This window comes from Eptatretus burgeri, chromosome 13 (assembly GCF_056783735.1).
Source record: "Eptatretus burgeri isolate ZD-2024b chromosome 13, Ebu_testis_v1, whole genome shotgun sequence".
NCBI lineage: Eukaryota > Metazoa > Chordata > Myxini > Myxiniformes > Myxinidae > Eptatretus > Eptatretus burgeri.
Window position 1 is genome coordinate 14576242 of NC_140973.1, and position 263174 is coordinate 14839415.

At 45.1% G+C, this 263174-nt stretch overlaps 6 protein-coding genes and 2 pseudogenes across 14 annotated transcripts in view; 3 read left to right on the plus strand and 5 right to left on the minus strand.

The window, feature by feature from the left end:
* Nucleotides 1-7606: 7606 nt before the first annotated feature.
* LOC147013891 (uncharacterized) lies at nt 7607-8970 on the minus strand (annotated as a pseudogene).
* Nucleotides 8971-18252: 9282 nt separating this feature from the next.
* LOC147013892 (uncharacterized) lies at nt 18253-24070 on the minus strand (annotated as a pseudogene).
* Nucleotides 24071-24268: 198 nt separating this feature from the next.
* On the minus strand, nt 24269-130581 carry LOC147013893 (uncharacterized). 3 transcript variants are annotated; one of them, XM_085851212.1, is made up of 7 exons: nt 120857-120911; nt 119761-119880; nt 80336-80633; nt 74299-74418; nt 38812-38931; nt 31252-31806; nt 24269-25124 (listed from the first exon to the last, which is right to left on the minus strand). In XM_085851212.1, the coding sequence occupies exons 3-7, from the start codon at nt 80409-80411 to the stop codon at nt 24856-24858; spliced, it is 1140 nt and encodes a 379-aa protein (XP_085707338.1). In that variant the 5' UTR covers nt 80412-80633; nt 119761-119880; nt 120857-120911; the 3' UTR covers nt 24269-24855. The 3 variants fall into 3 exon arrangements, with proteins under 3 accessions (XP_085707338.1, XP_085707337.1, XP_085707339.1); XM_085851211.1 differs by lacking the exons at nt 80336-80633; nt 120857-120911 and adding an exon at nt 130115-130581; XM_085851213.1 differs by lacking the exons at nt 74299-74418; nt 80336-80633; nt 119761-119880; nt 120857-120911 and adding an exon at nt 44020-45022 and having other exon boundaries at nt 24272-25124.
* Nucleotides 130582-142234: 11653 nt separating this feature from the next.
* PSMA6 (proteasome 20S subunit alpha 6) lies at nt 142235-151861 on the plus strand. Its single transcript, XM_085851217.1, has 7 exons — nt 142235-142425; nt 143292-143386; nt 146151-146232; nt 146740-146895; nt 149159-149337; nt 151364-151458; nt 151596-151861. Exons 1-7 carry the CDS (start codon nt 142347-142349, stop codon nt 151651-151653), a joined length of 744 nt encoding a protein of 247 aa, XP_085707343.1. The 5' UTR covers nt 142235-142346; the 3' UTR covers nt 151654-151861.
* A 1321-nt stretch (nt 151862-153182) lies between these two features.
* On the minus strand, nt 153183-156400 carry LOC147013895 (NF-kappa-B inhibitor alpha-like). The gene is made up of 5 exons (XM_085851216.1): nt 155993-156400; nt 155029-155134; nt 154549-154756; nt 154082-154419; nt 153183-153514 (listed from the first exon to the last, which is right to left on the minus strand). The coding sequence occupies exons 1-5, from the start codon at nt 156277-156279 to the stop codon at nt 153458-153460; spliced, it is 996 nt and encodes a 331-aa protein (XP_085707342.1). The 5' UTR covers nt 156280-156400; the 3' UTR covers nt 153183-153457.
* Nucleotides 156401-189982: 33582 nt separating this feature from the next.
* On the plus strand, nt 189983-209928 carry GMFB (glia maturation factor beta). Its single transcript, XM_085851219.1, has 7 exons — nt 189983-190116; nt 190442-190538; nt 199223-199272; nt 199429-199478; nt 205893-205975; nt 206358-206431; nt 209613-209928. The coding sequence occupies exons 1-7, from the start codon at nt 190114-190116 to the stop codon at nt 209682-209684; spliced, it is 429 nt and encodes a 142-aa protein (XP_085707345.1). The 5' UTR covers nt 189983-190113; the 3' UTR covers nt 209685-209928.
* Nucleotides 209929-217742: 7814 nt separating this feature from the next.
* CNIH1 (cornichon family member 1) lies at nt 217743-240448 on the minus strand. The gene is made up of 5 exons (XM_085851218.1): nt 240292-240448; nt 228316-228384; nt 227994-228106; nt 220517-220660; nt 217743-218063 (listed from the first exon to the last, which is right to left on the minus strand). Exons 1-5 carry the CDS (start codon nt 240370-240372, stop codon nt 218036-218038), a joined length of 435 nt encoding a protein of 144 aa, XP_085707344.1. The 5' UTR covers nt 240373-240448; the 3' UTR covers nt 217743-218035.
* Nucleotides 240449-255444: 14996 nt separating this feature from the next.
* LOC147013898 (WD repeat-containing protein 26-like) overlaps nt 255445-263174 on the plus strand; it is a 56326-nt gene continuing 48596 nt past the window's right edge. For 2 of the 7 annotated variants that reach the window (XM_085851227.1, XM_085851230.1), the window contains exon 1: nt 255450-255824. In XM_085851227.1, the coding sequence (XP_085707353.1) occupies nt 255649-255824 (176 nt within the window). In that variant the 5' untranslated portion in view covers nt 255450-255648. Of the gene's footprint in view, nt 255854-263174 lie in introns of all 7 variants that reach the window. The other 5 variants (XR_015050558.1, XM_085851232.1, XM_085851229.1 and 2 more) reach the window with 5 other exon arrangements.

Sequence of the window (263174 nt, forward strand, 5' to 3'; positions counted from 1 at the left end):
ACAAAATCTTGGAGTACAAAACATAGGGGGAAGTTCACAGGGGAGCGATTACAAACTGAGGCAATTAGTCTGAAACTCTACCTAATTAACATGGCACCACTCCCCGTGTGGTGACAAGTAACACTTAAGCTCACAGTTTCCCTACTTAATTACATCAAGACGTCTGACACACCCATGGACCAAACAACTCTATTCAATCCTAACTTTCCAATTAAATTCCTCCATCTACCCCCACAACCATAACAATAGCTTTTGTGTTGTTTTGAGAAGGAACCAACCGATATGGTTTGGCCACGTTAAAAGGATGGATGACAACTCTTGGGTTAAAAAGTGTACACACCTCTCTGTTGCTGGAAAGAGAGACAGAGGAAGACTATGATTAACCTGGGACTCTTGTATCCAAGGATATGGAACTTATTGGCCTGTCCAGAGCAGATGCTCAGGTCGCATGGAGGAAAAATATTTGGTGGAAGAAGTAGATTGACTGATGTTGTTGTTGATAGGTTTTTTTTATTTGTGTAGTTGTTGAGACGAACTGCCTTACCCAAGCTTGCAGGGATAGGTCCAAGAAGATATTTATTACTTATTGATTTAATGGCCGTAAAAATGATCCTTAAAATCAACATGAACATCTCGAATCGAGTTGATGGAAAGCAGACCTTCATCGAGTCACACAATTTAAAATATCTATATTTTGCCCTGTTTTTAGACAACTCCAACCTCTGCCACCCGATGCTGCACCACCATTTGGTGGTGGGCAGTATAAGTAGCTCACATCTTTGGCTCTGAGTGAAACCAAGAGTGCAACACAAACTAGGACGGCCACTCGGTGGAGTGCACACCTCCGACAGGAAGAAGAGGTTACGTTTTGTATCTCACTGATAGCCCGGATCTGGATGCGGACCTGAACCAAAATCGAATCGGCTTGTTCTTGTCACCGAAACTCATCCATCCATATGTTTTTTACAACTTGTCCACAAATTATTGAAATATCGTGATATAATGTATATTGTTTTTGGCCCCATCTCTCAATGGTGAAGAATCACTTAAGAAAAAAAAAAATTAAAAATTCTCATATCTGGATTCAGATTCGGATCTTCACCAAAATCTAATCATTTTGTCCTTGTCACAGCACACCCAACCTGTCCACCAAGTTTCGTTTGAATCCGTCCACAACTTTTTGAGATAGGGCTAAAAACGATACGTACACCATCACTCAGAGGTGAAGAATCACTTTTACAATTCGAGTATCCAAATCCAGATCTTCACCAAAATATTGTTACGGTTGTGGAAATTCACAGAACACCATTCAAGCTTTCCAGAGATCATTTATGTCGATAAGTGTGTGTTCAGATTAGATTTCCCCACCGAGGTCTAAAGATATTTAATTCGTGTAACCGGGCTGTGATCTTTGAGTCAGCCATTATTCTTTTGCTATCTTTATTTTGAACAACCACATCTGAACAACCACAACCGCCTCTCAACAACCACAACATCTCCAACACAGCACCAACCACGACATCATCTATAAAACAATTTCTCGACAACCGCTGACATCTCCACGAACAACGGCAAATCGACGAACAAAATGGACAACAACAACTCCCGCCCCGGTATCCCTCAGAACGGGAAAACAGGATTGACGGTTGGAGCGGATCCCTCAGAATGGATAAACAGAAGTGACGGTTGGAAAACAACAACTGAGCCCAGCCGAGCTCTGCTGGAATTCCTTCCCCCCCCCCCCCCCCGTGCCGGGAAGCGATGGGCGAAGCTCCGTGGCGATAAAAAGGGCGCGTTCTGAAATCGGAGGAAGCAGTAAGGAGTGAGAGCCACAGGAGCCACATGTCCCAGCCATGAGACCGTGTGAGGGCACGAGGGAAAATTTGAGGGCAAGGCCCAAATTTGAGGATACCAACACAGGCGACGGGAATCTTGGCTGGTAGAACCAATAGTTTAAGCGACAGGCGCTTTTGGAAAGCCCCGGGGTAATTAAAAGTTGATGAATATTAGGGTAGAAAGGGAAGTGTACCTCTCCGCACCATCCATCCCTTCGCTCTCGTTGTGAGCCGCTGGACTCACCGTGGTAAAGTCGATCGCTGTGATCTGAGGAGGCCATTCTGAGGCTTAATTGGACCTCAAGACAGGATGCTAGCTCTCCCTTATTCCCCTCCTGGAAGGGAAGATAGGGGTTGGGAGTAGGCTAGGTGACATGATAGGTTAGCCAGACAGAAACGATAAAGAGGTAAGGGTGACGAATTTTTAAATAAAAAAAATAAAAAATTAAGATGGGGCTAAATTTGATTCTTGCAAATTAAGAGAGTGGGTGTGGACAGAGACAGGCAAAGACGATAGGTTGGGAGGGAGACAGTAGGGTAGGTCCGAGCCCGCCTTCAGACTGGTTGGCACCACCGCACTCCCTCCACACACCTCCAGAACGAGACAAGAGGCCGGCCAGCTTCATATGCCAGCCTGTTTTGCTACAACGGCCTGTGCCGGCCTTGCCATGCCATGTCTGCCTGCCTCTGCCTTGACCCCATGTCTGCTAGCCCTTATTTGCATTTGCCCCACACCATCCATTACCATGTGCGCCAGGATCATCGCGCAAGTTGCGGGGACTGCCCTGCAGCAAGCCCCACCGACCACTGTGTTTGCTTGCGCCAGTACCATCCACTGTTCTGCAGGGACTGCCGTGTAGGCAGCCGTACACGGGGACTGCATTGGTGCAGCCTGTGCACCGTTTGTGTTCTTACCTGCATTTGTTTCATGAGCCAGAGACTGCATTTGGGCAGCCTTGGCTCCCTGCTTCAAGAATGGCCTGTGGGATGGCATATGGCATGCCGGGTTGGGGTGAGTTGCCTCCAGCAGCTGAAGACATAAAAAGGTTCAGTGACAGACAACGGGGCCTTTTGAACAGGCCCCGAAGACATCCGACCTTCAGCTGCGGAGCGCTCACCCTGAAATACTGACTAACTTTGCCATGCCTTTTTTCCCCACAGAGTCCATCAGTCCTGGGCCATGGTTTAGACTTTAGTGTAAATGTACAAGTTAAGGTTCAGGTAAAATGTACATGAGTTGCTCCCCCTGCATGTTTGTCGTAGCGCCGGTAATTTAGATAAGTCGTCTGTATGAGTGAGTTTGTTTAGTTAGTTACTCAGCCCGTAGGTTATTTACTTTTGGAACACGGATACACCAAATGTCGCACTCAGGGATCCGAAGGTAAATCGTACTAGGGGAGAACGTACACATGAAGGCACACGAAAATTTGACGACTCGGGACGAGTCTTGAAAAAGGGGAGGGGGTAGTGTTACAGTTGTGGAAATTCACAGAACACCATTCAGGCTTCCCAGAGATCAGTAATGTCGATAAGTGTGTGTTCAGATTAGATTTCCCCACCGATGTCTAAAGGGATTAATTCGTGTAACCGGGCTGTGATCTTTGAGTCAGCCATTATTCTTTTGCTATCTTTATTTTGGAACAACCACATCTGAACAACTACAACCACCTCTCAACAACCACACCATCCCCACCACAGTGCCAACCACAACCACCTCTCAACAACCACGCCATCCCCACCACAGTGCCAACCACAACCACGACAACATCATCTCCTAAACAACCTCGACAACCGCCGACATCTCCACGAACAACGGCAAATCGACGAACAAAAAGACAACAACAACTCCCGCCCCGATATCCCTCAGAACAGGTAAATAGGATTGACGGTTGGGGCGGATCCCTCAGAACAGGTAAACAGGATTGACGGTTGGAAAACAACTGAGCCCAGCCGAGCTCTGCTGGAATTCCCCCCCCCCATGCCGGGAAGGGAGGGGCGAAGCTCCATGGCGATAAAAAGGGCGCGTTGAGACGCCGACGGAGAGTGAAGTTGGGGAGAGGAGACGCCGGCCAGTGTGGAATTGAGGAGGGTCGCCAGGAGTTGAGTCTGAAATCGAAGGAAGCAGTAAGGATTGAGAGGGTCTTTCTCCTTGCTCTCTCTCTCTCCTTGATCGACGGAGGTGCCAGTGGAATCGAGAGTGAAGTCAGGAGCGGGTGGAGTCCCGCGGAGTGTGGGCAGAGCCACCGAGGGTCGCCGAACCAGGGCCCAGCGAGTCACCAGGAGGGTGACAGGTAACCAGCACGGCCTCTCGGAGCTCTTGCGGTCTCCACAGCTCCGTGGATAGGATATTAAAGGCCTATGGGTCCAGTTCTGCCCCTCCCTTTCCTGGGGTTTCTTTGCATGAAAGCTGTGGCGCCTTGTCCATGAAGTAGTGAAATGTTAAGTGACTGTGTACAGAAATAATAGAACGGTTGTAGTTCTTTGTCTTGCTCGTGTTTTGTCCCTTACCTGCATTGCTTTACTGACTGCATGATTGCATACGTGTTTGCATGCATACGTGTTACAAATAAATGTCATTGTGTCAATGTTCACCTGTTCGTTGCGTCCTTTCCCTCAATTGAGCTGCCGTATTGCGTTCGGGATATTAGCTGGCTTTTAAATAGCCAATAAAGTAATCGGATCCGGCGGGGCTTGGCGATATACACCGCTCGGCAAATCGCAAATGGAGCGAGCTGCTTAAGCGGCTCGTTTCCAAGCAGGTCCCGTCGAGGTGTAAATCCCCGGCATTTCTGTCTGCGCGCATACTTAGGTAAATCGACAATTCGGCGATCGGACCCTGTCGCACGTGGACAGAAGAGTTGGCCGATTTACGGTGTGATTAAAAACACACCCGTAGCTGGATTTCGGCATTGATCCGAAAGCTTCGACAAGGTTTGCCACGTCCGGTGGGCGCGCGGCTGCAATTAGTTAAAAGTGGTCGCTCGCACGCCAGAGTGGTGAGAAACCATAACAATATAATGATTTGGTCCTAATCACATTCCAAACCTATCCACAAAATTTCGGCTGAATCCATCCATAACGTGATGAGATATCCTGCTCACAGACAAACAGACAGGGGTGAAAACATAACCTCCACACATACAGTATGTCTGATCATTGCTATATATGAGGGTCTAATATTTGGGGTTTTCGGTATTCATTATTTGGGGTTAATTAATAGGTAAGATCCAGTAGTTGGGGTTAATTAATAGGTAAGGTCCAGTCGTTGGGGTTAATTAAGAGGTAATATTCAGTAGTTGGGGTTAATTAATAGGTAAGGTCCAGTCGTTGGGGTTAATTAAGAGGTAAGATTCAGTAGTTGGGGTTAATTCGGTATGTTCAGGTTTAGTATTTGGGGTTAATTAATAGGTAAGGTCCAGTAGTTGGGGTTAATTAATAGGTAAGATCAAGTAGTTGGGGTTAATTAATCGGTAAGGTCCAGTAGTTGGGGTTAATTAATAGGTAAGGTCCAGTAGTTGGGGTTAATTAATAGGTAAGGTCCAGTAGTTGGCGTTAATTAATAGGTAAGGTCCAGTAGTTGGGGTTAATTAAGAGGTAAGATTCAGTAGTTGGGGTTAATTAATAGGTAAGATCCAGTAGTTGGGGTTAATTCGGTACGTTCAGGTTTAGTATTTGGTATTCCTCGAGTACAAAAAGGTCCAGTATTTGGGGTTTCTGAAAACAATCTCCCAACAAGGAGTCACGACCTCGAAATAAGAATGACGAGCCTGGTGCGCACGAAGTAAGAACACCCCACAGGCGATGAGGAAACATCAAGGATTTTAATGTGAAGAGGTTCAGTGACCAAGCATCACGCTTGCCAAGCGAGTTGCTCCTTCACGGTTTCCAATGGAGGGACGAGCGCTCCACAAGATAATTGGTAACTGAACGTGAGGGAGGAACAAACAATGTTGATTAATTGATCTTAGCACTTTTTATTATGTATATTCTGACATGGATCAGATCGAAAGGATTTCGTCGACACGAATACTGAGGATAAAATTTCGTTGTCCAGATCTACTAGAATCTAGTAATAACACACAACTGACCCGAATCGAACGTGAAAACAGCCTATCCAAAAATAAATATTGTGACGTTCACGGGACTTGAACAGTCCCGCTAACGTAGAATGAGCCGAAACGATGGAGACGGTTTATTTATTTATAACCCAAAGATGGCGGTTCTAATCGCTCCACCGCAAACGGGACGAGGAAGGTGGCAAGAGTCGCTTTTCACTGAGTTGATAACGTTTATTCCTCTAACCAGAAATAACAAGACTCGGCAAGAAGAGGGATCCGGGGCGATTCGACGGGATGGTGGTGTGGGTTCGGGCGTGGGAAAAACACAGACAATTCCAATGAATATACAAATCTCAAACCCTCTAAGGCGCCAGGTACAGGTACACACACACACACACACACACACACACACACACACACACACACACACACACACACACACACACACACACAAACACACACAAAACGTAGCTGGTCCTGGTGGTCAGGCTGGCCCGTGGTGCACACGCAACAGTCCCTGGATTGGCGCCGGCCGAGCTGGCGTTGCGCTCGTCAGGGGCAGGAGACACCGTGATACTGTCGACCTCCTGGTCTTGGCCCAAGTCTGCTCACAGCCGCCAGGGAACCAGTTCTGGCACCAAGTTGCGAGCAGGAGAGGGAGGCAGGTCCGCCCTCCGTTCGACCCCGTACTCCGAACCAGCAGAGCCCCTGAGCCAACCGAGCCGAGGCACGAAGCACAGCAGGGCCTCGAGACACGATGAAACCAGGGCCGAATCAGCGCAACAACACAGTACGCTCCCAGCACAACAGCCTCCACCAAAACGGTCTTTCTGTCCCGATCTTCTTCCTCCTCTTCCTTTTCGCCCCCGAACAGAACCTTTTTATCCTCCCGTCCTCGTCACTTCCAATCGAGCCGTTTTATTGGCCCTGCGCCGTCGCCTTCCACCAATCGTGATCACGGGGCGGAGCCATCCGCAGCACTGTCCTGTGACGTCACGGCAAGCCTCCAGGGACTACTAAAAGGGGTTTACGCAGACACACTTACCCTATCCCGTATCCCTATCTAATTACGTGACAATTATCATTTCCCCCTTGAAGAAATGGACATTTACTAGACAACTTATCACCACTGAATTGCTACTTATTACATCGAGATCCTGGTACACTCGAACAGCATGGCATACCTAATTAAACATCCTAATTACCCTTTGAATGCATACCCCCCCTCAAACGTAACAATATTGCTACACAACACCGGCTGCCGAATTAGTTTGAAACGAAAATCGAGTCTCCACTTGAAATAGAGCACGTATGTGAAATGAATGAGAGAGAAAGGCCTTCGGTTTGAATTAGGCTTTAATTTGCTTGATTGAAGCCATCTCTACAAACACAAACAAAAAGATGCATCAACAATCGATTACAGCGAACTATAATGATAATTAACCAGCAAACACACAGAGCTCGGTACACTCTCAACTCTCACCGTTTTAGCCTCAGTGGACTACTCTAGTTAACGACAAGAACCGAGGGACCGTCCTTTCGTCAGAGCAGTTTGGCAGTTATTGCTTGACAAGCAAATCACACGTCACGTGGTACGGCTTTGTCTTCTTCTTCTTTAATTTCACCACATTCTCTCCATCTTTAAAATTTAACTCTATGTTCAGCTTATACATCATGATTTCTTTAAAGCTATAGACTATAGAAACATACATTTCAAGCAGTGAGAATTATTATGGGCATAATAATGTGGACCCCCTGAACCCCTTGGGAAGCCTCGGTTGGTGTCGGGGATGACTCCACGTTCGCTCTCGGGTAATATTTTGCAGCTTTGTCTGCATCAAGCCCGACATTACCCTTTTCGGGTGGAGAAGTACCAGAAAGAGAAGCACCTGAGGGAGAAGCACCAGTGGTAGCCAGATGGCGAACCGACACAGTGGTCTCCCTGCCATCAGGAAGTCTAACATGAGCATACTCAGGATTAGTATCGATGAGTTCAACCTTATCCACCATTGGTTCATACTTGCTTTGTCGTACCGGGTGCTTCATGAACACAGTACCAGGATAAGTTAGCCAGTTGGGCACCGATTGACCACCGGTGTATCGTCGTTGGTGGGTAAACATTCGTTCATGCGGAGTAGTATCGATGGACGTACAGAGCAAAGAGCGTATGGAATTCAGGGCATCGGGGAGGATAATCTCCCACTGCTCAATCCCCAGTCCTCTCGATTTCAGCGCCAGGGTTACGGCTTTCCAAATAACTCCGCTATACCATTCCACCTGTCAATTACCTTGTGGGTTGTAACTTGTCGTTCGACTTGTTGCAATGCCGTGTTCATGTTGGAACTGTTTGAGTTCATCTGACATGAAACACGCACCTCTGTCAGAATGTATGTACAACGGTTTCCCAAACATGGCAAAGAGTTCAGAGAGACATTTCACGACGGTGCTCGAGGTCATATCTGAACACGGGAATGCAAACGGGAACCTTGAGTATTCGTCAACAACAGTGAGTATGTATCTGTTATTCGTTTCAGTTGGCAAGGGCCCTTTGAAGTCGATGTTTAGTCTCTCGAAGGGTGAAGTAGCCTTGATCAACTTGCCTGGAGCTGCGCCATAGAATCTGGGTTTTAGTTCAGCACAAACAGGGCAAGAAGCACTCATTTGTTTAATATTGTTGTGCTTGAGGAAATTCGCAAACCACCATTCAGGTCCCGTAGGTGAGATATCTCTGTAAGTACATGTGTAGTTAACCCCAAACCCGTTGTTTAGAGGGAATAAATGTGATTCATTCGGGCTGCGACCCTTTAAGATAGCCGTTTTTCTGTTCTATCTTTATTTTGAAACAACCATGTCTCAACCGCCATCACACAACAACCACCAACCGCAACGCCGCTTCACAACAACAACAACAACAACGCCAACAGCCACGACCTTTACCTTCACAACTCGCTCTCGCAAACATCACATCACCACCATTCCAAGCGTCACCGTGGCCAGGGACCGCCACTTTAGACCCTCCACCACCTTCGCCTCTCCTTCTGCGGCCATTCCCGCACCACTTGTGAACGCCGAGCGTCAGGCTGTCCTGGCCTCGTGCGGGACGCGCGCCGAGCCTCGAGTGCAAAAAGCGGCCTTTCCGAGGGGAAGTTGGATCAGGAATGATACACGCCCACTTCTGATCCGTCCAATCATTAAGCGCGGGGCGATTTGGCCCCGCCTCCAGACGCGTCGGAGTAGAATCAGTATATGCAAATTCGAGGATCAGGGGAGGTTCACGCCCACTTTTCCTCCGTCCAATGGGTGAGCGTGGCTCCGCCTCCGAGCTCATCCTGATCCAGAAATTTGCATATGGGTTCTCCTGCCGTACTATAAAGCGCCGAGCGCGGGGTGAATTCAGTCAGTTTTGGGTCGGAAGCAGTTGGAGGCGGTCGGGGTTTTGGGCTCGGGCGAGTTGAAGAGGTGTGGCGGCGGCGGAGTGTGGCAGCAGCAGTCAAGACGGGTCTGGAGGAGAGTCAGTCTGTCGGGGTTCGGAGTCTGTCCGGGAGCTGCAGAGAGGGGAATAGATCTGCATTGTTGTGTTTCTTTTGCAATTGCTTTTGGTGCATAATTGTTGTAATTGTATATGTGTGCTTTCCGTGTGCCGCGGAATAAATGTGCCTTATGTTGAACTGTTTTTCCCGTTTCGCTTCGTCTTTTCTTTAATTGAATCTCCATCTTACTTCACGTAAAGGGTTGGTAGTGGGCTAAATACGCCCGATAATTAATCGGAACCGTCGAGGTTGACGATAACACCGCTCGGTTATCCCGATAGTACGGAACGGGTCGCTTAAAGTGGCCTGAGTCCGGAGTCGACCTGCGGCGAGGTGCGATCGCCCGGTCTACCCTCCGTGTGGGTACTTAGGTAGGTCGAATTTGGCGAACAACCCTATCCCACGCGGGGGGCCGATTGGCACGATCGTGGTGAGGCCGAAAGGCCCACCCGTGACTAGTTCCCGGCGTTAGTCCGAGAGGGTCACGACAGAATTGTCCATCCGGTGGGCGACATGCCGCGATTCGAGTTACGTGGCCGCTCGCACGCCGGCGGGCGCGAATTCGCAACACTGGTGTCAGGAGTGAGATACAAACCCATCCCCCTCCTTGCGGCACTGGTGTCGGAGAGCGGGAAAACGGGCTCTCCTGTCTCCAGCTAAATTCACGGGAATCGGTCCAGGGGTGAGAGGAGCAACCCCCGATTCCCTCCAAATTACGACCGATTCAAATTAGCCCTTTACGAGAAGTAAGATGGAGTCTCAAGGCGAGCGGGAGCTGGGGTATTAGGTATGTGTAGTCATGTAGGATCCATGGCCCAGGTCGGTTCTTTTTATAATTATAACCCCACCACTAACTGTGGTCAGTGGGAGCGGCTTGAGCACGAACTTTGCCGGCAAACGGAGTCGCACAATGGCAGCGCGATTGCACCTCAGCGCAGCACAGAGCGGGCTGATATTAATGGCACAGCACGAGGCGTGAGCTCCCAGTCACCGGTTCAAGGCACGTGGTCACGGCATGTGCCATGGCAGGCGTGGCAGGATGACTATGCGAGCATTGGCAGGCTTCAGGCACAATTGGGGGATGTCTTGGAAAAGGTGAAGCGTTATGAAGAATATATCGAGGAAGTGCAAAGTGGAGTGGACGAGTCACAACGGCACGCAGACGAGCTTCAGAAAAATTACGTGTACGGGGGGACACAGCAATTGGACGATTTACTGGAACGAATTCGGTGGCAAAAACACGACTTGGCCAATAGAATCGACGAACTATGTGGGAAAAAGAATTTGGTATTTTATACCCGTCAGTTGGAATATGCGAAGAGCAAACTGAACAAAAGAATAGAGGAACAGCAGATTGGTATCTCCCAGGAAAGGAAACAATGGGAGGAAGAATGGAAAACCGAGCTCGAAAAGAAACAAAAAGGAGCACGACTTGGAAGTAAAACAATTAATGGAAAAATTATTGGAGGAAGCAAGGCGGTTCAAAGAACTGGAGGGGACAGTAAGGGAAATACAGTTGGAAGAGAAAAAATATGAACACGATGGGGAGTTGGAACAATTGAAGGAAGAGATAAGAACAGGCAATCAGGAAAGAGAAAGCCTAGAATGGAAGATAAAAAGAGGAGAGAGACAGCTGGAGGAAAGGACGGAGGAATTGCTGGAAAAGTCAGAACAGTTCGAAGAACTGCAGGGAGAATTGAGGGAGGAAGGAGAAAGGAAAACAAAGCTCGAAAAGGAAAAACGCAAACAAGATGCGGAATTAGAACTACTGAAGCGAGAGGTAAGGGCAAGCCAGTTTAAAAGAGAAATCCTGGAAGGGGAGATAAGAATGGGAAAGGAATGGCAGAAAAAAACTAATTGAATACAGTAAAAAAGGGACGAATTGAGGAGGGAAGCGGTGGAAAGAAGAGATGAAATGAGTGAAGAAGCACGCAAATTGAGAAAGGAATTGGAAAAGAAAGCTTCTGAGTTACAGAAACACCAAAACAAAGAGACGGAATTACAAAAAGAGTTGAGGATGGTGAGAGAAGAAAGAACGACAGCAGAGAATGAAACGTTAAGGAACCACACTGAGCAGATTGAACAATTAGAAGCCAAAGCAAAGTCGGAGTGTGCGGAGATGAGAAAGGAATTGGAAAAGAAAGTTTCTGAGTTACAGAAACACCAAAACAAAGAGAGGGAATTACAAAACGAGTTGAGGATGGTGAGAGAAGAAAGAACGACAACAGAGAATGAAACGTTAAGGAACCACACTGTACAGATCGAACAGCTGGAAGCGAAGGCCAGATTAAAGAATGAAATGCAAGAAAGAGTAATGATGGAAGAACAAATCAGACAGGAGAAGGAAGTCAGCCAACTGAAAGAAATCACGAGATTGCAGAATGAGATACAAGGAAGAGAGTGGAATAGGAAATGCAAAGAACAAGGAATCAGACAGGAGAAAGAAATCCGTCAATTGAAGGAAACGATGAGATTGCAGAACGAGGAACAAGAGAGACAGTGGAATAAAAAACTGAAAGAGTATGAATTTGAAACAGAACGACAAAAGGAAAAAAATAGGTTGGAATACGAGGAGAAGTTGAAGGAGCAAGGAATGAAGCAGGAAGGAGAAATCAGGAGATTTAAGGACACAATGAGATTGGAGAGGGAAGAACGAGAGGAACAATGGAATAGAAAACAAAAAGAACATGAATCTGAGGTTGACCAATTGAAAGAAAAGCTGAGGCTGGAGTACGAGGAGATAGACAAAGAACAGCGAATGAAACACAAAATGGAGATGAACCAAATGAAGAAAACCATGAAACTGGATAAGGAAAGACAGGAGAGGAAACAAGGAAGAGTAATGAGACAGCAGCGAATGAAACACAAAACGGAGATGATCCAAATGAAGAAAACCATGAAACTGGAGAAGGAAAGACAGGAGAGGAAACAAGGAAGAGTAATGAGACAGCAGCAAATGAAACACAAAAAGGAGAGTAACCAAATGAAGCAAACCATGAAACTGGAGAAGGAATGACAGGAGAGGAAACGAGGAAGAGTAGTGAGAGAACAGCGAATGAAACACAGGAAGGAAATGAGCCAATTGAAAGAAACAATGAGATTGGAAAACAAAGAGCAGGAGGAACAGTGGGAGAGAAAACAACAACTATATGAGTGTGAAATTGAACAACTAAAACGGAGAGCGAGATTGGAGTCAACGGAGATTGAGGAGCTCCGGAGGGAGAACGAACAGCTAATGGGGCTCAGAGAGAAAGAACGACTCAGATGGGAAGGAAAAAGGAACCAGGAAGAGACAGAAATAAGGAACAAGGAGAGAAAATGTATAGAGACACGGGATACAGAAAAAATAGAGGAGAGACTGCATGATAATGACAAGGTTAGAGACGTACACACACACACGGAGGTAGGGGAGGATAATGAGGGGGAGCTGGCGGACTGGGTGGAGACCCAGAGCGAGCAGCTGGATGGCCTACTCCAGGAACGAGGGGAGGGAGTATGCCCCCTTGAGGCGAGTCACGACCAGGTGAGTTCGGTCGTGTCGAGCGAGGTTGAGGGGACGGATGCTGTGGACGGGTGCACGCCGAGCTTGGGGGGTATAGAGGCCCCGGAGACCCTTGTGGGGACACGAATCCCCAGTGTGGTTGTCCCGGTGTGTGTGGTGCAAGGTGTGAGTGCGTCCCCGTGTGTGGAAGCGACCCCGTGTGTGAGTGGTGTGGTGGTAAGTGTGCAGAAGGGTGTGATTCCCAGCACGCCGTGTGTAAAAGGGGCACCGCAAGTGGAAGAGGCCGCACGAGTGAGTGGAAGGCCGCGAGTGAGTGGAGCCACGTGTGCGAGAGAGGTGGCATGCGTGAGTGAACGGCCGAGTGCAAGGGAGACCGTGTGTGTGAGAGAGACAGCGTGTGCAAGGTCGTTGTGTGTAAGGGAGATGTCGGTCGGCATGCGGGAGCACGCAGCCGCGTCTCCCGGTGTGAATGTAATGGAATGGAGTATGAGCGTCGTGACACGCAGGTGTGCGTGGGTTGAATGGCGATGACAACGACGACATGTGAGGGACAAAAGCGAAGTAGCGGCTGTAGCTGTTTCGGGGACCGTGCCGGGTTCACCCAGCAGCGAGCGCGAGGTCCGTGCTGTGCAACGCACGAGGCCTCCACGTGCTCGCTTGCGGGAGTGAAGTCCCGGTCCGGAAACGCACGCGGTGGATTTGCTGATCCCGCGGACGGACAAAGTTTAGGCAGGATAACGAATTTGGACCGGACGGGTTCTCCACGCGGGCGTGTGTGTTAAGCTCCAACGGGCAGAGCACATGTGTTCGCGTGGGAAACCCCTCGAGACGTGGGGCTTGTGTTTTTTTTATGCGCACGGTGACGTCATGGCTGCACGTGGGGTTGGAATCCAGCAGGAGGGGTATCCCTGCCGGATGGTACCGTCCAAGGAGGGACGAGGTACACGTGCAGCTGCATGATGTCACGGGCAGGTGCAAAGTGCGCGAGCTGTGAGTTGCCGCGCTGGTGCTGCGCATGTGGGAAAAAGAAAAGCAAGCCTCACTTTCGGGTGCAAAGGATTCCTGGGCAAGGGGTGAAAGACCCCCTTACCCCTGGGTACAGGATGGAAACTAGTTAGGGGGAAGGGTTAGCTTAGTTAGACCGACTTCATGGGGCAGGGGTAAGTCCTCATGGAGTCCGTGGAATGGATTAGTTAGAGGGATTGTAGCCAGATTTAGGTGGGGAAATGATTTTTTTTGACTTTGAGGACATGGACAGGCAGTGAATGTGTAGAGGGGACGTAGTTTAGCTATGTAGTGTTAAATGGAACGTGCTACTAGTATAAGGGACGACGTGGGAGCACGAGTTAGTTAGGGTAGGTAGTTAGAAGGGTGGCAGAATTCTGCGGTGTGCGTGTTGAAGAGTTGGTGAGTTGTGACGTGAGTACATGTTGAGTGAGTGAGGCCAGCGGGTCTTTGTGAGTGGAGCGAATGGGGAATACATGGTGTGATGAGTGAGTGGGGGGAGGAGTGACTCCCACCCAAGGGACCCCGGGGTCAGTATAAAGTAAGTGAGCTAGGGGGTTCGTCAAATTTACAAAATGGAGGTCGTTTTGTTGTTGGTGGGAAAGTAGGCTCGATACCCATTTGGAGGGGTGCAGGAGCCCTGTTGACAGGCTGGGAGCGTGGCTGCGAAAGGTGAGTATCGCTGAGTGGGTACCCCGGGCACCAGGCTAGTCAGCCGTAGTAGGCCAAGGGCCCATGGGGGGCCGGGATAGCGTAGTGGGCACGGGTGCGCCCGCTTGGTGCGGGGGCCCGGGGCGCCATTAGCCGCGTGGGCAGTGTTGTGGGCACGGGTGACCCTCGGAAAAGGGGCCGGGAAGCCAGCCTGCCACGTGTGCGTTTCAGGGGAGGTGCCATGGGGGGCATTCCCCGGTGTTTAGGGAGCTGGTAGGCTCGGAGGAAGTGTAGTGCCCGGGGGTGCCATCGTAGGGGAATCGGCAGAGGGTCGTGCCTGCCAAGGGGAGCCACGCGTCCCAGCCATGAAACCGTGTGAGGGCACGGGAAGAAAATTGGGGGGCGAGGCCCGAAATTTGAGAGGACACCAACACAGGCGACGGGAATCTGGGTTGTTAGAACCAATAGTTTAAGTGAGAGGCGCTTGTTGAAAGCCCTGGGGTAGTTTAACAGTTAAATGGATAGGGTAGATTAGGAAGTGTACCCCTCCGCACCATCCATCCCTTCGCTCTCGTTGTGGGCTGCTGGACCCACTTTGTGTTATAGATCGCTGAACTCTGGGGAGGCCATTCTGAGGCTTCGTTGGGCCTTGACACAGGACGCTAGCTCTCCCTTATTCCCCTCCGGGAAGGGAACGTAGGGGTTGGGAGTAGGCTAGGTGACAGGATAGGTCAGCCGAACAAGGACGATAAAGGGGGTTAGGGGACGATTTATAGTGGGGAAGTAAAATAAATAAAACAAAAAAAAATAGTTGGGGCTAAATTGGGTTTTTTACAAATTAAGGGGGTGGGTAGGGACAGTGACAGGCAAAGGCGATAGGTTGGGAGGGAGACCGTAGGGTATATCCGAGCCCGCCTTCCGAGTGGCCAGCACCACCGCACTCCCTCCACCAACCTGCACTGCAAGGCAAAGGCCGGCCAACTTCATCTGCCGGTTGAGTTTTGATTCAAGGCCTGTGCCGGCCACTTCATCTGCTGGCTGTGTTCCTTCAAGGCCTGTGCCGGCCAGATCGTCAGCCGGCTGTGTTTGCCTGCAGCGGCCCTGTTCTGCAGGCTTTGTTTGCCTGCTGCCTTTGCCATGCCATGCCCACTGCCCCTGTTCACCAGCCCCGTTCAATTCTGCTTTACCCCCCCCCCCCCTGTTCATTTCCATGTGCGCCAGGATCAAGGCAACAGTTTGCAAGCTGCAGGAACTGCCCCGTTGGCAGCTACAACACGGGCCTGCAGTGGCGGCCCGTGCACCGTGTTTGCGTCCATCCATCCATCCGTTGTGCTCATTGCGTGTGCCACTTGAGCTGGCACGGAGACTGCGTTTGTGCAGCACATGCCCCGTTGTGGTTCACTGCGTTCAGTTTAAAAAGGGGAGGCCTTGGACTGCGTGTGAGCAGCCGGCCACGTTCCCTGTCACCTGCATTGCTTGAGCCAGAGACTGCATGCGAGCAGCCTGGCTCCCTGCTAACTGCTTTCTTTTTGCAGAATCCATTGATCCTGGGCCATGGTTTAGTGTAAAATTTGTAAGTTAATGTTAAGATGTACTGTACATATGAGTGTGCCCCCGGCATGTCTGTCTTAGCGCCGGCAATTTTATTTAAGTTGTCCGTGTGAGTGGGTTTGTTTAGTTAGTTACTCAGCCCTCAGGTTATTTATTTTGGGGACACGAATACCATGAATGTCGCACTCAGGGATCCGTAGGTAAAATGTACTAGGGGAGAACTACACATGATGACACACGAAAATTTGACGACTCGGGACGAGTCTGTAAAAAGGGGAGGGGTAGTGTTGTCGTGAGGAAATTCGCAAACCACCATTCAGGTCCCGTAGGTGAGATATCTCTGTAAGTACATGTGTAGTTAGCCCCAAACCCGTTGTTTAGAGGGAATAAATGTGATTCATTCGGGCTGCGACCCTTTAAGATAGCCGTTTTTCTGTTCTATCTTTATTTTGAACCAACCACGTCTCAACCGCCATCACACAACAACCACCAACCGCAACGCCGCTTCACAACAACGCCAACAGCCACGACCTTTACCTTCACAACTCGCTCTCGCAAACATCGCATCACCACCATTCCAAGCGTCACCGTGGCCAGGGACCGCCACTTTAGACCCTCCACCACCTTCGCCTCTCCTTCTGCGGCCATTCCTGCACCACTTTTGAACGCCGAGCGTCAGGCTGTCCTGGCCTCGTGCGGGACGCGCGCTGAGCCGCGGGTGCAAAAAGTGGCCTTTCCGAGGGGAAGTCGGATCAGGAATGATAGACGCCCACTTCTGATCCATCCAATCATTAAGCGCGGGGCGATTTGGCCCCACCTCCAGGCGCGTCGGAGTAGAATCGGTATATGCAAATTCGAGGATCAGGGGAGGTTCACGCCCACTTTTCCTCCGTCCAATGGGCGAGCGTGGCTCCGCCCCCGAGCTCATTCTGATCCGGAAATTTGCATATGGGTTCTCCTGCCGTACTATAAAGCGCCGAGCGTGGGGCGAATTCAGTCATTTTTGGGTCGGAAGCAGTCGGGGTTTTGGGCTCAGGCGAGTTGGAGAGGTGTGGCGGCGGCGGAGTGTGGCAGCAGCAGTCAAGATGGGTCTGGAGGAGAGTCAGTCTGTCGGGGTTCGGAGTCTGTCGGGGAGCTGTAGAGAGGGAAAGCCGGGAGCGCGGTCGGGGTCGCAGTGGAATCGCTCGTCGCGGGACCCAAGCAAGCCAGCTATCCTCTTTCCCCAGAGCATCTACAATTCCCCCCTTCCCCCGCGCTGAGATAGTGCGGAAAGGGGGCCCCGTTCCCACCCCATTCCAAGCAGTGCCAACGAAACCCGCGGAGAAGCGTGGAGTCGGGGCACCGCCACGGCATTTGCGGCTCATCACAAGACGGGTAGGCTCCACCCGGTCTCGCGCCCACAGCCCCGTCTGCCCCCTTGTCGTTGAGGGTGGCCCTTTTCTTTTGCTTTTGAGTATATGTGTTGTCGGCGCCGTCTGTAAAGTAAAACTGTGTAAGTGTTGCCATGTGCTCGCATCGTCGGTAGTAGATCTGCATTGTTGTGTTTCTTTTGCAATTGCTTTTGCTGCATAATTGTTGTAATTGTATACGTGTGCTTTCCGTGTGCCGCGGAATAAATGTGCCTTATGTTGAACTGTTTTTCCCGTTTCGCTTCATCTTTTCTTTAATTGAATCTCCATCTTACTTCACGTAAAGGGTTGGTAGTGGGCTAAATACGCCCGATAATTAATCGGAACCATCGAGGTTGACGATAACACCGCTCGGTTATCCCGATAGTACGGAACGGGTCGCTTAAAGTGGCCCGAGTCCGGAGTCGACCTGTGGCGAGGTGCGATCGCCCGGTCTACCCTCCGTGTGGGTACTTAGGTAGGTCGAATTTGGCGAACAACCCTATCCCACGCGGGGGGCTGATTGGCACGATCGTGGTGAGGCCGAAAGACCCACCCGTGACTGGTTCCCGGCGTTAGTCCGAGAGGGTCACGACAGAATTGTCCGTCCGGTGGTCGACGTGCCACGACTCGAGTTACGTGGCCGCTCGCACGCCGGCGGGCGCGAATTCGCAACAATATCTTCGATAGAATAGGGAAGGTTTTGTCGACGCACAAAGTGTGCCATTCTGGTTACTCCTGGGTGGCATAGACATGAAGGTCCTTGCAATGCCTGACCTGATGTTGCCGAACAGTGGATCCGTGAAAAGGTGTCTGCAGCAGGGTTGTCCCTCCCAGGCCGATAAACAATGTCATAACTATAACAAGATAGACAGATGCGCCATCTCATTATTTTGTCACTTTTAATTTTTCCATTATTTTTTCCATCAAACATAAAAGCAACGGATCGCTGGTCCGTGATGAGCGTGAAGTGGTTGCCCAGTAAATAATGTCTCCATTTACGTAGGGCTTCGACAATAGCGTATACTTCATTCTCTATCACTGAGTATCTCTGCTCGCTTCCAGAGAGAGTTCTCGAGAAGAACGCGACGGGTCGACCAGACTGATTGAGCGTCGCGGCGATCGCAAGCGTCCGTTTCCACCACGATTGGTACTGTGCTATCGATAGACAATACCACGGAGTTGCTGATGTCGTCTTTGAGGCTGTTGAAAGCATTTAAAACAGCAGGGTCTAGCAGGAAGTTCTTGCAATGCACTAGAGGATGAATTTTCTCAGAATATTGGGGAATCCATTTAGCGTAGTACACGAACATCCCAATCACCCGACGCAATGACTGCAGGCCATGAGGGGGAAGTTCGCGGAGCGGGCGCAAACGTTCAGGATCAGGCTTCATCGCGCCGTCGGCTATTGGGTATCCGAGTAGATCGATTGACTTTCCCGAGAATACACATTTGTCATAGTTCAGTGTCAGATTATATTTTCTTGCAATATTCAAGAATCTGTCCAGATTTGCATCATGTTCTTCCCGATTCTTTCCGCACACCGTGACATTATCCACGTAAACGAAAGTGTCTTTTAGGTTTTTGTCTGAGATGATATTATCCATGTCTCGTTGAAAACAAGCTACTCCATTAGTGACACCGAATGGGATTCTCCTGAATTGATAGAGTCGCCTACCTGCCTCGAACGCGGTGTAAGGTTTGTCTTCCTCTCGAATGGGAATCTGATGATACGCGCTTCACAAATCGATGGTGCTGAATATTTTGTAATTGGCCACGCGTTCGACCATCTCGTCTATTCGTGGCAATGGGTCTGCATCGAGGTGAGTGTAGCGATTGATCGTTTGAGAATAATCGACAACCATTCGTTTCTTATGGTTCTGGTTGGTGGTCACCAATACTTGCGCACGCCATGGCGAATCGCTCGGTTCTATAATACCTTCTTCCAGTAATCCCTTAGTTTCAGAAGCAATGAAGTTCGTATCGGCAGTGGTATATCGTCGCGATTTGATCGCTATCGGTTTGCAGTCCAAAGATAAGTTTGCAAACAGCAGGGGGGGGGGGTGGCGATACTTCTGCGGTGGCCAGAGCATTTAGAATTAGACAAGGTTTTCCCCCGCCAAAGGGTATTTCGACACTAGTGTGCTGCTTGAGGACGTTATGACCCAAGATTACATCTGCACATAAATCACGAAGTACTAGTACCTTTGCATCACGATACGTGTAGCCTTTTATGTCCAGCTCAACGTTACAGTATCCTCGTGTGCTAGACTGCAGTGATGTCGAAGCCGTGCATACTGTATTGTCGGTCGGGTAGATCTTCCATTGTCTGTCTCTCGCTCGTGAGCTGCTGACGAAACTCTGATCTACCGGTATCGATCAGCGCCTCAGCCATATGCCCGTTGATTCGTACTTTGATAGACTACCCGGCGAAGCAGCGGTTACCTTCTTTTGAGAGTAGAGGGCAGCTGAAGTCGGTTTATTTCGTTTAAGAGTAGATTTGCAAACCTCGGCATAATGTCCTTTCTTGTCACAGTTCATACAGATGGCATCCCTGGCCGGGCATTTGCTTCGTGGGTGTCTTTTATACCCACAAAAGAAACATTTAGCAGCCGAAGTGGTTGCAGAGGAGTTCGACGAGGTTGGCGTGTCTGATTTCCCGGAATTATCTCCATCTTCGGTTTCGGGGGTAACTCGGGAAGTTCCTTGAGTTTCCGTGGTAGGTAGTGTGGTGTACTGGATAGAAGATGCTTAGCAGGCAGACACGAGCGGGGGAACAGTCGAGCCGGGCTGTGTTGCACAAGCGCGAGCGTACTTTGCCCGCGGCTCTCCTTTATTACGTATTCAGCACACTCACGAGCCGGGCGACTCCAGCATTACAACGCCTCAGGCGGCGCGCACACCTTATATCCCTTGCAGACCCGATGACCACGCCGACCCCTCCTCCCATCATCATGCCCCGCCCTGCATGCCCGCAGGCTACACCACACTCCTCCCTCCTAAAACTATGATTATTAAATGATCACCATCATAATAAGCATAAACAACACGAAGGACTACGGTATAATAGTCGACAAGGCACAAAAAATGAAAACAGCGAAGTATAACAGCACATCACATCATATAATGCGTGAAAGCGAGCTAATGGAGCTGCCACGGCCAGATTCCGAAGACGGAGGTGCACACAGCACCTCCCAAACTCTGGCCGCGTTACCGATATGAAGCAGCAAGGCGAAAAGCACAGCAGCCCTACACAGCGGAAATGCCCCCAGGCGGCTCATGCTGACATGGCCCTCGGCGAGGCCGTGGCGATCTCCCGAGCAAACCTCCCCCGGCACCATCAAACGCCTCCGGCCCACTTCCCCCAGGCAGACCCGACGCAGATAAACATTCCGAGGCCAGAAGCCCGCCGTCTGGAAGCCGTGGCACCAGCGCCAGCCTCGATCGACCTTGGATGGGGGCGCTGAACAGCGCCGCTGGCTGGACGCACTCAATGCTCCAAAAACAACCCACCCACCACAATCAGTTGAGACGCCAACGCCCATCTAAACGGCCTTGAGCGAACACAGAGAGCTGCGCCCGCAACCAGAGGTGGGGGTAACGCTGACCAGCGCACCAGTCTTGGCTCCGAGTCGATCTCCGAGACCCACACGGCAGTTAGACGGTAGCAATTCCATTTAAACCACACTTCAATCATAGGCTCGTTATAAATCACTACGAACATCATCTGAACTATTGCAAACTCATTTTTCCGTACAGCGCGTTCTTTTGATAAAATCCCAGCACATGACAAAGCAACTACCCGCGGCCCGGGACAATGGAAGGCCAACCCAACCTTTTTATTCGCCACCACCGCTCCCAAAGCCACCACATCGCATTGATCATAATACAAATCCCATTGATTGAGCTCCGCCAAACCCACTCTCACGCGGGAACTGCTGGCATTTATTTCAACAACGTTAAACTGCATCACTAGAGCAAGGAAAAACACATATGCAATGAACAGCAACCCACAACCCACATCACGAGTCCGTCTCTTGGTTGTCGACTCGATGTTGTGACTCGCGACTTCCTTTAACGCCACGGGCTCATCGCAACCTGTTGAAGCTGCCCGAACAACACCGGCGCGCATTGCCTCACGAACGCTGCCGAAGCACGGGAACTCATCGCGAGAGCTGATACGGCTCTCGCCGCTCCCGAACCGTACATCACCGCCGCAGGCAGCAACGAACGGCCGCTCCCGTTGCATCGACGCGGCTCCCGCCGCCAGAACCTCGCCCTCGGTACTCGACGAAGGCATCGAAGAGAGCACTGGCACACCTGGAGGTACGAACCGGAGATCCAGCCCGAGGTGCGCCAGCCAGTCCCGACCCAAAAGGGCGGGCCCCTCCCCTCGCACCACGAACACCGAGAGCCGGGCGCGTCGACCTCGGTAGCGCACCGAGACGTCGGCCCTCGCAAGCGGTGCAATCGCTTCACCGGTGTACGTGTACAGTGACAAGGCCGTCTTGACCAGGCGAACACCGCGAAGACCACGAGCCGCCTGTTCACCCATGACCGACACCGCAGCCCCGGTGTCCACGCAAAACACGGTCGGCTCGCCATTCACCTCGACCTCCATCGTGAACGGCGTCGTCATCTCCGAACCAACGGAAAACAGACTCAACCGTGGTTGCATCTCCTGCTCCGTTCCGCCGGCATCGCCATGCCCCGGTTGCAGGCCGATCTCCAGGTCACTGGGGTCCTCCCGCACCTCGTCATCCAAGACCCCAACGGAGGCCCCCGCCATCCGACACACGCTTCAAATGTCCCACCTTGTGACAATGCAAACACACGGTGTTCTTATACGGGCACATTTGTCGCAGGTGAACAGGCGGCGCAACCGCTTCGCCGGTGTACGCGCGCGATGCGCGGGCAGCACGAGTGGACTCAATTCGACACCCGATCAGTGCCCCGATCACTTCAACCGCCCCTGCCACTGATCTTGTCATCTCCGGATCAATTGGAAGCAGGTCTAACTCCGGCAGCATCTCCCGCTCCGGGTCGCTGGAATCTCTGTGCCCCGGCCGCAAAACTCGACCCGGGCGTCACCGTGCACGCCATGCACCGAACACCATGCCGGCAGTAGGTCTTGACCCGGGACGGAAGGACCGCTTCGCACACCGCCATCTATGACTGTAATGATGGGCGATGACTCTCGGCGCACACCCCGTAGACATCCTCGAGTGCTCAGACCGCCGTCCGAGTGACTGCATTGCAACGCTCGCCCACGACCCGCGCCGCAGACCGTGCGCGCGGCCGTACGTGCCTGGCACCTCGCACTGACCCCCGGACCATCTGCTGTGCCCCGACCATCGAGACCCCGGACATTCTTCAGAGCTCGCGCGACGTCCCACGCCGCGTTCGAGCCGAACCGCGTGTCCTCGTTCTTTAGCCGTGGCTCTGCAGAAATCATTCCCCCAATCTGTCGTGCCTCAATAAAACGAACACTGAGCGCGGCCGTTGCCCACTCGACGTGGCCGAAGTCGATTCCGACAAAGGCGGGCACGCGTTCGTGCGCCGTGCACCGACCTTCTGCCATGCTCGTGCTGGCGAGACCCTTGGCTCCGTAGCCTGGAACCGCACGGGTTATTTGCCGCGCCGCCCTGCACACGCCGATCCGAAGATCCCATCCTCGTCGCCAACTGTGGTGTACTGGATAGAAGATGCTTAGCAGGCAGACACGAGCGGGTGAACAGTCGAGCCGGGCTGTGTTGCACAAGCGCGAGCGCGGGCGTACTTTGCCCGCGGCTCTCCTTTATTACGTATTCAGCACACTCACGAGCCGGGCGACTCCAGCATTACTGCAACGCCTCAGGCGGCGCGCACACCTTATATCCCTTGCAGACCCGATGACCACGCCGACCCCTCCTCCCATCATCATGCCCCGCCCTGCATGCCCGCAGGCTACACCACACTTAGCAGCATTCGTTGGAAAGACTGGTGACCCATACGACTCAGATTGTTGCTGGGCCACGTCCATAGCTTGGGCTTGATCGACGGCCGTTTCAAAATCTCGTCGTGCATTTTCCAGTAAGCGTTGCCGTATGGGGGCAGACCGTAGCCCCTGCATGAACGCCTCTCGGGTTGCTTCATCTCCATGTTTCTCGGCAGTTACAGCCTGGAAATTACAGTCTTTGCCAAACCGTCTCAGAGCTAGCACGTACCGATCGATTGTCTCACCAGCCTCTTGCCTGCGTGTGGTGAGAGGATGTCTTGTGTATACCTCGTTGTTGCGTTTCACGTAGAGCGTCCGCAGCACATCGGTCGCATCTTCACAAGTGTTACACTCTGAGAAAAGTGTATATACACTCGGCGAGACATGGTTTATAAGGGCGGCCATTTTGTCCACATGAAGTTCTTCAATGATCGTCAGATAGTTCGAGAAGGTGCGATACCAAGGACACCACCTCATCTCCGCGTCGCCGGCGTTTGGGTCCGCATCGAACTTCTCCAGTTTGAAGATCTTGTCCATGGTCGATTGAAGCAATCGAAGGAATCAAGCGAATTAAATTATTGAAATGAATGAGAGAGAGAAAGGCCTTCGGTTTGAGGAACTCAAGCTTGGTTACTGAACACACTTCTCACCCAGAGTTGCACTGCACTGCAATCGTGTATTAACGATCGACGTTTTGGCTTCAAAATGAACACAACAGCAAGCACGTCGTACACAAGTTCTCCAAAAGGTTACTTTTTAATCCATCGGAACAACCAGACGGCAAATACTTCATTTAACTATTGATACACAGTGCAGCTTGTCATTTAAAAAGATTTGTAAAATGTACGTGTGAATGGAGATGTGTTTGGGGTTTATCGTAGGTAAATGTAAGCTCGGATGTGACCCAACCTTTTTGTGGTTAAAAAACAATTCAACGGCAGCCGTGCTTAAAATTGGTTTTAACAAGAAAAAAGGAATCACAGGATCGTAAAATTTTTTTTTTAATGTTCCTAAGTTCTGATTTTGTGAAAATAGAAATTATATTTAAATGTTGTTCAATTGTTTTTTTTTCTTTCTTGAACGGGCAACTTTTCCGTTGAAGCTCTGATATAAAAATAAACATGAAACACCGAAAAAAAACTCAACCGTTCATCATGAACTTTGCTGCTTAAAGTTATAAAGGTACAAATCAAAAATCCAAAACCGCATTTGCTTTTTCACAATCGGATCAGACAAAAAAATATTGTTACGGATTTCAAAATCCGGTCTGATGGATACATCCACACATCCAGGTCCTCAAACAGTTATATCCTTAAATCCATGTTCAGATTAGCCCCAGCCCCTTGTCCAATGGGATCTTAAATGTGATGCGTTGAGAAGGGTAAAGGATTGATCCCCTCTCTTATGGGAAGGTTTTTTTTCTTTACAACAGACACGTTTACACACATTTCTTTCACAAGCTCTGAAGCCCTCTCCCCATTCTTCCTCAGCAACAATCTTTCGTGACCTCCGAAGCCCGCCTTTTTTGAGAGCGCACGGGTCGTCATGGTAACCGTGCGCCAGTTGGAGGGGGGGCGAGCTTGGGGCGGACTGCTACCACGGATATAAAAACGAAGGGAGGTCCGTTCTGAGGAAAAAGAAAAAGCCAACGATGAGAAAAGCGGGGCGAAAGAAAGCGAGAAAGAAAATCGGGGAGGGAGAAGAGAACGAGAAGTCAGCTTGAGAAGCGAGCAAGAAGCGAGTGTCTGACCAGCGCTGATAGGCGACACTGATAAAAACCATAACAGTTTTTATCACTTCCCCAACAGCCGATTTGATCAACTGTTTACCGATTGAATACGGTTTTCCAGATCTGGCGATGAGCAATGACAGCTTATACGACGCGTCCAGTCCTTTATCCACGAGCTTTTGGCTGGCTTTGAACATCGTCGATACCGTGGATCGCTTCTCAAATTTCTCTTTCAGCGATTGGAAATAGCTGACCTCTGCGCGAGCCTTATCACTGTGCTTCTTACTCAGGTGCTCGCTCAGTCGAGATGGTTTCATTGCTTCATTGGACAGCCTGATACCACACAACAAACACGTCGGTAACTGCGCGTTCGTCAGGGATGGAATGAATCCATACTTGATGTATTCAACGGAATACTGACGACACTTCTTTTTTTTTGAGGCAGACATCTTGAAGCCGACGGACGGGACGTGAAGCTTTTTTGAATAACGAAATCAATACGCCAAGATGTCGAAAGACTGACACCAGTGATAAGGCCAAACAATAATTATATATTTCCGGTCTCTGGTCAGCACGCGCATCGATTTTCGCCCTGCACGTCCAAGAAAATTTTTCTTCACATTTCCAACAGTAGCTACAACAGCGAGCGCCTAAAACACAATGCCGCACCGCCTCAGTACTCGCGCCTCGCTGGGAATTGCGCTGCCGGATCATAACACAAGTATATGGTATTCACACCATGTGTGTATTAAAAAAAACACTGACTTGCATTGTTGGAAAACAAATCTGTAATATGCTTGAAGAACTTAATGATTTTCAGAATAAATACATTTTAAAATGTGTTCATTATTTACAAAAAGGCCTACCTGTCCCATTGCCTGTCTTTAATTTCTCTCTGGACGGCGCCACGGCAAACGAGGAGGACCGCAACGGGCATTGTATGGCCAATTTGCCGAATGGCGCCGGGTAACCTGTTCAGACTGCAGGAAGCCCAATGAGCGCTTCCAATCGCCGCTGCTCCTCCAAATCATTGCCAGCACCCCCTACCACTCATGGAGTCTGGAGCACCCCCCTGAAAGTTCCCAGCGCCCACTGGGGGGCGGTAGGGACCACTTTGAGAACCACTACACAAGAGGGACATCAATCTGCAGGTTCGCCAATAAACAAATCGAACTGCCCATTTGCACAACCGTGCACCCTTTTATCCATGCTTGTCATCAAAAGTGTTTCATGATCCACTTAGCTGAAAAAATAATTGCAAACGCACTTCGTGATTTTTATCATGTGATCAGATCATCATTCTTCCTCTGGTAATCCAACAGGATGGCACAGCAGAAGCACACTGACCTTTGAGCTGCCTCGTCTCTGGGTCCCATTCCCAGCCCGATTAATGTGTTGGACGTTAAACTGGACATCCTCTCTCCTTGCTGTTAGATGATCAATATCCCACCGCGATCTTCGCAAAGAGTAGATAAGTTACGACATGCACCCTGAACAAGTTATAAATTTGTCCAGTTGAATGTCAGGCTGAACCAGACAGTTCGTGAAGTATTTTCCTAAAACTAAATAAATGGGCTATTAAACGTGTTAGTCGTACTAGTAGTTGCAGCAGCAGCAGCCTCCATGATTTCAATGAAACGGTGCAGCACCATCCCATATCACCATCATAATCAACCATTCCTTTCATGCCATGAGCTGCATGGGGCAGCCGAGGTAGTTTCATTTGGCTAAGGAGTACAATCCTGGACAAGTCGTCACTCCGATGCAGGATACTCAAAATGACTTATTAACCCAAGAAGCTGGAACTCATTTTGCCGACCTCGGAGGGACGACAGGCTGAGTCAACCCACCAAATGTTATTTCAACAGCACGACAGGGACTCAAAATCAAGGCATGAAGATCGTAAGCCAGCCACCTTAGCCGTGAAGCCAACACCAGGCTTGTGTCACCATCATCCCAACCAGAAATCTTTTCTACCCCCATTAATCCTACCCAACTTAAACCTCTTGCAGAATACCTCTAGTCTCATTCCCTCAATTGTTGCCCCCACTGTCAGTAAGTACGTTGCCTTTTTCCCCTCTGTCTCCAAGATTTTGCACAACACGTAATCCAATCCAATCCATTGGAACCATACTCTATGCAGAGCATTGGTGCTGCCGAAGCAGTCTCCTGGGCTATTGAGCACAATCCTGGATGGGTCACCACTCTGACACAGGACACTCGAATGGCTCAATCATCCCAGCACCTGACACTCATTTTGCTGACCTCAGAAGGATGACAGGCGGAGTCAACCCCACCTAGTATTATTTCAACGGGTAAGTGAGATTTTAACTCAGGACCCTAAGATCCCAAGCCCAACACCCGAGCCATTAAGCCAACACCAGGCTTACAACGTCATCCCAAACAGCAATCTTTTCTACCCCCATTAATCCGACCCAACTCAATCCCCTTGAAGATTACCTCCTCTCCTCTCCTCTCTCATTCCCCGAGTTGTTGCTGTACTGTCAGGAAGTACGTTGCCTTTTGCCCTGTCTCCTAGATTTTGTACATATTAAAAAAAAAAAAAAAAAAAATCAGAAAAAAATTTCAGCACTTGAGGAGATCAAAGAAAGTTGAGTAGACAGCATAATCAAACAGCAATGGTGAAGTAATGCAAACAGAATTTCAGGTTGCATAAAAAGATTCCGGTGCAATGTTCATCTGGATTTCTGGGTGAGCCTGCAACACTCAGCTCTACCAGGTTGCACGTGACTGGCCAACCTCTCCCAGTCCAAGATTTCAGAGCTAATGCTTGTCTCTTTCTTCCATCACATCACCTGTAAAATCACTTCCTTCACAGTGATTTTTGGAGAGACAGCAAAGTGTCTCGTCCTCCAGTGGCTGTGAAATGCAAATGTGACGTCATGTGTGTGTTCACAGCCAACGATGAACAATATGGGGGCAAGGTACACAGAAATTGTGCACAAATACAGGGTGTCCCAAAAGTCTCCATCCATTGGGAAAATTAACACTTTCAGCAAAATCTCTCCCAAAATTCTTCATACATAGCTTACATCTTCAACAAAGATTCCCTTCAAGAATGCCTTTGTCAAATGAAGAAAGTATTGAAATCATTCGCACGGCTGGTTCAGGAAGCTGTCGCAAAGTTGCAATTGACATTAACATGAAACATGGCAAGCACATCAAACACGACACACACGACAAGATTCAGAACATGGATCATTAAAGGCAACACAATCGAGTGCACATTAAGATGCATTATTCCATGCAAGGATGTAAAGTGAACCACATAATGATCCGGTAATTCAGAGTTTTTGAAAGTTAAGCTTTGTTTCACTCCAAAGATGTTCTTTAAACGTACTACAGAGCAATGAAAGTAGGCCTGGTGTTGGCTTCGCGGTTGAGATAACTGGCTTAAGATCTTCCGGTCTTGAGTTTTAGCCCGTTATCCATTTATTTAACACCAGGTTGGGGTTGACTTAGCCTGTCATCATTCTGAGGTTGGCGAAATGAGTACCATTGTACTGTCAATATAGGGCATTACAGCAGTTGCACAGTTGCACCCCCAGAAAATGATGCAACCAGGAGTCACAGGCTGCCCACGAAGGCAAGCCAACAATGAAAGTCGAGGATAAACTGGCCACCGGTGTTACGATTATTTTCTGCTTTTTAACAGTAATTTTCCAAAGGATATTCATGCATTTGAGACGTTTATAGTATATGTTGGAAGTCAGTGGTCTTCTAACTACCGCAGGGTCCACCAGACGGGAATGGCTCAAATTTATCCAATCATCCGCAGTTAATTTGCATACACGCCAATGGTTAAAAACCGTCCAGCTGTAGCAAATCTGTTGACAGTGAATAGCCGAGCAGAGCTCTGCCGGGAACTCATCTTTACCGATGGCACATGAAATGCGCCATTCCAGATGCTTCCCGTTTTGAGGGTTTATTCTGCAAATTAATTGTACATGCTTGGAGTTCCCCAATGTTGTGCATTCCAAAATGTCCAAGACACAGGTTCTCATTTACAGGAAGATTTTAATAACCAGAAAAACAGGGCAAAGGAGAAAAGAAGAGAGCTGGCCACAAGTGGCGAAACAACTGGTACCAGTGAATAAATAATGACAATCCTTGTGCCCACTGTGCCAACGACAAACTTAATCAACTCAATGGGTGACAGGACAGACAAAGGGAGAATATGAGACATGAAAGACACATGCGGCTTAAGTGTCCTTGCTTGCGCCAGAACATCCTGTCAAAATTCTCGGATGGTCGAGCGACTCGAAGGACTCAACGCTTGCCTGGCACCACAGTGCACCATTGACAGCAAGAACACACACCGAGAGAGATACAATAACAGAATGCTGGTGTTGTCAAACAAGGAACCGGGAAGGGGGGTGAGGGGCAGAGTCCATGGAGCAGGGAGTTGACAGCCAAGCAGAGAGCATTCAGGGCACAGAGAGAGATAGAGAGATAGAGATAGCGTCCAGGGCACAGAGAGAACGGTTTCTACTGTTGGTGGTACTTTTTATAGTTTCTCGTGTGGCGACACTATAGGAAGCCCAAACTCTCTGCTCTCAGGAGCGCTGTCCTTCCCCCTCACGTGGGCGTATGTAGTTCTGGAGGCTTCCATCTCATGTGACTGCTTGGCAAGAGAGGTCGTAGAATTTGAATCTGGTGTTGGCTTTATACGGTTCGGGTGGTGGCTTGGGATCCTTGTATCCTGAGTTCAAACTCCGTTATTCCGCTGAATTAACGCCATGGGGTTGAATCAGCCTGTCATCCTTTCGAGGTTGGCGAAATGAGTACCAATGTATTGGTAATGGGGGCACTGCATCAGTGGCATATCCGCACCCCTAACCAATGATGTAACCAGCAGCCAAAAGGTTGCACACGAAGGGCAGGGGTATTGATGGATGTATTTTAAAATCTGGTATTGGTGTGACGCAAGCGTGATGGGCCGAATGGCCTCCTCCTGCGCATAATTTCCTTGTAATCCTTGTCACCCAAATGCACTCCTGTCCTTCATGATTTTAACAAAAGGAAAACACATGATAGATTACAATGGGGAAAACAACAATAAACACCAAGGTGGGGATATGGGTGCAGACACAAACAGATTGGGAGGGAAAATGCAAGGGAGTTTCCTCGAGCAACCTCAACACTACCTCGTAACCTTCAGTAATTACACACGCTTATGCCAGCACGTACTTTGAAATAACTCATGTAATCCGAGCACATTTATCCCCGAAGCCAGATCCATCAGAATATTTTACATGGTGATTTGATCTGATGTGTTATTTGAAAAAAAACAACAAAGAGTTCAGAGAACACCCTAACCCTGTGCAGTCTTAAGAAAACAAGGACGTGGGCAGGGTCTGCAAAGGCCAAATTTGATTGGTCGAGATGACCTAACACGCCATAATATTATGTCCAAGTATTGCTAAACGGTAAGTTTTTGAAAGTGTCAATAAGGCGATTTGTGTTCTCCAGTGTTCAAGTCGATAATTCAATTGAAATAAAAAAAATATTTTAAAGGTTCTTGAAATTTTGGAAGTTCACCGCCGTTAATGTAGCGTTTTTGTACACCACCTTATTTAATATGTTACATTAGTTCTCCATGCCTGTTTGTGTTCTTTATGACGTCACTAAAAACAGTAAGTTTCCGTTTGGGAATAATTTAAAATTTTGTTTCACTGCCAGAAAGGCAGACAGAGTAAAAAGATCATCTCACTCCTCTCTGCGCATGTGCGATCAGGACAAATTCAGAGCCAAAGTTCGATTAAACTGCAGGTTCGTTTTCCGATTCGTCTTAAAAAATAAAACATTCAATTGAAATGAAGTTGTTCCTCGATCGTAAAGTGACGTTTGCAGACAGACAGACAAAGTGAGGCAATTGCTTAACCTTGGTTTTCGCTTTGCACGCGCGAGGTAATTACAAAGTAAAGTGGCACTTCACAGCAACAACTCAACTTGGTTAAACTTCACAACACGAACCACTCAAGAATAAAGGTTCACAGGTTACCTTTTCCGAGCCGATGCATTATTTCTATCATTTCCATTTTTGCATCTCTTTGTTTGTCTCGAGGAAAGGCCAACAGAAACTCAGTCACATAACTAAAGAATCCGTTATGATCATTTGGTTTGTCAAACGGCTTCAGGCATTGACCGGGGCCTTGCAGAACGTCCATCGATGTGTCTCTGGCTCCTTTTTCTCCACGAGTCCTGGAATGTTTTGGCCTTGGTTCCTGAAGCTCAATGTCACTTGAGCAAGCGCCTGGCATTTCTTCAAGCGTCACCGCTACTTGTGACTGAATGGACGAGACGGAAGTTATGGAATCATTTGCTGTTATTTCAACCAACGAATGTGTTTCGGGAAACTCTTCTTTTCGGCTGAAATGATCTTTGTTTAACTGGTCATCTTCACATTCCGACAAAAATAACAGTCGGGGATAATGGCGCCATTTGGAATTGTACATATCGTCCACCCCCATTCCAACGGCCATTGACATTGCAACTTTTTTGTGCTCCCTTTGGAAGTGTGTTCTCATTTTTTTCCATCGAGCTTTCAATTCTTCAACTGCAAGGAGAGGAGAAACAGATTATGTTTGCATCAGAATCCATTTGAGCAAAGATTGTGTCATCAGTGGGATTTATGTTGATTAGGCTACATTGAGACGAGTCATGCAGAGAAAGACCAGCATTGCTTCACTGATGGGTTTAAACAAAAAAATCAGCATATTTCACTTCACAAACATCTTGCATGTCTATTTGTGAGTTTCAATGAGGATCGAAAATAAAGTGAAACGCGTTAAAAGGATCCCTGAGAACACGTACCCGCTGTTGTTGCCACTGTCGTAGCGGCTGTGGTTGTTGTGTGCTCCTTCTGTGTGCGATTAAATATTTTTCTATTGTGTCGATAAGTATTACCATGTATAATTTTGCATGCTCCTTCCTTGTCTGTCAAACTTCATCATCAGGGTTCCTGCTGTCGTACCGTTGGAACCACTCCATTAAACAAGGACAAGGAAATCCAACACAGGTGGAGACCATTCAGCCCATCATGCATGCACAAACACCACACCAAGCCAAGATCCAAGAAAGAAAATGCAAAAAAAAAAAGTTTTTAATTAAGGAAAGAAAGAAAATTTTTTTTGTATTTTTGTTAGTTTGTTTGTTTTTGCAAGTTTTTTGTTTTTGTTTTTTCTTCCCCTCAAAGAGGGGACATGGGCTTGGTTCACAACACACAGCAACCACACAACCCTCCTGAACAAGACCCCCACCAACAGCACTCCATACACAATCACCCATCAATACTCAAACGACCTCAAAGTCTGATCAACATCCACATACTCCTCCATCTCCATAACTTCCACGTACCTATCTAATTCTAATTTAAACTTATCTACTTTTTCTGCTGCCACCACATTTCCAGGGAGACCATTCCATGCATTAACTACTCTATGAGTGAAAGCCCCCTGCCTTACAACCATCTTAACTCTCCTCTTCTTGACTCTCAGGCTTTGGCCCCTGGTTCTGTCACTGTCTACAATGTTGAATAATTCATCTCCACTTATTTTGTCCATACCTTTCATTATCTTAAACATCTCCATCATATCTCCTCGCAACCGCCTCCTTTCGAGTGAATAAAACAGTCTCCTTCAACCGCTCCTTACAGCTGAGTCAAGCTCGGCCTGGATTCAATCGAGTAGCCCAAAACAGAACCTTCTCTATGGCATCGATGCAATTCCGGAAGTGCACACAACATTCTCGATGTGGCCTCACTAAATTCCTGTTCAATGTCAACACCACCTCTTTTGATTTATAATTGATCCCCCTCCTTATACAGCCAAAAACCCTATTTGCTTCACCTGAAGTTGCCTGGCATTGTGCTATCTGCTTACCTCCCGTATCTATTACCACCCCCAGATCCTTCTCCTGTGTGACACGCTCCAAAATTACCCCTTGCATCCTGTAATCTCTATTTTCATTGTTATTTACCATCCCCAACACCTTTCACTTGCTCAGGTTAAATTACATCTGCCAGTCTTTTGCCCAATCCATACAAGTATCAATACTCTTGAATCTGTTCACCACTCCCACTGCTGTCCACCTTACCTCCAGGCTTTGCGTCATCCGCAAATTTGGAAAGCTTACTCTTTACTCCATTACCCAAATTGTTAATGTAAATATTGAATAGAAATCGTCCGAGTACTGATCCCTGAGGTACCTGGCAACTTACATCCTCCAACTCACAGCCACTCTTTTCTTCCCATCACAAAGCCAGTTTGCAATCCAATCAGCTACCTGACCAGCCACTCCACAATCACTCACTTTGGCTAACAACCTCTGATGTGGTACTTTATCAAATACCTTCTTAAAGTCGAGATATACTCTGTCCACTGCTTTTTCCTCATTTACCCAATCAGACACTGCATCATAGAACTCGAAAAGATTTGTTAAACAGGAACTACCTTTGGTAAACCCATGCTGACTACCTTTCATTAGTTTGTATTTGTTTAAATGGTTCCACATCCAATCTTTAATTAATGGCTCAAACACCTTCCCCACAACTGAAGCCAAATTCACAGGTCTATAGTTTCCCAATTCTCCTCTGGATCCTCTCTTAAATAATGGTGCTACATTTGCTACTCAGGTCAGGTCAGGTTCGATCTGTTCATTTAGTCAGGTCAGGTTCATTTAGTCAGGTCAGGTTCGATCTGTGACCTGCTTCAGGTACCATGTAAACCTGTACTAACCTGTTCCATGGTCGGGTTGTCGGCGACTAAACCGTCTCCCCCACCAGGTTTTCTGGTGAGGAGGGTGTTTGGATATGGACACCCAGCAGGATTAAAAACAAAACCTGTCAAAGGGCGGAGGAGCTCCTTGTGAGCCAACGGCCATCCATATCTAGTGCCCAACTGTGTCTGCGGACGTCCTCCTGCAGTTGGGTTACTTCTTATTAGGAGGTTGGTGGCAGGATTTGCATTCCGGCCACCGTAAAACCCTTCATTCCGCAAAACGCAAAAACGCAAAAAAATCTGAAAACCCACTCCGTGGGAGTACCTCCTGTGCAGCTTCCCTTCGCAGGGCAGCTCACCGAATGACGGGATTGGGGCAAAGCCTTCAGGACCCCCAATCTTTGATGATAGGAGGGAAACCACGGGGTAACATCCCTGGGTCAGATTGCGGGAGAGTGTGTCGGAGTGGTGCTGAGGTGTCGTCCACCAGACGGCGGTCTCCTTGGGTTAACCTGAGGCGGTCCCTTCGGGTGGGTGCCTGGAATGTCCTATCCCTAAGAGAGGATGATTAGATATCCTCTTGGGGGCCCTCGAGGTGCTGAATGAGGAGTCGGAGCCGTTGGGATTACGGGTTTCTTGGGTCAAAACGAAGATCCAGGCTTTCGGTGACATCTTGGATGCTGCTGTCCTGTCTGTGTCTGTTTGTGGTGAGGATGTTGAGGTCGTGGAGAGATTCACTTACCTTGGCAGTGATATTCATGTCTCTGCTGGCTGTGAGTCAGAGGTCAATAGACCTCTGGGTTGGGCCTGGGGAGTCATGGATTCACTGGATCATGGGGTGTGGCGCTGCCGGTACCTGTGCGGGAGGACGAAAGTCCGAGTCTTCAGGTCCTTGGTACTTCCAGTCTTGCTCTATGGGTGCGAGACTTGGACTCTGACCAAGGAACTGAGACGGAGACTTAATTCCTTTGGTACCAGGTGTCTTCGGAGAATCCTTGGCTATCGCTGGTCGGATTTTGTGTCCAACGAGCGGTTGCTGAGAGAGACTCGGATGAGATTTGTCACCTGCATAGTCCGTGAGCGTCAGTTGCGGCTGTATGGACATGTGGCTCGTTTTCCTGACGCTGATCCTGCTCACCAGATTCTCTCAGCGAGGGAGTCTCATGAGTGGAGGAGGCCAGTGGGCCGACCACGTGCCTCATGGTTGCAACAGGTTGACCATCATCTCAAGGAGATGGGGATGGGCCTGGCATCTGCCTGGGGGATGGCCAGACGGAGGCCCCTGGAGTACCGGCGGGCTGTTCTGGCACATGCTCCCATACCTGACCTGATTTGCTACTCTCCAATCCTCCGGTACCTGTGCTGACTCCAATGAGCTATTGAAAATATCCGTTAACATCTCGCTTACCTGCTCAGCCACCTCCCTCAATACTCTCGGTTGCATATTATATGTACCCGGAGCCTTATCTTCTCTTTGATTACCTAACTGTTCCTTTACTTCCTCCACCACAACCTGGATCTTCTGTCGAAGCCATTCCTCACCTCTTTGATAGACACTCTCAGCTGTTGGCAATTCTCCTGACTGTTCTTGTGTAAAAGTTGATGAAAAATACCAGTTTAATAAGCCTGACATCTCACGTTAATCACTAACCACTCTGCTGGTGCTATTCCTCAATGTGCCCACACTGGTCCTAACCTGTTCTTTTCTCCTGATATACTGAAAGAAAGCCTTGCTATTATGTTTAATATTCTGAGCCATGTCCTTCTCGTACTCTCTTTTGGCTTGCCGAGTTAATTTCTTCACTTGCTTCTGTTTACTCCAATAGTGATATAAATCTAACTCCAGTCCTGTTATTTTAAAACTAATAAATGCCGTTTGCTTCTCCTTCATAGCGTTCCTTATCTCACTGCTCAACCACACTGGTCTCTTTCTACTTCTAGTTTTCCACCTCATTGGAATGTACTTACTCTGCACTCCACACATTTGGTCCTTGAAGGTTTCACATTTTTCTGATGCTGATTGTCCTGTTGTTGGAGTCTCCCAATCTAAATCACCCAATTCTCTCCTCGTACCATCAAAGTTCGCCTTACTGAAATCGAATAGCCTTACCCTACTATCCTGAACTCTAACCCTCAACAGAATCTTTGCACACACAATGTTATGGTCACTTTCTCTGGAATGCTCCCCAACCACCACCTCCTCCACCATATTGGGATCGTTACTTAAAAGGAGGTCGAACACTGCACACCCCCTCGTGGACTTATCTACGAAGCGGGTTAAAAAGCAATCTTGGAATAAAACTAGGAAATCCTCATCTCCTCTGCCCTTTCCCTGTTCCTGGACCCAATCTATCCCTGGCAAGTTAAAATCCCCCATAATCAATACTCTTCCCTGACCACATGCCCTTTTGAATACTTCATGGACTACTCCTTCCAGCTTCCTTCCCACATCCCAATAAATATAATAAAGTCCAATAAACACAGCCCAATAAAAGCATCCCACCAGTGTCTTACTATTTCTACAATCTCTAATCTCTACCCACACAAAATCTTCAACATTTATTCCTTCCTTGACGTCACCCTTTTTTCTTGATGCAATGCTGTCCTTTACCCATATTGGAACGGCTCCTCCTATTCTCTCCTTACTATCACACCGGTACACCTTGTAACCTTCTCATCTTGTCCTCCAGTTATTCTCATTTAACCATGTCTCACTCACTGCAACTATATCATAATCCTCGCAATCTACTTTGGCTTCAAGCTCTTCCATCTCATTATTTGAATTTCTGGCATTGGCAGAGAATATATTTTACTTTTCCCTTCCTGAAATTCTATTTTCCTGCCTTGCCTTACTCATCCCAATTACTTCATCCGTTCTTTCCTTGATAGCTTCTGCACCCTCCTTTGACCTAAAAAAGCCTGAATTCCTTCAATTCCCACTGCAAACCTTGCTGTCCCCTTTCTATTTAATGTAAGGCCATCATTCTGGAAACACTCACTTTGTCCCCTAAATGATTCCCACTGCCTCCAAAATGTAAAACCTTCTCCCTGACACCATTCTTCCAGCCATTGGTTGAGGTCTATTGGTCTGCTCATAATTTCTATATAGTTTCCTAATTTTGGAAGGATCCCAGAAAACATGACCTCACAACCCTTTGCTTTCACCATTTAACCAATATCCTGTATCTATTTTTCAAAACCTCTGAGTAAACTTTCCCAACATCATTCCCACCGAGGTATACCACAACCAACTTCTTCCTGCCGTGACCTTTACCGTGAAAAACAATATTCTTTACCCTTCCGTCAATGTCCCTAACGCCCGCTCCTTCAAAACTACACAGAATTCTGTCTACAATCCGTCCTGCAGAATGAAGAATCTACATATTTAATAATCTCATCACCCACAAAATCTGTCTACCAGACCTCATTTCTTCCAACTTCTATTGCTGCACATCCACCACGACCCATGCCCGCTGCACCTCCGCCACCGGCCGCACATCCACCCCTGCCACGGAAACTTAGCTTCAGAGGGCCTGGAAGGAGAGCTCGCCACCCACTCGTCCTCGTGCGCAGATACCTGAAGTGACGTCCAGCTTCAAGGAGTTCTTTTATCCCCTCTTCCTATCCAGGTTTCTCCCAATGATCAACAAGGAAGTAACGTCGAGGTTAAGCTTCAAGGTTATGCTTCTTCTTCTTCCCTCCCAGAAAGATGGGCTTTTTATGATGAAACGGATATGGATTTTTGTTCCACATGGACAGTACATCGATTATTAGCTTTCCAATGGTACCATTTTTATCATTTTACGGCAGCAGGAATCCTTAAGAATAAAGCGTAAGGGACGGACAGACGGACGCCCAAACATAAACGTGGATAGGTGCTTCTCCTTTTCGTAATGTGTGCTTTGGTGTGAAAAAACCTTGAGCCTTCACTAATAACACCCGAGATACTCCATTCTTTTTCTCTTCCATACACTTCCTCCTCCATCTCCGCAAATTGTCCCCCTACCCTCCGTTTTTCTCAATTTCAATCCCTCTTCCTTTTTCGATCCTCGTGGAGGATCGAAGTCTTACTCACGTTGTTGTTCTTGTGAACTTTTTTGTTTCACAGCCTACAGTTTTTATCGAAACTTCCTGAAACTTGGCTTATACATGTAAAAATACCCTGCGCAGACAGCAACGATCTCCGATTTTGAAAATTCCTCCAAGAAAAAAAGTTGTGACATCAAAATATCTCCGCTAATGGAAATCGCCTAAAAAATTATCTCCGAAACAAGACAAGCTTTTTAAATTCTGATTGCGGAAATCGAACAGGGCATTAGCAGAGATGAATTACCGCACATGTGATAAATCACGATGACATCATCTCAATTTTTATGACGTCATTCCTATGTTTTGACATTTTTTGTTTCACAACCCAGAGTTTTCATCGGATCTTCGTGAAACTTGCCATGTTTATGCAGAAAGCCCACACACAGGCAGTAACCATCTCCGATTTTGGAAATTCTTCCAAGAAAAACAAGTTAATGTCATAATATCGCCACGAATGGAAATCGCCTATACCATTATCTCCGAAAACTGGGCAAGCTGTTTGAATTTTGTTTGCCGGAATCAAGCCGGGCATTAGCACATAATTTATCGCAAACCTGATACATCACAATGATGTCATATTCGTTATGACGTCATCATAAAGAGGACGAGGATCTTAGCTCATTCAAGCTTGTTATAATGTAATATGTAAATGCAACGTCAATTATAATAAGGGCACAGTAAATGTTTGTAACACTTAGTGTGCCAAAATGAATTTGTAGATGTCTCATTATCAGCGCAGCAATACAAATGCATACCAGTCAGTTTACTTCCTTGTTGATATGTGCTGAGTTGAGCGCAGAGATATTTCAACAACTGGGCACGTTTTTCTCTCGTGTAATAATCCTTCCTCCGATGATTCCACAGGCGCGGGTTTTCTGCGAATAAATTGCAAAAGATTCAAAGAAGACGCACAACTTGCAATGAAGAATAAACGTGATGTCCGGCTGTAATCTCGTGCTGGGATTTAAATACGACTCGAGTTCTAATTTTGATGAACCCCAAGTCTGACATTGGGTGTGAAGGCTGGGATTTAGACTCGTCATAGTGACTTGCAATGAAAGTTGCAGAACATTTTTTTTTGTATACTTTGTCAAGGCTCGTATGAGTACAAATACACAACGAACAGCAGGGGGGGGGCTTGAGACAAGAGGGACGGGTGTGGGAAGGACAAAACAGTGGGGAACAGAGACATTAGATTTGTGGAAGGGAGAGGGATGAGGCGAGGAACACGGGGTATACAAGATGGATATTACAGGGACTTTCAGAAAAGAAAGCAGGGAATTTGAAGGAGGTGGGTTTGGAGTGTGTTAACAGGGGTAGAAAAGATCGAGGATTTTGGATGGGGGAAGATAAGAGGTGGTGGTGAACAGCTGTTTTGAAGGCCTGGAGGGAAGAATGGGATTGAACAGAGTGAGGGAGTTTATTCCAAAGGCGGGGAAAAAAAGAATTAAAAAGTGAAGGGAGGCAGAGATTCATTATTTAGGTAGTTTTACCAGAAGGGGGTTGTTGATGGACCTTGAGCGCCCTGCGGAAATATGGTGGGGACACATCGCAGACACAGCAGGGGGGGGGGGCGAGACCGGCGAAGAGATGGTAGAAGACAGAAAGACCACCGACCTGTCTGCGGTGAGAGAGTGAGAGGCCCAAAGACTCAGCCTATCTCGGGAGACGCCAATGACCAGAAATGCCTCAGCCCGTTGTTCGCTCAGTGGTGAGGGTGGCGGCTTGGCACCCAAGTTTCCTGAGTTCAAGCCTCGTCGGCCGCTGAATTAATACACCAGGGGGTTGACTCAGCCTGTCATCCTTCCGAGGTCGGCGAAATGAGTACCAGTTCCAGTGTATGTACTGGTCGAGGAGCACTGCATAAGCGACACAGTCATGGTTCAATAAATGATAGCTACCCCGGCAGCTAAGCTGCCATATGACCACCAGAAATGCCTTGGTTTCCACAGCGTGAAGCCGAGAAAGGTGGGAGACAGGAGCACCTGCCCAGAGGGGAGAGCAGCACTCCATCAGGCTATGGACGAAAGCTTTGTATGTAGTCAGGTGGGCCGAGGATGGACTTTGCACGATGGAGGATTCCCAGTCAGTGACTAGTTTTGGAGGCCAGGTTGGAAATGTGGCTTTCCCAGGAAAGATCATGACAAATATTGAGACCCAGAAGCTTGAAAAAGGATTTCTTCCAGAGGATTGTTGAGAAAGTGGATGGGGGGGTTTCCAAATGGTCCCTTTGGAGAGGCAAAGTGAGAGTGTGAAATTTGTCCGGATGAAGACATGTTCCACATGTTGGACCAGTTTGTGATTTTACCCAGATCTGCAGTGAGCGAAGAAGCTGCTGCTTGCCGGTCTGAGGGATGACAGATGGTATGGCAGAGGGTGGAGTCATCAGCAAAGAGATAAAGAGGATTTTCCAGAGGGTCAGAGAGATCATTGATGAAAACCAGAAAAAGAACAGGGCCCAGAAGGCTGCCTTGAGGAACTCCAACCTGTACAGGAAGAGGGGATGAAAACTCCATTTAGGGCCACACGTTGACTGCGACAGGAGAGGAAGTCTGCAAGCCATGAGCGGAGATAGCCTTGGATACCACAGTAAGAGAGTTTGGTGAGCAGGGCAGTGTGCCAGACCGTGTCAAAAGCACGTGATAGGTCTTGGGATATGGTTCTGATTTCACGTCCAGCATTGAGGACCTGCATCCATTGTTGGGAGAGCAAAAGCAGCATATCTATGGCAGAGTGACCCGGTCTGAAACCAAATTGATGATCGGAAATCAGGCCATTGGAGAGAGGAAGGTTTTAATGTCTGAAGCGATGATGGATTCCATAACATTGCTGATGATTGGGAGAAGGCTGATTGGTCTGGAGTTGCAGGGATCTGCTTTTATACCTTTTTATGCAGGGCAGTGGTGTTTGCTGATTTCCAAGCAGATCACAGATGACCTTGAGCAAATGAGATGGTGAATCGAACAGAGAGGGTGAGCAAGAGCAGAGGAGCAGGTTTTTGGGACACGTCGGCTGATTCCGTCTGGACCGGTTGCAGAATCTGAGTCGAAGTTTGACAGCAAGCTTTCAACCTTGTCAGGAGAAAAGGACACAGAGTCCAGGGACAGTTGGGTGTGACTGGGTAAGGTGGGTTCAGAAAGCGATGGGTTTTGGACACAAGATTTTGATGCAAACACTGAGTTTAGGCATTCAGCCTTTTCACGTGCGCATAAGCAGTGGGGCCATTTGAGTTATGGGGAGGGGTTGGAGGGGGAACATACACCAGAAACAGATTGATTACATGCCACCAGGATTTGGAAGAGGGAGAGAGGTTTGATAATTCAGACTTGAGCTGAGAAAATGTTGTTTTCTGGCTCTCCTGAGGGTGGACACACTTGTTCCGAGCTTTATGGAAGGAACTGAGAAAACCTGCAGTTGGGTTTGCTTTCCACGAGGCAAAGGCAAGTTGTTTCAGGACAACTGCCTCGCCACAAGCTTCAGTGAACCAGGGGTGGGAGGAAGGGTAGGACAACTGAAGACGAGAGGGGACAATTCTCTGCATGAGGGAGAGCAAGTTTCTTTGAAAGAATTCCCAGGATGAGTTGATGTTGGAGAAAGTAGAGACAGGAGTCCATTCTGGAAGTTTGATGGCTGCTTGGAGACCTGCCCGTCGGCTTAAGTGAAATGCCAGACTCGACGGCACTGAGATGGTTCTCCGATAACAGCCAGAGAGATGTCCACTTTGACCAGTACGTGGTGAGAAGAACCGATTCGAGCGGAGGAAGAATAGCAGATATTTTCAGGGAAATTTGTAAAAATCAGATCCAGCAAAGATGGAGTAACGTTTGTTGACATCCGGGTCAGGAAGATGAACGATTGAGTTCGTCCCAATGAGTCGCAGAAAGCTCTTGCTGAAGTACCATGACAGGTGAGAGAGGTACCCACACCGAGCCAACTGGCATGATGACAATTTGTCACCACATATGAGGAAGAGAGAGTTTGGATGAGGAGATAGAAGTTGGTCCATGTTTTCGGATCGTGAGGTGTAAATGGAGCTATCACTGTTTGGTGAACAGTACAGTACACATCAAAACATGAGGTGGGAGTGGAGGGGAAGCCGTAGCCAAAGGTATTCTTGGGGGTGTGGTGGAATGAGGGCAGTGCATGGAGAGTGAGGAATTGAGTCTTTGATGAAGAGAGCAGCTCCTCCACCAGGACGAGGCTCAGTTCTGTCATACTGGAAGAGGGAGTAACCAGGGAGAGATACTTGGGAGTCAGAGACATCTTGAGGGAGGAAAGTTTCTGTTTGGCAGATTATGTCTGGTTTGTCAGTGGAAACCTGTATGGAAAGATCTGTAAGGTTTGAGCGAAGGCCCCGGATATTTTAGGTCCACACTGTTAATGAAGAGGGAGAGGAGGAGGCTTTGGGTGCAGGGGATGGGAGGGGAAGAGGAAGGTTGGACAAGGCAAGAGGGGGGAGGTAAGGAGTGATGTTGAAAGAGTTGCAGGACTGCAGAATAGCTCGGGGAGGGGCCGGATGAGGAGGAGAAAAGGAACTGTGGTGGTGGGAGAGAGGGGGTACAAGAGAGGCAGAAGGGAGTTGAGGATTTGAGGAGGTGGAGTGATGAGATGGAGGTGAGAGGGCAGGGGAAGGAAGCATCTTGTGGGAGAAGGGTGAGTCGGGAGAGTTGGGGGAGAAAGGTCAGGGTGGCGTTTTTGAGAATGGTGAGGGGGAGGCTTGGAGCGAGAATGTGATGGTTGCTTTGAGAGGTAAGTTGGTACTGAAGTTGGAAAAAAAAAGATTGGTTGAAAGAAAGTGAACATTCACAGAAAACTGGGGTTTTTTAATTTTTCGGATGATGATGTAACGAAAAGGTTGGAGAAAAAAACATCATGAGGTGAAAGGTGAATTTGGATCGGTAAACGCAGGCGGTGGAAACAGATCACATGGTTTCAGAAGAAGCACGTGGCTATTGGAGGTGAAAAGTTAAATTATTTATTTTAAATAAGAATTGCGAAACATTGGGAAAAGGGAAGGTTGAAGTAAAAACGTGGAGGTGTGTGGTGAATTTGGAACTGTAAACGCAGAGTGAAGCTGCTGGGTCGATGAAACATATCAGGAAGAGAGTGGAGAGACACGTGGTGGCAGGAGGTGTATAGATCGAAAGGATACAAGGAAGATTATTAACTTTTTGATGTATTTTTGAAGAATAGGTAAGATTCGTGAATGAAGGTTGAAGGAAGAAATCGTGAAGGTAATGGCGAGAGTGGGTCAGTTCATGGAGAATAAAGATGGTGTGTCGGCACGAGGAAGAAGAAGAAGGATCGGGACTCGTGGGTATGCAAGGAGAAAGGTAGTTTTTGTATTGGATTTTAGACAAGAATCAGTGTTTAGTTGGGAGGGAATAGATGGAGAGCGTTGGGAAAGTGGGGAAAATACAAATTGGAGGTAATAGGGAGAGAATACAAATAAAACCGATCGTACACCAACAAGGGAAGGATGGGTAGGCCTCAAAGAAGCCTGTAAGACAAGGTCGACGAAAACTCACAAGATAGCACGATAGCACTTTGAAGAGAAAAACTCAGATTGTCTTTTATTTGAGACTTGCCAGGGTTTGTTAACACTACTGGTCAGTATTTTGATGAATCATGATCGTTAGTTCAAAACAGGAAGCAAAACATTACTTTTTTATGAAGTAATGCTGCATCAAACAAAAGAAGATTGTAAACTTGCAGGCCAAGTTTCCCACAGAGCAAATGAGCCTCGATTGGGAATGTGAAACACTTAGAACCCAAATTTATTTTAAACGTCTCATCCTACAAACACAAACCCTAAACACACTTGAACATATTTGCTCCAAACACAATGACCAGGTGAGGTGAAAACTGACAGCAGGCTTCAACGAGCCTCCGTGCTGTAACCCTCCCTGTAAAAGCTTCAAACCTCGTACAGTCAGATAAAATATATTTATAATCATATTTACCGGAAAAAAAATCGATTACAGCATTTTCTAATTCCACTGTCCAGTTGAACACGGTGGAGCAACCAGCGTCCGCCATCTTCGTCGACACTTGAAAGCTCGAATCTGATTGGCCGGTGAACCGTGCATTACTCTCAAATGTGATTGGTTGTTGGGCGGGCGCATTGCTCTGATTGGAGGATCTCATGAGGCTGTGTTGCCGAATCCACGGTCAATTGGCAATGCAATGGTTTTCATTGAGGAATGTTTGACCCCCCCTGTCTGTTCAAACAAATTCCATCAAATTGCGTGCTGTGGTCTCCCTGGAAAGGCAGCGTAGGGGTGGAAACGTTTAAATGGAATAATTGAGGAACTGTACCTGGATGCGTTGGAGATCGAGGGGTGTGGATGTGGGGATGGTGGCTTGTTTGTGGATGGGGTTGGCATCGTTGGATTTCGGGAGGAAGAAACATTTACAGGCCAAGTTTTAATAGCAAGGGGGAAACACCAACAACAGAACAGAAATGAAAGTGAGATCAAGAGGAGGGGAGAAGGACACAACGGGGTGAATGAACAAGCTGCCCACAAAAGACATGAGAACGACACTCGGTGGAGCACAGACCTCCACCAGCGGCAATGAGAAGGTAACGGTTTTAGGTTTGTAGGAATAAATGAATCACACCACCACGGTGATGATACCGTGCGGAGTATTTAATGTAACCACAGCACAGCACATGAGAATAGCCACCGGAACACGGTACACGGTACACGGCCGGAACCGTGCCCCATTGCATATACAATGGCGTGACCTGTTTCTCTCCCTTTTTATATATAATGTATTCATGCACCAACTGATTGTGCCAGAAAGTGACACACAAAGATACCAGGCTGAATAAATGTGATTAGCCTCCTCACACCAAGATGAAGTCTTGGGGAAACAGGTGTGCAAAGAAAAGCACCTCGTGAACATAAGGAAGACCCATCTCAGTGCCAAGGTAATCCAGATATATGGATGGGAACCAACAAAGTGTACATGGATACAGGGAATAACTTTTGGGGATTCAATCACAGATCACATGAGCGAGGACACTGGAATAAGAGAACAAGGACAAACTGTGGAAAATACATCGTTGGTGAAACAGATGTTTTAATGACCGATGACATTACAGGGCCATCATTGGAGTTGACTACCCTCCAGCCACTGGGGATTGTTCTTCCCCGAAATTACGAATATCATTCGTGAAGTATGAAATCTGTTAGATGTTTCGGAAGGTTTCTCTGTCGAGTTGAGCGCCTCAGAGCGGGCACAGGGCTCGTGAAACACGGAGATGGCTGGCTGGATGTTGTAAAGGCAGGAGCAAGGGAGCAGGGGCTTGGGCCAGTGTCTGGAGAACATGACGAGGTGAGGAAGACTGGGGCTCTGGATCAGGTACGGGCATCTCTGTATCGGGAGGCAATTCAGACAACTGTCCTGGAGCCAGTGATTGGGACGGACTTGTGGGGCCCATCATAGCCCATGGAGTTTGTGTAGTTGGCTCCATGGTCGCCAGTATTGGGATTGTGGAAGGTGTAGAAAGTTCAGCCGGTATGTTAGGGTTGATAGGAACGGACTCTGTTAGTGGGGGGTGATCGCCATGACCAGTGGAACGACGGTTGGGAGTTGAGCAAACTGTAGAGACAGTGAAGAAGGAAGGGACCTCATAGCACTCAGATCTCTTGATTCGATAAGTTGTGCTACGCAGCTGGGAACCGATGAATTTGCGAATATTACACCAGTCACTCTCGACAGAGGTAACCAGGTAGCATTGGTGGGCCTGAGATGTGTTGCGATCAGTGTGAAGATAGACCAGATCACCAATGTCAACTGAGATAAGTGTTGATGGCACACCTTGGGGGGGCCTTAAACATCTGGCTATATGGGTGATTGGCCCGGCAGAGCCGATGTTGAGTCTCAATAATCCTGTCTTCAGACAGTGGAATCTGTACATGGAGAACTGGTCTCTGCATCCATAGCTCTCTCGCGGAAAGACCTTGGGAACGAAGACGTCCGTTGCGTCTTGCAGTGACGATGGTCAGAGTCAAAGGTGTAACAGGACCACCATGTGGTTCATGGCATGTAATTTCGTCCTTCAGTTCCCGCACTGCTTTCTCTGCCACCGGGTTCTTGTTGGGGTTCTTTGCTCCACTGAGCTCAATGGCGATGCGGTGTTCCTGAAGCAGCTTATCTCCCACCAGGGCAGAGAACCCTGGGGCGGGATCAGTCCGTATGACAGCTTTGGGACCATCGAGTGGACGAAACTCAATGCACAATTGAAGTAGAGCATCCCTTAAGGTGTTACGGCATTCGTTGGCAATGATGCAAGGAGCTGTGAAAGAAGTGACACACTCTAATATGACTAAAATGAGTTGTCGCTCACACTTGATAATATCAGCTGCAAACGAGATGCCAACCACCTCTGGAGGGTCACTGGAAGATTGAAGGATGACGGTGTGTGAGATGTTCTGGAGAGCAGCACAATTATGACAGCAAGCAGTGATCCATTCAATGGAAGCATCCATGTCAAGTGCATAGAAATATCGGTCGGTGACCAATTTGAGTTGATGACATGATGGTTGAGAAAGACAAAGATGGAGGGCAGTAACCAGGCCTTCCAAGACACTACGCGGAATGGTAATGCATTCTCTGGAGGGGGCAAGAGGTTAATCACACCGGACGACGAGTAAACCATCTCGTGCTATGGTAGCAAGCTGGAGGAAGCGTTTGACATCGCGAATGTTGCTGAGCTTCGTTGAAGGGCGAGTACCCTGCAATATGTGACCATGCATGTGACGGAGGTGGGGGCATTCGGATTGGATAGCGAGCCGTGCTGCCCTGCTGGTGAAAGGGAGTTTTGTTGAGCCTGACACAATGTCTTCAATAGAAGCGTGGTAAACGGTGGAATCTGAAGTCTGGTGTACAAAGAAACAGATTTGACATGTGGAGTCTTCACATGCAGGTGCATTGCGGCTTGTGAAATCCGAATGAATATTTACAGATCCAGCGAGGTGTCTGACGGTGTTTGAACTGTACAATGTATGTGCTGAAGTGTTTGTTGGAAGCCACGATGGACAGAGCTTCAATTTCACAAGGCAACCATGTGATTTGGCGACCACGCAGCTTGGCACTGACAAACGCAGTGAGCTTGAGTTTGTTGCCACGGGTCACATACAGCGTGGATGCGATGCCATGCTTCTTTAGAGCGCTGTCTGTGACAAGCAAGAGTTGATCCTCTGGTCGGGGAAGGGTAATGATTTCAGTGGATGCAAGAGCCGACTGTGCTACTTGGAAGCTTGTGCAGAGATGATCTGTCCACTTGATCCTTTCGCAGGACTCACTTCCAGCAGTGACAGCGTCCAAGGGGGTTGTGTATGAGTGGAGGCATATTGTGGAAGGACTCTTGAAAGCATCTTTTGGGTTTCAAATTTTGATCTCCTGCCAGAGACATTCTGGTGGGAGGAGGTAGAGAGTCGTCTTGGCTTGCAAGGTGCCCTGAGACCAAATCCATCCCAGAATAGTTGTCGTTTTAGGACTAACGAGACGACCCGTGAACCCGTTGGGTTCCCGTTGTGACAGCGGTTGATAAAAAAAATCATTTAAAAAAAAATAAAAAAAGATAGCACCAGCGAACTATACCGCTGAGGTCGTTTGCATTGATGAAATTCTCCCAAAGAGTACTTGACTGAATCAGGAATTGATTTTTTCATAATTTTTTTCGTTGCTTGATTTGAACGAAACTTGATATTGCGTGTCAATGTGAAGAAAGAAAGGAGAAAAGAAAGTCGAATAAATTATTGTGCGTAATATTCTAAACACAATTTTATTTATTAATGAACACGGAAGTATTAGATCAAAATGGCGGTTTATTTTATGCTTAAAAATAAATTGTTCTTCGTCAATACTAAATGTTTGAGATTTTTAAAATAAATCATTTCAAGAAAAAAAAGATAGCTCCAGCGAAGTATACCACTGAAGTTGTTTGCATTGATCAAATTCTCCCGAAGAGTGCTTGACTGAATCGGGAATTGATTTTTTAATTATTTTTCGTTTTCTGAATGGAACGAAATGATGCTGCACACCGCAGGAGAATGGTGGATAAAGTGGCCCGAAAATGTTTGCGCTATCTTGTACCATTTTGGCTGCATTTCGGGAACATACATACAGTACATACAGTGGGGAGAACAAGTATTTGATACACTGCCGATTTTGCAGGTTTTCCCACTTATAAAGCACGTAGAGGTCTGTAATTTTTATCATAGGTACACTTCAACTGTGGAAGACGGAATCACAAACAAAAATCCTGAAAATCACATTGTATGATTTCTAAATACTTAATTTGCATTTTATTGCATGAAATAAGTATTTGATTATTTACCAACCAGTAAGAATTCCGGCTCTCACAGTCCTGTTAGTTTTGTCTTTAAGAAGTCCTCCCATTCTCCACTCATTACCTGTATTAACTGCACCTGTTTGAACTCGTTATCTGCATAAAAGACAGCTGTCCACACTTGATCAATCAGACTCCAACCTCTCCACAATGGGCAAGATCAGAGAGCTGTCTAAGGACATCAGGGACAAAATTGTAGACTTGCACAAGGCTGGGATGGGCTACAGGACAATAGGCAAGCAGCTTGGTGAGAAGGCAACAACTGTTGCTGCAATTATTAGAAAATGGAAGAAGTTCAAGATAGTCAATCTTCCTCGGTCTGGGGCTCCATGCAAGATCTCACCTCGTGGAGCCTCAATGATCATGAGAAAGGTGAGGGATCAGCCCAGAACTACACGGCAGGACCTGGTCAATGACCTGAAGAGAGCTGGGACCACAGTATCAAAGAAAACCATAAGTAACACACGACGCCGTCATGGATTAAAATCCCGCAGCGCACGCAAGGTCCCTCTGCTCAAGCCAGCGCATATCCAGGCCCGTCTGAAGTTCGCCAATGACCATCTGGATGATCCAGAGGAGGAATGGAAGAAGGTCATGTGGTCTGATGAGACCAAAATAGAACTTTTGGTTTAAACTCCACTCGCCGCGTTTGGAGGAAGAAGAAGGATGAGTACAAGCCCAAGAACACCATCCCAACCGTGAAGCATGGAGGTGGAAACAACATTATTTGGGGATGCTTTTCTGCAAAGGGGACAGGACGACTGCACCGTATTGAGGGGAGGATGGATGGGGCCATGTATCGCGAGATCTTGGCCAACAACCTCCTTCCCTCAACAAGAGCATTGAAGATGGGGGGTGGCTGGGTCTTCCAGCATGACAACAACCCGAAACACACAGCCAGGGCAACTAAGGAGTGGCTCCGTAAGAAGCATCTCAAGGTCTTGGAGTGGCCTAGCCAGTCTCCAGACCTGAACCCATTAGAAAATCTTTGGAGGGAGCTGAAAGTCTGTGTTGCCCAGCGACAGCCCCGAAACCTGAAGGATCTGGAGAAGATCTGTAAGGAGGAGTGGGCCAAAATCCCTGCTACAGTCTGTGCAAACCTGGTTAAGAACTACAGGAAACGTCTGATCTCTGTAATTGCAAAAAAAGGTTTCTGTACCAAATATTAAGTTCTGTTTTTCTGATGTATCAAATACTTATTTCATGCAATAAAATGCAAATGAATTCTTTAAAAATCATACAATGTGATTTTCAGGATTTTTGTTTGAGATTCCATCTTTCACAGTTGAAGTGTACCTATGATAAAAAATTACAGACCTCTCCGTTCTTTCTCAGTGGAAAAACCTGCAAAATCGGCAGTGTATCAAATACTTGTTCTCCCCACTGTAAATACATACAAGATAAGAGTTTTAGTAATATATAGATAGATTGTTGTTGAATTTTGTCTACAAGACATGCACAGATGGTGAAAGCTCCAAGGCCTCGATGGAGAATGTGATGATTTTGTCAGATGACTTTTCATTGGATTGTGTTGATGAGTTCAGTTATTTGGGTGACATGATTGGAGTAAGTGGTGGAGCAGAATCGACCTCCATTGCTAGAGTTAGGAGAGCCTGGAAGAAGTTCAGAGAACTGCTGCCTCTTCTGGTTGGTGGAAGTGGATCCTTGAAAAAGAAAGGCCAAATCTACAGGGCTTATCTAAGGAATGTCATGTTGTATGACAGTGAAGCATAGCCAATGAAAAAGGAGGAAGTTTTAAGACTGGATCAAACTGAGATGATAATGGTAAGATGACTGTGCAGGGTTTCCTTTAAAAATAGGAAATCCTCTTTGGAATTGAGAGAAAGATGAGGTCTCGATCGTGTCACGTCGTTGGCGGTCCAAGGTTAATCTTCCTGATCCAATTTGTGGTGAGCGGCAGTGAACACCACCAGCCTGGACCTGCAAGCGGTCTTTCCTCAATAGTGTTGCGGAGCCGGGTATCTGCGACGAGCGCGACCGCGAGATGGAGCTGCAGAGTCAACTCCACCGAACACCCGGAATCGAGATCGTACCTTTCGGAAAACTCCGACAAGTACGGGTCCCTTACCGGACTGTGAATCGTCAAGAATTACACCACGTGCCACAGGGTTATTTGCCAATCTTCAAAATTCCGAGAAATCCACGTGGCGAGTTACCGAGTATTCACACCCTTAACGGCCCTCGTACGAGTCAAGCCGTTAGCGTGCCCGACCCGTGCGCAACCCGAGCGGACAGTTGCCGAAGTTTCGTCGGTCCAATCGTACATTTACAGCGGCAACAGCCTTTCTAATTCACCAACACGCGTCACGCTAAGCCAATGGAGGAAACACAGCAACAAACTGATACATTTAACATATGTATTTATTTATAATGGGGAAAAGGGGGAAGCACGCAAGAAGCAGAGTTATCACGACCAATGAGATGCAAGTATGGACAGCAAAGAGCACTTATACAATTCCTACTTTCAGACGGGCCCACACACAGCCGCACACCGAAAAGAAACGGACCCAAAGTGGTCTTTATAATCCCTTCGGCTCGGAGGGAAGACGAGCTGAGGGAAGAGAAAATAGCAGGCGACCTGGCCGCACCACACGGCTCGACGTCCGCACCTTCCCGGTGCACCAGTCGGCCAAGAAGGAACCAGGACAGCCAGACGCAGACCACGCCAGCCACAAGACGAGCCGAGAACCAGAGCACGCCAGCGACGAGATGTCTTTCGCCCAGCCTCGAGAGATGCGTCTTCCTCTCCGAGCTTCAGCAGATCCTCACACTCGACCAGACTCTGACGCTTTGGCAGATTCCCTCGCTCTTTCGCTCCCTTGATTCTCTCGCTCGACGTCCCTTTTATCGCTATCATGCGCGGTTCGCTCCTCGTGACCCGCTCTCGGGCACGGTCCAAGCGAACCGATTCATGACCATATTTTGGAATTGAATTCAGTCCAATCATCATTGGTTGGGACACAACGCACTCCCTTACTTGGCGCGCAGCCAAGCGAATAGGTTCATGCCAATATTGGGAATGGAATTCCATTCCCAAACGAATTCCGAAGACGCCTACATTCCAGCGAGCATGCGGAGCATGCCGGGAGCAGAGGGTTATCGTTGTTGTAGTTGGAGATGTAGGAGCCATAGTTGTAGTAGCCATAGTTGTGAGTGATGTAAAAATCCTTACTATTAAAATAACCCACAGCGCATGTACATTTATTCACCCATTAAACAAGGGACGGGGACCCTAACTAAAAACACATACTTACCGATATAACTGTTCTATAGGACCTGTATGTTGAGTGCTCACGGCTTCCAGATTCGCAACAATAGAAGACGGACACGTTGATCTTACGGAGATTATTACGTACACGGGAAAAGGGATGGAGCAATGGCAGAGGGATGGGGGCACAGAATTGGATGCACAGGGGGGTTTATACTCGAACCCCAGGACAAATACACGGATACAGCTACTTAAAATAAACACATTTTATGAAAATAGACATATTTACAAAGGACAATAATCATAATAACATAATGTCAGGTAAGCTCATCCTAAAGTCGAAATCAAGGCACCTCGACACACACACACTTAAATACAGACAAGGGGAAACAAAATAAAAGAAAACCCTTCCTTTATTCTGATGCTTACCTTGGCCCAGAGATGGTCCTTGTGGAACTTGGAATCGAGGTGCTTCTATTTGCATGTGTAGACTGCACAAAATGGCACCAAGTCGCACTCTTGCAGCGGGAACATACGTCAAGCAATTCATGAGCGGTATTCAACACCAAGGCTCGGAGACCCCATGCAGCTGCTCCGTGCGTCGAATGTCTTCAAAAACCCGCTGTCTGACATACACGAGGCTCTGAGGCCTGTCACATACAACCAGCCAAGAGTCGATGGCCAGTGTCTCGCTTCACCACGCGAGCCAAATCGCCTCAGCACGAAGACGAGAATCGTGCCGGTGTTCTTCATGCGTCAAAGGAAAGCCAGCTGTAAAGCCCTGTTCTTTCAGGCCATCTCCGAGCTACGTTCTCTCTGGACGGTGTGCGTCCCTCACTCCGCACTCAACCGTTCCTCCTCCAAAACTCTCCATTCTCCATCCTATTTGATCTGCTGGGCCGCCACACCCACTTCCTCTTCATGCATCTCACGTCACGCCCATCAATCCTCCGCCACTGGGGCATGGCCTGCTCGAACAAAACCCAGGGCTTCTGCCCGCTTGTAGTTGTTTTAGGGACATGTTCCCCACCTTTATAGCATACAAAACCTTGGGATACAAAACGTTGGCGGAAGTTCACAGGGGAGCGATGACAAACTGGGGCAATTAGTCTGAAACTCTGCCTCATTAACATGGCACCACCCCCTGGTGTGGTGACAAGTAACACTTAAGCTCACAGTTTCCCAACTTAATTACATCGAGACGTCCCCGACACACCCAATGACCAAACAACTCTATTCAATCCTAACTTTCCAATTAAATTCCTCCATCTACCCCCACAACCATAACAATAGTTTATGTGTTGTTTTGAGAAGGAACCAACCGATATGGTTTGGCCACGTTAAAAGGATGGATGACAACTCTTGGGTTAAAAAGTGTACACACCTCTCTGTTGCTGGAAAGAGAGACAGAGGAAGACTATGATTAGCCTGGGACTCTTGTATCCAAGGATATGGAACTTATTGGCCTGTCCAGAGCAGATGCTCAGGTCACATGGAGGCAAAATATTTGGTGGAAGAAGTAGATTGACTTCTTTTGTTCTTGTTGATAGGTTTTTTTTTATTTGTGTAGTTGTTGAGACGAACTGCCTTACCCAAGCTTGCAGGGATAGGTCCAAGAAGATATTTATTACTTATTGATTTAATGGCCATAAAAATGATCCTTAAAATCAACATGAACATCTCGAATCGAGTTGATGGAAAGCAGACCTTCATTGAGTCACACAATTTAAAATATCTATGTTTTGCCCTGTTTTTAGACAACTCCAACCTCTGCCACCCGATGCTGCACCACCATTTGGTGGTGGGCGGTATAAGTAGCTCACAACTTTGGCTCTGAGTGAAACTAAGAGTGTAACACAAACAAGGATGGCCACTCAGTGGAGTGCATACCTCCGACAGGAAGAAGAGGTTACGTTTTGTATATCACTGATAACCCGGATCTGGATGCGGACCTGGATGCGGATCGAATCGGCTTGTCACCTAAACTCATCCATCTGTATGTTTTTTTCAACTTGTCCACAAATTATTGAAATATCGTGATATAATGTATATCGTTTTTGGCCCCATCTTTCAATGGTGAAGAATCACTGAAGAAAAAAAAAATTAAAAATTCTCATATCTGGATTCAGATTCGTATCTTCACCAAAATCGAATCATTTTGTTCTTGTCACAGCACACCCAACCTGTCCACCAAGTTTCGTTTGAATCCGTCCACAACTTTTTGAGATAGGGCTAAAAACGATACGTACACCATCACTCAGAGGTGAAGAATCACTTTTACAATTCGAGTCTCCAAATCCAGATCTTCACCAAAATATAATAATTTGGTCCTGATCACATTCCAAACCGATCCACAAAATTTCGTCTGAATCCGTCCACAACGTGATGAGATATCCTGCTCATAGACAAACAGACAGGGGTGAAAACATAACCTCCACACATACAGTATGTCTGATCATTGCTGCACATGAGGGTCTAATATTTGGTGTTTATTAATAGGTTAGGACCAGTAGTTGGGTCAATTAATAGGTAAGATCCAGTAGTTGGGGTGAATTAATAGGTAAGGATCAGTAGTTGGGGTAAATTCGGTACATTCAGGTTTAGTATTTGGGATTCCTCGAGTACAGAAAGGTCCAGTAGTTGGGGTTAATTAATGGGTAAGATCTAGTAGTTGGGGTAAATTCGGTACGTTCAGGTTTAGTATTTTGGGTTCCTCGAGTACAAAAAGGTCCAGTATTTGGGGTTTCTGAAAATAATCTCACAACAAGGAGTCACGACCTCGAAATAAGAATGACCAGCCTGGTGCGCACGAAGTAAGAACACCCCACAGGCGATGAGTAAACATCAAGGATTTTCATGTAAAGAGGTTCAGGGGTGTGTTCGGTGACCAAGCATCACGCTTGCCAAGCGAGCAACGAGCGCTCCACAAGATAATTGGTAACTGAACGTGAGGGAGGAACAAACAATGTTGATTAATTGATCTTAGCGCTTTTTATGATGTACTCGGTGAATGCACCTGGCGCTGCCCAGGTTCTTTTTGAATGAATTTAATCTTCTGTACATATATGTCTGACGCGAGCACAGTATCAGTTCCCTATTGGGCCATGGCAGTCAATGGCTAAGGGGGTTGGTGAGAGAGAAAACACACCCCCTCCCCCCCCCCGGCCGACGGGCCTTGCCACATAGCCTATAACCTTCCCGGGGCCCATCTCGACATTTTTTGTTTCAGTGGTTAACTCCTATCTTTCACCTTTCAGGAGATTAGCGTGTGCAGACAAACAAACAAACAAACAAACAAAAACTTAAAATCATATGTTAGATATATTGTATATGGCGTTGGCCCCATGTCAATCGGCTGAACTTGAAAATTTAACGTTACGAAATCAGGTGATGACGTCATAATTCGGAAACCGGAAGTCAGAAGTGCAATTCTTTTACATCGGGACATTCCCGGGTACATGTTCTGTCAGCATGTGAAGTTTGGTGAGGATCAGTCCAGTACTTTTCACTTGCATAGGTCACAGACAAACACACTTTCAAGTTTATATGTATAGATATATTCTGGCATGGATCAGATCGAAAGGATTTCGTCGACACGAATACTGAGGATAAAATTTTGTTGTCCAGATCTACTATAATCTAGTACTAACACACTACTGCTCCGAATCAAACGTGAAAACAGCCTTTCCAAAAATAAATATTGCGACACAACACCGGCCGACAAATTTTTTTTTAAAGATATTTCATTTTTTAAACGAAAATCGAGTCTCCACTTGAAATGGAGCACATACGTGACAACAAGGGTGTTCAGTTACCAAATTTCTTCTGGAGCGTTTGCTTCAAAAAGAATACAACAGCAAGCACGTCCTACACAAGTTCTCCAAAAGGTTACTTTTTAATCCATCGGAACAACTGAAGTGAATGCGAGAGAAAAACCTTCGGAGTGTAAGGCTTTATTTCACTTGATTGAAGCAGTCTCTACAGACACATAAAGGAATACATGTGCAGTCGATCACCACAAAATATATCAGCAATTAGCCAGCATAAGCACGGAGTCCGGTATACTCTCAACTTCGACAAATGCGTATTCTCGGCAAAGTCAATTGATCTTCTCGGCTACACAATAGCCGACGGCACGATTAAGCCCGATCCTGAACGATTGCGCCCACTCCGTGAGCTACCCCCACCTCATGACCTGCAGACATTGCGTCGGGTGATTGGGATGTTCTCGTACTACGCTAGATGGATTCCCCAATACTCGGAGAAAATACATCCCCTGGTGCATTGCAAAAACTTCCCGCCAGATGCCGCTGTTGTGAAAGCTTTCCGCAGCCTCAAAGATGATATCAGTAATTCCGTGGTATTATCGATCGACAGCACGGTGCCGTTCAAGGTGGAAACGGACGCTTCTGATCATGCGATCGCCGCGACGCTCAATCAGTCCGGATGACCCGTCGCGTTCTTCTCGAGAACTCTCTCTGGAAGCGAGCAGAGACACTCGGCGATAGAGAAGGAAGCATACGCTATTGTCGAAACCCTACGTAAATGGAGACATTATTTACTGGGCAACCACTTCACGCTCGTCACGGACCAGCAATCCGTTGCCTTCATGTTTGATGGGAAAAATAACAGGAAAATTAAGAACGAGAAAATAATGAGATGGCGGATAGATCTATCTTGTTATAGTTACGACATTGTTTATCGGCCCAGGAGGGAAAACCCTGCTGCAGACACCTTCTCTCAGGTCTACTGTTCGGCGACAATCGGTCGGGCTTTGCAAGACCTTCATGTGTCTCTGTGCCACCCAGGAGTAACCAGAATGGCACATTTTGTGCGCAGACAAAACCTTCCCTATTCTATCGAAGATATTAAACAAGTGAGTGCTTCTTGCCCTGTTTGTGATGAACTAAAACCCAGATTCTATGGCGCCGCTTCTGGCAGGTTGATCAAGGCCACTTCACCCTTCGAGAGACGAAATATCGACTTCAAAGGGCCCCTGCTGACTGAGACAGACAACAGATACATACTCACGGTTGTTGATGAATACTCAAGGTTCCCATTTGCATTCCTGTGCTCGGATATGACCTCGGGCACTGTCGTGAAATGTCTCTCTGACCTCTTTGCCATGTTTGGGAAACCTTCGTACATACATTCAGACAGAGGACCGGGTTTCATGTCGGCCGGGCTAAAACAGTTCCTATTTGAGCACGGCATAGCAACTAGTCGAACGACGGGTTACAACCCACAGGGTAATGGGCAGGTGGAACGGTATAATGGAGTTATTTGGAAAGCCATAACCCTGGCGCTGAAATCGAGAGGACTGGGGCCCGAGCGGTGGGAGGTTACCCTTCCCGATGCCCTGAATTCCATACGCTGTTTGCTCTGTACGTCCATCAATGCTGCTCCGCACGAACAAATGTTTACTCACCAACGACGATATACTGGCGGCCAATCGGTGCCCAACTGGCTAACCTATCCGGGAACAGTGTTCATGAAGCGCCCAGTACTACAAAGCAAGTATGAACCAATGGTGGAGAAGGTCTAACTCATCGATGCTAATCCTGAGTATGCTCATGTTAGACTTCCTGATGGCAGGGAGACCACTGTGTCGGTTTGCCATCTGGCTCCCGCAGGTACTCCTCCATCTGATACTCCTCCCTCTGACATTCCCTCCCCAGGTGTTTCCCCCTCAGGAACTCCACCCGAGAATGGTGGCGACGGAGCTACCGCATTCCACCCGAGAGCGATCGAGGAGTCATCCCCGGCACGAGTCGAGGCTCACCAAGAGGATCGGAAGCCTCCCTCAAGTGAAACCACCATTTACTCCCGGAGAGGTCGACGGATAAAACCCCCTCGACGACTCGATCTGTAAAGGGGATTATCGGCATCCCTCGATGGCACCTTACCATGCTTCTATAACTAAAAATAATCCTCACTGCTTGAAATGTATGCTTCTGTAATTTAAATAGTTCGCACTGCTTGAAATGTATACTCCTATAGCTTTGAAGTAATCATGGTGCGTTAGTTGAGCCTCTAGTTACATTTTAAAGATGGGGAGAATGTGATGAAATAAAGGATGAAGTGACGCGCGATCACGTGTCGCGCAGCTCGCACACGGGACAGATAAAACCGAGATGCCGCGCGGTCGGTGGGATTGTCCCTGGGGCAATGTCATTTACGGTGGTGGTTCACTTGGTGCTCGTTGAATGGTGAGAATTGAGAGTATACCGGACTCCGTGCTTATGCTGGCTAATTGCTGATATATTTTGTAGTTGGCCATGCGTTCGACCATCTCGTCTATGCGCGGCAAAGGGTAGGCATCGAGGTGGGTGAAGCGATTGACCGTTTGAGAGTAATCGACAACCATTCGTTTTTTATGGTTCTGATTGGTGGTCACCAATACCTGCGCGCGCCATGGCGAATCGCTCAGTTCTATAATACCTTCTTCCAGTAATCGCTTGGTCTCAGAAGTGATGAAGTTCATATCGGCGGTGGTATATCGTCGCAATTTGATCGCTATTGGTTTACAGTCCGGCGACAAGTTAGCAAACAGCAGGGGGGATGATACCTCTGCGGTGTTCAGAGCATCTAGAATTAGACGAGGTTTGTTTCCTCCAAAGGGTATTTCGACGCTCGTGTGCTGCTTGAGGACATTATGACCCAGAATTACATCTGCGCATAAATCACGAAGCACCAGTACCCTTACATCCCGATACGTGTAGCCTTTTACGTCCAACTCAACATTGCAGTACCCTCGTACGTGGGACTGTAGTGATGTGGAGGCCATGCATACCGTATTGTCTGTCGGGTGGATCTTCCATTTCCTGCCTTTCGCGAGTGAGCTGTTGACGAAACTTTCAGAGCTACCGGTATCGATCAGCGCCTCGGCCATATGCCCATTAATTCGTACGTTGATGATAACTTTGGATAGATTCCCCGGTGAAGCTGCTGTTAATTCCTTTTGTGAGTCGAGAGCCGCAGAAGTGGGTTTATTTCTTCTAAGAGTAGATTTGCATACCCTGGCATAATGCCCTTTCTTGTCACAGTTCATGCATGTGGCATCCCTGGCGGGGCATTTGTTACGGGGGTGTCTTTTATACCCACAAAAGAAACATTTACCAACCGAAGTAGTTGCTGAGGAGTTTGACGAGGTCTGGGTATCCGATTCCTCGGGTTTATCTCCATCCTCAGTGTCGGAGGTGTCCCGGGGAGTTCTTTGAGTTTCCGCCGTAGCAGCGTTCATTAGCAACACCGGTGTCCCATATGATTCAGATTGCTGCTGAGCCGCATCCATAGCTCGGGCCTGGTCAGCTACCATTTCAAGATTGGGTTGTGATTTTTCCAGTAAGCGTTGCCGAATGGGGGCTGACCTGAGCCCATGGATGAACGCCTCTCGGGTCGCTTCATCTCGATGTTCCTCGGCGGTTACAGCCCGGAAATTGCAGTCTTTGCCCAACTGCCTCAGAGCTTGCAGGAACTGATCGATTGTCTCACCGGCTTCTTGCCTGCGTGTGTTGAGATGTCTTGTGTATACCTCGTTCTTGCGCTTCACGTAGAGCGCCCGCAGCACGTTGATCGCTGCGTCATAGGTGTCACACTCCAAGAAGAGCCTGAATACACTTGGCGAGACATGGTTTACAAGTGCGGCCAGTTTATCGGCTCCCTCTTCAATGATGGTCAGATAGTGTGAGAAGGAGCGGTACCAATGGGACCACTTCATTTCCGAGTCAGTCGCGTTGGGGTCCGCATCGAACCTCTCCGGCTTGTAGATCTTGTCCATAGTGGGTTGAGGCAGCCGAAGGGATCAAGTGAAATAAATTGAAGTGAATGCGAGAGAAAAACCTTTGGAGAAAAAGGCTTTATTTCACTTGATTGAAGTCGACTCTACAGACACATAAAGGAATACATGTGCAGTAAGGAAGACATGTGCAGTCGATCACCGCAAAATATATCAGCAATTAGCCAGCATAAGCACGGAGTCCGGTATACTCTCAATTCCTACCATTCAACGAGCACCAAGTGAACCACCGCCGTAAATGACATTGCCCCAGGGACAATCCCACCGACCGCGCGGCATCTCGGTTTTATCTGTCCCGTGTGCGAGCTGCGCGACACGTGATCGCGCGTCACTTCATCCTTTATTTCATCACAACAACCAGACAGCAAATACTCCATTTAACTATTCATACACAATGCAGCTTATCATTTAAAAAGATTTGTCAACTGTACGTGTGAATGGAGATGTGTTTGGGGTTTTGTATACAAATGTAAGCTCGGATGTGACCCAACCTTTGTTGTGGTTAAAAAAAAACAATTCAACGACAGCTGTGTTTAAAATTGGTTTCAACAAGAAAGCAAGGAATCACAGGGTCGTAAGATTATGAGGTTACCCAGTCAGATGGACTGGGTAACCTATTGTTTTTCTTGTTTATTTATTTATTTATTTTTCCGCCAGCAATTTGTGGCCTTTTTCGCTTAAAAAAAATCATTTTGCCTGGAACGCTAAGTTCGATCAACACGAAATTTTCACCATAGTATGTATCTTTTTTGATAGCACATGATGATATTAATGATGTAATTGGTCACGTGGTGCGGGCGCCATCTTGAAAAAAACCGATAAACTTTGGACCTCTGTATCTGACACTGTGCAATGGAAAAAAAAAATTTTGCTTGATGCATTTTCCTAAGCTCCCTATGGGGAACAGGTGTGATTTTTTCGTGACGTCATCGGTGAAGCGGTATGCCGGTGAAAATTCGTCAAGTACAACGCTGCATAGTCTAAATCTAAAATTTATTGTGCGTCATCGACACATAAATTCACCATCGAAAAAAATTGTGACATCGGTGACGTAATTCGGCAACCATCTTGTTTTGAATTTTTTTTTCTTTTAATCTTCTCCAGAATGGCTGGACAGATTGAGGTGAAACTTTACACATATATTGCCCATGACGTCCTTTTTCAAGTTTGTTAATTTCTTGAGAGGTCACATGGTTTGGTGGCCATCTTGAATTTACCCTAAAACCTTAAAACATCTCCAGAACAGCTCGTCCGATCAAGGGGAAACTTCACATACGTATTGCTCACGAGTAGTGAATACAAGTTTGTTAGTTTCTAATTGATAGGTCACCTGATTTGGCAGCCATGTTGGATTTAAGAAAAATATTAAATTTTCTCTGGAACTGCTTAACCTATCAAAGCGAAAATTTGCAACTGTCATCTCGCATGATGTCTGCATACATGGTAAAAATTATGACTTCACAAGTCACATGGTTTGGCAGCCATGTTGGATTCAAGAACAACATTATATGTTGTTTTCTCTGGAACCACTTATCCTATCGATGCAAAACTTTGTGACTATCATTAAAAAGTCTCATGTTGTATCAAAGGCGGAAGTCTGGTTACCCGGTCATCACTGCCAGCAGTTATGAAGTGGCAGTTCTAGTTTTTTTTAATGTTCGTAAGTTCTGATTTTGTGAAAATATAAATTATATTAAAATGTTGTTTAATTGTTGTTTTTTTCTTTCTTGAATGGGGAACTTTGCCGTTGAAGCTCTGATTTAAAAAAAAAAAAACATGAAACACCAAAAAAAAAAAAAAAACGTTCATCATGACCTTTGCTGCTTAAAGTTATAAAGGTACAAGTCAAAATCCGAAACCACATTTGCTTTTTCACAATCGGATCAGACAAAAAATATGATTATTAAAAAAGTGATGCGGGGTGGGGTGGGGAAAATCAGTGAAGCACACAGATCATCCTTTACCCATTTACCTCAAAGTCTATGCAAACACCTTGTTATCCACTAGAGGGACATCGATCTACAGGTTCGCCAAGAAATAAATCGAACTGCCCATTTGCACAACCGTGCACCCTTTCAGCCATGTTTGTCAACAAAAGTGTTTCATGATCCGCTTAGCTGAAAAAATAATTGCAAACACACTTCGTGATTTTTTTCATGTCATCATATCATCATTCTTCCTCTGGTAATCCAACAGGATGGCACAGCAAAAGCACATTGACCTTTGAGCTGCCTCGTCTCTGGGTCCCATTCCCAGACCGATTAATGTGTTGGATGTTAAACTGAACATCCTCTCTGCTTGCTGTTAGATGTTCAATATCCCACCGCGATCTTCGCAAAGAGTAGACAAGTTATGACATGCACCCTGAACAAATTAGTCCAGTTGAATGTCAGGCTGAACCAGACGGTTTGTGAAGTATTTTCGTAAAAATAAATCAATGGGGCTATTAAACGTGTTAGTAGTAGTAGTAGTTGCAGCAGCAGCAGCAGCAGCAGCAGCAGCAGTACCCTCCACAACTTTAATGAAACGGTGCAGCACCATCCCAGATCACCATCATAATCAACCATTCCTTTCATGCCGTGAGCTGCACGGGGCAGCCGAGGTAGTTTCATTTGGCTAAGGCAGTGGTTCCCAACCAATGGTACGCGAGGGCCTCCCAGGTGGTTCGCGAGCACTTTCGGGCTCAACCTTTAAAAAAAATGATGAAAAAAAAAAAAGGAAAGGATGTTTTCAACCTTTTGGATAATTTCTTCAAGCATAATTAACTGGATTGGGGAAAGTTGGTCGGATGCACTACAGATAGGGCTCCGTCTATGCTCGGTCGAAAGTCAGGGTTTCCAGCCCATGTGAAAGCTGTGGCACCAAACGCCACCGGGGTCCATTGTTTCATAGACAGATTCGCCCTTCGCACTAAGGTACTCCCTCCGAATTTGTTATCATGCTTGAATCGATTAATCAAAATAGTTAATTTCGTCAAAACATCCGCCCTGAATACTCGGCTGTTAAAACTGATCTGTGAAGATCTCGGCTCCGACCACACTTGTCTCCTCTACCACACAGAGGTTCGCTGGCTCTCCCGGGGGAATAGGACGAGGCGTCTCTTTGAACTGAGGGATGAACTCCTCGTATTCTTCACGGAGAAAGAACACGATTTTCAAAAAGATCTGGAGGACGAGGAGTTGATCTCAAGGTTGGCCTACCTGTCGGACATTTTTGGGGTTTTCAACCACTTAAACCTGTCGTTCCAAGGGCCCAACTGCACTGTCTCAGACTTCATCTCGAAGCTGGGAGCGTTTGTCCGGAAGTTGGACCTCTGGATCAATAACGTAGAGAGCAAACGCTACGGAATGTTCGAACTCCTGACTAGCCTTGAGAGCGAGCCCAATGATGAATTGTCCCAATAAATCGTCCATCACCTCTCACTGCTCAAGACTGAGTTGATGTATTACATGTTGTGCCTTCATCACCAATCCGTTTTCCGTTGAACCAGGTGATCTGGCTGTCAGGACCGGGGAACAGGAGGAGCTCATAGATATACAGGCTGATGAGACAGCAAAGACGAAGCACAAGGAATGCTCTCCTATGAACTTATGGGTGACCATGGCCTCCTCGTACCTGACACTAGCCCGTCACGCTGTTCCCCAGCTACTGATTTTCCCCTCTACGTGGGAGTGCGAGCAGGGGTTCTCAGCCATGATGATCATCAAGTCAAAGAGCCTGAACCGTATTGCTGCGCCCGGGAATGATTTCCGATGTGCTGTGAGCAAAGTTATGCCCCACATCGACCAGCTGGTGGAGAAGAAACAGATGCAGCCCTCACATTAAATTTTGTTCTTTGTTGACAGTTAGTTCATTTGTGTGTTCTACTTGTGAATAAATTGATATCATATAGAATTGAGTTTTTCTGGAACCAGGTGTTACGCGGCGACGGTATGGGACCTCCAAGTGGTACTCGATCAGAAAAAGGTTGGGAACCACTGGGCTAAGGAGTACAATCCTGGACGCGGCGCCATTCTGATGCAGGATACTCAAAATGACTTATTAATCTAGGAAGCTGGAACTCATTTTGCCGACCTCGGAGGGATGACAGACTGAGTCAACCCACCTAATGTTATTTCAACAGCACGATAGGGACTCAAACTCAAGACACCAAGATCGTAAGCCAGCCACCTTAACCGTGAAGCCAACACAAGGCTTATGTCACCATCATCCCAACCAGAAATCTTTTCTACGCCCATTAATCCGACCCAACTTAAACCTCTTGCAGATTACCTCTCCTCCTCTCTCATTCCCTCAATTGTTGCCAGACTGTCAGTAAGTAAGTTGCCTTTTCCCCTCTGTCTCCAGGATTTTGTACACGTAATCCAATCCAATCCAATCCATCGGAACCAACCTCTATGCAGAGCATTGGTGCTGCAGAAGCAGTCTCCTAGGCTATTGAGCACAATCCTGGATGGGTCACCACCCCGACACAGGATACTCGAATGGCTCAATCACCCCAGCAAGCTGGCACTCATTTTGCTGACCTCGGAAGGATGACAGGTGGAGTCAACCCCACCTGGTATTATTTCAATGGGGAAGTGGGATTTGAACTCAGGACCCTAAGATCCCAAGCCCACCACCCGAACCGTTAAGCCAACACCAGGGTCACAACGTCATCCCAAACAGCAATCTTTTCTACCCCCATTAATCCTACCCAACTCAATCCTCTTGAAGATTACCTCCACTCCTCTTCATTCTCCGAGTTGTTGCTGCACTGTCAGGAAGTACGTTGCCTTTTCCCGTCTCCTAGATTTTGTACACATAAAAAAATTCATCAGAAAAAGAAATTCAGCACTTGAGGAGATGAAAGACTGTTGAGTAGTCAGCATAATCAAACAGCAATAGTTAAGTCAGGCAAACATAATTTCAGGTTGCATAAAAAGACTCCTGTGCAATGTTCATCTGGATTTCTGGGTGAGCCTGCAACCCTCAGCTCTACAAGGTTGCACATGACTGGCCAACCTCTCCCAGTCCAAGATTTCAGACCTAATGCTTGTCTCTTTCTTCCATCACATCACCTGTAAAATCACTTCTATCACAGTGATTTATGGAGAGAAAGCAATATGTCACATCCTCCAGTGGCTGTGAAATGCAAATGTGACATGATGTGCGTGTTCACAGCCAACAATGAACAATATGGGGGCAAGGTACACAGAAATTGTGCACAAATACAGGGTGTCCCAAAAGTCTCCATACATTGGGAAAATTAACACTTTCAGCAAAATGTCTCCCAAAATTCTTCATACATAGAAGAATTATATCTTCTCCCAAAATTATATCTTCTTATTTTCAGATTCCCCTCAAGAATGCCTTTGTCAAATGAAGAACGTATTGAAATCATCCTCATGGCTGGTACGGGAAGCTGTCGCAAGGTTGCAATCGACTTTAACAGGAAACATGGCAAGCACATCAAACACGACACACACGACAAGATTCAGAACATGGATCATTTAAAGGAACACAATCAAGTGCACATTAAGATGCATTATTCCATGCAAGGATGTAAAGTGAACCACATAATGATCCAGTAATTCAGAGTTTTTGAAAGTTAATCTTTGTTTCACTCTAAAGATGTTCTTTAAACACACTTCAGAGCAATGAAGGTAGGCCTGGTGTTGGCTTCGCGGTTGAGGTAGCTGGCTTAAGATCTTCGGGTCTTGAGTTTTCGCCCGTTACCCATTGAATTAACACCAGGTGGGGTTGACTTAGTCCGTCAGTCATCCTTCTGAGGTTGGTGAAATGAGTACCAGTGCACTGTCAATATAGGGCATTGCAGAAGTTGCACCCCCAGAAAATGATGCAACCAGGAGTCACAGGCTGCCCACGATGGCAAGCGAACAATGAAATTCGAGGATAAACTGGCCACTGGTGTTCTGATTATTTTCTGCTTTTTAACCGTAATTTTCCAAAGGATATTCATGCATTTGAGACGTTTATATGTTGGAACACTCGGTGGTCTTCAAACGACCGCAGGGTCCACCAGACGGGAATGGCTCAAATTTGTCCAATCATCCGCAGTTCATTTGCATACACGCCAATGGTTAAAAACCGTCCGGCAGTAACAAATCTGCTGACAGAGAATAGCCGAGCAGAGCTCTGCCGGGAACTCATCTTTACCGATAGCATATTAAATGCGCCATTCCAGATTCTACCCGTTTTGAGGGTTTATTATGCAAATTAATTGGACATGCTTGGAGTTCCCCAATGTTGTGCATTCCCAAATGTCCAAGACACAGGTTCTCATTTACAGGAAGATTTTAATAACCAGAAAAACAGGGCAAAGGAGAAAAGAAGAGAGCTGGCCACAAGTGGCGAAACAACTGGTACCAGTGAATAAATAACGACAATCCTTGTGCCCACTGTGCCAACGACAAACTTAATCAACTCATTTGGGTGACAGGACAGATGGAGGGAGAATATGACAAGAAAGACATGCGGCTTGAGTGTCCTGGCTTGCGCCAGAACATCCTGTCAAAATTCTCCGGGGTCGAGCAACTCGAAGGACTCAACACTTCCCTGGCACCACAGTGCACCATTGACAGCAAGAACACACACCGAGAGAGATACAATAACAGAATGCTGGTGTTGTCAAACAAGGAACCGGTAAGGGGGGTAAGTCCATGGAGTAGACAGGGCACAGGGAGAGAGGTAGAGAGAGAAAAAGTCCAGGGCACAGAGAGAATGGTTTCTACTGTTGGTGGTCCTTTTTTATAGTTTCTCGTGGGGCGACACTATCGGCAGACTCTCTGCTCTCTGGAGCACTGTCCTTCCCCCTCACGTGGACGTATGTAGTTCTGGAGGCTTCCATCTCATGTGACTGCTTGGCAAGAGAGTTCATAGAATTTGAACCTGGTGTTGGCTTTACGGTTAGGGGGATGGCTTGGGATTCTCGGATCCTGAGTTCAAGCTCCGTTTCCACTGAATTAACACCATGGGGTTGAATCAGCCTGTCATCCTTCTGAGGTTGGTGAAATGAGTACCAGTGTACTGGTAATGGGGTCACTGCATCAGGGGCACATCCGCACCCTGAAACAATGATGTAACCAGCAGCCAAAAGGTGCATATGAAGGGCAGGGGAATTGATGGAATTATTTTAAAATCTGGTATTGGTGATGCAATGATATTGGTGATGCAATGGTATTGCAAAGCGTGATGGGCCGAATGGCCTCCTCGTGCGCATAATTTCCTTATAATCCTTGAAACCCAAGTGCACTCCTGCCCTTCATTTTTACAAAAGTAAAACATGATAGATTACAATGGCGAAAACCACAATAAACACCAAGGTGGAGATATGGGTGTAGACACAAACAGATTGGGAGGGAAAATGCAAGGGAGTTTCCTCGAACAACCTCAACAACAGTAATTACACATGCTTACGCCAGCACGTACTTTTAAATAACTCATGTAATCCGAGCACATTTATCCCCTCAGCCAGATCCATCAGAATATTTCACATGGTGACATGATCTGATGTTATATTTGAAAAAACAACAAACTAGAGAGTTCATGGAACACCTCACCCTGTGCAGTCTAAAGAAAACAAGGACGTGGGCGGGGTCTGCGAAGGCCAAATTTGATTGGTCGAGATGACCTAACACGCTATAATATTATGTCCAAATATTGCTAAACAGTAAGTTTTTGAAAGTGTCAATAAGGCGATTTGTGTTCTCCAGTGTTCAAGTCGATAATTCAATTGAAATAAAATTAATATTTTTAAAGTTCCAGAAATTTTGGGAGTTCACCGCCGTTAATGTAGCGTTTTTTGCACCACCTTATTTAATATGTTAGATTAGTTCTCCATGCCCGTTTGTGTTCTTTAAGCCGTTACTAAAAACAGTAAGTTTCCGTTTTGCAATGATTTCAAATTTTGTTTCACCGCCAGAAAGGCAGACAGAGTAAAAAGATCATCTCACTCCTCTCTGCGCATGTGCGATCAGGACGAATTCAGAGCCAAAGTTCTGTTAAACTGCAGGTTCGTTTTCCAATTCGTCTTAAAAAATAAAACATTCAATTGAAATGAAGTTGTTCCTCGATTGTAAAGTGACGTTTGCAGACAGACAGACAAAGTGAGGCAATTGCTTAACCCTGGTTTTCGCATTGCACGTGCGAGGTAATTACAAAGAAAAGTGGCACTTCACAGCAACAACTCAACTTGGTGAAACTTCACAACACGAACCACTCAAGAATAAAGGTTCACAGATTACCTTTTCCGAGCCGATGCATTGTTTCTGTCATTTTCATTTTTGCCTCTCTTTGTTTATCTTGAGGAAAGGCTAACAGAAACTCAGTCACGTAACTAAAGAATCCGTTATGATCATTTGGTTTGTCAAACGGCTTAAGGCATTGAACGGGGCCCTGCAGAGCTTCCATCGATGCGTCTCCGGTTCCTTTTTCTCCACTAGTCCGAGAATTTTTCGGCCTTGATTCCTGAAGCTCAATGTCACTTGAGCAAGCCCCTGGCATTTCTTCAAGCGTCACCGTTCCTTCTGACAGTGTAGACGAGCCCGAAGTTATGGAATCATTTGCTGTTATTTCATCCAATGTACGTCTTTCGGAAAACTCTTCTTTTCGGATGAAATGATCTTTGTTAAACTGGTCATCTTCACATTCGGACAAAAATAACAGTCGGGGATAATGGCGCCATTTGGAATTGTAGACATCGTCCACCCCCATTCCAAAGGCCCTTGACATTGTAACTTTTTTGTGCTCGCTTTGGAAGTGTGTCCTCATGTTTTTCCATCGAGCTTTCAATTCTCCAACTGCAAGTAGAGGAGAAACAGATTATGTTTGCATCAGAATCCGTTTGAGCCAAAACTGGGTCATCAGTGGGGTTTATGTTGATTAAGATGCATTGAGACGAGCCATGCATCGACAGACCAGCATCGCTTCACTGATGGGTTTAAACAAAAAACAGCATGTTTCACTTCACAAACATCTTGCATGTCTATTTGTGGGTCTCAAAAAGGATCTAAAATAACGTGAAACACGAGTTAAAAGGATTCTTAGAACACATACCTGCTGTTGTTGCAGCTGTCGTAGCGGCTGTGGTTGTTTGTGTGCTCCTTCTCTGTGCGATTAAATATTTTTCTATTGTGTCGATAAATATTACCATGTATAATTTTGCATGCTCCTTCCTTGTCTGTCACACTTCATCATCAGGGTTCCTGCTGTCGTACCGTTGGAACTGCTACATTAAACAAGGAAAGGAAATCCAACACAGGTGGAGGCCATTCAGCCCATCGTGCCTGCACGAATACCACACCAACCCATGATCCAAGAAAGAAAATGCAAAAAAAAAAAGTTTTTAATTAATGAGAGAACAAAAAAAATGTATTTTTTTGTTTTTGTAATTTTTTTTGTTGTAATTTTTCTTCTTTTTATTTTCTTACCCTCAGAGAGGGGGCACGGGCTTGGTTGAAAACACACATCAACCACACAACCCCCCTTAACAAGACCCCCACCAACAGCACTCTATACACAATCACCCATCAATACTTAAAAGACCTCAAAGTCTGATCAACATCCACATACCCCTCCATCTCCATATCTTCCAGGTACCTATCTAATTCTAATTTAAACTTATCTGCTTTTTCTGCTGCCACCACCTTTCCAGGGAGACCATTCCATGCATTAACTGCTCTATTAGTGAAAGTCCCTTGCCTCACTCCTGTCTTAACTCTCATCTTCTTGACTCTCAGGCTTTGGCCCCTGGTTCTGTCACTGTTGGGTCACCGAAATAGGTGACCCTTATTGTCAGTAATTCTGTCTGTTTGTTTGGATGTTTGTTCGTTTGTCATCAGCATAATTGGTAGTAAACGTGGGCCGATTTTTACCAAACTCGGGTGGTAGATACATCTTATGACCTCAGGCTTTGGAAATTGTGATGGTTGCTGCGGATGCTTTGGTTCCATAGCAACAACCGAAAAACCTTCAAAATCGGTATTGTTCACGCGAAATTAATTCCGAAAGCCATTATCCCACGTATGCTTATGAAATTTGGCACGAATGATCTGCAGGTGATGCTCTATCAAATATATTCCGTTTATTGTGATATATGGAATACTTTACCCGCAGCGCCCCCGACAGTTATGGTATGCACGAAAATTGAAGGCCCCCAAGCGACCAGGTGAGTGCATCGATACGAAAAACTTTGCAGGTTCATGGTACTCAATGAGGACTACAACTTTGCCTCAGGACATATTGACCGATTTCGCTGAGGTCAGGGGTCAAAGGTCAATTCGTGCAAAAATCGATAATATGCGAGAGCTTGAGGTGTCTTCGCGCCAAATGCTACTCCGCCTCGGGTTATGGTCGGATGGTCATGAAAATTCACACTAATCGTCAGGAATACATTGTGCACAAACGATCGAGCCGGATTTTCGATTTAGATCTTTGTTCACCCACAGCACCCCCTCGAACTTCGGGGATTTCCGATTTCAAACAGCATTTTCGGTACTTTTCATTCAAATGGATACCGAGTAGTTATCAGGAGATGGAACTGGATGAGATTTGATATGCACAATCTTAAGATGATTCCCTATCCACGATATGACATCCATTTTGCTCTATATCTTATAGTTTCCATGCTCGGCGACCCATCGCCGCGTCTACTACTCCACTCTGTTGAATAATTCATCTACACTTATTTTGTCGATTCCCTTCATTATCTTAAACATCTCCATCATATCTTCGCAACCACCTGCTTTTGAGTGAATAAAACCCTGTCTCCTTCAACCGCTCCTCACAGCTGAGTCAAGCTAGGCTTGGAATCAATCTCATAGCCCGACGCTGAACCTTCTCTGTGGCATCTATGCAATTCCGGAACTGCACACAACATTGTCAATGTGGCCTCACTAAATTCCTGTACAATGTCAACACCACCTCTTTTGACTTATAATTGATCCCCCTCCTTATACAGCCAAAAACCCGATTTGCTTTACCTTACCTATAGTTGCCTGGCATTGTGCTGCCTGCTTACCTCCCGTATCTATTACCACCCCCAGATCCTTCTCCTGTGTGACACGCTCCAAAATAACCCCTTGCATCCTGTAATCTCGATTTTCATTGTTTTTTCCCCATCACCAACACCTTACACTTGCTTAGCTTAAATTACATCTGCCAGTCCTTTGCCCAATCCATACAAGTATCAATACTCTTGAATCTGTTCACCACGCCCTCTGCTGTCCACCTTACCTCCAAGCTTTGTGTCATCCACAAATTTGGAAAGCTTACTCTTTACCCCATTATCCAAATTGTTGATGTAAATATTGAATATATTAGGTCCAAGTACTGATCCCTGAGGTACCGGGCTACTTACATCCTCCCACTCACAGCCACTCTTTGCTTCCCATCACCAAGCCAGTTTGCAATCCAATTAGCTACCTGACCAGCCACTCCGCAAGCCCTAACTTTGGCAAACAACCTCCGATGTGATACTTTATCAAATACCTTCTCAAAGTCTAGATATACTCTGTCCACTACTTTTCCCTCATTTACCCAATCAGACACTGCTTCATAGAACTCGAAGATATTTGTAAAACAGGAGCGATCTTTGGAAAACCCATGCTGACTACCTTTCATTAGTTTGTATTTGTTTAAATGGTTCCTCATCCAGTCTTTAATAAATGTCTCAAACACCTTCCCCACAACTGAAGTCAAATTCACAGGTCTATAGTTTTCCATTTCTTCTCTGCATCCTTTCTTAAATATTGGTGCTACATTTGCTACGCTCCAATCCTCCGGAACCTGTCCTAACTCCAATGAGCGATTGATAATATCCATTAACATCTCGATTACCTGCTCAGCCACCTCCCTTAATACTCTCGGTTGCGTATTATCTGGACCCGGAGCCTTATCTTCTCTTTGATTACACAGCTGTTGCTTTCACGACACTTAGTTCCTCCACGACAACCTGGATCTTCTATAAAAGCCCTTCGTCACCTCCTCAATCGATACTCTCAGCTGTTGGCAATTCTCCTGACTGTTCTTGTGTAATAGTTGAAGAAAAATACCTGTTTAATAAGCCTGCCATCTCACTTTCATCACTAACCACTCTCCTGGTGAGATTCCTCAATGGGCCCACACTGGTCCTAACCTGTTCTTTTCTCCTGATATACTTTAAGAAAGCCTTGCTATTATGTTTAATATTCTGAGCCATGTCCTTTTCATACTCTCTTTTGGCTTGCCGAGTTATTTCCTTCACTTGCTTCTGTTTACTCCGATAGTGATATAAATCTAACTCCAGTGCTGTTGTTTTAAATCTAATAAATCCCTTTTGCTTCTCCTTCATAGCGTTCCTCATCTCACTGCTCAACCACCCTGGTCTCTTTCTACTTCTAGTTTTACACCTCATTGGAATGTACTTTCTCTGCACTCTACACATTTGGTCCTTGAAGTTTTCACAATTTTCTGATGGTGATTGTCCTGTTGTTGGAGTCTCCCAATCTCCATCACCCAATTCTCTCCTTGTAGTGTCAAAGTTTGCCTTCCTGAAATCTAATAGCCTTACCCTACTATCCTGAAATTGAACCCTCAACAGAATCCTTGCACACACAATGTTATGGTCACTTTCTCCAAAATGCTCCCCAACCTCCACCTCCTCCACCATATTGGGATCGTTACTTAAAAGGGGGTCAAACACTGCACTCCCCCTCGCGGGCTTATCTATGAACTGGGTTAAAAAAGAAATCTTGCAATAAAATGAGGAAATCCTCATCCCCTCTGCTCATTCCCTGTTCCTGGACCCAATCTATCCCTGGCAAGTTAAAATCCCCCACAATAAATACTCTTCCCTGACCACATGCCATTTTTAATTCTTCACGAACTCCTCCTTCCTCCTCTTCCTTCCCACCCAGAGTCCAATAAAAGAATCCCACCAGTATCTTACTATTTCTACAATCTCTAATCTCAACCCACGCAGAATCCTCAACAATTATTCCTTCCTTGATGTCACCCCTTTCTCTTGATGCAATGCTGTCCTTTACCCACATTGCTGCGACTCCTCCTATTCTCTCCTTACTATCACACCAACACACCTTGTAACCTTCTCATCTTGTCCTCCAGTTACTCTCCTCAATTAACAATGTCTCACTCACTGCAACTATATCATACTCCTCACTATCTACTTTGGCTTCAAGCTCTTCCATCTTATTTTTTAAACTTCCAGCATTGATAGAGAATATATTTAACTTTTCCCTTCCTGAAATTCAATTTTCCTGCCTTGCCTTATTCATCCCAATTGCTTCATCCGTTCTTTCCTTGATAGCTTCTCCACCCTCCGCTGACCTAAAAAAGCCTGAATTCCTTCAATTCCCACTGCAAACCTTGCTGCCCCCTTTCTATTTAATACAAGGCCATAATTCTGGAAACACTCCCTTTGTCCCCTAAATGATGCCCACTGCTTCTGAAATGTAAAACCTTCTTCCCCACACCATTCTTCCAGCCATTGGTTGACATGTATTGCTCTGCTCATAATTTCTATATCGTTTCCTAATCTTGGGGGGATCCCAGAAAACATGACCTCACAACCCTTTGCTTTCAGCTGCTTACCCAATATCCTGTATCTATTTTTCAAAACCTCTGAGTAAACTTTCCCAACATCATTCGCACCGAGGTGAACCACAACCAACTTCTTCCTGCCGTGACCCGAAACAATATCGTTTACCCTTCCGTCAATGTCCCTCACTCCCGCTCCTTCAAAACTACACAGAATTCTGTGTCGACAATCCGTCCTGCAGAATGAAGAATCAACATATTTAATAATCTCATCACCCACAAAACTCTCTCCCAGACCTCATTTCTACCAACTTCTATTGCTGCACATCCACCACTACCCGCACTCGCTGCACCTCCACCAACGCATGCGCCCGCTGCAGCTCCACCACCGCCCATGCCCGCTGCACCTCCACGCCCACTGCACATCCGCCCGCTGCACCTCTGCCACTGTCCGTGCCTGCTGCACCTCCGCCCACTGCACACCCACCACCGGCAGCACCCGCACCTCCGCCACCGGGCCACCCGCTGCACCTCTGCCACCGCCCGTGCCTGCTGCACATCCTCCACAGCCCGCACCTGCTACACATCCACCACCGGCCACGCCCACTGCACCTCCGCCACCACTTGCTGCACCCCCGCCACAGAAACAGCTTCAAAGGGCCTGGAAGGAGAGATCGCCACCCAGTCGTCCTCGTGCGCCGATCCCTAAACTGGAAGCCCGGAAGTGACGTCCAGCTTCAAGGAGTTCCTTTATCCCCTCTTCCTCTCCAGGCTTCTAATTAACAAGGAAGTGACGTCGAGCTGAAGCTTCAAGGTTATTCTTCATCTTCTTCCCTCCCAGAAAGATGGGCTTTTTATGATAAAACAGATATGGATTTTTGTTCCACATGGACAGTAAATTGATAATTAGCTTTCCAATGGTATGAATTTTTTCATATTACGGCAGCAGGAACCCTTAAGAATAAAGCGTTAGGGACGGACAGATGGACACACAAACATAAACGTGGACAGGTGCTTCTCCTTTCAGTAATGTGTGCTTTGGTGTGCAAAACCTTGGGCCTTCACTAATAACACCTGAGATGCTCCATTCTTTTTCCCTTCCATACACTTCCTCTTCTCTCTCCAAAAATTGTCCCCCGACCCTCCCTTTTATCCCCACTCCTCTCCCCTTTTCTCAATTTAAATCCCTCTTCCTATTTATAATGTAATATGTAACTGCAATGTATAATGAGGTCACAGTAAATGTTTGTAACACTTGGTGTGCCAAAATGAATTTGTAAATGTCTCATTATCAGCGCAGAAATACAAATGCATACCAGTCAGTTTACTTCCTTGATGACGTGTGCCGAGTTGAGCGCAGAGATATTTCAACAACTGGGCACGTTTTTCTCTCGTGTAATAATCCTCCCTCCGATGATTCCACAGGCGCGGGTTTTCTGCGAACAAATTGCAAAAGATTCAAAGAAGACGCACAACTTGCAATGAAGAGTAAACGTGATGTCGGGCTGTGATCTCGTGCTGAGACTTAAACATGACTCGAGTTCTAATTTTGATGAACTCCAAGTCCGACATTGGGTGTGAAGGCTGGGATTTAGACGAGTCATAGTGACTTGCAATGAAAGTTGCGGAACAAATACTCGCTTTCACACTCGATCTTAAGAAACTGGGGATATAGAAGGGTGCATGTACGTTGGCAAGACCGTTAAGTAGCTTAGGTATGGATGGGTGATTGTGATGTCTGTGAGAAGGTCTCGCCAAAAGGTGAGCATTCGGTCAGTGCTTATGCATTGCTTACTCGCAAAACTATTCACGCTCCAAAAAAAACTAAAAACAAACAGTCCAGTGATGTCCCTATGCCTGTCCCACTGTTCTCCTCCACACTCGCACTCCCACCCAATGATCGAGGATTTGATAGAAAAGATCGAGGATTTGGATGTGGGAAGATAAGAGGTGGTGGTGAACAGCTGTTTTGAAGGCCTGGAGGGAAGAAGGGAATTGAACAGAGTGAGGGAGTTTATTCCAAAGGTGGGAAAAAAGAAAATGAAAGAGTGAAGGAGAGCAATGATTCGTTATTTTGGTAGTTTTACCAGAAGGGGGTTGTTGATGGACCTTGAGCGCCCTGCGGAAATATGGTGGGGACAAATCGCAGACACAGCAGGGGAGGCGAGACCGGCGAAGAGATGGTAGAAGACAGAAAGACCACCGACCTGTCTGTGGTGAGAGAGTGAGAGGCCCAAAGACTCAGCCTCATCGCGGGAGATGCCAATGATCAGAAATGCCTTGGCCTGGTGTTGGCTCAGTGGTGAGGGTGTTGGCTTGGGATCCTAGGGTCCTGAGTTCAAGCCCCGTCGGCCGCTGAATTAATACACCAGGGCATTGACTCAGCCTGTCATCCTTCCGAGGTCAGCAAAATGAGTTCCAGTTCCAGTGTGTGTGCTGGTGGAGGAGCACTGTGTACAAAGCATCAGCGACACAGTTGCGCTTCAAGAAATGATAGATACCCTGGCAGCTAAGCTGCCATACGACCAACAGAAATGCCTTGGTTTCCACAGCGTGAAGCCGAGAAAGGTGGGAGACAGGAGCACCTGCCCAGAGGAGAAGCAGTACTCCATCAGGCTACGGACGAAAGCTTTGTATGTAGTCAGGAGGTCAAGTCGGCCGAGGAAGGACTTTGCACGATGGCAGATTCCCAGTCGGCGACTGGCTTTGGAGGCCAGGTTGGAAATGTGGCCTTCCCAGGAAAGATCATGGCAGAGAGTGAGACCTGGAAGCTAGAAAGAAAGGATTTCTTCCAGAGAATTGTTGAGAAAGTGGATGGGGGTGTTTTCCAAGTGGTCCCTTTGGAGAGATAAAGTGAGAGTGTGAGATTTGTCCGGATTGAAAGACATGTTCCACGTGTTGACCAGTTTGTGATTTTACCCAGATCTGCAGTGAGCGAAGAATCTGCTGCTTGCTGGTCTGAGGGATGACAGATGGTACGGCAGAGGGTGGAATCATCAGCAAAGAGATAAAGAGGATTTTCCAGAGGCTCGGAGAGATCATTGATGAACACCAGAAAAAGAACAGGGCCCAGAAGGCTGCCTTGAGGAACTCCAGCCTGGACAGGAAGAGGAGATGAAAGAACTCCATTTTGGGCCACACGTTGACTGTGACAGGAGAGGAAGTCTGCGAGCCATAAGCGAAGATGGCCGTGGATACCATTGGAAGAGAGTTTGGTGAGCAGGGCAGGTTGCTAGACCATGTCAAAAGCACGCGATATGTCTCGGGATATGGTTCTGCTTTCACGTCCGGCATTGAGGACCTCCATCCATTGTTGGGAGAGCAGAAGCAGAATATCGAGGGCAGAGTGACCCGGTCTGAAACCAAATTGATGATCGGAAATCAGGCCATTGGAGAAGAGGAAGGATTTAATGTCTGAAGCGATGATGGATTCCATAACATTGCTGATGATTGGGAGAAGGCTGATTGGTCTGGAGTTGCAGGGATCTGCTTTTGCACCTTTTTATGCAGGACTGTAATGTTTGCTGATTTCCAAGCAGATGACAGATGACCTTGAGCAAATGAGGGGGTGAATCGACCAGAGAGAGGGTGATCAAGAGCAGAGGAGCAGGTTTTTGGGACACGTAGGCCGATTCCGTCTGGACCGGTTGCAGAATCTGACTCGAAGTTTGACAGCAAGCTTTCAACCTTGTCAGGAGAACAGGACACAGAGTCCAGGGACAGTTGGGTGCGACTGGGTAAGGTGGGTACAGAAAGCAATGGGTTTTGGACACAAGATTTTGATGCAAACACTGAGTTTAGGCATTCAGCCTTTTCACGTGCGGCATCAGCAGTGGGACCATTTGAGGTAAGGGGAGGGGTTGGAGGGGGAACATACACCAAAAACAGATTTGATTAGATGCCACCAGGACTTGGAAGAGGGAAAGAGGTTTGAGAATTCAGACTTGAGCTGAGAAAATGTTGTGTTCTGGCTCTCCTGGGGTGAGACACACTTGTTCCGAGCTTTATGGAAGGAACTTAGATAACCCTCAGTTGGGTTTGCTTTGCATGAGGCAAAGGCAAGTTGTTTCAGGACAACTGCCTCGCCACAAGCTTCAGTGAACCAGGGGTGGGAGGAAGCGTAGGACAACTGAAGACGAGAGTGGATAAATCTGTGCATGAGGGAGAGTAAGTTTCCTTGAAAGAATTCACAGGATGAGTTGATGTTGGAGAAAGAGACGGGAGTCCATTCTTGAAGTGTGATGGCTAATTGGAGACGTGCCAGTCGGCTTAAGTGAAATGCCAGACTCGACGGCGCCGAGATGGTTCTCCGATAACAGCCAGAGAGATGTCCACTTTGACAAGTACGTGATCGGAAGAACCGATTTGAGCAAAGGAAGAACAGTAGATATTTTCAGGGAAATTTGTCAAAATCAGATCCAGCAAAGATGGAGTACCATTGTTCGAGATCCGAGTCGAGAAGTTGACCGATTGAGTCAGTCAAAATGAGTCGCAGAAAGCTTTTGCTGAAGTGCCATGACAGGTGAGAGAGGTACCCACACCCAGCCAACTGGCATGATGACAATTGCAGTCACCCCATATGAGGAAGAGAGAGTTTGGATGGAGAGATAGAAGTTGGTCCATGTTTTCGGATCGTGAGATGTAAATGGAGTTATCACTGTTTGGTGGACGGTACAGTACACATCGAAACATGAGGTGGGAGTGGAGGGGAAGCCGTAACCAGAGGTATTCCTGGGGGTGTGGTGGAATGAGGGCAGTGCATGGAGAGTGAGGAATCGAGTTTTTGATGAAGAGAGCAGCTCCTCCACCAGGACGAGGCTCAGGTCTGTCATACCAGAGGAGGGAGTAACCAAGGAGAGATACTTGGGAGTCAGACATCTTGAGGGAGGAAAGTTTCTGTTCGGCAGATTATGTCTGGTTTGTCAGTAGCAACCTGTATGGAAAGATCTGTAAGGTTTCAGCGAAGGCCCCGGATATTTGTGGTCCACACTGTTAATGAAGAGGGAGAGGAGGAGGGTTTGGGTGCAGGGGATGGGAGGGGAGGAGGAGGGTAGGACAAGGAAAGAGGTGGGGGGGAAGGAGTGTTGTTGAAGGAGTGTGGGGGGACTGCAGAATAGCTCGGGGAGGGGGCCGGATGAGGAGGAGAAAAGGAACTGTGGTGTTGGGAGAGAGAGGGGACAAGACAGGGGGTAGAAGGCAGTTGAGGATTTGAGGAAGTGGAGTGATGAGATGGAGGTGAGAGGGCAGGGGAAGGAGGCAGCTTGTGGGAGAAGGGTGAGTAGGGAGAGTTGAGGGCGAAAGGTCAGGGCGGCGTTTTTGAGAATGGTGAGAGCGAGGCTTGGAAGGGGAAGAGTGTGATGGTTGCTTTGAGAGGTGAGTTGGTACTGAAGTTGGAAAAAAAGAATGGTTGATAGAAAGTGAACATTCACAGCAAACTAGGGGTTTTTAATTTTTCATTCAGAGATGCGATTAAAGACATTTCTTGATGGTTGCAATAAAGGCGAATTAACAGTTGGACTTTTTTTCGGCAAGGTATGAATGAAAGGTCGAATTGAGAGCAGTCTGTTGAAATAGAAGAAGAGTCGTGCATTATGACACAGTAAAGAGTATCACACTTGTGAAAGAGGAAGATGAAGCATTATGAGATCTTTTTTTTTATTATTATTGTTATTACTAGTACGTGCCCGTACGTGTGTGGCCGTACATGCAAAAAAAAAATAAAATAAAATAACTTTCAAACAGCCACACAGGCCGTTCCCTCGCTCTCGGAAACGACGACTGGATTGGGGCATTGTGTTTATCTCTAAATGCGCATAAGAAATCGAGAAATTATTAGAATACAGTAAGTCATCACTATCCGGAAGTCCATACGTTGTAACCCGTAATGGGGAATGCGGCTGAGGATCTCTTCCCCAACGGCCAAGCCGACGCAGCAATGTGTCCTGTCATTGGTTGGTAAATAAATGACCATAACTTGGGAAGCACTTGTCCGATTAATATAAAACCTTGAAAAGGCACATACTCGGGTCCCCAACAATATAGCTGGCAAGTTTCAATTAGATCAGACCAGTGGTTGTCGAGAAACAGCAGACACACACACACACACACACACACACACACACACACACACACACACACACACACACACACACACACACACACACACACACACACACACACACACACACACACACACACACACACACACACACAGCTGGAATTATAGATAGATTGTTTGAGAGACTTTTCATCAGATGATGTAATGAAAAGATTGCAGAAAAAAATATCGTGAGGTGAAAGGTGAATTTGGATCGGTAAACGCAGGGGGTGGAAACACATCACATGGTTTCAGAAGAAGCACGTGGCCCTGGGAGGTGGAAAGTGAAAAGTGAATTTATTTATTTTAAATAAAGGATTGCGAAACATTCAGAAAAGTGAAGGTTGAAGCAAAAACGTGGAGGTGTGTGGTGAATTTGGAACTGTAAACGCAGAGTGAAGCTGCTGGGTCGATGAAACATCAGGAAGAGAGTGGAGAGACACGTGGTTGCAGGAGGTGTATTGATCGAAAGGATGCAAGGAAGGTTATTAACTTTTTGAAGAAGAGGTGACATTCGTGAATGAAGGTTGAAGGAAGAAATCGTGAAGGTAATGGCGAGAGTGGGTCAGTTCATGGAGAATAAAGATCGTGTGTCGGCATCAGGAAGAAGGATCGGGACTCGTGGGTATGCAAGGAGAAAGGTATTTTATATTTTGCATTTAAACAGAGGGTTTAGTTGGGAGGGAATAGATAGGGAGCGTTGGGAAAGTGTGGAAAATACAAATTGGAGGTAATTGGGAGAAAATACAAATAAAAACGATCGTACACCAACAGGGGAAGGATGGGTAGGCCTCAAAAGAACCCGGTAAGACAAGGTCGACGAAAACTCACATGATAGCACTTTGAAGAGAAAAAGCACAGATTGAGTCTTTTATTTGAGACTTGCCAGGGTTTCTTAACACCACTGGTCAGTATTTTGTTGCATCATGATCGTTAGCTCAAAACAGGAAGAAAAAAAAAATTATGATGTAATGGTGCAACAAACAAAAGAAGATTGTAAACTTGAAGGCCAAGTTTCCCACAGAGCAAATGAGCCTCGATTGGGAATGTGAAACAGTTAGAACCCAAATTTATTTTAAAAGTCTCATCCTACAAACACAAATCCTAAACACACTTGAACATACTTGCTCCAAACACAATGACCACGTGAGGTGAAAACTGGCAGCAGGCTTCAACGAGCCTCCGTGCTGTAACCCTCCCTGTAAAAGCTTCAAACCTCGTACAGTAAGTTAAAATACATTTATAATCATATTTACCGGCAAAAAAATCGATTACTACATTTTCTAATTCCACTGTCCAGTCGAACACGGTGGAGAAACCAGCATCCGCCATCTTCGTAGACACTTGAAAGCTCGAATCTGATTGGTCGGTGAACCGGGCATTACTCTCAAATGTGATTGGTTGTTGGGCGGGCGCATTGCTCTGATTGGAGGATCTCGTGAGGCTGTGTTGCTGGATCCACGGTCAACTGGCATGCAATGGTTTTCATTGAGGAATGTTTGACCCCCCCTGTCTGTTCAAACAAATTCCATCAAATTGCGTGCTGTGGTCTCCCTGGAAAGGCAGCGGAGGGGTGGAAACGTTTAAATGGAATTATTGAGGAACTGTACGTGGATGCGTTGGAGATCGAGGGGTGTGGATGTGGGGATGGTGGCTTGTTTGTGGATGGGGTTGGCATCGTTGGATTTCGGGAGGAAGAAACATTTACAGGCCAAGTTTTAATAGCAAGGGGAAACACCAACAACAGAACAGAAATGAAAGTGAGATCAAGAGGAGGGGAGAAGGACACAACGGGGTGAATGAACAAGCTGCCCACAAAAGACATGAGAACGACAATCGGTGGAGCACAGACCTCCACCAGCGGCAATGAGAAGGTAACGGTTTTAGGTTTGTAGGAATAAATGAATCACACCACCACGGTGATGATACCGTGCGGAGTATTTAATGTAACCACAGCACAGCACATGAGAATAGCCACCGGAACACGGTACACGGTACACGGTACACGGCCGGAACCGTGCCCCATTGCATATACAATGGCGTGACCTGTTTCTCTCCCTTTTTATATATAATGTATTCATGCACCAACTGATTGTGCCAGAAAGTGACACACAAAGATACCAGGCTGAATAAATGTGATTAGCCTCCTCACACCAAGATGAAGTCTTGGGGAAACAGGTGTGCAAAGAAAAGCACCTCGTGAACATAAGGAAGACCCATCTCAGTGCCAAGGTAATCCAGATATATGGATGGGAACCAACAAAGTGTACATGGATACATGCCGCTGTGGCAATGGGCTTGGACCTAAAGGCCCAGTCACACCTTGACGTTTTTGCCAGCAATGGCAACGTATTAAAATGTATGTAAAACGCTGGCTTTTGTTGATCTTTTGATGTTTTTTTTTAAAGATTCGGACGTATTCATGACGACTTGGTCTTATGCATAACGTATGAGTAACGGACAGAACGTTTCGTTGAGTTATAGATAACTTATACCAACGAATGCTGAACCTGTTGTCGGCCTTCACAAGCTATGCCCAACGATAGTCTAACTTAGGCATAGCGCGCTGCACGCATCGCCGACGATGACGTGACATAGGTTATTAAAAGGCTGCCGCACAACGATTCAAATCATAACCGCCGGAGAAATGGAAGTGTCAACATCGCAGTCACACCTTGGCGATCTTGCCAGCGTATGCCGACCTCTGAAAAATGTGCCTAAAACGCTGCCGCACGTCGAATACGGTATGGGTAAGTTTGGTATGCATGAATAGAACGCTAAAGTACGCTATCATACGTCGTAGTAAGTGGAGTACGTCTTGTAATTTTGTACATGTTGAAAATTTTACGACGTACTTGCCGTATGACACACGCTCCGCATGCGATGGGAATAAGTTGTACGCACGATATGCGATCGTTGACACACATCGACACACGTTATTTGTAAGGTGCTCATAAGTTGAAACAAGTCAAGGTAATGGTTAGCGTCAGTGTTCCAGACTCCCGGTTTTTTATTTTTTATTCGGTATGACGGTGTTCAGTGTACAGTGCGGTTATGATTTAAATCGTTGAGCGGCAGCCTATTAATTATATTATATTATATTATAACCGCACTAGAAATCGAAGTGTCAAAATCACCATCACACCGAAGGAAGGAACAAAAAAAAAAAACTAAAAAAAAAAACCAGGGAGTCTGGAACACTAACGCTAACCATTACCTTGATGTGTTTCGACTTATGAGCACCTTACAAGTAACGTGTGTCGATGTGTGTCAACGATTGCATAACGTGAGTACAACACGTTACTCATAGGTTAGAAAAAAGTTTCGGGTACGCTAAACATTACCTCGACGTGTTTTGACTTACGAGTAACTTACAAGTAACGTGTGTCGACGTGTGTCAACAATCGCGTGATGTGCCGACAACTAATGGCCAGCGTTATGCGGAACGTGTGAATCATACGCTGGCATAAGTCTTAAAATTTCAAGCATGGAAAAATTGAGGACAACCGAAAAGTACAACGTTTAAAGCCAGCGTACAACGACGTATGGCATTGTTTTTCAGCGTGCTCTCAATGTTATCAAAACTTACCCATAACGTATTCGACGTGTACCAGCGTTTGACAAATTTTCCAAAAATCGGCATAAGCTGGCTAAAACGTCAAGGTGTGACTGGGCCTTAAGCTACCGTCTCCCCCCAACTTATCGCCTCTGCCTGTCTTTGTCCATACACACTCCCTTAATTTGCAACAACAAAACAACAAAATTTAGCCCCTTTTTATTTTATTTTTTAGTTATTTTTCTCTATAATTTCATCTCCCTAACCCCCTTTATCGTCTTTGTCCGGCTATCCTATCCTGTCCATCAACTCCCAACCCCAATGTTCCTGTTTTGGAGGGGAATAAGGATGAGACTAGCGTCCTGTCTCGAGGCCCAACAAAGCCTCAGAATATCCTCCTACAGATTTCAGCAATCTTTCCCAAGGTGGGTCCAGCGGCCTACAGAGAGTGAAGGGATGGATGGTGCGAAGGAGTACACGTTTCCGATCTACCCTATCCTTTATTAATCTTTAAACTATCCCAGGGGCTTTTCAAAACGCCTGGCTCTTTAAACTATAGGTTCTAACAACCATGATTCCCATCGCCTGTGTTGGTGTCCATTATTAACTTGGGCCCTGCCCACAAATTTTCACTCGTGCCCTTGCACAATTTCATGGCTGGGCAGTGTGGCTCACTTGGCAGGGATTTCCCCTCTGCCGAATCTCAAACTACGGCACCCCCGGGCCCTGAGGCTGTCTCCGAGCCTACCTGCTCCCTATGAACGCGGGGGGTTTCCCTTCCCGGCATTGCCCCCTCCGATGCCCACGTGGCATTTTGGCGCTACGGGTCCCTTTCCAAGGTTCGCCCGTGCCCACTACACTATCCCGGTCCCTTGGACCCTTGGCCTACTCTGGCCGACTTCTCAGTACCTGGGGTGCCCTCTATTCAAAACTCACCTTTCCACAGCCACACTCCCAGCCAGTCCATTGACTCCTGCACCCTTCAAAAGGTATCGAGCCTTCTTCCCACACCAACAACAAAACGACCTCCTTTTCATAAATTTGACTAACCTAACATTACACTGACCCCAGGGTCACTTGGGTGGGAATCACTCCTCCCCCCACTCATTCATTCACACCATACATTCCACATTCACTCCACTCACACACTCGGGCCCGCTGACCCATATTCATTCATCATATAATTTTCATTTGCTTTTCAATCCACTCCATACTCTACCTATGTTCCCCTAACTATATCTTGCTCCCTCATCATCCCTTAAACTAATGCACGTTCCATTTAGTCTACGTAGCAAAGCTACATCCCCACTACACATTCCATGTCTGTCCATGTCTCCCAAAATCCATTTTCCATTCTAAATCTAACCGAACATTCCCACTAACTAGTCCACGCACCCCATGGAGGACGGCTCATGCCCCCATGAGGCTGGTCTATCTAAGCTAAACCCATCCCACTAACTAGTGCTTCCTTTGCCCAAACAGGATGTCTACCACATCCGTGCCAGGCCATGTACTTGGAGCGAGGCTTTTTATTTTTATTTTTTTTACACCGCCAAAGCGGCGGTCTACGCCTCGCTCGTTCATCCCTTCCATTGGGCACTACATGCAGCCTTGTCGTCACCCTGCGCATCGCAATCAGCGCTCACTTCTGAGGGGTTCCCCATGCGGGACAACGTGCGCCGCTCGCCAGTAGCTCGTGCCGCGAGGTCCTTGCCGATGACGTCAGTCGCACACCGAACCTGCGCGGTTTCCCGTGCAGGCCAGCACGAGCGCATCGTCCCGGGGGCTCGCTCCACGAACGGAACACGAGGCGCGCAGCATGTGATGCCTCGCACACTCGCTCGCATGACGACCCTCCGTTCCAAATTCCAGCACTCGCCTGCATTTTAGCCGTCCACAAGGCATTGTTGAATCCCACGTGGAGCGTTTCCACGCCGAATTCCCTACACGAAGGCATGCGCATGACGGTCGCTCGCGAAATGTGAAGCGGGCCCCGTACGCAATGTCCCGTGAAATCGGCGCGGATCCCGAAATACTTACTAGTGGCCCATTCGGCTCGGTATACCCGTCTCCCGTCTGAATCCGTCCATGTACCAATTCCTCGCATGCACTCATGCACGGCATGACACTCGCATTCTGCACACAGTTCAACACACTCGCACCACTCGTACACTTTACCACACACTCCGGGACAATCACATCGGGGATTCGTGTTAACTCAAGAAATCCCAGGGTTTCCATACCCCCCAAGCTCCGCGTGTACCCATTTGCATCACTCACCCACTCAACCTTGCACGGCCCGACCGGACTCACCTCGTCACAGTCCACTTCGAGGGAGCTTACCATCTCCCTCTGTCCCTGAAGGAGGCTATCCTGATGCTCGCACTGGGTCACGAAACATTCCCCATGCTCAACCTCATCGTCCCCCACTAACTCTACGTGTGTGTGCTCATCTTTAGTTTCATTCAATTCGTTCCCTTCTACTTGTTCCATCTCCCATGTCTCTGTTATTTCTTTCAATTCCTGCGTTTCTGTCTCCGTTTTCATTTCCGTTGTCTCTGTGTTTATTAGTTTCACTCTCCCCAATTATCGTGACGTCGCTCGTCCCCTCGTGTCTCACCCTACATGTTGTTGTAGAATGTTGTAGTTAACGTTTTAACCGACTCGATGTAAATCCTGTTACTCAAATGAAAGCCATAATTAATTCACTGTCCACAACGGAAAGTACATTACATCAGATTATTTTATTAACATAGTACTATGGTGTTCAAAACACTGAGATGTAAGCATCCATAATGATTTGCACTAAACTAAGATTACATTTCCTGGCATTTATATGCTTTTGTGGGAGTGGAGGGGGCTGATAAGCATTAGAATAAAAGAACTCCAATTGCAATACGTGTCTACTAGGTGAAAAGCAAATGACGTAATCATGGCAAAAGTTGCAGCGTTATGAACCAGGTCACCTTGTTCGAGAGCGAGACATTCCTTTTATCAACATTTAGGTCAAAAGACTCTTGGCTACAAGGAAGCATAACTGACAGCCAATTCGACTTACAACATAAAAATTAAATTTATAAAGCACCAGCAACAATTATAATTGAGAGTACATTAATATTATTACTTTCTTCCACAATTCTCCCCTTTTTCCTTAACAGGAAAATTTGAATAATTATATTACACATGATCACCATACCCCTTTCCTGGAGGAGAATAGATATCCGTTACACAAGTTCAATCAACAATGGCAGCGAGTGCTCATATCAGAAGAATGCAGGATAACGACCATTTCAACAGTCTCCCAGCCAGGTGAGTGAGTGTGTTTCCATTCAATTTATGGCCTGTTCATCAGCATGTGTCACAAATCGAAAAGACATGCTATCCGAAGTCAGAAGATAAGTAGGTCAGGGTGTAGATAGAGCAGCACCCAATGGGAAACACAGTCGAGGCACTCCTTGAGCTGCAGAGAAGGCATATATTGGCAGGTATGAGCTTGGGCCCGACACTGAGTTGAAGGAGACGAAAAGGACTCGAGAGTTGACCCAGAGATCCAGCCCCAGCAGAGTTTGGGGCCTCGTAGCAGCAGTTTGTGCAATCAGGTTTGATTCACCAAGTGAGCTGTGCACGTTGGATGCAACCGTGATGGCTGCACGAGCCCCACCCGCACCATTAAACACATATTGCAGATGACTCGCCGTGTGGACCTTCAGGGCCTTCATCATGCATTGAAGCAACCACGGCAAGTTTACGATGCATTTGTAGAGCAGCAATTTGTGAGTGTGGTTGAGGACATTCCTCCAGGCTTGCCTGGCCTGCCTGGCACCACGCAACTGTGACATTAAGACTTTGCCTTGCTGTGGTTTAGGCCCAGTCACACCTTGACGTTTTAGCCAGCTTATGCCGATTTTTGCAAAAATTTGTGTAAAACGCTGGTACACGTCAAATACGTCATGGGTACGTTTTGTATATGTTAAGACCACGCTGAAAAACACTGTCATAAGTGGTAGTACGCTGGCTTTAAACGTTGAACTTTTGGGTTTTCCTCAAATTTTTTCATGCTTGAAATTTACGACGTAATTTACGACCATAAGTTGTAGGTACGTTATGCGATCGTTGACACACGTTGAAACACGTTACTTGTAAGTTATTCATAAGTCGAAATACGTGGAGGTAATGTTTAGCGTACCCGAAACTTATTTCTAACCTATGAGTAACGTTTTGTAAGCACGCTACACGAACGTTGTTCACACTTTGCAACACGTTACTTGAAAGTACTACTACTACTACTACTACTACTACCAACATCGACATCACTAAATTCTCTCGAACTACTACTACTAATACTACTACTACTAATAACATCGACATCATTAAATTATCTCGAACTACTACTACTACTACTACCAACATCGACATGCCTAAATTCTCTCGAACTACCACTGCTGCTACTACTACTACTACTACTACTACTACTACCATCGACATCACTAAATTCTCTCGAACTACTACTACTACTACCAACATCGACATCACTAAATTCTCTCGAACTACTACTACTGCTACTAGTACTACTACTACTACTGCTACTGCCACTGCCACTGCCAGTGACATTGACATCTACTCAACATGGAGTCAGGAACACTGATGGGTTCCTCTTGTGAAGCCCATTTGTATATACCAATTCCCCTAAACGCTGCCAATACGCCATTATACGGTAGCTGTAAGTTAGAAACACGTTCAGTAAGTTCTGTGGTCGTCCGGAAGACGTCAATCAAATTCGTCTGCATACGCCAATGTGCGTTTGAGATACGTTACACATAGGTTCAAAGCACGCTACACATAGGTTCAAAGCACGCTACTAATATGTTCAAAGCACGTTACTCGTAGGTTAAAAATTAAGTTTCGGGTATGCTAAACATATACAAGTAACGTGTGGCCGACATGTGTAAACGATTGCGGAGCGTGCCGAGAACTTACGCCAGCGTATGCGGAACTTGTGAGCCATACGTCGAGTACGTCATAATATTTTCAGCATGCTTGAAATTTCACGACGTACTAGACGCAACACGTAATATACCAGCGCACTTCATTGTTTTTCATCGTGCTGCTAACGTATACACAACTTACCCATACCGTATTCGACGTGTCCCAGCGTTTTAGACACATTTTTTATAGGTCGGCATTCGCTGGCTAAATCATCAAGGTGTGACTGCGATGTTGACATTTCCAATTTTCAGGTGGTTATGATTTAAATCGGCGAGCGGCAGGTTTTTAACAGAGACGCCACGAGTTCGTCGGCGATACGTGCAGCGCACTATGACTAAGTTAAACTATCGTTGGGCATAGTGTGTGAATGCTGACAACAGTCTAAGCATTCGTTGGTATAAGTTATCTTTAACACAACGAAACGTTCTGTGCCCGTTACTAATATGTTATGCATACGACCAACACGTTATGAATACGACCAAAACTTTTTTAAAAACCTCAAAACTTCAGCGTACGCTAACGTTTTATACATTTTTATACGTTGCCATTGCTGGCTAAAACGTCAAGGTGTGACAGCGCCTTAAGCAAGGGGGTCTCCTACCCCCTGCCCAGGAATCCTGTTTACTCGAAGTGGCGAGGCTTGCTTTTCTCTCTTTTTTTATGCGCACCAGCGCGACAACTCACAACCTGCGCTCTTTTCCCGTGATGTCATGGCAGCTGTTCGCGCTTTGCACACCTCGTCCCTTCTCGGATGGTAACATCCGGCAGGGATTTCCCTTCTGCCGGATTCCAACCATGCGTGCAGCCACGACGTCACCCTGTGCATCCCAAGCAGCCTCGCGTTTTGAGGGGTTCCCCACGCGAGCACATGTGCTCTGCTCGTCCGTAACCCGCGCCGCGGAATCCCCGATGACATCACTTGCACCCCGAAACCGCGCGATTTCTCGCGCAAGCCGGGGCACGCATAACGCATCGGGGAAACTGCTTCGCGCGCTCTGCGAACATAACGCACGGCGCAGACCACATGGAGCCCTCGCCTGGAGAACCCGTCCGATCCAAATTCACCATTCCAGCCAAGCTTCTGTCTGTCCGCGGGATCGCCTTGTATCCACCGTGTGTGTTTCCGGACCGGATTTCACTCGCATAGACGCGCACGTGGCGGCCTCGTGCGAAGCACAGCATGGACCCCGCGCGTGCTGCTGTGCGAATCTGGCACGGTCATCAAAACGGCTACGGCCACTACATGGCCCTTGTCCCTCGTCTGGCGCCATCTTCATCACCATTCACCGCATGCACTCCCTCGTGCTATGACGCTTTCACACCTCGCCATGACACTTTCACTCGGACACACGGTTGCGTGTTCCCGCATACCAACCGCCATTTCTCTTTCATACCGCGTCCTCACACATGCGGTTCCTCTCACATACGCCCTTTCACTCACGCACGCCATTTCACTCACGCTATGTGCGCGTTTCAACACGCATTTCGTCACACTCACTTTTTGAACCACACACACCGGGACAATCACGCTGGGAATTCGCGCCACCACAAGTGCTCCCGGGGCCTCCATACCCCCCAAGCTCCGCGTGTACCCATTCACAGCACTCGCCTCCCATAACTCGCAAAGCTCGACCGGACCCACCTGGTCGTAGTCCGCTTCAGGGGGGGCATAGCATCTCCCTACGTTCCTGAAGGAGGCTATCCTGCTGCTCGCACCGGGTCACGGGACATTCCCCAAGCTCCTCCTCATTGTCCCTCGCTAACTCCATGTGTGTGTGTGTGTGTGTTCGTCTTTAGTTTCATTTAATTCACCCTCTATCTCCTGTGTCTCTGTTTCTGTGACTATTTCCGTTTTCTCCTTTATTATCTCCCTCGTTTCTACTTGTCTCGTACATGTCTCAGTCACGCCATCTAATTTTTTCATCTCTGTCACCGTCACTTTCTCAGTCACCTCCACGAGTCTCGCCCAACACGTCTTCCGAATTATTGTGACGTCGCCCGTCTTTATCACGGGCCGGACAGCCGTTGCACTCCCTCTCGTTGGTTCGATCGTACTGTCACGTGGTGTCTCCATTTTGTGCTCTGTCGTTCGCGTTTCGTCGTGCGCAATCGCCATTATGCCTGCCTGGAGGCCTCGCCCCATGCACTGCATCTCACCCCGCAGTGTCTGCATATTTGCATCCATAGTGCATTCCATGTTTTTCACATCGCGCACGTTTGTATCCATTTTGTTTTCCATGCCATCCATTTTGCTGTTCATCTTGCACGCATTCGCATCCATTTTTGCTAGCATTGCAAACAACTGGCGCATCTCATACGAACTCGGCGCAACCAATCCGACATCATTGGTCGCAGAAACGGCCAGGACTGGGGAGGAGTTTGACGGAGGGGGCGTGTGTCATACAACACGGCCCCCGCCGCTGCGCTCATTACGGATTCTGGGTTTGGTTGTGGGGAAAGTTCCTGCATGGGACTGTCCTGTATGGTGATTTCGTCCTGAGCCATAGATTCGTTCATTTCTAAATCTATTCCCTCCTGCCCCCGCTCGCCTTGAGCTGCCATTTTGCGTATCGGAAATAAAATATTTCAAAGCTCGGAATTTAATGGAACAGGAGGGTCGCTTCGCACACCCTTGATCCGGTTCCGTTAATTTCGCTTGGAGGAGGATGAATTGGAATCCCACGTCCTGACAACAGTGTTGTAGATTTCCGACCGTCCGGCGTGCAGATGACCGCCTTTAGCCTAATTGCGGCCGCGCGTGCCCACCGAACGTGGCAATCTTGTCGCAGCTTCCGGATCAACGCCGAAACCCAGCTACGGGTGTTTATAACACACCATAAACCAGCCAACACTTTTGTCCATGCACTACAGGGTCGATCGCCGAATTGTCGATGTACCTAATTATTCGCGCGGACACAAATGTCGGGAGTTTATACCTCAATGGGTCCTGCAAGAAAATGAGCCGCTTAAGCAGCTCGTTCCGTATGCGATTGCCGAGCGGTTTTATATCGCAAAGTCCCGTCGGACCAGATGTACGTTTTATAGGCTTATAATCAGCCAGCTAATATCCCGAACGCAATTATGGCAGTCAATGTAGGACGGGACGCAACGAGCAGGTGAACATTCAAACAATGGAGGTATTTATTTTAAATGCACATATGCAATGAATGGGAGGGGGGAAATGGGGCAGGATGAGCAAAAACCTACAGCCGAGTTCTATCATGTAATGTACAGGCACTTAACAGTTTGTTACTTACGGACAAGGCGCCACAGAATTTCATACAAAACCCAAGAAAGAAAGAACAGGCTCGTCAGCCTTTATTATTTGCTCGGAGCCGGGATGACCGAAGGGGCTCCGAGAGACCGAGCGGGCTACCTGGCCACCCTCGTGGTGACTCGCTGGGTCCTGGTTCGGCGACCCTCGGCGTCTTTGCCCGGACCCCCCGAGCTCCGACTGGCTCCCTTGCTCGTCCGGCCTCCACTGCGGCCTGGTCTAGCCGACGACGCGCTGGAGGAGTCAACGGGTCTCGACTCCGGCTTCCTGGTTGCGCCGGCGAACCTTCCAGTGAACCAACTGCCCGAACTCCGAACTCTCCAGCTCTCAACGCGGCATCTCTCCACTCCCAACTTCCATCGACTCTGAGCTCCCCACACCGATTCAGCTGCCTTTTCGGCCAGCGAACGCGGCTTTTTATCGCGTCCGGGGCGTTCACCCTCCCTTCCCGGCGTTCAACCTTCCCTTCCCATGTGCATTTCAACACAGTAGCCGCCACCCTCCCAACTGTGCCATGGGTGAAACACACACACACACACACACACACACACACACACACACACACACACGAGAGTTGCGAGGCTTTTTTTTTATGACAACGGCACTCGCAATTTGGGGCCATTTCCCCTCTACGGCAACACAGACTCAGCGGAGAGTGGTGGCCCGTACAGGATAAAATCTCGCGACCTTCGCGTTATCAGCACCACACCAAAGTAGCCACAAGCCAAAATGGCCTCGATACTTAACATGTTACCCCAAGATGAATTGAATGAATCATAATTTTTATTATAACAAGTATTCAAATGATGCTCTGAGGAGACCATCCATTTATTATGTATGCAACGTAACGTGTTCAAAGCCAAATAGCAAACAAAGTTATCAAACAGTGAGAAAACCCGAGCTTTGATCCATTTGACTCCCACAGCTTAACCACCGCACGAGTACTGTAGGGGATTCTCACCCATAATCTGTCCCCAGACTGTCTTGCTGAGGTGGTTTTAATTATTTTATTTTATTTTATGAATGTCCATTTCTCTTCACGTTTTATTTGTTGCTATATTACTTCTAACAAGACATTCATGTATCACATCGTCCAGTAATCTTCAATTCTTTAATCGAGCTCACAATCGCTTCCAATTCAGATTTTCACCAAGATTGAATTCACACACACACACACCTCTCGATCCGGTCCCAAAACACTCTCAACAACATTCGCCCCGCACAATGAATCAACAACGCGTGAAGAATCGGTCACCATCGTTTTCCTCTGGATTCGGTGTGTGCACCTCACCTCAACCAGAGTCTTCAAAATCTACGGTGACGACCAATCTCTATCTCCATTTTCCGTCACACCTGCATTCCCATAAGCTTCACAGGTCACAATACACAATAGAGCACGTTTTATTCCAGTGAAATCTATTGGACTCGCACACGTTCCATTTCGACAATCACTTAGCATCACATGCAAACCAGTGTGCATACAAATCAGATATGAATACAAACATACAAGAGTTCCAGGTTGGAACACGCAACTTGCGTTCTTAACGCAAAACTCAACCTTTCCAATCACATTGCATTCACAAATCCATCCAAAGAGGTAACTCCTTACGAATCCGTCACACCTCCACTCAATACCATGCAACAATTTCACAGCAAGCAAACTTCCAGTGAGTACAATGAACAAACAGAAATACAAACAGGTAACACAACAAACATTCATAACACTTATTCATTTCCCACTTAACCATTCTCCTTGCTCGTTTACCTTGGCCACTTACCTGGGTCGGAACTCGGTCTCAGCATGACGCTGTTCGATATATTGCTTGCTCGCCTCTAGAGAGACTGCGAGCTGAATGCAGTCTTCAACGTGGCCTTTCTGGATCGGGTCTGCACTCCGAACCTGTTACCAAGAGGAGCCCTCTCTCTGCGTTTTGTCTGCACTCCCTTCTCTCCATGCTTTCCTTATCTCCTCTTTAAGTACTCCGCTGGCTCCTCGTTGATACTCTTCATTTCCCTCCATAACTTTCCTCAGGTGATTCAAACAATCCCGATCAAACGTACTTTTCTCAGGAAAAGTCAATTTACTGTTCATTGACCAAACGCACCAATTTGCAACGTCTCTCACAGAATCAGGTCCGTATTTATCAAACATATATCTCGCGCATGTCCCTCTCCGTGGCCTGGGGCAGGTTGCCTCGGTATACACAATCTCATCACTCTTTCCAACAGCATTTACCATCCTTCAAACCGTTAACAGGTCACAAATACCATATAGTATGCACTTCAATGTTGCGAAAAGACAATAAATTCTGGCCAGCACTGTAATAAAGCAACTCTAAGCACTTATCGTTCGAACCACATAACATCAATCCACACAATCGCATAACAATCACACTTTATCACACTCTCACACTCACACAGCGAGCTGGATCTCGAACCCCTCGCGGCGGTGGTATTCCAACCTCCCTCCCTTTGGCCAGATGAGATTGGCCTTTCCCCAATGCCTCTACTGTACCCAGTGCAGCACCATGAGTCGAGTAACGAACTCGCTCAAGGTACGGAGAAGACTCTAGCTTCCCGTCAAGAGATCCATCGATCTCTGTTCAGCCCGAGGCTGAAGCGGTCCCAGACCGTATGATCATTCTAGGCCTCCAATAAAATTCTGACATGTACTTTCCTTTGTTCGAAGTACGTTACCCGCTTAGAACAGGCCCCGCCGTCAGGAATAGCATCTCGTTGGCATTCGCCGTCCCTCCGGACCATGGACTGCCTCCAGGGATTTAGTACCGACGTGTCACAACACCAATTGTTGAAGAAATTTGTAGTTAACGTTTTAACCGACTCAATGTAAATCCTGTTACTCAAATGAAAGCCACAATTAATTCACTGTCCACAACAGAAAGTACATTACATCAGATAATTTTATAAATATAGTACTATGGAGTTAAAAACACTGAGATGTAAGCATCCATAATGATTTGCACTAAACTAAGATTACATTTCCTGGCATTTATATGCTTTTGTGGGAGTGGAGGGGGCTGATAAGCATTAGAATAAAAGAACTCCAATTGCAATACGTGTCTACTAGGTGAAAAGTGAATGACGTAATCATGGCAAAAGTTGCAGCGTTATCAACCAGGTCACCTTGTTCCATAGCGAGACATTCCTTTTATCAACATTTAGGTCAAAAGCCTTGGCTACAAGGAAGCATAACTGACAGCCAATTCGACTTACAACATATAAATTAAATTTATAAAGAACCAGCAACAATTATAATTGAGAGTACATTAATATAATTATTTTGTTCCACAACGTTTCCCCTTTAATTGTCGTGGAATCTCTCGTCATCCCGACCTTACCCGTCTCCATTGCGGGCCCAACACAATTTGCACTCCCTCTGGTCGGTTCGGTCGCTCCGCCACGTGGTTCCGCCATTTTGCAATCCATTGTCCGCATCTCACCTTTCACCTCCTTCATACTCGCCCTCATTGCCTCTTGCCCCGCCTGGAGACTCAACCCCATGCCCTGCATTTCACCCCGCTGTGTTCGCATATCGCCCCTCAGTGCCTGCGTGTTTGCATCCATGCAGCTTTCCATTTTCTGTAAATTTGCTTCCTTTCTGTCGTTTTGTTCTTGCACATCACCCCTCATGCTTTCATCCATCCTCCGCATATCGCTCCTCATTAGCATCAGTATTTCCCCCAACTGGTCCAATCAAATGTCCCTGACGGAGCCGATCCGCCATGATGGTGTGCGGAACCGGCAGAAATCGGGGGGTGGAGGACTTTGACGGAGGGGGGGGTGTCATATGCCACCCCTACCATGCTCATTATTTTGGGGTGTGATCGCGGGGAAAGTTCTTGCATGGGGGTGTCCTGCACGGTGGTTTCGTCTTTGGCCTTAGATTCCTCGAGCACGACACCACTACCCACCTGCTTTAGCCCATCTTTGTTCATCATGTTGCGTGTTGACAATAAAATTTCACTCGCTCGCAATTTGGGGGGCACGGCGGCGGGGGGTTGCTCCCTACACCCCTGATTGGAATCCCGTGAATTTCTCTACGGAGGCGGAGAGGCCGAATCGCACTCCTGATCACCAATTGTGCAATTGGTGTCCTGCAAATTTATGGAGGTGGAGGAGTTTGCACCCCACTCCTGACAACCAATTGTTGTGGGGCCGGGTGTCGGTGGTGAGCACGACCACTAGATGGAGCAGTAGAGTCGGCTCCACCGAACATCCGGAATCTAGATCGTGCTTCTCGGAGAACTCCAAGGAGGCACGGGTCCCTCACAGGAACGTGTTCGCCAATACTTTGACGGCGGGAGGTAGGGTCCACTTGTCTAACTCCAATTTACCTAAGTACCCATGCCGTCCAACTACCGGGGAAACCTCACCCTCAGCCGACTCTGTCCGATCCGAATCGCGGTATCGGCTCGGATCCGGCGTGACCGAGTGGAGTTACCAGAGCCGCGCCGGACCAAATGCACAATTTTTCGCTTCCCAATTTCCCAACACGCACCGTGCTAAGCCAATGAAAGAAACACAGAAACGAGCTGACACATTCAACAAAATGGATATTTATTTACAATAGGCAGGGAGGGGAACACAGAAGAGCAGAGTTATCCGACTATAAGAAATTCAGTCAATGCACAAGCGAAAGCACGTAACAATTCTACTTGACAAGACAGGCCCGCACACAGACACACACCCAAAGAAATGGACCCCATGGGACCTTTATTGAAGGTTCCCAGCTCAAGGGAAGATGAGCTGGAAACCAGAGCTATCTTGGACCTGTCCACCTCGTGTGGTCATCGACGTCCTGGACCGGCGGGACTCGAACCCACAACCACGATTCCACTCCAAGTACCCGGGACGGAGGATGAAGGGCGAACGCCAACCAGCGTGAGCGCGGACGAGGCAGCGAGTGCCAGCAGGCAAGGCCAGGCGATCTGGCAGACCAAAACCAACTCTCTTACAGTCGGATCGCGCCGAACAATTATTCACTCCTTCTCCAGAGGGGAGGAGCCACCTCCTACGACCCGCTCTCCCTCACTGGACGGTTTTGGCGTGCAAATGTGCTCGTCGCTCCCGTAATTGGCCAAAAAGGGTGCCAAGTCCACTGATTGGACCGCGGGGGGGGGGGGGCGTGGCGGGCACCACGGCGGACTGCCCCTCAAACATGAAGAGGGATAAAATTGTCCTGCGTGGGCTCTCATTGCGTGCGACCGACGGCAAACTCACTCGCATCTCTCTGATTGGTCCAGAGAGATGCCAAGTCCTTCTTGAACCCCGCTCACCACGATCGTTATGGCGTCAGGATGGAGCGAAGGTGTTGCTGTAGTTGTAAGTGATCTAAAAATGTAAAAGAAAACCCTGACTATCAAAATAACTCCGCAGCACACAAACATTTAATTCCAATTAGACTAGGGACGGGACCCTAACTAGAAACACATACTTACCGATACAACTGATTTATAGGGACTCTGGCTGTTGTGTGCAGTAAGCTTCCAGATTTGTAACAATAAAGAGATAGATCGACAGATAGATGTTGGTTTTTGTCTGCAAAACATGCACAGATGGTGAAAGCTCCAAGGCCCCGATGGAGAGAGAGAGAGATGATTCTGTCAGATGACTTTTTGTTGGATTGTGTTGATGAGTTCTGTTATTTGGGTGACATGATTGGAGCAAGTGGTGGAGCAAGGTCGACCTCTGTTGCCAGAGTTAGGAGAGCCTGGAAGAAGTTCAGAGAACTGCTGCCTCTTCTGGTGGGTGGAAGTAGATCCTTGAAAAAGAAAGGCCAAATCTACAGGGCTTATGGAAGGAATGTCATGTTGTATGATAGTGAAACATAGCCAATGAAAAAGGAGGAAGTTTTAAGACTGGATCAAACTGAGATGAGAATGGTTAGATGACTGTGCAGGGTTTCCTTTAAAAATAGGAAATCCTCTGGAATTTAGAGAAAGATAAGGTCAAGTGTCGTGTCGTTGGCGGTCCAAGGTTAATCTTCCTGACCCAATTTGTGGTGAGGGGCAGTTAACACCACCAGCCTGGACCTTTGAGCGGTCTTTCCTTAATAGAAGGCGGACACGTTGATCTTTGGAGATTATTACGTGCACGAGAAGGGCATGGAGCAATGGCGGAGGGACGGGAGCACAGAAATTGATGCACAGAGGGGTTACTACTCCAACCCCACAACAAATACACGGATACAGCTACTTAAAATAAACACATTTTATGAAAATTGACATATTTACAAAGGACAATAATCAGAATAAAATAATGTCAGGTAAACTAATCCTAAAGTCTAAATCAAGGCACCTCGACACACACACACTTAAATACAGACAAGGGGAAACAAAATAAAAGAAAACCCTTCCTTTATTCTGATGCTTACCTTGGCCCAGAGATGCTCTTTGTGGAACTTGGAATCGAGGTGCTTCTATTTGCACGTGTAGACGTGCACAAAATGGCACCAAGTCGCACTCTTGCAGCAGGAACATACGTCAAGAGATTCATGAGCGGTATTCAACACCAAGGCTCGGAGACCCCGTGCAGCTGTGCCGTGCGTCGAATGTCCTCACCAACCCGCTGTCTGACATACACGAGGCTCTGAGGCCTGTCGCATACAACCAGCCAAGAGTCGATGGCCAGCGTCTCGCTTCACCACGCGAGCCAAATCGCCTCAGCACGAAGAGGAGAATCGTACCATGCTCTTCATGCGTCGAAGGAAAGCCAGCCGTAAAGCCCTGTTCTTTCAGGCCATCTCCGAGCTACGTTCTCTCTGGACGGTGTACGTCCCTCACTCCGCACTCAACCGTTCCTCCTCCAAAACTCTCCACTTTCCATCTTATTTGATCTGCTGGCTCCCACGCCCTCTTCCTCTTCATGCGTCTCACGTCACGCCCATCAATCCTCCGCCTCCGGGGGCGTGGCCTGCTCACACAAAACCCGGGGCTTCTGCCCGCTTGTAGTTGTTTTAGGGACATGTTCCCCACCTTTATAGCATACAAAATCTTGGAATACAAAACGTAGGAGGAAGTTCACAGGAGAGCGATTACAAATTGGGGCAATTAGTCTGAAACTCTACCTAATTAACATGGCACCACCCCTCCCCCCCCCCCCCCCCGTGTGGTGACAAGTAACACTTAAGCTCACAGTTTCCCTACTTAATTACATTGAACGTCTCCGACACATCCACGGACCAAACAACTCTATTCAATCCTAACTTTCTGATTAAATTCCTCCATCTACCTCCACAACCTTAACAAGAACGGGCACTCAGTGGAGCGCATACCTTCGCCAACGCTACATCCCCCCCCCCGAGAAACCGTTGATTGTGAGGGTATTTAATCCCATACCACATCTGCCATCTCATACGTGTTGTGATGGCTAAAAAACATTAAATTTCCTGCTGTTTGACACTGATTCACGTACATTGTACAATTTCTGTATGAACTCCCTGACCTTTTTGGGTGTCGGTGTCAAGTCAATCTGCTGACAACTGGTCACATTATAAGAAATAAGTTCAGTGACATCCCCCTCCCCCCCCCCAATGCTGTAAACTCACCAATAAAGTCACTGTCAAATATTACACATCACAGGATAAAGAATTGAATTCTAAACATTTTGAATCTACTTACATGCAAATTGTATAAGAATTGACCGCGTTATGATAATAAAGGTCATTGACCCCCCTGAACTTTGACCCAAATCGCTAACAAAGGTAATGACGTCATTGTGTCATATCGTATATCACAAGATTGGGCATTGAATTCACAACATTTTGGCATTAGTTGCATGCAAATTGGATAAAAATCGACCGCACTATGGCAAAATGACGATTTTTGACCATTTCATGACCTCGACCTTGACCTTTGTACTCTGAATTTTGTAATTGGTATTAGAGTGTGGGGAACAGAACAGTCAACATTTTGGTGTTGGTTTCATGCAAATCGGATAAGAATTGACCGTGTTATGACTAAAACCGCACATTTTGCAACGTCGTGACCCCCCCCCTGACCTTTGACTCCCAACCTCCAATAAGGGTTATTACGTCATTGTGTCATGTCACATATCACAAGATGGGGCATTGAATTCTGAACATTTTGGCATTAGTTGCATGCAAATTGGATACAAATTGACAGCGCTATGGTAAAAAGACGATTTTGACCTTTTCATGACCTTGACCTTTGACCCCATCGCTCCCAAAATCTAATCAAATGGTCCTCCGATAATAACCAATCATCCCACTAAATTTGCTGCGATTCAGTTCAATACTTTTGGAGTTATGCGAATAACAAACAAACAAACAAACAAACAAACAAATACACATATTCACAAATAAATAAATAAATAAATAAATACACAGTGATCAAAACATAACCTTCGCAACAAAGTTTGCGAAGGCAACAATAGCTTTTGTGTTGTTTTGAGAAGGAACCAACCGATATGGTTTGGCCATGATAAAAGGATGGATGACAACTCTTGGGTTAAAAAGTGTACACACCTCTCTGTTGCTGGAAAGAGAGACCGAGGAAGACTATGATTAACCTGGGACTCTTGTATCCAAGGATATGGAACTTATTGGCCTGTCCAGAGCAGATGCTCAGGTCGCATGGAGGCAAAATATTTGGTGGAAGAAGTAGATTGACTGATGTTGTTTTTGATAGGTTTTTTTTATTTGTGTCGTTGTTGAGACGAACTGTCTTCCCCAAGCTTGCACGGATAGGTCCAAGAAGATATTTATTACTTATTGATTTAATGGCCGTAAAAATGATCCTTAAAATCAACATGAACATCTCGAATCGAGTTGATGGAAAGCAGACCTTCATCGAGTCACACAATTTAAAATATCCATATTTAACCTCCGCCATCGAAGATCGGAGGTTACTGTTTTCACCCCTTTCTGTTTGTTTGTTACTTACGAAATCTTTAGATTTCGTAAGTACATTGATCACTTCCGTTTGTTTGTTTGTGTTTGTTTGTGTGTTTGTTTGTCGGCACGAAAACTCGAGAACGGAAGAAGCAACCAATGTCAAATTACACCACGTCATTCAGGAGGGTGATGGCTAGTGCTGATTATATTTTGGTCAAAATCGGTCAAAGATCAAGGTCACAGTGAGGTCAAACATCCAAAACATTCGATTTTTGATGGTTTGGTGCAGAATCATCGTAGAAACTTCTGGTTTGCGTCGCTACCTTCTCGAGAGACAGCTTTTATTAGACAAGGTCAGAGGTCAAGTTGACGATTTCGTAAGTACCAGTCTATGACTGCTTGTTTGTTTGTTTGTGTGTTTGTGAACAGTATTACGGAAAAACTCCTCGACGGATTTCGACGAAACTTGGTGGGGGGGGGGGTTAGGTATAGTCCAAGGATCATGCCATGAGATTTTGGACTTTGTCCCCCCCCCCAAATTTTTTTTTTGCATTTCTACATGTTTTAAGTGATTTCCACCCCCCCCCCCCAAAAAAAAATTGTTGGAGAAAAAAAATATTTTTCTTTGCATTTCTACATGTTTGAAGTGATTTCCAACCCCCCCCAAAAAAAATTGTTAGAGAAAAAAAAATTTTTTGCAACTTTTTTTTCAACAAAATTTCGATTTCTTTTTTTTTGCATTTCTACATGTTTTAAGTGATTTCCAACCCCCCCCCCCAAAAAAAAAATGTTGGAGAACAGAACTATAAATCGTCAGCACTGTTGACATCATATTTAATGAATAAGATACAAGGTTCACTTGAGTGACCCAGCAGTATTGGCGGCGGAGGTTTTGCACTCTCCCGAGTGCTCCCCCTCTAATTTGCCCTGTTTTTAGACAAATCCAAGCTCTGCCACCCGATGCTGCACCACCATTTGGTGGTGGGCGGTAGAAGTAGCTCACAGCTTTGGCTCTGAGTGAAACCAAGAGTGCAACACAAACTAGGACGGCCACTCAGTGGAGTGCACACCTCCGACAGGAACAAGAGGTTACATTTTGTATCTCACTGATAGCCCGGATCTGGATGCGGACCTGAACCAAAATCGAATCGGCTTGTTCTTGTCACCGAACCTCATCCATCTGTATGTTTTTTACAACTTGTCCACAAATTTTTGAAATATCGTGATATAATGTATATCGTTTTTGGCCCCATCTCTCAATGGTGAAGAATCACTGAAGAAAAAAAAAATTACAAATTCTCATATCTGGATTCAGATTCGGATCTTCACCAAAATCGAATCATTTTGTCTTTGTCACAGCACACCCAACCTGTCCGTCACAGCACACCCAACCCAACAAACGATACGTACACCATCACTCAGAGGTGAAGAATCACTTTTACAATTTGAGTGTCCAAATCCAGATCTTCACCAAAATATAATAATTTGGTCCTGATCACATTCCAAATGTATCCACAAAATTTCGTCTGAATCCGTCCATAACGTGATGAGATATCCTGCTCACAGACAAACAGACAGGGGTGAAAACATAACCTCCCACACATACAGTATGTCTGATCATTGCTGCACATGAGGGTCTAATATTGTTACGAATCTGGAAGCCATTTGCACACAAACAGACAGCAGTCCCTAAGCTTAGTTATTTCGATAAGTATGTGTTTATAGTTAGAATCCCTCCTGTTTAATGGGAATTTCGTGTGTGCTACGAGTTATTTATAGTCAGGTTTATTACATCTTCTACAACAACAACAACGGCACCGTCCCTCATTCAACCCGGTCACCATTGCCCACGTGTTTTTTGCTGAAGGCATGGGCGGAGCCTCCATCACCTCAGGTCGAATCTCTGCTCTAAGGAAGGGCATGGGACGTTTCCTTCAGCCAATGAGCGAAGGGCGAGTGTCGCACGCGCGCCCCAGCCAATGGGAGGCGGGCCTCCGAGACGCCTCGACACACCCCTCGAGACAACCGTCCAATCAGGAGGTGAGTGTGAGGAAAAAAGAAATCGCTTTCACCTCAAGAGGGAGAGGGTTGGTCGTTGTTCGAGCATCTGCAGTCTTGGTGGCGGTTGGCTTCATCTGCGGTCATGGTGGCTTGGTCTCGGTCGTCGTCTGCGGCCCTTTGCGGTGGGTTCTAGTGGTAGTGGCGGCCGAGCAGTCAGGGACGAGGGCCGTGGACTTCGGGTCGTGGGTTCGAGTCCCACCGTGATGGTTTGGAGTCGGTGTGACCGCACGATGTGGGAAGGTACCCCGGCCCGGCTCTACCGAATAAAGACCCACGGGGTCCATTTTCTTTTGGGTGTGTGTGCGTGTGTGTGTGTGTGTGTGTGTGTGTGTGTGTGTGTGTGTGTGTGTGTGTGTGTGTGTGTGTGTGTGTGTGTGTGTGCGCGTGCGCGCGTGCATGTGCGTGTGCGTGTACGTGGGCCCCGTCTAAGTATAATTGTTAAGTGCCTTGTACATTGTGAATTACATTTTTTATTCGTGATAACTCTGCTCTGTGTCTCCCTTTCCAATTATTGCCTATTGTAAAATAAACCCCCGTGTTAAATGTTCCAGTTCGTCGTCCGTGTTTTTCCTTCATTGACTCAGCATGGCGCGTATTGAGAATTAGTGAGGCCGTTTGGGCCGGTAATTTGTCATTGGGACTGGCGCGGCTTTTGTAACTTATGTTTGGTTACGCCGGATCCGAGTCGGTGATAGCGACTCGGTTCGGACAAAGTCGGCCGAGGGTGTCGTTTCCCCGGTAGTTAGACGGCGTGGGTATTTCGGTAAATTGGAATTTGACAAGTGGACCCAACCTCACGCCATCAAAATATTGGCGACCACGGTCCTCTAAGGGACCCGTGACCTTTGGAGTTGTCCGAGAGTCACGACCTAAATTCCGGGTGTTCGGTGTGACACGACTCTACTGCTCCACTTCGCGGTCGTTTATCACCGCCGAACCCTGGCTCACAACATTATTTGGGGTTTTCGGTAGTTTCATTATTTGGGGTTAATTAAGAGGTAAGATCCAGTAGTTGGGGTTAATTAATAAAGGTCAAGTAGTTGGGGTTAATTAATAGGTAAGATCCAGTAGTTGGGGTTAATTAATAGATAAGATCCAGCAGTTGGGGTTAATTAATAGATAAGATCCAGCAGTTGGGGTAAATTAATAGATAAGATCCAGCAGTTGGGGTTAATTAATAGGTAAGATCCAGTAGTTGGGGTTAATTAAGAGGTAAGATCCAGTAGTTGGGGTTAATTCGGTACGTTCAGGTTTAGTATTTGGGATTCCTTGAGTACAGAAAGGTCCAGTAGTTGGGGTTAATTAATAGATAAGATCTAGTAGTTGGGGTTAATTAATAGGTAAGATCCAGTAGTTGGGGTTAATTAATCGGTAAGATCCAGTCGTTGGGGTTAAGAGGTAAGATCCAGTAGTTGGGGTTAATTCGGTACGTTCAGGTTTAGTATTTGGGATTCCTTGAGTACAGAAAGGTCCAGTAGTTGGGGTTAATTAATTGATAAGATCCAGTAGTTGGGGTTAATTAATAGGTAAGATCCAGTAGTTGCGGTTAATTTATCGGTAAGATCCAGTCGTTGGGGTTAATTAAGAGGTAAGATCCAGTAGTTGGGGTTAATTCGGTACGTTCAGGTTTTGTATTTGGGATTCCTCGAGGACAGAAAGGTCCAGTGGGGTTAATTCGGTACGTTCAGGTTTAGTATTTGGGATTCCTCGAGGACAAAAGGTCCAGTATTTGGGGTTTCTGGAAATAATCTCCCAACAAGGAGTCACGACTTCGAAATAAGAATGACGAGCCTGGTGCGCACGAAGTAAGAACACCCCACAGGCGATGAGGAAACTTCAAGGATTTTCATGTAAAGAGGTTCAGGGATGTGTTCAGTGACCAAGCGCCACGCTTGCCAAGCGAGCCGCTCCTTCACGGTTTCCAATGGAGTGACGAGCGCTCCACAAGATAATTGGTAACTGAACGTGAGGGAGGAACAAACAATGTTGATTAATTGATCTTAGCGCTTTTTATTATGTATATTCTGACATGGATCAGATCGAAAGGATTTCGTCGACACGAAAACTGAGGATAAAATTTCGTTGTCCAGATCTACTACAATCTAGTAATAACACACAACTGACCCGAATCGAACGTGAAAACAGCCTTTCCAAAAATAAATATTGCTACACAACACCGGCCGACGAATTGTTTTTAAAAGGAAATTTAATTTTTGAAACGAAAATCGAGTCTCCATTTGAAATAGAGCACGTATGTGACAACGAGGGTGTTCAGTCACCAAATTTCTTGTGGAGCGTTCGCCAAGTGGGTTAAGCACTCAATTCAAATCCATTGATAAGGAACATCTGGCTTAACAAGCGCGAGCTAACTCAAGCTTGGTTACTGAACACACTCCTCACCCAGAGAGTTGCACTGCACTGTAATCGTGTATTGACGATCGACGTTTTGCTTCAAAATGAATACAACAACAAGCACGTCGTACACAAGTTCTCCAAAAGGTTACTTTTTAATCCATCGGAACAACCAGACGGCAAATACTCCATTTAACTATTCATACACAATGCAGCTTGTCATCTATATTAATATTTCGGCACGCCCCTTTCTTTGTTCCACCATCAGATTTTTGTTACTGCATGAAATGAAACAAGATTTGGCACATATACTAATGATATTATTGTCTTCCTTAAGAGGCCCCTCAAAATTCGTTTTGATGCATTTTCACAAACTCCAACGGATTCCATTCAAATTCGGTACGATTATGGCTTTTGGTCCAACTTAGGTTATTGGCTATAAATTTTTTCCATCACACTTCCGATATTCGAAAAAATCGATAAATCGATATCCCTTATGGGATTTTCCATTCAAATCCACTCAAGTTTAAGGCCTATGGGGGGACGCAAATTTCCACTTTGCCCCGGGCGCTGTTTATCTCCGCTCCGCCAAGCTGTTAGGGTTAGGGTTTGGGTTAGTCTTAGGGTTAGCTACCCTAACACTAACCCTAACAGCTAACCCTAACCGCTAACAGCTATTCAGGAAATATGCAAGACAGCCCGGGCAACGCCGGGCATTACTACTCGTTTAAAAATATTTGTAAAATGTACGTGTGAATGGAGATGTTTGGGGTTTATAGTATGTAAATGTAAGCTCGGATGTGACCCAATGTTTTTGTGATTAAAAAAAAAACAATTCAACGGCAACTGTGTTTGAAATTGGTTTTAACAAGAAAACAAGGAATCACAGGGTCGTAAGATAATTTGTATCTTGCCAAAACGAAGTTTTTGCAAGATATGTTTAGTCAGCTTGTATGTTTTTTTTTTTTGTCTGTAATCACGTATAAAAAATTCTGCAGAGCACAGTTATCATTGGAAATTTTTGTAACTTCGCATATCAGAGGCCTATAGAGGTCCCTTTCAGCGCACAAAATTTTGAAGGTCAAGGTCAAAGGTCAAGGTCACTGTCGCAAATCAGGGGAGTCAACGAAACCCTTATTTTTTGAGTAATTTTGATCGGATCATCTTCGAACTTCATGGGAATATAGTTCATGGTCTGGTGCTCAGCCGATTATTTTTTGGTGGCGATTGGCCTTGACCTTCATATGTTTGATTTTTTTTTTTGTCTGTAATCACGTATAAATCACTCTGCAGAGCACAGTTATCATTGGAAATTTTTGTAACTTCGCATATCAGAGGCCTATAGAGGTCCCTTTCAGCGCATAAAATTTTGAAGGTCAAGGTTAGTTTTTGGTGGCGATTGGCCTTGACCTTCATAGTTAGCGCCTAAGGTCAAACATATTTGACCCCAAGGTCAAATTTTCAAGTTTTGGGAACCATATCGTGTAGTACCTCAAATTGAACACCTTGATGAGTGCTTTCTAGATATGTCAAGCTTGAGACATTATGATGTCATTTGGTGACGTTATGAGGAAAACACATGTTATTCATGGTTACTCTGTAGAACGATTCTCATCGGAATCTCTCGTAGGCAGATATTCCTCAAGGAGTCGCTCCTGGTGGATAGCAGCTCTGTTCACCTCAGTGTGACCTTAAAGAAGTCACACGTGGTCACCTTTTGGCAAGATACTTGGTTTATTTTTTTAATGTTTGTAAGTTCTAATTTTGTGAAAACATAAATTATATTAAAATGTTTAATTGTTGTTTTTTTTCTTTCTTGAACGGGGAACTTTGCCGTTGAAGCTGATTTCAAAAAATACATGAAACACCGAAAAAAAACTCAACCGTTCATCATGACCTTTGCTGCTTAAAGTTATAAGGGTACAAATCAAAATCCAAAACCGCATTTGCTTTTTCACAATCGGATCAGACAAAAAATATTGTTACGGATTTCAAAATCCGGTCTGATGGATACACCACACATCCAGGTCCTCAGACAGTTATTTCCTTAAATCCATGTTTAGATTAGCCCCAGCCCCATGTCTAATGGGATCTTAAATGTGATGGGTTGAGAAGGGTAAAGGATCGATCCCCTCTCTTATGGGAAGGTTTTTTTTTCTTTACGACAGACACGTTTACACACATTTCTTTCACGAGCTCTGAAGCCCTCTCCCCATTCTTTCTCAGCAACAATCTTTCGTGAGCTTCGACGCCCACATTTTTTGAGAGGGCACGGGTCGTCATGGTAACCGTGCGCCTGTGGGGCGTGGTGAGCTTGGGGCGGTCTGCACCCACAGGGACGGCCCGTGGATATAAAAACTAAGGGAGGTCCATTCTGAGGAAAAAGAAAAAGCGAAATATGAGAAAAGCGGGGCGAAAGAAAGTGAGAAAGAAAGCCAGGGAGGGAGAGGAGAACGAGAAGTAAGCTTGAGAAGCGAGCAAGAAGCGGGTGTCTGACTAGCACCAACAATGAGACAATTCGTCCTTCCCAGTGCTTGGGCAAGCGAGCATGTGGTGCGCATGTGGGTGTGAGCAGCACCACCAACAAGTGAGGCACGGGTCGATCACCAACAACACCAGGGTCTAAACCCGCAACAGACGATCCCAGTGCCCTCCAGACTTCGACTGCCATTCAAGGCTGTTCGCGAGAGGGTGCACGAAAAAGCTGAGTGCTGGTGACGGATGTGACACGCACGCACACATTTCAGGAGTTTTCACTTCACGGACAACTACTTTCTGGTGAGCGAGATGATTCTTTCCCTCCCCCTGAATGATGTTGGGTACCCAGGTCTTTGTTTAGCTGTAAGTACATCAACCCCCGATAAGCATCTGCTCTTTGCCTCTTTCCTGGCATTTTGATTGATTTTGCTTTGAAATTCATTCTTTATTTTCCTCAGAAAATAAAAAAGTTATTTCCATTTATTACAGCGCGTGCGCTGTATACAATTGCACCGAGTTTGAAATGTTCCCGGCGTCGTCTCCCACGTCTCCGGTGGGTCCGGTGTCCCCCCCCCCCCACATGCCTCAAGACAGCCAATGACGGCCGTCCGGTAGATGCAGTGCGTAACCTCGACGGAAATGGCGACAATTGACGGAAATACCCGAGTATTTCAATGGAAATTTGTGAAACTAATGTGTTATATATGTGAAAACCATTTAATTTATTGCTTGACGGAAAAAAACGAAGAAACGCTCCCCTCATGTACGAACGAAGGAAAGACGTCATTTCCGTCCACCATGGCATTTCGCGCCGAATGCAGAAAGCTAAGTTCTTATGCCATCATTCTCTTTAATATTTGCCATAAACAAGTGTTTCGTCATGCATTAGTGGTTGAAATTTACTTACAACAAGAAAGAAAAAATAATCTCCTCAGATTCAACAAGAACGAAATAAAAAAAACCGAAAACATCACGTGCAGGACAAGACCAATCGAGCTGAAGGAAACGACACTGTAACTGCACTGCTCCTGATTGGTCAAAGGACACCACGTGTGTTGTGTGGGCAGTGTTATGCACGAGGATTCCAGGCTAAGTTCTTCTTATGCCATCATTCTCTTTAATATTAGCCATAAACAAGTGTTTCGTCATGCATTAGTAGTTGAAATTTACTTACAATCATTCTTTTGCGGCCTCCTGCCATGCTGTTTCGAACGATTTCATTCCTTCTGTTATATATCAAGGTGCTTATCACAATAATAACAAGATTTTTACATTTCAAATATTAAGTATGCCTTTTAATTGTTTTTCAACTGAAAAAGCATAAATTGCATATTTTAACATTAGTGCACCCATTTGATTCACCACACGCGCTGTATTGAAGGATTTCACTTGTTTATTTTATTACGAATAAATAATTTGCCGATTTCCAACCTGTCCGTGTTTGTCCTTTCCTTTCATTGGTCAAGCATTGTCCAAACCAAGATAGACTGGGAGGTAATTACCACAAATTTGACCAAAAATTGTCGGCACGCACCAGCGGTAAAAACGCTCTGCCACCCTAATTAAAATCTAATCGAGATAACATTGGTGCTTTGCCGAGGGTGCGCTCCCCGCTCAGGTAACGTGACCACAAGTTAAACGGAATAATTAGACGGTGAACACTGGAACTCGTGGTTGACTGGGTGGCGTTCGTGGTTTTAAAACAACCCGCCGTACCGCAATGTTAATTGTGAGCGGTGGCCCCAGGTGCGGCTTTACCGAGGACAACCGGGGATTAATCCCCCTGAAAGACAAGCTGGTGTCTCAGTACCTGTGGCCGCAACAATATGATAATTAAAAAAGTGATGCGGGGTGGGGTGGGGAAAATCATTCAGCACACAGATCATCCTTTACCCATTTACCTCAAAGTCTATGCAAACACCTTGTTATCCACAAGAGGGACATCGATCTCCAGGTTCGCCATGAAATAAATCGAACTGCTCATTTGCACAACCGTGCACCCTTTCAGCCATGTTTGTCAACAAAAGTGTTTCATGATCCACTTTGCTGAAAAAATAATTGCAAACACACTTCGTGATTTTTTTTTCATGTGATCATATCATCATTCTTCCTCTGGTCATCCAACAGGATGGCACAGCAGTCGCACACTGACCTTTGAGCTGCCTTGTCTCTGGGTCCCATTCCCATCCCGATTAATGTGTTGGACGTTAAACTGGATATCCTCTCTGCTTGCTGTTAGATGTTCAATATCCCACCGCGATCTTCACAAAGAGTAGACAAATTATTTACATGCACCCTGAACAAATTACAAATTTGGCCAGTTGAATGTCAGGCTGAACCAGACAGTTCATGAAGTATTTTCGTAAAAATAAATAAATAGGGCTATTAAACGTGTTCATAGTTGTAGTTTCTGCAGCAGCCGTAGCAGCAGCAGCAGCAGCAGTGTCCTCCACGACTTTAATGAAATGGTGCAGCACCATCCCATATCACCATCATCATCAACCATTCCTTTCATGCCGTGAGCTGCATGGGGCAGCCGAGGTAGTTTCATTTGGCTAAGGAGTACAATCCTGGATGAGTTGCCACTCCGATGCAGGATACTCAAAATGACTTCTTAACCCAGGAAGCTGGAACTCATTTTGCCGACCTCGGAGGGACGACAGGCTGAGTCAACCCACCTAATGTTATTTCAACAGACCAACATGGATTCAAACAAAAGAGACTAAGATCGTAAGCCAGCCACCTTAACCGTGAGGCCAACACCAGGCTTATGTCACCATCATCCCAACCAGAAATCTTTTCTACCCCCATTAATCCTACCCAACTTAAACCTCTTGCAGATTACCTCTCCTCCTCTCTCATTCCCTTAATTTTTGCCCCATTGTCAGTAAGTACATTGCCTTTTTCCCCTCTGTCTCCAAGATTTTGTATACGTAATCCAATCCATTGGAACCATACTCTATGCAGAGCGTTGGTGCTGCCGAAGCAGTCTCCTGGGCTATTGAGCACAATCCTGGATGGGTCACCACTCCGACACAGGATACTCGAATGGCTCAATCATCCCAGCAAGCTGGCACTCATTTTGCTGACCTCGGAAGGATGACAGGCGGAGTCAACCCCACCTGGTATTATTTAAACGGGTAAGTGGGATTTGAACTCAGGACCCTAAGATCCCAAGCCCACCACCCAAACCGTTAAGCCAACACCAGGCTCACAACGTCATCCCAAACAGCAATCTTTTCTACCCCCATTAATCCTACCCAACTCAATCCTCTTGAAGATTCCCTCCTCTCCTCTCTCATTCCCTGAGTTGTTGCTGTACTGCCAGGAAGTACATTGCCTTTTGCCCTGTCTCCTAGATTTTGTACACATGAAAAAAAATCAGAAAAAGAATTTCAGCACTTGAGGAGATCAAAGACAATTGTGTAATCAGCATAATCAAACAGCAATAGTTAAGTAAGGCACACAGAATTTCAGGTTGTATAAAAAGATTCCTGTACAATGTTCATCTGGATTTCTGGGTGAGCCTGTAACCCTCAGCTCTCCTGGGTTGCACATGACTGGCCAACCTCTCCCAGTCCAAGATTTCAGAACTAATGCTTGTCTCTTTCTTCCATCACATCACCTGTAAAACACTTCCTTCACAGTGATTTATGGAGAGACAGCAAAGTGTCTCGTCCTCCAGTGGCTGTGAAATGCAAATGTGACGTCATGTGTGTTCACAACCAACTATGAACAATATGGGGACAAGGTACACAGAAATTGTGCACAAATACAGGGTGTTCCAAAAGTCTCCATCCATTGGGAAAATTAACACTTTCAGCAAAATGTCTCCCAAAATTCTTCATACATACAGTAGCTTATATCTTCCTTTTTTTCAGATTCCCTTCAAGAATGCCTTTGTCAAATGAAGAAAGTATTGAAATCATTCTCATGGCTGGTTCGGGAAGCTGTCGCAAGGTTGCAATCGACTTGAACAGGAAACATGGCAAGCACATCAAACACGACACACACGACAAGATTCAGAACATGGATCATTTAAAGGAACGCAATCGAGTGCACATCAAGTTGCATTATTCCATGCAGGGATGTAAAGTGAACCACATAATGATCCAGTAATTCAGAGTTTTTGAAAGTTAAGCTTTGTTTCACTCTAAAGATGTTCTTCAAACATACTACAGAGTAATGAAAGTCGGCCTGGTGTTGGCGTCGTGGTTAAGGTAGCTGGCTTAAGATCTTCGGGTCTTGAGTTTTATCCCCTGTTAACCATTTAATTACCACCAGGTGGGGTTGACTTGGCCTGTCATCCTTCTGAGGTTGGCAAAATGAGTGCCAGTGTACTGTCAATATAGGGCATTGCAGCAGTTGCACAGCTGCACCAATAGAAAATGATGCAACCAGGAGTCACAGGCTGCCCACGATAGCAAGTTAACAATGAAAGTCGAGGATAAACTGGCCACCGGTGTTACGATTATTTTCTGCTTTTTAACAGTAATTTTCCAAAGGATATTCATGCATTTGAGACGTTTGTAGTATATTGTTACGGTTGTGGAAATTCGCATTACACCATAAAGGGTGCTCAGGTGAGATATATCGGTAAGTTCATGTGAAGTTAGCCCAAACCCGTTGTATAGAGGGAATATGTGTGATTCATCCGGGCTGCGACGCTTTGAGTTAGCCATTTTTCTTTCTCTATTGTTATTTTGGACCATTAAGCCACCAACAACTCAAACACCACCACCCTTGCCTCTTTACCTCCACAACTCCATCCCGCAAACATCACTTCACCGCCATTCCTAAACGACGCCCGCCAACCACCAAACCACCACAGCAAACCCCCCACCACCTTCGCCTATCTCCTTCAACAACCATCGACCACACCACCAGTCAACACCAAACGTCGTGCTGTCCAGGGCCCGTTCCATAATTGATGCCGAACGCGTCAAGCCGCGGGTACGAATGTGTTCCTCTCAGGGAGAAATTCAGATCAGGAAGGCTTCACGCCCCCTTTTTCTCCGTCCAATGGGCAGGCGTCGGGCGGTATGGCCCCGCCTCCAAGCGCGATGGATGTGAATTCCTCTCAGGAAGGAATTTGGATCAAAAGAGGCTCACGCCCCTTTTTGCCACGCCAATGGCTGAACAGAGGGTGGCGTGGCCCCGCCTCCAATCGTGTTTTGATCCTAAAATCTGTATACAGGCTCCTCCTCCGGTCTATAAAGACGCAAGCACAAGGCGACTCGGGGGAAGTTCGGGTCGAGTGAAGACGGAGGTCGTCGTCGAAGTTGGTGTTGTAGTGTGGTGTCGTCTTGTGCTGGTCGCTGGGCTCGTCTCGTCGTGGAATCGACCCACCTTCGCTCTCACAAGCGACCAAGCCAGCCAGCCATTCCCCTCGCTCGACCCTGAGCATCAACAATTCTCCCCCCCCCCCATCCGCGCTGAGATAGTGCCGGTGGCCCCGTTTATTCCCCACCCTAACCGTGGTGCCGACCCAACCATGCTGGCGCGGGGCACGCCGGAGAGGGCTCACGGACCACGCCAGGGGCACGGAGTCGGGGCGCAGCTGCGCGGACATTGCGGCTTGCCCGCCATCGAGTCACGAGGACGCGGGTAAGACCTTGTCGGTCTCGTGGACCTGGCCTCTCCTCCAGGTTCCGTGCACATTTGGTCCACAATCCCCATCTACCTCCCTGCCTATGGGGAGGTCTTTTCTTTGCTTTTGAATGCATGATGTGGCGCCGAGTCCCAACAAGTATAATTGTTTAAGTGTTGTAAATAATTATAGTCGGTAGTAGTGCTTTTGCTTTTGTTGCATTTTGTCTTGACTGTTATACGTATATTACTGTATGGCTGTGAATACGTGCTTGTCTGTGTGTGTGTGGAATAAAGTGCTTGCTTGTTGAACTGTTTCCAGTCTCGTTGCGTCCTTTCCTTTGTTGAAAGTTCCATCTTGCATCACGTAACGGATTGATAGTGGGTTTAAAACACCCGGTAAATAATCTGAACCGTCGAGGTCGACGATAACTCCGCTCGGTTATCCCTGCAGCACGGAACGAGCCGCTGAAGCGGTTCGTGCCCGAAGTCGACCTGCGGCGAGGTACGATCGCCCGGTCGACCACTGGCGCAGGTACTTAGGTAGGTCGAATTTGGCGAGCAACCCTATCCTGCGCGGGTGGGCAATTGGCACGATTGTGGTGAGGTTAAATCCCCACCCGTAACTGGCTCCTGGCGGTAGTTCCCGGAGGGTCACGACTGAATTGTCCGTTCCGGTGGGCGAAGCGGCCGCTATTGGCTATACGCGGTCGCTTGCACGCTGGACGGGCCAGAATTCGCAACAATATGTTGGAACAGTCAGTGGTCTTCTAACGAGCGCAGGGTCCACCAGACGGGAATGGCTCAAATTTGTCCAATCATTCCCAGCTAATTTGCATACACGCCAATGATTAAAAACCGTCCGGCTGTAACAAATCTGCTGACAGTGAATAGCCGAGCAGAGCTCTGACGAGAACTCATTTTTACCGATGGCATGTTAAATGCACCACTCCAGATTCTACCCGTTTTGAGGGTTTATTCTGCAAATGAATTGTACATGCTTGGAGTTCCTCAATATTGTGCATTCCCAAATGTCCAAGACACAGGTTCTCATTTACAGGAGGAATTTAATAACCAGAAAAACAGGGCAAAGGAGAAAAGAAGAGAGCTGGCCACAAGTGGCGAAACAACTGGTACCACTGAATAAATAATGACAATCCTTGTGCCCACTGTGCCAACGACAAACTTAATCAACTCATTTGGGTGACAGGACAGATGGAGGGAGAATATGAGACACGAGAGACACATGTGGCTTGAGTGTCCTGGCTTGCGCCAGAACATCCTGTCAAATATCTCCGAGGGTCAAGCGACTCGAAGGACTCAACGCTTGCCTGGCACGACAGTGCACCATTGACAGCAAGAACACACACCGAGAGATACAATAACAGAATGCTGGTGTTGTCAAACAAGGAACTGGTAAGGGGGGTGAGGGGCAGAGTCCATGGAGCAGACAGCCAAGCAGAGAGCATTCAGAGAAAAGAGAAAAGAGAAGAGAGAAGAGAGAAGAGAGAAGAGAGAAGAGAGAAGAGAGAAGAGAGAAGAGAGAAAAGAGAAGAGAGAAGAGAGAAGAGAGAAGAGAGAAGAGAGAAGAGAGAGAGAGACAGAGAGACAGAGAGACAGAGAGACAGAGAGACAGAGAGACAGAGAGACAGAGAGACAGAGAGACAGAGAGAGAGAGAGAGAGAGAGAGAGAGAGAGAGAGAGAGAGAGAGAGAGAGAGAGAGAGAGAGAGAGAGAGAGAGAGAGAGAGAGAGAGAGAGAGAGAGAGAGAGAGAGAGAGAGAGAGAGAGAGAGAGAGAGAGAGAGAGAGAGAGAGAGAGAGAGAGAGAGAGAGAGAGAGAGAGAGAGAGAGAGAGAGAGAGAGAGAGAGAGAGAGAGAGAGAGAGAGAGAGAGAGAGAGAGAGAGAGAGAGAGAGAGAGAGAGAGAGAGAGAAGAGAAGAGAGAAGAGAGAAGAGAGAAGAGAGAAGAGAGAAGAGAGAAGAGAGAAGAGAGAAGAGAGAAGAGAGAAGAGAGAAGGGAAGGAGAGGAGAGGAGAGGAGAGGAGAGGAGAGGAGAGGAGAGAAAAAGCCGGTAGGTGGCCATGGGTCGCAAAGCATCCGATGACCTTTGATCTGAGTTAATCTAGTACTAAGTACTTACGAAATTACAATCGAATTGGTTAACCCGTGTATGGGCAAGCGGGCTTTGAATGGTCATTTTGCCCGAACAATAAACTCATTGACTTTGACCCCTGACAGCCGAGATAGGTCAATATGTCCTGAAGCAAAGTTGTAGTTACTCATTGAGTACTATGTACCTATGAACTTTCATTCGTATCGGTTAATCCGTGTAGGAGCAAGGGTGCCTTGAATGGTAATTTCGCCCGAAAAATGCACTTATTGACCTTTGACCCCTGACCTACTCGAGATAGGTCATTACGCAAATGAGCAAAGTTGGAGTACTCATTACGGTCTATAAGCATGTAAAGATTCATTCGATTCGGTTCAACTGTCTTGGAGCTAGTGTACTTTGAATTTTCAGCGGGAATGCTCAATGGCCCTCGGACACCCAAGTTGAGAGGGTTACCATTTGGAAACTATAAGATATAGAAAAAAATGGATGTCATATAGCGGATAGGGAATCACCTTAAGATTATGCATATGAAATCTCATCCAGTTCCATCTACTGATAACTACTCGGTATCCATTTGAATGAAAAGTACCGAAAATGCGGTTTGAAATCGGAAATCCCCAAAGCTCGAGGGGGTGCTGTGGGTGAACAAAGATATAAATCGAAAATCCGGCTCGATCGTTTGTGCACAATGTATTCCAGATGATGTGTGAATTTTCATGACTATCTGACCATTACCCTAGGAGGAGTAGCATTTGGCGTGAAGGCACCACCAGCTCTCGCATATTATCGATTTTTGCCCTTTGACCCCTGACCTAAGCAATATCGGTCAATATGTCCTGAGGCAAAGTTGTAGTACTCATTGCGTGCTATGAACCTGCAAAGTTTCATTCGGATCGATGCACTCACCTGGTCGCTAGGGGGCCTTCAATTTTTGCCAATTTTCGGGCATACCCCATTTGTCGGGGGCGCTGCAGGTAAACTATTCCATACATCACAAAAACCGGAATATGTTTGGTAGAGAATCACCTGTAGATGATGCATGCCAAATTTCATAAGCCTACGTGGGATAATGGCTTTCGGAATTGATGTCGCGTGAACGGTACCGATTTAAGGTTTTTCGGCTGTTGCTAGGGAACCAAAGCGTCCCTAGCCACCATCACAATTTCCAAGGCACTCGGTCATAGGATGTACCTATCACCCGAGTTTGGTCAAGATCGGCCCACGTTTACTACCAATTATGCTGATGACAAAAGAACAAACATCGAAACAAACATCCAAACAAACAGAATTACTGACAATAAGGGTCACCTATTTCAGCAACACAAAAGTCCAGGGCACAGAGAGAACGGTTTCTACTATCAGTGGTCCTTTTTACCACTCAGCCCGAATTGGGCTAAGGGGTATTGTCGTCACAGGCGTTGTCCGGAGAGCGTCCGGGCGTCTGTCAACTTTTGGTTTCTGTCAATTTCGAGAACGCCTTGTCCGATTAAATCCATTTTTGCAGGGTGTGTTGGGGTTGAGTAGAGGAAGGTTCCTTTCGAAAATGGGTGCGCTGCAATTTTCAATGTGGCCTCCATGGCAGCCATCTTGAAATTGGTTTCCGTCTATTTCGAGAACGCCTTGTCCGATTAAATTGATTTTTGCAGGGTGTGCTGGGGTTGAGTAGAGGAAGGTTCCTTTCGAAAATGGGCACGCTGCAATTTTCAATGTGGCCTCCATGGCAGCCATCTTGAAATTGGTTTGCATCGATTTCGAGGAGAACGCCTTGTCCGATTAAATCCATTTTTGCAGCGTGTGTTGGGGCTTGGTAGAGGAAGGTTCCTTTCGATATACAGCACAATCCGATATCCAATATGGCGGCTAGGGCAGCCATCTTGAATTTGGTTTCCGGACAATAACTTGAGAACGGCTTGACTTATTGATTTCATTTTTGTGTGATATAATGGGGGTGGTTAAAGGAAGGTTCCTTTCGATATACAGTGCAATCCGATATCCAATATGGCGGCTAGAGCAGCCATCTTGAATTTGGTTTCCGGACAAAAACTTGAGAGCGGCTTCACACATTGATTTTATTCTAGCGAGGTATAATGGGGTTGAGTAGAGGAAGGTTCCTTTCCAAAATGGGCATGATGCGATTTTCACTGTGGCCGCCACGACAGCCATCTTGAAATTGGTTTCCGTCAATTTCTAGAACTTCTTGTCTGATTAAATCCATTTTGCTGGGTGTGTTGGGGTTGAGTCGAGGAAGGTTCCTTTCGAAAATGGGCGTGCTGCAATTTTCAATATGGCCACCATCTTGAAATTGGTTTGCGTCAAGGGGCTGAGGGGTTACGCCCGCTTTGCGGTGCTATTTTTATAGTTTCTCGTGGGGCGACACTATCAGCAGTCCAGACTCTCTGCTCTGCGGAGCACTGTCCTTCCCCGTCACGTGGGCGTATGTAGTTCCAGAGGCTTCCATCTCATGTGACTGCTTGGCAAGAGAGTTAATAGAATTTGAACCTGGTGTTGGCTTTACGGTTAGGGTGGTGGCTTGGGATCCTTGGATCCTGAGTTCAAGCTCCGTTTCTGCTGAATTAATACCATGGGGTTGAATCAGCTTGTCATTCTTTCGAGGTCGGCGAAATGAGCACCAGTGTACTGGTAATGGGGGCACTGCATCAGCGGCACATCCACGCCCCCAACTAATGATGTAACCAGCAGCCAAAAGGCTGCACACGAAGGGCAGGGGTATTGATGGATTTATTTTAAAATCTGGTATTGGTGTGATGCAAGCATGATGGGCCGAATGGCCTCCTCCTGCGCATAATTTCCTTGTAATCCTTGTAACCCAAGTGCACTCCTGCCCTTCATGATTTTTACAAAAGGAAAACACATGATAGATTACAATGGGGAAAACGACAATAAACACCAAGGTGGGGATATGGGTGCTGACACAAACAGATTGAGAGGGAAAATGCAAGGGAGTTTCCTCGAACAACCTCAACACTACCTCGTAAACTACAGTAATTACACACGCTTACGCCAGCACGTACGTTAAAATAACTCATGTAATCCGAGCACATTTATCCCCTAAGCCAGATCCATCAGAATATTTGACATGGTGACATGATCTGATGTTTTATTTGAAAAAACAACAAACTAGAGAGTTCATAGAACACCTCATCCTGTGCAGTCTGAAGAAAACAAGGACGTGGGCAGGGTCTGCGACGGCCAAATTTGATTGGTCGAGATGACCTAACAGGCCATAATATTATGTCCAAGTATTGCTAAACGGTAAGTTTTTAAAAGTGTCAATAAGGCGATTTGTGTTCTCCAGTGTTCAAGTTGATAATTCAATTGAAATAAAATAAATATTTTAAAGGTTCCAGAAATTTTGGAAGTTCACCACCGTGAATGTAGCATTTTTTACACCACCTTATTTAATATGTTACATTAGTTCTCCATGCCTGTTTGTGTTCTTTAAGCCGTCACTAAAAACAGTAAGTTTCCTGTTTGAAATGATTTAACATTTTGTTTCACTGCCAGAAAGGCAGACAGAGTAAGAAGATCATCTCACTCCTCTCTGCGCATGTGCGATCAGGACGAATTCAGAGCCAATTTTCTGTTAAACTGCAGGTACATTTTCCGATTAATCTTCAAAAATAAAACATTCAATTGAAATCAAGTTGTTCCTCGATTGTAAAGTGACGTTTGCAGACAGACAGACAGATAAAGTGAGCCAATTGCTTAACCCTGGTTTTCGCTTTGCACGCGCGGGGTAATTACAAAGTAAAGTGGCACTTTACAGCAAGAACTCAACTTGGTAAAACTTCACAACACGAACCAATCAAGAATATAGGTTCACAGATTACCTTTTCCGAGCCTATGCATTGTTTCTATCATTTCCATTTTTGCCTCTCTTTGTTTGTCTCGAGGAAAGGCTGACAGAAACTCAGTCACGTAACTAAAAAAACCGTTATGATCATTTGGTTTGTCAAATGGCTTCAGGCATTGAACGGGGCTCTGCAGAACCTCCATCGATGTGTCTCCGGTTCCTTTTTCTCCACGAGTCCTAGAATGTTTCGGCCTTGGTTCCTGAAGCTCAATGTCACTTGAGCAAGCTCCTGGCATGTCTTCAAGCGTCACCGTTCCTTCTGACAGTATAGGCGAGACAGAAATTATGGAATCATTTGCTGTTATTTCATCCAACGAATGTGTTTCGGGAAACTCTTCTTTTAGAATAAAATGACCTTTGTTTAACTGTTCATCTTCACATTCGGACAAAAATAACAGTCGGGGATAATGGCGCCATTTGGAATTGTAGATATTGTCCACCCCCATTCCAAAGGCCCTTGACATTGCAACTTTTTTGTGCTCCCTTTGGAAGGTTGTCCTCATGTTTTTCCATCGAGCTTTCAAGGCTCCAACTGAAAGTAGAGGAGAAACAGATTATGTTTGCATCAGAATCCGTTTGAGCCAAAACTGGGTCATCAGTGGGATTTATGTTGATTAAGCTATTTTGAGATGAGCCATGCATAGACAGACCAGCATCGCTAAACTGATGGGTTTAAACAAAAAACAGCATGTTACATTTCACAAGCATCTTGCGTGTCTATTTGTGAGTCTCAATGAGGATCTAAAATAAAGTGAAATGCCTTAAAAGGATCCCTTAGAACACGTACCTGCTGTTGTTGCCACTGTTGTAGCGGTTGTGGTTATTTCTGTGCTCCTTCCATGTACGATTGCATATTTTTCTATTGTATCGATAAGTATTACCATGTATAATTTTGCGTGCTCCTTCCTTGTCTGTCACACTTCATGATCAGGGTTCCTGCTGTCGTACCGTTGGAACCACTACGTGAAAGCTGCAAGGTTATGCTTTTTCTTCCCTCCCAGAAAGATGGGCTTTTTATGATGAAACGGACATGGATTTTTGTTCCATAGGTACAGTAAATCAATTATTAGCTTTCCAATGGTACCATTTTTACCATTCTATGGCAGCAGGAACCCTTTAGAATAAAGCATTATGGACGGACAGATGGACGCACAAACATAAACGTGGACAGGTGCTTCTCCTTTTAGTAATGCGTGCTTTGGTGTGCACAAACCTTGGGCCTTCACTAATAACACCCGAGATGCTCCATTCTTTTCTCTTCCATACCCTTCCTCCTCTATCTCCCCAAATTGTCCCCCTCCCTTCCCTTTTATCCCCACTCCTCTCCCCTTTTCTCAATTTTTATCCCTCTTCCTTTTTATGATGCAATATGTAAATGCAACGTCTATTATAATGAGGGCACATTAAATGTTTGTAACACTTGGTGTGCCTATAATGAGGGCACATTAAATGTTTGTAACACTTGGTGTGCCGAAATGAATTTGTAGATGTCTCATTATCAGCGCAGCAATACAAATGCATACCAGTCAGTTTACTTCCTTGATGACGTGTGCCGAGTTGAACACAGAGATAGTTCAACAACTGGGCACGTTTTTCTCTCGTGTAATAATCCTTCCTCCGATGATTCCACAGGCACGGGTTTTCTGCGAACAAATTGCAAAGGATTCAAAGAAGACGGACAACTTGCAATGAAGAGTAAATGTGACATTGGGCTGTGATCTCGTGGTGGGACTTAAATACGACTCGAGTTCTAATTTTGATGAACTCCAAGTCTGACATTGGGTGTGAAGGCTGGGATTTAGACTAGTCATAGTGACTTGCAATGAAAGTTGCGGAACAAATACTCGCTTTCACACTCAATCTTAAAAAAAACTGGGGATACAGAAGGGTACATGTACGTTGACAAGACTGGTAGGTAGCTGCGGTATGGGTGGGTGATTGTGATGTCTGTGAGAAGGTCTCGCCAAAAGGTGAGCGTATGGTCGGTGCTTGTGCATTGCTTACTCGCAAAGCTCTTCACCCTCCAAAAAAAAATAAAACAGTCTCGTGATATCCCTGTACCTGTCCCACTGTTCTCCACACTCGCACTCCCACCCAACAACATTAAGCAAACTGATGGACCAAATGGATGTGGGCTTGATGTAGTACAGGCATGTTGGGCCAAATGGCCTCTTTCCATGTCCAAATTCCTTGCGACAATGAGAACTCAACCTTTGAAGAGAAAAACTCAGATTCAGTCTTTTATTTGAGACTTCCCAGGGTTTATTACACCACTGGTCAGTATTTTGATGCATCACGATCATTCATCCAAAACAGCAAAAAAATGATGATGTCATCGTGCAACAAACAACACGAGATTGTAAACTTGCAGGCCAAGTTTCCCACAGAGCAAATGAGCCTCGATTGGGAATGTGAAACATTTAGAACCCAAATTTATTTTAAAAGTCTCATCCTACAAACACAAATCCTAAACACACTTGAACATATTTGCTCCAAACACAATGACCACGTGAGGTGAAAACTGACAGCAGGCTTCAACGAGCCTCCGTGCTGTAACCCTCCCTGTAAAAGCTTCAAACCTCGTACAGTAAGTTAAAATACATTTATAATCATATTTACCGGCAAAAAAATCGATTACAGCATTTTCTAATTCCACTGTCCAGTTGAACTGAGTGGAACATCCAGCGTCTGCCATCTTCGTCGGCACTTGAAAGCTCGAATCTGATTGGCCAGTGAACCGTGCATTACTCTCAAATGTGATTGGTTGGTGGGCGGGCGCATTGCTCTGATAGGGGGAGCTCATGAGGCTGTGTTGCCGAATCCACGGTCAACTGGCAATGCAATGGTTTTCATTGAGGAATGTTTGACCCCCCCTGTATGTTCAAACAAATTCCATCAAATTGCGTGCTGTGGTCTCCCTGGAAAGGCAGCGGAGGGGTGGATACGTTTAAATGGAATTATTGAGGAACTGTACGTGGATGCGTTGGAGATCGAGGGGTGTGGATGTGGGGATGGTGGCTTGTTTGTGGATGGGGTTGGGGAAGCAAGGAGGAAACATTTGCAGGCCAAGTTTTAATAGCAAGGGGGAAACACCAACAACAGAGTAGAAATGAAAGTGAGATCAAGAGGAGGGGAGAAGGACACAACGAGGTGAATGAACAAGCTGCCCACAAGCGACATGAGAACGACACTCGGTGGAGTGCAGAACTCTGCCAGGCTGAACAGTTTATATTTTATATCACACTGATCAACTGGATCTGGATTCGGACCTGAACCAAAATCCTCTATATAATTCATGGACCGGTGTTTGTGTGTGTATGTTTGTTTGTCGCGCTACTCCTCCAACAGTTCTTGGCTGATTACATCCAGACTTGCTGCATGGCGTTAATTTTTTTTTTTTTGCCCAGACAGAGCTGTCAGTTGCCTATACACCGCCTAAATGCCAAACTTCAGGATTCTGTGTACAAGGGGCAAGGGGATAGGTATGATAACTGCAGATGAGATGGTATAAATGTGTACATGCTGGAAAGAAAGCTTGTGTGGAAGGATTCCCAGGCAGTATTAATATCAGGGGAGGTACAACTGAAGGACCTAACTTGGTGTGAGAGGGTAGCTTTCAGTGCCTGCCAATCAGCTTGAGTGAGCTGCAATACTACGTTGCGCTCTCTGACACTGGAGTCTAGACAGAGAGATGTTGACTCTTGCAAGTCCATGATTTGATGAACCTATTGGAGCAGAGGAGGAACAGAAGACTCATTAATCACAATTGTAGGAAAATTCCTCATTACCAACTCCAGAAGGGAGAATGTGCCATTGGGAGAAATCAAGGTCGGAAAGGTCACTGATTGTGTGAAGGTCATATTTCATACATGGCAAGTTGGAGGTGACGACAAACAGGTTGGTAGGAATTGGAAGTAAAGTGATACTGCACACAGATACCTGGAGGGTGGTGACCTGTCCTTCAGTATGGGAAAGCTGATGACGTCACACAGCCAGTTGACTGGAGTGAGACCTTGCATATCAGCTACAGGTCACTCCAGGTATATCAGTCTGTGTGTCAATCCTTGTGAGTGGGATGAAAGCAAAACATTGTGTTTTAAAAAAATTTATTGTACTTTCCATTCGATACTCATTTTTACGCGACTAAAACAGGTCTGTGGGTTATCAAAAACAAAACGGGCCAAACTCGTGAAACGTGGGTCAGCTGGTTTCTACGATATTGGCATATCACACTTGATTTTGTGCCATACCGCCTAGAGGCAAGCGCTCTCCAGTCAAGACATCAAAAATATCAATCAGTCATTGACTGTTTTTGAAGAGGATTGTTGAGTAACTGGTGTTCCTTTAAGTTGACAAAGCTACAGGTTCCAACTCGATCATGTCAAAATTAACAATGAAAAAGCAAATTAAATTTATTTTACAATGGAAACTTGTGATTTCCCCCCCCCCCCCAGCCCCTTCCCAACATGTAGCCAATGTGGTCAGTCGATGCTCAGAGTGCACCCGAGAGCATCTAAAATCCAAAAGCTTTTGGGGCCCGGACCACACGCTTTGTGGCTTCGTGACTCGCATCATCTGGGAGAGTATGTTCCCATGTCCTTGATTTATGGACCCTCTACCCCTTTTCAAAAATTCCTGGATCCGCTCTGGTTGGTGCAGAACAGGCATGATAGGCCAAATGGCTAACGCCTCTTGCCCTAAAGTTTCTGTGTAAATTAAATGACGTCAAACCGTCGTCAACAATTTCTTTATGTGTGGGATGAGGTTGATGCAAACATTTTAGTTCAAAAGCTTTTGGATAAAGTGATCGTTTGAACATTTCCAGCCTCCAAATCAATTTACCAAGGATGCTTCTTGCTAATTGGTGGCTTGCAAACTCAGCCTGGTGATTGTTGCAGATGTTTTTGTGAGTTGTGACCAAAATAAAATCTGTATTCACAGAGTCGCATGAGGGCACCACAACAGTTGGAGACCTGGATGAGCCCGATAAAGTAAAGTGTTCAATCTCGCATTTCACATACTGTATATGGGAAATTTTAGTCCGAGTCTGAGTCCGAGTAGAAACGTTGAGCATTTCTAAAACACATCTCGGTGTCTCTGACGTCCACGAAAAATGTCTTAAATCACAAACTGGTCCAACACGTGGAACATGTCTTTCAATCCGGGTAAATCTGACATTCACTTTGTCTCTCCGAAAGAACCGTTTGGAGAACCCCCCCCCATCTACTTTCTCAACAATCCTCTGGAAGAAGTCCTTTCATTCAATCTTCTTGGTCTCACTATCTGCCATGGTCTTTCCTGGGAAAGCCACATTTCCAACCTGGCCTCCAAAGCCAGTCGCCGACTGGGAATCCTCCATTGTGCAAAGTCCTTCCTCGGCACACCTGAGCTCCTGACCACATACAAAGCTTTTGTCCGCAGCCTGATGGAGTACTGCTCTCCCCTCTGGGCTGGTGCTCCTGCCTCTCACCTTTCTCGACTTCACGCTGTGGAAACCAAGGCATTTCGGATCATTGGTATCTCCAGCGATGAGGCTGAGTCTTTGGGCCTCTCACTCTCTCACCGCAGGTCGGTCGGTGGTATTTCTGTCATCTACCGTCTCCTCTCCGGTCTTGCACCCCCTGCTCCGTCTGCGATTTGTCCCCACCACATTTCCGCAGGGCACTCAAGGTCCACTAACAACCCCCTTATAGTAAAATTACCAAAATCACGAATCACTGCTCACCTTCACTCTTTCATTCCTCTTTTTCCCCGCCTTTGGAATAAACTCCCACACTGTCTTCAATCCCATTATTCCCTCCAGACCTTCAAAACAGCTGTTCACCACCACCTCTTATCTTCGCCCATCCAAATCCTCGATCTTTTCTACCCCCATTAATCCACCCCAAACCCACCTCCTTCAAATTCCCTGCTTTCCTTCCTGAAAGTCCCTGTAATGTCCATCTTGTATACCCCATGTTCCCCACCCCATCCTTCTCTCTTCCACAGATCTAATGTTTCTGTTCCCCACTGTTTTTTCCTTCCTTCTCCCACCCCTCTTGTCTCATGCCCACCCTTGCTGTGCGTTGTGTGTTAGCTCTCACATGAGCTGACAAGTTATACAAAAAAAAAAGAGAGTAGAATACAATAGGACAGCCGGCTTAGCACCAGGGTCATGCTCAATTACCAAGCAGCTTTCTCGTGCTTGCAAAGCCAGCCGGTCCTTATCAATGGTTTTGAATGGAATGCTTGCTTGAGTGCTTTAGCCACTTGGTGATTTGAATGCTTATAATTTTGAAGTTGAACCGTTTTGTGTTTGAATTTGGTATTGGGTTCAGGCTGCTCTTATTACTGCTTTGGATAATGGACTGTATGGTGAAACACCTTGGCCCTGCCGGGAAATTCCCCGCAGCTTGCCGTTTCCTCACGCAAGGTACTACCCGCTGGCCACAAAGGAAACAGGTTCGTGTGAATGGAGGCACCTGTTGTCAAGCAGCACCACCCCCCCTTCCCCCAACACCCACATCGACCCCAACCCCCCTCCCCCAAAACAAGTTCAGCAAAATATTAACTTGGATTTTAACTGCAATGTTGGATGGACCAGCTAACCTGCTTGTTGCAGTTTTCAGGCAGGGGATTTCACAATAGGGGTTTCAGGCAGGGGGCCCTGGGTGGGCAGTAGAGGCCAGATGTAGCCTGCTTGCCTTTGTCTAGTCCAGTTACCATTCCCCATGGTCCGACAACAAAGCAATCACCCTGCGGCTTCTTTGGCAGGTCGTTGTGACATTCTTCGAGGGACGTCAAGGTGAGTGTCCCATCTGTGAGCATCACCTGGTGTTGGAAATAGGGCCCCAACTTTGCCTTTAGCAAAGAATAGACGACTGTGTGCCGTCACTCCGAACAAATTCCAAATTCTTGCCCCAATAACCTGTTCCCACTTCATCAGTGGCACAGCTTGGCCTCAGTAACGATGTAACCAGCGCAGTGAATTGGATGTGCCTCGGATCCATGTGCATTCTTTCAATAAACTAATAATAATTTGTTTATTCCATTTATTCCTGATACATGAACCACCCTGCTACCCATGCCTGCAGAAAACAGGCTTTTTGGAACGCCTGCTGCATTTTCCATCCCATCATCATGTAACTTTGTTATCACATTATTATCAATGGGTAGGTGCTCCGATGTTGAAAGTTTTGTTTCAATCGCTCAAGCAGTTGTAGAGAAAACAAATCAAAAAAATGAATGAAGGTGAAAAAGTGAGGGCAGTAGAAAAAAAAAGGTGAGGATGTCGGCCGACATTACACAACATGGTCACGGATGGTTGTGGATGCCTATTACTATTAATAAAATATCAAATGAGCCAGCAGGATATGAACTTGCAAATTAATTACATTTGCTGAAACCACAAGCAGTAAAAAATTACCAGATATCTTTGATAAACAGTGAAATTGTGTACAATCTGCTTTATGATCTATCATGCTGGTTTGTCTGTTGCCCTGCTACTTGCAAGTTACAGTTACCTGTGGTGCTACCATCCTGCGGCGTGTGACCCATCTTCATTTTCATAAATGCCAAGGTGAGCCAATGAAAAAAGCCAAGAATTCACAAGGTTTCGGAAAAACGATGTTAATAGAAAACCAAGACGCCAAGGTGAACAACGAATAGCCAAGATCTTGTGAAAAAGCCAAGGAGTGGTCACACTGATCCTGCCCTACACAAACTCGGTTTTACAATGAATTTTGTCTTCTCAACTCAATTGATTCCCGGGTTAGCTAGACTAAGCTGTGGGGAGCAGATGAAGGAGACACAGGACTTTATACATACTAGTACGTGCCCGTACGTGCATGCAAAAAAAATATATATATATATTCAAACCGCGAGGCAGAAACAACCACACAGGCCGTTCCTTCGCTCTCACATGCCCGTACATGCAAACCCTGCACAAAACTTTCAACCCGCGAGCCAGAAACCACAGGCCGCTCCTTCGCTCTCGTAAACGACGACTGGATTGGGGCATTGTGTTTATCTATAAATGCGCACAAGAAATCGAGAAATTATTAGAATACATTAAGTCATCACTATCAGGAAATCCGTACGTTGTAACCCGTAATGGAGAACGCGGCTGAGGTTCTCTTCCCCATCGGCCACGCCTACACAGCAACGTGTCTTGTCATTGGTTGGTAAATAAATGGCCATAACTTGGGAAGCACTTGTTCGATTAATATCAAACCTTGAAAAGGCACATCCTCAGGTCCCCAGCAATATATCTGGCAAGTTTCAATTATATTGGACCAGTGGTTGTCGAGAAACAGCAGTCACACACACACACACACACACACACACACACACACACACACACACACACACACACACACACACACACACACACACACACACACACACACACACACCTGGAATTATAGATAGATGAAGAAGAGGCTGAAGGAGGGAGGGGAGAAAGGAGAAGATCTGATTGAGATGTTTAAGACAATGAAGGGTGTGGGTAAGATAGGTGCCGTGGAGCTTTTCAGCAGAGTGGAAAATGTTAGCACCAGGTCTGCTCGACAGGATTCCTTGCCTTAACTTGCTTTCCATAACCTACCAGAACACTAAAAGAGACATTTATGACAGATTCCAAAGGGTAAAACATTCATAAATGGAGTCAAAAGGGATAATTTTAGAAACCAAATTTGGAAGGTTGCTGTTGTCTCTGTTGCATAACCGATGTATATCTAATATTACCTTTAATTACTTTACGCTAATGCTGAGACACATTAAGGAAATAACTACACTATCTTTAACCCACGAGGAGTCATTTCCACAACACGATCCCCACCTTCCTCCTTCAGACTCTCCCGAGTCTGCTCTCAGAATTGGGAGCAATGCTGGGCATGACCCCATTTTTCAAACAAGACTACTCCCCATCCTAGTCTGAAAACCCACATACAAGAATTCAAAATAGTTCAGACCCGAAGCCAATACGACCCGAAGCCAAAAAAAGAGAGCCTCTTCTCCTCCTTTCTCCTATGACGTTTATGAAGCTTCTGGGCCCCCTACTCCGTAAGAAACTCCACCCCAAACTCTGTCTGAGGGCTGTGGTCCAAGCACTACAAATGTCTTCAGTGAACACAGTGCCTGTCAGCATCCGGTGTTCCCAACGTGATATACATATGAAGTAGAGGCTGGAGGAGGGAGGGGGGAAAGGAGAAGATCTGATTGAGATGTTTAAGACATGTTTAACTGCAATGTTGAATGAGATTTTGTTCCATGGGTGTTTCCATGGCCCAACGGCCTCTCTACCACTGGAATTTTTGAAATGGCCTGTAGAGTGGAGGGCCCAAAGCAATGCATAAAATGTGTCTTCTTCGCCCATTGTGGCCCAATAAAACTGGGTCTTCAGCCTTCATGTGGCCCAACACAGGTAAATCAAATGCCCCTTGTGGGCAAACATGCAAAGAACATAAACTTGGCCCATCTGGCAGTCACACATGGTGGGTATTCAGGTCTTTACCTTATATGTATTGCAAACCGTGGTGTCTGTCTGTGCATTCGTTTGTTTCCCCGTTTATGGCAGCCGCTTTCCACGCTGTGTTTGAATAGCAGCTCATTGGGGGTAAATCTGTCGGGGTAAATGGAGTAGAAAGCGAGGAATATGAAGTTCAGGTTGGTGTTCTTCAAGGATCTGTGCTCCTTTGTTGTTTATTATTGTGCTTGAGACTTTGTCACGGGAGTTTTGAACAGGATTACTTTGGGAATTGCTTTATGCTGATGATTTGATGTTGATCGCCGAGTCTGAGGAAGGACTGTTGCAGAAATTTAAAACTTGGAAAGAGAATGTCGATTCGGAGGGATTTTGGGTGAATCTGTCGAAAACCAAGGTCATGGTTTGTGACCAGAGCAAAGGCATTATTGTCAGGATTGGGAAATTCCCTTGTGGTGTTTGTAAATTTGAAATTGGCAGAAATTCCAGCTTCTGCTCTATTTGCAAGAAATGGATGCAATAGAGGTGTCGTGGAATTAAGAACATATTCAGAACAAATGTTGATTTTTGTCTACAAGACATGCACAGATGGTGAAAGCTCCCAGGCCCCGATGGAGAGAGAGATGATTCTGTCAGATGACTTTTCGTTGGGTTGTGTTGATGAGTTCTGTTATTTTGGTGACACGATTGGAGAAAGTGGTGGAGCAAGGTCGAGCTCGATTGACAGAGTTAGGAGAGCCTGGAAGAAGTTCAGAGAACTGCTGCCTCTTCTGGTGGGTAGAAGTAGATCCTTGAAAAAGAAAGACCAAATCTACAGGGCTTATGTAAGGAATGTCATGTTATATGATGGTGAAACATAGCCAATGAAAAAGGAGGAAGTTTTAAGACTGGATCAAACTGAGATGAGAATGGTTAGATGGCTGTGCGGGGTTTCCTTTAACAAGCTCAAATGAGCCAAGATCTTCGTCCTCTTAATGATGACGTCATAAAAACGAATATGACGTCATTGTGATTTATCAGGTTTGCGATAAATTATCTGTGCTAATGCCCGGCTTGATTCCCGCAAACAAAATTCAAACAGCTTGCCTAGTTTCGGAGATTATGGTATAGGCGATTTCCATTAGCAGTGATATTATGACGTCAACTTTTTTTCTAGGAAGAACTTCCAAAATCGGAGATGGTTACTGCCTGCACGTGGGCTTTCTGCATATACATGGCAAGTTTCACCAAGATCCGATGAAAACTCTGGGTTGTAAAACAAAAAAGTCAAAAAATAGAAATAACGTCATAAAAATTGATATGACGTCATAGTGATGTATCATATGTGCGGTAATTCATCTCTGCTAATGCCCTGTTCGATTCCCGTAAACAGAATTCAAAAAGCTTGCCGAGTTTGAGATAATTTTTTAGGCGATTTCCATGAGCGGAGATATTTTGACGACATAACTTTTTTTTCTAGGAGGAATTTTCAAAATCGGAGATGGTTACTGTCTGCGCAGGGTACGTTTACATAGATATGCCAAGTTTCAGGAAGTTTCGATGAAAACTGTAGGCTGTGAAACAAAAAAGTCCACAAGAACAACAACGCGAGTAAGACTTAGAGATCCTCCACGAGGATCGAAAATTAGGAAATCCTTTTTGGAATTGAGAGAAGAATTAAGTTTAGTGTCGTGTCGTTGGCGGTCCAAGGTTAATCTTCCCGACCCGATTTGTGGTGAGGGGCAGTTAACACCACCAGCCTGGACCTTTGAGCGGTCTTTCCCTAATAGGAGGCGGACACGTTGATCTTTGGAGATTATCACGTGCGCGGGAAGGGCATGGAGCAATGGCGGAGGGACGGGGGCACAGAAATGGATGCACAGGGGGGTTTATACTAGAACACCACGACAAATACACGGATAACTAAAATATAAAATGACCGTTTTTACAGCCATTTTTCCCTGCTGTGCAGGGGTTCGGCTTTTTCTTGAGGCAATGTTTTTTTTATGGCCGGATGCCCTTCCTGGTCGCCTCTTACGACACACAGGGATATGGTACACCTATTCTAACCGGGGCATACACCGGGACCAGTACACTGGTACTCACTTCGCCGAACTCAGATGGATGACAGGCTGAGTCAACCCCCTGGTGTTAATTCAGCAGCCAACGGGGCTTGAACGCAGGACCCTGGGATCCCAAGCCACCACCCTAACCACTAAGCCAACACCAGGCTTGACAAATACACGGATACAGCTGCTTAAAATAAACACATTTTATGAAAATTGACATATTTACAAAGGACAATAATCAGAATAAAATAATGTCAGGTAAACTAATCCTAAAGTCTAAATCAAGGCACCTCGACACACACACACTTAAATACAGACAAGGGGAAACAAAATAAAAGAAAACCCTTCCTTTATTCTGATGCTTACCTTGGCCCAGAGATGGTCCTTGTGGAACTTGGAATCGAGGCGCTTCTATTTGCACGTGCAGACTCACATAAAATGGCACCAAGTCACACTCTTGCAGCGGGAACATACGTCAGGAGATTCTATTCATGAGCGGTATTCAACACCAAGGCTCAGAGACCCCGTGCAGCTGCTCCGTGAGTCGATTGTCCATAACCAACCCGCTGTCTGACATACACGAGGCTCTGAGGCCTGTCACATACAACCAGCCAAGAGTCGATGGCCAGCGTCTCGCTTCACCACGCGAGCCAAATCGCCTCAGCACGAAGAGGAGAATCGTACCATGTTCTTCATGCGTCGAAGGAAAGCCAGCCGTAAAGCCCTGTTCTTTCAGGCCATCTCCGAGCTACGTTCTCTCTGGACGGTGTGCGTCCCTCACTCCGCACTCACCTATTCCTCCTCCAAAACTCTCCATTCTCCGTCCCATTTGATCTGCTGGCTCCCACGCCCTCTTCCTCTTCATGCGTCTCACGTCAAGCCCATCAATCCTCCGCCTCCGGGGGCGTGGCCTGCTCGCACAAAACCCGGGGCTTCTGCCCGCTTGTAGTTGTTTTAGGGACATGTTCCCCACTTTTATTGCCGATCTTGAAATACAAAACGTTGGGGAAAGTTCACAGGGTAGCGATTACAAACTGGAGTAATTAGTCTGAAACTCCACCTAATAAACATGGCACCACTCCCCGTGTGGTGACAAGTAACACTTAAGCTCACAGTTTCCCTACTTAATTACATCGAGACGTCTCCGACACATCCAAGGACCAAACAACTCTATTCAATCCTAACTTTCCGGTTAAATTCCGACATCTACCCCCACAAACATAACAATAGTTTATGTGTTGTTTTGAGAAGGAACAGACTGAGATGGTTTGGCCATGTTAAAAGGATGGATGATAACTCTTGGGTTAACAAGGACAAATGTGTCCAAGAGCAGCGTCCTAAAGGTTTTGTCGGCTAAAAAAAAAAATCTTTTTTTTTTCAAAAAACAACAACAACAACAACTTCCGATATTTCGTCACGTGCCTTCATTAAGCCACTAGCGAAACCCGTCATAATGTATTTACGATATATCGTGTATTTACGAAGTAAATAATGTGTTTACGAAATTACAATACGATAAATGGAATAATCTTTAAATAGTAACGTGAACTTTTCGAAACTTTTAAGCAAATGTCCGAATATATTTAAAAGTTCATGATAGACGCTCTCAAAAGGAACCGTCAATGTGAGGATGTGTACATGTGCTCAGTATTTAAGGCGATCCGGCTTTTGTTTTTCAAAAGTCGAGTCCGAGAGATTGAGGTTTTGGAAGAAGAAGAAGAAGAAGAAGAAGAAGAAGAAGAAGAAGAAGAGGAAGAGGAAGAGGAAGAGGAAGAGGAAGAGGAAGAGGAAGAGGAAGAGGAAGAGGAAGAGGAAGAAAGAAGAAGAAGAAGAATCCGTGTATCCAAGGATATGGAACTTATTGGCCTGTCCAGAGCGGATGCTCAGGTCGTATGGAGGCAAAATATTTGGTGGAAGATTGACTGATGTTGTTGTTAAGTTTTTTTTTATTTGTGTAGTTGTTGAGACGAACTGCCTTACCCAAGCTTGCACGGATAGGTCCAAGAAGATATTTATTACTTGTTGATTTAATGGCCATAAAAATGATCCTTAACATCAACATGAACATCTCGAGTTGATGGAAAGCAGACCTTCATCGAGTCACACAATTTAAAATATCTATATTTTGCCCTGTTTTTAGACAAATCCAACCTCTGCCACCTGATGCTGCACCACCATTTGGTGATGGGCGGTATAAATAGCTCACAGCTTTGGCTCTGAGTGAAACCAAGAGTGCAACACAAACTAGGACGGCCACTCGGTGGAGTGCATACCTCCAACAAGAAGAAGAAGTTACGTTTTGTATCTCACTGATAGCCCGGATCTGGATGCAGACCTGAACCAAAATCGAATCGGCTTGTCACCGAAACTCATCCATCCATATGTTTTTTTTCACAACTTGCCCACAAATTATTGAAATATCGTGATATAATGTATATCGTTTTTGGCCCCATCTCTCAATGGTGAAGAATCACTGAAGAAAAAAAAATTAAAAATTCTCATATCTGGATTCAGATTCGGATCTTCACCAAAATCGAATCATTTTGTCAGTGTCACAGCACACCCAACCTGTCCACTAAGTTTCGTCTGAATCCGTCCACAACTTTTTGAGATAGGGCTAAAAACGATACGTACACCATCACTCAGAGGTGAAGAATCACTTTTACAATTCGAGTATCCAAATCCAGATCTTCACCAAAATATAATAATTGGGTCCTCATCACATTCCAAACCTATCCACAAAATTTCGTCTGAATCCGTCCATAACGTGATGAGATATCCTGCTCATAGACAAACAGACAGGGGTGAAAACATAATCTCTGTCTGCCTTCAGTGTCAGAGGTAAAAAGAGCCTAACGTGAGAAAACCTAAATTTAAAGTCGGTGATATTGTTAGAATTTGCAGATGGACATCTCATTTTGCTTAATGTTATACCCAAAGATGGAGTCTGAACGTTTTAACATTGTTGATATTGTGACTGACCTCACTGCCCTCAGATAACTCCAAGAGTCCTCGGCTTCAAAAAAAAGACCATGGACACCGTCTCCAACACATTTCTGGCCAGGTGTTCACTCCGAGAATCGGTTTACCGTAACCGTGAAATGATTGAAGCAGATGGGGAACCATGCCGGTTGTGGTGCAACAGATGATAATTGGCAGAGCAAACCAGCATTACGCACCAAACCCTATCATCTATCAGAGGTAAATCAACCCTGGGTCAATGTCCCTTAGGCACGCTACGTCACAATCAAAGCAGGACAGGACAAGTCAAGACAGTTTCTTGGCCAGTCTGTGTGTGACAGGATACATTGATTTCTGCTGTGTGTGTGTGTGTGTGTGTGTGTGTGTGTGTGTGTGTGTGTGTGTGTGTGTGTGTGTGTGTGTGTGTGTGTGTGTGTGTGTGTGTGTGTGTGTGTGTGTGTGTGTGTGTGTGTGTGTGTGTGTGTGAGATGTCACACCTGGGGCTCTCATGGCGAGTCCATGTGTGGTGTGGAGAAATGGCTCAAGTCCAGAATGTAAAGAGAAAATAACATGTACTTAATCAAACTAACAGTCACACATGCATATCTGTCCACATAAATGTAGCCAATTCTTAAGTGCTAAACAGAAAACCATGAGACATAACTCTCTTTACCCGGATGGCATCGGCTCACGTGACTCTGCTATTGAACCTGCTCTGCTGCTGTCTCTCTCTCTCTCTCTCTCTCTCTCTCTCTCTCTCTCTCTCTCTCTCTCTCTCTCTCTCTCTCTCTCTCTCTCTCTCTCTCTCTCTCTCTCTCTCTCTCTCTCTCTCTCTCTCTCTCTCTCTCTCTCTCTCTCTCTCTCTCTGCTCTAACATCTCTCACCCTTCAGACAGACAGGCTGCAACCTCAATATCATTAGACTCTCTCTCTCTCTCTCTCTCTCTCTCTCTCTCTCTCTCTCTCTCTCTCTCTCTCTCTCTCTCTCTCTCTCTCTCTCTCTCTCTCTCTCTCTCTCTCTGCTCTAACATCTCTCACCCTTCAGACAGACAGGCTGCAACCTCTTTCCTTTGTTCAAACCTCGAAAAAAATCACCAGCTCTAACATCTCTCACCCTTCAGACAGACAGGCTGCAACCTCTTTCCTTTGTTCAATATCATTAGACTCTCTCTCTCTCTCTCTCTCTCTCTCTCTCTCTCTCTCTCTCTCTCTCTCTCTCTCTCTCTCTCTCTCTCTCTCTCTCTCTGCTCTAACATCTCTCACCCTTCAGACAGACAGGCTGCAACCTCTTTCCTTTGTTCAATATCATTAGACTCTCTCTCTCTCTCTCTCTCTCTCTCTCTCTCTCTCTCTCTCTCTCTCTCTCTCTCTCTCTCTCTCTCTCTCTCTCACTCTCTCACTCTCTCACTCTCTCACTCTCTCACTCTCTCACTCTCTCACTCTCTCACTCTCTCACTCTCTCACTCTCTCACTCTCTCACTCTCTCACTCTCTCACTCTCTCACTCTCTCACTCTCTGGTGTCTCTGTCTCTCTCTCTCTTGTGACTCTCTTGTGTCTCTGTCTCTCTCTCTCTCTCTCTCTCTCTCTCTCTGTGTCTCTCTCTCTCTCTCTCTGCTCTAACATCTCTCACCCTTCAGACAGACAGGCTGCAACCTCTTTCCTTTGTTCAAACCTCGAAAAAAATCACCAGCTCTAACATCTCTCACCCTTCAGACAGACAGGCTGCAACCTCTTTCCTTTGTTCAATATCATTAGACTCTCTCTCTCTCTCTCTCTCTCTCTCTCTCTCTCTCTCTCTCTCTCTCTCTCTCTCTCTCTCTCTCTCTCTCTCTCTCTCTCTCTCTCTCTGCTCTAACATCTCTCACCCTTCAGACAGACAGGCTGCAACCTCTTTCCTTTGTTCAATATCATTAGACTCTCTCTCTCTCTCTCTCTCTCTCTCTCTCTCTCTCTCTCTCTCTCTCTCTCTCTCTCTCTCTCTCTCTCTCTCGCTCTCTCACTCTCTCACTCTCTCACTCTCTCACTCTCTCACTCTCTCACTCTCTCACTCTCTCACTCTCTCACTCTCTCACTCTCTCACTCTCTCTCTCTCTCACTCTCTCTCTCTCTCTCTCTCTCTCTCTCTCTCTCTCTCTCTCTCTCTCTCTCTCTCTCTCTCTCTCTCTCTCTCTCTCTCTCTCTCTCTCTCTCTCTCTCTCTCTCTCTCTTTTCCACTAAATCATTTCTGCAAAGTCATCTTCCACCTTCAAGGAAGTTAGCCAACATCACTGCATTACATAAAAATGTGCAAAAACGGTTCCTCCTTAACTACAGACCAATTAGCTGACTTCCAATCCTCAGCAAGGTCATGGAATTCATCATCGCAGTTGACATAAAATATAAAATAATTCATTTTCTCCAATGGCCTCATCTCAGATCAATTCGGATTCAGACCTGGTCATTATACCTTAGACATGCTGCCTCCACTCTTCCAACCATGGATGGAGGCTCTGAATATCAGATATGAGATCAGGGCCGTCTCTCTGGACATATCTTGAGCTTTCAATACTGTCTGGCATCTTACTTTCTAAACTGTCTGCCTATGGCATCCAAGGCCAACTACACTCTTGGCTTACAGACTTCCTCTACACTCATAGCCAACCTGTGGCATTCAATGTAATCCTTTCATCTCCTCTCCTTGTCAAGGCTGAAGTGCACCCAAGGCATTGTTCTGGGCGAAGTCCTATTCCTGATCTTTGTCAAATATCTCCCTGACTCTTTGGAAAATCCTCTTTATTATTTGCTGATGACTCCCCCCTCTGCTCTAACATCTCTCACCCTTCAGACAGACAGGCTGCAACCTCTTTCCTTTGTTCAAACCTCGAAAAAAAATCACCAGCTGGTCAAACACTTGGAATATGTCTTTCAGTCCTGACAAATTCTCACACTCGCACGATCTCTATCCGAAAGGACCGTCTGGTTAACCCTCCTATATACTTTCTTAACTGAACTTCCTTCTAAGGAAATCCAGTCCATCAAACTCCTGGGTCTCAGTATCAGCCATGATCTTTCTTGGGCAAACCACATTTCAGAATTGCCTCCAAAACCAGCCACCAACTGGGCAAACTCTATCGTACAAAGTCCTTCCTTGGCACCCCTGAACTCCTGACAAACCTACAAGACTTTCATCCGCAATTTGATGGAGGACTGATCTCTCCTCTGGGCTGGCTCCCCTGCCTCACGTCTTGCTCAGCTTGACGCCGTGGAAACAAAGTCCTTCAATATCATTAGACTCCCTCTCTCTCTCTCTCGATGAAGCTGAGTTGATGGGCCTATATCCACGCCATTGCTGACAGGGCGGTGGTCTCTCTGTCTTATTCTGCCTCATTTCTGGACTTGCACCCAATGCTCTCTTCGTGCTTTGTCCCCTTCAGGTATCTGCAGGACACATGTGGTCCACCAGCAACCCTCTCCTCGTGAAACTGCCTAAATCCAGGATCACCGCTCACTTCCACTCATTTATTCCTCTTCCCCCCCCCTAAAAAAATCATGTAGAACCACCTTCCACACTCTCTTAAATCTCGTTCTTCCCTCCAGGTCTTCAAGACAGCTGTTCACCACCATCTCAAGTCATCCCCCATCCAAAATCATGATCTTTTCTGCACCCATTAAACCACCACGCACCCCTCCCAAATTTTTACTTTTGTATCCACCTCATCCACCCATTGCGTTCTCCCTTACCCCCGTCTTTACCTGCATCCCATGTTTGTACATCTCCATCTACTTTCTCCCTCCGCCCTGGTGTTGGTGTTTCCCCTTTCTCCTGCTGTTCCCTTTGTTGTGTTGTATCCTGATTTTGTTCTGTATCATAGCTATGCCACGAGCCTCGAGCATGTATGAAAAAAGAGAAATAAAGTATTCTGGTTCAGGCCTTTCAAATTTTGAAAAATTTGGATTTTCAAATGGCCAATCGGGCAGATTTGATCAGAAAGCCCTGCAGAACAGAAATGCCAAATTTGATGCTTGTATCATAATTTGCACGATTTCTCAACTATCTACTACAGTATCTACATGGGATTTTGAACCTGATGTTTCAGCATCTTGAACATTGTGCTCAAATGGGAATAGCTAAGCAGGTCAACAACCCATGTATTTGTACTCCCATTACAAGTGTGGGAAAAACTCTCAAATCTCGGGTCGAAAGTACACCGAGATCACAGGTTTCAAAGACAATGCACCAGAGATGAGTGCATGAGAGGATTGTTCTGCAGGACCTTTTATGTATACAAAGTGCGTTCGCAATCACAGGCCCAACAAAAGAAAAAGTCCCCAGACACCAGGAAAGTTTTTATTTTCTAACAAGCATTCATTGTGGACCTGTAAAGGCTGTTCCAACAGGGAAGAGAAAGCAATCATAATGAAACTGCACAATGTAAGGAAATTTACACAAGCTGAATATAAATTGCTGGCATTTTCTGGCAACACAATTGTCTCTGCGGCAACAGGAATTGAAACTTATCAAAAGCCTAATTGTTTTCTTTCTAATCACTGCTGTTAATAACTTTCCTTTGAAGACCCTGGACCAGTGACCTGCATCCAGGCTGCTGTTTGAAAGGTCTGTCTTTTTTATTTTTTGATTATTTTTTTAATTTTACCTACATAGTCGAGACTCATGGAAGAGTGCGTGCACTGAACAGATCAGGATATAACAGGACAAAAGGAATAGTGAGTGGAGAGGGGGGAGGGAAACACCAACAGTAGAATTGAAGGCCAAGATAGAGGGAGACTTTGCCAAACAATGGATGTGGGGAGGAATGGGTGGCAGGAAAGGACGCATGGGGTGGACAAGATGGATACAGAAGGAAGCTCTCAGGGGGGGAAACTGGAAATTTGTATGGAGGAGGTATTGAGCTGGGGTGTGGGGGGGGGGAGTTAACGAGGGACGGAAAAGATCATGGTTTTGGATTGAGGACGATCTGAGATGGTGGTGAACAGCAGTCTTGGAGGCGTAGAGGGAAGAATGAAACGAAATTGAAGAGCGTGTGGAACTTGGTTCCACAGGTGGGGGAAAAAAAAAAGAGTCACAAATGAGTGGAGGTGAGCAGTGACCTTGGATTTTGGTGGTTTCACCAGAAGAGGGTTAATCGTATTCCGTATGAGCCCTACTGAAACCTGGGGTGGACAAAGCATGGAAAGAGCAGAGGGTGCAAGACCAGAAAGGAGGCGGTGGAAGAGGAAGAGACCACCGACCTGTCTGTGATAGGACTGTGATACGCCATTGACTCAGCTTCATCACAGGAGATGGAGTCAGGCAGAGGGTGGAGTCATCAGCAAAGAGTGGAGTCATCACTTTCAAAATTACATAATTCTCGTATCCAGATCCGGATTCAGATCTTCACCAAAATTGAAACATTTCTTCCTCGTCACACATCCAACTTGTCCACCAGGTTTCATCCAAATCCGTCCAAAACTTTTTGAGATATCGTGCTATATATATCGGTTTGGCATTATCTCTCATTGGTGAAGAATCACTTAAAAAATTACAGTAGCTGGATCCAGATCCGGATCTTCACCAAAATCTAATTCGTTTGTCCTTGTCAAACACCGAACCTGTCCACAACTTTTTGAGATATCCACACACAAACAAACAAACAGACAAACAGACAGAAAGGGGTGAAAACAGCCTCCTTCAACTTCGGTGGCGGAGGTAATTATCAGATCTGGATCCGGATTCGGATCTTCACTAAAATTGAATCAATTCTTTCTTGTCACAAACCCAACGTGTCCACCAAGTTTTATTTGAATCTCTCCACAACTTTTTGAGATTTCGTGCTATATATTGTTTTTGGCCCTATCTCTAAATGGTGAAGAATCACTGAAAAAAATTATAGAAGCCAGATCCAGATCCAGATATTCACCAAAATCGAATCAGTTCGTCCTTGTCAAAGCGATTTAGTGATTTTAGTGAACCTGTCCACAACATTTCATCCAAAACAGTCCGCAACTTTCTGAAATATCCTGCACACAAACAAATAAACAAACAAACACACAAAAAGGGGATGAAAACATAACCTCCTTCACCTCCGGTGGCAGAGGTAACAAGTCATCACCAGGTTGTAGAGGAGGGAGACAAGTTTGAAAGTTCATTTTTGAGCTTATACAGATGTTGTTTTCTGGCTCTCCTCAGAGTGGACACACACTTGTTGCGGGTTTTTTGAAATACGCTGAGATCTCTTTCGGTCAGATTTGCCTTCCAGGAGGAAAAGGCAAGTTGTTTCCCAGCAAATGCCTCACCGCAGGATTCAGTCAGTGTACCATGGGTGGGAAGAAGGGTAGGATAATTGAAGACGATATGCGATGAATCTGTGCATGAGAGAGAGAGAGAGAGAGAGAGAGAGAGAGAGAGAGAGAGAGAGAGAGAGAGAGAGAGAGAGAGAGAGAGAGAGAGAGAGAGAGAGAGAGAGAGAGAGAGAGAGAGAGCAGGTTTCTATGGAAGAATTCCCAGGCTGAGTTTCCATCAATGGCAGTAGATGTGGGAGACCAGTCCTGAAGAGAGATGGCTGCTTGTAGTCCCTGCCAATCTGCTCGAGTGAAATGTCAGACTCACTGGCATTGTGGCAGCTCTTCAGAGAATAGCCAGAGAGATGTTGACTTTCACAAGCACATGATCAGATGAACGAGTTGGATCAGAGGAAGAGTAGGAGACATTTATGAGGTCGTTGGGTCATCACCAGGTCCAGAAAGGAGGATTTGCCATTTTGGAGAAACCTGGGTTGGAAAGATCACAAATACCTGCAGTAGCTGTCTTATCATTACTGACTTGGTACAAATGCATAATTTTGCAAAGGCTGTTAATAGCTGGTAAATCAAATTGTAGGGAAATTGATGGACGGTGACTTAGCTTGTTTTGTTCAAAATAATCTACTCCAAGCCTGGTCTTGGCTTTACAGTTAGGGTGGCTGGCCTAAGACCTTGGGGTCCTTGAGTTCAAGGCCTTGTCAAACCGTTGAATTAACACCAAGCACGTTAAGTTAGCCTGCCATCCTTCCAAGGTCGGTGAAATGAGTACCAGCGTTTTGGTAGCAGGGGGAACTGCATCAGTGGCACAGCGGTGTCTCCAGAAAACGATGCAGCCAAGCAGCTACAGACTGCAGATGTATAAATAAATGAAGCTACTCCGACTAACACCGACCTTTTTTTTTTTTTGGTCATCAAATGCTTTACAGTAAAAAGATTTCCTGGAAATGCACTATGTCTTGCATTTCAAAGGAAGCAAATTATGAGAAATCAAATTCCTGTACTGTAAGTTTCCTTCTTTTGCACTGGGTTAACTTTCAAGCAGCTGTGTCGTATTTCCCATGTACAAAAATAAATTAAAAAAAAGAAATTCTGCGGTCAATTTTGTCTGTCTGTTCCTGGTGATATTTTGTCTTCATTTCACTTTACTTTATTGTGATCATTCATGAGTCAAGTCCTCTTCTCACCAATTCCATTCACTTGCCAGTCCCATTCACACCTGCTTCCGACCATAAATGCCCACTAATCCATGTTGATCTGTGAGTAGAAATCTTTCCAGCAGAACAATCATTTTTAACAGTCATAACACTGGTCTGTGCCATTTCAGAGGTCTAGGTTTTCTCAACGGTCCTTATATGTTTTTTGCATGCTGAATTTAGAAATGTATCTAATTTCGCTCAATCAGGTCAAGTTTTCACACTATCTCAATTTTAAGGGAAAAAATAATCAAAATTTTTGTTTTTTTAATTAGCATTTTTATGAATTTAATTTTTTTTTAATTATTTTTTTTTAATTTTTAAAATTCAAAATCAGACTTACATTGACAGAAAATGTACAAACTATATGTAAAATGACGCACAAGTACTGTTATGTGAAATTCAACATGAAAAAGACGAAGGAAAACAGCGACTCCTGGAGCGACTGAAGTTGGGTGTTGCCAGAAACGACGATTTATCTATGTTTTTGTGAAATTGAAATGAAAGTAATTGAGAAGGCACTTTCTTCCACATTAAGTGTACTTGTGTGTCATTATATGTATAGTTTGTACATTTTCTGTCAATGTAAGTCTGATTTTGAATTTTAAAAAATGCTGATTAAAAAAACAAATATTTCGATTATTTGCTTCCTTAAAATTGAGATAGCATAAAAACTTGACCTGATTGAGCGAAATTAGATACATTTCTGAATTCAGCATGCAAAAAACGTACGTGGACCGTTGAGAAAACTTAGACCTCTGAAAAAAATATTTCAAATGCAGCCCAGTGTTATTGTAAGATTATTACCTCCACCACCAAAGGTGAATGAAGGTTATGTTTTCACCCCCTGGTCTGTTTGTTTCCTTGTGTGCAGGATACCTCAAAACGTTGTGGACAGATTCAGATGAAATTTGATTGGGCAGGTTGGATAAGGACGAAATGATTTGATTTTAGTGAAGATCCAGATCTGGATAGGATAAAAAAATTTTTAAAGTGGATTCTTCATCATTGAGAGATGGGGGCCAAAAACTATATTTGGAGCACGATATCTCAAAAAGTTGTGGACGAGTTATGACAAAACTTGGTGGATGAGTTGCTTCGGTGACAAGAACAAACCGTTTCAATTTCGGTTCAGGTATGGATTCAGATCTGACATATCAGTGGGATATGATTCTCCTCTCCCTGTCCAGACTGGAGTACCCCAAAGACAGTGTTCTTTGTCCATTCCTATTCCCGATCTTCATCAATGATCTCTTCTACTCTCCACAAGATCCGTTTTATCTATTCGTTCCAGTATCGATTTGTAAGATAAATGGCCGAGTATTTTTATTTTCGGAAATTTTAAACATCCAAAGACATGTTGGTTTTGTCTACTTGTCATTGTTTATTCAAGATTCTCTCACATTTATTTATTTTACGGCGGTGTAGCTGGCGGCGCAATCGGAAGTTGTGGACGGCGTTGCGATTTTAATTTATTTGAAGCAAAATGGCAATACAAAATGTTTTGCTCCTGTTATTGGAATAAATTATCCACAAACGTCGAGAGCGTAAAGAATTACTGAAATTATTTGAGAAACTTTGTGAAGACTGGCTCCTAAAAATACATGGAGACTCAAGAGTGATGATGATGCAAATATATAATGAATTGTATTGGCAATATTACTTTTTTTCTTTTTTCCTTTTTTTCTTTTTTCCTTTTTTTCTTTTTCTTTTTTCCTTTTTTTCTTTTTCTTTTTTTTTTTTTTTTCTTTTCCTTTTTGTTTTTTTTTCTTTTTCTTTTTTCCTTTTTTTTCTTTTTCTTTTTTCCTTTTTTTATTTTTATTTTTTCCTTTTTTTTATTTTTATTTTTATTTTTTCCTTTTTTTTTCGTTTTCTATTTTCCTTTTTTTTTCTTTTTCTATTTTCCTTCGATTAACGTAGGGAAGGGTGTATAACTGTAAACCCTATAGCTTGGTCGTTTTTTTTTGTTTTTTTTATTTTTTATTTTTACTCGATCAGAATTTTTTCCACGCTGGAGTAAACGTCCAGTTCACCCTCAACATTGAAGAAGAAGTAGAAGAAGAAGAAGAAGAAGAAGAAGAAGAGGAAGAAGAAGAAGAAGAGGAAGAGGAAGAAGAAGAAGAAGAAGAAGCCCTTGCTGACGTTGTTCAGGATAATATTCTGTGATGATGTCCCGGGGTTCAAGCGCTGGTTTTGATCGGCACATTACGATCTTCTCTCCGGAGGGAAGACTTTACCAAGTTGGTGAGTGAAGTAGAAACGATTTGGGGAATATCTGTTCAGATTCCTGAATGGATCAAGTCCAAGGATGTCGTTCGGTTCGGTTCTGTCAATGGCCTGCGGCCTTGTTGGGCCTACATGTAGCCGAGGTCGAAACAGGCTCGTTTTCCCCATTCCTTGCTCTTTTTCGCCTCTATCCCGAACGTCGTTTAGCCGTGCACACACCTTCACCTTGTGATGAACCATTTAGATAGATTACTTGTTTAATGCTAGGCCTGCGGCCTTGTTGGGCCTACATGTAGCCGAGGTCGAAACAGGCTCGTTTTCCCCATTCCTTGCTCTTTTTCGCCTCTATCCCGAACGTCGTTTAGCCGTGCACACACCTTCACCTTGTGATGAACCATTTAGATAGATTACTTGTTTAATGCTAGGCCTGCGGCCTTGTTGGGCCTAAATGTAGCCGAGGCCGAAACAGGCTCGTTTTCCCCATTCCTTGCTCTTTTTCGCCTCTATCCCGAACGTCGTTTAGCCGTGCACACACCTTCACCTTGTGATGACCCATTGAGATGGAGGATTACTTGTTTAATGTAATTTACATCTCTTGCTGTGCGTCCTTCTAAATGGCTTAGTCACTGGAAGCGAGCCCCCTTGGACGTGCTAGTTGTCAATCTGATGTTTGCTTCCGTCATGTTAGCACAAACTATCTGGGTTTCCGTGGATGAGATCGTTCAGTCCGACTCGCCGTGGAACCGACCGATACTCCACTGTTAGACGAGAGACGACGTGGTACGTCAACAGCCTTCTGCTGTTTTGAATCCGAGATCAATCAAATAGGATACTGACTGTACTGTATTGTGAGAAACTAATTTTGTTTTTTGTTTTTTTTGCAGAATATGCCTTCAAAGCCATTAACCAAGGTGGTCTTACGTCCGTGGCAGTGAGGGGTAAAGACTCTGTGGTCCTTGTTACACAGAAGAAAGTGCCTGTGAGTCCCTTCTGCACTATTTGTAACCCATTAACCTTCCCACCACCAGAACCAGTATGCCGACACCAGGCATACTTGTGTCAAGTTTGATTTAACTCCCTTCAGCTGTTCTCAAATATCTCATTTTTACCTGACATGACCTTTGAGCTCTTGACCACATCGTCTGATCAATTTATACGTGCGACATGACACGTACTTTTACCAAGTTTGACGAGGAACGCTTCGGCCGTTCTCAAGTTATACCTGGGAAGAAAACAACCTTTCACAGATTCTGACCTTTGACCTTTGACCTTTGACGCCTGGGATGGTATCCGAGGATCCTCAGTTCAAATCCCCCTCAGATGTTGAATTAATACCAGGTGGGGTTGACTTTGCCTGGCATCCTTGCGAGTTCGGCAAAATGAGTGCCAGCTTGCTGGTATCCTGTGTCGGAGTGGCGACCCGTCCAGGATTGGACTCGATAGCCAAAGACACCGCTTGGGCAGCACCAATGCTCTGCACAGAGTATGGTCCATTTGGATGGACGGATTAACCCTTGCTGACCCTCTTATTTATTCGTATGCAGCCTGTGGCTGCTTGGCTGCATCATTTTCTGGGGGCACGGCTGTGCCACCGATGCAATGTTCCCTGTTACAAGCACGCTGGTGCTCATTTTGCTGACCTCAGAAGGATGGCAGGCTGAGTCAATCTGCCTGGTGTTAATTCAACGGCTGACGGGGGCTTGAACTCGAGACCCTAACAACCGAAGCCAACACCAGGCTTGCAGATCCTCTGATGTTGCTTTTGAAAAGTTTTTCAATGCCGTACTTTATCTTGCGTCAAATGAATTGCAAACACGCTGATAGGATGGCCTGGAGGTACGCACACTCGCCTCTAAGCCATCTCGCCTGGGTTTGAATCCCGACCCAGCTATAAACCGTCGTCCCAGTGTTTCACAGGCAGGGCGATTCATCAATGTGTGTGCCGTCCCTCGCTTAGACATTAAACTCGGCGCCCCAGCTGCCGGCATTAGTTGGTGGACGATAAAGATCCCACGGTGTCGTTCATGAAGATTAGGTGAGCTATCGCCAGCGCGCTGAACAAATTACAAATTCCTGCTGTAACTAACTGATGATGGGCTAGTGATGGCAAATTCCCCTGCACGACCCCAGGCCAATAAACTGCTTCGGCAAAACCGACACTCTCTATCGGAGAATGGTGCATCAGGTCGAAATTGCACACTTGCCAGAATTTTGTCTCGGTATGGTTCCCACCATCCTCAAAAGTATTAATTTAAAATGAGCCATCAACTTATTTTGCCCCATTTCCCCACTTTCCTCCTCTGTCTCTTGCATTTTTCTGAACTTGAATCGCTTTCCAAGCCGCCTCTGCACGGCCATTTTGATTTTGGCAACGGAGAGATAAGGTAAGTTAGCATTTAAGATTCCATTTCTATTTTTAAATTACGAAGTTTGTACATGTACCCACGCACATGATAAGGAAATTGGTATACTTTTACATGATTCACAAGGAAGTTGGACATGATGAAATAGAGACTGTATATGGGATTTGAGCATGGGTTCAAATTTGAACATCGTCCCTCGCTTGCCCAATTTTGGCGAGGAATTGCTGCATACAGTGTAATCGTTTCTGTGACTGATGTATCGATACCTAGGTGGTATAACAAGTATGTGGCTGGACCCCTGAATTATTTAGTTATGATGCATTGTATACATCAAAGTGGTATTACCTCTGCCACTGAGGGTGGACTGAGGTTGTTTTCATGTCTGCCTGTCTGTCTATGAACAAGAAATCTCAAAAAGTTATTGACTGATTCAGGCGAAATTTTGTGGACAGGTTGGTTGCGTGACAAGGACGAATTGATTCGTTTTTGGTGAAGATCTGAATCCGGATCCAAGAATTTTAAAGTAATTCTTCACCTTTGAGCGATGGGGCTAAAAACGATGTGCAGCGCAATATCTCAAAAACAAAAAGTTCTGGATGGATTCGGACAAAACTTGGTAGATGAGTTTGTTACATGACAAGAACAAGTCGATTAGATTTTCGTTCAGGTCTGAATCCAGATCTGGCCTGTCGGTGGGATACATAGCGTTTTAACTGTTCAGCCTGGTGGAGGTATGGGCTCGACCGAGTGCCGTTCCAGTTGTGCCTTCTTCCTGAGGCACTTTCACTTCTCTGAATTAAATATTGATTCCCATTTCATTTCCTATTGTCGTCTCCCTTCTTTCTAAATTCCTACCTTGGTGCATCCTTTCTTTTTTTTTCATCATATTCGTTTTTTTTTTTTATTAAAAAGTAATTATTTATTTATTGTTAGCGTAACCCTGTGAAGATAATAGACAGCGTAACAAAGGTCGTTGGTTCCATTCCAGCTCAGTGCTGCAAGTATTTAGCATTTGGATTATGGATTTCTGGAAATGGACCTGATCTTGGGAGAATTGCTATGCCTTTTAGGTTGGAGGTAAAAACCCAGCTCGCTCACTAATGACCTCAAGTGTGGGAGTAATCCGCCTGCTCTGCATGGTCAGACATGCATTGAATGTGGTTCCACACATTTAACGGGTTGACATTGCACTCAGGACAACTTAGGATGGGCACTAAAATGCTACCGATGAAAATGTAGTGCCACCTGAAGATCCCCAACCATAAAATTTGGCTTATTTTGTTGCATTTCAATGAGATTAAAAATATATATTTATTTCTTTAGTACTTAATAATGCTCTTGTTATTTGCTTGTTTATTTATCATATTGCTTGCGTTCCAGGACAAGCTTCTCGAATCGAGTTCGGTGACCCAGCTTTTCAAAATCACCGACAAGATTGGCTGTATGATGACCGGGATGACAGGTACAGAAGGAGAATGCCCTCGATCCCTAGGCTGTATGTTCTATAACATGGGAAGTGTTGTCATGTGTTTGTAAATGTATTTGTATTTGGAATATTTCCCTCCCCAACCCCAAATCTATGTTTATTTCTAAAGAAGGCAGTAAAGCTTCAGAAATGTGAAGATAAGAGTGTGAGAACGAGAATATAGGATCTATAACTGCACATGAATGTATTCATTCATTTATTTATTCATTCCAAGCTAATGAAACATTTGGGTTATGTCCACAATTTTTGAGGTTAAGTTAAGAGGTAAAGGAAGTGTTGTGTTTAATAGGGAATAGGAAGAAGAGGAGAAGGGAATATGTGTGCTTGGGATCAGCAATTCGGTAATTGTTGTGTATGCTATGTTTATTTCATTGCACGAGGTTTTGTAGTGCTAGCATCATCGTGTGTGTGTGTGTGTGTGTGTATATATGAGCAAGGCGCAGTGACACAAACTCACCCAGTCCTTTGTTGTGGCCTGCACAGCTGATGGCAGGTCCCAAGTTCAGCGGGCACGATACGAGGCTGCCAACTGGAAGTACAAGTTCAACTACAACATCCCTGTGGATATGCTGTGCAAGCGCATGGCGGACATTTCCCAGGTGTACACGCAAAATGCTGAGATGCGTCCCCTGGGTTGTTGTGAGTTAACTGATAGCTAGTTGTTTTATATTAAGTTACTGAATCCTGTGCTGTTCTTTACATATGTGCACTTTGGATAATCAGGGTTTTGTTTTATTTATTTGTTTGTTTGTTTGTTTGCACTATTCTGATCACTAAGCGCTGGGTGTGCCAAGCATTGTTGTCAATCGTAAAAGAGACGAGCAACATTTGTGGCTCGTATTACACACTGTTGGGAGTTTGGCTGTCTTTAATAAATCTGGAATAAGAGCAGGATTCATGGTCAAGTATTGGGAGAGAAGTGAAAGGGATGAGCAAGGATTGGATGCAAAGATTCAGTTTGTTAGGGAAGATAAATGTCTAGCAGGAATGTTTGAGGAACAGGTCGGTACAACAGTCAAAATGAACGGAATAGATGTGATAAGCAAAGATAAATCGGCCAGAACAGGTAATAAAGAAGAAGAGCCTCAAGCTATGCTCTGATGGCTAAACATCGAGGGACAGTAACTCGCACGAGGGGAACTCGTTATCCTTATTTGGCTCGTTATGCTCTTTATTCTTGTTTGCTCTCTGGTGAGAGGACCCTCGATGGGCAGTTTTCTGTTCTCTTTTTTTTTATCAACAGTCCTGAATGTATTTACCTGCAAAATATGGTTGTCACCTACCTGTCAGGCCTTTTTATGTATTTTAAATGCACAAATTTGCTGTGGGGATTTCCTGAAGGTGATACTTTGTTTGTTTATTAATTTATTTTTTTTGATGAAATAGCTTTCAAATGTGTGATGGGCTTTGTCAGGTTATTTGTAATGTTATTACACACTGTTTGGATATTTTCACGAGGTCCATTATTGTCTTGCTCCATCATTTTCTGGGATATTTTGTGGAGAACTTTTTATGCTTTACTCGAGGATTTGAAATTTGGGTTGTAGTTCCGTATTCTACAACGATGCCCGTCTCCAAATTCCGTATCTCTTTAACCTCTCGTTTTATTTCCCTTCCCCATTGGACGTGTTTTATTGTTGAAGCGGTGCAAATTATCTGGCTTGTGCAGACTCGTATTTCATTTATTTATTTATTTTGTTGTTGCGAAAGAGTGACCACAAAAGGATGTTGTCACATCTTTCAGCAAGGTCAAGTTCTCCTTTGTTTCAAAAAGAAGCCAAAATGTCACAAAACAGAAATTTCAGTTGTAGTTATGGATCCATACTTTTATTTGAACTATTTGTGAAAAATTAACTAATTGGAGATAAATATGACAACAACAATAGATAAATATATTTTTTTAAAAGGCACTTCTGGCTAAACAGTCATATAAGGTTCCGCCTATTAGGCATGAGCTACAGTCCTCGACATCTCCACAGGATTGTACTACAGCCAATACCAGGAAGATAATTGAATTCTCAATTATAGACCAGTCCATCCCAGAGAGGGAATATCCATGGACACGTATTTTAGGCTTGTTGGCCATTATCAGTGTGGAGCAGAAGCTTCTCCCAGAAGTGCCTAATAGGCAGAGCCTATGTGACTGGTTAGCCAGAAGAGCCTTTTTTTTTAAAAAAAATTAAATTTGTTCTTGGATATCCCCAGAACTGTCTTTGGTACCACAGACAGTTAATGTGTGGCAGGCATTTCCTGTTGGTGAGGATGCATGCTGCCATAGCTGGTGTGGCACTTGCTTAATGGTACCCACTGCCTTAATGTGGGCTGATTGCATGTACGTGTACGTATACATGTACATATCCATACACACACACACACACACACACACACACACACACACACACACACACACACACACACACACACACACACACACACACACACACACACACACACACAATTGTAAAAGCTGTTGTTTCGAGATGATTTAATCGGTGAGCAGCAACAAACCGTCACACTTGATATAGTAATTAAAAGATTGCGTAAACACAAATACGCTGTTTGTTTTCAAGCTGCAATAAATCAAAGTTTTTGGAAACAAATAGACTCGTTTCTCATCCTTTCGACAGCGAAAGCACTGATGCCACCGTTTTGCCATATGTAAATAAATTTTTATTCCCATTATTTCTGTCTCATTGATGACCTCACCAATTTGTATCATACTTACTTGTACCACGTGGTAATTGTCTTGTTTGTTTGTTTTTTGGGGGGGGGGGAGGTTCTGTGCCAATTTGCGTTGCACATTTGACAATGAAGAGATAAATCCAAAAATTAAGTCTGCCAGTTAATGATGCTTGTTTGTTTGTTTTATTTCTGGGCATTTTCCTCCATTACCTCCACACAGGTATGATGATCATCGGAATCGACGAAGAGTTTGGGCCTCAGCTGTACAAGTGCGACCCAGCTGGCTACTTCTGCGGCTTCAAAGCAACAAGTGCAGGCGTGAAACAGACAGAGGCGAACAGCTTTTTGGAAAAGAAGATCAAGAAAAAGCTAGAATGGACCTACGAGCAGACCGTTGAGGTGAGTTTAACAACTACATCTTCATCCGAGCACTTTTTTTTAAATTTTTATTTATTTAGTTTTTTTTAAACAAGGCTACAGCAGAGCGATGCCTATCGTTGGATTTTTTTTTAATTTTTTAATTTTTCCCCCACAATGGTTATGGAATTCTACCTTGTGCTGCTGAGCTACGGATGTCTCTAAAATCCTCTTGATTCTATGAATAATACTATTCACGACAGTTGAGCCATATATGTTAGAGGGGTAGCATATGCTCGTTATTGCTGTGCATGCATTTCCACAATGAGGTTGAATGAATAATTTGAGTACGTCTACTAGGTTTTTTTTTTTTTTTTAAACAGTGTTTTGGACAATCGTGTTATTAATACAATGGTTTATTATCTATTGGTTCACGAGTCAGTAAGTGACCACTATATTCGTTATTGGTGTGTGTCTGTCTGTCCTGAGCATAGCTCCGTGTGTTTTGATCCGATCCTGATAAAATTTTGGTGGGAGGTTTATATCATGATCTAGTTGTTTTCCTAAGAATGGGTGTGCTGCACCCATTATGGGCGGAGCCACGCCCAAAAAAACGTGTTTTTAGGGGGTAGCCGGTTTCAAGTTACATCTTCTCCGAGGGGTTTGTCGAATCTGGCAGGGGTTTTCGGTATTTGGTTAGCCCAATGGCACCTGCATAGCCCCATGGAGCTAAATTTTTTTTTTCATTTTCGCCACAAGGTCACGAACTTAGAAAATGTCAAAAAAATCAATAGATTGGGCATCCAGCTCCTAGGGTTTTCAACTGTTTCAAATGAAAGTTGGCATGCAAGTAGTGCTCTTCGAGTACTACAACTTTCATCATTTACGTTTTTCCCGATTCCCACCATAAAAAAAATAAAAAAGGCAAACTACGTTTAGGATTTCGCAATTCGTGGTCAATTTGTGGTGCTCTTCGATTACTACAACTTTCATCATTTCGTTTTTCCCGATTCCTGCCAGTTTGCCCGTAGCCTGTTTCAAATGAAAGTTGGTATGCAAGTAGTGCTCTTCGAGTACTACAACTTTCATCATTTACGTTTTTCCCGATTCCCGCCAGTTTTCCCGTGGCGTCCCCTCGTAGGTCAAAAAATTAAAAAGGCGAACCGTGTACATTGCTCGTGAACCATCGCCGTCTTCAGACTTGTAAACAATATTACGATGGCTGTCTGGTCTCCCATCTCTTCTGACTGCTTCATGCATCACCAAACTTTGCTGACATAATTTTAAAAACCTCTCAAGATTGATTGCGGCATCTAGATTTACTTCCAACTTCTATTGTTATCGGCCCAATCGAAAGTCTGCTTTGGTCAAAGCTTTCCTATAAGCCAGATGGCGTCATGGCATTCTGGTAGACAGTGCTTCAAGCCCAGCTGTCACGAACACCTTCTTCCTCTTCTGAATCATTATTCTATGCCCCTTCCTCTCCTTGGTTTACTGAAGGGTTTTGCATGTAATGTGTCATGCAGGAAATTTTGTCACAATTGTTGCAAAGTTTGGATAAGTTAGTTTTTTTTTAGTTTTTTTTGCTCCGAGATACGAGTCACGTGATTCAACCCTCACTCTCCTATCAAATGCCATGTTCCATCCAATTACCCATACCTGACGAGTATGTCCACTATTAATACTAGCTTGGCATGGAAACTCATTTGTGAAGGTTTGTTTGTTTGTTTGTTTGGTGTTTTTGTGTGAATTGGTTAATTAGACATCCCCTTGTGGCCATGTTTGGCAGCTAAGTTGTAGAAACTTTAAATGTATTGTCCTGTACCAGAAATATTGCAGCTGAAATTACTCTCGATCATGTTCTGATGTGGGGTGGGGCAGTTTGGAGATGGGGGGGGGGGTGGGAATGCTTGGAAAGAGATTGGTTTTTGAACAAATGATTGACTTGGTGGTATTGCCAAGATAAAGGCATTATTGTCTACGCTACCTCTTTAGCTGAGGGTATTCTCAATGGAAGGTGTACGTGTTGGCTGCGTTTGTCTTGAGCACTCGTGTGTTCTGCCTGCAGACGGCCATCACGTGTCTCTCCACTGTGCTTTCGGCTGATTTCAAGCCCACGGAGATTGAGGTGGGCGTCGTGACAGTTCAGACCCCCAACTTCAGGTAATGTTTCCATTCATCCCACGTTGCCGTTATCTTGTTCCGGATGACTCGTCAATGTTTCCAAAGGACCATGTGCTGTTTCACTCCTGTATGAATGCTTTTAATTTAATTTTTTTTTTGCAATTGTTTTCCTGCAGGGTTTTGACAGAATCTCAGGTGGATACCCACTTGGTGGCAATCGCAGAGAGAGACTGAGCCACAGCTGCCTTTAGTTTATTTTTTTATTTTCACCCTTATGTTCTCCATCACTGAATGTCCTTTGGCAAAAAGTTTGGTTTACCTTTTGCTTCCTCAGCAAACGTTCCTCTTCACTGCTTGCTCGTCATTTTGTGTAATAAAATTGGATCCAAACAAATGCCATTATACACTTGAAAGGTGTTCAATAAATACATAAAACAAACAGCATCACCTACAAGGAAATCACACCACCTGTTCATTAAGAGGATAAAGAGTATGTGATGAGGGACTATCAAGTAGTATGAAAATATGGAGTATTTAAAAAAAAAAAAAAAAAATTGACACTCCCCTTCCCCCCTCTTCTCTGTGCAATCCCCTTCTCTTCTTTCTCTTTATTCCTATCTTCAAATCTTTTCTCTTCTCTCTCTTGTACTCCTCTGCCTTCCTTCGTTTCTCTTTCTGGCTTTGGTTCGACCTCTTCCTTTTTCTCGATTTCAGTCGTGTGCGTAATAAAATGTCCCCGGATGTATTGAACATTCATTCTCATAAATTCCCCCCTCCACACGTTTCCCTCGGCAAAGTACAATGGAGATTGTTTGTTTGCTTGTTTATTTAAAATCCTGTTGCTTTACTAAAGGATTTTGCCTGTGTATGTCACGCAGGAAATTTGGTCACAATCGTTGCAAAGTTTGGATAAATTTTTTTTTTTTTTTTTGCTCCATACATATGAGTCACGTGATTTGTCCTCTGATCCCCCGAGTGGAAATTCCTGATTTCCAACATCAAGGCATCGTCATCATCGTGATGTGATTCACTGAGTTGTACTTTTTCTTTCGACTGCGGTTTTGAGGCCGAGTTGCCAAATTCTTTTGGAATTTTTGTGGTATGTTATTACTCTTGTTATTTTAAAAAAAGTCATGGTTAATGCTACCATCCATACATTTGGCAAAAATATGATGCGGCAAGGTGAGAAATTGACTTCAAAACATTCCCGATGGTATGTGGAGTTAAAACTATGAAAACAATATCCCCCTTCCACCACGTGGCGGGGGATAAAAAAACGAACCACGCAACTCGATCAATATTTAAAATAAAATAGTGTATTACAATTCCGTACAATATATACAGCATAGTGGTTTGAAACATTTACACTGTGATGAGATAAACATTTTCATTGAACTATTGTGTAACCATGGATTTTTGTCTTTTAAATTCCACATCACAAGTTATGTAAAATATCTTGAAATCTTTGTCTTCCTCTCTTCCCTTCTATTATAAGGGGTGAGTCGGAGCTGTTGATGTACTCGGTTAGTTCACAATACGTAATGTATTCCTCCACTTCATCCAAGTCGTAAGAATTGAATTTCATAAATTGTTAGTCACCCGATTGGTTCCCATTTTGATGTTCTCGGGTTCGTGAGTCAAAGTTGGAATCCGGGCAAAAAGAGATGCGGCTTCAAAGTGTCAAGTGTTTGAAATTGTGGTTAAAATGATTCGGGGACAATGGAGAGGACATTTGGATGACTGAGGTCGTGGGTATCCGAGTGCCGAACACGAGACGGACAGACTTCCTGGAATAAAACTCAGGAACATCTCCTTTGATCGTGTGCTTGGGTTTGGCATTCGATCGTTTCGTTTTCCCATCCACGTAGTTGTGAAAAGACGTTCTGAAAGCTCAGAAGAGTCATCTTGTCTCGTTTGTCTTTTTTTTTTTTTTCTGGAATCCATGGTCCAACAGCGTACTATTGCACTTGAAATTACTTTTGAAGGACAACTTCGGAGGAGAGCATGTCATTGTTCAACGATCCATTGCGTGGTCCATTCAGCAAACCTTTTGCCTTGCTATCCGAATGTCATCGTAGAGAAACAGCGATGTCATCTGCAAAACATATAGCTTAGGTTAAGGCTTTCATTCCACAGTTTGGTCGAAAATATGTTTTGAAAAATGAAATAAATAAATGATCGTGCTTGCAACTTGTTCCCATCCACTCTCCCAAAACGTGCAATTTTGGACTTTCATTTTGATGAAGTGGAGGGGAATCCCCTGTTCCTAAATCGAAACGTCGGAGAGTATTGAGTGTTTAAAAGCAGTCATTTCCTGACAAAGTAACAAAGGTCACAAGATGTGTGAGCTATTTCCATACATTTGTAACAAAGGTCACAACAATGTGTGAGCAATGTGTGAATATTTCAACCTTTCCATCATCGATTAGTGTACACCCACATTATGTTTGATAAAAGGCAAGACCAACAGCCTTCCTTTGCAAATGCTTAAAAGGGCAATTTGGGATCAAGTGACTACCATATCCAAAACTGAAAGTTGTTTCATATTAATCAGGATGTCTTAAAATTGGAAAATTTGTTTTTAGTCTCTTGTGTCCAAATCTGATCGATGTATAAGCCAGTTGTGTGCACCTGTGTCTTTCCGATTGCACGTCAGTCTCACCTGTGGGAAAGTCTCTGCCAAATCCATCGGGGAATCGTCTTCTCCATTGCGTACATGCAGGTTTGCGCCCAGGTGGCAGAGCAGCACGCTCGTTCCCTCGTCCCCGAGGCCGACGGCGAGGTGTAGTGGCGTGCAGCCGCTGAACGTGCGAGCATTGAGATCAGCTCCATAGCACACCAACCTGTCCACTATGGCTGGCTCATGCAGTTCGGTGGCCAGGTGCAGAGCGGTTCGCCCGCTCCTGCTTTCGTAAGACTTGAGATTAACTCCGAGTTGCAAAAGAAGCTCCACCATCGTGATGTCACGTTGAAGCACTGCCAGGTGTAGGCAGTTGAGTCCTGAAGTGACAAATAAATCTTACTTTCAATCTTTACATCGTCGATGCAGTCTGAATAATAACAGAATTCGAGCTTTGAGAAACTCCCTGACATACGATGCATTGTACAGTAGGTTGTCAAACATCTTACCATGGTAGTTATATAGCTCCAGCAAAGGCCTGGCATTGCGCTGTAGAGCCCCAGCCATGTGACGCAAGCAGTCCTCACGACCCAGTGTGCAGGCTAGATGCCACGCCGTGTTGCCGTTGCCATCTCGTAGAGCCGTGTCTCCACCAGCATAGACCAGGGCTGACACGACTGCCAACTGGCTAGTAATTATTGCCAGATGTAGTGGGGTCTGCAACAATTATCAGCCAAGAGTTGAGCATTGTGGTTCATCATCTAATAGTATCACAGTATTATTATAAACAATAAGAAAAACATTTCCCTTTGAACAATCGACTCAAGAAAAAGACTATTCACAAAAAGCTGAAACTTGGGTGGGGGGGGGAGTGTTGAAGTGGAGAGGATCTGATTTTAGAATCTTTCCTGGGTTGGTTTTGGATTCCTAAGTAATAATCTGTCATCTGGTTGTTTTATCACTCATTTGCACAAAAGAAATAAACTCACCTGTATTAGGTCGTTCAGGGAGTTGATGAGCAATTTGTTTGTGTCCAGCTTGATCACCTCCAGAGCCACGTCTGGGAACTCATGGATAATGGCTTGGTGGAGCAAGCTGCAACCAGAAAGCATCATCGGTTAGGTTTACACCATGTTGGCTGTCCTACAAGCATTCACAATCACACGGGATAACATGAATGCCCAATTTAGGACTTCATTTACTTCCAAGACCCTACGTGTACAACAGCCCTGACGTGGTGTACGAATGTTGTTATTTTTTTAAATTTTTACCCCAGACTGCCTTGCAGTGTTGTCTCAGATGCAATCAGGCAGACATGTTTTTTGCTCTGTTGCAACAGATGGTAGTTTTGAAGAAAAAGAAGCTGACGTTTCAGATTTTAAAAACTCCATGTGGAATGAAGAACCAGTCTTATTGGTGAAATCAACAGGATGTTGATTGAGGTATGCTAACCGTCCTGGCAAGCAAGGAGAAGCTGACGATGAAGGGTTAATGCCTGAAAGGTCAGCTTCTCATTCTGATATACCATACTCTGTCGCAGAGTGTCGGTGCAACCGCAGCAGTTTCTTAGCGATGATTATACTGGGTGGTTTGCCAATTGCCTTCCCAGCAGTAGTTCAGGCAGGAATTTGTTGATGGTGCCGGCGACAGCTCGCCTACTCTTCACGAAGGACACCGTGTGGTCTACAACGTCCACCAACTAAATCCGGCAGACGGAACACCCGGTCGAACGTGGAAGACACATTGGTGAATGACCATGTTGACAGTTTAGAGCTGGGTTGGAATTCAAACCCAGCTAAAACAGCTTCGAGGAGCATGTGCGTACCTCCAGACCATCCCGGCGGTCTAGCACACCTCAATCAACGTCCTATTGATTTCATGTGTTAAACCTAGATACGTCATTTCGAGTCTCGGCAGCAAGGGTCCTGCGCATCAACTTCGTGAGCAACTCACTTGTCTCCATCGTCGTTCACGTCGGTGAGAACACGAAGGCAGGATACCTGCGGCGGTACCCCGTCGTCGGCCGGGAGTCCGTGCGGGTCCGGGTTTCGGGGGGCAGAGTCCTCGGAAACTTTGAGCCTTGTCATGTTGTTCATTAGATCCCATTCGTCCTCGGTGAGGGAAGCGATGCCGGAATCGACTCGATCATCTCCCACTCCCACCGTGGTAGCCTCCTTTCCTGGCACCGCTTTCCTCTGTGCGGGATCCGCCATCCATGGCTCGGGGTGTCCTAACTCCATACCAGCGAGACGATCGAGGGAAGAGCGAGCACGGGGGCAGCTGAGGCAGAGTAGAACGCGGCGCACGGAGATTTGGACCGAAGTGGCGTGCCGAACGTGCCCCCCGAGAGGGTGTAAGCAAGCTGGAATTTCTGATGGGGAAACCCGAACCCCTCCCATCTGCCCCTGGGAAATTCCACCCAGCCGGCTTGACTTCTAAAGGCGTGTTATTTATTTATTTTTGTTCTTTATCTCCATCGTTACTCAGGACTTGTTTTGGACTTTGGATTAAAACTTCATCAATTGTCACCGGTACCAGACTCACGGACCCCTCTCTCTCTCAAACGCGACGTGACGGTCGACCAAAGAATGGATCTTCACGTCTGTTGTTCCAGTGTGTTTGACTAATTGTATGACGAATTAAAATGGTGAATAAGCGAGTGCTTGACTTGTAATTATTCCTGGGGATTTCTGTTACCGACGTACCTGTCATTGCTGTCTTCACGCGTTGCAAAGTGAAGACTTGCTTTTGTTTCCGTTTTGTTTTCATCTCGAAGCACGCAAACCGAACTTTTGCTCACGACTAGGCCATTCGGACCGTCGTGCCTGCTCTGCACCAACCTCGGTGTCCGTCGACCCATCCACACCCCAGTCCTGCCAATCCATCCCCTTCTACATCTAATGTAGAAATAATTTGTCTTTTTACGACGACTACCACTACTACTACTACTACTACTACTACTATAACAATTATTACCACTTTCTAGTGGAGGGAAATATTTTAGCCTAAGTCTTTCACGAGCAGCTCATGTTCGATTGCAGGTGATTTGGACGGGAATTTGTACTTTGAGTCAGCGTGCCGGCGATAGCTCGCCTACTCTTCGTGAAAGATTCGGTTGGGATCAATTGCCAGTTCTTTATCGGGGAAAGGGGAGGGTGTCACAGATGGCTCCTCGAGTTAAACGTCCTTCACACAATGATTGATGTATGTCCAAACACCGAGGTGACAGCTTGTAGCTGTGTTGGGATTCGAACCCCCGGTTAGACAACTTATCGGCTGAGTGTATATACCTGGCAGTTGTTGAACTTGAATTGCTCGTCAAGAAGGTACTTTTTAATTACCATCAGTGAGATCTCGGGAACAAAGTTCTGAGAGTTAAGGGAACAATTTCCAGTTTTCCTTTTCTGGGAATTTCAAGGAACGCGTTTTGCTCGATTTGAATTTTTAGACTTTTTTTTCTCAAATTCGCGGTTCCGCTGTAGTTTGTGGTTTCAACCATCGGAAATAATCGATTTCAATGCTTACGTGGGTAGCACGCTTAACACTACCACCTCGGAAGATCTTACAACCAACTCGCTCTTCTCATGGGTCGTGATCATTAAGTGCGTGTCCTAGCTTTTAACACTACCACCTCCAAAGATCTTACAACCAGCTCGCTCTCCTTAAGGCATGGCTCGTGATCATTAAGTGCGTGTCCTAGCTTTCAACACAACCACCTCCAAAGATCTTACAACCAGCTCGCTCTCCTTAAGGCATGGCTCGTGATCATTAAGTGCGTGTCCAAGCTTTCAACACAACCACCTGCAAAGATCTTACAACCAGCTCGTTCTCCTCCAAGCATGGGTCGTGATCATTAAGTGCGTGTCCTAGCTTTCAACACAACCACCTCCAAAGATCTTACAACCAGCTCGCTCTCCTCCAAGCATGGGTCGTGATCATTAAGTGCGTGTCCTAGCTTTCAACACAACCACCTCCAAAGATCTTACAACCAGCTCGCTCTCCTCAAAGCATGGGTCGTGATCATTAAGTGCGTGTCCTAGCTTTCAACACAACCACCTCCAAAGATCTTACAACCAGCTCGCTCTCCTCAAAGCATGGGTCGTGATCATTAAGTGCGTGTCCAAGCTTTTAACACTACCACCTCCAAAGATCTTACAACCAGCTCGCTCTCCTTAAGGCATGGCTCGTGATCATTAAGTGCGTGTCCTAGCTTTCAACACAACCACCTCCAAAGATCTTACAACCAGCTCGCTCTCCTCAAAGCATGGGTCGTGATCATTAAGTGCGTGTCCTAGCTTTTAACACAACCACCTCGGAAGATCTTACAACCAGCTCGTTCTCCTCCAAGCCTGGGTCGTGATCAGTGAGTGCGTGTCCTAGCTTTCAACACAACCACCTCCAAAGATCTTACAACCAGCTCGTTCTCCTCCAAGCATGGGTCGTGATCATTAAGTGCGTGTCCTAGCTTTCAACACAACCACCTCCAAAGATCTTACAACCAGCTCGTTCTCCTCCAAGCATGGGTCGTGATCATTAAGTGCGTGTCCTAGCTTTCAACACAACCACCTCCAAAGATCTTACAACCAGCTTACTCTCCTTAAGGCATGGGTCGTGATCATTAAGTGCGTGTCCTAGCTTTCAACACAACCACCTCCAAAGATCTTACAACCAGCTCACTCTCCTCAAAGCATGGGTCGTGATCATTAAGTGTGTGTCCGAGCTTTTAACACAACCACCTCCAAAGATCTTACAACCAGCTCGCTCTCCTTAAGGCATGGGTCGTGATCATTAAGTGCGTGTCCTAGCTTTTAACACAACCACCTCGGAAGATCTTACAACCAGCTTACTCTCCTCCAAGCATGGATCGTGATCATTAAGTGCGTGTCCTATCGTGCAGGTTCAGGGTAAAAAGGTGTAAACTATAATAAATTATTAAACAATACTTGGAAATCTATATATTATTTCTGTTAACATCTGCGTGTAATTTGACGCATCTCCTCCAAAACTGCCGAACGGATTGTCGCCACCTTCGGCATGCGGGTTCTCTGTGGTCTAATGAAAATCATGGGCTGTGTGAGATCGCGCCAGACGGACACGTTTGGGAATTTTGGGCGATTTTCTAATTTTTACATTCGTTTGCATGGCGACGTGTGACGTCACCGCTGAGAGGCGTAATTCCGTCATGGCATCATCGGTCATTCGCTGACGTCATTACGTCTGTCGTCGACAGACCATCACTGCCGAAAACAGCGTCTGCTATGTAAAACCCTCTTCTGCACATGCTGACTACCTCAGAAGGTGAATTTGACACAAAAAATGTTACAAGAAACATTGTATTTTAAGTAAATATTTATTTTTATCTATATATTACTGCTCCTGTTCAGTCTAGGGCTAGGCCTATATCATGTTAAACTTGCCCCCATCAGACACCAACCTTCCAGTCACACTGGAGAGGATGCAATTTCCAGTCAGACTCGCATACTTGATGACCATAAACAAATCCCAGGGCCAAACATTTGACAAACTCTGAATATACCTCCCAGCCCCCATGTTCTCCCATGGCCAACTATATGTTGCATTTTCACGTGCAAGAGGTTACTCCTATATATCTATCAAAGTGGACAATAATTCCTCACAAGGACTATTCAGCAACAAGACATCACCCAAAATGTCATCTACAGGGAGGTCCTTTAGAAAACTAAGGACAGGTAACCATAGTGCATCACATCCCTAATGACACCCTCCCCAGCTTCCCCTAACATCAACTGTTAGCCTCATCCACCTTTTGCCACCAATTCAACTCCGTGGGGAGCATTGTAATATGCTAGTAGTATTAAATAAATGGTAAAAGTTGTCCTGGTCATTTATTTATTTATTTATTTAATTATTTAATTAATTAATTCTGTGAGGCCTACCCTAACCCGAACTTCATCAGGTTCTGAACAATATCATTGGATTGTTTATTGAATCCGAAGGTGTGAACAGACAGATATCTCGGTGACCGATGGGGTGGTGGGTGCACTTGCCTTGGAGCTATCTGGCGTGCGTTCGATTCCCGACTGAACGTATTTAAACTGTCAGATCGATGCTTCACAGGTCGGCTGTTTGCATCACGACGTGCAGCGTCCCTCAGATGGACGTTAAGCCGGGTGTCCTTTCCGCTAGCATTAGTTGATGAACGCCAAAGATTCCACGTTGTCTTTTTCGAAGAGAGAGAGCGACTTATCTCCGGATCTCCGCATCACCTTCATGCGAACGACAGGCTTGGACAGCCGGTTCGTGAAAGACTTGAGCCAAAACTTTCCCCGGTCGACTCCAGCAATGACAAACGTCATGTTGTGCTTTTTTTGAAAAACACCTTTTTACCCATTTTTCACACATTGTCGTCATGTTATTTGTACTCCGTCTAAATCATGGAAGTCTGAGGTTGTAATCGAGGAACTTTCAGTATTTGTGTTATGAACGTACAGAAGGGTAGCTCACGGGATTGGAGGATTAAAAAAAAAAAGATTTTGCGTACGTAGTACGTAGTAGATAGATCGTCCTGTGCGATTTGTAAATATTCTTCCCAAAGTTGCAAATGTCAAAAAAAAACATTCCACCAGATTTGATCAACCCCGTTGGCGGTGAAGTCCACGAATTGGGGGTTTAACTCAGAGATATCTTCTTGTATTAGATATCGTTAGAACGAGCTTGAAGTGGATAACTGTGTGTGTGTGTGTGTGTGTGTGTGTGTGTATGTGTGTGTGTGTGTGTGTGTGTGTGTGTATGTGTGTGTATGTATATGTGTGTGTGTGTGTGTGTGTGTGTGTGTGTGTGTGTGTGTATATGTGTGTATGTGTGTATGTGTGTGTGTGTATATGTGTATGTGTGTATGCGTGTGTGTGTGTATGTGTGTGCGTGTGTGTATCTGTGTGTATGTGTGTGTGTGTATGTGTGTGTGTGTGTGTGTGTGTGTGTGTATGTGTGTGTATGTGTGTGTATGTGTGTGTGTGTGTATGTGTGTGTATGTGTGTGTGTATGTGTGTGTGTGTATGTATGTGTGTGTGTGTGTGTATGTGTATGTGTGTATGTGTGTATGTGTGTGTGTGTGTGTATGTGTGCATGTGTGTATGTGTGTATGTGTGTATGTGTGTATGTGTGTGTGTGTGTGTGTGTGTGTGTGTGTGTGTGTGTGTGTGTGTGTGTGTGTGTGTGTGTGTGTGTGCTGATTTGTGTGTCAGATCAAGTCAGGTAAGGGAGAATGCGCCGGAGCAGCACGTCGCTGCGTCCACTTTCCGCCGGTACTCCAGGGGCCTTAGTCTGGCCATCCCCCAGGCAGATGCCAGGCCCATCCCCATCTCCTTGAGATGCTGATCAACCTGCTGCAACCATGAGGCACGTGGTCGGCCCATTGGCCTCCACTCACGAGACTCCCTCGTCAAGAGAATCTGGTGAGCAGGATCAGCATCAGGAAAACGAGCCACATGTCCATACAGCCGCAGCTGATGCTCACGGACTATGCAGGTAACAAATCTCATCTGAGTCTCTCTCAGAAACCGCTCGTTGGACACAAGGTCCGACCAGCGATAGCCAAGGATTCTCCGAAGAGACCTGGTACCAAAGGAATTAAGTCTCCGTCTCAGATTCCTGGTCAGAGTCCAAGTCGCACATCCGAAGAGCAAGACTGGAAGCACCAAAGACCTGAAGACTCGGACTTTCGTCCTCCCGCACAGGTACCGATAGCGCCACACCCCATGATCCAGTGAATCCATGACTCCCTAGGCCCGACCCAGACATCTGTTGACCTCTGGCTCACAGCCAGCAGAGACGTGAATATCACTGCCAAGGTAGGTGAATCTCTCCATGACCTCAACATTCTCACCACAAACAGGTACAGACAGGACAGCAGCATTCAAGATGTGATCGAAAGCCTGGATCTTAGTTTTGACCCAGGAAACCAGTTATCCCAGCGGCTCCGACTCCTCATTCAGCACCTCGGGGGTCCCCAAAAGGATATCTAGAGTCTCCACAAAGATGACTGCATCATCTGCGAAATCAAGGTCAGAGATCTTGACATTCCCAAATGATGCACCGCAGCTTGATCTCTCCGACATCCGCGCCAGAATTCAGTCCATACAAGTGCTGAAAAGTGTGGGGGCCAGTACACACTCCTGACGAACTCTAGTAACAACTGGAAACACCACATCTCACAGCACTCTCAGTACCAGAGCATAGTTCAGACATCAGATTGATCAGTTTTGGTGGCACCCCATGAAGACCAAGAATCTTTCAGAGGACATCCCGATTCACTGAATCGAACGCTTTACAGAGATCAACAAAGGCTGCAAGCGGCCCCTGCCAAAACTCTCATCTGCGTTCGGTGAGGACCCGAAGAGCAAGGATACGGTGAATCGCTGACCTCTTTGGTGTAAAGCCTGACTGCTCTGGATGCTGGTACTCAAACAGATGGTGGCAAACCCTATCAATAATTATCCGAGCAAATACCTCGCCCTGCACTGAGAGCAGTGTCACCCCTCGGTAGTTGTTGCAGTCTTGGCGATCACCCTTCCCTTTCCAGAGAGGGACAACAAGGCCCCTCTTCCAGTCAGTTGGGATGATGCCTGTGTTCCAGGCAGAGCACAGAACTGCATGCAACAACATGAGTGCAGCATTTCCACCAGCCTTGAGAAGTTCGGCATGGAAGCCACAGATCCCTGGAGCTTTACTCCATTTCAACCGGTTCACCACAGCCTGTGTTTCCACAAACGAAGGCAGACCACAGCTGATTGGAGGGTCAGCAATAGGGATAGGAACACCCCTAACATCCAACTCGACAGCTGGGGGATCAGCCTGGTACAACCGCTCAAAGTAACCGGCCCAGCGGGCCTTCACTTCGGACTCCTCTGTCAAGAGCCTACCACTCTCTGCTCGAACTGCAGTACACCCAGAGACGGGCTTGGATGAACGCAATGCGCGAATTCCTCTGTAAGCAGGACGAGAATCACTTGACCACAGGTAATGCTCTACCCCCTCACAGATGCCTCACACATAGGCCTCGTTGTCCACCCTTAGCACACGTACAGTTTTATGCCACAGCTCCATGAACAGCTCAGCTCTGCCATTCAGCCTGGCCCTGTGACTCCAGTCAATGGTATCCAGTGTCCCTTGAGAGACAAAATTCTTCTTTGCCCGACGGTGAGTTCCAAGATATCCACCGGTAACATCAATGATGGTGGTCTTGAAGGCACTCCACAACTCTTCAGGATTCCTCGAAGCAACCAGACCCCCCGAATCTCCACTCAGCCTGTTCGCAAACTCCTCAGCTACCCTCTCATCCTTGAGCTTGCCAATATCTCGGCTGGGATGGTACCATTCTCCTGGATTTAAGGTGCAACGTTAGAGTTGCTACAACAAACCGGTGGTCGGTATTGAGGAACTGAGCACTCTGGTAGATCCTGCAGTTCTGGATCATCCTCCAGCGGCCATCAACGAGGACATGGTCAATCTCCAATGCCACACTACCAGTGTTGGAATACCAAGTCCAACGATGAGCCTGTGGGCACTGAAACCATGAACCAGCCACCCGAAGTCCAAGACTTCTTGCAAAGTCAAGGAACTTAGGGCTATTCAGGTTCACAGTTCCTGAGCCATGGGGACCAACACACGTCTCATAACCATCCCTATCAGTTCCAGTCGATGCAATGAAATCTCCCAAGGTTAGAAAATTATCTCGTCTGGGGCACTGATCAACCACAGACTCGAGCGTGGCATAGAATGCATCCAAAACTGTGAGATCACTCGCCTCAGTCGGAGCATAAACAGAGACCAGGGAAATGACACCTAAGGAGTGACGAATCCTTAATCTCATAATACGCTCGTTGACCGGTGTTACCTCAATTATCATTGGGGTCAGCTTATTGGACACAGCTACAGCAACTCCTTGGGTATGGTAACCAGCAGAGCGACCAGACCAATAGTAGGTGTAACCACCCACCATTATCTCGCCGCAATCCGGTCTCCGAACCTCAGAGAGAGCTGCAATCCCGATGTCCAAACGCTTGAGCTCAGATGATAACAGAGACAGGTGATCATCCTCTCTTAGGGATAGGACATTCCAGGCACCCACCCGAAGGGACCGCCTCAGGTTAACCCATGGAGACCGCCGTCTGGTAGACGACACTTCAGCACCACTCCGACACACTCTCCCGCAATCTGACACTGGAGGTTCACCCCGTGGTTTCCCTCCTATCATCAAAGATTGGGGGTCCCGAAGGCTTTGCCCCAATCCAGTCATCCGGTGAGCTGCCCTGCGAAGGGAAGTGGTACAGGAGGTACTCCCACGGAGTGGGTTTTCAGGTTTCCTTACATTTGTGGGTTTTGTAGAGTGAAGTGTTTTACAGAAGACGGAGTGCAAATCCTGCCACCAACCTCCTAATAAAAAAGTAACCCAACTGCAGGAGGACGTCCGCAGACACAGTTGGGCACTAGATATGGATGGCCGTTGGCTCACAAGGAGCTCCTCTGCCCTTTAACAGGTTTTGTTTTTAATCCTGCTGGGTGTCCATATCCAAACACCCACCTCACCAGAAAACCTGGTGGGGGAGACGGTTTAGTCGCCGACAACCCGACCATGGAACAGGTTAGTACAGGTTTACATGGTACCTGTAGCAGGTCACAGATCGAACCTGACCTGATCTGTGTTATGTGTGTGTGTGTGTGTGTGTGTGTGTGTGTGTGTGTGTGTGTGTGTGTGTGTGTGTGTGTGTGTGTGTGTGTGTGTGTGTGTGTGTGTGTGTGTGTGTGTGTGTGTGTGTGTGTGTGTGTGTGTGTGTGTGTGTTTGTGTGTGTGTGTGTGTGTTTATGTGTATGTGTGCATGTCTGTGTATTTGTACGTGTGTGTATTTGTATGTATATGTGTGTATGTGTATGTCTATATGTGTATTTGTATGTATATGTGTGTATGTGTGTATGTATGTGTATGTGTATATGTGTGTATGTGTGTTTGTATTTGAATGTATATGTGTGTATGTGTATGTGTATATGTGTATTTGTATGTATATGTGTGTATGTGTGTATGTATGTGTATGTGTATATGTGTGTATGTGTGTTTGTATTTGTATGTATATGTGTGTATGTGTATTTGTATGTGTAAATGTGTGTATGTAAATATGTGTATGTGCGTTTGTATGTATATGTGTATGTGTATATGTGTATTTATATGTATATGTGTGTATGTAAATGTGTATGTGTGTGTGTATTTGTGTGTATATGTGTATGTGTGTATGTGTATTTGTATGTGTGTGTATGTGTATGTATATGTGTGCATGTAAATATGTGTATGTGTGTATGTGTATATGTGTATTTATATGTGTATGTGTATGTGTATATGTGTGTATGTAAATGTGTATGTGTGTGTGTGTATTTGTGTGTATGTGTGTGTATTTGTATGTATATGTGTATGTGTGTATGTGTATTTGTATGTGTATGTGTATGTGTATGTGTATGTGTATGTGTATGTGTATGTGTATGTGTGTTTGTATTTGTATGTATATGTGGATGTGTATGTGTATATGTGTATTTGTATGTATATGTGTATTTGTATGTATATGTGTGTATGTGTGTATGTATGTGTATGTGTATATGTGTGTATGTGTATTTGTATTTGTATGTATATGTGTGTATGTGTATTTGTATGTGTATATGTGTGTATGTAAATATGTGTATGTGTATATGTGTATTTATATGTGTATGTGTGTATGTGTATATGTGTGTATGTAAATGTGTATGTGTGTGTGTATTTGTGTGTATATGTGTATGTGTGTATGTGTATTTGCATGTGTGTGTATCTGTATGCATATGTGTGCATGTAAACATGTGTATGTGTGTATGTGTATATGTGTATTTATATGTGTATGTGTATGTGTATATGTCTGTATGTAAATGTGTATGTGTGCGTGTGTATTTGTGTGTATGTGTGTGTATTTGTATGTATATGTGTATGTGTGTATGTGTATTTGTATGTGTATGTGTATGTGTATGTGTATGTGTATGTGTATGTGTATGTGTATGTGTGTTTGTATTTGTATGTATATGTGGATGTGTATGTGTATATGTGTATTTGTATGTATATGTGTATTTGTATGTATATGTGTGTATGTGTGTATGTATGTGTATGTGTATATGTGTGTATGTGTATTTGTATTTGTATGTATATGTGTGTATGTGTATTTGTATGTGTATATGTGTGTATGTAAATATGTGTATGTGTATATGTGTATTTATATGTGTATGTGTGTATGTGTATATGTGTGTATGTAAATGTGTATGTGTGTGTGTATTTGTGTGTATGTGTGTGTATTTGTATGTATATGTGTATGTGTATATGTGGATGTGTATTTGTATGTATATGTGTATATGTGGATGTGTATTTGTATGTATATGTGTATATGTGTATGTGTATTTGTATGTATATGTGTGTATGTGTGTGTATTTGCATGTATATGTGTATATGCGGATGTGTATTTGTATGTATATGTGTGTATGTGTGTGTATTTGTATGTATATGTGTATATGTGAATGTGTGTGTGCATGTGTGTGTGTATGTGTATGTGTATGTGTATATGTATATGTGTGTATGTATATTTGTAGATGTGTATGTGTGTATGTGTATGTGTATTTGTATGTATATGTGCATATGTGAATGTGTGTGTGTATGTGTATGTGTATGTGTATATGTATATGTGTGTATGTATATTTGTAGATGTGTATGTGTGTATGTGTATGTGTATGTATGTGCATGTGTATGTGTATGTGTGCATTTGTACGTGTATGTTTATGTGTGTGTGTGTATGTATGTGTGTGTGTGTATGTATATGTATGTGCATGTGCATGTGTATGTGTGCATTTGTACGTGTATGTTTATGTGTGTGTGTGTATGTGTATGTGTATATGTATATGAGTGTATGTATATTTGTAGATGTGTATGTGTGCATGTGTGTGTGTATGTATGTGCATGTGTATGTGTATGTGTGCATTTGTACGTGTATGTTTATGTGTGTGTGTGTATGTATATGTATGTGCATGTGCATGTGTATGTGTGCATTTGTACGTGTATGTTTATGTGTGTGTGTGTGTGTATGTGTATGTATATGTATGTGCATGTGCATGTGTATGTGTGCATTTGTCCGTGTATGTTTATGTGTGTGTGCGTGTATGTGTATGTATATGTATGTGCATGTGTATGTGTATGTGTATGTGTGTATATGTGTAGGTGTATTTGTATGTGTATATGTGTGTATGTAAATGTGTGTATGTGTGTGTATTTGTGTGCATGTGTATGTGTATGTGTATGTGTATGTGTATGTGTATTTGTATGTATATGTGTATATGTGTATGGGTATTTTTATGTATATGTGTATATGTGTGTGTATTTGTATGTATATGTGCCTATGTGAATGTGTGTGTGTGTGTGCATGTATGCGTGTGTGTGTGTGTGTGTGTACGTGTATGTATATGTGTGTATGTGTATATGTATATGTGTGTATGTATATTTGTAGATGTGTATGTGTATGTATATGTATGTGCATGTGTATGTGTATGTGTGCATTTGTACGTGTATGTTAATGTGTGTGTATGTGCATGTGTGTGTGTGTATGTGTATGTATATGTATGTGCATGTGCATGTGTATGTGTGCATTTGTACGTGTATGTTTATGTGTGTGTGTGTGTGTGTATGTGTATGTATATGTATGTTTATGTGTGTGTGTGTGTATTTGTATGTATATGTGCCTATGTGAATGTGTGTGTGTGCATGTGTGTGTGTGTGTGTGTGTGTGTGTGTGTGTGTGTGTGTGTGTGTGTGTATGTATATTTGTAGATGTGTATGTGTATGTATATCTATGTGCATTTGTACGTGTATGTTTATGTGTGTGTGTATGTATGTGTGTATGTGTATGTGTGTGTGTATGTATATGTATATGTATGTGCATGTGTGTGTGTGTGTGTATGTGTATGTATATGTATGTGCATGTGTGCATTTGTACGTGTATGTTTATGTGTGTGTGTGTGTGTGTGTGTGTGTGTGTGTGTGTGTGTGTGTGTGTGTGCGTGAACTTCTGCTTTTGAACATGCTGTGTATAAAACTCTCTAAAAGTCGGTTTTTCAGTTGACAAAACTCGAACTTGGCAAAGAGACCCGGTAAACATTGGATTGGGTTATTTTCCCCCAAAGTGCAGCCTCGAACCGTCCGTGCTGCCAATGGTGTGGTTTGCGATCTTTTCCGAGACGATAATACCACAGGTTACATGAACGACACACTTTAACATCCTCGACTGAAAAGCATATTAAATTGTTTGTTTTTACAAATTTTGAGTCGATCTGATCTTTCTTTTAAAGGGTTTACCATTCATGGATTAATTATTATCATGGGGCAGGGCCGCGGCGGTAAAACACCAGCAGGAAAGACCTTCGAAATTTTGTCCAGGGGACCAACCTCGAGGTGTTGTGGCGTGAACGATGTCACGAGACACGGACCTCTTCGAATGGCGGCATGCTCCGTGATGCGGCACCCCCCGCTGGCATCGCACCTGTCGTCGCGAGTCCGATCCTGCCGGGAATCGAACCCTCCACCACACAGCCGTCTCCCCTCCCCATCCGCAGATAACGTTGACACTGTACAAACTGGGTGCAATAAAATGTAATAATAATAATTATCATAGTAATAACGTGATCAAAAAGTTCACGGAACGGTTATAAACTGGATTTTGAGAGGGTCTTTGGGAAATTTTCTTGGAGTTTTTCTTTGTTTCCTTGAAATGAATCAAGTGTATCGATCTTTATGGAACCTATGCTTTGTATGAACGAGGCGCCAACGAACGTTTTTCCACTTCATGTCGGCTCTGTGCTTTGCAAGCTCTTTTATCGCCCTCACACCATGAGCATTTCCATTTCCTCCATCCATGCAAATTTCCAAGTTATCCCGTGACTTCGGACCACGTGACTCGCCGCACCAAAAGTTTGCATACGAGTCTCGTGAGTCGCTGCAGGACTCTTGGGTGGAAGAGAAACAAAGGCCGAGTGCCTGGCAATTGGTACCTGCAGCAAACAGGTGATATAACCTTTGGGTCAAGGTCAAAAATCGTGCGCAAGTTTGCGTACGTAATATATAGACGACGTGGCCACGTCGTCGTCGTCGTCGTCGTCGTCGTCCCCGTCGTCCCCGTCCCCTTGGCTGCAGAGAGATTAAAAGTGCGACGTTGAATGTCAGTTTACCCTTTCTACCCGGGTGAAGGAGCTTTATAGATAAATCACGTGCAGGACAAGGACATTAGTACGCGTCGGTGTGCTTTTACATGAATCACAAGGACATTGGCAAACAATGGACAAACCCTGAAGGTACGTGGCATTTGAATCCGGCTTCTTCCACGTCACGAGTCGCCGGTTCAGACGGGCACACGATAAGGTAGGTGATTGTTCAGGTAAATATATGGCAAGGACTGCAACGTTGCCTCCGTGACAGGTGTGCATTGAGACACCAACATCACGTGCTGAATTCATTGGTCATGCGAGCAGCAGATACCACTAAGCCGTGGGTCATTCCACTTGTGTCCCAAACACTTGTGGTCGGAGTCGTTTTTACTTCGATCGCTCGTGGCCTCTCAACATAATATCGAGGGGATCGCGTGACTTAAAAGTGTGTGATGAACCACATTTTTCCTGATAAAACCACCACCATATTCAAATGTTCCAAGGCAACTCGGTCAGAGGAGTCACAATGCACCCCGGGACGTGGCGAAGGGAAATTGTGGCAAAACCCCGAGATTCCCTCCCTTTATGCTTCAACATACGTGCGACGTTTGAAACTTTCAAACTTTCAACAGCTCGGCTTTGTCTCCAGGTTCAAACGTCTTGGCGAAGTTGTTTATCAGTCGTGAACTTCACGTGCCGTGCAACCTGTCTGCCCTGGGAACTCCCCAGCACCCCTGGAGGGGGTAAAACCGATGCAAATTTTTAAAGGGGAGGTTCTGACTAGTCAAGTCGGAAAAGCAAGCACTTGAGATGTCATTTTATACAAGAAGAAATGCGGAACAAAAGGACGACAATAACGACTCACTAAAACAAGATCATGAAGGCTACAAGCTACTTGCAAGACTTGGAAGCTTCTTTTGAGCAAATATCGAGGTTCGTGGAAGAACAACACAACATGGGGTGAAGATCTAGCAGAAGGACAAGAACATACGGATGCATCACTAGGAACACACAGAGCGAGGGGATGGGGAGCATGAGGATATGAGGGATGGGGAAGGAACTGCAGGTGAAGGGTAAGGGCAGAGTGTCAGGAGGTCGAGTACAGCTCAGAGGGAGAAAATGGGAGAGACCATGAGGACATGGGTGGTGGTTGGTAGCAGCAGTCTTAAAATCCTGGAGGGAAAAGCTCACAACAATAGACTCAAGAAGACAGACTGTTCGACAAGTGAGAAACGAGAGGGATGAATGAATGTAAGTGCACGTTACCTTTAGCCTTGTGAATGGTAACAGTAACAAGGGACAGGTTTCGGGTTTCTGGTGGAATGCATGAAACCTAAAGCAGGTTGGGTTGGGTTGGGTTGGGTTGGGTTTAAACCTAAACGGTTGGGCAAAGAGAGGCGATGGCAATAGAGCCAGTACAAGCAAACAAATATATTAGCAAGAAAGACGTCGTACAGAGCATGACACTTGCGAAATCCCTGAAATTCATTGGACCATAAAAATAATTGGTGGTTGAATTCAGTGACCTGATATCTGAACCCTCTTGAAATTTCACGTCAATCGGCTGAAAATTGAGGATTTTAGAAACTCCACCGAAGTTGTTGACCTTTGGCCTATGTTGACCTCAAAAATTATGTGTGGTTGAATCCAATGACATGATATGCAACCTCCGTTCAAATTTCAAGTAAATTAGATGAAAATGGATGATTTTAGAAATCTGGCCTATGTTGACCTTTTGACCTTTAGACCTCAAAATAATTGGCGGTTGACTTCAATGACTACTTGATATGCAAATCCTGTTAAAACATTTTTTTAAGTCATTCAGATGAAAATTGATGATTTTAGAAATTTGGCCTACATCGACCTTTTGGCCTATGTTGACCTCAAAAATAATTGGTTGTTGAATTCAGTGACCTGATATGCAAATCCTCTTCAAATTTCAACTCAATCGGATGAAAATTGATGATTTGGGAAACCTTACAAAGTTGTTGACCTTTGACCTATGTTGACCTTTTGACCTCAAAAACAATAAGCTTCTGGCTTATGACCAACTCTACCATTTTGTGACGTTTCGTGAAGATCCGTTTAAAAATGTGACCTGCAGGCGATTGACATACAGACAAACACACAGACAGACAGACAGACAGACAGACAGACAGACAGAATAACGTGCAAGTCCAACCAATATAGTTGAAAAATCTTTCATTTTCGCAATAATAAAACGAGAGGCCACCAACCTGGATGCGGTGAGCAGGAAGTAAACCCAGGGACTCACAAACACCAAGCCTGTAGTGGAGCTTGCTCATAAATCACATGCAGAACAAAGGCAATAATATAGATTATGTCAGTTTACTTGATTGTGAATTACAAGGGCATTAGAAGACAATGGACAAACACATAGAGCACGTGGGATTTGAATCTGGGTCCTGGGTCTCCGTGCTGTCTTGGGAAACAAGTACATGGGAGGGGGTCGACGAGCGGCAAATTTAATTGGTCACGATGATGTAAAATGCCATAATATTTTGACCAAGTCCTGCTAAACGGTAGGTTTTCGAAAGTGACAAAAAGGCAATTTGTGTCCTGCAGTGTTCAAGCGTATAATTTAGTTTAAATAAAGTAAAGATTTTAAAGGTTTTATAAAAAACAAAAAAAATATTCGGAAGTTTACCACCATTGATGCAGCGTCTCTGCCACCACTTTATTTAACCCGTTACATTAGTTCTTTGTGCCTGTTGTTTGTGTCCATTATGACATCATTAAAAACAGTAAGTTTCTAGTTTTGACTGATTCTCAATTTTGTTTGACTGCCAGACAGGCAGACAGAGTAAAAAAAAAAATTCTTACTCCTCCGCACACACGTCATCAGCTCGAGACATCTCCACTGTCCTTTACTTGTGACCTTTAATTCCTCGGTTTTAAAAATAGACTCGAGAATGTTCTGCTGAAGCCATCCGGGCCGGAGGCGAAGCGATGCGCATGTGGACTCGGTATTTCATGCCGTGTTGCATTTATTGGGTCGGAAGGGCTCTGTTTTTGTTTCATTATTACGTCCGACCGCAACCACCGCTCTTGGTTTATGAGCAGTGTGGCAGACGGCCATTGCTACTCACAGATCACGAGGTTCGGCTGTATGGGACGTGATTTGTGCCTCACTGCTCCATCAAGTTAGGAGGTCTAAAACCATATGTATGGTAGCTGTGCAGTCAGAAATAATAAATTAAACATAAGGAGCACACTAACCCAAGATGAGACAAGACACTGACGTCATCTACACATAAAAGCAGCCCTGTGTGCATGTGAGTTCCATCCATTGGTTGGACAGTTTGTCTGACTCTGCCCACAAATTTTACTTTTTAACATTTAGAACAATTTAGAATTACCCTTTAGAACTTTGGAATTTACCCTTTAGAACTTTGGAATTTACCCTTTAGAACTTTGAAATTTCCACTTTAGAATTACCTTTTAGAACCATTTAGAACCCGATCTCTCAAGCAGCACTTTTACTGCGGAGGTTACGCAGGTTTGCTATTATTTCCGACAATTTGCTCTTCAAATTGTGATGGGTTTCTGTGAGGTCGGTGATAGCATGATGTTTCGACGTGGGATACCCATTTGCTTTTGAGTGTTTGGAGGGTGAGTAAAGATGGGACAGCTTTGGAAGGGGGAGGTTGAGGGGTTAGGGTGGGGTGGTGATGAGGGCAGAGATGAACGTTGGTACAGAGTTGGGAGGGGAGGCTTTTTGTTGAGGAATTGTCAGAATTGCATGTGTAAGTTTATCGTGTGTGTGTGTGTGTGTGTGTGTGTGTGTGTGTGTGTGTGTGTCTGTGTGTGTCTGCGTGTGTGTGTGTGTGTGTGTGTGTGTGTGTGTGTGTGTGTGTGTGTGTGTGTGTGTGTGTAAGGGGTGGCACAATCACCCTACGGGTAATGTACTACTGCACATCATTTATGCCGACGCATCACCTCCAAACTCGGACAGTGCACATGTGGCACTCAGGTGTTTGAAGACTGAGATTTGTACCTTTATGGCCACGAATAAATAAAAGCAGAGCCGCCGATCCTGACTTCACCCTTGTTATGAGCTCGTCAGGACGACATACTGCCAAATCGTTGATTCGTAACTATACTACGCTCGTTACTGAAGCCGTTATAGGTGACAGGTCACATTGTTGGTCACAGTTCATATATGCGATAAGGACTACACTGCTGACCCCTATCCCTGTTCACTTTCCAAACCCGAAGAGTCATTTTGACATTGTTACAAACCTCGGACCAGTCACCTGTTACGATGTCTGAACCAGGGCCGGATTACGATCTTGTAAGCCCCTGGGCTACAGATACTGTGAGGCCCCCAGTGATAATTAACAAAAGCACGCAAATCGAATTTCGGATTCTTGATATCAGTTTATTCAACTTCTACAACATAATATCAACATTAGGCCCGTATAGATGGGTGCAAGTGTAACACAACAAAAAGAGAAGAGATATTGTGATGTTTTCAAAACTAAAATAAGTTTTTGAAATATTAAATTTACTTGACAAGGCTAAACAAAATTAAAATTCAAACATTTGCTTTGCATAATTTCTTGGAAACAAATTTCTCCAAAGCATCAGAAAATTTTTGAGAACATCATTTTCACTTGCCATGACAGCTAGTCTGTTAAGTCGTTCTTGTGTCATTGTTGACCTGAGTACATTCTTTATATGTTTCAGCCTGGAGAAACTTCTCTCTCCAGTCGCATTAGTTGTCATTAAACACAAGTAAATCCGTCGTGCTATTTCAACATTAGAGAATGAAGAAGTTAATCAATTTTTTTTAGCACAAGGGTGTAGATATCAGAAGCTTGCGGTGTTTCATGCTTGTCCCTGAATTCATCAAATTGCCCGACAAAGTTTTTAAAGTGAACAATTTCTGGCACAAATTCAGGTTCGATGTCATCTGAGTGTAAATCTGAAACTTGGCTGCCGTTGTTGAAATGTCTTCATCGTTCATTGTTGGAAATTCGACCAGGAAACCAAACGATGAATGAACATTTTGTATATGCTTCAATGCGATGACAAAGAGCTGAGCATAACTTATCTATGATGGGTTAGGTAGATATGTTTCCACCTTAAACTTCTGGCTTCCTCGCAAATCACCATCTTCAGCATTACCATCATCGATTTGTTTTCTTCTCCTATGCTCTCGTTTTTGTTCGTCGTGGTATTCCGTATTTTCTACTTTGTTTTTTTTGCATTATTTTCAAACACTTCAAACTGATTCCGCAGTGACATAATAATGGGCAAGAAAAAAATTCCAGTATATTATATAGTATATTAATTGAGCCCTTTTTAAAGAGATAATTCAGCATACTTATACTTTCATTCTGCATTTACAAATGAAGTAACTTTTCACAGTAAATTAATTTCACTTAATCTCTCGAGGCCCTCAGCTAGCGGAGGCGGTGAGCTGCAGCCCACAAAGCCCATGCCTTGATCCGGCACCTGAACGGTTAGGCACTTTGCAATGCAACCATCAAGACAACATGTCTGTGCCGCATTCAAGGCACCAGGATGAGTTTTATGAGATCAAAGCAAACATAATTACAATAGTAATGACGAATCTGGTGGGAAAGGAATCTTACACATGCATTTTGTACTATAATCAGGGCGTCAAACACTGACTGTCTCTGGTTGTCACACCTGCTGATCATTTATAGTCTTACATACCCCCCCTCCCCCTTCCCCACCCCCTCACCCCAACCCACAACTTTCCAGCATGCACATGCTCATCCACTTATCCCCTCTTTGGCAAATTCTAAAAATTTAATCCCTGTTCACGTCACTCTCCTTTGTCCCTCTCATTGTACCTCTGCAAGTACCTCCTCATGTACATCGAATTACATTAACCCTTTCGACTCTGTTCTTCAATTCACACATGAGTCGAAATATATCATGTTTTTATTTTAAAAACAAAATTAACTGTTTACTTCCCTGTTGTGGAAAGATAAGGAGTTTTTGACTTTTCGGGGCTTCGTGCCGCTGTGCGTGCACCCCTATTGATCTGACCCTCCTTCTCAGACCACAGTGGAAGTTGCCTTGGGCTGTGAGCGTTCCCATCCGAACCCCTGGCTCGTGATGCGGGAAACCCAGGTTCAAATCCCGTATTATACCATATACACGTGTTTGTCCTCTGTCTCCTCGTGTATTTTTAATTCATGTAAATGTACATCTGATATGTACAAATATCTTTGTCCGAAACATTTATGTACAAGGTGCATAAAGAGCCTTCAGATCAGTGTGTGTGTGTGTGTGTGTGTGTGTGTGTGTGTGTGTGTGTGTGTGTGTGTGTGTGTGTGTGTGTGTGTGTGTGTGTGTGTGTGTGTGTGTGTGTGTGTGTGTGTGTACGTACATTGATTCACCAGTAAAATTAATAAGTTAACTTTCCAATGAATTAAAAGTGGACAATCTATCCTCTAATAAGGTAATTTGCTTGTTCAAGCAGAACGAGCATGTTGAGACCAACTTGCAGACCCGCGAGTTCTCCTAATCGTTGTGAAGTTTCCTTCTCCTGCAGAATATTACAAAACCTTGGAGACGCAAAAGTGAAGGCTTCACAGAATTTGGGACGTCTGACTGTAAGATAGCGATCTGATGCGGTTCGCGTGGGAAAGACCCGACGTTTGATAAGTCTGCCACGAACTTTTCCATTTAGGAAAGCGCTGGTGGAGCCATGGCGTGGGTCGTGCCTCTCGTCGATTACGTGGATAGGATTTGGTGAAGACGACCACAAGGGAGATATTAGTCAATACCTTCTGTTAGGGGAAGACTCATAACCCAAAAATCTCTCTCTCCAAGCACAATGTTTTGAGAGACTGATTCGGGAGCCCGTTGGTCCATTGGACCAATTTTTAAATGGTCTTCATGGCCTTTGGCATTTTTTATTTTTATTTTTGCTGGTCTGAACAAAAACAATAGGTTTCCCACCCTGAAAGCCTTGGAACCATATTATTAATAATAATAATAATAATGATGATTGGAGGTCTTGGTGGTCTTAAGGGTCTTGGGGTCTTAAATGGTCTTTAAAGTTCGAAGGGGTCTTAGCAGTGTAAAGGATCAAAAGGTACATTCCAATAGTATGTAATTAATTAATAGACATAATTGATAGACACAAAAAGCATGACACACACACACACACACACACACACACACACACACACACACACACACACACACACACAGACACACACACACACACACACACACACACACACACACACACACACACACACACACACACCTCATCCATTTACAGTCGATGGACAAAACAAGAAGCTTAATGTGACGTATAAACTCGAACCTGTTTATGACACCTTCCACTCATTGAACGGAATGGGTCGATGAAGCACACCATTCCCATCATTGTGATTCATTGAAATGCATGAGTGCTCAAGGAGGGGGACAAGACCACTCAGTGGTATCGTGGTTTGTTTTACAGTCTTGGTACCAGTTCAACCGAGCGAACTACATTCGACTCATCGTTTTGATCCTTCAGAAAGGACGTTAAGCCGGCTGTCCCGCATTCCTGTGCGAGCTTGTGGACATAACAAAATACCACACAGTACCTTCAAATAAGCAATAGCACCATTGCAGACTCTATAAGAAAGGAAAAAAAAAATCTGAGTGGTTTGGACTCTTGCACTCTTGTACTACGTTCTAGATGCCCCTTCCCCGGATAACCTCGGATAACCCCGGATAACCTTTTCCCTTCTTTCCCCACTCTTCTCCTACATTGGCCCCTGCTCCTGTCACTTTCTCGTCCATAATTATTTCCCTGCTTTTTCTCAATTTATTTCCTCATTTTCAGCACATACTCCGTGCGTACGTAATAAACAGATGGCTCCTTTGACCTTATTAATTGGCACCAACACTTACAGATAAAGTCTGGACTCATCAATGAATCGTCATCCAGATACCGCACAACATTTTCGCCCTTTTTGTAAAAGAAACTTTGCGTGTTCATGATCTACGTCTTGGCGACCAAGGTATTTTCGATTCTGAAAGTCAACTTTCAAGGGAACTCCCAAGCCAATGGGAACACTTCTGTCAAATGCCACCAAAAACACACCACCTGATGGGCAGAAACAAATCAGATGCAAAGAGAATGGCAGTCTACAAGTCACTTGATGTGCAAGAGTAGACCTAAGCTTGGGTTGAGGACTTTCTTCCTCTTGAGTATGGAAGCTTTAGCAGCCAGGCAGATATCATTTTGTTGGAGTGCGACTATGCCGCTGACGCAGTGCCCCTATACCAGTACACTGGTACTCATTTCACCAACCTCAGAAGGATGACAGGCTGAGTCAACCCCATCTGTTGTTAATTCAGTGGCCAACGGGGCTTGAACTCAGGACCTTAAGATCCCAACCAGCCACCAGAACCAGTAAGCCAACACCATGCTTGGGTTGAGGATCAACGTGCAAGGCAAGCTGCCTCGAGGGCAGCATGTTGGACACCCTGAGAAGGTGAAGCATTTCGACACAAGTCCAAGAACATTTTGCAATACCGAAGATTGGTCATCAGGGGCGCATCCGGAGGATGGGGGTGGGCACACCCGGCACTCGCCTTCCGTAAACCCCTCGGGGGTGCACCGAACGCGCGGCCTCCCTAAAACCGTCCCCTCCCGTCAGAAGCCATCGTTTTTTTTAGCTCGCCTGTTTGAAGAACAGAGAGCTATAGCAATACCCCCGGCGTGATAGTCAGCGTGAGCGTGAGCGTGAAAATGTTAAAATTTTTGGTGCAAGTTATTTTTTCCTTTCTAATGTTTTTATCTACCACACTTTTTTATACGCCCGATATATATATATATATATATATATATATATATATATATATATATATATATATATATATATATATATATATATATATATATCGGGGCGTATTATGTGATACCGTCCGTCCGTCCGTTCCTGTCCGCACTCTAACTCCCAAAGTTTTCACTTTCACGTTTCATATTTGGTACTGTGACGTCCACGGGACTTAAACAGTCCCGCCAATGGAGAATGAGCCGAAACGATGGAGGCGGTTTATTTTTTTATAACCCAAAGGTGGCGGTTCTAATCGCTCCACCGCAAACGGGACGAGGAAGGTGGCACGAGTCGCTTTTCACTGAGTTGATAACGTTTATTCCTCTAACCAGAAATAACAAGACTCGACAAGAAGAGGGATCCGGGGCGATTCGACGGGATGGTGTGGGATCGGGCGTGGGGAAAACACAGACAATTCCAATGAATATACAAATCTCAAACCCTCTAAGGCGCCAGGTACACACACACACACACACACACACACACACACACACACACACACACACACACACACACACACACACACACACACACACACACACACACACACTCACACAACGTAGCTATTTCTGGTGGTCAGGCTGGACCGTGGTGTGGACGCAACAGTCCCTGGATTGGCGTCGGACGAGCTGGCCTTGCTCTCGTCAGGGGGGGCAGGAGAAACCGTGGCGCTGTCGACCTCCTGGTCTCGGCCCAAGTCCGCTCACAGCCGCCAGGGAACCAGCTCCGGCGCCAAACCGCGAGCAGGAGAGGGAGGCAGGTCCACCAGCCGTTCGACCCCGTACTCCGAGCCAGCAGAACCCCAGAGCCAACCAAGGTGAGGCACGAGGCTCAGCAAGGCTACAAGACACGATGAAACCAGGGCCGAATCAGCGCAACAACAAGCACGCTCCCAGCACAACAACCTCCACCCCCCCAAAAAAACGGTCTTTCTGTCCCGATCTTCTTCCTCTTCCTTTTCGACCCCGAACAGAACCTTTTTATGCTCCCCTCCTCATCACTTCCAATCGAGCCGTTTATTGGCCCTCCGCCGTCGCCTTCCGCCAATCGTGATCACGGGGCGGAGCCATCCGCAGCACTGTCCTGTGACGTCACGGCAAGCCTCCAGAGAATACTCAAAGGGGTTTACACAGACACACTTACCCTATCCCGTGTCCCTATCTAATTACGTGACAATTATCATTTCCCCCTTGAAGAAATGGACATTTACTAGACAACTTATCACCACTGAATTGCTACTTATTACATCGAGATCCTGGTAAACTCGAACAGCATGGCATACCTAATTAAACATCCTAATTACCCTTTGAATGCATACCCCCCCCTCAAACGTAACACTGCCCCCTCCTCTGGTACCGCAGCTCCTGCAAGGTATATCACAGGCGCTACCGTACCAGCCTTAACACTTACTGACTCACACCTAATTAACCTAACGAAATAAAGTAGGAGGGGCAATGGGCAGCGAGTCACAGCTAACTTACCTATCCTGCTTAATGTACTACCCCTTTATGGCCTTATCCTCGCCTAAACAATCATTCATTCTATTTATTTTTTTTATTTTTTTATTTTATCACATGAGAGCACTGAGCGAAGTTGCACTCCATCCTTTGGATCATCGCTCTTGCCCAACACTCTTCCAGTGATCTGGGGAGGGGAAACAAAAGGTTCCACAAAAACACAACACTTATACTTTACATTCCTACTCTAAGCCTTAACGACACTATTCATGGGATATTTACACTTGACCCGGTCCCCCAGTGGATGCGAATAGACCCAGCGTTACCTGGGGAGCCAATTTTCAAATTTGCTTGCCCCAAAATTATGCGGACATCATGCCCTTGCTGCACATGTCAAGTTGTGCGGGATCGAGTGGGACTCATACATCTTCACAACACTCACACCATGGTCATCATCACATTTCTAGGTCATGGTCCTCATTTTAATCATGCAGGCTGAATCCCGTCGTGGCCGTGGGGTGGGTTACCACAAGATGATGGGGGCATCTCAGGTGCAACCATGTCCACAGGTAAGCTTTAGTCCAACCCAGACGTTTCTCCGCCCCGCTCCCTTTGATTCCCACCCCCCTGGTTGCCATCAGCTCTCATCCCGTACAACACACTGGAAGGGGTCTCACTGGCTCCTCTAGCCTTCTTGGGTCGCCAAGGTCCTACCCGCCTTGGTCGCCCAACCAGACCCTCTCCCAGTTGCCTCCAGACACTGTCACCATTAGCCACCAGGTGGTGAATCTCCTTGAAGGGGGTCGCAATTCCCGCTCACCGTGAGCTTCAGCAATCCCTGCGGACAAGCACATCATCCCCACCCACAAAACCCACATGACTCCCCCACCCCATCGGCGTTACATGTGACACCTGCATTTCTAACATTTCACCGACCATGACCTTCCCTGTTACCACACCATGTCCAATAAAAAATCAACGTGTGCACCATACATTTCACTTCTTCACTTGAAACAACTCACACAGCACTTCTCCTCACCCGATCCACGCACCAGCCATTGGACAGCCACTCGTGCCCGCTTGGTTACCAATTACCCATTGTCCCTATTGTCACTCTAAAACCGAGCAGAACTTACAAACACATGCCAATTTTCCCACAATTCACTATTTTTCACCAAAGGAGGCACTTCGCCACAATGTCAGCAGCCGAGCATGGCCCTATAGGCTCAGCCCGATCTAGTCTCCCCGACCCCCGACAGTGATCTCCGGACCCGACCTATGAAAGGGCATCTCGGATAGACCTGGCGGTTCAGCAGGAGGATTCACCCTCTCCGAGTCTAAAAGTCTATTGGAGGGTCCCTCCATCGCCGGGTACCGGCAATATCGTTGCATGTGTCCTCTTCGCCCGCACTGGAAACAACTCCCCATAAAAGGCCCCCGTGAGTATCGGTGAAATGTCTCTTCCGGTTCCGGACCCCCTCGGCCATAATCGAATTGCTCTATTGGCTGGGCTGGACCCCGCCGCTTTGGCGCACTAACTACCGGATTACCCTTTATCAAACTTGACAGTTTCTGGCAAATTTCCTGAAACATTTGGGTAATGCCAATTTCTCCCAGCCCCCCTCCCTGATCCTGGATCTCCACCTGTCGGATCATCACCGATGGCCTCTCTGGAACCCGACCCGGCCGACTCCACGAGGCCAGCCTGGCCGCGCACTCGGCCGCTCGGTGAACGGTGGGTGGATCCTGTAACTCCACTAGCGCTCGGACCTCAGGGTCAGGAAGAGCAGCTAAAAATTTCTCGAGTGCCAGTCTGTCCCATGCCTCCACTGTAAGGTCCCGATACGCGATCCTGACTGATTGGTAAATGTCCTGTGCCAGCTCCTGCACTGTCTCACCCGGCTTTAATCTGCGGTGCTGGAGCTGGGCCCGCCCGCACCAGATCACAGTTCGCTGCAAACCCAAACCGACGGCTCAACACCTCGCAAATGTGGGAGCTGGTCAACATCCCCTCCGCGATCACGTTTAACACATCTGTGGCTGGTCCCCGCAACGTTGCCACCAAATTCCCTGTACGTTCCCGCTCATTCCACCCGTTTAGTCGGGAAATACACTCAAATTGCGTCAGAAAAGCTTCAAGGCTCCCTGACCAGTCAAAATTTACCAGCGGGATCACTTTTACGGTGGCCCGCTTCTCAGTTTCTCCCTTGTCCGAATCCAGCCCAGGGATCAAACACCCTTGTGGCTGCGTATCCAATTTCGGAGCCCACTGTGGCCAAAGATGTTTTGTAGTGAGGGTCTCATGGGTCAATTTTGCTTCCTGTTCCAAACGTTGAATGGACCGATTCAACTCTTCCCGCAGGATCTTCTGGGCCTGCACAACCTCCTCCAAGGCTCCGTCGCGAGTTTGTAGCTGCTCCTCAACCAACCCGGACACTCTACTTACAAAAGACGGCTCTACCAGGCCTTTATCCAAGACTTCATCTTGGCTCATAATTTTATCTTGTTCGTCCAAACGAGCCTCCAATCCTTTTACCTCCTCCGCCAAATTCATCCCTTGCTTCCTCAGCTCTCCCCACTCTTCTATTTGTAGCTGCATACGAGCATCCACACAGGCACGATGACGTTCCAGGTTTTCATCCACTTTATCAACCCGAATGTTCGTTGCATCAATTCTATCTACCAATTTTTTTGTATATTTTCCCCCTCCAATGTAATTTCTACCTTTGTTTCCTCCAATCTATCCTCGAATTTACTTTGTATTTCTCCCAATTTAACATCCACACACTCCTGCATCTCAGTTTTCATTTTCTCCATCTTTTCCCCCAATTCATCCCTCATTAAATCAATCCGTGCACCCAACTGTTGCCCCATTACCCCCAATTGATCTGTCATTTTTGCCCACTGTGCCGTCATGTCTGCCCTCTGTGTCACGAATTGATTTTCCATTTGTGCCGTCATTTCTGCCATTTGTGCCCCCTGTGCCATCATTTTTGCCCCCTGTGCTGTAATTGCACTCATTAAACGTTCCAACATTGTCCAGATCGTCATGGTGCCGGTTTCCGGCGCTGCCGGCTCCGTTACGGGCGATGGAGCACGGTCCACGCTCGGAATGGGGGAGGTTCCAACCCTACCCCCATCTCTCCTTTCTTCCCCCGACTCGCTGCCAGACACGTGGCCTTCCTCCTCAAACATCCGCACATCCGCCATGGTGCAGAAGTCCCGTTTGCCGCCAATTAATTTTAATTTGAAAAATCCCGCCAAAATTTTCCCGCGCTCGCGCGCTTTTCTGCAGTAATTTTATATTCCAATTCGTGGCGAGATTTTAATCTTGGTATATTCTCCCGATACCAAATATAATTTAGAGGGGTTCGAACATCCCACTTCTGACACCAATGTGACGTCCACGGGACTTAAACAGTCCCGCCAACGTAGAATGAGCCGAAACGATGGAGGCGGTTTATTTTTTATAACCCAAAGGTGGCGGTTCTAATCGCTCCACCGCAAACGGAACGAGGAAGGTGGGACTAGTCGCTTTTCACTGAGTTGATAACATTTATTCCTCTCACCAGAAATAACAAGACTCGGCAAGAAGAGGGATCCGGGGCGATTCGACGGGATGGTGTGGGATCGGGCGTGGGGAAAACACAGACAATTCCAATGAATATACAAATCTCAAACCCTCTAAGGCGCCAGGTACACACACACACACACACACACACACACACACACACACACACACACACACACACACACACACACACACACACACACACACACACACACACACACACACACACACACACACACACACACACACACACACACACACACACACCGTAGCTATTCCTGGTGGTCAGGCTGGACCGTGGTGTGGATGCAACAGTCCCTGGATTGGCGTCGGACGAGCTGGCCTTGCTCTCGTCAGGGGGGGGGCAGGAGAAACCGTGGTGCTGTCGACCTCCTGGTCTCGGCCCAAGTCCGCTCACAGCCGCCAGGGAACCAGCTCCGGCGCCAAACCGCGAGCAGGAGAGGGAGGCAGGTCCGCCCGCCCCCGTACTCCGAGCCAGCAGAACCCCAGAGCTACCAAGGTGAGGCACGAGGCTCAGCAAGGCTACAAGACACGATGAAACCAGGGCCGAATCAGCGCAACAACAAGCACGCTCCCAGCACAACAACCTCCACCCAAAAAAAAAAAAAAAACGGTCTTTCTGTCCCGATCTTCTTCCTCTTCCTTTTCGACCCTGAACAGAACCTTTTTATGCTCCCCTCCTCGTCACTTCCAATCGAGCCGTTTATTGGCCCTCCACCGTTGCCTTCCGCCAATCGTGATCACGGGGCGGAGCCATCCGCAGCACTGTCCTGTGACGTCACGGCAAGCCTCCAGAGAATACTAAAAAGGGTTTACACAGACACACTTACCCTATCCCGTATCCCTATCTAATTACGTGACAATTATCATTTCCCCCTTGAAGAAATGGACATTTACTAGACAACTTATCACCACTGAATTGCTACTTATTACATCGAGATCCTGGTACACTCGAACAGCATGGCATACCTAATTAAACATCCTAATTACCCTTTGAATGCATACCCCCCCCCTCAAACGTAACAGTACATAGGTGCTGACTGTGGAGACGGAGTGTCGCGACATACGTTCGTCATCTAAAATGGTTGCCATGGCAACCAGGATGCTGTGTTCCATCCGTTCCTGTCCGCATTCTAACTCCCAAAGTTTTCAACTTTCACATTTCATATTTGGTACATAGGTACAGACTGTGGAGACGGTGTGTTGCGACATACGTTCGTCATCTAAAGTCGTTGCCATGGCAACCAGGATGCTGTTTTCCATCCGTTCCTGTCCACACTCTAACTCCCAAACTTTTCAACTTTCACGTTTCATATTTGGGACATAGGTACAGACTGTGGAGACGGTGTGTCATGACATACGTTCGTCATCTAAAGTGGTTGCCATGGCAACCAGGATGCTGTTTTCCATCCGTTCCTGTCTGCACTCTAACTCCCAAAGTTTTCAACTTTCACGTTTCATATCTGGTATATCGGTACAGACTGTGGAGACGGCATGTCGCGACATACGTTAGTCATCTAAAGTGGTTGTCATGGCAACCAGGATGGTGTTTTCTACGTAGTAGCACAATTCTGTATATGCCTTCTTGTTCGGGCGTATATTGTGCTCACTTGCGCTCTTGTTACTGATTACAATATACAAATACATATATTGCTTTAAAATTATTTCGATCAAACTTCACTGCAATGCTTTATAAAAAAAATATTAATTATTAGACGAGTCTTTTAAAAACAATAAATGTATAAACAGGCGAGCATTGGGTGGCTTTGACACCAATTCTGGTTTACCTCCACCACCGAAGCTAAAGGTGGGGCTGTGTTTTCAAGCCTCTTTGTCTGTTTGTTTGTTACTTGCAAAATCGAAGATTTATCAAGTACGTATATTGCTTCGTTGATTTTGTTATTCTCTGTCTGTCTGTCTGTCTGTCTGTTTATCGTCTACAGGTCACAATTCCAAACCGATCATCATGAAACTTTACCAAGCTGTTGAGGTAGTCTCAACTGAGAAGCCTATGGATTTTGAGGTCAAAGGTCAAAGGTCAACTCAAGGTCAAAGTTCTAAAATCATCAATTTTCAACTGAAAAATCGTCAATTTTCATCAGATTAACCTGAACATTAAAAAGCAATTGCAAAGTGCGTCACTGAATTTGGAAACCATTTTTTGAGGTCAAAAGGTCAAACATCAACTCAAGGTCAAACTTCTAAAATTATCAATTTTCAACTGAAAAATCATCAATTTTAATCTGATTAACCTGAGCATTAAACAGCAATTGCAAAGTACATTACTGAATTCGGAAACCAACTGTTTTTGAGATCAAAAGGTCAGAGGTCAACTCAAGGCCAAACTTCTAAAATCATCAATTTCCATCTGAAAAATCATCAATTTTCATCTGATTAACCTGGAGCCTGGTGTTGGCTTCGTGGTTAGGGTGGCGGCTTGGGATCCTAGGGTCCTGAGTTCAAGCCCCGTTGGCCGCTGAATTAATATACACTAGAAGGTTGACTTGGCCTGTCATCCTTCCGAGGTCGGCAAAATGAGTACCAGTGTACTGGTAAGGGGGACACTGCATCAGCGGCATTGCCACATCCCAACCAATGATGCAACCAGCAGCCACAGGCTGCACTCGATAGAGAGATCTGATTAACCTGAAAATTAAGCAGCAATTGCGTTGTCCATCACTGAATTGGGAAACCAACTATATTTGAAGTCAAAAGGTCAACTCAAGGTCAAAGTTCTAAAATCATCAACTTTCAACTGAAAAATCGTCAATTTTCATCTGAGTAACCTGAACATTAAACAGCAATTGCAAAGTGCATCACTGAATTTGGAAACCATTTTTGAGGTCAAAAGGTCAAACTTCTAAAATTATCAATTTTCAACTGAAAAATCGTCAGTTTTAATCTGATTAACCTGAGCATTAAACAGCAATTGCAAAGTACATTAATGAATTCAGAAACCAACTGTTTTTGAGATCAAAAGGTCAGAGGTCAACTCAAGGCCAAACTTCTAAAGTCATCAATTTCCATCTGAAAAATCATCAATTTTCATCTGATTAACCTGAAATTTCAGCAGCAATTGCGTTGTCCATCACTGAATTGGGAAACCAACTTTATTTGAGGTCAAAAGGTCAAAGGTCAATTTAAGGTCAAACTTCTCAAATCATCAATTTCAATCTGAAAAATAATCAATTTTCATCCAATTGACTTGAGCTTTGATTAAGATTGTCAATTTTAATCTTAATGAATGGGACAATTTGATGTATCCATGGCAACCTTTGGAGAGGGGGTGAATTTTGCATGTATCGTATTCTTCACGCTGTCTTTTTCTTGTTTGACTATTTGTCTGTCTGTGTGCAAGATATCTCAAAAAGTTGTGGACGGATCCAGATGAAATTTGGTGGGCAGGTTGGGTGTGCGACAAGGATGAACTAGATTTTGGTGAAGATCCGGATACGACTACTGGAATTTTTCAAAGCGATTCTTCACCATTGAGAGATAGGGCCAAAAACGATATATAGCACGATATCTCAAAAACGTTGTGGACGGATTCGGACGAAACTTGGTGGGCATGTTGAGTTTGTGTCAAGGACGAATTGATTCGATTTTGGTGAAGATCTGAATCCAGATCTGGGTACGAGAATTATTTAATTTTCAAAGTGATTGTTCACCATTGAGAGATAGAGTCAAAAACGATATAGTGCTGTAGAGCATGATATTTCAAAAATGTTTTGGGCCCGATACGTTCTCGTGGATCAGGCATTACGTGGCGGAGGTATGCGCTCTACCGAGTGCCCTTCTAGTTTCACATGTAATGAGGTGTATATAACTGAAGGTGTGGTCTCTAAATGTGGGAAAGGAAACCATCTCATGGAGTGAATTTTTCTAACAATTTCCACTGTAAAGACTAAATATAGAAGGTAGCAAGCCTACCTAACATTGCATAGTGCTTCAAACATTTTAAATGTAAAATCTGCAATGATTACATTGAAGAAAATGCTTCAAGTGTTTAATTTTGTTTAAGTTTTTGGCAAATGGAGAGGATTAAGAGAGGTTATGGATATCAATTCAGTATCGTTTCTGTTAGTCATTTGAACTTACCGATTGAACAACAACGACAACAGAAGCAGAACGATGTAGTTCTTCAAAAAGGTCGACAATTCAAAGGAGTATTCACAAGTTTGTTTTTCACAAAAAAGACAGAAATTAAAGGACTATGATATGGATGCAGAAAAAGGTAATAAATAGTTAAACTGTTACAATTTGATAATGAAACTACACCAACTGGTGAAGCCTTCTCAGTGTGTTGTAATTTAGTTATGATTAATACGAGTGATGTCATGTTGTTGGTAATATTATCTTTTGGTGTTTTGGTCCTTTTTATGCATCATGATTGTGAACTATCCATTGAAGAAAGAGAGCACACTGGGTGTTCCAACGTCATCGAACTATTGCTTAGTACACAATGTACATGAGATCCCCAGTTCTTATGCCATACAATGACCGTTTAATTATTTTAAAAAAAAAACCAATCAAAACCAATCAAAATCTGTTCATGAATTTTGTAAACATTCTGAAATAATAAACAATTAAATAACCGACCTCTGTTCGGCAAAATTATATTTTTCAAGGCAATGTTAATTTTTGCGCCCCTTCTACCCTCTCCCCCCTCCTCCCTTCGTAACCGAAAATCCTGGATCCACCCCTGGTAATTCAAACAAAACTTTAACGCCAACTTTCCCCAATTTGTCATGCAGGAAATGTTTCATTACATATTATATTGAATATAATTATATTATATTGACTCCCTGGGAAGTCAGATACTTCAGATTATATATATATATATATATATATATATATATATATATATATATATATATATATATATATATATATATATATATATATATATATATATATATATATATATATATATATATATATATATATATATATATATATATATATATATATATATATATTAGCCTGGTGCTGGTGCAGTGGTTAGGGCAGCGGCTTGGGATCCAAAAGGTCCTGAGTTCAAGCCCTGTTGAGCCACTGAATTAATACACCAGGGGGTTGACTCAGCCTGTCATCCTTCCGAGGTGGGCGAAATGAGTACCAGTGTACTGGGCCGGTGTATACCCCGGTTAAAATAGGTGTACAAATCCCTGTATCATAAGAGGCGACCAGGGTTGCGTCAGGAAGGGCATCCGGCGTAAAACATGTGCCAAATTTCCATGCGGATCATACGGATTGATCCGCTGTGGCGACCCCGAATGGGAGCAGCCGAAAGAAGAAGAAGATATATATATATATATATATATATATATATATATATATATATATATATATATATATATAATTTATTCCCAAATTTATTATTTTATTCTTAAATATTTTTTTTATTTATTCATATATATATATATATATTTACAGTATATTACTATCAGAGGAACCTGCACCTTGTGTGGAGGGAATTTAGTTGATATAATAATAATGATTTGTAATACCGACTGCTTCTCACCTGGTGACGCTATACGATACACATTTACATAGAGAGAGTTAAGGTCTTTCCCCCAACCTGAACTCCCTACCCTGTAGTTTTGAAAATGCTTTCTTTCCTCTCCATTTTCCAAGAGCATTCCAACGGTATTCAATATGATGGGGTTTATACCGGTGTGGCCGATCCTATCAATGGACAGACAAACAATACAACTGTTATTTATATATACTAGTGTGTGCCAGTCGGTGCAAACAACAAAAAAACAACAACTTTCAAATCGCGAGCCAGAAACAACAACCACACAGGCCGTTCCTTCGCTATCACGTGCCCGTATGTGCGTGGTCGTACGCGCAAAAAAAAAACAACTAAACTTTCAAACCACGAGCCAGAAACAACAACCACACAGGCCGTTCCGTCGCTCTTCCTACAACCACACTTCCACACACAGAGTTAATTAATTTCCAAATTAAAATCAAGTTTACCTCCCTGTCTTTGCTTGTCATGACATTCGCTGCCATGTAACCGGCACGGCCCGTGACGTCATCGTCGGCCGGCCGCGCACCGGCCCACGCAGCAACGTGTCCTGTCATTGGTTGGTAAATAAATGGCCATAACTTGGGAAGCACTGGTCCGATTAATATCGAACCTTGAAAAGGCACATACTCGGGTCCCCAGCAATATACCTGGCAAGTTTCAATTAGATCGGACCAGCGGTTGTCGAGAAACAGCGGTCACACACACACACACACACACACACACACACACACACACACACACACACACACACACACACACACACACACACACACACACACACACACACACACACACACACACACACACACACACACACATTGCTGGAATTATAGATAGATATATGTATATGAGATATCGTGCTGCTGCCACGACCTTTCCCCACATTCCATGCATGAACCACTATGTGAGTGAAAGCTGAAAGACCCTCCCTTAGTAATAGTGTATATCCGTGATAAGTCTCCTCTTCTCTTTAACTGTGGACCCTGGTCATGTCGTTGTCCATTCTGCTGAAAAACTCTTAATGATCTCGTATTTCATTTCATCTTGAAGGAGCCATTGTTTGGCGTTGGGAGTTCTATCAGTTTATAACTCGGGGGGGGGATTCAAACCTGGTGAATTGCTCGGTACGACGAACCATCGAACATACAGAGGGCCCACACATCACGGGGGAATCACCTCCATGGAGAAACAGTACAAATGAGCCGTGGACGTGGACGGGAGTGGGTGCAGCGGCCCCTGCCGACGGAATACCTGTTGTTGGAGCGTTTGTGTGTTTGAGAACAAGGCGTGGAGGGTCACGTGGTGCGGAGCGGGGTCACGTGGTGCGGAGCGGGGTCACGTGGTGCGGAGCAGGGCACACAGGGAAAACGGAGTCGAGGCGGCGATTCAATCTGCGGACGAGGATTTGTTTCACAATGGTAGGGTTTCCATTTGGTCTGGCACGGCTCGGCACGGCTCGGCATGCGAGACGCCCTATTTACACGGATTTGTTACTTACCGTGCATGAAGCCATGAATACCGATCGAATTACCATTCCGATGTTATTTTCCATTGTGTTCCGCTGTGACGAGAACACGAACTCGCTCGCTCGAGGACCCTTCGCGGGGTCTTGAGGTCCGTGTGGCGGCGCAGGGTCGTTACATCAAAAATCATTACGTTGTTGATTCATGGCGGTTTTCCTCCGTTGCAAACAACGGTTTCGCCCTCCTTGTTGTACTAACGGATCTCTCCTTCCGTGTGCAGGGCGATAACCTAGTTGTGTGTGACATTGACGAGGATGTGATCACGAAGATCAATAAGTTACGATTTCGTAAAGAAACGACCAATGCCGCACTTGTCAGTAAGTCTGAAACACTCTCACTCTGATGTTTTGTTTCCCTATGGAAAACCTGAAGGCCCATTACATGTTGCTGGGGCAGTGTCACGCAAGGGACTGACGCAGCTCAGATGCACTTTACTGGGTGGGGCTGCTTGTCGTGGGTGGGGTCGGTGCTGGGGTCATGGTCAGTGCCGTGCGCCGCAGGGTCAGTGCCGGGGTCATGGTGTCGTACGCCATGGGGTCAGTGCCAGGGTCATGGTCGGTGCCGTGCGCCACGGGGTCATGGTCGGTGCCAGGGTCATGGTCGGTGCCATGGGGTCGGTGCCGGGGTCATGGTCGGTGCCAGGGTCATGGTCGGTGCCATGGGGTCGGTGCTGGGGTCATGGTCGGTGCCGTGCGCCACGGAGTCAGTGCCGGGGTCATGGTGTCGTACGCCATGGGGTCGGTGCCAGGGTCATGGTCGGTGCCATGGGGTCGGTGCTGCGGTCATGGTCGGTGCCGTGCGCCACGGGGTCCGTGCCAGGGTCATGGTGCCGTGGGGTCATGCCGGGGTCATCGTCATCGTCATTGCCTTGCGCCGTGGGGTCTGTGTCGGGGTCATGGTCGGTGCCTCATGCTGCGGGGTTGGTGTCGGGGTCATGGTTGGTGCCACACGCTGCGGGGTTGGTGCAGGGGTCATGGTCAGTGCCGCACGCTGCGGGGTTTTTGCCGCTCAATCTGCAGCTGTCCTGCAGGTGTACTGATACAGCAGGATGAAATTTTGGTCCCAATTTTATATATTTATTTTTAAAATGCTAAGAAATTCAATCTTTTGAACATGGAGCTGGAAACATTGACTTGATTCCTTTTTGGTGTATTTATTCATTCTGCAGCATTACTGCATAAACAGTCGTTGTTTCTGGACAGGTTTGATTTGTGAGTAAAATATTATGATTTTAAATTGCTGATCGTAGGGCTTGCCATTTACAGACATATTAATAATACACTAGTACGGGCCTGTAATAATAATAATAATAATAATAAAAATTAATAAATAAATATTCAAACCGCGAGCAACAAACAACAACCACACAGGCCGTTTCTTCACTCCCGCGTGCCCGTACGTGCGTGGCCTGGAAGTTGGCATAATATTCGCAATTTAGTTTTAATGCCCAAATATTCAATTAGAGCCAACTTATTTTGCCTTTTCGCAATGTCATCACAAGGAAAAACAAAAAGAGAAGAGAAGAGAGAGAAAAAAAATTACTTCCTGGTTCGAAGCACACCAGCACTCTGATGTTACCGAAATTTATGCACCGTCTCATATGAAAACGATCATAACTTGGGGCATTGTGTTTATCTATAAATGCGCATAAGAAATCAAGAAATTATTAGAATACACGGTCATCACTATCCGGAAGCCCGTACGTTGTAACCCGAAATGAGGAATGCGACTGAGCTTCCCTTCCCCATCGGCTACACCCACGCAATAACGTGTCTTGTCATTGGTTGGTAAATAAATGGCCATAACTTGGGAACCACTTGTCCGATTAATATCAAACCCTGAAAAGGCACATCCTCAGGGCCCCAGCAATATACCTGGCAAGTTTCAATTAGATCGGACCAGTGGTTGTCGAGAAACAGCGGACGCACACACACACACACACACACACACACACACACACACACACACACACACACACACACACACACACACACACACACACACACACACACACACACACACACACATTTTTCTGAAATTATGATGTTACCTTCTTATCTGACCCAGAAAGGCATGAATTGAATTGCCAAGTGTAGTTCATATGAAAACTGCGAAAACATAATGTTCATATAAAAATCATGCCAACCTCATTACCTCTGCCACCGAAGGTGGACAGAGCTTATGTTTTCAACCGTCTTTGTTTGTCTGTGAGCAGGATGTCTCAAAAAGTTGTGGATGGATTCGGACGAAATTTGGTGCACAAGTTGGGTGTGTGACGAGGACTATTCGATTCGATTTTGGTGAATATCCGGAAACGAGAATTTTTTAATTTTTCAAATGCTTCTTCACCATTGAGAGTTGGGTCCAAAACCGATATGTAGCACGATATTTCAAAAAGTTGTGGATGAGGTTGTTGGGTGACGAGAACAAGCCGATTCGATTTTGGTTGAGGTCTGCATCCAGATCTGACTTATCAATGTGTTACAAAAGTTAAACTGTTCACCCCGGTGGAGGCATGCGCTCTTGTTGTTAATGTGCTGATTTGGGGTCAAAGGCAGTTCTAGAAATGAAGTTCATTTTGAATGTTAGTTTTTTTCTTAAATTGTACAACTTTCGAAACCACTTCCCACCATTTTTAATCTTTAATGTGTATTGAAGTTTCATTATCTCCTGCTCGGAACATTTAAATGGTTGCATAGTCATAGTCGGTGCCGCTCGCCCCGGAGTCGGTTTTAGGGTTAGGGTTAGTTGGTGTCGCGCGCCGTGGGGTTGGTGTTGGGGTCATGGTCGGTGCCATCCACCTTATGTTTTCATATCCACCTTATGATTTCATGTCCACCTCTGTCCACCTTATGTTTTCATCCCTGTCTGTCTCTGTCTGTCTGTGAGCAGGATATCTCAAAACGTTGTGGATGAATTCAGACGAAATTTGGTGGACAAATTGGGTGTGTGACCATGATGAATGGATTCGATTTTGATGAAGATCCGATACTTATTTAATTTCTAAAAGTGATTCTTCACCATTGAGAGATGAGGCCAAAACGATGTAGTACTGTATAGCACGATATTTCAAAAATGTATTTGGCCCGATATGTTCTCATGGATCAGGCAAAACGTGGTGGAGGTATGCGCTCTACTGAGTGCCCTACTTGTTTCTCTCTTTCTTTATCTATCTCTCTAAGGAGACGTGAATTGTTGCAGAAAATTTTCGGTAAGGCTCACTTGGCTGCGGCTGGATGGGTTTGAGGGTTGTGGAGTAGCGGCTGAAACCCGAAGCCTATCCAGTTTCCTCCTGATGACTCCATCTTTACTCTTTACTTATTTGAGTTCCTTCTGATGACTCCAATGTAGTATGTGGTCTTTCGTTTGATCATCTGCCAGTACTTATTGTTGTTAACAATCCCACGGTGATGTTTGAAAAGATAGTCGGCCATTATAGTGCTACGGCTGTGGAAATTCGCAGAACACCATAAAGGTCCTTAGTTCAGTTATTCCGGTAAGTCTGTGTTCAGTTAGATTTCCCCACCATTGTTTAATGGGATTTATTCGTGTCACTGGGCTGTGATTCTTTGACATAGCTGTTTTTCTTTTCCTATCGTTATTTTGGACCAACGACAACCACACCTGCCTCACAACAACCACAACCACACCTGCCTCTCAACAACCACGCCATCCTCACCACTCCGCCAGCAACTGTCAACATCTCCACGAACACAAAAGGGGAACAACAACTCCCGCCCCGATTTCTCTGGTAAACATGAATGACGGTTGGGAAACAACAACTGATCCAGCCGATCTCTGTTTGGAATGTTCCCCCCCCCCCGCGCGCCGCGAAGGGAGGGACGGGGCTCCGGGGAAATAAAAGGGTGCACGGAGGCGCCGCTGAAGAGGTCAAGGGGCGGTCGGTCAGAGTGTCAGTGTCAATCGGCGGTTCGTGGTCTTCTGCCCGTCTGGGTCTTGGAGAAGCGGTCCGTAGAGCGACCCGCTCGTTGGAGCATGCAGTCGGTGGAGAGTCCGGGCGTCGCGGAGGGGACGCGGACTGGAGGCGTCGCTCTGCCAGCTGTGTCGCGCGGACCTGCACGTTCGTGCAAGGAACACCGGAGAGAGCTCACCCACCATCGCACCACGAGGGTGTAGGTAACCTGCAATGGTCCCGTGGGATTCGTTCCGTCTGCCAAGTCCCACGCCATAAAGGTCGACGGACACTGTCTGACTCCCCTGTCTGTGGGGGTAGTCTTTTATTTTCCTTGGGTTTTGCTTTGGAATGCATGTTGTGGCGCCGTGTCTAGCGAAGTAAAACTGTATAAGTGGCTGTACATAAATTGCTTATAGTCGGTTGTCGTGCTTTCGCTTTATTACTTCCATACCTGCATGATTGACTGCATATGTGCATGTGTAAATAAATGTGCTTGTGTGAATGTTACCTGTTCGTCGTGTCTTTTTTTCCCCCATTGGAACGCCGTATTGCATCTCGGAATATTAGTTGGGTTTTAAATACCCGTTAAATAGAATCAGGTCGGGCGATAATACCCGCTCAGTTATCACTGCAGAATGGAACGGACCGCTTGAGCAGTTCGTGTCCAAGACGACCTGCGCCGAGGTACGGTCTCCTGGTAGGCTACCCGCGCGGGTACTTAGGTATATCAAGATTCGGCGATTGACCCTATTCTGCGCGGGTAGAAAATTGGCTAGGCCGTGGTGGGGTTGAAGACCCACCCGTGACAGGGTTCCGGCGTTGTTCCGGAAGGTCACGACTGAATTGTCCGTCCGGTGGGCGAGCGGCTACTATTAGTGGGAAGCGGTCGTTCGCACGCCGGCGGGCGCGAATTCGTAACAGTATGCTGGTAGGCTGACTTTGGCCGAATTCTAAATTCTTGTTGAGTGGCAAAAGCACCCAGTTTATTCCTTGTCCAAATCGCTGCTTCAGTAGCACATACTTTCTTGGTTCCCAAAATGGCGTATGTTCTCTTTCCCTTCCTTCGCTCTCCTCACTCCAATCTTCTCCCAACCTACATTCCTTTCACTCCTTGCACCTCCCACACTTACTTTTCTTTCTTTCATTTCCTGCGCTGTCCTTCAACTCTTCCTTTTCTAAATTTCGTGGTGCTCACTTTTGTGCATCTATAATAAGTGTCAGTGTGTCTCCTCCATAACTCCAAAACCATGAAACTCAGCGGTACCAAACTTTGTATGCATGCTAAGGGACCTCCAAGATAGTCCATGAATGGAAACTATATGTTTGGGTTAATTTATACACACCTTTTGAAGATAATTTACAGTCTTATTTTATTATCCTTTATCAAAGCGTCGTACACGGTCACCTCACTCTTCCTCTCTGGGGTCTTAATTCGCCATTTTTTGGGGCCTGCTCAACAATGCCTTGACTTGGCATGTACTGTAATGTTTTTTTTTTTTTTTTTTTAATGATAAAACACTCAATTTTTTTTCTTTTCACTTTCCTCACTTACATCATCGAATGCCTGTTCTTCATACCTATGGATCACTGTATACATCGAGCCTGGTGTTTGCTCAGTGGTAAGGGTGGTGGCTTGGGATCCTAGGGTCCTGAGTTCAAGCCCCGTCGGCCACTGAATTAATACACCAGGGGGTTGACTCAGCCTGTCATCCTTCCGAGGTTGGCGAAATGAGTACCAGTTCCAGTGTGTGTACTGGTAGAGGGGCACTGCATCAGCGACACAGTCGCGCTTCAAGAAATGATAGCTAGCCCGGCAGCTAAGCTGCCATACGACCACCACCACATCGCTTTTGTAAGTGCTATAGTTTTCAAATTAGTAACTTGGACCGATTTCATGTGTTATACGATGCGATTTTCTACGATCTACTCTCACGGACAAATTAAAGTACATCATCGAAATATGATTTCGGCTTTGGAGGATCGGATCACGTGGACTAAATAACTATCGAAATCTCGTGAAATCTGAAATGTGAAGAAATTAGTGATGTTTTGGTTTTTGCGGGTGTGTCCCATTACCAATCAGTTTGCTATTGCTTGACAAGCTGACCGCTCTTTATCAAACTTTTCATTGGAGTCGTTGCTTGAGTGCTTAAGCCACTTGTGAAGTGCTCTACAGGCTGCTTGGTTGTTTGTTTGCAAGCCATGGGCATACACGGCAAAAGTATTCGCACTGTTACTGAATATATCGATCTGCTTGAACAAAGTTCAGCTTGAAGTTCAGTTCAGACCCTACTCGCCTGCTTTTAGCCTTGCGTTGTCATGCGGTACCTCAGACATTGGCTCACCCACTGAAAATGTGCAATTTTATTTTACACGATTTCCCCTTTTTGTGCGATTTGCTTTTATTATACGAGCCGTCACTTCGACATAGAAAGATGCATATAAAAAGTAGAACTTTTCGTTTTTTAAAAAAGTTTCTTTAACCGTTTTGTTGGAGTGCTTGCTTTTGAGGGCTTATCCAGCTTTGTGAGCGCTCTACAAAGCGTTGATCTGTACAAGCTTCCATGGTGATACCTTGATTCAGTTCTCCATGGGGACATCTTCAGAGTAAGAAAGGCAAAATAAATTGGATAGTTACAATGAGTAAAAAATATTTTCATTGTTTACAAAGCAATGAATCCCCTCGTCACAGCAGGATAGGTGAGAGGGTATGCATGCTCGCTCTAAGCTGTCTAACCTGGGTTTGAATCCCAACCCAGCGAAAACTGTCATGATTTCTCAAGCAGGGTGATTCATTAATGTGTGTGCTATCCCTCAGATGGACGTTAAACTGGGCGTCACATCTGCTGGAATCCCCCCTCCCCTCTCCCACACTTCTCCCTCCCTCTCTCTCTCTCTCTCTCTGACCCCGACCCCTCCATCTCCCCCTTCCCCCTCGCCCACACCTCTCCCTCTATTAAGGGGGCTGTTAAGGACTTAGTTTCATTTTAAATTTTAAACAGCTTCCCCAGAGTGTGGCATGTACGAATCCAATTTGGAGTGAACCAACTGGAGGGGTGAAATAATTGGCTGCAGATGTGAGCATGCAAGCAGCAATTGCTGCAAGCACGAAGAGGTACGTAGACTACACACTGATGTGGTACAAATGGGTAGATTGGGACTTTAAAAGGTCTCTCTGTGGGGGTGTGTGCGTGCCTGCATGCTTGGTTACTTCTGCGTGGTGCGTGAGTTTGGCGGGCGTGCGAACCAAACTCTCACCCGAGTACGTGGTGCCATAGTGGGGGTTATGCAGCCGTCTCATGAACTATGTGTTTTGGCACGCGGGGAGCGGACGTGCTGTGGTGCCAAAGCCACATGGAACATGCTACGCTGTGTGGCTGTGGGGAAAGTTGAGTATGCTGGTGAGTTGAGTATTCAAAACAGTGAGGAAAGTTGAGTATTCAAAACAAATCTGATTCGGAATGAGTTGACCAGATGGGTGAAATAGTTGCTGCATGTCTGAGCATGCATACAATTTGGCCTTTTCCAGGTAGATAGCGTTGGTTTTAAACACTCCCACCCGGGTTTATATAGACCCCGGCGGTTAAAAAGAAAATGTTGCTGTTTTGGCGCATTTTATCGCCCTTCCCCTCCCCTTGCACTGCCTTCCCGTCCCCTCCTCTCACACCACCTTCCTGTCCCTTCCCATCATGCTGCCATCCCTAACCCTCCCCTCATGTTTACCTCCTCCCAAATCCCCTCCCCTCTCCACCCCCATGGACATCTCTGGGCGGTCTCCGCATGCTGTTTTAACGTACCCCATTTCGTTCAATCCTGTACTTACCCTCCATTCCTCTTTCTCCACAAGGCCCCCAACCAAACACAAGTCCAGAACCCCCTCCCCTCATGCTTACCTCCTCCCAAACGACCTCCCCACCCACTTTCCCCCTTCTCTCTCTCTCCCCCATTCTCACTCCCACCCCATTCTGGAGTGTGTCGTGACATTTGGTGAGGCATCGCTCTCTCCTCCCCTCCCTTCCTCGCTCTTCTCCCCTCTTCCTCAACCTCTCCTCACTCTCCCTTCTCTCCCTCCATCCTCTCTCTTTCTCACCTCCCCCCCTTAATATTCTTGTCAATGAAGCGAAAGGTTATATTTGCTAGTATGTAATAGATGGTACAGCTTATCTGATTAAATATCTCAAGGAATAGTGAGCTTGCTTGTTGTTTTTTTCCTCAAATTTTCAGAATGAGAAATGAAGACAAAGCCACATTTTTGCAGCAGTTATATGGCTCGTCTACTTATTACATATGCAAAAATGAGTGGGAGGTGGTGAACATTTATGCCATATATTTGTATACATAACTAGAACGGTACTCGGTCGAGCACACACCTCCGCCAGGCTCAACAGTGTACGTTGTGTCTCCCAATGAAAGGCCGGATCTGGATTCAGACCTGGTCCAAAATTTAATCGGCTTGTTCTTGTCACCTAAACAACTCATCCACCAAGTTTCATCCACCAACCCGTCCATAACGTTTTGAAATATCATGCTCGACGGTACAGTATATCATTTTTGGCCTGATCTCTCGATGCTGAAAAAATAAAATCACTTAAAATAAATAAATAAATAAAATTCTTGCATCTGGATTTTCACCAAAATCAAATCAATTCGTCCTTGTCACAGCCAATCTGTCCACAAAGTTTCGTCCATAACCTTTTGAGATATCCTGCAAACAGACAGACAGAGGGTCTGTGAAAACATAATCTCCATCCACCTTCGGTGGCAGAGATAACAAACGCCCTCATGTTTTATTTTATTTATTGGCTTTGCATAAAGTTCCATCAAACCTGCTCTCCATGTCGTGCATTTGGATTCTCACCCCACAATTAAAAATGACATTTGGAAAGCTAAAAAGCATGAGGCAAAGGCCATACCTTTCACCTGCTTCAACTTGCCCCACACAATGGTAGCCGCGAGCAACATGAGTGGAAATAGAGGAAACGTCATTGTTCAATCAGCCGTTTGTATTGTAAGGACATGCAGGTACCAGTGATGACATGGATGGACTCGTATAAACATGATCGTCTGTCTTTGTGTGTTTTCCAGTGAAGGTTGAAAAACAAAGGAAGACTGTCGTGCTGGATGAGGAGTTCGAGGTTCAAAACAATATATTTACACTCACACCGAATATATTATTATTATTATTATTATTATTATTATTATTATTATTCCCCTTTTCCTAATAACTACCACCTAATTTGATTGGTTGGTATATGAGCAACACAAGCAAACAGAGCCCCTTGTCGCTGCAGGACATCTCCGTGGAAGATCTGAAGGATGAACTTCCCGAGAGACAACCGAGATATCCTTTATGCCTCGAAGGCAATGAGTTGTTTCCACGTCGTACCTTTGTATTGTACCTGTGTCCAATCGCTGTTCTTCCATTTATTTTTGGTTTGTTTCACCTTGTATGTTGTGCATAACTTTGGTTATGAAGATGAATATACCCATCATGGGAACATATTGTTTGGGTAGGTGGGGAGAGGTATTAGGTAATGAGCAAAAAACTCACGCAGGTAGGATTTGCTGCAATTCCAAGGTGGCAAAGTGCAAGAAAGTTACTTAAAATAATTTTTTAAAAAAAGAAAGATTTGTGCAGTGTTCAAGGCTCGATGAAGAGCTCGTACATGCGTCGCACGTACGACACGCACGGGTGTACTTTTGCATGGATTACAAGGAGATTGGTACATGATGAGCAAATCAACACAACATTTCGCCTGTTGTTGGATTAGCGGTTAGGGTGACTGGCTTGGGACCAAAGGGTCCTGAGTTTGAGCCCTGTTGGCCGCTGAATTAACACCAGGTGGGGTTGACTCAGCCTATCGGCAAAATGAGTGCCAGTGTACTGGTATACGGACACAGCATTAGGTGCATAGTCGCGTCCCAACTAAATGATAGCTACCTGCGAGCCGAGCTGCCAAAAGCAAGCAAGAAGAAGAAAAACACAATATGTGGGATTTTAACCAGGGATCCCAGAATCCTGAATTGTTTGCTTCGGTGTGAACACCAAAGCTCCTCATTGAGCCTTAGATCTGTGTAGCTGTAAATAAACAGAAATACAAACTGCCTTGTGAAGCAGACCAAAGCTGATGTTTTGTGCGTTGACCCTTCTACAGAGCAAGAGAGAGCGCGCTCGAACTGTCTACCGAAGCAGACCAACACAAGCTTTGACAGAGTTTCGTATTGCTGAATTTTTTTTTTAAAGTGCATGTCAAAGGGCATTCTATATCTAGCCTGTGGCTGATGGTTGCTGGGAGTGCAACTGTGCTGCTGATGTAGTGCCCCTGCTAGCAGTGAGCTGGTACTGATTTTGCCGACCTCGAAAGGATGACACACTGAGTCAGCCCACCTGGTGTTATTTTACATCACCACAGGAGCTCGAACTCAATAACCTAATATCTTAAGTCAGCCACCTTAACCGTTAAGCCAACGTCAGGCTTGGGGCATTCTGATGAACTCGTTTCATTTTTCAATTGCCCAGTGGATTATTATATGACAACATAATGAATTAGAAAGAAGTACTACTATGACTACTACTCATCTGCATGCCCAGCTAAGGGGCATAGCGACCCCCATTGGGGGGTTGACCCTTTTGCACTTAATTTCCTTGGGGAACATGAGGTTATGGCAGGAATTCTGGGGAATTTTTGTGGCCAGGGTGCCGGCGATTTTTTTGCTTTCTCTTCGCGAAGGACACCACGGGATCTTTAACGTCCACCAACTAATGCCAGCAGGTGGGACGCCCAGTTTAACGTCCATCCAAGGAACGGCACACACATTGACGCATCACCCTGCCATCACCTCTCGGCCATCCTGCCAGCCCAGAGAAGTACAAATTACTTCGTATTATGACGACATGCATTTCTCTGCAACGCACGCATGGCACCACGTTAATTGCATCACTTTTTTGTGGGCCATATCTCTTGGCACCTGCTGAACACGATCAGTTGCTAGGGTTTTTCCCCTCATTTTGTGGCTTTCTGATGGAGAAAAGTGGAGGTTGAGGAACGCACGGCAGTTCATGGGAATTTGGATAGCCGAGCAGTCTTGCCAGGTGGCAGCTTCTATCATGTGGAGTGTATCCAAGCGTGGTAGAGACCACCGAGAGGTTAATGGCCGAGAAGATTGCTGCGTGTGCCTCCATCGCTAACAACCGTAACTCTCTTTTTTTTTTTGGCTAATAAATAAATAAAGTCGTCTCCTGTTAGTAAGCTATCATCAGATGAAGATAAGGTTGCTAAAGTAAGGCTGCATTACTTGATGCACTAATCTGCTGACTATTGTGAAGTAGACACAAGGTTCGGGTGAGACATGGAATGCCGTGCTAGCAATTCTTGAAGCAGATGGGAGATTGAAAACAAAGAGAGGTTACGCGGCACTGCGGATAGGAAGGAAAGGCCTTGGACGGATGAAGAGAGCAAATGTTTTTGTTTCACTGTAAAATGAATCAAAAGAGGGGTTCGATTGAGGCTAAGGTGAGAAAAAGAGAGGAAGAGGACACTTGAGGGTGATAAGGTGCATGGGTGTGTTGGGGCAGAGTGCAAGAGAATCCTCTTGGGTCGATTATATGGAAAGGTGTGGCTGCATAAGCGAGCTTTTATTTGTATTTTTTGTATTATGATTGGCATAAGATGATCTGCCGAACGTTCCTATCAAAAGTGAAAAGGAGAGCGTGTTACGTGGTCAGAGGAGGAAAGCCGGAGCATCTGCTGGGCTGCTCTTGAGTCGTGTTGACACCAGGACGTTGGGCATTTTGTCACACGGTTATCATGGTTTTAGAGTCTGGAAGGCCTTCTGTGTGCCATTTTAGGTATGTGGTCATTCCTTCATTTCGCATGGAGCCTGTGGCTGCTGGTTGCATCATTGGCTCAGGACGCAGATGTGCCACTGATGCATTGCCCCCTTGTTGGGTAGAGCAGGAATTTGTAATTTGTAACCTACTCTTCGTGAAGGGAACCGTGGGATCTTTAACATCCACCAGCCAATGCCGGCAGAAGGAACACCCAGCTTAACGTCCATCCGAGGGACAACACACACACACACACACACACACACACACACACACACACACACACACACACACACACACACACACACACACACACACACACGGATGCTTCGGCCTGCCTGTCAGGAAGACGGTTGATAGCTAGGCCGAGACGGCTCGGACGTGAGTGTACATACCTCTTTGCTATCCTGCCAGCCAAGTATATAGTGATAAAGCCAGAAAATACACCTGCTGGGCGTCTCAGGAGGATTTGCTTTAAGGTGGGGAAAATGTACAGGTGGATTTGTTGTTTTGTTTTTTTTAATAATAAAATACCAGACAGTTACTTCCAACCTGTAGCCTGCTCTGCGAATTTGATGTCCATCTCTCAAAACGGATGGTTATGGTCGAGTTGATTGTTCGCGCTTCTATTTGATTCTTCACATATTATTATCATTCGGTATGATGACAACACAACAACAACAACAAGCATTTTGCGGACAGGTTCGGTGTGTGACAAGGAAGAATCGATTAGATTTCGGTGAAGATCCAGATCCCGATCCGACTACTAGGATTTCAAAAGTGATTCTTCACCATAGAGAGATTAGGCCAAAAACGATAAAATAATGTATAGCATGATATTTCAAATTAATTTTGGGCCCAATATGTTCTCAACAATCAGACATTTCGTGGCGGAGGTATGCGCTCTACCGAGGACCCTTCTCGTTTGAAATGTTATCATGTTTTTTGTTTAAACTATAGAAATGGAGCCAGTTAGTTAAGCATGGCGTAACTCAGCTGAAAAGAAAAGAGAAGCGAATCAGAAAGTGTTTTGCATCACGTTTCCTCTGTTTCACCAACAGTGAGTTATTTCCAAAGAACCTTTCACCCCCCAAAAAAGGGCACAAACCGTTTTGAAGCAATTTTGTTGCTGCAGCTGCTTCACCAGTATTGTGGGACATATTGTATCGTAACTGCACACCACGATTAAAGCTCAAACGTACAGAGTGCAAACTATTTAAATAATTGTCATGCTTTCGTGCCTACCCGGTAGGTTATGGGTGAGAGTTGTTCTATCAGGAAAATATATCATAATGTTGGGTGGAGGGCAACCTCCTGACACGATGCAACCACACCAATGCGGTTTCTGTAGCACGCTGCAGCTGAGTACACTTTATTTAATCCCAGCCTAGACACCAGGGTTTAATTGATTCGGTGAGAGCTGATGGGTTTTTCCCTACATTCACAGATGAGAGATGTGGCTGGGTCTTTCTTTATCATTTATATATTGACTGCTTTTGACGTTTGCACATGGTACATGCTTGGGAGCATCGTTGGTATGCATTTCTGTCTGCGTTGGCACTGATGATTCACCAACAAGCATGAAACCGGTCTGGCAGCTGAGGGGGTGTGTCGTATTGGGATTCTCATGTGTGTACTATTTGTGAATATTGTTGCGGGGTCGGGTGAGAAGACCACTAGGTGGGGGAAGCTACGTCAATTCCCACCAGACTCCCCGGAATTGTAGGCCGTTGCTCACGGATAATTCCGTGACGCGGCGGGTCGCTTAACCGACCGTGGACGCCAATAACTCAACCGCGTGACCTAGGGTCCTCCCGTCTATAATTGGGTTACTTAATTAATCACGTGGTTTAACTACCGGGGAACCATGCCCTATTAGATCTATTAGATCTAGTGTGTGCCAATCCTAACTATTAGACGCCTTGTCCGAAACGGATCACTCTACCAGATCGGATCACCTTTCCGCATCGGATGCAGCCGAGCGACACTGCCAATGGACGTTCCTGCTAAAGTAGGAACGGATCATTGGGAATAAAGACCCGGCTAAACTTGGATTCGAACCATGCTGGACCAATGGGGGAAAAGACAAAGGCAAGCTGGGAATATTCCTAATGTCAATTATTTATTAACAGCAAGCGAGGAAAAGCATGTGGTACGACAAAGATTTATTGGGTATGTAACACGGTGATAGAGGAGAGAGGTGTGGGGTGCGACAATAATACAAGCAACTTACTAAGCAGACACAGTGCAGACATGACGGGATATTATTAACAGTAACAACAATAATGTTCTTCTACAGGCTTACTTAACAGACAGGTGCCAGCACACTCAGACACACACACACACACAGAAAAAGAAACCCAAATGTGACAAAGGAACTTTTGCTGCCAGGGAGGGAGGGGAGTTGAGGTTATAGCTTTTGGTACCTGGGCGTTTCGGGGAAGGGGTGCTCCGTGGTGCGGTACCCGACAATAGTCGCGTTGTTTTGGCCACAGCCGCACGTGTGGAGATTGTGTTATTGAGTGGAGAAGGGCGGAGTCCAGAGGGCGAGTGTGGAGCAGGAGGCGAGGTCGACGTCGTGTGGGCGGAGATGAGGAACAGGAGGCGAGACGTAGGTGGAGTCGAAAAGTAGGAACACTCCGCGTGAAAAACACCCACACCGAACACAACACACTTCTCAATTCTCAACACTGAGGATTTCTCCGTCTTTTATAGAGCCTGAGGCTTGGGGGAGGGGCCATGCCGAATCCAACGTCATCGCCCGAGCCGGGCGCTCCGACCCCTCACTTGGTCCGCCAGCTTGGGCCGGATTTCGGGCAGGCGCTGGTGCAGCCCGCCCACCTTGCTGCCAAAGCATTCGTGACTCGCCGCACATGTCTGGTTTCGGGTAGATATTGATGCACGGTTATGGTAGACGAGACGAGGGGCAAGCGTGTTACATACCCAATAAATAAAAGGGGAAAATGATTTAATAATCGTAACGCACTCCCTTGTTTCCCCACTAAACAAAAGGAAGGAGTCTATGTGCACGTATATTAATGGCATAACTGTCTCGGGACACCTATCTGTTGTATGCATGCGGTTCCTAGAACTGCAACAATATCATTATAGCTGTGGAGGAACTCTGGGAAGGGTTTGAAACAGCAAAGGGCTTACCTTGTGTAGGCCTTCTTGGTTGCTTTATGCAGCTTCTTCAGCTGGAAGAGTATCGGAAGAATCGATTTATTTACATAATCATACCCCCATGGGTTGAATTGATTAGGTGAGAGCTGATTGGTTATTCCCTTCATTCACAGGTGAGATATGGGTGGGTCTTTGCTTTTTATTTTTATATATATATATATATATATATATATATATATATATATATATATATATATATATATATATATATATATATATATATATATATATATATATATATATATATATATATATATATATAAACATTTTGTGGGGTAAAATTGTTTAGTTTGTTTTTTGGTTGCTGGGATTGCTGGGAACGCAGCTGTGCCGCTGATGCAGTGCCCCCTGTTTCCAGTAAGCTCAGACTCATTTTGCCGACCTTGGAAGATTCAACCCACCTGTTGTTATTGAACAGCACGACAGGGGGCTCAAACTCAAGATGCTAAGATCTTAAGGCAGCCACCTTAACTGTTAAGCCAACACGAGGCTTATCTGTTTAGTATAACATTAGTTATTCCTTAATGAGCGTTTCAGAATAAGCAAAACATAATTCATCGTGATGTTAGATATGCATCGCTGTACATGGATGTTCGTCTTCCCTGTCCCCCACCAAACCTTTGGCTGCTTCATTGACTCCTCAATGATTTGTCTTGCCTGGTGATAGACACAGAATAATGATGCATGTAGTTTGTAGAAAAGTTTGTTTTCAGAACTCCAATTTGTGTCTTTGACCTTCAATACGTTTGTGCTGTACAGTTATAAGTACAAACATGATGACGGACGATGCTCCTTCCCTTTATGCTTCATCTTCATCAGCCCACAAGGTCAGACTTTTACCCGATTGTGTGAAGGATTTTCCATCCTCGGGCTCTTATGAAGACTGGGGGTTGATTTTTATTTATATATTTATTTTGTTAGGTCGTGCAACTGTTCTTCATGTCCTTTGACTCAAAATGTTTTGTTGGCATTTCTTATTACACATGCACCGAGAAGGGTGGGGGTGGTTCAACTTTTCAACCATACTTGCTTACATTCCTGATAGATAAAATGGCCATTCACAAAAAAATTGCAACTGATTCAAAAGGTACAATTTTTCAACCCTGTATTTGTGGAACACCATTTAATTTATTTTTGTGGATTACATTGCTCCAACTAACGATCTTGATCATTTTACGCCCATAACAAACAAAAAAAATTCAACCGCAGGTTGCAAACCGGATCTGCAGATGATGTATGCAGGAACCAAGAATAACCTTGTGAGAAGTGCACAGCTAACGAAGGTGAGCTTTCACTGGAAGTTGAAGTAATTCAAGAAGGAGAGGCTGCACTTGAGTTCCACTTTTTATTTTTTCCATCTTTATTTTTGTGTAGTCAAGGCTCATAGAAGAGCTGGAACACTGAATCAGGATGCATTGGAACAAAAGGAAGATTCGGGAAGAAAAAAAACCTGGAAATTTGGAAGGCGGTGGGCTTGGGGTGGTGGGAGGGAGGTTAACAGGGGTAGAAAAGTTCATGGTTTTTTATGGGGGACGATCTGAGATGGTGGTGAACAGCTGTCTTGAAGACCTTAAAGAAGAACGAGATTGAAGGGAGTGTGGAAATTGATTCCACAGGTGGGAAAAGGGGAACGAATGAGTGGCGGTGAGCGGTGATCCAGGATTTTGGAAGTTTCACCAAATGAGGGTTAATGGTGGACTGCACATACCTGGGGGTGGGGAGAGAGACAGAGACAGAGACACAGACACACAGCACAGAAAGAGCAGATGGTTCAAGACCAGGAAAGAGGTGGTGGAAGACAAAGACCACTGATCTGTCTACGATGGGAAATTTATAGGTCCATAGACTCAGCTTCATCGTTGGAGATTCCAATATTCATGAAGGCCTTGGTTTTCATGGTGTCAGTTGAGCAAGATGTGAGGCAGCAGAGCTATCCCAGAGGGGAGGGTGGTACTCCATCAAGCTGTGAATGAAGGCCTTGTAGGTAGATTGGAGTTCAGGTGTGCCAAGGAAGGACTTTAAACAACGGAGGATGCCCAATCGTCGACTGGCCTTGGAAGCCAACTTTGAAATGGGGTTTGCCCAAGGAAGATCAATGCTGACAGTGAGACCAAGGAGTTTGAGTTAATGAACTTCCTCAAGAGGATTATTACGAAAGTAGATGTGGGGGAGGGGGGTGGTTGCCACAGTCCAGAGAGAGAGATATATATATATATATATATATATATATATATATATATATATATATATATATATATATATATATATATATATATATATATATATATATATATATATGGAGATATGTCAGGATTGAAAGACATATTTCAAGTGTTTGACCATAAAGCCTGGTGTTGGCACAGTGGTTAGGGCAGCGGCTTGGGATCCAAAAGGTCCTGAGTTCAAGCCCCGTTAGGCCACTGAATTAATACACCAGGGGGTTGACTCAGCCTGTCATCCTTCCGAGGTCGGCGAAATGAGTACCAGTATCCTGGGCCGGTGTATACCCCAGTTAAAATAGGTGTAGCATATCCCTGTGTGTCGTAAGAGACGACCAGGGTTGTCAGGAAGGGCATCCGGCGTAAAACATGTGCCAAATCACTATGCGGATCATACGGATGATCCGCTGTGGCGACCCCTAACGGGAGCAGCCGAAAGAAGAAGAAGAGATTTCAAGTGTTTGACCATCTTATGATTTTGTCAAGGTCTGAAGAGGGAAGAAGTTGCAGCCTACCTGTCTGAAGGATGAGGGATGTTATAGCAGAGGGTGGCATCATCAATAAATATATATATATATATATATATATATATATATATATATATATATATATATATATATCAGATTTCCAGAGTCAGAAAGAAGTTGTCAACAAATATATAGAGGATTTCTGGAGAGTCAGAAATTGATCAGGAATAGGATTGGGCCCAGAACTACTTTGGGAGACACCAGCCTTGACAGGGAGAGGAGATGAAATGATTCCACATGTTGGCTATGAGAGTGGAAGAAGTATGTTGGTCATGTGTGGAGTCTGGAGTTGGAAGAGCAAAGCAGGAGGCCAGGCCACACATACACATACACATACACATACACATACACATACACATACACTCTCTCATGTCTGACATTGAGGGTCTCCATCCATTGTTAGGTGAATAGAAGCAGCATGTCCAAGTTAGAGTGACCTGGTCTGAATCCAAGTTGGTGATCTGAGATGGTTGTTAGAGAAAAGGAAGGATTTCATATCAAGTGTGATTATGGATTCCATGACCTTGTTGATGGGCAGTAAGCTGATGGGTCTGTAGTTGGAAGGGATCAGTTTTTCACCTTTTTAATGTAACGAAGTGATGTTGATGGATGTCCAAGCAGATGGAAGATGATCTAGCATAAATGATAAGGTGAAAATAGAGGGAGGATGTGCAAAAGCAGCAGAGGAGGTTTTTTCAGGACAAGTGAGCTGATGCTGTCCGGTACGGTTTCAGAGTCGAGGCTTGAAAGAACCTTCTCAGGTGCAAAAGACAGAGTCCATGGGCATTTTGGGTACGACTGGGACGGGTGGGTACCAAGAGAGAGAGAGAGAGGGATTGGGGACACAAGATTTGGAAGCAAACAGAATTGAGGCATTCGGCCTTTTGACGAGCGGAGTCGACTGTAGTGCCATTTGAGATGGAAGGGGAGCATACACCAGAGATAGACTTAACAAGGCACCACCAGGTTTTAGAGGAGGGAGAGAAGTTTGAAAGTTCATTTTTGAGGTTGGACAGATGTTGTTTTCTGGCTCTCCTGAGGGTGGACACACACTTGTTGCAGACTTTGTGGAATGACCTGAGATTGCATTTGAGTGGGTTTGCTTTGCAGGAAGAGAAGGCAAGTTGTTTCAAGGTATCTGCCTCATCACAGGATTCAGTATAACATGGGTAGAATGATCCATTGGTGCAGAAGATCTTTTATTTTATTTGTTATTTCAATGTTCTTTAGGAGAATGTGTTCCTAAGCACTGTAATAAGTACGAGTTTGAAGCACCCTCTACTGGTTAGTTGGGGAAATGGTGACTGAAAAGGATGGCAATCAAACAATGAAACCTCACTTTGATGCAATTCTACCCTCGTTAACCCACCCCAATCCCTCCTAAATTTCCAGTTTTCCCTCCTGAGAGTTCCTTTCTGTATCCATCTTGTCCAGCCCATGTGTCCTCTCTTACCTCCACCCATTGTTTCTCCAAGTCTCCCTCTATCTTGGCCTTCAATTCTGCTGTTGGTGTTTCTCCCTCTCTACACTGCTCCTTTTGGGTCCTGTTTGGAAGCTTATGTCTTTATGTCCTATTCTGTTCAGTGTACTAACTTTTCCATGAGCCTCGACTCGACTGTATACAATTAAAAAAAAAAATCTTTTCCCACGTCAGATTCCAAAGGAACAGATTTTAATTGAGTGAATACTTTACTATGGTCTTCTCTTCTCCCTCGCAGGTATTCGAATTGAGAAGCACGGAGGAGTTCACAGAATCATGGCTGAGGGAAAAGCTCGGATTCTTCCGCTGAAATATTAGCCATGTCAGTATTAACGGATGAAAGTAGCCTTAACCTCATACGTGTCATTAATTATGCAAAGCCAAAATCCTGGAAGTCATTTTCACTTTAGAATTTACAGACAATGCAGTTGGTGAAATTTACTCGATTATTTTTGCCAATGCATTTGGGCATTTTGTACACCATTTAATCGGGTACATTCGGAACATGGTTTTTGTTTTTTCGATTTAAAATAAAAGTGTTAAAAGTCCTCTGACACTTGCATTGGGTGTTCTGAAAATTTTTTGGGGAGATGTGCCATGCTGAAGCGCTCGAAGAGTTAAAACAGAGTATTAGATAGGGTCTTCATTTGATGTGCCATTCTCTTGACAGTGTTCGTGATGCTAAAGCAGTTTCTTGGCAAGGATTATACTGGGTAGTTTGCCATTGCCTTCCCAACGTTTTGTCTGTGTTCTATTCCTTACAATGGCTGAACGTCAAGGAAACAGGACGTACCACAATGTCTTTGGTTCGACTCAGCCGGGGTTGGAACCACCGACCACCTAGATTCAGAGTGGACGCTCTACCAATTATGCCACAGAGTCTGTAGGGTAGTAGGGTCTTCGAGTATCAAATATGCATTACTCTTATTGGAGGTGGGTTAGAGCATCCGTTCTGAATCGAAGGTCAGTAGTTTGATTCCCATCCGAGAATCGCATCACTGAGGCGAAGGTCACATTTGCTATACGGCGGCCGTATGCCCTCTGAATTTACAGAAACGTGCGGCGGCCGCAGAGAAACAGGTGGCCTCAGGGAGGCCCTACGCCGTTTAGCTATATTTTACAGGCCGTAGGGTCGCCGTGGAATTATAGCGCGGAGTTATAACTTTTTTTCATTTCTACGTTCGCCGTAGCAATTCGAGAAGCCAAGCTATGACGTAGATGTGTTCCACGTCGACCGTACGTAGGGCGTGCGGTGGGCTTGCGTTATTCGTGTGGCTGCCATAAGCTCTTCTCAATGAAAAATGAATTTTCCCAACCCCAAAAAAATTACGGTGGCCGCACTATTTCCACGGTCTCTGTACGGTGACCTTGCGGTCTGTGTGACTACCTGCGGGCAAAGCAGGGTCGACGCACGGTTCCCCCACGCCCGCCGTGCACCTACGTACGGCCTCCGTGGCAGTCTGCGTCGACCGTGCGTCCACCGTGCGCTACCGCTAGAGATCGGAGTATAGGTGTTTGCCTATACTGTGGTGCCCGCAGAATCCCAATTTAATTCGTTCCAGGAGGCTGTTCGGATTGCAAAAAGTTCGGATTCCAAAAATATTTTCCCAATAAGAAATAATGGAGTGAATTAATCCGTTCGTGGACCCAAAGAAAACCCACTTTCAAGACACTTTAAACTGAAATTACCCATGTTTAAGGCAAAAATAAGATGAGTAAATGACCTGCGGTGGCGGTGTATTGTATGTAAACTGGTACAATCACCACATCCAAAGGTCCACACAGGCTCGAGCTCCGTCCTGGGTTCCGATCGTTCGCGCACTCTGCGAGAGCGCTGCCCCCAGGGCAGCTCATCAAACATGATTCCCGCAGAACCACAATCACTTTCATCAAACGCATCAGGCTGATGTCATCATGAATATTCCAAATTACAACTGGTTTTGCTGTGAAATTCAATCCTTGCCCGACAGTCCGTCCACTACATGTGATCGGATTGCTTTTTTTGTTATTGATTAAAACACAAGTTGATTAAAGGCCTGTCACATTTGGCTCGGCGGCCGGAGGGTGTACAAAATGTACGGGCACTACCAATTGTAAAGCGGCCACAGTCACATATGGTTTTAGCAGCGTCTCGAACGCTGCTCATCGAGAGCTCGGCGTTGTTGTTGTTGTTGTTGTTCTTCTTCTTCTTCTTCTTCTTCTTCTTCTTCTTCAGACAAAACCTTAATCTCTTGGACTCGGCTCTTGTATATACAAGATCCGGATCTCCTTAAATACTGAGCACATGTACACATCCTCACATAGACGGTGCCTTTTGAGAGCGTCTATCATGAACTTTTAAATATATTCGGACATTTGCTTTAAAGTTTCGAAAATTTGACGTTACTATTTAAAGATTATTCCATTTATCGTTTTGTAATTTCGTAAATACATTATATATTTCGTAAATACACGATATATCGTAAACACGTAAATACATTATGACGGGTTTCGCTATTGGCTTAATGAAGGCACGTGACGAAATATCGGAAGTTGTTGTTTTTTTTAATATAATTTTTTTTATTTTTTATTTTTAGCCGACAAAACCTTTAGGTTTTGGACGCTGCTCTTGGACACATTGTCCTTGTTATTTTTTGGGTAGCCGCACGGCGTATTTATAAATTGTGGAGACCGAAAACGTGGGTGTGCCGTACGGTCTTTGATTTGATGTCGCACGGTGACCTTAGGGCGTTCCTGTGGTGGCCATAGAATTTTGAAGGCAGACGCAAGGTGCCTTCAAGGCGACCGCAGGGAGGCCCTAAGCCGAACGTGCGGCCAGATGGACGGTAACGAATGGATTAATTTTTTATTTTTTTTTTTTCGGCTTGTCGAATTTCTACGGCGAACGTAGAAATGAAAAAGTTATAACCGCGTTATAATTCCACGGCGACCTTACGACCTGTAAAATATAGCCAAACGGCGTAGGGCCACCCTGAGGCCACCTCAGTTTCTCTGCGGCCGCCGCACATTTCTGTCAATTCAGAGGGCGTACGGCCGCCGTATCCTCACCGTAGAGCAAATGTGACACTGAGGTCTAAAGTATCGATCGACACACGAGAGATGCTTTGACGAGGACTTCCACCGATGAACTGAATGAACAAAGCGCGAAGATGCGGCTCGAACAGGTGGGGGAGACATGTGAACAAACATGAACGCTACGTTCTGTTCGGTTTTTTAAAATGTATTCGGTTTTTAGGGCAAAATTTTCTCGAAAAAATTGTTCGGATTCCAATTTGTTCAAACAATGGGGCGTTCGGATTCTGGGGATACCACGGTATATTATAGTTATAGTATATTCAGTTATATATACTGGTATATTTTTATTTCAGTAAAAAAAAAACAACGAAGGAATATATATATATATATATATATATATATATATATATATATATATATATATATATATATATATATATATATATATATATATATATATATATATACCCACTCGTTACCGTCCGTCTGGCCGCACGTTCGCCTTAGGGCCCCCCTGCGCCCCCCCTGCGGTCGCCTTGGGGGAACCTTGCGTCTGCCTTCAAAATTCTATGGCCGCCACAGCGACGCCCTAAGGTCACCGTGCGACATCAAATCGAAGACCGTACGGCACCCCCACGTTTTCGGTCTCCACGATTTCTAAATACGCCGTGCGGCTCCCCGAAAAATAAAAACATATGTGACTGCTACATTGTGTGACCGTGGAAATACTGCGGCCGCCGTATAATTGCTAGTGGCCGCAGATTTTGCAGACCCCACGGCCACCATGGCAAATGTGACCTAGGCCTTACCTACCCACCCTGACGTAAGAAAAAAAATAAAAATTTAAAATTGTTCTTCCTCTTATGCTTCCTTGCTTGATGCTCAATGATCCATTTAGAAGACAAAGTAGAGACAAACCCAAATCACATAGTTGGCATCACATGGTGGAGGGAGTGGGGGCACACGTCATGGTCTAGAAAGATACTTTGCTTGTTTGTTTTTTGTGGTGTCTGCAAATGTTTGACAGCTCTTCCATGAGCCTTAAATTGTAGAAGAAAAAAAAAAACCCCAGCTATGAGGAGGCTTGGCCAGACTCAGTGGTGTAATGGTTAGAGCATCTGCTCTGAGTCTGAGGACCGTGGTTTGAACCCTGGTCAACTCTTCGTTCATGAGCAGTACAAGGCTGCATGGTAGCATCATTGTCTGCAGGCATGGATGTGCTGCTGATGCAGTGCCCCCTGTAGATTGGAGCAGGAATTCATTTTTTTTTATGGGTGCCAGCAATAGCTCACCTACTCTTCGTGAAAGACAGTGGGATCTTTAACGTCCACCAACGAATGCTGGTACACGGGACACCAGTTTAACAATCATCCGAAGGACAGCACTGGGTCGGAAGTCAAACCCAGGCTAGACAGCCTCGAGGTGAGTGTGTGTAACTCGAGGCAATCCTGTCAGCCCTGGATGAATCATACCAAAGACTTCATAAATGGTATATGCTGCTTCCTTACTTGATGCTCACCATTTAAAAGGATAGAGCACCTACAAACAACGTTGGGAAAGCAATGGCAAACCACCCAGTATAACCAAGAAACTGCTTCGTCCACACCAATGCTCTGTAAAGAAGAAGGTACATCAAATCAAAATTGGGAAGCAACTTGACGAGAAGATTTCATCTACAAGTGGTAAATGCTTTCAGAACATTTGTCTATTCTTCCTCAAAACAGATCCTTCATGCAAGCAGATGGGACAGCTTGCTTAATGGCCATTTGTAATGTCTGATTTGTGCTTCGCAGGCAGGCAGTTACACTTTATGATTAAGTCGAGAGTCAAACCCAAACTTGACAGCGTAAAGGTAAATGCTTTACCCTCAACATCATCCTCTATCAAGATAATTGTGCGAATCTTAAAATCTGATTCTTGATTGAATGTGAACAACACACATTTGTCCTTGTTCTCCAGTCAAATAGACCATTATAGTCTTTATAAAACAAGTTAGTTATCCTACCAAGGACTTATGAGCGAAACATATGGTGTCTTTCAGAAATCAGTTACTGCTCAACAATTCTAATTGGTCCTGAGTGACTTGTTTGTTTGGAGGTCGAAGCTGCATGGTAAATGCTTTCAAGATGATTAAGTCCATTGCTGATGAGTGGTTAAAAGGAGTAAACAGAAGATTTCTATTATCAGACAACATGTTGTTGGTTTGAAGAATAAATAGATTGAGTACATGGAGATGAAGGGTGATTACAATGAGGAATTGAAGTTGAAAACCTATACTTCTATTAATATACCTGACTTACAACACTTTGAACAGCCTTCAAACATGCCTCCTTTTGGAAAAGTACAATGACATCAGGTATAGATATATATGTTCAAATAATGGACATACTTTAAATAATAATCTCCTAGAGACAAAGTTTTCAATGTGTTCATACTCAACTTTGGGTCCTGAGTTCAAATCCCAACCATGCCAAAACACAAAGATGACTCAGCCTCTCGTTCTTTCAAGTTTGGCAAAATGAATACTGGCAGGCTGGGGGTAAGAGATCAACAATTGATCTGGGATACTCACACCCTACCGCAGTCTTTGAAGCCAAAAAAAAGAGACACCTTACTGGTGAAATTCGTTGTTGACATTTTAATGGCAAAATGGATGTCACAGATATTAACGAACACAACATTTGTCCGAATGCTGGCAGGATGGCCAAGAAGTACACACTCACTTCAAAGCCAACTTGCCTGGGTTCGAATCCCAACCCAGTTATAAACTATCACTCCGGTGTTTCATAGGTAGGGTGATGCATCATCCTAGGCTGTTGGCTTAGCGGTTTGGGTGGCTGACGTGGGACCTTAAGGTGCTGAGATTGAACCCCTGTCAGCCGTTGAATGAACACCAGGTGGGGTTGACTCAACCTGTCATCCTTCCAAGGTCAGCAAAACGAGTACCATTGTACCAATAAGAAAGGCATTGCATTGGTGGCACAACTGCATCCTCAGCCCATTATGCTACCTGCAGCCTTGTGCTGCATACGAAGGAAGAGGAGGTGACCTCAATGTGTGCTGTCACTTGGATGGACGTTACACTAGGCATTTGTTGGTGAACCTTATAGACACCATGGTGTCTTTTGCCAAGAGTGGGCAAGCTGTCGCCAGCACCATGAACAAATTACTAATTCCTGCCCCAATTACTTAATTGAACATCAGGTTTGGCCAGCCGGTTCTTGAAAGCCAAAAATTCTTCCCACCCAAGACCTTCAGAATAATTACCTTCACAAACTTGGTTGCGAAAGTTATGTTTTGATCACTGTGTATTTATTTATGAATATGTGTGTTTGTTTGTTATTCGCATAACTCCAAAAGTATTAAACTGAATCGCAGCAAATTTGGTGGGATGATTGGTTATTATCCTAGGACCATTTGATTAGATTTTGGGAGCGATCGGGTCAAATGTCAAGGTCATGAAAAGGTCACAATCATCTTTTTACCATAGCGCTGTCAATTTGTATCCAATTTGCATGCAACTAATGCCAAAATGTTCAGAATTCAATGCCCCATCTTGTGACATGACACAATGACGTAATAACCCTTATTCGCGGTTGGGAGTCAAAGGTCAGGGGGGGTCACGACATTGCAAAATGTGCGGTTTTAGTCATAACACGGTCAATTCTTATCCGATTTGCATGAAACCAACACCAAAATGTTGACGGTTCTGTTCCCCACACTCTAATACCAATTACAAAATCCAGAGTACAAAGGTCAAGGTCGAGGTAATGAAAAGGTCAAAATCGTCATTTTGCCATAGTGCGGTCGATTTTTATCCAATTTGCATGCAACCAATGCCAAAATGTTGTGAATTCAATGCCCAATCTTGTGATATATGATATGACACAATGACGTCATTACCTTTGTTAGCGGTTTGGGTCAAAGGTCAGGGGGGTCAACGACCTTTATTATCATAACGCGGCCAATTCTTATACAATTTCCATGTAAGCAGATTCAAAATGTTTAGAATTCAATTCCCTATCCTGTGATGTGTAATATTTGATTTCTTATAATGTGACCAGTTGTCATCAGATTGACTTGACACCGACACCCAAAAAGTTCAGGGAGTTCATACAGAAATTGTACAATGTACGTGAATCAGTGTCAAACAGCAGGAAATTTAATGTTTTTCAGCCATCATAACACATATGAGATGGCAGATGTGGTATGGGATTAAATACCCTCACAATCAACGGTTTCTGGGGGGGGGGAGGGGGGGATGTAGCGTTGGCGAAGGTATGCGCTCGACTGAATTCCCGTTCTAGTTGTTGCCATTAAAGGAGGAAGTTTGTTCCGATGGTAATCAATACCATGGAAACACAGAACTGTATTTCCATTTGAAACAAATTCAAATTATAAATATTTGTCCATTGTCTACCAAGTCCCTTGTAATTCATATAAAGGAACACCAATATTTACTGTATGTGATTTATTATGAACCTGAAATAAATGTTAAAAAATAAAAATTTTTATAAAAAAAAGGTGAAGATGAAAAAGGCTTTAAATTTGCAGATCGAGGAACAAACTCAAAAGAAAATTCCCCCGAGTGGCCAAGGCATCCGTGACAAAACACCAAGGTTGTACGAGAGTCATGATCAAAGTCAATGAAAACACTTCTGTATGGAGTATTGCAATTTATTTTAATCAATGTTAAACATTTACCATTTTTCTCCCCTTTGTTCAGTCTGACAAAGGAACCTAACTCCCTTTTTCCCGTTAAACCAAGGTATCCGTATTCCCGGGGTTTTCCAGGAACGTAACCCTCCCGGCTATGGAGGATTAACTGAATGTGTATAGGTTTTGAGTGTTCATGACATCAGCCATGTACCTTCTGCACAAGTCCAGGTACTGACTCAGATAAGGCCCAGCAGTGAATGTACAATATTCGTTTGCAAGTGTGCATGAGATTTTTCGGTCCTTTTTATACTCATCAGGATAGCACGTGTGTGGTAGACGTCCATCTTTTATCATTTCCGTCCCCATAAACAAGAAACTATTCCGAGAGCACCTCCTGAACACATCCCCTAATCAACAACGATCGTCACACGCCATTCCGAGGAAGAATACCTGACTTTGTGCGCAAGGACAAGTTGAAGCGTACCCCTCGATACAATTGAACGAAGGCAATTAACTTTGATGGAAGTTAATTGCCAGGAAAGAAATAAGCATGCGTCACATTCAAAACTGCAGCAACGTTGTACGACCCCCACCCCCCCCCCAACTACTGGTACCCATTTAAAATGGTATCAACACACGTTTCATTTATCCAAAAAAAAAAAACACCCCCAGGAACACTGACAAAACACCCAACTTCAACTTTTCAGACCATTAATTTTGGTACAAGCCTTTTCAAGCCAGTAAATACATCTTTATCTGGAAGTGAATACCTGCAGTGGCAAAACAGCTACCAATAGCACTTAGTACACAAAGAAAAAAATAACAAAACGACAACACTATCTTCAAATTCAGGAAATAACGATAAAATAAAATAAAAACTAAATATCGGCATGACTTCTGAATGGAAGAAAGAGCAAAAGCTTTGCTGAGAAGTCACCGAGCCGTTGGGTCCCCGCTTTTTGGCATCTGGTTGTTCAAGGACTCGCTTCAATAGCTCACCAAGACGTAAATCATGCTGAGGACGGAAGAGAGGGGCAGTGATGTTGCTTGTTAATTTCAATTTGGGGAAGCCATCTCATAAGAATATATACACAAGGAGACTATAATAAGCCATGGAGAATATATAAAACAATTGCCTGACAATACTGGACATGCAGTGTAGAGCCAAAAAATTAATAATAAATAAAGCTTGCTGATACCATCTGCTTCGACACTCCCAATTTGACGTACCTTGGGACCGCACCGACTCTCCCTTCGCCGTCGTCTTTTAATGATCACAATTATTCTCACGTTCCTGTGGGGTTGGCCGGGGGAGGTTTTCGGCACGAGTTTTTCCTGAACTGGAAGGCCAGGTCTGACACTTGATGAAGTAGAAATTTGGAATTTGCTCATGGTGACGGTGATAACTCATCTACTTTTTGCAAAGAACACCGTGGGATCTTTGACGTCCACCAACTAATACCGGCAGACAGGACGCCAAGTTTAACGTCCATCCGAGGGATGGAATACATTGACGAATCACCGTGCCCGTGAAACACCAGAATGACACTTTGTAGCTGAGTCGGGGTTCAAACCAAGGCTAGACAGCTTAGAAGCGAGTGTGTGTACCTCTGGGCCACCCTTCCAGCCCTCTCCTTCACAACTATCAATTTGTAGCCCATGAGTTAAAAGCACAGTGATCATTTTGCATACTTGTACGGATTTCTAACAGAGCCATGTGCGACTCATGAGCGAACCTTCATGTTCCCTACGCCTTGTAAAAAAAAAAAATACATGGTAGCTACGGATGGCAAAGGTACACTAAAATGGGTAGCATATGTCAAGAATATGGATGTAATTATCCTTGAATATGACACCAGCTCACGACTTGGCAGATACAACCAATACAAACTGTGACCAGTGTCGACCAATCAATCAGGGAGGATTTCCGAAATAGCCACAACATGTGGAATTCCTTAAAACATCTTCACCATCATCCACGATTACTTGAGCATGTCAAAGTTTTTAGCAAAACGCCCCCCGCCCAAACCACAAGCATTCAACGATCGATAGCGACGCCTTGCATCATGTTGCAAGCTTATTGAGCTGTTGAATACAGTTCCAGCTGATCAATAGCTTGTCTGATAAATTGTGAGGAAATAGAAGGTAAGTGGTGAGGATCCCACCATGAGGATTCCAACAGCAAATTGGAATCCATCAAGTGGAAGCACAAGGGACCCCCATTACCACAGAAATGTTGCATCCATTCCTCTGCCTGCAAAGATCATGGCCTTGTTTTCTTGCATGTCACGAGAATCCTGCTGATGGGCAAAATATTTCTCAACACTAAAACTCAGAGGGGAGCATCAAATCAATAACCTCATGCACATATTAAGGTGGTCTTTCAGGACAAATGCCAATGGATGGCTGATGAAAGGTGCTCCTCCTCAAAGGTAACCAACTTGTACACAACACCTATGTTAAGCAGATCACCATTAGTGACTGTGGCTTAAAGCAGCTTGATCATCCACAGGTACTGCCTGTACCTAGCTCACAGTGACTGATATGGTACGACATTTGAAGTCCCATCTTTGTGGCCGCCAAACATCCCTCGAACCTCTTTTCAAACGAACCACTGGAATCCACCACGATGAAGCCGAGTCTATGGACTTATTACTTTCACATTGCTGACTGGTCAGTGGTCTCTTTCTGTCTTCTATCACCACCTTTCTGGGCTTGCACACTCTGCCCTCTCCATACTTTGCCCACCCTCTGGTTTCTCCAGGGAACATGTGGTCCACCATCAACCTGCTTCTGATGAAACCACCTAAATCCAGAATCACTGCTCACCTCTACTCACTCATTCATTCCCATTTTTGCCTAACCGTGGAAACAACTTTCACATTCTTTTCAATGTCATTCTTCCATCCAGGTCTTCAAGACAGCTGTTTCCCACCATCTCAGATCATCCCCCATTCAAAACCATGATCTTTTCTACCTCCCAAACCCCAAAGCTCACCTCCTTCCAAATTTGCAGGGTTTCCCCCTCCCCCTCCCTTCTTGAGAGTTTGTTTCTGTATCCATCTTGTCCACCCCATTCATTGAAGTCTCCCTCCATTTTGTCCCTTAACCCTGCTGTTGGTGTTTCCCCCTCTCTTTCTACTCTTCTGTCATGTCCTGATGCATTCTATGTTCCAGCTCTTCTACAGGCCTGGACTTTGAATACAAAAGCAAAACAACTTCAAAGTGGAGCTTTTACATAAATCACATGCAAGACAAATACATGAATAGACAACAGACTTTTACAGTAAATACAAGGACATCAGCAGACAAATGGAAAATACATATTGCCTTTGGGATTTGAATCTGGGTTCCGAGCATGATGAACCAGTGGTTCGCTTGGGAACGTTAAAGTCTTTCATCAAAATACATTTACTGTCCATCAAACTAGTACTGCAGAATGCAAACTCTTGATAATGTCCGCATTACCTGTACAGATAGTAGAAGAAGGAAAGCAGGTAGAATGCAAGCTTACACCAACTCTCTTTCTGGCAGTAAGCCAGTATGTCAGCATTCATGATGGTTGTCGGGTCATACAGACCGTGGCAGCTCATGACCGGTCGGTTTCCATACCTGTCCCCCAGGCAAGGCAGCAAATAAGGAATGGATGTTAATCACATAAAATTAACTTAATTGGAGAGGGGGGAGAGAAGGGAGAGAATGCTTAAATTGTAAGCATAGTCACAAAAATTGCCATTGATCTATAATGCAGCAGATGCACATATTATATATACATATAATAAAGCAGAACTATGTCTGTCTGTCTGTCCCAAACTACTCCCTCAGTTTTGGGGCTAGCCACAACAAACTTTCTGTGGAACCTTTTGGGGTCCCAGCATGTGTCCTAGGTGGGTGGGAAGTTTCATAAATTTCTCAATAAAATTATAATTTTGAGTTTCCAGCCTGACGAACACGCTCTCTCTGCATGTAAACACATTCACAGGTTTGGCATTCGCAGTTTCACCATCTACTGCATGTGGAAACATTCACTGCTTTGGTAATATCTCAATACAATTGCGATTTTGATTTTCCACCCGGACGCCGCCACCTTTTCTCCACCCGAAGGTGGGTGGGAGGTTTCTTAAATTTCTCAATACAATTATGATTTTGAGTTTCCACACATACGAAGCTGCTCTCTCTCCGCATGGAAACACATTCACAGATTTTCCAGCAGTGGTTTCATCATTGACCACGTATTGAAACATTTCTCACCTTCTGGTGAGGTCAGCTGCAGTAATGTTTTTTTTTTTTTTGCCCAAGTCATTCACGAACCGGCTGTCCATGCCCAATGTTTGACTGAAGGTGCCACAGGAATGTGGGTGGAATTTATTGGTTCATGGTTTGGCATTCGCCCTTGACACATTGTCTGTATCCGTGTCTGGACTTTTCCATCAACACCACACCACGTTTGCTTGAGACGTTTTGCTATTTTCCTGTAACAACCCATTTCCTTCATCATGGCACATTGGAGGCAGTTCCCCCTCCCCAGCCAATACCATAATCATCGTCATTGGTATTAGCTTCATAATCATTGAAGGCACATTGATTTTATACAGTACGACTCCCACAGTTTTGGAACCAGCCCCACAATTTTCTGCGCAGCTGTTTGGGATCCCTGCACCTGTCCAAAAGTGGGTGGGAGTTTTCATAAAGTGTGTGTGTATGTGTATGTGTATGTGTATGTGTATGTGTATGTGTATGTGTATGTGTATGTGTATGTGTATGTGTATGTGTATGTGTATGTGTGTGTGTGTAATAGCCTCACCTTTAGTGGTAGTCAGTATGACAAATAATCTTCCTTCATCTAATGATACGTTTTCAAAAAGGACAAAAATTATCAAGTGTATTTCCAAGATGGATGGCTGATGGTGGGCCGAGATACTCCTGCCCGGATGGAGGACAGGAGTGCCCACTAGTTCCTATAACCTTCCATTTCACAGGTAAATATGTGAAGCACCAACACATGTTTTGATGCACTCAGACCTTGATAACCATCATATGTTATACAGCAATACCTCGCCATTCGCTGTTTCTCAAAACGCTCGTTTCCGTTTTACGCTCCTTGTACATTACGACTTAACCTCCCAAATTTGCTCCCAGGCTTCAGACACATATCTGGACCGGTAGTTGTGAAACGGTATAGTTTCACAACAACCAGTCCGGACATGCTCCGGCCCATGATGCTTCCTTAACGGACTGAAAAATCTTTAATCATATTTCACTTTTATCGGTTGGGAAAAAAAAAATTTTTAATGAAAAAATGTTTTATATTTTGTCATTTTATATAGTGTTTTATATATATATATATATATATATATATATATATATATATATATATATATATGTGAGCGAATCCGTAATTCACAAAATCCAACTCACGACCCAGCACTACAGTTTGCCTAAATTAACATTCCACTATTATATCCGCTCCAGGTATCCCATTTAACCTGTTGGAGTACAGCGGATATTTGCACGTACAGTCCAGTGCAGCACAGTACGTCCTGCATAAACCTTGAAAAAGAAAGTGCCTCTGGATCGTTTTTTAAACTTTACCAAATAAATATTCAGCTAAACATAACGAGATGACGAATGTGATAAAGAGTCATGAAAGTAATTAAAGTGATGTAAAGGTTCACAGACAGACACCATGCGGGGGGGGGGGGGGGGACTCACGTGAGACCATTTCTTGTTCTTCTTGCCGAACTTGTTCTGAACACGTCCAGTCCATGTGCGTACAGTTTGCTCAACGAGGAGGCATTCAATTTTTTATTGCCATTTCATTTGTGCCTAAAAGTTTGAAATGTCACAGCCCATGAAAATTAAACTAAGCATTTCCTTTCAAATGAAATTGGACATTTTGAAACGCTAAGGAGTTTTGGAAGGGGCACAACATATTCAATGCAATTAAGAACATTGACGAGTCTTTGAAGGATTCTACGTCTGCAAATCTCAACGATGTGTGGAGGGAACAATGGCCCGATTGTGTTCCTCACTCCCAAGGGAGGATTCAAGAGAAGGCGATTCAAGGTGTTATTGAAAACATTGTTGAAATGGCGGACAGCTGGGATTTGAGGAACTTGGGAAGGAGGATGTTGAGGGATTGCTCTAATCCCATGGAGAGGAGCTCTCCAATGAAGACTTAATGCACCTAGGAGAGCAAATAGCTGCTGAAGATGCATCTGGGACCGTCAAAAAAGTGCCCCCTAAAGCTTTCTTGACCAAAATGCTTTCGGAGATCTTCAAATACATCAGTGCAGCGATAGACATCATGCAAGATGATGACCCAAATGTGGAAAGGAGCCTCAATGTTGCAAGGATCTTAAATCAGGGATCTTTATGAAAAAAAAAGTAGGCTGCGAGGCAACTCTCCCTTGATCAATTATTCAGGAAGACTCGTCAGTCAAAGCCTAATAAGAGTCCTAATCAAGATTTGCAATCATAAGATCGACCCGATAGCTGTTCCTTGACAGGATTCTGATTTTGATGTGTAACAATAATTGTTCCAGTTGTAATGTAATTATTTCTTTGTTTGTTTTGTGAGGCAAACTCCCAATTAAATTGCACTTGTGAATTTTCATTTTACTGCACAGTACTGCACTGTATATACTTTTATTAATCATTACAACTGCTATTCATTCATTAAGCACAACTGTGCAACACCTTACAAGTTGTGCTTATTACAACTTAGTCTTATGTCGTAATAAGCACAACTGAGCAAGTGTAAGGTGTTGGGGAAGGGAAAGAACAATGAAAATAGAGATTACAGGATGCAAGGGGTAATTTTGGAGCGTGTCACATAGGAGAAGGATCAAGGGGTGGTAATAGATACGGGAGGTAAGCAGGCAGCACAATGCCAGGCAACTATAGGTAAAGCTAACAAGGTTTTAGGTTGTATTTGGAGGGGGATCATTTATAAATCAAAAGAGGTGGTAACATTGTATAGGAATTTAGTGAGGGCCACATCTAGAATATTGTGTGCAGTTTTGGTCACCACAACTTAAGAAGGACATAGATGCCATAGAGAGGGTTCAGCGCAGGTCTACTAGATCGATTCCGGGCCTAGCTAGACTCAGCTCTGAGGAGCGGTTGAAGGAGACAGGGCTTTATACACCAGAAAGGAGGCGATTACGAGGAGATAATGATAGATATTTTGGGTAATGAAGGGTAAAGATAAAATAAGTGCAGATTAATTATTCAACAGAGTAGACAGTGATAGGATCAGAGGCCATAGCTTGAGAGTAAAGAAGAGGAGAGTTAAGATGGTAGTAAGGCAGGGGGCTTTCACTCTACAGGGTTCCTACACTTACATTAAAAGAAAATTCCAGGACAATAAATTCAATTTTAAATAAAGTCAAAGACATATTTTGATCAGTGTCATATTTTGGAACTTGCATTACATGTATAATATAATTAACGCATAATTAATTACAGTACTTGATCCTTTTCCCAGATTCGGGCATGTATATCAATTTGTTTATTCTTCGTATTTTGTTTAAGACTTTCGTCGAAGAGAAGAACATAACGATCTTCATTAGAAATTTTTTTCATTAGTTGATACTTGAAGTACGGTGCAATACCATAATTGCACATGTATGCACATTTTCGCTCACCACAGGAGAAATGTTTCACAATTTCTGAATCTGGAAACGTCTGCGCGAACAAGGACGAGACATCTGTACATGAATTAAAAGAGTCATGGGAGTTCACCACTTTAAGAGTCCACAATACTTCCGATGCAAGGCAATCGTTACGGCCGACAAATGAGTTTAGTGGCGCAGTTGAGGGCTTCGGTTGCGTTGGAGTTGGAGCAGCTGTGCTCCCCTGCCCTTCATTTGCCTTCGATGATCCAGAGAAGAAATCTCGAATGGTGCATCCACCAGCTGCCTTCTTTTGCTCTAGTAACTGCTTGTGTTTCGATCCTTTTCCGTGGCTCCGAATGGCAGGCTCGCCCATGTTCGAAATGTCGAAAATCTTCAGGCAGATATTACACTTTGCACTGTATTTATCTGTGCCTCACTCCAACCAAGATACGTATTCCGGATGTTTGAGCCAGCGCTCGTTGAATATGCACTTCCCGGGGGGCATAGTTCACGATCGCTGAAGTGTGTAAACAACCCAATTCACAAAACAGAAAGAAAGCACGGGATAACTCGCACATGCGGTCGTAAAGGACCACTTTTTGGCGCTAATAAGATACAACATTAATGTCGTAAATTAATATTATTTCCGACAATCCACAACGTTTAGAAAGTAGTCTCCCTTGGCACATTTGTGCAAATTTGAACTACAAAGTAGTCTCCCTTGGCATATTTACGAGACGTTGACAAGGTGATTGTTGGAAATCCAAAATATAATTTTTTAAGGCGTTTTCAGGAGTTCAATTTGATTTTTAAGCATATTCCAGGACATTCCAGGATAGGAATTGAATTCCAGGAGTTTTAAGGACTTTCCAGGAGGCGTGCGAACCCTGCACTCAGAGAGTAGTTAATGCATGGAATGGTCTCCCTGGAAAGGTAATGGCAGCAGAAAAAGTAGATAAGTTTAAATTAGAATTAGATAGGTACCTGGAAGTTATGGAGATAGAGGGGTATGGCGATGTTGATCGGACTTTTAAGTAGTTTGAGTCTTGATGGGTGATTGTGTACGGAGTGCTGTTGAGTGGGGGTCTTGTCAAAGGGGGTTGTATGGTTGATGTTGGGTGTTTTTTAAACTAAGCCCATGCCCCCTCCCCTGAGGGCTAGAAAAAAAAAAAACTACAAATACTTAAAAAATAAATAAATAAATAAATAAATACAAAAACACCATTAAAAAAAAAAAAATTGGCATTTTCTTCTTTGGATCTTGTGTTGACAAGTTAGTGTGGTGTTGATGTCATGCAGGCATGATGGGCTGAATGGCCTCCACCTGTCTGATTTCCTTTCCTTGTAACTTTATCTTTAGAACTCTTACTTTGGGAAAAATGCTGCTTTTTAACATCCTTCAGGAACGTATCTCCTATTTTTATGGGAAAACTTGTTTCGCAACAAGCTGATTCGCAATACACTCGGTTCTTCAGGAACGTATCCCGAGTGTATGGTGAGGTATTACTGTACTTAAAAAGCCTGGTGTTGGCTTAGTGGTTAGGGTGGCGGCTTGGGATCCTAGGGTCCTGAGTTCAAGCCCCGTTGGCCGCTGAATTAAAATACACCAGGAGGTTGACTCAGCCCGTCATCCTTCCGAGGTCAGCAAAATGAGCACCAGTGTACTGGTAAGGGGGACACTGCATCAGCGGCATAGCCGCATCCCAACCAATGATGCAATCAGCAGCCACAGGCTGCACTCGATAGAGAGGGAGAGACTGTCCTTAAAATCTTCGAGACGAACAAAATATCTCCACAACTAAAAATCGTTTTTAAAGATTCTTCATCATCCAATTAAGACCAAGCACAATGGCGATGTTAACGACGGTTCAATCTGAGATGGTGAGGCAAAAGGAACAGAACACTGAAGTCAACACACTTTATCTCAGCAAACTGTACAGACTTTATCAAAGGAGATTACGGTTTGACATTTCACAACATTCAAACATTTGGACTCCTGACTCCTGGATATACTTACAAGTATGAAAGACTGGCAAGACACAGACTGCAGGTATAAAAATTATCAATCTGTTTATGTAATAGTCCAAGAGCCAATAAGCCTCACGTCTTGTTCAATTGCCTACACTGTTGGGGGTTAGATTCCCGTGACGACTCAGCAGCAATTTCCGCATTCTGTGACTTGCTTTAACACGATAAGGAGTATGGGCTCAATCGATGCCACAAACCCTTGAAGATCTTGAGAAACAAATTAAAGCCTCACACGACGTCCACCTGATAATAAGCCTCTAGAATTATTTGTTATTGGCAGTTCCATGAAAGGGAGATTTACAACAGCTTACATACTGGCTTTCTATGATTTTAAAGAACTAAACTAAGAGTGAAAGACAACAATGACATTTACCATTGAAGAATAAAGCAAACACCAGGAATATAATAAAATTAATAAATAAAAGCGAATGCCACAGATTTCACAGGCTCCCCTTCCTCATACGTTGCCGTTGAGGACGACGTGGAAAACCAAGCCCTCAAAATCATTGGGATCTCTTGCAATGAAGTCGACTGTCTAGTGTGTCTAAACCTGTTCCTCTCACATCGCAGACAGGTTTGGTGGCCTCTCTGTATTCTATCTACCGGCTCCTTTTTCGTTTTGCATCCTCTGCATTCTCTTGGCTTTGTCCCTCCCGGGTCTCTTAAGGGCAGACATGGTCGGCCAATAACCTCCCCTCTTGTTAAACTCCCAAAATTCAGGCTCACTCCTCACCTCCACACATTCGTTCCTCTTCTCTCTCGTCTGTGGAACCAACTTGCCCAGTTTGTTCAGTCCTATTCTTCCATCGAGGGCTTCAAAAGACAGCTGTTCACCACTACCTCAGATCATCCGCCATTCATACTCATGATCTCTTCTACCCCAAATCACCAAATTCCCGTTTCCCAGGTTATTGTGATTTTTTCCCCCTCTCTCTCTCTCACCTCTGTTTGTTGGTTAGTTGTTGGTGAGTTTGTTCCTTTTTTGTTTAATCTCCACTTTCCCCTTCCTCTTCTTGCTGTGTTTCATTCAGCTTGTGCAGTTTGCTCACCCACATGCATCCTTCTCCCCTTCCTTTGATCTCACTCCTACTCTGCTGTTGGTGTTTCCCCCTTCCCATTTTGTTCCCTTCCATTCTGCTCCAGCTCTTCCACGAGCCTCGATCTTGCATACAAAAATAAAAATTAAAAAAATTAAAAAAAAAAAGCAAGCACATTCTCAAAGTTCAACTTGCCACCAAAGCAGATGTGCTCACAGCACGTGCTGAATGCGCTTGCTCCCACACACAGAGTTTCGTTACCTCCACACGTGATAGACGAGCAGCGGAAGGTTGAGGATGAGGGTTAGCATTTCACCGGCACAAAGGAACATGACGCAGAACAGGCCATGGATACAGTAATCTCGAAGCACCAGCTGATGGATAAAGGTGTAGGGGGTAGAGGATTTTATTTATTTATTAATAATGAATACAAACAGCATTGGGGGATTGAAGCCCACTCGTATAGCACATTACAGCAAGTCTTGAAGCTGCTTTCATGCAAAATGTTTCATCGATTCATTGTACCAGATTTATACACTTTGATGAGGAATTCAACTTCAAGCAGCAAGATAAGTCCACTTACAGGATTTAAGGTTCCACATTGGTCTATCGGGTTCTTGTAGTCCGTTTTGAGTTCATCAAATGCTATGACCTGGGAGTGATAGAAGGATGGGGGGGGGGAGAAAATGTATGTATATATGTACAATGTACAGTATATATACATATAATGTGAAAAACAATAATACAAATCGCTAAGAATGTAATAACAAAGATTACAATTTTCAAAACAACACAGGAAGATGGAATCCAAAGTCGACTGCCTCACCCTCCACAAGGTCACCCCATTTGTTGCTGAAACTACATTTCATAAACATTTGAAAAAAAGTAAAATAAAAATTCCCCAATAAATGCAAAAATAATTTCGCCTTATTGGAAAGTACCATTTATGATCACATAAGGCTACAAGCCAACTGTCACTCAATCAAAGAAAATGCGTGAATCAAACAAAATATATAATTAATAAATGGTAAACTTGTCTCGTGTATAGTGTACGATGTTAAACTGGTATACAAGGTAATTTGACACAGGAGGCCATTTTTGGCCCATCATGCCTGTTCTCTATCAGTATCTAATTCATTCAATTCATGACTTTCAAAGCTCGCAAAATGAATAAATGAATAAAACGGCACTCGGTGGAGTGCATACCTCCGCCAAGCTGAACAGTTTACGTTTTGTATCCCACCGATAAGCCGGATCTGCATCCGGACCAGAAAACAAAATCGAATCCGCTTGTTCGTGTTACGTCACCAACTCATCCACCGAGTTTTGTCACAACTCGTCCACAACTTTTTGAGATATCATGGTGTATATCGTTTTGCCCAATCTCTCAATGGGGAAGAATCACTATTAAAAAAAAAATAATAATAAACTCTCGTATCCGGATCCAGGTCTTCACCAAAATCTAATCAATTCTTCCTTGTCACACATCCAACCTGTCCACCAAGTTTCGTCAGAATCTGTCAAAACTTTTTGAAATATCCTGGTCACAGACAGAAGACACACAAACAGGGGTGAAAACATAACCTCAGTCCATCTTCGGTGGCAGAGGCAACTACAAACACTAATGAGACATCCGAGGGAGGGGAGATTTTGTGGGGCGACTGTAATTTGGAGGTTTCCATTCCGATGTTCGATCACGTTATTCCCAATATTGCAAAACAAATGGCAGAATTTTATGAGGTTGGGGGGGGAAATAAAAAATTATTAAATCACAAATTCCAGTGTATCTTTTTTCCAAGTCAAATTTCAACCATAGGTGGTCGCAATTGTACAACGTTTCAGATTTATTTGGTCCCCGAGCCCGAAATATGAACCAGAAACTTTACCTCGCATGGATCCTCCGAATTGTAATCAACCAGACCAGGCATGGTAGAAAATGTTGCAGGACCGATACTTTTCTTGGCTTGTTGCACTAGTTGAAGCCATATTTGCAAAAATAAAAATAAAAACATAAAAAAAAATTTATGCCGGTATGTCTGACAAGAATGATCGGAAATCATTTTTAATGCACCATCTTTGCACTTTCAGTGTATGGATTATAGGGTTCCCCCTGAGCTAACAGAACTAAAACAATGGCGAATTGAGTAAGATGAACTCCGATAGGTCAGTGGGGTTACCGGAAGCAGACATTGTTCATAACTTTCTACAATCTATAGTTTGTATGACAATTCTGCTGAGGAATGTAATATATTCCCAAAAGGACAACGACCGTATTTTCCGGTGTATAAAACACACTTTTTTAAATCGGCAAAAAAGGTAAAAGTTGGGGGTGCGGTTAATACACGGGTATCAAAAATTATTTTAAAAATAAATATATATCAGTCTTAAAAACGATCAACACCGAATTTCAATTACATTCCAAATGAACACTTTTAGCAGTCAGAACTGCTGTTAAGCTCAATTTCACCATTTAAACTTTGAAAAACGGTTCAGGTTAAGAGTTTATATGCCTGGTGTTGGCTTAATGGCGAGAGTGGTGGGATTGGGATCTGAAGGTCCAGAGTTCAAATCCTGCTTGGCTATTGAATTAATACCAGGTGGGGTTGACTCTGCCTGTCATCTTTCTGAGGTCGGCAAAATGAGTACCAGCTTGCTGGTATCCTGTGTCGGAGTGGCGACCCGTCCAGGATTGTACCCAATAGCCAAGGAGACTACTTTGTCAGCACAAACGCTCTGCACAGAGTATGGTCCCATTGGATGGATGGTTAAGAGTTTGTACAGCGTTTTATTAACCGTGTGCGGTAATTAAATAAATAAACGGAGACACTCGGCGTTTTGGTGCGTGGCAGATATAGAGCCAAGCGGCTCTGAAAACGCCATTAACCATAAAAGAAGAAAAACACCTGGTCTCATCAAAAGAAGAATTATTCACAATAGCCAGGGGTTCACATCATTTTTTTTTATTTGGTTCTCCAATCAGTACCAGCAGAAATGATTTGGTACTCACAAAAAAAAAAAATCTTTTTTTTTTTTAAAGATCAGCTTCGAGTGTGGTCGTCTACTTTCCCAAGCACCACTCCGACTGTTTAAAACTCCTCTCAGCTTAGAATGCATCTCACTACTCTAAAAGCACTCTCTCGGAACATCAGCTCAAGACCTCGCAAGCCGCTCTTTTTTGTTCCAGACGATCCTGAACCTCCTCCATCTTCCTTCTTGCTCGTGTGTTCTTCTTAGATCTATATTTAATTTTTTAAAATCTTATCTAATATATAATTTGAAGATTTTGTTTGTTTGTTTGTTAGTTTGTCTGCACGCGCCAATCTCCTGAACGGTGAAAGATGAGAGGAAACCTCTGAAACAAAAAATGTTGGGACGGGTCCCGGGAATGTTAGAGGCTAGGTGGCGAGGCCCCTCGGCCGGGCGGGGGGGGGGGGGGTGAGGGTGTTTGCCCTCACCAACCCCCTTAGGCTATGACTGCCATGGCCCAATAGGGAACTGATACTGGGCTCCCGTCAGACATATGTATAGAAGATTAAATTCATTCAAAAAGAACCCGGCAACGGTGGGTGCATTCACCTAGTAAGTTATAATTTAACTTTAAAATTAGAATGGTATCATTTTAAACTTAATTTTGTGCACTTAAATTTTGAAATCATGGTACAGTACTGTATATCAGAATTATAATGGAAAAGCCTATCAAAATCCTCTGTTGTGATTGCATGCTTTTGAGCTTTTGGAGCAACTTTGAAGTACGCATTTAGTTCTTTATTTACCATGCACGAGTACCTGCATACCAGTTACGTGAACCCCTGACAATAGCTAGTTGAATAACGGAGCACCCACCTCAAATAAGCTTGCGCGCACACTTACGGGCATCCGACAACAGGCTGGGGGCGGTCACGTGACCCTCAAGAAGTGCTGCTTTGTACTTCGTGAGTGCCTCAGCTTACGTCACCAGATTGTCACGCATCATCCATTCTACCTATCAAGATGTCAAGGCATTCATTTACCACAGCGTTCAAACTCTCCGTCTGCCGATTTACAGAAGAGTTTGGGAATCGGGACGCTGGAGAACAAACAAGGCAATGATAGAGAAGATGCCAAGGAAGAAGAAGGTGCTGAAGAGAAAGTCAGTGAAGTGTCCTCAGCAAGAAGAGCATCTCATCGCTTGGGTCCAGGAAAAAGAGAGCAGAGCGTTCCACCATCTCAACACTTGCTTTCAGGCTGAAGGTGAAGAGCATAGCTAAGGATGACATTGGGGACTTCACGACCAGCCCGTCGTGGGCCTACAGGTTCATGGCACGCCATCAACTGCCGGTTCAACGTCGCACACACGTCTCCCGACATCTACCCAATGATATGGCTTTTAAGACGATGTGCTTCCAGTCCTACATAATCAAGCTTCGCTGAGAGCATGAATATCCCCTCAGCAGGACCGGGAATGCCGATCAGACCCCCCTTACCTTTGACATACCGAGGGGGACCACCATCAGTCAAGGGGGAGCGAAATGTGACAATAAACACTACTGGTCATGAGAAGGACCGATTCACTGTTATGCTCGCATGCACCATGGAGAGTGGACAAGTGAATATGCACCAAGGATGGACAAGGATGCCTATGTGCGAGGAATTTGTGAGGGGGTAAAGGATCACCTGTGGTCAAACGATTCTCGTCCTGCTTACAGGGGAATTCGCTAATTGCGTTCATCCAAGCCGGTCCCTGGGTGTACTGCAGTTAGAGCAGGGGGTTGTGGGCTCTTGACAGAGGAGTCCGGAGTGAAGGCCGGCTACTTTGAGCAGCTGTACCAGGCTGATCCACCAGCTATCGAGTTGGATGTCAGGGGTGTTACAATCCCAAATGCTGACCCTCCAATCAACTGTGGTCCACCTTTGTTTGTGGAAACACAGGCTGCAGTGAACCGGTTGAAATGGGGTAAAGCTCCTGGGATCTGTGGCATCCATGCTGAACCTTAAGGCTGGTGGAAATGCTGCACTCGCATCATTGCATGCATTTCTGTGCTCTGCCTGGAACACAGGCATTATCCCAACTAACATCATCCCAAATGGCCTTGTTGTCCCTCTCTGGAAAGGGAAGGGTGATCGCCAAGACTGCAACAACGACTGAGGGGTGACGCTGCTATCAGTGTCGGGAAAGGTCTTTGCTCGGATAATTCTTGATAGGGTTCATCACCATCTGCTTGAGCACCAGTGTCCAGAGCAGTCAAGCTTTACACCAAAGAGGTCAACGATTGACCGTATCCTTGCTCATCGGGTCCTCACCGAATGCAGACGAGAGTTTCAGCAGGGGCCACTTGCAGCTTATGTTGATCTCTGTAAAGCGTTTGATTCAGGGAATCCCGATGCCCTCTGGAGGATTCTTGGTCTTCGCGGGGTGCCACCAAAACTGATCAATCTGATGTCTGAACTATGCTCTGGTACTGAGAGTGCTGTGAGATGTGGTGATACCATCTCGGACTTATTTCCCGTTGTTACTGGAGTTCGTCAGGGGTGTGTACTGGCCCCCACACTTTTCAGCGCTTGTATGGACTGGATTATGGGGAGGATGTCAGAGAGATCAAGCTGTGGCGCATCATTTCGAAATGTCAAGATCTCCGACCATCATTTCGCAGATGATGCAGTAATCTTTGTGGAGACTCTAGATATTCTTTTGGCGGCCCTCGAGGTGCTGAATGAGGAGTCAGACCCGCTGGGATTATGGGTTTCCTGGGTCAAAACTAAGATCCAGGCTTTCAATGACATCTTGGAAGCTGCTATCCTGTCTGCACCTGTTTGTAGCGAGGATGTTGAGGTCATGGAGAGATGCACTTACCTTGGCAGTGATATTCATGTGTCTGCTGGCTGTGAGCCAGAGGTCAACAGACGTCTGGGTCGGGCCTGGGGAGTCATGGATTCACTGGATCATGGGGTGTGGATCCTGCCGGTACCTGTGTGGGAGGGCAAAAGTCCGAGTCTGCAGGTCCTTGGTGCTTCCAGTCTTGCTCTATGGATGTGAGACTTGGACTCTGACAGGAGACTCAATTCTTTTGGTACCAGGTCTCTTCGGAGAATCCTTGGCTATCGCTGGTCAGACTTTGTATCCAACGAGCGGTTGCTTAGAGAGACTCAAATTAGATTTGTTACCTGCATAATCCGTGAGCGTCAGCTGTGGTTGTATGGACATCTGGCTTGTTTTCCTGACGCTGATCCTGTTCACGAGATTCTCTCAGTGAGGAAGCCTCGTGAGTGGAGGAGGCCAATGGGTAAACCATGTGCCACGTGGTTGCACCAGGTTGATTAGCATCTCAAGGAGATGGGGATGGGCCAGGCATCTTCCTGGAGGGGTGGCCAGACGGAGGCCCCTGGAGTGGACGCAGCGACGCGCTGCTCCAGCGCACACTCCCATACCTGACCTGACCTGACCTACATCCATAAGAAATATGTATGATCCCAGTATGAATCCCTTTTCTTCCATTTTCTGGAAACAAAAAAAATTCCTCTTTGTAATATTTAAAAAATAAGAAAGAAAGAGAAAAATGTATTGGCGTCCTCCCATCTTTTTCCAACTTCTTGAAAATGATAATAAGATTGTTTGACGAAATTAAGCAGACATGGGAGTAAGCATGTTGATACCTCCATCACTTTGTCCCGTTCAACGTTAATGTACAAACGTATTTCGATCTTGATCAAAAAAAGAAATGATCAATATATTCATTCATTTTGAGGGTGAATAGGAGTAATAACAGTGCAGTAGGTACAGTGTGCAGTCGAGAGCAAGAGCAAACTGGTGCATTGTACAATAAATAGCAACCGCAAAATGATACAGCGTACAATAGAGAATAATAGCAAACAAGTAGTGTACAACTGGTACAGTGTACAGAATATATGTTCACTCTACCCTGGATATTCTGCTTCTGCTCTCCAAACAATGGATCCATCAATTGGGACTATACTCTGTGCAGAGCGTTGGTCCTGCCTAAGCAGTCTCCTTCGCTATTGGACACAATCCTGAATGGCCACTCCGACACAGGATACCAGCAAACTGGCACTCATTTTGCTGACCTCGGAAGGATGACAGAGTCAACCCCACCTGGTATTAATTCAACAGCAGAGTGGGATTTGAACTCGGGATCCGAGGATCCCAAACCCACCACCCTAACCATTAAGCCAACACCAAGCAACAATGGATGCAGGTCCTCAATGCTGGACGTGAAATCAGAACCATATCCCAAGACCTATCACGTGCTTTTTACATGGTCTGGCACCCTGCCCTGCTCACCAAACTCTCTTACTGTGGTATCCAAGGCTATCTCCGCTCATGGCTTGCAGACTTCCTCTCCTGTCGCAGCCAACGTGTGACCCTAAATGGAGTTCTCTCATCCCCTCTTCTTGTCCAGACTGGAGTTCCTCAAAGCAGTGTTCTAGGCCCTGTTCTTTATCTGCTTTTCATCAATGATCTCTCTGACTCTGGAAAATCCTCTTTATCTCTTTGCTGATGACTCCACCTTCTGCCGTACCATCTGTCATCCATCAGATCAGCAAGCAGCAGCCTCTTCACAGTGCAGATCTGGATGAAATCATAAGCTGGTCCAACACGTGGAACACGACTTTCAACCCTGACAAATCTCACACTCTCACTATCTCTCCGAAAGGACCGTTAGGTCCTTCCTGTGTACCCAACCCCATCCCTCTCCCTTCCACAGATCATCTCATGTCTCTGTTCCCTGCTGTTTTTTTTCTTCCCTCTCCTGCCCCACTTGTCTCCTGCTCCCCTTGTTGTGTGTTTCTGTGAGTTAGGTCTCATATGAGCCTCGGCAGTGTATACAAAAAAAATACAACAGAGGGCAACAGAAAACTGGTGCAGTGTACAGCATACAATAGTAGCGTAGTAGATAGTAGAAAAATCGTGCAAATTATGATACAAGCATCAAATTTGGCATTTCTGTTCTGCAGGGCTTTCTGGTCAAATCTGCCTGATTGGCCATTTGAAAATCCAAATTTTGAAAAAAAAAAAAAAAAAAAAAAAAAAATTCAAATTTTTTTTAAGTCACAGCTGGCTGAAATTCTTGAAGCGCAAGTGAACATCCCAGACAGAGAACCAAGGGGAGATGCAGTCATCATTGATGGCTCAGCACTTATCAATGCTCTACCTCCACACACTTCAAAGATATTTGATGACTATGCTAAAGAAGACATCATCCCAAAGGTGGAATCCTATGGTGCCAGGTACGAGAGGGTGGACGTAGTGTTTGATGTGTACAAGAAGTCAAGTCTGAAGTCAGAGGCAAGGTCGAAAAGGGGGCAAGGAATTAGAAGAAGAGTGACAGGAACCAGTAAGACCCCAAGTAACTGGAGAAACTTTCTTCGAGATGACAGCAACAAGACTGAGCTGTTTCACTTCCTTGCGGAAAAGATGTGTGAAGCACAGACGACAAGCACAGTCATTGTCACAAAAGGAGAAGATGCCATTAGCAACACAAGGAAGTCACTGGATGCTGTGTCTCCATGTTGTCATGAAGAAGCTGACACTCAAATATTTGTACACACCAGGGATGCAACGACGGATGGTAGCAAGTCCATTATCATTAAGGCTAATGACACGGACGTACTAGTCATAGCAATATCTGTACTGCCATCCTTACAGGAACTAGGTCTTGAGAACATGTGGATTGCCCTTGGCCAAGGAGCCAAGGCGTGATGGATTCCAGTCCATGAGGTAGTTTCTGCAATTGGGCCTGAGAAAGCGAGAGGGATCCCATACTTCCATGCGTTCACTGGATGTGATGTCATGTCTGCCTTCCGCAGTAAAGCTGCTGTCACACCTTGACGTTTTAGCCAGCGTATGGCAACGAATCAAAATGTATGTAAAACGCTGGCGTACGCTGAACTATTGATGTTTTTTTCCAGTTTTGGGCATATTCATAACGAGTTGGACGTATGCACAATGTATTCGTAACGTACACAGAACGTTTCGTTAACATCTAGATAACTTATACCAATGAATGCTTAGCGTGTTGTCGGCGTTCACAACCTATGCCCAACGATAGTCTAATTTATGCATAGCGTGCGGCAGCGTATCGCCGACAATCACGTGGCGTAGGCTATTCATAGGCTGTGGCTCGACGATTCAAATCATAACCGCACTAGACATCGAAGTGTCAAGCCGCTGTCACGCCTTGACGTTTTAGCCAGCGTATGCTGACGTATGAAAAATTTGCTGAATACGCTGGCACACGTCCAATACGTTAAGAGCACGCTGAAGCATGCTGGCATACGTCGACAAATTTCAAGCATGCTGAAAATTTTTTGACATATGCCAGCGTATGGCGCACACATTCCGCATACGCTGGCCATAAGTTGTAGGCACGTTATACGATCATTGACACACGTTACTTGTAAGCTACTCATAAGTCGAAACACGTCGAGGTAATGTTTAGCGTACCCGAAACTTATTTCTAACCTATGAGTAATGTATTTCCAACGCATATTGACGTATGTAGATGTATTTGACGTCTTCCGGACGACCACAGAACTTATTGAACATGTTTCTAACTTACAGCTACCGTATAATGGCGTATTGGCAGTGTTTAGGGGAATTGGTATATAAAAATGGGCTTCACAGGAGGAACCCGTCAGTGTTCCAGACTCCATGGTTTTTTTTTTTTTTCAGCATGACGGTGATGTTGACACTTCGATTTCTAGTGCGGTTACGATTTAAATCGTTGAGCGGCAGCCTATTAATTATATTATATTATAACCGCACTAGAAATCGAAGTGTCAACATCACCGTCATGCCGAAGAAAAAAACCAAAAAAAACAGTCTGGAACACTGACGCTAAACATTACCTCGACGTGTTTTGACTTATGAGTAACTTACAAGTAACGTGTGTCGATGTGTGTAAACGATCGCGCAACGTGCCTACAACACGTTATTCATAGGTTAGAAATAAGTTTCGGGTATGCTAAACATTACCTCGACGTGTTTCAACTTATGAGTAACGTGTGTCGACGTGTGTCAACGATCACGTAACATGCCTACAACTTATGGCCAGCGTATGCGGAACGTGTGAGTCATACATCGAAAAATTTTGAGCATGTTAAAATTTGTCGACGAGCTCGGCATACTACGACGTATGCCAGTGTGCTCTTAACGTATACAAAACTTACCCATAACGTATTCGACGTGTGCCAGCGTATTCGGCAAATTTTTCATACGTCGGCATACGCTGGCTAAATCGTCAAAGTGTGACAACGGCTTAAAGGGAAGAAAACTGCATGGCAGACTTGGAACGTCTTTGATGATGTTTCTGAAACATTCACCAATCTCAGCCAGCATCCAACATCGATTCATGATCTTGACTTTTTTGAAAAATTTTTTTTTTTTTCAAATTTTTCAAAATTTGGATTTTCAAATGGCCAATCAGGCAGATTTGATTAGGATCCCCTGGAGAACAAATGTGCCAAATCTGATGCTTGTATCATCATTTGCACGATTCCTCTCAAAAATTGCTGTTATCTGCCCCACTATAAAGAGTAACAACAAACTAGTACAGCATGCGGCATACAATGGAGAGCAACAGCAAACTGGTGCAGTGTACATGGGTGAAACTGCAGAACTTTAATTTTAAAAAAGGAAAAACGAGATTTTCCTGGGGATTCAGGGGTATGCTCCCCTTGAAAGTTTGGAAAATTGATGTCTCAATATGCATTTTGGGGGTGTTCCTGTCCTTATTGTAACAAAAAAAATTATGCAAATGAAAGTGATATTTCGGGAATAATTTTTTTTTATTTCACCTGAACATTCATTGCTGGAGCCTGGTGTTAGCTTAACAGCTAGGAGGCAGACTTAAGATCTTGGGTTTGAGGTACTCTCCTGCTGTTGAATTAACACCAGGCAGGTTGACACAGGCAGGTCATCCTTGGACAGTGTACAATCAAGAGCAACACCAAACTGGGACAGTGTACAGTGTAAAATCGAGAGCAACAGCAAACTGGGACAGTGTACAGTGTACATTGGAGAGCAACAGAGAACTAGTACAGTGTACAGTGTACATTGGAGAGCAACAGTGAACTGGTACAGTGTACAGTGTACATTGGAGAGCAACAGTGAACTGGTACAGTGCACAGTGTACAATCGAGAGCAACAGTAAACTGGTACAGTGCACAGTGTACAATCGAGAGCAACAGTAAACTGGTACAGTGCACAGTGTACAATCGAGAGCAACAGTAAACTGGTACAGTGCACAGTGTACAATCGAGAGCAACAGTAAACTGGTACAGTGCACAGTGTACAATCGAGAGCAACAGTAAACTGGTACAGTGCACAGTGTACAATTGAGAGCAACAGTAAACTGGTACAGTGCACAGTGTACAATCGAGAGCAACAGTAAACTGGTACAGTGCACAGTGTACAATCGAGAGCAACAGTAAACTGGTACAGTGCACAGTGTACAATCGAGAGCAACAGTAAACTGGTACAGTGCACAGTGTACAATCGAGAGCAACAGTAAACTGGTACAGTGCACAGTGTACAATTGAGAGCAACAGTAAACTGGTACAGTGCACAGTGTACAATCGAGAGCAACAGTAAACTGGTACAGTGCACAGTGTACAATCGAGAGCAACAGTAAACTGGTACAGTGCACAGTGTACAATCGAGAGCAACAGTAAACTGGTACAGTGCACAGTGTACAATCGAGAGCAACAGTAAACTGGTACAGTGCACAGTGTACAATCGAGAGCAACAGTAAACTGGGACAGTGCACAGTGTACAATCGGGAGCAACAGTGAACTGGGACAGTGCACAGTGTACAATCGAGAGCAACAGTGAACTGGTACAGTGCACAGTGTACAATCGAGAGCAACAGTAAACTGGTACAGTGCACAGTGTACAATCGGGAGCAACAGTGAACTGGGACAGTGCACAGTGTACAATCGAGAGCAACAGTGAACTGGGACAGTGCACAGTGTACAATCGAGAGCAACAGTAAACTGGTACAGTGCACAGTGTACAATCGGGAGCAACAGTGAACTGGTACAGTGCACAGTGTACAATCGAGAGCAACAGTAAACTGGTACAGTGCACAGTGTACAATCGAGAGCAACAGCAAACTGGTACAGTGTACAGTGTACAATCGAGAGCAACAGTGAACTGGTACAGTGTACAGTGTACAATCGAGAGCAACAGTGAACTGGTACAGTGTACAGTGTACAATCGAGAGCAACAGTGAACTGGTACAGTGTACATTAGAGAGCAACAGCAAACTGTGACAGTGTTTAATGCCTGTTACTAAATATAATTGCCGTATAATACTGTACATTGATATTTGATCCGCCCGACGGTTCCACCACTCGGCATCAAAACAAGAAGATCCTCCGTTATACTTAAACCTGTACAGGAGATCATAACGTTGCAAACATTTGAATTAAACAAACGGGGAACTTTGATATATCCGATTTTGCTCATCTTCCTCGAGTTCAACGTGAATAACCAAGAGGTATTGCCTGGTACAATTCGCTCAATCATCAACATCAACCGAAACAGAAATTCTGAGGTACGTACGTGCCAGATTGCCCAGAATAAGAGCGCCGCAGTCAACAAAAGCGCCAACATGTAACAAAACGCTGCAAAAGTAAAAGCCATTGCTCCGTTTTCTCCACGCACACTCCGTTTCCGTTTCCGTTTCCGTTTCCGTTTCCGTTTCCGTTTCCGTTTCTTCTTCTTCTTCTTCTTCTCTTCTTCTTCTTTCTTCAATATCTGCCTCCTCTTCTTCATCATCTTTCTTCAATCTCGGTTTCTTCTTCTTCTTCGTTCGCTATTGCCTCCTCTTCTTCATCATTTTGCTTCGCTATCTGCCTCCTCTTCTTCATCATCTTTCTTCAATCTCGGTTTCTTCTTCTTCTTCTTCGTTCGCTATTGCCTCCTCTTCTTCATCATTTTGCTTCGCTATCTGCCTCCTCTTCTTCTTCTTCCCTAACTATCTGACTCCTCGTCTTCTTCTTCTTCTTCTTCTTCTTCTTCTTCTTCTTCTTCTTCTTCTTCTTCTTCTTCTTCTTCTTCATCTCCTCTGCTTCTTCTTCTTCTTCTTCTTCTTCTTCATCTCCTCTGCTTCTTCTTCTTCTTCTTCATCTCCTCTGCTTCTTCTTCTTCTTCATCTCCTCTGCTTCTTCTTCTTCTTCATCTCCTCTGCTTCTTCTTCTTCTTCTTCTTCTTCTTCTTCTTCTTCTTCTTCTTCTTCTTCTTTGAGGCCACCTCTTCTTCAGGGAGTTGGAGTCAGGTCAGGTCAGGTTCGATCTGTGACCTGCTACAGGTACCATGTAAACCTGTACTAACCTGTTTCATGGTCGGGTTGTCGGCGACTAAACCGTCTCCCCCACCAGGTTTTCTGGTGAGGAGGGTGTTTGGATATGGACACCCAGCAGGATTAAAAACAAAACCTGTCAAAGGGCGGAGGAGCTCCTTGTGAGCCAACGGCCATCCAGATCTAGTGCCCAACTGTGTCTGCAGACGTCCTCCTGCAGTTGGGTTACTTCTTATTAGGAGGTTGGTGGCAGGATTTGCACTCCAGCCACCGTAAAACGCTTCATTCCGCAAAACGCAAAAACGCAAAAAAATCTGAAAACCCACTCCGTGGGAGTACCTCCTGTGCAGCTTCCCTTCGCAGGGCAGCTCACCGGATGATGGGATTGGGGCAAAGCCTTCGGGACCCCCAATCTTTGATAGGAGGGAAACCACGGGGTAACATCCCTGGGTCAGATTGCGGGAGAGTGTGTCGGAGTGGTGCTGAGGTGTCGTCCACCAGACGGCGGTCTCCTTGGGTTAACCTGAGGCGGTCCCTTCGGGTGGGTGCCTGGAATGTCCTATCCCTAAGAGAGGATGATCACCTGTCTCTGTTATCATCTGAGCTCAAGCGTTTGGACATCGGGATTGCAGCTCTCTCTGAGGTTCGGAGACCGGATTGCGGCGAGATAATGGTGGGTGGTTACACCTACTATTGGTCTGGTCGCTCTGATGGTTACCATACCCAAGGAGTTGCTGTAGCTGTGTCCAATAAGCTGACCCCAATGATAATTGAGGTAACACCGGTCAACGAGCGTATTATGAGATTAAGGATTCGTCACTCCTTAGGTGTCATTTCCCTGGTCTCTGTTTATGCTCCGACTGAGGCGAGTGATCTCACCGTGAAGGATACATTCTACGCCACACTCGAGTCTGTGGTTGATCAGTGCCCCAGACAAGATACACTTCTAGTCTTGGGGGATTTCAATGCATCGACTGGAACTGATAGGGATGGTTATGAGGTGTGTGTTGGTCCCCATGGGTCAGGAACTATGAACCAGAATAGCACTAAGTTCCTTGACTTTGCAAGAAGTCATGGACTTAGGGTGGCTGGTTCATGGTTTCAGCGCCCGCAAGCTCATCGCTGGACTTGGTATTCCAACGCTGGCGGTGTGGCAAAGGAGATTGACCATGTCCTCATTGACGGTCGTTGGAGGATGATCCAGAACTGCAGGGTCTACCGGAGTGCTCAGTTCCTCAATACTGACCACAGGCTTGTTGTAGCAACTCTAAAGCTGCACCTTAAATCCTGGAGAATGGTACCATCCCAGCCTAGGCTGGATGTTGCCAAGCTCAGGGATGAGAGAGTAGCTGAGGAGTTTGCGAACAGGCTGAGTGGACACTTGGGGGGTCTGGGTGCTTTGGTGGGTACTGAAGAGTTGTGGAACACCTTCAAGACCACCGTCCTTGATGTTGCCGGTGGATGCCTTGGAGTTCACCGCAGGGCAAAGAAGAATTTTGTCTCTCAAGGGACACTGGATACCATTGACCAGAGTCGCAGGGCCAGGCTGAATGGCAGAGCTGAGCTGTTCAGGGAGCTGAGGCGTAAAACTGTACGTGCACTGAGGGTGGACAAGGAGGCCTATGTGCAAGGAATCTGTGAGGGGTAGAGCATCACCTGTGGACAGGTGATTCTCGTCCCGCTTACAGGGGAATTCGCGCATTACGTTCATCCAAGCCCATCCCTCGGAGCACTGCAGTTCGAGCAGAGAGTGGTAGGCTCTTGACAGAGGAGTCTGAAGTGAAGGCCCGCTGGGCCGGTTACTTCGAGCGGTTGTACCAGGCTGATCCCCCAGCTGTCGAGTTGGACGTCAAGGGTGTTACAATCCCTGTTGCTGACCCTCGAATCAACTGTGGTCCACCATCGCTTGTGGAAACACGGGCTGCGGTGAACCAGTTGAAACGGGGCAAAGCTCCAGGGATCTGTGGCATCCATGCCGAACTTCTCAAGGCTGGTGGAAATGCTGCACTCGCGTCGTTGCATGCAGTTTTGTGCTCTGCCTGGAACACAGGCATCATCCCAACTGACTGGAAGAGGGGCCTTGTTGTCCCTCTCTGGAAAGGGAAGGGTGATCGCCAAGACTGCAACAACTACCGAGGGGTGACGCTGCTCTCAGTGCCGGGCAAGGTCTTTGCTCGGATAATTCTTGATAGGGTTCGCCACCATCTGCTTGAGCACCAGCGTCCAGAGCAGTCAGGCTTTACACCAAAGAGGTCAACGATTGACCGTATCCTTGCACTTCGTGTCCTCACCGAACGCAGACGAGAGTTTCGGCAGGGGCTGCTTGCAGCCTATGTTGATCTCTGTAAAGTGTTCGATTCAGTGAATCGGGATGTCCTCTGGAGGATTCTTGGTCTTCGTGGGGTGCCACCGAAACTGATCGATCTGATGTCTGAACTCTACTCTGGTACTGAGAGTGCTGTGAAGTGTGGTGGTACCGCCTCTGACTTATTTCCAGTTGTTACTGGAGTTCGTCAGGGATGTGTACTTGCCCCCACACTTTTCAGCACTTGTATGGACTGGATTTTAGGGAGGATGTCGGAGAGATCAAGTTGCGGTGCATCGTTTGGCAATGTCAAGATCTCGGACCTTGATTTTGCAGATGATGCAGTCATCTTTGCGGAGACTTTAGATATCCTCTTGGGGGCCCTCGAGGTGCTGAATGAGGAGTCGGAGCCGTTGGGATTACGGATTTCTTGGGTCAAAACAAAGATCCAGGCTTTCGGTGACATCTTGGATGCTGCTGTCCTGTCTGTGTCTGTTTGTGGTGAGGATGTTGAGGTCGTGGATAGATTCACTTACCTTGGCAGTGATATTCATGTCTCCGCAGGTTGTGAGCTGGAGGTCAATAGACGTCTGGGTCGGGCCTAGGGAGTCATGGATTCACTGGATCATGGGGTGTGGCGCTGCCGGTACCTGTGCGGGAGGACGAAAGTCCGAGTCTTCAGGTCCTTGGTACTTCCAGTCTTGCTCTATGGGTGCGAGACTTGGACTTTGACCAAGGATCTGAGACGGAGACTTAATTCCTTTGGTACCAGGTCTCTTCGGAGAATCCTTGGCTATCGCTGGTCGGATTTTGTGTCCAACGAGCGGTTGCTGAGAGAGACTCGGATGAGATTTGTTACCTGCATAGTCCGTGAGCGTCAGTTGCGGCTGTATGGACATGTGGCTCGTTTTCCTGACGCTGATCCTGCTCACCAGATTCTCTCAGCGAGGGAGTCTCATGAGTGGAGGAGGCCAGTGGGCCGACCACGTGCCTCATGGTTGCAGCAGGTTGACCATCATCTCAAGGAGATGGGGATGGGCCTGGCATCTGCCTGGGGGATGGCCAGACGGAGGCCCCTGGAGTACCGGCGGAAAGTGGACGCAGCGACGCGCTGTTCTGGCACATGCTCCCATACCTGACCTGACCTGACCTCTTCTTCATTCATTTTCTTTGTCGAAATCTTTAACCTCCCGTCATTTTGCTTCTGTCGGGTGTTTGGTGATTTCTTTTGAAAGTTTCGTTTATTTGTGCTTTTGATAATCCGAATGGGGCCAAAATTTAAAAATAATTGGCATTCGTCTGAGATCTGACTAATGAATGCGATCTCATCGGATCGTTAATGTATTTAATGTCTTCATGAAAATAGCCTTTTTCTCTTATATTGTTTTCAACGTCGATTTTTTTTTTTTACATATATAAACATGGTTATTTGTTTACAAATATCAGTCACTCAAACGTCATTAATAAATAAAACTGTAAGACGAAAGACCAACTCATTTGTGTTATACACTGCTCGAAATTCGGAGCTGCTTGAAAGCGATCTGACGGATTTGAGCGAATAAAACTACCATGAAAGGAAGACAAAAAACAACTACTGCCTTCCTGAGTAGTGTGAGTATCGTTGAATTTTCATTGACGTTCAAACTGAATTTTATTTAATTCTCAAGGGATAAATGTTTTTTTTTTTTTGTTAAATTGAAATGGACTTCAAATACGGATGAAGTAGAATTGCATGCATTGAAGTATGTTGTGAATTTTATCTCGTGCTCAAAATGCAACAGTTGCAATTAAAACGTCTCAGCATGTACAATTTGCATTGTGACGTCATAATCCCTCTAGTGATCAACAAACGAGCTCTGTGATCACGAGAAGAAAATTAGAACGGCTACTGTAGAGCGCACGTACCTCCACCAGGCTGACCAGTTTACGTTTTCTACCCAAGTCCCACTGATAGGCCGGATCTGGATTCGGACCTGAACCAAAATCTAATTTAATCGGCCTTTTCACACCCATAACATGTTCACATCGTTTCATCCGAATCCGTCTATTAACCTTTTGAGATATCAGGTCAGGTCAGGTATGGGAGCATGTGCCAGAACAGCGCGTCGCTGCGTCCACTTTCCGCCGGTACTCCAGGGGCCTCCGTCTGGCCATCCCCCAGGCAGATGCCAGGCCCATCCCCATCTCCTTGAGATGATGGTCAACCTGCTGCAACCACGAGGCACGTGGTCGGCCCATTGGCCTCCTCCACTCACGAGACTCTCTCGCAGAGAGAATTTGGTGAGAGGGATCAGCGTCAGGAAAACGAGCCACATGTCCGTACAGCCGCAACTGATGCTCACGGACCATGCAGGTAACAAATCTCAATTTTGTTACCTGCATTTCTCAGAGGTAACTCTCTGATTGGTGCCTGCAATTGCCCCTGGCTCTGAGAAGCAAATTGAAGACATCAAAAAGGATCCCAACAACCCTGACACCACAATCTGCGGAATAGAGAGCAGACATTTTAATATCCGGACACAACCTAGTCAAACATCATACGCAGGCAGCATCCTCTGCTGGTCACGAGAGTTTTCATGATCAGTTCCCTTTCGAAACCATCCAGTGTGTTACGTGTCCATGGTCAGCATTGCCATCAGTGGCAAAGAATCATGGTCAACTGGAATTACAGGACAACAGGTTGAATGTCTGGCTTGGAACAGAGCATAGTCACGACTCATCAAAGCACTTAAGACCTCAAGCAGACAAATCGAGTTCAAGCCAATAGCGCCACCTCGCATGACAATATAACATCGTGTTTCCCCGTCCCCTTATGGCTTATACAAACCAATTGTGACACATAGCGAGTTAAAATAATATCAAGTAACAGCTCCCTGTACCAGTCAACAATGACGTCTAACATGTTAATATCACATCAGTTAACATCTTCCCCTTTATATGATCACAAGTGACATATAGCATGTTCATTTAACATCTTCCCCTTTATATGATCACAAGTGACATATAGCATGTTAATTTAACATCTTCCCCCATTATATGATCACAAGTGACATATAGCATGTTAATTTAACATCTTCCCCTTTATATGATCACAAGTGACATATAGCATGTTAATTTAACATCTTCCCCCATTATATGATCACAAGCGACATATAGCATGTTAATTTAACATCTTCCCCTTTATATGATCACAAGTGACATATAGCATGCTAATTTAACATCTGCCCCCCTTATATGATCGCAAGCGACATATGGCGTGTAAATTTAACATCTTCCCCCCTTATATGACCTGAAGCGACATATAGCGTGTCTTCATATCCCGTATCTTAATGGTTAGGGTGGTGGGCTTAGGATCCGAGGATCCTGAGTTCAAATCCCACTCGGCTGTTGAATTAATACCATGTGGGGTTGACTCTGCCTGTCATCCTTCCGAGGTCGGCAAAATGAGTGCCAGCTTGCTGGTATCCTGTGTCGGAGTGGCGACCCGTCCAGGATTGTACCCAATAGCCAAGGAGACTGCTTAGGCAGCACCAACGCTCTGCACAGAGTATGGTCCCAGTGGATGGATATCCCGTATCACCTCCCACCTTATATCAAAATATCGGTACGCACACTCGTCTCTAAGCTGTCTATCCTGGGTTTGAATCCCGACCCAGCAATAAACCGTAATCCTGGTGTTTCTCAGGCATGGTGATTCATCAATCAATGTGCCATCCTTCAGATTGATGTTAAACGGACGTCCCGTCTGCCAGCATTCGTTGGTGGACGTTAAAGATCCCAAGGTGTCCTTTGCAAAGTAGAGGCGAGTTATCCCCGGCACGATGGCAAAAAATTTCCAAAATCCTGCCCTAACTACTGCTATGAAGGCAATGGCAAACCACCGAGCAGAGCACGACACCAAGAAACTGCTTCGGCAGCACCGACGCTCTGAAACAGAGTATGGATGGTCCATCAGAATCTCAATCAGAATACTGTGTACAGTTTGGCCAACAAAACAATCGGCATCATATTGTTACCCAATGTCAAGGTGTGTTCTAAGGAAATGAGGTAAATGGACTCTGGTGAGAAAAATATTGCAATTGAGCAAACAAAATTGAACACCTGTCCCTGTTTGCTATTGGCAGAAGAGAAGGTGATGAGTTGACAAGATTTGCTATCTCATCTCCAGTCAATCATCCCAACTCTCATCTCCAGTCATCTCATCTTCAGCCAGTTATCCCAGCTCTCATCTCCAGTCATCTCATCTTCAGCCAGTTATCCCAGCTCTCATCTCCGGTCATCTGCAATCATCTCATCTCCAGTCAGTCATCCCAACTCTCATCTCCAGTCATCTCATCTTCAGACAGTTATCCCAGCTCTCATCTCCGGTCATCTCATCTTCAGCCAGTTATCCCAGCTCTCATCTCCGGTCATCTCATCTTCAGCCAGTTATCCCAACTCTCATCTCCAGTCATCTCATCTTCAGCCAGTTATCCCAGCTCTCATCTCCGGTCATCTGCAATCATCTCATCTCCAGTCAGTCATCCCAACTCTCATCTCCAGTCATCTCATCTTCAGCCAGTTATCCCAGCTCTCATCTCCGGTCATCTGCAATCATCTCATCTCCAGACAATCATCCCAACTCTCATCTCCAGTCATCTCATCTTCAGCCAGTTATCCCAGCTCTCATCTCCAGTCATCTCATCTTCAGCCAGTTATCCCAGCTCTCATCTCCGGTCATCTCATCTTCAGCCAGTTATCCCAACTCTCATCTCCGGTCATCTCATCTTCAGCCAGTTATCCCAGCTCTCATCTCCGGTCATCTGCAATCATCTCATCTCCAGTCAGTCATCCCAACTCTCATCTCCAGTCATCTCATCTTCAGCCAGTTATCCCAGCTCTCATCTCCGGTCATCTCATCTTCAGCCAGTTATCCCAGCTCTCATCTCCGGTCATCTCATCTTCAGCCAGTTATCCCAACTTTCATCTCCGGTCATCTCATCTTCAGCCAGTTATCCCAGCTCTCATCTCCGGTCATCTGCAATCATCTCATCTCCAGTCAGTCATCCCAACTCTCATCTCCAGTCATCTCATCTTCAGCCAGTTATCCCAGCTCTCATCTCCGGTCATCTCATCTTCAGCCAGTTATCCCAGCTCTCATCTCCGGTCATCTGCAATCATCTCATCTCCAGTCAGTCATCCCAACTCTCATCTCCAGTCATCTCATCTTCAGCCAGTTATCCCAGCTCTCATCTCCGGTCATCTCATCTTCAGCCAGTTATCCCAGCTCTCATCTCCGGTCATCTCATCTTCAGCCAGTTATCCCAGCTCTCATCTCCGGTCATCTCATCTTCAGCCAGTTATCCCAGCTCTCATTTCCGGTCATCTCATCTTCAGCCAGTTATCCCAGCTCTCATCTCCGGTCATCTGCAATCATCTCATCTCCAGTCAGTCATCCCAGCTCTCATCTCCAATGATTGACACTTGCTAGCCCTCTGCCATCTTGACAAACATAGCACTGAGACATGTCGTTGTCAGAATCACGAAACTTCGCAGCAAATGGCGGGAAAAACTTATGTACTTTTCAACTCGCCCTCATATATCTTTCTTCTCGTAATAGTGGGACCATGACCCCCAAAAAATTGCAAGAAAACGTTTTATGGTATTTTTATTTGTTTTATTAGGCCTTCAGAACAACATATTAAAAGTTTCCAAAAAATTGACTACCAGAAAGTGTTTAAATATGGCATTAGTAAAAATAAATAAGTACGATTAACAAAAAAAAACAAAAACTGACTAAAATACTTCGAAATGCCAAAGTAAGTTCCACAGTCTATCCTCGAGAAATTAGTCTCGAACTGTAGAGCATATGTTCCAACGTACCTTCCCTGAACATTTAGTCTTCATTTTCATCATCTGAAACTGGCTCGGATCCGGAAGCCACATTACCGCAGTTCCCTTCTCGGCAAGGTCCGCAGGATCTGGTGCATTCAAGGCCATGTTTATTACAGCTACATTTCAGTATGCTCCATCCTGTAGTGCAGTTGCAGTGGATCATTTTGAGCAGAATGTCCGGCGCAGGGCTCTTATGCATCATGAGTGGAATAAGTTTGTCCCCTTGCACGTCCCAGCCCCATTCAGTATGGTCCATGCCGTCGTCCTTGCCCATCCAAACCATGACTTGTGGGTACGTCCGCCATGAGTGAAGGTTTGTGGCCGAGGTTGTTGGAGGCAGTCTTCCGGGTGTCACGAAGGTCTTTGCTGCCGCGAAAGAGTCAGATCGGGTTCCGTCAAACAAGGACACCATCGCCTTGCAACCAGTGGTTTCTCCAGTAAATTGATCTACCATTGGTGCGCAAGAGACCTGTGAACAGGCACGCAAGACAGATTCATCCTTGATGACTTTTTGGAAAACAGATTTCTTTGCCACCCCAAAGATTCTCGAAATAGTGTCGCATCCGGAGAAGGCATGGGCAAACAATAGATCAGAGCAGACTCATCGTCACCAAGCATCCGTTTCAGAACTTTGATGTTATAAACATTTGGTTTCCCCTTGTCTGGCCGAAAGAACAGGTCCTTGCAGTCCTTCGTAGATGCATGATACGGCAGCAGTACCAGCAGATCTGTGTCTTCTCCGATCAGGGTTGTTCAATTGTAGGATGTCATTGTGACGGATGCTTTCACGATGTCCAAGTTCTCATCTCCTTCAGCTTGGATGATGTGACAGTCTTACTGCCGCAAGTGTTCAGAGATCAAGTGGACGAGGTCCTGTTTGTTCTCCAAACGATTATTGTTGTATCCGATATGTTGACCTTGTTCGAAACCAGAGTTCGGCTTCGTCGCCGATGCGTATTGTCCTTTGTACTTGGTCCTCCATCATATCGATCAAAGACAACGGTGGCATCGACGTACAGGTCTGACATGAAAGACACGTAGGTGTCGGGAATTGAGCTGTAGGTGTTGCCTTCGGTCCATTTCAGTCGAGGTAGAAGTGAACCACCATCTATAACGTAGTGATCAGTCTTTGGAATGGACTGAAGAACAGCATCTTCTGACGAAGTAACATGCCATCGTATAGCGTCCAGAAGTTGTGCTTTTTCTGGCTTCTGCACACGATTCTTTGCTTCAAACAAGGATAGTGGATATGAGGAAAGTTCATATTTCATTACCTCATCTAGGCACAGATTTCCCAACTGGGATTCCACAAGGAACCTCTGAAATAACAGTGCTGGATCAATGGTGCGATCCTCGGTGACATTGATGGCCCGGGCTGATGCTCGCGTCCTCACTGCAGTGTTTCGCTTGTACGAATATGAGAAGACAGATTGTTTTTAAAAATGGACAGATCTTCCATTTTCTTCACTTAACTGTGTTTCTGCCAACAGTGAAAAGGTCCTGCTAATTTACATCCTCGTTAGCATTCATCCCTGTGATGATGTTGCGATGGGTCACCTCATCCGAGAATGGACAATGCTGTTCAAGCTTTGTGGCAATTTTGGCCGAGTACATCTTGTCCCTGTGTGTTGGTGTTCGTGATCTGAAACAAAAAAAAGAGGTTTTAGCATCAATGACGTCATGACGTCACAATGGATAGTTTTGTCAGCATCAGTAATTATAACTTTACTAAAATAATGATACGTCGAGATAATTTTTACACTTAACCCTTTGAGTCATGAATTAATTACCTCCGTCACCGAAGGTGAATGAGGTTATGTTTTCACCACTTTCTGTCCGTTTGTTACTTACTAAATTGAATATTTTTCAAGTCTACTGGTCAGTCGATTTTGTTCTGTCTGTCTGTCTGTCTGTCTGTCTGTCTGTTGGCTGCTCTTAGAGCACCCTTATTCTGGGAATTTCCATCTGTCTGTCTGTCCGCAAAACTTTGGTCAAGCCTAGGGGCTAAACCACTCAACCGATTCCAATGAAATTTGGTAGGTAGGACCAATATTTCTGGGAATCGTATGCTTTCGAATATGGGACCCCGGGCCTGAGCAACGGCCCTTTAAAGTGCTCAAAAAATCGAAAAGAAAATCGAAAAAAAAATCGAAAAATCGAAGCTTAGAGTTCTGCGCGCAATCTATCGAGCTCCCTTCATGCCAATTTGCAGCCCTAACAAAAAATATTTGTAGGAGGAGATAGGTTTTGGGTGAGTTCATGTCGAACATTTCAGAAACAGTTAATTGCGAATATCTCTAAGAGAAAGAGTCTGATTTTGATGAAACTTGGGTGAAATGTGTACAATGTGGCGAGCATGTACACAAAAATGAATGGTTGCTATGCACACCTCCGTTGCTTAGCAACAGCTAAAATACTTTATCGTATATCGTACACTTATTGTGGACTGTACAAAAAAATCAATACCTCCGAAACTGGACCTCCGAGGGACCTGTTTTTTTTTGTGCCCAAGGAGAATTTCTTGCAGCATCATATAAAAAAATAAAATATTTAGCGAATAGATAAATGGAATTACCAGGGCTGCCATTTGTTGGAGTCTCTTTGGAAACATGCCTGAAATTTCACAAGGCGGGTTTCTGGGCACAAACTAAGAGGGCTGTCATAATCATATTTATTGTGCTAAATTGATTGATCGCATGTACATGAATATCGGCTAGTCGCGTCGGCCAGCTTTCCATCTAGAGCGAGCAGCCATGTCACCTACCGGCTTGTCTGTATGTCTGTCTGTTCGGTCCAGTGCTCCGTTAGTACAATGGTGATTTCGATGAAACTTGGTTGGTAGGTTCATACCATGACCTAGTTGTGTGCAAATGAGAACCGTTGCTATGGACCCATCCGTTGCCTAGCAACGGACCTTTGAAATTTTCAAAAAAATCTCAAAAATTTATTTTTCCGAAAATCAAAAATCGGGCCACGAGCGACTGTGGGCAGTACATTCAGCCATGTCAAAAATTTCCAGCCTGATCCTATGAAAACTGTCGGAGAAGATAGACTTTGAATGAACCCTGGTCGAAAACAATAAAAAAACGAAGTTCGTTATATCTCAGAGACTGAGTCAGATAGACATGAAACTGGTATGGTAGGTTCATGGTATGTCCTACTTATGTGTGAGAACGAACCGTTGCTATGGACGCTTTTGTTGGCTAGTAACGGCTGAAAAACGACTAAATTCAACTTGATCGACTACCCACGTCCGCCTACCGGCTTGTCTGTTTGTCACCTACAGGTCACAATTTTCAACCGATCTTCACGAAACATCACCACCTGGTATAGTTTGGCATATGGTAGAGTTTTGCATAAGCCTATTGTTTTTGAGGTCAAAAGGTGGAGGTCAACATAGGCCAAAAGTCAATAACTTAGGTGAGATTTCTAAAATTCTCAATTTTCATCCGATTGACTTAAAATTTGAAGAGGATTTATATTTCAGGTCAACAAATTCAACCACCAATTATTTTTCAGGTCAACATTGACCAAAAGGTCAACATAGGCCCAAGGTTGACAACTAAGGAGCTATTTCTAAAATCCTCAATTTTCATCTGATTGACTTGAAATTTGAAGAGGATTTATATTTCACGTCAACGAATTCAACCACCAATTATTATCTTGCCAAAACTTCGTTTTTGCAAGATCTGTTACTTGGTAAGTTTTTTTTGTTTGTTTGTTTGTTTGACTGTAATCATTGGATTTTTCACCTTTATATCACTCTGTAGAGCACAATTCTCATCGGAAACTCTTGTGGGTACACATATCGTCGTATTATTACAATACCCTTCAGCACACATAAAGGTCAAGGTCAAGGTCACTTTGCGGTAAATCATGGAGGTCACCGAAACCCTTATTTTTTGAATAATTTTAATCCAATCATCTCCAAACTTTATGGGAATATAGTTCATGGTCTGGTGCTCAGCTGATTAGTTTTTGGTGGCAATTGGCCTTGACCTTCATGGTTAGTGCTTAAGGTCGAAATATTTTGACCCCAAGGTCAAATTTTGAAATCTTAGGTACCATATCGTGTAATACCTCATATGAAAACCCTTGATGAGTGCTTTCCAGATCTGTAATAAGTTTGACGCTATGACGTCATTTGATAACGTCATGACGAACAAAAATGGATTTTTCATGAACATTTTATTTCCTCAGTTCTTATCAAAATCTTTTGATAGTACATGTGCATGAGTCCTGGAGACATACCCTTAACCATACGGACTTATTGAGGTCAAGGTCAAGGTCACAAAAATGTCAAGCATCAAGGTAGACGAAACCCTTATTTTTTGAGTAATTTTGATCGAATCATCTCCAAACTTTGTGGGAATGTAGTCAATGGCTTAGCGCTCAGCTGATTAGTGTTTGTTTGTGATCGACCTTGACCTTCAAGGTTAGCGCCTGAGGTCAAACATATTTGACCCCAAGGTCAAATTTTCAAGTTTTAGGAACCATATCGTGTAGTACCTCAAATTGAACACCTCGATGAGTGCTTTCTAGATATGTCAAGCTTGAGACATTATGATGTCATTTGGTGACGTTATGAGGCAAAAGAATATTTTTCATGGTTACTCTGTGGAACGATTCTCATCGGAATCTCTTGTAGGCAGATATTCCTCAAGGAGTCGCTCCTGGTGGATAGCAGCTCTGTTCACCTCAGTGTGACCTTAAAGAAGTCACACATGGTCACCTTTTGGCAAGATACGGGTCACCCTGCAGGTGACATTGGTTTTTCATTTTTGAGGTCAACATAGACCAAAAGGTCAACATAGGCCCAAGGTCGACAACTAAGGAGATATTTCTAAAATCCTCAATTTTCATCCGATTGACTTGAAATTTGAAAAGGATTTATATTTCATGTCAACGAATTCAAGCACCAATTATTTTTGAGGTCAACGTAGACCAAAAGGTCAACATAGGCCCAAGGTCGACAACTAAGGAGGTATTTCTAAAATCCTCAATTTTCATCCGATTGACTTAAAATTTGAAGAGTATTTATATTTCACGTCAACGAATTCAAGCACCAATTGTTTTTGAGGTCAAAATAGTTTTCTGGATTTTACAAGCGTCATGTTCTGCACGACGTCTTCTTCTTGTTTGTTTGTTTGTCTGCAGGATATCTCAAAAAGTTGTGGTGTCAGATTTTGATGAAATTTGGTGGACAGGTTGGGTGTGAAACAAGGACGAAGTGATTCGATCTTGGTGAAGATCCACATCCGGATCCGACTATTAGAATTTTTAAATGAATCGTTCACCATTGAGAGATTGGGCCAAAAACAATAAATAGCATGATATCTCAAAAATGTATTGGGCCCGATATGTTCTCGTGAATCAAGAATTACGTGGTGGAGGTATGCGCTCTACCGAGTGTCCGAGTTTCTACAATGAAATTATAATCAATTTTCTTTGCATGATTTTATTTATTTCGGATGTATTTATCTCATTGAAAGTCGTATTATCCCTCCCCCCCCATTAATCTCAAAGGGTTAAAGTGGTTAGAAAGTGTTCAATTCACCAGATATGAGTACATATGAGATGTTCTTACATTGGCTGCCATCTTTTTCTAACCTCACATCTAGACCTTTTATTTTGGTCCAATTTTTGGCAATTTTTGATATGTTGTTCTGTCGATGTAAATAGAAAAGATAAATACCATAAAGCGTTTTCTTGAAATTTTTTTGGGGGGGGTACGTGGCAATTTTTCCATATTTTGACTTTACTATTATTGTCATTTTGTGTCGTCTGTCTGTCTGTCTGTCTGTGTGTAAGAGCAATCACGCCAAAACTACTGGGCCAATTGCCACCAAACTCGGCACGTGGACCAAGTTCGACCTTGTGCTGAACATGGGCTACTTGGCTTCATCCTTAGTCACGGGGGAAGGTTGATGATACTTCTCTTCGTAAATGTGTATCGTGGAACACCACCCGGTGGTGGTGGCATTGGGTATTACAAGTCGGCTGTGGAGATAAGTTGCATTTTTGCACTGCACACCACACGTCCCTAGAGAGGGTGGGAAGCCCCAAAGCCAACGCAGGGAAAGGGAGGGGGGATGGGAGTCCGAAGGGAGGGGAAGTGGTGGGGTGGGAGGAGGAACCCAACGTTGCCCGGCAACGCCATGCACCGCTGCTCGTATATAAAATGTTCTGATTTTTTTTTGCAGAGGCGATTAATTTTGATGAACATTGCAGAGACCTGAGGTTATATAAGGTTGGCGATCAAGAAAAACGAACAAAGAAACATGTGTATTGAAGACAGAATGTAACCGATAGACCGATTCATTTATTCATTTATTTACGCTGCAAAGCTCGTTCGAGCTCAATCCGTGTTGTGATGACGTCACGAGGCAAAACAAAGGCATCGGTGGCGGCCTAGCGGAGGAAGAGCGGGTTCGCGGCCATGCAGTCCAATGGGGTTGCGGGAAACGGGAGCGACTTAACGATACAGAACGGTGGGGATGCGGATGGGGATGGAGACGGCCTTGAGGTGCCGGCGAAGAAGGCGCACTGCCTGTCGCAGAGGGAGCGCGATGTGGTGCGGATTGTCGGGCAGTACCTTAATGGCCTCGGTCTCAGGTTGGAAAGGATAGGCCCTCACTATGCTTGTACGTGCTGTGGAATTCGAATAGCGTTTGTGTTTCTTGAACTTGGTGTTTGTGTGTTTTATGTGTGTGTTTTATGTGTGTGTTTGTGAGTGTGTGTGTGTTTGTGAGTGTGTGTGTTTTATGTGTGTGTTTGTGAGTGTGTGTGTTTTATGTGTGTGTTTGTGAGTGTTTGTGTTTTATGTGTGTGTTTGTGAGTGTGTGTGTTTTATGTGTGTGTTTGTGAGTGTGTGTGTTTTATGTGTGTGTTTGTGAGTGTGTGTGTTTTATGTGTGTGTTTGTGAGTGTGTGTGTTTTATGTGTGTGTTTTATGTGTGTGTTTGTGAGTGTGTGTGTTTTATGTGTGTGTTTGTGAGTGTGTGTGTTTTATGTGTGTGTTTTATGTGTGTGTTTGTGAGTGAGGGTGTTATATGTGTGTGTTTGTGAGTGTGTGTGTTTTATGTGTGTGTGTTTGTGTTTTATGTGTGTGTTTTATGTGAGGTGAGTGTGTGTTTGTGAGTGTGTGTGTTTTATGTGAGTGTGTGTGTTTTATGTGAGTGTGTGTGTTTTATGTGAGTGTGTGTGTTTTATTTATGTGTGTGTGTTTTGAGTGTGTGAGTGTTTTGAGTGTGTGAGTGTTTTATGTGTTGTTTGTGTGTTATGTGTGTGTTTTATGTGTTTTGTGTGTGTGTGTTTTATGTGTGAGTGTGTTTGTGTTTTATGAGTGTGTTTGTGAGTGTGTGTTTTATGTGTTTGTGTGTTATGTGTGTGTGTTTTATGTGAGTGTGTGTGTTTTATGTGTGAGTGTGTGTATGTGTGTGTGTTTTATGTGTGTGTTTCATGTGAGGTGAGTGTGTTTTATGAGTGTGTTTGTGAGTGTGTGTGTTTTATGTGAGTGTGTGTGTTTTATGTGTTTGTGTGTTATGTGTGTGTTTTGTGTGTGTGAGTGTTTTATGTGTTGTTTGTGTGTTATGTGTGTGTGTTTTATGTGTGTGTTGTGTGTGAGTGTGTTGTGTGTGTGAGTGTTTTATGTGTGAGTGTGTTTGTGTTTTCTGTGTGAGTGTGTTTGTGTTTTATGTTTGAGTGTGTTTGTGTTTTATGTGTCTGTGTGTTATGTGTGTGTTTTATGTGTTTGTGTGTTTGTGTTTGTTTTATGTTGAGCGTTGTGTGTTTTATGAGTGTGTGTTTTTTATGTGTATGTGAGTGTTTTATGAGTGTGTTTTATGTGAGTGTGTGTGTTTGTGTTATGTGTGTGTTTTATGTGTGTGTGTGTGTTTGTGTTTTATGGGTGTGTTTTATGTGAGGTGAGTGTGTATTTTATGAGTGTGATTGTGAGTGTATGTGTTTTATGTTATGTGTGTATTTTGAGTGTGTGAGTGTTTTGTGTGTGTGTTTTGAGTGTGTGTTTTTGTGTGTGTGTGTTGTGTTTGTGTGTTTTGAGTGTGTGAGTGTTTTGTGTGTTGTTTGTGTGTTATGTTTGTGTTTTATGTGTGTTTTGTGTGTGTTTTATATGTGTGTTTTGTGTGTGTGAGTGTTTTATGTGTGAGTGTGTTTGTGTTTTATGTTTGTGTTTTATGAGTGTGTTTGTGAGAGTGTGTTTTACATGGTTATGTGTTTGTGTGTTATGTGTGTGTGTTTTATCTGTTTGTGTGTTTGTGTTTGTTTTATGTTGAGCGTTGTGTGTTTTATGAGTGTGTGTGTTTTATGTGTGTGTATGTGTTTTTTATATTTTGTGGGGGGGCTATCCGAATATCTGAGTCATGGTACATTTAATGGCAGAAGTACAATTGTAAAAGCCGTGCTACTTTTATCACAAACAATATTATGACTTGGCCAGTCATAGTTCGATTTTGTACATTAATATATATATATATATATATATATATATACACCTCAGAGAAAATGAACACATAAACAAGGATCGTTTGTTACCCTCACCGAAGGAGAGTGTATTGCATTTCGATCTGTCTGTTTGTCTGCATTGAATGTACTAAAGTAGGCCACAAACGGCACCAAGTACATCTATCAACCGAGTATGTCTATAAAGTATGTACAATTAGAATGTGAGTACATCTACAAAGTACGTACAATTAGAATGTCCTTAAAATGCATACTAAAAAAAACCATATGAAACTGGAAGGGCAGTCGGTAGAGCGCATACCTCCGCCACACAATGCCTGATCCATGAGAACATATCAGGCCCAATACATTTTTGAAATATCATGCGATATATCATTTTTGCTCTATCTCTGAATGGTGAAGAATCACTTTAAAAATTAAATAATTCTCGTATCCAGATCTTGTTTCAGATCTTCAACAAAATCGAATCAAATTGACCTTGTCACACACCCAACGTGTCCACCAAGTTTCGTCCGAATCCGTCCACAACTTTTTTGAGAAATCGTGCTACATTTCATTTTTGGCCCCATCTCTCAATGGTGAAGAATCACTTTTAAAATTATTGGATCCGGAACCGGATCTTCACGAAAATCTGATCAGTTCATCCTTGTCACAAACTTAATTTGCCTTCAAAATTTCATCCGAATCCTTCAAAACCTTTTGAGATGTACTGCTCACAGACAGACAAATAGACAAACAAACAGGGGTGAAAACATAACCTCCATCCACTTTGGGTGGCGGAGGTAATTAATGATTGTTTTCACGTTTCCAACACTGACGTCACATTATTTTGCAGTTTCACGTTTACTAATCCGGTGTTTCTCCAAAATTATCTGTTCCCAATCTTTTAATACGTTTCCTTGATTGACTCCAAGTGGTTGCATTTGAGAATTCTCAAGATTACCTTATATGGATTTATTGCCATTGTTTCACATCAGTGTACCATTTAAACATAACACAACTCTATGAAAGACCAGTTGATTCCATAAGGCTCACAACAAGTGTGTGTGTCTATCCTGAGGCATGCCAGAAAATACCTTCTTGCAAATCTCAAGGTTGAACTCTCCAACCTATCTCCTTCCTCTGATTCATGCTGGCATCTTGTCAAGTCTGGTGAATGTTTCCTCTTCATCACGTCCATCGCCTCAAATGGCATTATTTCAGACTCTTCCCAAGATAAGGCAGAATGTCTAAACTCTGTGTTTTCCTCCAAATCTCGTCGACTCAATTGATGCTGTTCTGTCTCCATCTTACTCCCTCATATCCACTGTATGCTGGACTTTGTATCCTACTCATCCGAGAAGGCAGAGCAAGCTCCGTCCAGCCGTGACCCTGCTTCAACAATGGGCACAGGTGGCATCAGTGTCCATGTTCTAAAATTCTGCACTCTGCCTTCTTGCTTCCCTTTGTCTGCCATATTCAGTCTGTCCTTTTCGTTTGGCTACCTCCCGTTGGCTTGGGAGTCAGCAAGCATAACTCCCATCTCCGAGAAGGGTGCAAGAACAGATCCTATCAACTATATGCCAGTGATTTTACTTTCAATTACAAGCAAAGTCTTGGAATTCATCATCGCTGCTAATGTCAAGTCTTTCCTGTTTTTAAAATTTAAACAGTCTGATCGCTGAACATCAGTTTGGATTGCGTCTCAGGCACTCAACTCTCGACGTGCTGCTGCCCCTCTCTCAGCAATGGCTGCTCCTCTCAAACTAGAGGTTAGGACCCTCTCCTTGGACATATATCGGGCCTTTGACATAGATTGGGATCCTGCTTTGCTTGCTAAACTCTCTGCCTATGCAATAGAAGGATGCCTTCATTCCATGTATTTCTGACTTCCTCCACTTTCACAGTCAACATGTTACTATCAGAGACCCTCTCCTTTCCTCTCCCTGTGGAGTTTAGAGTTTCCCACAGTGTGTTCGGCCCAGTCTTGTTCCTCATTTACATATAAATGACGTCATCGATGCTCTGGAAAACCTGCTCTTGCTTTTTTGCAGAAGACTTCACATTGTGCTGTACACTGTACAGTACCCCCATCCCCACTGCTGGATAGACTGAAGCTGCATCACTCTCTGCTGATTTGGAATTTATTAGATGCTGATCTGATAGATGGAACATGTCCTTGAACTCTAGAAAATTTCACTGTCTCACCCTGTCACTCTGGAAGGATAATCAAACTAACCCACCGATACATTTCTATGGACAGACACTGGTTAGAGGTTCAGTCTCTTGAACTTCTAAGACTCACCATCAACCATGACCTCTCTCTTGGAATGAACACCATAAATCTGGCCTCCAAAGCCAGTCACAGACTGGGCATCCAATGTCAATCCAAGTCTTTCCTTGGAAAATCAGAGCTACTCACAGTCTACAAGACCTTTGTCCATAGCTTACTGAGGTACTGCTCTCCACTCTGGGCTTGTGCCCCAGCTTCACATTTGTCTCCTGCATTCTTTGGAATCTAAGGCTCTCAACATTATTGGAGTCTCCCATAACAAGGCCGAAGCATAACATCTGTTGTTTTCATATAGCAGACATGTCTCTGCTCTCTGTGTTTTTACCGCCTCTTGTCCAATATTGCTCCCTGTGCTCTCAGACTTCAAACCCTCCCCAGCAACTACAGGATGCATGTGTTCTTTCAGTAACCCTCTCCTAGTTAAACCTCCAAAATCCAGGCTAACAGCACACAACTCCTTTGTTCCTCGCTTCTGTCATCCATGAAACTGGCTTCGAGGCCATTCTTTCCCACTTCCTCCAAGGCTTCAAGCAGGCCACAGTGCACCACCACCTCATGTCATCCCCCATCCTGACTCATGATATTTATTTCCCCTCTTCACCCAACCCTCTTACTCACTAATTTCAGTGTTTCCTCTCCTTTTCTCTGTCATCTTTTCTTGTTCTTTATTATCTTGTGGCCGTGCCCAGTTGTTGTCCCGCTACCCCACGTAGATTTAACCTTTGCTTGACCGTGAGCCTCGCTCTTGTAGAAGAAAAACAAAAAGAGAATTGCAACACCAAATCGTGCAGACGGTCGGCCTCCTGTGAATTCAGCGTTATTTATGTTCTCCTTGAGCATGAACGTGATGACCTAGCTGTTTCACAGCACGTGTTGCCTGCCATATTGACTTTACCCAGAATGCTTTGATGTATACAAGTTGCTCAGGATGGACAGTGTAAATTTATACAATGAAAGGTCCAATTGAACCTTGAACGGCCTTCGTGTAACCAATCCCATGAGTTCACGCTGCATTTGAGCAAAATCCAAAACCTAAAACACTTTTGTCTCCCATTGCTGCTTTGTGCATATGGCAGGAAGTCAAAGTTTGTTTCTCTGCAGTGGAATATCAACAGGAGTCTTTTCTTGGCATTCGGTGCATTCATAAAATACATTCAGCATGCCAAAACGAGAATAATAACAAAGTACAGATATATTGCTTACAGGATGTACGGGTAATGGGGTTTGGAGTAGGTATAAGATGTTGTACCACGATGTAATTCTACTTCGGTAAATAATACATTTTACCTGCTGTCCAGCACAGCTCGCATAACCCTCTAATCAAAATGATTGCAACTGTGCTCAACTAATTTGCGATGTACTTCTCTGGCTTGCCTACCTCATGTTGCTGTCAGTTGGTGAATTTGGTGTAGCGAGTCATGCCGTGTTGGCATCCAATGAGTGGTGTGGCTAAATAAGTTTCCCCAGCTGCTTTTTCTGCTCCTCTTTAAATAATGATGCTCCCACAAGTCCCTGCTGTGACCTGGGATGATCTTCATAAGGACTTGGACATTATAAACCGAGTAACACATCCTTCACACGACCAAGCATGTGATTTCAGGCGTGTGAAAATCAACAGGTGGTTGCAAGTTTTGACCCAATAATAAAAACAAAAAGGTACCGCACGCTCTGCAGTTAAGAGTTATTACTCCGCATGTGTGACGTGAAAAGCAGGGTGAAGCAATTGGTTTACTTGGTCTGTAGCCTCGCGTTGGCTTCACGGTTAAGCAGGCTGGCTTACGATCTTAGGCTCTTGAGTTTGAGCCCTTGTCATGCTGTTGAAATAACATCAGGTGGGTTGACTCAGCCCGTCATCTTTCTGAGGTTGGCAAAATGAGTACCACCTTACTGGTAACAGGGATACTGCATCAGCGGCACAGCAACGCTTTCAGAAATGATGCAACCAGCTGCCACAGACTGCATACAAAACACCAACTACTTTATCCGTCTCTCTGTCCACACACATCAATTTATGATCGAGGTTTTTAATGATTGAGTTATGAACCTGATTTTAATTGAATGTCATATTTTTGAACATGAATCGGAAAACGAACCTGAAGTTTTGCAGTATTTTGGATTTGGATTCGTCCCGATCGCACTTGCGCAGAGAGGAGTGACATAATAATTTTTTACTCTTGTCTACCTGCCTGGTAGTCAAATAAAACTGAAAATCATTCCAAACAAGAAACTTACCGTTTTTAAGGACGTCATAAAGTACACAAACAACAGGCACGAAGAACTAATGTAATGTACTCAATAAGGTGGTGTAAAAGACTGTGCATCAACAGCGGTAAACTTCCAAAAAATGTTTTTCTCAACATTTAAAATCTTAACTTTATTTCAATTGGTGGTGGTGGTGGTTGTTGTATGGCAGCTTAGCTGCTGGGATAGCTATCATTTCTTGAAGCGCGACTGTGTCGCTGATGCAGTGCCCCGCTACCAGTGCACACACTGGAACTGGTACTCATTTCGCCGACCTCGGAAGGATGACAGGCTGAATCAACCCAATGGTGTATTAATTCAGCAGCCGACGGGGCTTGAACTCAGGACCCACTCAGGACCCTCGGATCCCTCGTATCCCAAACCACCACCCTAACCACTGAGCCAACACCAGGCTTATTTCAATTGAATTATATGCTTGGACACTAAAGCACAAATCGCCTTTTTGGCACTTTCAGAAACCTTTCGTTTAGCATTCTTTGGACAAAATATTATGGCATTTTACACCATTTCGACCCATCAAATTTGCCGCTCGCAGATCCTGCTCATCAATGTCTCTCTCTCTCTCTCTCTCTCTCTCTCTCTTTCTCTTTCTCTTTCTCTTTCTCTTTCTCTTTCTCTCTCTCTCTCTCTCTCTCTCTCTCTCTCTCTCTCTCTCTCTCTTCTCTCTCTTTCTCTTCTCTCTCTCTTTCTCTCTCTCTTTCTCTCTCTTTCTTTCTCTCTTTCTTTCTTTCTCTCTCTTTCTTTCTCTCTCTTTCTTTCTCTTTCTCTCTCTTTCTTTCTCTCTCTTTCTTTCTCTCTCTTTCTTTCTCTCTCTTTCTTTCTCTCTCTCTTTCTCTCTCTTTCTTTCTCTCTCTTTCTTTCTCTCTCCTTTCTCTCTCTTTCTTTCTCTCTCTTTTCTCTCTCTCTCTCTTTCTTTCTCTCTCTTTCTTTCTCTCTCTTTCTTTCTCTCTC

What these genes read in the sequence shown, in the direction of transcription:
- CNIH1 (XM_085851218.1), bottom strand. Translation starts at nt 240,372, where the DNA reads ATGGCTTTTACTTTTGCAGCGTTTTGTTACATGTTGGCGCTTTTGTTG. An exon ending in AATGTGGAACCTTAAATCCT is followed by an intron (nt 228,107 to 228,315) that starts GTAAGTGGACTT and finishes TTTATCCATCAG; the next exon opens with CTGGTGCTTCGAGATTACTG. An exon ending in CTCGTCTATCACGTGTGGAG is followed by an intron (nt 220,661 to 227,993) that starts GTAACGAAACTC and finishes CCTGGGGGACAG; the next exon opens with GTATGGAAACCGACCGGTCA.
- LOC147013893 (XM_085851211.1), bottom strand. Translation starts at nt 130,220, where the DNA reads ATGTTCCCGCTGCAAGAGTGTGACTTGGTGCCATTTTATGTGAGTCTG. An exon ending in TCAAGGAAGTAAACTGACTG is followed by an intron (nt 74,419 to 119,760) that starts GTATGCATTTGT and finishes ATTTGTTCGCAG; the next exon opens with AAAACCCGCGCCTGTGGAAT. An exon ending in TCAAGGAAGTAAACTGACTG is followed by an intron (nt 38,932 to 74,298) that starts GTATGCATTTGT and finishes ATTTATTCGCAG; the next exon opens with AAAACCCGCGCCTGTGGAAT.
- GMFB (XM_085851219.1), top strand. An exon ending in GACCAATGCCGCACTTGTCA is followed by an intron (nt 190,539 to 199,222) that starts GTAAGTCTGAAA and finishes TGTGTTTTCCAG; the next exon opens with TGAAGGTTGAAAAACAAAGG. An exon ending in CTTCCCGAGAGACAACCGAG is followed by an intron (nt 199,479 to 205,892) that starts ATATCCTTTATG and finishes GACCTTCAATAC; the next exon opens with GTTTGTGCTGTACAGTTATA.
- PSMA6 (XM_085851217.1), top strand. Translation starts at nt 142,347, where the DNA reads ATGATGTCCCGGGGTTCAAGCGCTGGTTTTGATCGGCACATTACGATC. An exon ending in GGGAAGACTTTACCAAGTTG is followed by an intron (nt 142,426 to 143,291) that starts GTGAGTGAAGTA and finishes TTTTTTTTGCAG; the next exon opens with AATATGCCTTCAAAGCCATT. An exon ending in GTTCAGACCCCCAACTTCAG is followed by an intron (nt 151,459 to 151,595) that starts GTAATGTTTCCA and finishes GTTTTCCTGCAG; the next exon opens with GGTTTTGACAGAATCTCAGG.
- LOC147013895 (XM_085851216.1), bottom strand. Translation starts at nt 156,279, where the DNA reads ATGGAGTTAGGACACCCCGAGCCATGGATGGCGGATCCCGCACAGAGG. An exon ending in CCCTGAACGACCTAATACAG is followed by an intron (nt 154,757 to 155,028) that starts GTGAGTTTATTT and finishes TAATTGTTGCAG; the next exon opens with ACCCCACTACATCTGGCAAT. An exon ending in TGGCAGAGACTTTCCCACAG is followed by an intron (nt 153,515 to 154,081) that starts GTGAGACTGACG and finishes TATGTTTTGCAG; the next exon opens with ATGACATCGCTGTTTCTCTA.